This window comes from Aulonocara sp. 'chitande type north' Nkhata Bay, linkage group LG14 (assembly GCF_057382095.1).
Source record: "Aulonocara sp. 'chitande type north' Nkhata Bay isolate Kocher_YH1m ecotype deep benthic linkage group LG14, A_spYH_male_GT1.1, whole genome shotgun sequence".
Taxonomy (NCBI): Eukaryota; Metazoa; Chordata; class Actinopteri; order Cichliformes; family Cichlidae; genus Aulonocara; species Aulonocara sp. 'chitande type north' Nkhata Bay.
In genome coordinates, this window is record NC_141357.1 from 2,301,316 (window position 1) to 2,589,673 (window position 288,358).

The window sequence follows — 288,358 nt, forward strand, 5'->3', positions numbered from 1 at the left end:
CTCAGACAGGCCGTTCCAAGAAGAAGGAAAGAACCCATATTAGCACTGTCAGTAAAAGATACTGATTTTTGTCTTAGTATGGAAACTTGGAGCCAGGATATGTCCTTCAATGCACATGTTAAACAAATGTGTAGGAATGCTTTCTTCCATTTGTGCAACATCTCTAAAGTTAGAAATATCCTGTCTCTATTACTTCCAGGCTGGACGACTGTAATTCATTAATATCAGGAAGTCCTAAAAACTCCCTGAAAAGCCTTCAGTTAATCCAAAATGACCTTGTAGTACCATATCACCATATTAGAGCACTTCACTCTCGCACTGCAGGCTTATTATTGTAGGGTCTACCTTACAATATAAAGCGCCTTGAGACTGTTGTTGTGATTTGGTATCAGCGAGACTGCATGCTACATTGACCTGCTGCACCATCTTGTGGTCCAAATTAATATTACAAGAACGTATGACCCTGCCCTACTGTAACTTCTGTCTTCAACGCAGTATGTTGACTTAAAGTCATAGAGGTTGTCTCTCTGCATTCTGTTGATTACAGTCGTTCTAGAAGAGTTTAAACTCAGTTTAAATTTAAAAGCCAGATGGGTTTTTGTGACTGCTCTTGAGCAACTGTTCTCATTGAATCATATCTGGTAGTCATGTCTTAAGAAACAGGAAAGAAATCCAGCAAGGACATGACATGATCCCTAAGAGATTCACCTAAGCTCTTCAGAAATGGTCTCAGCAATGGGCGAGTTGGCTCTGGTGAGGTGAAAGGTAGGAACAACAGATGGGTTTAGAGTGGAGGCAGGAATACATCGGAGATTGGGTCTGAGCCGCTTCTTCTTTGCAGTGGTGGTGGAAGGGCTGAGAGATAGGATCATGTTTGCAGATGACATTGTGATCAGGCAGGTAAAAAAGAGCCTGAAGAGGTGCAAAGTAGAAGAGCAAAGTAACAAAATGCATGAGAGTGAATGAGAAGGAGGCAGGCAGAAAGGTGAACATCCAGGCACTAGAGATACTGAAGGTAGATGAGTTTAAATACCTGAGGTTAACTATCCTGGTGAAGAAGCGAGTGCTGGCAGGGTGGAGTGGGTGGAGACGAGTGTCAGGGCTGATTTGTGACAGGACAGCATCAAGAGTGAAAAGTTAGGTTTACAAGATGCAGTTCCATGTATGTTTGCACGTGTTTAAATCACACCTATTTTCCTAGAAAATGTAAACGAGGGGTAGAGCAACACTTTTGCACAGTAGCTTTAATGATGTATGGTTTGGAGACAGAATCACTCAGAAAAAGACTGGAAGGAAAGAGTGAAAGTTGCTCTCCAGAGTCAACATCTGGGTTGTCTTTGGGAGTCCTGAATGGACAAGATGAGAAATGAGTAGATCACAGGGACAGCTCAGGTTGAGTGGTTTGGACACAAAGTTAGAGAGACGAGGCTAAGATGTGCAGAGGGATCGTGAATACACTGAACCAAGGATGCATGAAGAGAGAAGGAACACCAAAGAAAAGGTTCATGTAAGAAGTCATGCAGAGAGCTGGGGTTACAGAAGAGGATGCTAAAGATGAGACAATACAGAGGCAGATGGGGCACTGCAGTGACCCTTAAAGGGAAGAGCCAAAACAAAAAGAAGATATTAAATTAATTTGTCTCAATAGTGCCCTCTTGTGGTCACAATAGTAACAGAGTGTAAAAGGATGGAGACTTGCTCAGTTTTGTGCCAAAATAAAATGAAGGTTTAAGAAAAAAAATGGAATATTACATTTTAAGAACACATCTTTTAATTTTAAACAACAAATTACATCAATATTTCCTCACAAAGTGAATGTTAACCGACTGTAAAAATAGAATCCAATTCACACACTGCTCATAAAAGAGATAATAGATCAAGCCAAAGGTTACTGTTTTATTCATCTTTATGAAACAATAAAACAAGATTCATCTGATCATGAACATCTGTGAAAAGCACTTTTGTTTCTTTGGAAGGATCTTCCATAGCGAGGTCACAGTGTGTCTAGTTATAGAAGCCTCTCCAGTACCAGCAGGTGCAGTTGAGGCCCGCTGCAATGAGCAGGATGACCAGCAGGGCGATGAGGAGACCGAGGCCGATGATGGTGGCAAGAATGGCCCACACCAGGGTCCTCTTGGACATGTCAATCAGCGGCGACGTGAGGGCCATCCGAGCCCTGCGTGCCCGCTGGCGGTTCTGAGGAGGGTACCTGGCCAAGTTAACGCTCTCCATGCCCAGTGACCGGACCATGCATGCCCTGTGGTGGCTCAGCTGCTCAAAGGTGTGTTTGCCATGGTAGCGTCCCATACCACTCTGACCTGGAGGGGTGACACACAAGTCAGTCGTGTCTTCTAAAAGGAGCGCTTCATTTGTGATTTGTGCTGTCAGTATGTGCTCACACATGGACTGTAACAGGGTGAGAGTGACTTTTTCTTGCATCAGTGATCACAGTGCAAATGTGCTCCTGATGTAAAGATCCCCAATATTGTGTATGTGTCCCCATACATCACTGAAGGTTTAAAAGGTGAACTGGCTGATGTTAGTAGTGTGAATGATGTAACACTTAGCTTGAATAGTTTTATTGCTCGCCCACAGATTTGCACAGTGGGTCAGTTTGTGATTGTAGGGTCATTTTTTAACTCAAATGAGGGAGACTACAACACAGCCCGGAGACAGACAGACAGTCCTCTCTACATGTCCAGCCAGCTTGCAAGCACAGCCGTCTCCTCCAGCCAGAGATGCTGAATAATAACACATTTAATGTTGGAGGGCAAGCTTACACATGGGAAGTCCAGGTTTCAGTAAGATACATGAAGATAGATGCTATTACCGAAATAGGCAGTGTTCTCCAGAACTCAAATTTGATCTCAATCTTGTCCAGTATAATTTGCTTCATATAACACTTTTAACTGTTTGTAATCTCAGCTCCTGAATGTATTCTTATTCAGGCTTCATGAAGAAAGTCTTGCTCACTAAGCACAACAGGCATCAGCTCAGAATCAGCTGTAGTTCCAATAAATGTGTGGAACAGTTTTCTCAAATCTGCAGGAGCTGTCGATGAATGTTTGCTCACTGCTCCACAGCACACACAGAAAAACGCCAAACGGAGCAAGTTTTATTAAAAAGGACTCGACTCAAAGAAAAACAAATATCCTGAGAAAGGAGACGGAGATGGGTTAAAGTTAAAGGTTCACTTCTGCTGCCAGCAGATAACAGCTACTCACTAGTAGCTTAAAGGTAACACAAATGTGACTTGACACAGTAAAAGTTCACGACTCAGTGCTGGCCCGCTCACTGACTGAGCAGCTCTTCACAAGCTTGACTCACTGCTGAATGAATGGGTGGCAGCTGAGCTCCTGGAGGCGACAGGACACACACACACACACACACACACACACACAGCGCAAAGAATAGGAGGGCTGTCCGTGGCATGTCCAGTAACCAACAAGTTAGCCAATGAGCAAGCGGTATCACACTCGGACCCGCTTCTCTGCCTCCCTTTCTTTTTAAAAACAATGTTTAGCTGCATCCATCTTTGATTGTTTGTAGTTTTGTCTGTCATCTGACATCATGGTTTAGCTGACACTGTTTCATCTGATGTTGTGTTTTTTTGTCTAAAGTTGTCACATTTTGTGAAGCTTTCCCACTTCAAAGCCACACTTTGAAGTCTTCCTACCTACGCCACCGAACGGGAGGGAGTTGAGCGTATAGTGCATCATGACGTCGTTGACCGTCACGCCACCGCTCGTCGTCTCCGCAATCATTTTTTTTATTGCCTGTGAGAAACGTGAGAAGAAATCGTTGTAAGACGAGCACGAGGGACGCTGCTAACGTTAAAAGCTACTTAAAGATGGTTCCTTCTCACCTTCTTGTCAGAGCAGAAGATGTACAGAGCCAGGGGCTTCTCTCTCTCGTTGATGAAGGTGATGGCATTGTCCATGTCACTCACTGTAACTATGGGCAGCACGGGGCCGAAGATCTCCTCCTGCATCAGCCTGGAGTGGGGCGGCACGTCCTTCAGCACCGTTGGGGCTTTCAGTGCAACATCAACATTTATCAAACAGAGCACAGATGGATCTGCATCGCATGATTCAATCTGCATTTTCATTACCAATGTAGCGCTGTGAGGAATCACTCTGTCCACCCACCACAGGAGTGTAGCCCTCCATCAGCCCCATGATTCTGTTGAAGTGACGCTGGTTGACAATTCGCCCGTAGTCAGGTGAGCATTTTGGATCGGCACCATAAAACTCCTGGAATGGAGCAGAGAGGTAGTCTGAGTAAGGTTTCACACCGTGCAGCTCCACCTGTATGAGCGATGTCGCAGTGATTCTCTTTGGTTATTGGGTGCTTTACCAGAAGCGTTTGTCGGATGCACTCCACCACTCGGCCCTGGATGCACGGCTCACACAGAATGTAGTCTGGAGCGATGCACGTCTGCCCACAGTTGATGAACTTCCCCCACGTGATACGACTGCAAACAAACCAGGTGGAGAACAACTTTACAATATTCGTGTTTTGGTTCATTCTTAGAGGACCTTTATTCATTTTATTGAGAGTGTAGCTATCCCCCCCAAAATAAAAAAACAAGGAAAAAAACACCTTTTTCTTGCTTTGACATTTACTTCCTTTTAACTGAGAAAAGATTTGTTGCGGCCCCAGCAGGGCCTCCTCCTGAAGTTACCTGTGTGGGCGGGTCCTACCGTCTCTCCTGCCTTAGGTGCCGCCTTTTTCTTTTGTACAGCTGACTCACATCAGCAATTAAAGGTATTTAAATGGTGATAGCGGCTTGTAGTGATGGCCAAATGAAGCTTTCTGAAGCTTGTATTGAAAAACGGTTCATTACTCGAAGCTTTTCAACACAGTCCTCTCTGGTGACATCTGGTGACCAAAAATACAAAGAGCAGCTTGAATCCACAAAATAAAACCAACTGCTTCATTATGATTGCCCACTCTACAGAGTGGAGTTTTGTCTGATATTGGGCCGCCGTCGTGTTGCTTTGAACGCGTATTGTTTGGTGGTTAAAAAATGTGTTTTATTTGTTTAATAAATAGTTTTGACCAGTAAACTCTCCTTGTTATGCACCATGGTGTGGTCTTTCTTTGCTTGTGACTTCTTGATGTTGGTAAATACAATAATTGAAAAATACCACGTTACATATAATATACATATAATAATGTACAACACATTATGGAGTATGCTTCTGCTGTGAGGTCCTGCCTCCATGCACTTATGCAATTAATCGCTAGACGGGTGTATTTATAAATAATATTATATTAGGGAAATTTCCCCAGACATATTTTTGACCTGGGGGTATTTGATTGTGAAATGGAAAAGGAAAATGCTTATGAACTTGCAAATTAAAAACATGATGCATTTAAGGTAACGCTTTCTCATTTTTATTTAAAAAGAAAATTTGTTCCACTGTGCGATGGCCGAACCTGCTCCTTTTTGTGGAGATAATTTCTCCTGCCTTAAGGAAAATCCCTTCACATGGCACAGAGGAGGCTGGAGTGCAGAGAAACTGGTAGAGATGCAGTTATACAGTCTACCTGGGCCCCACAAACTATCAGCTAAAGAGAATAAAGAAATTCAATTGCTGCACATTTGGCAGACTAACATTTTCAGATTAATTAAACAATAAAATATATATTTTTACAACATTACATGTAAAGAGTCAAGTGGAAGTTTTTCTAAAGTTATTTAATGATATTTATATTATGGAAACAGATTTTTGACATTTTACCTTTTTCCCGTTTTCAGATATAATAAACACGCACAAAACAAAAGCAAACGGCCAGAACACAAAGCTGGAAAACCCACCTGATCGACAAAAATCAACTCAAAATTCTCCCACACAACAGAACCTCCTTTATTCCTCGCTGGCTCCAAATCTCTCAGTGGAATGATCAGTGGTTCGCTGTCACCATCAAAACACTCCACAAATCCCACGAATGATTCACTTCCTTTTAAACCATTGAATCAGACACCGAAGCAGTTAGGCTCTAAATGAAGCTTCGGACGTCACCGATCACGTGACTCTGGCCAAACGAATCAAGCTTCAACGCAGAGCTTCTGAAGCAGTGTGTTGATTTTTTAGACGCACGCACCGGAGCGTCAGCTTCAAGCGGACCATCACTAGCGGCTTGTCCGTCTCTGTTAGTTGAGTTATTAGTAGAAACTTTAATAAAACTCTCGAATTTAACCCCTTTTGCCGCCCTGTCTCCTTTTTCTGACCCGCACACTTTTGTTACTTTTCCTGGACCCTTTTAGGGGAATGTAACAGATTCTGGTAACATCGAATGGTTCATGACATTTCTGTGAGTTTGATCTTTTCTATTTCGGTCCTTACAATAAAGAGTTTGTTGTTTTTTGTACAGTAGGCTTGACATATTTAACTAAATGACAGAGTTGGAGTTTAATTCAGTCCCAGGAGTTCCAGAAGAGTGGGTCAAAGTGTGCTGCGTTTAAGGACCTGTATTTTCCAGCTTTTTGAGTCCTTGTAATTGAAGCACAGGAAAAGGACTCAAACTAAGCTCTGTTTAACTGCAACCAAACCAAATGTATGTTTAAGTTCATTTACTCAATAAAACATCAAGGCCTAACATTTATGAACTGAAACCAAACAATGTTTGTCACGTTAGTCAAAATGTCCATGTGAATTTTTATACTCAGGAATTTCTTAACCAACATTTTAATATACAGTGGGGCAAAAAAGTATTTAGTCAGCCACCGATTGTGCAAGTTCCCCCACTTAAAATGATGACAGAGGTCAGTGATTTGCACCAGAGGTACACTTCAACTGTGAGAGACAGAATGTGAAAAAAAAAATCCATGAATCCACATGGTAGGATTTGTAAAGAATTTATTGGTAAATCAGGGTGGAAAATAAGTATTTGGTCAATAACAAAAATACAACTCTGTTAGAGTAAATAGTTAAACATTTGTCATTTTTATATTTACCATTTGTCTATTGTTTTTAACTCTGTGAAAGGAATTCTTTCTTTCCTCCCATCCCCAGATTCTCGAGGTTCTGGGTGCAAGGTTGAAGTGTTTTATCACAGGAACATCCTTTTGAAGGTCTGTTTGATGTTTGCTAGAACTTCCCACCCTTTGTATGGTTTGACTGTGTTATCTATGGTAAACCATACATTGGGTGTGGGGGAGACTACCCTCTTTATGACCAAGGATGTTGTTCCTGCTTTTAGGTTTTATGACCCTTTGATCAGCAGGAACAAACAAACAAACACACACACACACACACACACACACACACACATTTACATACAGTCCTTGTCTATGTAACCAAAGGGGGTTGCAAGGGGAGGTGTTTTGTAAACTATTGTTTGAAGTTTGTCAATAAAAAGGCGGCGAGAGGAGGCCACCATTGTGGTCATTTCGACGTGCTGGTCACAGATGAGAGGCCTCCCTTGCGCAAGAAATCGATCGAACACTGTTGCCTTGTTTTTCTTTCATGGGAATAAGTCCTGGATACAGCGGGGTCTGAGTTTAGACCCAACAAACTCAATACTTTGTAACATAACCTTTGTTGGCAATAACAGAGGTCAAACGTTTACTATAGGTCTTTACCAGGTTTGCACACACAGTAGCTGGTATTTTGGCCCATTCCTCCATGCAGATCTTCTCGAGAGCAGTGATGTTTTGGGGCTGTCGCCGAGCAACACGGACTTTCAACTCCCGCCACAGATTTTCTATGGGGTTGAGGTCTGGAGACTGGCTAGGCCACTCCAGGACTTTCAAATGCTTCTTACGGAGCCACTCCTTTGTTGCCCGGGCGGTGTGTTTTGGATCATTGTCATGTTGGAAGACCCAGCCTCGTTTCATCTTCAAAGTTCTCACTGATGGAAGGAGGTTTTGGCTCAAAATCTCACGATACATGGCCCCATTCATTCTGTCCTTAACACGGATCAGTCGTCCTGTCCCCTTGGCAGAAAAACAGCCCCATAGCATGATGTTTCCACCCCCATGCTTCACAGTAGGTATGGTGTTCTTGGGATGCAACTCAGTATTCTTCCTCCTCCAAACACGACGAGTTGAGTTTATACCAAAAAGTTCTACTTTGGTTTCATCTGACCACATGACATTCTCCCAATCCTCTGCTGTATCATCCATGTGCTCTCTGGCAAACTTCAGACGGGCCTGGACATGCACTGGCTTCAGCAGCGGAACACGTCTGGCACTGCGGGATTTGATTCCCTGCCGTTGTAGTGTGTTACTGATGGTGACCTTTGTTACTTTGGTCCCAGCTCTCTGCAGGTCATTCACCAGGTCCCCCCGTGTGGTTCTGGGATCTTTGCTCACCGTTCTCATGATCATTTTGACCCCACGGGATGAGATCTTGCGTGGAGCCCCAGATCGAGGGAGATTATCAGTGGTCTTGTATGTCTTCCATTTTCTGATGATTGCTCCCACAGTTGATTTTTTCACACCAAGCTGCTTGCCTATTGTAGATTCACTCTTCCCAGTCTGGTGCAGGTCTACAATACTTTTCCTGGTGTCCTTCGAAAGCTCTTTGGTCTTGGCCATGGCGGAGTTTGGAGTCTGACTGTTTGAGGCTGTGGACAGGTGTCTTTTATACAGATGATGAGTTCAAACAGGTGCCATTCATACAGGTAACGAGTGGGGGACAGAAAAGCTTCTTAGAGAAGACGTTACAGGTCTGTGAGAGCCAGAGATTTTCCTTGTTTGAGGTGACCAAATACTTATTTTCCACCCTGATTTACGAATAAATTCTTTACAAATCCTACCATGTGAATTCATGGATTTTTTTTTCACATTCTGTCTCTCACAGTTGAAGTGTACCTCTGGTGCAAATTACTGACCTCTGTCATCATTTTAAGTGGGGGAACTTGCACAATCGGTGGCTGACTAAATACTTTTTTGCCCCACTGTATTCAGCTTTCAAGAGTTTTCATGTTTCTTGTTGTATCCAGGTCACAGTGGCTGTTTCAGTGATAGTTACTTAGTTGTGATTTAAAAAGTGCATGTGCTATACCAGCATCCACTGAAACATACAGAAGTATTAATGTACGTTGTTGGGGCTTGGAGAAGGTTGTAAGTTCTGCTATTATTGCGCTGAGCTTCAGTCACCCTGATATGTACCTGCAGACACAGTCAGCGCCTCTGTGCCCGCTTTGATTATCAGACTTTTAAATTCCCGTGTCAGCAGCTGTAATTCACTTCGTTTGGCTAAATGTGGATTACCGGCAGGCGACCCTGATGTTGCAGTTCTTGTCGATGTAGCAGGGGCTCTTCCCTCCCAGCTCCAGGGTCACCGGGGTGAGGTGACGAGCTGCAGCTTCCATCACCAGTTTGGCCACTGTGCTGCTGCCCGTGAACACGATGTGGTCAAACCTGAGCCTCAGCAGTTCCTGGGTCTCTGACACACTACCTGTCACCACTGGGTACAGATCCTGCAAAACAAACACATTTACTGATATATAAGTTATTTACATTAAGCACAGAGTAACTGACTGTAATATAGGTCATGTTTCCAAACATATAGTGATGGGAAAATCTCTACTGGGGAGGGGGGTCACACTTACATGTTTCAGATTAAACAAATTCTAATATTAGAGAGTGATAAACCAAATAAATGCAGTTTTAAATTATATATTAAGTGGAAAAGGCTCGCACACTCATGTCTGATTATCAGACCTGAAGAATCAATAAATCACTTAAACAGAACTCGAGTCACAAAGTAAAGTAGGCTAAAAGCAACACATCACACCATGATCTGAAGAAACAGATTAGAAACAAAATCACTGACATCTGTGCGTCTGCATCAGCAACTCATCCAGGAGGACACCCACGAACCCACAACAGCATCTACAGAACGACTACTTTCCTCAGCTAAGGTCAGAGTTCACGATTCAACAGGATGACTGTTCGTGCTCAAAAACCCTCCAGCGTGGCTGACATGAAACAGTAGAACCTCACAAACGCTTGACTGGAATTAGGTTTATTAGGTTTAGGACGAAGTTACCCTTTCCCACAGGGCAGGGCAGGTTTGCAGAGCTTTTTTCCTTAATAAATGAAATCATCATTTAAAAACTGCATTTTGTAATTGCTTTGGTTATTTTTGTCTATTGAACTTTGTTTTTTGATCATCTGAAACATTTAATGTGCAAAAATTCCTGTTTTGTAGCAGCATATTCAGCGAAATGGCAACAAACGTTGAATCCTGTGTGTCATTGGGGTCTAAATGTCTGAAGCACTGTAGTATGATGGCTCAAGGCTTTAATGCATGAACAATAGACCTGGTGTTCAGACCTTGTCCAGATAGCGAGGCAGCAAAGCCCGGAGCAGCAGCGACGAGCACTCGCTGAGCTCCGATGGCTTCACCACAGCTGCGTTCCCTGCAAAGAGAGAACAGTTTTCCATGAACGGGATGAGATCACCGTGTGACGCAAAGCCGGCGTGTAGGAGGCTGAGAATGCAGAGAGAGAGGCAGTCAGATGCACTCTGTTTCCATTAGTATTTTATTTTTTGAATCGGTTTTGCAAAAGTTGAACGACAGGGAGCAAAGACTGCGTTTCTGAGCCGTCAGCTGACATGTCTGGTACCGAGACAAGCTGATCAGCTGGGACTCTGACTAGGACCAGTTTATCAGTTACATCGATTGTTTCTGTATTTCATGGAGCTCAGCTGACTTTTTTACCTACATTTAAAAGAAGAGGATGTTATGTAGAGTAAAACATTCCCACTGTGGGTGATTGCCTTGTTAGATCTGTTAGAAATACAAAATACATTTTGGGTTTGATAAAGTCTAACATGACAGAATCCAGCTGCACACAACTGAAAACAGCACAGTGACTGTGACACCGGGTTGCGGCCGTGCCTTCTCAAAGCCATCTCAGACTGCTGTTATCAGGGGTACGTGACTGTCGCAGGTGTGGAGAGAGTGTCTCCCTACCTGCAGCAATGGCGCCAACAAGTGGCATGAGAGTAAGGCCCCAGGGGTAGTTCCAGGCCCCGATGATGAGTACGACTCCCAGCGGCTCTGGCTGGATATAAACCTCATCTGATATCGTGAGGAGGTTCTTTTCTGCCGGTCGCGGAGCAGCCCACTCTCCAAGCTTCTCAATAGCCAGCTTAATCTCGTTCTCGATTCCAATCAGCTCCAGGAGTGGTGTGTCATACTGACTCTGCAGGAAACCCAACACAGTTAAGCAAGCAAACGAGCCCCGATATACACATTGTATTTCACATCTTATTCTTAGTCTCTCGTGTCTGCTAACTCTGTTGATGTCCTGTTTGAGAGCAGTGGCTATCTCCGTCTCTTTCTCAGCGATCATCCTCTGCAGGGCGTGGAGCTGCTGCAGTCTGAACTCTAGAGGTCGAGTCCTGCCGCTCAGGAAGGCCTCCCTGGCCCGCTGCACTGCCTGCCTCTCCATACACACACCTGCATGAGAACAGAAAAGCGTTTGTCCACAGGACTCTCAAATGTTCACAGATAAGCTGTCGTTCTAGCAGAGGTGTTGCAAACATTTCTGCTGTCACCAGGAAAGCCTGTCTGCCCTCCTAGCTTACCTTAGAGTGAGCATGTGCGCTCTGCCGAACTAATGTTTTACTCTCAGCAATTTGAAGAGCAAAACAGACGACTGTAGGTTACAGAGTTTAATCTTATCAAAGGCTTTACAGACAGACAGCAAAGTAATAAAAAGCAGCCTCGAGGCGCACAAGCAAGAGACACCACACACACACACACACACACACACACACACACACACACACACACACACACACAACAAATGATTTGATAAACAACTGACACGTCTGAGAAAATGAACTGAAGTTTATCCACGTAAAACAGGCAAAGGTAGATTTTCAGCCCCACGTGTTACTACTGTGGACACTTTGCAGTCTGTTAGTGTGTCCGGCATCGAAACGCAGTGAACACTTCATGCCTTACAGTCATAACTGACATAATGTCAGTGACAAAGTGGAATAAGAAACGTAAAATATACTTTAGTTCCCTAAAATAAAGAACTTTAGAAGAAATAGACACACTAAATTTAAAAATACACGTACGTGACAAAACGAAGTCAAATAGAACATGTATCCTGTATGATGCATGTGTTTTATTGAGACTGTCACATGTTTGCATAGCTGATAATAACTGTGCTGTGATAAAGTCTTAATTGTTGCACGCTGAGAAAAATACCTGGCTGCATGTTGCTTGCTGACTGACGCAAACTCCCTGAAAGATGAGTAAATAAAAATGAAGCGCTCCGCTGGTGTTCGCGGACCGGACGAACAGCTCACATCACTACAGAAAACTGATTCTGTCCGCTAAATGCCGCACAGCTCGTCATTTTACAATTAATCAATCGCGTTATTGATCACCGATAATTCACCATGGCGCCCACTGTCAAAGTCTGAAACTTACCGAAGCTCAGGTGCAATTGTTCCTCGGATATAAGCTGCAGTCCGTCACTCGTGTGATCTCACGGACGCGCTGCGGGATCCCTCCCTCACCCAGCGCCCTCACCCAGCATTGTCCTGTGTTCATCGGTCACGCTGCTCTGGGATCAGTTTACCGGGGTAGATTGGTTACCGTGTCCGAGTTCACTGAGACCGATAGCGTCGTGCGCATGTGCACACCCCACTTCAGCTTGGCTCATCTTAATAGCAGTCATTCAGTCAGGCAATCTATTACAGCCTTGAGGTGATGTTAATGATATACCACAGACAAGTGGTGTGCAAAGAAACAGAAAGAGCAATTTCAGCAAATCTCTGACTATTTCATTTCATTTCATTTCATTTCATTTTTATTTATTTCACACTTGGTACTACAAATCAAACAAAACAACCACATCTTCTATCAACAAAACACAACAACCATGTGTGAAAAGGAGCAGGAAGAAGAAAATATTCTTATTAAACCCTGCCCCCTATCTACCATCGAACTTATATCACCGATGGGCACCAAAAATCAGGAACAAACTAATATTGACATTTCTCTCCGGTCGAATCCCAAACCAACATCACATTCATTCGCATTCTTCATACTGAGTTATCGTTTTAAACATATAACACTTTTTAAAACATTGTAGATTTATACAATTCTTTAAATTATAATGAAGTGAATTCCACAGTCTTATACCCCTAACCGTTGTGCTCATTAATCTTTGTGTAGTCCTGGCTAACTGATGTTTAAAATAAAATTTCCTTCTATTCTCTTCTCCCCTTGAACACATCAAAAATACTCTTTGTAACTTAAAAGGCAAAATATTATTTTTAGCCTTAAACATAATTAATAATGTCCGTAATTTCACTAAATCTCCTAATTTTAATAAAATTTAATAAAAACTATGAACTTTTTATTGATGTTCAACAGCAGGCAGAACAGACATTAACACGGAGAGCTGGCATCTTGCTGGCTTACCTCTAAAGCAGGAGTTAACAGTGATTTTGTTTTTATTCTTAAAAGAATCACAGCATCACAGACAGGTTTGTATTTTCAATATCTACCAGAGTGAATACTGAAGAATTAAACTCAAAGTGTAGCTAAACGTGTAACAGAAAGGAGATGCAACAATAACAGAAGAAAAACAAATATCAGTGAAATATCATGGAGCGTGAAACATCTGCATTGCTGTGATTAGTCCGTGTGGCTGTCCCGGGATCGCCTCAGCGCCGGCACAGCGCCATCTACCCGCTGAGCTTCATCGCAGGAACCTCTGCAAACAACAGATGACAAAGCTGTCAGCAGTGGGACAGTTTTAACTGTTCACATGAGCATGTGTGGATGTCCACAAAGGCAGTGGGGTGGACTAAAACAAAGGAGGCTATTTAGCCATGGGGAGTGAAGCATGCTGGGTAATTAAAGGGAGGGTAGACGAGCAGGCATTACCGGTATGTGGTTAGATCTCCTGCACAACACCACACATTGTGTCCAAGAGACAAAGCTATTGTTGTGTCCAGTGTACAAGCCTGTGGACGGTGGGTGTATGGGGGGCACGAGTACCGAGATTCATTCGGGAAAACGCAATTATTTACAAAGTTGTAACCACACAAATAATGCCCTAGAAGGGGATGACATATGTCTGCAGTGCTGTGCAAAATATTACTGTGCAAAAGTAGAAGAACATGTGACACCGCCGCGCAGACGACCTGATTTTCAGTCCTGCTCTTGTGTAATTTGCATCACCTCAGCCTTTTCTCCTCATTTACCTTAAGAATGACTTTACAACCTCCGTCCACTGGAACCACTGGATTTATTCCAATTTATTAAGATCATGACTTTCGGACACACTTTATCTTTTCTTTTTTTGTTTACAGGACACGTTACTCACCAAGCTGAAATACACCAGTTGTTTTTTGGCTGGAAGCCCTTCTGGGGATTACCTTCCTGGTGCAAAAATACTATTTTATGCCTTTAAAACTGCGTTATCTTTGTAGACTCAACTAAAGTAACAGGAACAAATGTGGTCCTAAAGATATCATGTAATATTGGTTCTTTGATAAGCCATCAGTTATATGTAGACAACAGAGGTGTGGACTCGAGTCACATGACTTGGACTCGAGTCATTAATTTTATGACTTTAGACTTGACTTGAAAAAATGTTCTAAGACTTGTGACTTGACTTGGACTTTTACACCAATGACTTGGGACTTGAATTGGACTTGAACCGGTTTACTTGAAAAGACTTGATATTTTACCCCAAATATAAAATTTAACATGCATATTATATAGAGATTGAAAATGTGACGTCATTCACGGGTAGAACCGCAAAGGATTCTGGGAACTCGTGGCAAGAGGTACTAGCGCACGCAGGCTTTCAATTAAAATCAGTCACACAGCGATAAAAAGAAACACAAAAATGTCAAGAAGCTGTTGTATTATTAACTGCAATAGCCGGTCGCATGACAGCCACGGGAAGCCGACGGGTAAAGAGATCGGTTGTTATCGGATTACGTCGTTGAAGAGAAATTGTTCGAGCCGTGTTTCCGAAGTAACAAAGAGGCGACTGGATTGCAGCCATTCAAAGAGCAAATATAACGTCCCAGAACACTACAGCTCACAGGTTAGTCTGCTCCAAGCATTTACACGAAGGTCAGTCTGCTGTTGTAGTTAATACGTCATTTTCATAACATAATTGGTGATATAGGTTACAAGCAAGTCTGGCGCTGAACAGAAATTGTCGCGCTATGCTCCTTTATTTATTGTGCATAAATAGTGAATTGTCCTGACACAATATTGCGTTTCGCCTCTGTTATTATGGTACATTGACAAAAACATATACTTTTATTCACAGGATAAAACAGGTTTTTTGTATCACTAATTGTCCAGTACGATTACAGCATACAGTATTATTGTCACTGCTACATTTCTGTGATGCTACCAGAAATTATTTCCACTGCTAATTAATTACCGTTGAGCTCAAAGGTCCTATTAATAAACGGTTAACGAATGTGTATTTATGAAGACGATTTGTGAGACTGGTAAACTTATGATACGTACGATGGTCTTTCGTTCTACACGGTGCATTTCAAGGTCCTGCACCCATCCGGCGGTAAACTGTACCTGGGCTCGTTGCAGTGACCTGAAGTTACTAAACTTCATGAGTGTGTGCGCTCACTCCAAGAACCGTATGATTATAAATATGCATATAAATGTGCTACAATGAGATAGCTGACTTCATCTAACTAGCAAATGTTGTCCAGGCTACGTTGGTGATGCAGTTTTTTTTTTAATGTGTATGATATTTTTGTCATGCGATTTTAAAGCTGGTCCTACAACCGCATCCAAGAATAACATGCAGCTTATCTCAGAACTGTCGGTGAAAATTATTCTTGGAGCTAGGTTTAATTGAGCTGCATTTTAAAGAGGTGCAATTTCACAATTTGTGTATATTTTCTAAGTTCACTATTTTGTCATGTGTTGAGAAAAACACAGATTTAAAAATTACATGGTCTAATATTTACATTTAGCATAACTGCAACATTATTTTTTCTTTTTTTTTTTAAAGACTCGAAAGGACTTGAAATTCAAAGTTTCAGACTTGTGACTTGACTCGGACTTTTACACCAGTGACTTGAGACTCGACTCTGACTTGCCTGACATTACTTGAGACTTGACTTGAGACTTGAGGATAAAGACTTGAGACTTACTTGAGACTTGCAAAACAATGACTTGGTCCCACCTCTGGTAGACAATACTGTTTGAGTCCTTGACTTCGGTGCCTTTTATACACTTGAATGATTCATAGGTCGCTGGTACGTGGCTTAAAACTATCAGGTACAAGGACTGGAACAAAAATGAGTGAAAAATGCTGAGAGACCTTCAGAAAGCCTGAATTTCTGCTCAAGACCACTTTAAAAATACTTTAGAGTACTTTAATCTATGGAAAAACAGAGTGAGTTAAATATTACCACTGAATTTATCACTTTGTGAATAACAGCAATCTAATTTTGAGAGAAATCTTTCAGGATGTCTAAAAGATGATGACAACATGTGGACATGAGAGCAGCATCACAGCAGAGACATCTAGATACTCTTCTAATACAAGATTGTTTGGTCACTTGGTTACATGTGCACAGTTTGCAATGACAGTAGATGACACTTGATCTCCCTACATCACTCATGATTAAATATAACACTAAATAACAAAATGTTCCTGGTCTAGGCTTATATATGGGGACACACACTTCACTTCCACAAGCATCACATTTCTGTAGGGTGGCTGTAGCACAGGTGGTAGAGCAGGTCATCTACTGATCGGAAGGTTGGTGGTTTGAGTCCTGGCTTCCCCGAGTCTGCATGCCAAATATCCTTGGGCAAGATATTAACCCCAAATTGCTCTCCGATGCATCCATTGGAGTATGGATGTGTGTGAATGCTACTTAGAAAGCACTTAGAACAATGTGCTTGTGTGAATGGGTGAATGCAAAAGTTGTGTAAAGCGCTTTGAGTGCTCAGAAGAGTAGAAAAGCTCTATATAAGAACCAGTCCATGTCTTCTTTCGTTTGTTTTCAATTCAGTGGAATTCAGTTTTACTTATACAGGACCAAATCACAACAACAGTCACCTCAAGACGCTTTATGTTGTAATGTAGACCCTACAATATTACAGAGAAACCCAACAAGACCAGGTTTCCTCCAGAAGGTTTGCCAATTACCTGTGAAGCCCACAAGAACTTTGCCTACTCGTGTCTTGCTTTGCTGTGTAATTAAATTGTCCTTAACGTTCCAGCGAATAGGTTTATGCTACAAACCTATCACCTGTGCGTCCAAACTGTAAATGAATCACGCATGAGCGAAGCCGCTGCTCCCGCACTGACTGTAACGCAGTCAGTTCTGCTTTTACTCTTATGTTGTTTTGCGGGTCACAAGGTTTAAAACTACTTATAAACACACACACACACACACACACACACACACACACACACACACAGTAACTCCACCAGAGTGCCTATTGCCGGTCCACTTTTGCCGGTCCAAGCCCGGGTAAAGGAGCAGGGTTGGGATTGTGACATTAAAAAAAAAACAAAAAAAACCAACAACAATAATTGCTAAAAGAAATTTAATTTGTAGTTCTAAATAAATTCTAAATGCATTTAGGATGTTTTTAGCTCACTTTATGTCTCTTCCACGATGTTATTTTTCTCTCCAACAACGTAGGTTACAATTACATTAGACGTCATTTAGCGACTTCTAGCGACTTTTAAGACGGCCAATAGCGACTTTCCTTACTGAGGAGTTGGCAACACTGTGTGGCACATTAGTATATGTGAGGGGCAAACTCCTCAAGATGGGCGGTGACCATGGTGGCCATTTAGAAGTCGGCCATCTTGGATACAACTTTTGTTTTTTCAATAGGAAGAGGGCCATGTGACACATCAGACTTATTGGTAATGTCACAAGAAAAACAATGGTGTGCTTGGTTTCAACGTAACTTTATTCTTTCGTGAGTTATTTACAAGTTTCTCTTTGTTCACAGCCATTGACATGTCAAAGGTTAACACGTGAGGAGCGGATCGAAATTGTGCTGTGTGGCGTGGGTGTGGTCCTTGGCCAGCTGCAGAGGGGGCGTGACGCAGTGAGCTCCCGGGGCGGCGCAGGGGCGGGGTGAACAGGTGTGCTGGGATCTGACAGTGATTGTGTCTCTTTATGTGTTGGCAGTGACAGACGGAGGTGGACGTGACAGCAGAGAAAGAGAGCGCGGAGTATATGTGTCCACTACAACCCGAGCTTAATAAAAAGTTCTGCACTGTCAAAAGTCGCTCCGGCTGGTATTTCTTGGGTCCACCGTTACATGCTGATATCTGGTGAACGCAGTAACCGGGTCATTGCAGCAGATTTCAATGCAGACACCCTACGAGACCACCCATCTCCCATGCTACAGTTAGCAAACTGCTTGCTAAGTTTCGTGAAACTGGTTCAGTGTTGGATTTGCCAAAATGTGGACGCAAGAAAACTGTCACTAATGAAGAAACATCAGTGGCTGTCCTAGCTTCATTCAGCAAGAGCCCACAGCGTAGCACTCGCCGCATGTCACTGGAGAGTGGCATTAGTCGAACATCCCTTCGGCGGATATTAGCTACTCACAAATGGCACCCTTACAAACTCCAGCTACTGCAGCATCTCAGCGAGGATGACCCAGATCGGCGCACAGAATTTGCAGAATGGGCAAAACAAAAACTGGAACAGGACCCTCAGTTCACGCAGAAGATTTTGTTCAGTGATGAGGCAAACTTTTATGTGAATGGTGAAGTTAACAAACAAAACCACCGCTATTGGTCTGACACTAACCCACATTGGATGGATCCCTCCAAGACTGTTGGAACAACAAAAGTGATGGTTTGGTGTGGTATATGGGGCACAACGATAGTGGGTCCATTCTTCATCAGTGGAAACCTCAAGGCCACTGGATATTTGAAATTGCTACATGCTGATGTGTTTCCCTCTTTATGCACTGAAGCTGGCACGTTCCCTGAGTTTTTTCAGCAAGATGGTGCACCACCACATTATGGGTGCCAGGTCCGAGCATTCCTAGATGAACAGTTTCCTGGAAAGTGGATTGGTCGTCGTGGGCCAGTTGAATGGTCCCCAAATTCTCCCTATCTGACCCCCTTAGACTTTTATCTTTGGGGTCATCTGAAGGCAATTGTCTATGATGTGAAGATACGAGATGTGCAGCACCTGAAACTACGGATACTGGATGCCTGTGCTGGCATTTCTCCTGCGGTGTTGCTATCAGTGTGTGAAGAGTGGGAGAAGAGGGTTGCACTGACAATCCAACACAATGGGCAGCACATTGAACACATTTTATAAGTGGTCAGAAACTTGTAAATAACTCATGAAAGAATAAAGTTACGTTGAAACCAAGCACACCATTGTTGTTCTTGTGACATTACCAATAAGTTTGATGTGTCACATGGCCCTCTTCCTATTGAAAAAACAGAAGTTGTATCCAAGATGGCCGACTTCTAAATGGCCACCATGGTCACCACCCATCTGGAGGAGTTTGCCCCCTCACATATACTATTGTGCCACAAACAGGACTTTAATATCACCAACCATGTTATTACGGTGTATCCATATAAATGGCCCACCCTGCACATGAAAAGAGAAACAAATTAAGTTTGAGTGAAAATGTACATTTTTTGCACTCTCTGGTTAACTGACTCAGTGACTCAAAAAACCTGATTCACTTTGGTGAGTGACTCATTAAAACTCGATTCAGTAAAAAGAATCGAATTTACCATCACTACAGCCTAGTGTGTCCTTAACATGGGTGAGCCAAGTGTAGGGATGTAAATAGATAAGAATGTAACAATTCAGATTACTGATATCACTTATCAATATGATTCCTTATCAACTCCCTTATCAGTTCTCACTGGCTCCATTTTGAGAGTCACTGCTACCACTAAGCAGCATATCAAAGAAATTATTTTCCATGCAAATTAACTGCATGCTGGCTAACTTAGTGTTAGCATGCTGTCTGTGCAGATGCTTGCAAAGAGCCGCAGTTGTGCTAGCAATATAATACAGTTGTTTCTGTCCTGGATGCAGTTTACACTTTACCATCACGCTCTCATCCATACTTGTTATTAATCTCTGTCTCTCCTCCACAGCATGTCTTTATCCTATCATTCTCTCACCCCAACCAATCACAGCAGATGGCCCCGCCCCTCCCTGAGCCTGGTTCTGCCGGAGGTTTCTTCCTGTTAAAAGGGAGTCAAAGGAGCTTGCAAAGAAAAGCGTCTGGACTTCTTTAAGTTACTTGAAGACGTTTCACCTCTCATCCGAGAAGCTTCTTCAGTTCTAAGGTCAAATGGTGGAGAGTCCCAGATATAAACCTAGTGGGAGTTTCCCCCCACAGAGGGACAAAAGGACCCCTGATGATCCTCTAATCGCCTGAGCCAAGGTGTGAAACTGGGTGTGGGTCCCAATCAGCCAGAGTTTCGGGTGTGTTCATTGTGAAACCTGGCCCCACCTTATCATGCGAATTCCTGAGGTCAGATGGCCCAGGATGTGAGTGGGCGTTAAGGCGTCTGGAAAGGGATCTCAAAACTGGATTATAGATGGCAGAGAGTTGGTGTAAAAGTCAGCAAAGAGGCACAGAAAAGAAGACCAGACACCAGCGAGGGAGGATAAGAAGGACAGACGCAACAACATTGTCATCCCCTATGTAGCCGGTGTATCAGAGAAACTCAGGAGAGTTTTCTCCAAGCATGACATCCCGGTGTATTTCAGACCCAGCAACACGCTCAGACAAAAACTGGTTCACCCGAAAGACAAAACGCCAAAACACAGTCTTAACAATGTGGTGTATGCTGTACAGTGCAGCGAGGAATGCCCAGACCTCTACATTGGAGAGACCAAACAGCCACTTCACAAGCGCATGGCACAACACAGAAGAGCCACCTCCACAGGACAAGACTCAGCAGTCCATCTGCATCTAAAGGTCAAAGGTCACTCTTTCGAGGATGCCAATGTTCACATTTTGGACAGAGAGGACAGATGGTTTGAAAGAGGAGTGAAAGAAGCATCTATGTCCACTGTGAGCGACCATCTTTGAACAGAGGCGGTGGTTTACGACACCAACTCTCTGCCATCTATGTCCACTGTGAGCGACCATCTTTGAACAGAGGCGGGGGTTTACGACACCAACTCTCTGCCATCTATAATCCAGTTTTGAGATCCTTCCCAGACGCCTTAACGCCCACTCACATCCTGGGCCATCTGACCTCAGGAATTCACATGATAAGGTGGGGCCAGGTTTCACAATGAACACACCCGAAACTCTGGCTGATTGGGACCCACACCCAGTTTCACACCTTGGCTCAGGCGATTAGAGGATCATCAGGGGTCCTTTTGTCCCTCTGTGGGGGGAAACTCCCACTAGGTTTATATCTGGGACTCTCCACCATTTGACCTTAGAACTGAAGAAGCTTCTCGGATGAGAGGTGAAACGTCTTCAAGCAACTTAAAGAAGTCCAGATGCTTTTCTTTGCAAGCTCCTTTGACTACGATGACCTGGATGACTGAGAACCTTCACAGACATACTGTTAAAAGGGAGTTTTTCCTTCCCATTGTCGTCAAAGTGCTGCTCATAGGGGGTCATATGATTGTTGGGTTTTTCTCTGTATGCATTATTGTAGGGTCTACCTCACAATATAAAGCACCTTGAGGCGACTGTTGTTGTGATTTGGAGCTGTATAAATAAAACTGATTGAACTGAATTGAATGTGCATCATGCACATAAGGATGAACTACTGGAACCAAGTCTTCCCATCTTCCCATCCCTAATCAACACATTTGTTTTTTTAATTGTTGTTGTTGCCGTTGGACCATTTAAATGTAACATTACCAGCGTATTTATAACGTGGTTAGAGGGGCCCCATCTAAGACATTTGGTTTGGCACAAACCGGTTGTGACAACACCTTGGCAAAACTCCAGCTAAACAGAACTCTGGCCAATACTAAACACTGTTTAAAGATATTAAAAATTAAATATGACACTTTAATTTTAAACTACTGATTTTAGCCATCACGTAACAAGCAAAGCAAGGATCTATGAATAGCCATCACAGGGACAGTTAGACAGCTAGCTGTAGCGTAGCTATGCAGCTTGTATCGGTTGCTTCACGTCAAATTTAACTTTACTGATACTCATGTTATTCTGCCATGTTAAAATATTCCCTGAAAAACCCGCCATTTGAATGGGAGTATTTGTTGCTTTAAATACCTGATATATTGTAAATTCCTGGTGGTGCAAAGGCACTGAATCACTTTAACCTGCATATGTGGCTGGAACGATAAACAGTGTTCACTGGCAATGATTAGAAAGTGATCCTTAGCCATGAAGTAAGTACCACGATAGAATGATGCCTGATTTTAATGCAGAGGCCCTGAAGGTTGTTGACGTGTCACCCTGATTTTGAGCATTGTCCCGTGTGCACAGAGATTTCTTGAGAATGTTTTGATATTATTATGACGGAGATCAAAAGTGAAAGTTGCCTCACTAATATGCTTTTTTTCAATGAACCTATTAGTTGCAAAATGTTTCTCTAGATGTTTTTTGCATCACTTTTACTTCTAGTTTTGAAACAAAATTTGATGCTGCGATCAAACTCAAAATGACCCTTTTTGCTACACTTTCTCGATTTAAACACTGGATGTGTTTTTTGTCCTATTGTAAATAAAATGTGGGTTCATGACATTTGCTAATCATTGCATTTGCTTTCTTACGCATGTAGATGGACATTTACAGCTTTTTGGAATTAGGCTTGTACATATTGTTGTAGAAGACGTGACATAGTAGTCCGAGAGACCTTTGAGTAGGTCTCATCGTTGTTTTGGTTGATGCTAGCTCACATAACATATAATACTAAACCATAAGGGTTGTTGCCATTGTACATTGCACTTTTTTTGATGATAATTTGGGCTGTTTTCTCTGGGCTTTGTGTGTGTGTTGTTTGTTTTTGTCTCTCTGTATGGACAGACTGCAAATCAGTTTCCCAATGGAGACAATAAAGTTACCATTGACCACACAGCGTGCAAGATAGCTAACAGCACACAAACATTAACATTGGAATACTGGCTAATAGGAGCAGTTTTATGAGGCTAATAGGAGCAGTTTTATGAGGCTAGGCAGAGCTTCTTTACCTGCACCACAAACGATGCCACGCCCACAAACATAGCCAGCAGCATCATGCGACGCAGCCTGCCCAAATTGATCTGCTTGAGCAGAAAGAACCGAGCCCAGCCCAGTTTCTTGGCAGTGTGTGGGGGGTAACGCATGCTGTTGACTCCTTCCATCTTCAGCTGTTTGATTAGGCAGCTGCGCATGTGGCTCAGCTGGTCAAAGCCGTAGCGACCGTGGTAGCATCCCATACCACTGTGACCTTAGAACGGAAAAAGAACAAGTCAGCATCAAGATGAAAAACCAGTAAGTCTGATGGAGGGTTTGACAGGCATCCACTCACCAACTCCTCCAAAGGGCAGCGAGCTGACAGTGAAGTGAACCAGACAGTCATTAGCCAGCAGAGCTCCACTGGATGTCTCAGCTATTACTCTTTTGATCAGCTGTGGATCACACAGGAGGAGTGAAGGGAGGAGATTTAAAGAGATCTAAATAACAGGAAATGACGTCTGCAGGTGATGCGCTGTACCTTGTTCTCATTGGAGAAGACATAGATGACCAGCGGCTTCTCTCTCTCGTTAATAAACTGGATGGCCTCATCCACACCACTCACTGTGATGATGGGCAGCAGTGGCCCGAAGATCTCCTCCTTCATCACTTTGGATTCGCCTGTAACGTTCTTCAGCACAGTGGGAGCTGCACACAGACGACAGGGTCAGAGGGCAATGACCAATACACCGCACATACAGAGCTTTGGAACAGAGGCTTTAACCATCATGTGCATGACCTTAGAGAAACACAAAATACAAAGATGGTTCCACTTTACAACCAGTTGGCTTAAAACAACATTTTGAGGGATACCAGCTGGCTCCATCATACCACTTACATACATACCTATATAGCACTGGGATTCATCAGAGTCTCCACCAACAACAACTGTGCTGCCCTCCATGAGAGCCATGATTCTCTTAAAATGCCGCTTGTTGATGATTCGTCCGTAGTCCTCAAAAGTCTTTGGATCATCTGTGTAAAACTCCTGCATTGTGTCATTTAAGAATAAAAGAAGCATTAAAGTGCAAAAGTCTTCAGCTACCACTCATTTCTTTATATAGTGCAAACCAACCTTGATGCAGTTCTTGATCTCCTCCTGTACTCTGCTCTGGATGGAGGGTTCACACAGGACGTAGTCCGGAGCGATACACGTCTGTCCACAGTTGACAAACTTTCCCCACGTGATGCGACTGTGGGAAAAAGAAAACACTTGATGTTTGGAAACTCAGCTGTGTTTTTTAAAGTTTCTCCTTTGTTCTACAGAGATGACCGACCGGCACGCAACAGTGATGTCACAGTTCTTGTCGATGTAGCAGGGGCTCTTCCCTCCCAGCTCCAGGGTGACTGGGGTGAGGTTGCGAGCCGCAGCTTCCATCACCAGTTTGCCTACTGTGCTGCTGCCCGTGTAGAAAATGTGGTCAAATCTCTGCCTGAGCAGCTCCTGGGTTTCTGGCACTCCACCGGTCACTACCGGGTACAGGTCCTGTGGAAAGGGCGTCAAGTCACTGGAACTCCTAGCATGCTTACACTACATGTACGAGAAAGGTAATCCAACAGCGAAGGAGCCTCACCTTGTCCAGATACCGAGGGAGGAGCTCCTCCATGACCTTAGCAGAGTGACAGCAGACCTCAGATGGTTTTATTACAGCTGCATTACCTGAGAGACCGAACAGACACAGTGGCATGGATGACGGCACGCTTTAAGAACCGACTGAGCAGAAGATGCAGTATTCATTCGCAGGACAACTGGTTTTATTTCTCACACTTTACTGGTTAAAGTTGGACAGTGAATCATTGATTCCAGTCTACAACAGCAGCAGAGTCCTTCCCCCATTTCTTTTTAATTAAGGCTTAGCATGAAGGTATTTAAATCTATTCTAAAAATGCTGAACTATCCCTTAAAAGGGGATCCATCATACTCATTTCTAGCTCATCTTCTAAAACAGGTTAAGCTCCTTTTCACCTTCTTTTAAGCCGAGGTGGATCGAGCTTCTGCGCTCCAAGCCAAGGCTTTGTGTCTGACAGGAGCACATAGGGCTACTGTACAGAGCCTGGAGTGGAAAAACAGAAACCGAGTGTGTGGAGACTGAGCATGTGGTTCACAAGGATTACCTGTGCACGAACTGATCTTGGGCCATGATTACTAGTAGTATACAACACTGTAACAGTATAAGTAAGAAAAGGACAATAGGTTCACTTTAAACAGTCCTTCCTTTGTGATTAATATCTCTAAGGCTGATTTGCCTACCCTGCTCTCTGTGATAATGTGCAAAGTGTCAGTGCACTAGAATTTGTGCAAAAGGAGGTTTTGATATGCCAACAAAGGTTGCACATGTGCTATAGACTATGCACCTAAAAGAATACTGCTAAATAAATACACATGGGTATATATGGTACCGGCAGCAATAGCTCCGACCAGCGGCTGCAGGGTGACAGCCCAGGGATAGTTCCAAGCACCAATGATGAGGACCACTCCAAGGGGCTCGGGATGCACGAAGACCTCATCCGATACAGTGAGGAGGCTCTTCTCCACTGGCCGAGGAGCTGCCCACTCGGCTAGCTTCTCGATAGCGAGCTTGATCTCACCCTCCACTCCCAGTGTCTCAAATAGCTCCGTCCCATGTTCACTCTGAAAGCAGGGGCAATATCCAGTGTTGGACAGTTTGCAAACCAAACTGCTTCCTGGATGATCTGCAGCTGGTCTCCACAATATTCAATATGACACCAACACAAATAGTGACATCATTTCCATAGAAAGTAGAGCTTCAGGCACACAAAGTAAGAAATAGCAGTCAGATTATTGCCGTGAAGAAAATGAGAGCATGTCCCTTTGATTTCTTTTAATATGACACTTGCTTGAGAACTTATCTGGTGTCTAAACTGCTGTGAACATACAGACGTATACTAAGTATACAAGAACGGGTCCTGCCAGAACATTTGTTTTAGTATTAACACTTTCCAGCCACATGTTTCATTTTCTCCACAGGGAACTTACATGTCACACTGTCACAGCCACCCCTCTCTCTCTTCTTGTAAATATTTTATACTTTTTACTTCTATAATGTTTCTGTAACACAAATTAATGTGTCATGATCGTGGCCCTACTAAGGTTAGGTTACTTATTGTTGTTTCATGTTAATTTTTGTGTCATAATCAGAACCATGAGTAAGAAAGGTGCTCTCAACATGCTCCACAGCACTCCTAGTGGGCTACTAAAGTGGGCCTAGTTAATCAGCCAGCTGGCGTATCCTCGGCTCACCATTAGCCCCTGATTACTCTGAGCATCTGCCAGTCTGCTCAGGTCAGGTGCAAGGCTCTATGTGGATGTCCATGTGTCATTCTTTAAACTGCATGGACTCATCCTCAGAGACTTTATATTACAATGTAGCAACTGCGCCCCAGGCAACAGACTTGAAGCTAACGTCAAAGACGTCAGGACTGAATCTCTAGCTGTCCATGTACGCAGCAGTATCAATGATTTAGACCCACACATCTGGTAAAGGGCTGATTACTATAGGGGTGCTGCCCTCCTCCACATTGGACTCTTCTCCACACACTTCGTGGACTAAATAACACTCCCTTCCAGTACTTGCACTATTCTGTATTGCACTGTTTGACTCCGTCTGTGTATTGTCTTTATTTATTCTCATGCTTTTCTATTCCTATTCTATTTCTATTCAAGTACAATATTGCTGTACTTATTCTTAGTTTATCTTGTTTCTGTATAGTTGGATTTTTATCATTTTTATCTCTACAGTTTGCACCTTTGATCCAGGAGGACAATATTTCGTCCCACTGTACTCTGGACTGTATATTGTTGGGTTCACTTGTCTGTACAAGCATCTGAGAGAGAAAGGGTGGGAGAGCAGGTGAGAGCTGTACCTGAGGTGTTTGGTGTTGTCCAAGACTGTGCTCACATGCTTTAAATATTTATAAGCCGTTAATAATAAGAATAACTGATGGTGTTCATTCACAGGTTTACAGACGACGCTAATGTACCATGTGCTGTTAACAGTGATACTGTCACCTTGCTGAGGTCCTTCTTGACAGCCTCTGCTATGTCCTTCCGTCTCTCTGTAACGAAGCGGAGCAGGTTCCTCAGCTGGTGGATCCTGCTTTCCAGAGGTTTGGTTTTTCCCGTCTGGAAGGACTTCCTGGCCCGCTGCACGGCCAGTTGTTGTCGGGACATCCTTCACAGAAAGCTACAGCACGTCAGTATTATACTCGACTCTCTCTGTCTGCTAACGAAAGGCTACGTTTTCCCCGAAGATAAGCACTGAAGATAACCTTATAGAGACCGTAACCTAAACGCCCACGTTTCTGACATTTGTCACATGTGAAACGTCAACAACACCCTAAAGCAAAGCGTGAAGTGTACGGTACTGGGAATGAACATGATGCTATCATTACTGCTAATAACGATGAAAGGTTATATAACCTTGTTCGCTATGAGCAGCTTTCCCTGAGCGTTAGCTGTATAATCAGTGTTTGAGAGCCATTGTGATCCAAGAATGTATTCAGTACTGCATAAAACTCCACGGTGCACAAATTGTTGGTGGAGCTCCAGCTCGGATTAGCCTGGCTGCTAAAACAGTGTTTATGTGTAGCTAACATGTTAGCGGCTAAGCAGCGTTAATAACTTGTGAACATCTGAAGACCGGCTAAGCGAGTAAGTTTTACCTTAAAAAGTCCCTATTCCACTCCAGCTGGTTCCAGTATTAACCTCCAACTGGACACAATCTGTTAAAACAAGCCCAGGAATGACGACGGCAGCAAATGGACGGTATGCATGACAATCAAGGAAAACACCAATCAGCACAAGAGACGTCTAACTAAGCACCGCCTACCACCACAACAACAGGCTGCTTTTAAAGGTAAGAAGATTCAAGATAAGATAAGATACCTTTATTAGTCCCACAAGGGGAAATTTCATGTTAAGGCTGCGGACCTGTTGCACGCAATGGCGGCGCTATCTTACCCGGGACATTTCACAGTAGTGATGGTAAAATCGATTCTTTTTACTGAATCGAGTTTTAATGAGTCACTCACCAAGATGAATCGAATTTTGTGAGTCATTTGAGTCACTGAGTCAGTTGACCAGAGAGTGCAAAAAATGTACATTTTCACTCAAACTTAATTTGTGTCTCTTTTCATGTAAATCCTACTCCTTTTTTTTTTTTTTTTTTTTTTTTTTAAATGACATCAGAAACAGCAGTATGCGACATTACGTGATGGCAGAGCTTCAGTTCATCCTTTGTCATTTTTTTTTTTTTTTTTTTTTTTTTTTAATAAATAGGACAGGGGGAATGAATGAGAGAGAGAGGGGGAGAGAAAGAAAGAAAACCAAAGGGGAGAAGAGACAGTGAGAAGGGGGGGAAGAGAGAGAAAAAAAAAAAAAAAAAAGAACTCCTGGGTCACCTGTATGGAGAAAAAAAAAAAACAAACAAAAAAAACAAACAGAGGAGACAGCAAACAACAAAGAGCAACATAATAATAGAGAAAACAAAGCACCATCACAATAAACTAGCTAGCCATAGATATCAATATTTACTAAGTAATAAACGATATTGTGCAGCACGCAAGATAGACAGCGCACAGTGTGCTTTGAGGCAGCAGCCAAGAAAGCTTTAGTCCGCGTCTGTGAATACCCATGTGTGCATACCTGTGTGGATCAGCATGCTTGCATTCCAAAGGTTTCTCCATGTAATGATCTGCTAGGGAGTGTGGGGGGGCCACAGCCCCGTCCTCCAGGGCATGAAGCAGGTATGGAGGAGATCAAAACTCCAGACATCCAGAGGCCCCCAGAACACAAGAGACCATGGAAGACCAACAGAGGGGCAGCCGCGCCACTGTTCCAGTAAGAGCTGAGGAGAGTCCCAGATGAGGGCTCACCCAGCAGCCGCGGAGCAGAAGCCAGGGGGAGTTGCAGTGACGCGCCCGTGAGCTCCGCCGGCCCCCAGCTGCGCCTGAGTGACCGAGCCCCAGGCCGAGAGGCCGGGGGCACCCCACCTCCAAAGGGGCCCGAGCGAGCCCCAGGCCCCAGGCCCCGACAAGCGGCCGCCAAGGAGTGAGCCGGTGTGTACCCGGACGCCCACCCCCAGACACAAAGAACCACCAACACACCGATGTCTGAGGGAGTCCGCCACCGGCAGGGGAAGTGGTGGTGGGTGGAGATAGGCCTCCAAACCTTGGAGGGCCTGAGGTGTCCCCAGAGAGGTGGCGTCTGATACCCAACCTGACATATAGACACAGACATACAGGCACACACAGACACAAACATCCATTCCCACCCTCATGCTCTCATATGCACTCACTCCACACTCAACCAACGTGGAGACAGACATAAAGAGACGCTGTACACACGATCACACTCCCCAAGCGTACTCTACAAACGGGGTCTAGGTACCCTTGCCCCTGGAGGGGGGAATTGCACCCAGACCCAGGTGGTGTTACCCTTTTCCCTGCGGTGGGGGGAGGCAGACCACCCCGACTCCGCAGCAGCAGGGAGGCCCCACACTCCAGACCGCAGTCGGACGGCCAACTCCTCCTACTAGCCCCCCCGCTCCAGCAGGCCGCAGAGAATGGGGGTGGGAGAAGACTCCAAACCTCCCTCCACCCGCTCATTGTAGTGTTGATGCATATGTGTTCTAAGGTGCAATTAAAACCCAGGAGGGCATGGAAATCCTACTCCTAAGATGATTGAAAAAGAAAAACAACTATTTTTATAGAGCAAAAAAGAGCAAAAGAAATTACGATTTCTAAAGGGAACGTTTATTTTATTTTTATTTTATTTTATTAGTATTTTCCTCAGATGTGTCAAATATATATTTTCTCATTTGACTGTCCACTGAGCTGTGAGCCAGGGGGCGGTAATGCGCCTTAACATTGGTTGCCAACCAAGAAGAAGAAGAAGAAGAAGCTGTGAGCCAGGAGGGAGGGGGTGAGTGAGTCCTGAGTGATTCGTTCATGCTATGATTCAGCTCAGGAAAGGAAGGGGTGAGTAACTCAAATGTGTTGTTAGCATGTTAGCAGAGCGATGCTACTGTGAGCTGAGAAACTATTGTCTTGATGTGAGCTTCTACTCGGGGGGTTTTCTTCCAGTTCAGAGCAGAAACGTTTCTGTTAAGAAACTGGCTGTTTTCCCCCACAATTTTAATTATAAGCTAGATATATTTCTATTAATGAAATTAGTTTGCTAACAGCAAAAGGGACGAGTCAGTGAATGAGTCAGTTGGACTTGTGAATCATGATTCACAAGTCAGTAAAGTGGTTCTCGAATACTGAACGGTTCGTTCATGATTCGCACATCACTATTTCACAGGCTTGTCGGTCAGATTTGGAAAGGTTGATCTACAGGTATTGAATTTCTTATCAGAAAGACTGGCAGACCCTGTCGACAGGGAGACATAAATAAAGTAGAAAGTGTAGAAAACACGGTGTTCTATGAAAAGCCCCTATGACAAAAGTGTGAAATTTGTTTTGTAATGTTTTATTTTATTTTTCAAAGAACAAAACAACTAATTAAACCATTTAAGTGAAAGTTTTGCTTAAAAAATAGAACACAAAAGATCTTGAATAAGTAGATGGCAGTAGTGCGGAAAGAAACGAGAACATAAGGAGCACCAGCTGCTCCTGAAACATGTCTGAGGTCTACTTTGGAGGATCCCACACTTCTCATTCCTGTCATTTGACGCCACTGTAGCAGCACAATCTTCCAGTTTAATGAGACTGAGGTCCTAAATGCAGCCTTACAATGAACATTGCCTAACAACTATTCAGAGAACTGCTCGTGGATGTCACTGCCACAGAAGGACTGGGCCTTCTGAGGCCTTCCTGTCCCACTCCACAGAGAAGGGATTGTCTTAATATTTTCACAACTTGTTCATAAATATTAACTCTTTACACCAAAGCATATTCTGTCCATGTGTTCATTTGCTATTGTGAAGGTTACATTGTTTCACTTTTCCAAGTTTTTTTGCGCCTTTTGTCACACTTACCATTGTTTCTTTGTTCTAAGCCTCTATGGAAGTCAGGTGATTGGGAAGGGGGCCGCCCAGCTTTTCCTGACCTTTATGGTTGGTATGGTCATTTCATATCTAACCTGATCAGGTTAAACCAAGAGGCAGGGTGTTTTTTCCATAGGAATCTTTTATTCTGTTTGTTTTTCGGGTTGTGGAAAAATTTCACAGGAGTATTTGTCCCAGAGGGCGACATTTAGCTGTGCAAATGAGTGAGTCGTGGGATTAGTGAGTTTTTATAGGATTTTCAGGTACTCATGTGGATTTCTAAATTTGCTGGCTTAAACTATCGTTACTGCCTAGACCACATGTGTCGAACTCCAGGCCTCGGGGGCCGATGTCCTGCAGGTTTTAGATGTGTCCTTAATCCAACACAGCTGATTTAAATGGCTAAACGACCTCCTCAGCATGTCCTGAAGTTCTCCAGAGGCCTGGGAATGAACTAATCATTTGATTCAGGTGTGTTGACCCAGGGTGAGATCTAAAGCCTGCAGGACACCGGCCCTCGAGGCCTGGAGTTCGACACCCCCGGCCTAGACTTAATGTGAACTGACAGCCCTCTATGTTACACAGTCATAGGTTGGTTCAGAGGAGGATGAGCGGTGTTGTCTAGAGCAGGGGTGTCCAACTCCAGGCTTCAAGGGCTCGTGTCTTTGATTCAACACAGCTGATTTAAATGACCTCCTCAACATGTCTTGAAGTTCTCCAGATGCCTGGTAATGAACTAATCATGTGATTCAGGTGTGTTGACCCAGGGTGAGATCTAAAACCTGCAGGACACCGGCCCTCGTGGCCTGGAATTGCCCACCCCTGATACATACTGATGACAAATTGAACCAAAAATGTCATACTTAGATTCATGAGACCTACTGCCACTGATTCTCATTAACCAGTTCCCTTTCTTAAGAATGGCTCCTTCACAATCACCCTGTACCTCAGACCATTTCTGATTATGCTTCAGTGAACACTAGAGGGCTCAACTGAAGGGCCGGCTGCATCTCTGTGTCAGGTCTTTGCAGGATTTTTTCCACCCTATTTCTTAATGGCATGACTTTCAGGTATGGATTGCCTGCTCTGTTTATAGTGGATGTGTCGGTTCCTCTCTTGTCCTCCACTTGTCCAATTTTGTCAAATGTTTTAAGGACACTGCACACAGTGTCAAAATATGGCAGGATTTCATCTAATAGCTCATTGGTGCAGACTTGGCACCTATAACACACCCATTTCTGTAATATATCTATATAACCCTATATTATTGCTAATATATATTTTGTAATATATCTATATCATGGCTAAAGCATTTGATGGATGCAAACTGCATTTCGTTGCCTTGTACTTGTGACATGTGCAATGACAAAGTTGAATTCTATTCTGTTATCAGAGTTGTCTGTTATGTGTCGACTGCACCAGTTTCTCCCTTGAGTCAGGTGTCTTGGGTCATGGGTCAGGGCTTTAACATTCCTCTAAAAATGGTGAAAAACCAGCCAGTGTCCCAGGAAAAACTTCCAAAGGAAGTCAGAACACCTGGAGAACTATTGTTCAAAACCACTTTTTAAAAAATAGCAAGAAAGTCTTTGGAAATCGAAAGTTTTGAACAACTCCTGAAGATGATGTAGTGACAGAAGTTCAAGTTACAGGCAGGAAAAAGCTTTTAAAACTTGAATTTGGGTCCAAATTAGTTTTTGATTTGTAAAAATCAGATTTGAAGAGAGATTCTAAGGAGAAATTTATTTATGCATCATAGTAGCTTCACAAGTAAATTTCCAGTTCCAAGGACAGCAAATGTTAATTAATCATTTAAAACGATGTAAATTAAATGACTGAATTTAGGATCGAAAAGTCACATTTGTAAATTCAGTTGCACAGTAGTCCAAGTAATTTGTCATTTGTTAGTTCGAGCCGTTATATTTTTAAGGATTAATCTGAGAGATTGTTACGTTGCAGTCTTTGCGATTTAGGAAACTGATTTTTCTTGTTAAAAACAGAAATGACAGAAATAAAATTGTACATTTAAAATCAGAACTAAGATTAAAGACAGCGCAGTGACACAGGTTCACTTTTCCTTCTCTTTTTAATAACAAAAACTGCATTTCAGTTCCATAAAGAACAAAGAGAGACCCCCCCAGTGACAGACGAGTATAATGTTAAACGTGGAAAAACTGGTGTTCATCATCAGGGTCTGATGGTGGGGGCTTCCAAAATGCATTGAGATCAAGCTGGAGAGGCGCAGAACGACAGGATACATACATTCCACATCCTAGAGGTTGTACAGGGTAAAATGCAGACGTGGTACCCATGCTTTACCTAAAATATCTCAGTTTTACTCGTAGTTCAGAATGGTACAAAGTTTCAGGTGGCTCGCCTTATTTATCCCTCTTCACCCTTTATGCAGAAAAGGCTTTATGTGGCTCAGAGCGCCCATGACAGGGATGAGGGAAAACCGAAACCCAGACGTGTCTAGAAAAGAAAACGAGAACAGTACATCGGAGGAACAGTCCAGAGACCGCCGTTATACAAAGAATGTATTCACACCTGTACAGAGGAGTAGGCCTGTGTCTGCTTTCACAAGAAGGCACCTCCTTTCCATGCTGACTGGATACTACTGGCCTTAAAGCACACCTGGCAAGTGCACGTGTGTTTATATATGCTCGTACATACAGTACATACCCCGTGAGGACTTGACGGGGGGGCGGGACGATGTGGATTGTGACAAATCAAGTCTCACAAAATTAGGAGAATGAAATCTGAAGACATTACGCTCACTCGGGAGCGCTGAACAAACATGACCTCAACAATGAACAGTCCTGGTAAAAAGAGTTCTCTGGAAAGATTTGGAGCTGCCAGAAGTTTTATTGTAGTCTTTGGCACACTCCTGTTGTGCCCAAGGAGGGTTTCCTTATCAAACCCTTGGCAGACTTGAATACAAATTCATCTATCTACATATAAAGATTTGTGCTCTTTGACTGACAGGCAGGGCGTTTGATATCCACGCCCTCTCCCACACACTCACCCTCCTCTCAAAAAGAGGCTAAGGGAATAATCACATGCTCCACAATAAAATATATACAAGTCTGCAAACATGGAGTTTGTGTTTACTCAAAAAAAGCTACAGATTCTGACGAAGCATAAAAAGCTGTAGTTTGTTTTTAGTCTAAGGAAACATGTTATTAAGGTAACTTGTCAAGTAAATATGACCATTCAGTTTAAATCCATCGAGGTGTAAAGTGGACACCCGACTGGCTGCTCAGCGAGGCAGTGGTGACAGAGTCTCTGATCCACTCAAGTTCTGGGTTTCTTTTGGATATCTGCCGCCACCACACATTAGCCTCCATCCCTCATGCTGTGAGTGGCATGATCCAAAGGTTTCAGCTTTCTATGCAAACGCTGACATTTTGTATTTTAGCTATTAGTTTGAAAATCAGCCTGAATGCGTCACATGCAACATACAGTTAGTGTACCTGAAATCCAAAGATTTAGTGTAACACTTCCAGAAGGTTGGGAACAATCACAGACTGAACAAAGACATTTGTAGAAGCTGCAGGAACCGAATATTCCTACGCACCAAGCCACTCTAAGCAGAGGAAATTCCCATGCCAGAATCAGGATGACTCCCAGTGACATCACCAGGGAATCTCGGAGAAAGCTCCAATCTGTGTCACACTACACAGACTGAGCTGCACTCAGATAAATAGATCATGATTAAAGCTGTGGCTTTACAGCAGCTTGATGATCATCCCACACACAGCAGGTCGATTTTGAGGCTCGGAGCAGAAGTGATCACGTTTCCACCTTCCTCCTCCTCTCAACGGTAAAGTGCATGAGCTAAAAATACAAGAAACATAAAAACAAAGCAATCACAAATTAGATGTTCCTCCCCCCCAGACACAGAGCTCTCCAGCTGTCTGTAACAGTTTAATGTTAAAGTCCACAGAGTTAGATCTGTTACAACGAACAACAACACGCTCCTTCAACTCCAATACTTGAGGTTTTCAGGGAGAATCCATGTGCATGTGAACCAATAAATAACAAAACGAACTTCTGAGTAAATAACGGACACTGACAGGATTTGAAAAGATGAGCCACTTCTTATGGAGCTCGAGTCTGTCGAGGTCCCGTGAGTCCTCTTTGTTCTGGTAGAAACGAATCCCCAATGTTTCCGTCTGATGGCGGTCGACCATCGTGACATAAAAAAGTGCACCTGAAAGGGCAAGTTCACCTACAGCCAGGTTCAGCGTCTTGTTTCCGGATCTGCCATCATCTTTGGTTGTAGATTTATGCGGTCACTCTGCGATGCAGCTGGTAAAATGAAGTCATGATAAACAGAGATGGAACCTAGCCGATGAAAGGTGCTTGAACTGCTACACAAGGAATGAGGGCTTTGTGGGAACGGTAATCAACAGTCTTAGGACGTGGTCCCTCTGTCTATGATTTCACCAGCTCTTCTACTCGTACAGTGTGACAGTACAGTAGCACAGAGCTGAGATCCTGCGGTCCACACTGGCCTTGTCTGCAGGGAACAGATACAAAACAGGAACTCGTTAATAGAAGTCATTAGATAAACGTGGAATGCACAAAAAATGCTGCAATGTCTCATGAATCACAGCGCCATCCTGAACACGTCTGAGTAAAACATCCCCCCAAGTTCAAATGCTTAAGACGGTGAGCTCGTGCTTACATTTCATCACGTTTTCGATGTCTGTGGGGTCTTGGAGGATCTTGGACAGGCCGTCCAGGAGCATGGAGGCCTTGCTGTAGCGATAGGCTATGTCCTCCGTCTGCTTGAACATCTCATCGAGAGCTGCTGACTGAACCTGGAGCACGCACACGATCGCATTAGCCTCACCAGCACCAAGTCTATCTGTACAATAGGTTTGTCACTGCATACACATGAGACCCACCAGCTCCACTGCGTGATTGTAGACGAGCTTCTCTGCGGTGACGCTGTTGATTTCGTCCACAAAGCGCTGCTTATCAGAGAAGAAGTGGTTGAGTTTGTCGGTCAGCTGCCTGCACAGGGAGATGCAGCTTTTGTAGCGCTCATTCAGACTCTTGACCACTGAGAGGATAAAGGGAGAGCCTTTATTAAACTAATAAAGATAAAATACAAAGGAAAAAGGCAGCGAGGAAGCCGAAACGTCCTTACCCTGTTTGACGGCAGTGGAAGGGTTGAGCTTGGCAGATTTAATCTGAGCTTTGGCCAGATGGAGCGAGGAAGCAAGGAGCTGAGCTGCCTTCATGTAAAGCACCAACTGCTCCACCTGCCTGTAGGGGGCAGCACAACCACAGCTCGTAAGACAAATGGGAAGTGTTTACAAACAAAGGGCCCTATGATTACATGATATTAAAAACTATATTACTTAAAAATCAGAGCAGACTTAAGTTTCTTACCCCCACTCTTTGCTCAGCTGGCTGATCTGGTCCACAACCACGCTGTCCTGGGGAGGGTAGAGGGATGCAGCCGAGATGCCGAGCTCTGTCCCCCCGGCTCGAAGCGCCGCCATCTCCAGGATGCAGTCGGTAAATGAAAGCATCATCCGCAGGTGCATCAGGGTGTCTGTGTGCTCACGCTAGGGCACGGAAAGAAAGATTGCAATGAAATGTTGAAGAGGAGAAGAGACACTGCATGAAAAGAATCAACCACTTCTTGTAAGGCACCAATCCCTACTTCTCACCTCCATCAGAGTCTCCTCAGGAAGTTCTGGGGCTTCAAAGGTGATGAACCCCTCTAGGCTGGGAGGAGAGGTCCCATACGGGACGTACCGCAGGCTGCTGGGTGCCCCCTCTGCCCCAGGGGCCAGCTGCCCACCTCCGTAACCTCCTGGAGGAGATGAGCCTATGGCCATGCCCGGAGGAGAGCCGACATAAACCCGACCACTGACTGAGCACAGAGAGCCTGCTGAACTGTTGGAGCCCACTGAGGGGACAGAGAGGAGAGAGCATGGCAGAAAAACTTTAAGCTTTCCTCCTAAAGCTCAGCTCTGCAAGAAGGTGGCAGGTTTCCCTCACCTGAAGTGGTGCGTGATCGGGTGCCCAGGTGGCTGCAGGTTGGAGGAGTGCTGCTCTTGGGTGGTGAACCCACAGTGAAAAGGACCGTACGAGGACTCGCTGACCCACCGTGAGCGAGCGTGCTCGGACCTGCGGGGGCTTTGGGCAGGAGGAAATGTGCTCGTTACTTCTGTCGTTCAGTGAACCGTTTATTTGTAAACGATGTTCTCACGGCTTAAACTGGACACAATGTTGCTAATTTCACACATGCAGAGTATCTGCTCAGTGCTCATACCTGTGTCCATGGGCCGCTCAGTATTCAGGCTGTCACTGCTGCCCTGATAGGGCTGCCCACCCAGAGTGATTCTGATTGGATGGTCAGACAGACGACCTGTACTGACAGACCTGTAAGGAAAGTGCAGATGATGTCAGCAGAGTGTTTCACAGTTAAAACACTCTTAACATCTTTCATGTAAAAAGGAAATCAATCAGATTTCCGGGAAGTCTGAAATTGAGCCAGGCGAAAGATTGTCACTGCATAAGAACACCAACTGATCAGCTGTTTTTTATTTATTTATGACGAATCTCACAGTCCATGTTGTAAGTGACTGCACTGGACTGTCCATATGTGCATTTATCAGATTTAACAGCTCCAATGGAAGCAGATTTGGGTGCTTCTATACCTGCCAAATGTCCGGCTGCCCTCAGGAGCAGCTGGTCGCCCGGCGAGGAAGGGGTTGCTGTGGTGTCCGCAAACATCGTGTGCGTCAGCCAGCATCCTTGTGGGTTGGGGGCTGTCTGCCAGCGCCATCAAGTTACAGGAGGCTTGTGTTTTGGGGATCTTAAATGGTGCTGAAATGGTCTGAAAAAGAGACAAAAAGGTGAAGTAACCTAAATTTAACAGCTAAAAGCATACTTCTTCACTGAAGGGCACTCACTTTAGTTGGGGAGCCAATGATTGTGGGCAGTGGGGACTTTTGAAGCCAGTCAGACGTGCGAGGGGAGGAGCCCAGCAGCTTGGTGGGGGAAGAACCAAGGTTGGCGGGACGGCCAAGCTGCGGGGAGTGACTGCAGGAGGAGGAAGGCTGCACAGGGTCAGACAGCTGCTTGTGGAGCTTCTGCCTGGTCTGGTAGACCTCAGTAAGAATGGGGGCGCTCTGAAGCCGAGCCCCCAGGAGCTGAGAGGATGGGATGGGGGAACCTAAAGACACAGTGGATTAGAACCAATACCAGTTAGTAATCATCCATGGCTTAGCATCAAGTCTACCATTTTCCCTACAACCTTCCACAGAGTGTGTGCTGCTCATTTGTGTGCCTCTTCACACAGGGGACAAAGCACTAAAATCTGATTCATCATTTAGGACAGTGAAGCCTCCTTCCTGGTCACCATGACAGCAAACCTCTTGACACAAACAGTGAACAAGGCGTAAGACATGTGCGGAGCCAGAGACTCTGAAAATGGCCTGGAGTCATGGTGACTCATGCACTTTCCAAAAATTAAGTCATGTCACTAGCAAGAGAATCAGAACTCAGAACAGCAGTTGTTGTCAATTCTGCTTCTTTTAAATGTCAAACACATCGTTGTTGGGAAGGGTTGTATACTGTGAATCTCCTTTTTCATTACAACTGTACCCACAGCACCTGAAACTGAAGGGAACAGGACAATACAGAGTGAGATAGCCCTGAGAACGAGCAGGGAGCCTGAGAACGTACCTCCTGAAGAACTGCGGCTGCGGGGTTCCTGGTTCTGTAGGTGACAGCAGCAGTGACCCAGCTGCTCAGGGATGGTGCCCACTGCACACAGAAAGAGCTTAGATTTGTCAGGAGACTCGAGAGATGTCCCCTTCATGTCTGGGAGGTGTCATTAAACGTAAGCTTACCGAGAGGTGAGGGCGAGTAGGGCCGGGAGCTTCCAGTGGAGAGGCGGCGGCCCACAGTCTGAGGGACGTCTGCGGAGCTCGGAGACCCCGAGCCCACCTTGGGAAAACCCATTGGACTGGTGTTAGATCGCCTCACTGTGCCAGATCTGAAAAACACAAGCATGAATCTTTAATTATACAAAACAGACATGAAGTAACAGTCTAAGCCAGTCTTCCTTTGGCTCATTTCATCTTGTGGCAGTTTGCAAACATTTGTTTGGCTGCTGAGACGACTCACGACAGCTGAAAGTTGGCAGTTTTCAGTCCGATACTAAACTGTGTAGTCTACTCAGTCGTCTAAACATGAATATCACCATCATCAGCTCGTTACACATTCATGGTGCTTCGTGTGATGACACAGATACCCCACATCATCATATCTGTCAAATGTGGGTAATATGTTTTGGTGGTACAGCTGTATGTTCCTCGCTGCACTTATGAAACCACGAAGGCAGGACGAATGTCTGCAGGGCTGAAAGAAATAGTGATTCCATGCAATGCAACTGGTAAACTGCAAAACATAAAACACAGAATGTTTTTTAAAATTAAATTAATATCTTTTAAATTTGCACAGTCGTTTTTTTGGAAAAACAATTGACACGATTCTCATGCTTGTATTAAAAGAATCTTTGTGGTGATTCTTTATCACACGTGTTAATCATGCACGTTAAAGTGAAACATTACAGTTTGACTGTCCTGTGGTTAAAACATAAACGAACACCTGAAATTCACCTGCATACGTTGTTCACGTAAATTGTGCTAAGAAAACTCAAAAAGCATCAACCTTTCATCAGCTGCCTCCTCTGCACTCCCCACCTAATATTAGCATTTGTGTGCACTGTTCTGCTGCTAATACAGAGGAAAATGAATCCACAGATGAGGAGGAATGTAACTAATGTTGCTCCTGCAGTGAGAACAATAACACTAACCATCTGACTCTGAGCTGAAAGTAGAACCGTGACTGAAGATTTGAATTTGTCTCTGACACTTTGTTCAGCATTACGGGAGGAATTTCACTGGCAAAGTAAGTAAACCACCAGACGAACGAAATTCTACAGAGAAGCTAACATAATAAACTTCTAATAACAGAGCCATTAGCAATGCCACAGTGAGTAGCTCCACATATTTGATTTGGCAGATTTTTACGCGGGATGCCCTTCCTGACATAACCCCAGAGGGATCTGTGTCTCCTCCCAGGATCCGATCGAGGACCTTTCCCTTGTTAGGCGAATATGTAACTAGTGTAACTAGTAACTAGTTTCCCTGAGAAACAACGTGCCATCCCTTCTCTTCTGTCTTCACGTGAAACTGTCAACAAACCCCTCAGTAAGGCCATAAACTCAAGCAGGCAGTTGACTGATGTAATTTCAGTGAAACCTTATGGCTGATGAAATAGTTGTGGTGAGTTAAGCATTCCTCTGCAGTTCATCATTGCCACTCGATAAGTTGACTGAGCAATCCCAGCAGAGTCCTTACCTGGGGGAGCTGTAGAGTGTGGTGTTCGGGCTGCTGGACAGATTCTGCTTGATGCGCTGGTAGTTGCGAACCTGCGTAGGAACTGGAATGGGGGTGGTCTCAGCCCGCGGGGACACCATAGGCGTCTGTCCTGGGGTGGGCTGTGGCTGCCTGGAGGGGACGAAGTGAGAAAGGAGCGTCGTTAGCCAATGTGTTTGAAGTTGCTGCTGCTTGCTTGTTTGCGTGAAGTTGTCTGGAGTTTCAATTGTCATGGTAAGTCCAAAAGTTACAGCTTGTGAACTTTCACAGCCCTGAGGTCTTTGTTTACGCTCAGATGGAGGCAGGTTGGGGAAGTTCAGTTTTAGCCCAGCCTCTCAGGGACAGAGGCTTCCATGTAAACACAGGCAAGACCAATCAGCTTCAGACTTCACTCTGCTTGGGGCAGGACTACATGTAGGGGCAGCCAATAGCACGCATGAGGGCGGTCCTCTGCTGTACAGACACGGGAGGGGAAGTGCATTTACATTCTTTTATCATTCCAGAGGAGACAAAATGTTCTGAGCGTAAGGTAATGACACCTAAACAGGGCCTTTAAAAAAAACATCCTATATGTTCTTAATGTTTTTTAAAGGTGACACGAGTTAGAAACCCGTTATGTAATAATGAAAGCCTGGAAGGGTCCATAAGGGAGGGAGGGAGGAGGACACGTGAGGCTGGACTAGTCCAGACAAAGAACCCGAGAGCAGCTGCTTTGTGGCATATCTGCAGTTCTGAGAAATAAACACTAGCACGTGCTGCACCACTAGCATGTGAGGTAATGAGCCTTGTTGAAGCGATCCATTTTCTCTAAGCTGCTAAAAGCTTTACTGAGCCCGGCCATTGTTAATATGGAGAAAGGTGTTGCGTGCTGCTGTTATTGGCTTTAAAAAGGAGAAAGAACATTTGGTCAGTGAACAGCTGCTCTTCAAAAAGAGCCAAGAGTAGAAAGAGAGCGAGGCTGTATCTTCAAACTCAGCTGCGTCTCCGACGACCTGGTTTTTAAACCATGTCAGCATCTAAAAAGTGTCCTCATTCATCACCATCACTTGCTTTGTCTGTTTTTTTACAGTAACAATATCTCTACACGCTCCTCTCGCTACCCCCAGGGTCCACACTCCCTTCCTGTGCCACCTTTCATCCTTTCTCTGGACTCCAATTCAGGACAAAGAAAACAGTTTTGGAGAGTGTGCCTGCTGTTTCCAAATTGCTAGGGACAACTACTGCAATGAAATGAAAATTGGTTCTTCCTGTGTGTCAATGATTAACTCATTTATGTAAGCACTGAAGACTTATTGTTAAGGGGAAAAACAAAACCATGAGAACAGTAGAGGGAGGGAGTAAAGCTGGCAGCAGAGGGTGTTAGAGGGGCACAGCACAGAATAGACACATAGGAAGCTGAAATGGAGCAAGTGTGAGCAAAACGGGAACAGAGAGTAGTGAGGACCGTTGGCTTGGAGCTGGTTACACATGAAAAACAGGAAAGTAGGGAGACGAAGTGCAAAGCATTGGGGAAGGACAGGGGCACGAGAAAGTAGTCACAGAGAGCAAGCAAATGTATGCAAAATACTACACAAGGTAGTATTTAACTCTCATATTAACCTTTAACTTGAATTTTGGGTCTGTATTCAATCAAAATACTTACGGGTTTTACCATCTATCTATCCTGCTGAGTTTGAAGTTGTCTGCATTAACAGTGTTAGGCTAAAATGTGTGCTCCATTTACCAGGGTTTCTCCCCAGGGTGGCTGCTGCTTGCACCACTCTGCATGCAGGGGGAGGGGCATACACACACACTGGTGCTCAGCTGTCTGTAGGGTCAAATGGTGATTACAGACAACCTGAGATGCCACGGCTGTAGTAGCTGTTCATGTTAAACGTTCAAGCCTGCCTGATGGCTGCATTGCATCGCAAAGTCTGTGTGAATGAGTCCATGCAGTCACAAAACCACCGGCAGAGATGTGCACACCTGCAGAATGTAGAAACTGTGCGTAAGAGGCTCGGAAAAGCATTCGTGTCAGCATCGCTCAGAAGACAAACAAGTGCTGCTCGCCTGGGGTGTTTTCCCAGACAGCGTTAGGGGTACGCTGCATGCCTGCCGCAGTAATCAGGTCTAACATGGGCAGTGAAACTGAACTCAGCTTTCTATAAGATTGAGTTCACCAAACATTCTTGATGACTAGTTGCAAACAGCTAACTGATGATTTGTTAGAACATCTGTTACAAACATGGTTTATTTGAAGAGTTTCAGTCAGTTTTCAGCACAGAAACAGCGTGAAGGTTACAAATGATCTGGCCTCTGACTGCGCACTCATGTCTGTGCTCGTCCTGCTAGCCCTCAGTGCAGCTTTTGATTTGGGGACCATAAATTTTGATTACAGAGATTGGAGCACGCCACAGAGATTTATAGGTACTTATAGGTACTGCACTCCAATGGTTTGAATTCTATCTAATAGACTCCAATTTGTTCATGTAAATGGGGAGTCGTGATCCATGCTACACATGCTTTGCTTGGGCAGTATCATCAAAAACTAGTATTTATTAGTTCTAGGCTGGACAAGTCAGTCATTATTTATCAGGCTGTCCTAAAATCTCCTTGAGAGTACAGGACAGAACTGGACAGGGACTAGAAAGACAGAGCATATCCCCCATACTGGCTTCTCTTCTCTGCCTCCCTGTTAAACGCAGAATCAAATTCAAGATCAATTTAAGAGTATTTTAAAGTAGAATGGGAGGCAGAGCCTTTAGCTTTCAGGCCCATCTTCTGTGAAACCAGCTCCCAGTTTGGATTTGGTAGACAGACACCATCTCTGCTTTTAAGATCAGGCTCCAAACTTCCCTTTTGGATAAAGCATATAGTTAAGACTGGATCAGGTGACCCTGAACCCTAATCCCAATAATGCCTTGAGGCACCTGTTGTTGTGATTTGACGCTATATAAATGCAATTAAATTAATAAGGAACTTAATCAAACTAAACTGAATTAATGAATCAGTGTGGGGTTGTGTGCAATTTAATACAACATCACAGGTATCACAGGTAGGACAAGGAAGTCTGAATGTATTTCAATATGGACTATCACATTACTGCAGTAAGAAAAACACCAGCTGATCAAAGGGAATAAACTTAGGAAGCATATGGAAGGCCAAAAGGAGATGAAAGCCGTCTCAACGGCAGTGTGAGAGTGTGTTTGTGTACAGTACTTACTATAATAAGACCAATATTTATTCCATAAACTGTGTTTGCGTGTGTTAAAAAAATGCAAGAGAGGTTTGGGGACTCTTATTCGAATACACACAGTCCTCTCTGTGGGTCTGGTGCTGTTTTTAGCACAGCACCACCATGTTGTCTGGCTCGGTATCTTCTTTGTAACCGATTAATCACGAAGAGCTGGTAGTGGGCAGGAGCGTTCAGTCAAGATAAATAAATCGGCACCATTTAAGGGTTACCCAGGATAAAGCTGGAAGCAGGCTGTTTGTCAAGTGCTCACAGAAATAGTGATACAAAGAAAGAAAGTAAGCCCTGCTGACACAAAAATAGATCATATTAAAATGGATAATATGAGCATTCAAACATGTCTTTGTGTGAAACAGTCTGACTCATCGTGACACACTCCTATTGTCCTGAAAATATCCAATTCACAGCCCACAAACGGTGCCTGGTGGCTTAGTGACGCTGGGCTGCATTCAAAGCATCTCCAACATCCAGTGAGGTAACAGCCTTTTTTATGAATCACACTTAACTGTTGTTAAACAAAACAAATAATTACTGAAAAAAACAGATGTGGCGTGTCAGCCCTACCACAGCTATGTCTGGAAAACCTCCATTCACCTCAATGTGGCCAACTCTAACCCAGCTCATCTTTTACATGCCACCTGCAGTCAACAGGGGTTTAACATTATAGGGCACAGAATTCTGGTAGCAGCAAACCACCTGTCATCTAAATGGGGAGCAAGCACACAAACAGCAATGGGTAGTGAAAGTCAAAGCTGAGTGTGAGTCTGCTGTGGCTGCTCTTTGGTGGCTCATTACTCTCTGCAGTACTTCAAATTGATCCACTGTTTGGTCCAAGTCTCTCTCTGCAGACACACTTTGCTAGTTCTGCTCTTCGGGCTATGTGCATACAGCAACACACGACAAGTGCCAAACTTGCTGACAGAAGCAGAAGTCATTTATGGTGAACTTTCAGTTCTCTCTTTAGAACTGCATTTTCTTTTTCGGCTGATAATTATTTTGGTAAGGTCAGAAAATTCAACCTAACTTAAGCAGAATGTGTTGCACAGCCTCGTACTCACCCTCCACACATGAGAAACTCGCTGGATGCCCGACGACCCGGTCCCATTGGTTGGTCATCTGAGGATGAGGAAAAAAGGAAAGAAAACAATCATTAACACACACACACACACACACACACACACAATGTCTGTGAAGGTTCTCAGTCATCCAGGTCATCGTAGTCTAGGAGAAGCTTCTTCAGTTAAAGAAGGATGAGAGGTGAAACGCCTTCAAGCAACTTAAAGAAGTCCAGACGCTTTTGTTTCCAAGCTCCTTAGACTAAACACACAATGTTGTTGTACAGCAGTTACAAACAGAGGTGAGCAGTCTCTCGGTTTTCTGATGAAGAGTTGAGACATTTTTAACCAAACAGAACTAGTCTAATAAAAGTCCAGTGAGCTCTGATAAATTACTGACCGTTACATCCTAATGGGGTTTTTAAACGACTCGAGGGTTTGAGTAAACGGAACATTTAACACATCATTCTTTGGACAATTCTAACTCACACTATTACTGTCTGAAATGTAAAATGTTGTAGATTTACGAGTAGTCTTAGGAATCGTTTCTTTTTTCTATTAACAAAAAACCCCAAAACAAAACAAAATCTTAAGGAAATATCAGGTGTGCTGGAGTTTGGTTTACACCAGAGTTGCACTGTAGACTACATGGTGCGACATGCTGGTGCTACAGCTGTCATTACTATAGCATAGGTTAGCAATTCCCATAAAAGCTGTGATTTGGTCAGCTGTTATATTGAGATCACACGTGAAGCACATAACTCACACTGGTGTAGTTGCTGGAGTCTTGGAGCATTTTATACTCTACAATTAACTAATGGGAGAACCACTTCTGTCTACAATATAACAAGTGGTCTATGTCAGTCACCTTCAATTAATGAGTACATACTTCTGATACACAGTAAATAAAGACTGAGTTCAGTTTGCATGTGTTACAGCCTGGCAGTCCCTCCAGCTGATACCATGAAGTCACCACATGGTCTGCACACAGATCCATGGATATATGTATAGATTCCTTTAAAATTACAGATAATGGAATGGTGCTGAAGTTATGTCTTTGATGTTAAATTATCATTTATCGTCGAATTAAATGATAATGTAGCTCAGGCTGAAATAGGCAGTTTGCAGTACTATGGCAAAGTTTACAGTGATGGACTCTGGTGCACTGCTAGGTTAGGTCCTGGGTAGACACACAGATATTATAAAAGAGACATAGCACTGAAAGTACTGAACTTTATGGGAGCAGCAAAGTAAAGTAAAAATCAAGCACAAATATAACTTTCCTGGAAAAAGCTAAAGCTTACATTATTTTGGGGGCCATTATTTTATTATTTATTATTTTATTAAACATTTGGTACATGATGTTTTTATGTTCCAATCACCATTAAAAGTCATTTTAGATAATGCATCATAAAATGTGAGTCATTAATTTAAGCAGGTCTTTAGTTCTACCTCAGTACTAGCGGTTGAAAAGAAGACATGACGGCTAATATAATGAAGACATTAAGATGCAAGTTAGGTGTAAATATAGACAGGTGTTGGCACTTACAGCTGTCAGCAGAGATGTGGGGCACCAGGACAAAGTCGTCCGTGTCACAAGAAGAGTTCTTACTGCTGGTGCTTCCTGCAGACTCTTTGGACAGCTGCAGGAAGTTGGGCGGACCGAGTGGAGGGGATGACAGACCATCCTCTGCTAGAGTCTGCATGTCTGGCAGAGACTGTTCACATGCAGAGAGAGTATGGGAGAGGAGGGGGAGGAAGTATAAATTGTAGTGAGGCTCCTGACTGATCCCATTAAGTCTTCCAAGCAGGGCAGCGCTGACTGTCAAACTAATCTCGTTACATTGTTACAGAGAACACTGCTGAGAAATCTCTCCTTTCCTCCTGCTGCAGTGACATGAAGAGATTGCTATAACTAGCGGAAGATGTAACCGCAGCAGCACTCACGCTAGCAGTATTCAAAGGCAGCACACACGAGGACCTAAAAATAAGGCTGAAGTGTTTTTACACAGGATCTGTGCATTTCCCAGACAAATCCATGTGATACATGTGATCAAACTCACAGGAGGAGAGCTGTAGCGGATACATGGGGAGCTGCCACAGGAGCTGTCTGTCACAGGATTGGAGGTGATGGGCACAGGAACTGGACACGCTGAGGGGGGAAACTCACCATTAATCATGGTTTCAAGTTGATGAGGCGTGGATGTGCTGTAGACTCTGACCTTTGTGCTTACATTTTTTAATGGTGGATGACGACTCCAAGAAAGGGTGGCTGAAAAATGTGTCTGAGAGAGAGATGGATAGGTAAGTGAGAAACAGCACGATATACCCCATCTAAACCTGTTCAGAGTTTTTCTTACTCTTCCCCTCCTGCTGCATCAGAACCAGCCGACTCACACAGATTCATTTTCATTCTTAAAGTTGCTGTCAAAGCTCAGAGTCAAGTTTTCATTTTTACAAACACTGAAATCCCAATTAGGCTGTTAGTTTTTTCCCAGTCGTTACTCATCAATATGTTTTATTTATTTATCTAGATTCTCCATCTTTCTAACTTTGAATCTGTGGACAGTCGTGCAGCTGTCCAGCCAGTGGTCCAAGGAAAAGCTGCGATTGGCTGTCAGGTGTTGAAATCATTTCTTAAGTTTTGCCTTGTATTAGTGGAACATTTTTAATCTTGGTTTATCCTGTTCATTTAATCGTAGGAAACCAAAAATCGTGATTTGTATTGAAATTCAACTGACTTTGTAGCCCTGGTAAACAGTGGAATAAAGTGTCTCACTGTGCACAGTATCCTTATTTAAACCCTACACAGTTTAACACACTTTATACTGAAATTAGAGGAAAAGTATGGAAAGCACCACTACTGAAAGACTGTGATGTCAGTACGTACCAAAGTCCATTCTGTCCTTCTGATTCCTCTGCAGCAGCCCAAGCAAAAGATCGCTCAGCTGTGGGGACGTCTCCCTCGGGATGCTGGGTAGTAAGAGTATGGAAACATCAACACTTTGTTTCTCTCAGGGTGCATATCAGCTGTGCAGTGCATTCTGAGGCACGTCAGACAATGCAATGGGTGCACTGTAGCTTATAGGATTGTTACTGTTAATCACGTACGTATTACAAAGTCAGTACTGTTAGTCTGCCAGTTTGGATACAGCTTGACAGACCATTTGAAAACTGACCTGCAGGTAGCACTAAGTAACTGAAGTCAGAACTTCTACTCCTCCACGGCTCCATCATTCGCTATGGATCTCTGGCTCTCTCCCACAGCTTGTGTTTTTGCCCTCTTCCTCCTCTCAGACAGACCCTCCCTGAGCCTGGTGCTGACGCAGGTGTCTTCCTTTTAAAAGGGAGTTTTTCCTTCCCACTGTCACCAAAGTGCTTGCTCATAGGGGGCCATATGATTGTTGGGGTTTCCTCTGTATTATTGTAGGGTCTATACCTTACAATATAAAGCACGTTGAGGCACCCGTGGGTGTGATTTAGTGTTATATAACTGAAACTAAATTGAATATACACCTTAATTTAAAACTGAATTAGTTCTTTTCAGCCTATGCTGCTATTCAAAGCATACAAGTAGTTCAAATATGTCAGAATTGGGGGTGTAACACCTGACAGAACACCACCTTCATGCCCCAAACCATGTCCTGGATGAAACAACCGACGCCTCGGCACCAAAGCTGTGCCTTCAAAGCCGACTTGAATTCTTTCCTACCACTCAAAGCCAGTCTCAGCTTCTTCCTCAGCTCTGTGCAGCATCCTTTAATCCTTTCCTCTGCCTTCACTCGCTTCCTTTTCTTCATGTTCACCTGTGTCCTCCTCTCTTATGTTGGTCTTATATGGTCTTCCCTTTTCTTAAGTCACATGTTCACCACAATCCACAGCAACAGCAAATAACACCATACCTACACAGTTTCTGTTCCTAAAAACTATACTGTATAGTCCCATTTTCAACTAGACAGGTATAAGCCACCAACTTCAAAACATAATCTTCAGGTATTATGTGTCACTTGTATCCTGTTAAATCTATTGATCTATTTGAAAGAAACAGACTGATTGCACATATTTATTATGCATCTCGTGTCTGAGGCTACGGTGTGAAGGTGACTTACATGGGTTGCAGATTCTTGTTCTTCTCATAAAACATCCGTAGGTCTTGGGGACTGTTGGCCTGAAAATATAAGTTGAGAAATAAGACGCACAGTCGCAAACACCGACAGGTCCACGCGTTATTGGTTTGTTGTGCACACTGTTAACCTGGAATGGTGGCTTTCCAACCAGACACTGGTAGATAACCGTCCCTATGCTCCACAGGTCAGCCTTGGCGTCATAGTTCTGGGACATGATGACTTCTGGGGCCTGAGAGAGAACAGGTCACGAGCCAAGAACCACAACACAGAGTTATATGTAACAAACCGAGCAGACAGATCTTTTTTAAAGCTGACACACAGAAAATATAGAGAATAAAACACACTGACCATGTACATGGGGGACCCACACAGTGTAGCTGCCATCATGTTGCTGTGGAGGTACCGTGCAAAGCCAAAGTCAGCTGTAGAACGGAGACATGAAGCACACGTGTTGTTATCACCAGTAACACAAACCACTATTGTTGGATGAAGAATGAATGGAGACGCCCTGCACTCCAAACAGAGCTCGTACTGTGGTGTATAACAACACAACACTGCTACTCATCATCATCATCATGGCTGCATTACGTTTATAAAAACTTTCTGAATTTATAACATATTGATTTAAACTTAACCTCTGGCCACTGTAAATGACACGAAGCGAAACAATGATAGGTCTGTACACGCTTCCAAAATGTAGTTATGAGAAAACTACGCTGCACGTAACTTAATAACTGATAGTAACTGACATTCTTCTTCCATTACCAATTTTGATGCGGATGCCACTGATGTTGGACTTCTTGCGACCCATGTATGACAGCAGGATGTTCTGTGGTTTCAGATCACGGTGAATAATGCCTTTGCTGTTGAGGATGCGCATGGCAGCAGCAATCTGCTGTAGAAAGACCCTCAGTGTATCCTCTCTCAGCGTCCCCTTAGCTTAAACAAAAAAGACCACAGTAGTCAGGATCCAGTTCAATGTTTTTCCTCAAGGAGCATTTATGTAGCAACCATGCAAAAATGTTCATTAAGCTGCATCTATGTCAAATTCTCGCTTTGTTTTCAATTCAAAATTCTTTGAGTGCCATGTTTCGCTCATGTTCCTGCTAATGAAAAATGTTCATTACTGTTAAGACATAAAGTCATAAAAACTCTGTGGGCATAGATAATCTGCTCTCTGCCCAGCACAGCGGATCGACTTCTAACATGAAAAGTTGTGTAAACTGTAGAATAATTTACTAGAGATGATGCAATTTAAATGGCTGTTACCTACGCAGTGTTCACAGCAGCACTCCAACAATAAGAACACAATCACATAAGGTGCCCAGTGTAACGTAGCGCTCTGCCCACAAAGGTTTCAATTTCACAACCACTAGTGTTACTCAAGCAAGGCTCCTGGATCACGGATCCACAGAAGGGTCTGACCGTGACCCATGCTGCAAAAAGCACCACGCAGGCAGGTACGTCATGCAAAGGTACAGTGATAAGAACAGTTCCAGCAGCACAATCAGTGTTTTTATGGAACAGAGGTGTAAATACATGTTCTTATCTAACCAAGGTGCTGTCGACTCGGAGGATTTGATTCTAGAAGCTGACCTGGTTTTAACCCTGTGAAACTATTCACAGAAACAGTGTGTTGGACACCAACACCTACATCAAATAAGCCGAGGTCACAGTTTGCTTGTTTAAATGAACCTGTCCTGTCCGGGTGTCCGGGCTGAGTGTTTCAGCAAAGTTGTTCAGTAAGCCAACAACACTTTATCCTAAGTCAGGGGTGGGCAACTCCAGGCCTCGAGGGCCGGTGTCCTGCAGGCTTTATATCTCACCCTGGGTCAACACACCTGAATCAAATGATTAGTTCATTACCAGCCTCTGGAGAACTTCAAGACATGCTGAGGAGGTCGTTTAGCCATTTAAATCAGCTGCGTTGGATCAAGGACACATCTAAAACCTGCAGGACACCGGCCCTCGAGGCCTGGAGGTCCACCCTCCCCGGTGTACACAGTGGTCTCAAACAACAGCCTTGATGTCATTGCAGATGTGATTTTTTTTAAGCCCAAACCTTTGAGATCAATTCTGAAGATGACTTCAGTATATGCATTTAAACCTTGTGACATTTTTACAATATTTCCATGTAATTCTTAAATCAGTGTTTTGCTACACGAGTAAAACTTACTGTAAATATTCAACAGTAAAAAACAAAAGTTGAGAATTATTTTGATTAATTGCTTATTTGACTATCATAGCAACAACACTGCTCGCTTTAACATTGTTTATTTTCAACATGGGTTTGAAAACAATCTGATTTTGCTTTCATTTATATTTCATACAGAGCCCAAGTTTTTGGTTGTGGTCACAGATCCAAGGCTGTTAGCTTAAAGTGTGTAACCTGCGTCATCCAAAATGCAAACACAAACATGAAACTTGACTATCTGGTTTTTCTCATGTGCAGCTTCAGATTCTTGTCAGGGTGGCACATCCTGCTCTCATGACAATCCCCCACCCACACCCCCACCCTCAACTTCACAACTGACCTGGTAAACTTCACACTTCCTTTATTTTCTTTGCTTTACGAGCAGACATGCTGATATGATACACCACTGCATGCACACATAATCATAATATCAACAGTTACATTAGCTACTTTGTTTTGATGAACAATAATAGGTGTGTGGGGCAGACAGATGCTTACCTTGCAGGTAGTCTGCAAGATCACCTCCGTTACAGTACTGTGTGTGCAAAGACAGACAAACACCATCAGCAACAATTACATTCAGTTTCAACAAGTTGATTGGCTCCTTATGCATATACATGTGCCTCGGCATGCTTTTATTTTAATCCTAGTCCAGATTACTGCAGGTTTATTAGTTAACCTGCTAAATGTCTTAAAGGTTACCAGTGCTGACAACTCCACTTGAGAGAAATGATTTCTCATGAGTGAAAAGAAGAAGGGGCAGATGAGACTGCAGCCGTGAGTTAAAGGAAAGGGCTATAATACTCTGTTATGAGAAAAGCTGAGAAAAAAACTGATCTAGGATCTGCTTCCATTTAATCTGTGAGCTCCAGGTACAGACGGTTGGTGATCAAAAAGCTTCCCTGCTCTGATCTGTAGTGGAGGGATGACACAATCCTTCGAAAAGCTGCATCTTGATGCTGTAACAGTGGAAGCCAACCCATAATGCATTTTAAAGCAATTGGCTTGCCTCCAGCAGAGGATAAACAGGGGCTGACTTTACATCATGTTCAGTGGAGCTTCACAGACTAACATTGTCCTGAAATACCCCACAGGGGTTTAGTTGACTTGACTCTCAAATCATCATAAGTGTAAACTCGACTGTGGGAAGATCCTGCGCTTCCAGAGGCTGTTTGTTTTCTGAATGGAAAGCTGGATTTCAACCAGAAAAGTCATCAGCCATTACTACTGGAAGAGAGAGATGGGCAACTTGGTTAACCATGACTATCTGTGACTAGATATCAGCTGAACAACATAAGGCTAGTATGGTTTTTAAACTTATTTAGTAGTTCTTATCTCCTTTTACTTTAATCCCAACAAAGTATACGATGTAATTAATGTAACGTAACAATTCCATACACTGGCCAACCTAACAACTGAAGCCTGGGTCTAAAAACATCTAAAATATGCACTCAAACGCTTTAGTGTAACAACAACAAGCACCATGTGCTAATGAAGGTAAACATATCACAAACCAACTCTATAGAGAGACTTGCACTGGTGGATTTTGGTCAGTTGACATTCAAACTGTAGAACTTTATTTGTTCATTTGATGAGCATCAGTCATGTCGCCTGTATCGCTTACACAGATGCTTTTATTTGTTTCATCTGTGTAGGCAGGTCTTTTAAAAGACAAACAAAAAACACTAATATAAATATACCAGAGCAGTTTTCAAAGATATGTCTGCTGCTGAATGAACAAAGAAATATTCAGTGTTCTAACAGCTTCACTGTTTATATTATCCCCTCCAGACTCGGGGTTCAGTGAATACAATGCTCTCTTCATTGGGACTGCATCTGGCACATTTGCTTGGGGCCTATGGTTAATGTTTCCAATACCAGAACAAGACGAGGTTTCTCCACCCAAACAAAACACGAGGGCACAGCTCCAATTTGGCCAGGGCAAGTTCATACTTAACATTCCAGCGAGGGCCTGATGATCCGGTGGTGCTTATTCCTTCTTAAGGATGGAAGTTGGAAATATATCCATAAGAATTAATTAGCAAAGCTCCACCAATCTTCAGCTAGTGCCAGCTCTGAAAATTTTCATACATATGATGACAAACCCCCAGACAAGCTGGAGGAGGTGGCTGGGGAGAGGGAGGTCTGGGCTTCTCTGCTTGGGCTGCTGCCCCCGCGACCCGGCCCCGGATAAGCGGAAGAAAATGGACGACAAAACTGTTATGTCAACATCCTCAGAGTAATGTAACCTCGCTGTAGGACAAACAAAGTCACGTTTCTAACAATGTAATGTCCTAAAAACTCCAAAGCAAGATTTTAAGCCAAGGCAGATCTGATTCTTAGAAAAGAGGCTTGTTGTCAGAGAGAACCCTGAGATGGTTTGTTTTCTATCCTGCAGCCAGCCGAGTGTTGCAACACAAGTGCAGAAAGTTGGAGACCGTGTACAGAGTGAGGTCATCAGGAGGTTAAGAGAAAAAAAGGCAGCAACAACAGAACATTAGTGAAGCCTACGCCAGCACAGAGGGAAAGAGCACATGCTGACATCTGGCCATAAATCATTACTGTGTTTAAAAAACACATATCGTTAGCTTCATAGCATAAGTGCCTAAGTCATTGACTTAGTCAAATGACTTAGGCAATTATGCTATGAAGCTAACGATATGTTCCAACTATCTACAGTGTCATGTTTCTATACTTACCTCCATGACCAGGAAAACAAAGTTGGGCGTTTCCTGGAAAAGAGGAGACACAGAATCTGTTACAGCAGCCATTTATCCTGCAGCAGCTGTCAGCTCCAAACACACACGACAAAACAGCCACTGGAGAAAACACAACGTACCCAAACTACTTGCAGATGCCATTTATAACAGACCTGGCTTTTTCTGAACCTGCATTTTTATTACTTCCATCTTACTATGCATGTACGTGATGTTAGAATAATCTGCAACATCGTTCTGAATGGGAACGTTCACCAGAATGCCCACTCGACTTGGAAACTGAGAAAACGTTGTTGCCAACTTCTGAGGGAAATTTTGACCCGTTGCCAAGCTGCTGACGTCACGCACGAGCGGCAGATGAAAGTAAAGGGGTGACTATGGAAACCAATTAGTGGACATAACTGAGATGAACAGGTCAAATGATTATATTTGCATGATGACGCTTCTGTTTAGTAGCTTCCAATGATTAAAATCATCTGTAAAAGTCTCTGCACTGTTTCATCCTTTGATCATGTGACCGCAGTGCATTGCTCTTATTAACCTGCGCTCTCACTGACTTATTCTTAGTGCTGATTGGTTGGTGAAGCCTAACCACATAAGACAGCACGGTGGTCGTTCCCACTGACCTCCATCAGCAGCGGCTTTATCTTTCTGTTGCTGTTAGCTTAGTTTAAGTACAGGATGAGTTGACGGTTACCAGCACTCCTGTTTTCAGTTTGGTTTATCTAAACTAGTTTAGAGGAGCAGCCTCAGTCCAACGGCCCACTGTGTGGTTGACTCTGGGTTTTCCTCCTCTTTTGTTTGTTTAGCCATATGGGCAGCCATCTTTTTTGTTTCTGTTTGTCCTTCGTAAGTAACAACATTTTAACTCAACGTTGTGGCGTCTTATATGTTCTGTTCTTTAGAGCCATAAAATTGTGAGTGCCAATGTATCAAATTCATCTAAACACAGATCAGGCCCTGAGGCTCAATTTCAGTCACAACATAACTTTAGTGCACCACACGCACAAACTCTTCTCTAGCATTTCATGAGATTCACTCAGCTGATCGAGCCACACAACAAACACGACTACTCGCTGTAGCACGGTGACACCATGTAAGTCAGCTGATGTGTGTGACCCCGACATAAATGGCTTTGGTGTTTTGTGTCTTCTAGGTAGCTCTTAAGTAATCCTTTCCAACTCCATACCAATGATTTCACCAGCTGGGGCAGATGTTGGAGGGAGATGGGACAGCCGAATCCATTCTTGGTGTGTCAAGTAGGAGGGATTACATAATGTGGTCGTAATCTTGAAGAGGGGGAAGTGAAAGAAGAGTCACATCACAAAGCCCACTTCATAACTAACCTCAGAGACACTGAGGTTAGTTATGAAGCAGACATGACTAAATAACACTCTTACACAAACAAGTTTGAGCATCCACAGAAAGCAGAGGTTAGCAAACAGCAGGGAGTGAAGCTGTTGCCTGGGGATTGATCCGTTTTATCCATGACGGTTCGGGCCCTTCACACGTTACCGTCTCTGGCTGCAGCAGTTGCTTCGGTTTCGGCGCGTTGCCCATTGGTAAGAAACAACATGAATTTCAAGAGGCAGGTGGTGACGACTGCACATAGGGCAGCCTCTGTCTGTGAGAGCTTAGAGGAAGTAGCAGCTCACAGTTATAAAAGTGACAATCTCTGACCATTTATAAATGATTTCTAGAATGTACCGTTCACACACACTGGCTGCTTCTGATGTAAACACGGGTGAACTTTGGATTTTGATGGGTGGATTGGGCTGGGCTCCAAAAACATCGCCTTCCAGCACAAAATTTCCAAAACAACTATGACATAAATAGACTCTCTCGTCCTCTCACATCATAGCCATGTCACACACACAGAAGCCGTTTCACAAGCAACTCAGCTGGCTGGCTGCTTCGCATGATAACTGACGACACAATACATGGGCGCTGAGCACATTCACATGAATGCAAAAATACTTTGGACTGCAATGAGTCAATGTGAGCCAAAACAAGATACTGCCTGGTTAGCTGTTCCACTATTACATCATGCCAACTCCAGGAGTGCACGGTTATGTAACTATATGGGGGATGGGGAAAGGTCAAACCGAAGAGGGCAGGGGTGCACGGTGAAGCGGGAGGTCAGGAGACAGGTTCTTCACAAAGACTGGAATAATTCAAGGGAACTCAGCTCCGAGAAAAGCCTACGTTTGACCAACGGGAGAACAACGCGACAGATGGCTTGTGTAAGTGACAGCAGGGAGCAAAACAAAAAAACAACTAATGATGTGTTTAGAACAATAACTCAGGATCACTTGTTGACCATCACAGCTGCTCAGTCACAGATACACAGGACAGGATGTTTATCATTTCGCAGGAAGAGAAACATCGCGTCATTACGCAGATATGCCAGTTCACTCATACATCAATATACACTTGACTGCAACAGGTCAGTGCATGTACAACAAAAAGGCCAATAATACACTTTTATTAAGGGCCAAGACAGTCTGACACACAGTACCCACAGTTTCACAGGCTTGTATTTTGTGGCTTGAGACCTTCAGTCAGCTTCTTATGCAACATGTGTACTGAACATCATGTGACTGTGTGCGCTCATGCTTACGTGGTGATTAAACAGACACATGTACATGTTCTAAGCAGATGACTGGGCATATGTTTGTGTGCTCCAATGAGCAGCCACAGTGATTTCCTCTGATCTTCTACCCAGTTAAATGTCTGGAAAGCAAAGCTGTGCAAAAAGAATGTAGACACAGGACGATTTTCTAGGAAAACTCAAACGAGCTCTAAAACAGCAGCTAAGAGGAAATGTGCCTCTTGCTCCTTAAAACAGCCCCTATACCAGATGTTTTTACACATGTCAGGCTGGAGGGACCCTCCTTGAACAAGCACACAACGTTCCTAGGAGCAGCTTTCTCAATAACCAAAAACCTGTCTTCCTCTGTTTAACACCAGTCAGAACCTGTCCTGCTTTAATCATGTTGATCTGCTCAGTGTCCAGTTATTAGCCTTTTGTAGAACTTTCAATAATAAAATTCAAATCTTTGTCAGGAGGCAGGAATTACTCAGTTGGACATCATTCTTATGTGCTGAGAACAACAATCAACTTTTTGTTGACTGAGCACATTTTCTCTGAGTCGTCTTGTTTCTCATTTGACGAGAAGGAATTCAGTGAAACCATGAAATCAGCCATTATTATGCATCCATCCATCCATCCATCGATAAGAATCCAAATAGCAAATCTGTGGTGGCGGCAGCATTAGAGAGGAGAAGGAACCAGGAGCCTGACACGGGACACCTTATAATTAGACCAGGCTACCTCACGCTGCTGCAGAACGCTTAACATCAACAGTGCAGAGGACAAGGACTGTAAGCCAATCAGCTGTGTGCTTGAGGCTGTCATTAAACACAGCAAATGAACAGAGCTCCTCCAAACTACAGCTCTGGTCCCAAGGACCTGCAATCTTTCAAAGGTGCAGACTCCTACATCCAGCTACACGGTCTTCTGTCAGCACACAGCTATTCTGAGAGGCTGCTGGTGCATCTGTGTACATCTGTGACTCACTGCATCCAAAAAAGCTAGCACACTCTAGTGTATGTAGAGGTTTCCAAAGATATGTAGAAGTTTATTTAGATTCTACAGTATGACCAGAGTGAAAATCAGCAGAGAAAAACATGAAAGAACTGTGACTGTTCTGTGCCATCAGCAACTAGCACGAGAAGTGCTGAGATGCCACGCTGTACGTTAATATAGTCCCTCGTCAAAGTGTGGATGCTGAGTGAACACATGTAACATACACAGGGATGTAAGCTGTTCTACTAAGTGTGTAGTAACAAGCACATGATCTATATGGTGCTCATAAAGATCCAAAGCAGTGTGAACACAAACAGCACTGTGAGCTAGAATCGCTTGATCTCCACATCTAAATTTTCACTGACCATCGAGCTAGCATTTTCCAAATGACCCTACTGAAAAAAGCAGTAGGTCACTGTGTGTACTGTTATCACTCACAATGTTCTGCAGTTCCAGCTCATACAGGATTGCCACAGTAATGTAAAACCAGCTTTGTTGCCAGTTTGCTTTGTGGGCTTGGGATGAAATATTAAGGTAGTGGAACCATAAGAAGCAGAAAATCTCTGCTCCATGCTCCTAATACAGCGGCTAGGACGGTTGCACAAGTTGGTTTGGGTCACATTTCCTGTTGTGTCTGGTAAGCCCATACATACAACACATGCTTCAAACAACAGCTAATAGAGCTGGGAACAGGTCAAGTGGGGGAGCTGGGGGGTAAAGTGAAATATATATCACGTATAAATAATGGGAAGTGACAGCTGCCAGGCTTGTAATACACCAGACAGTACAGATAACCGCCAAGGGAGCCCAGCCTGCCACGCAGCATTGTTCTGCTAGCACAGGGAACACTAAAGGGACAGTAAAAAAAGATGCAGCTGCTAAGAAAAGACACGGAGACACTGTGCCTGAAGCGGTGACAGGCAAAGCTTGGTGACCGTCTCAGACATGCAAGCAAGAGGTGACAGAGCTCAGGTAAACAAAATCACGACCCAAAGTGTACGAGTACGAAGGAACTGCAACCACACAACTGAAAGAGTGCTGGGAGTGACTAAAATGCTTTTAAGCCAAAAACAGCAGCAGTATCTCATCTCATGCCACAAACATCATGTTGGGTTTGGGTTCTTTAAACCCCAATTCTGTCAGTATGATAAACAGATTTGCACACTAAAGTCAAGTATCAGTGGGATGATCTCATAATTTCACTGACCTCTACCAACCACGACTTTTTGTGTGCCTTCTCTTTTATGTGAGTCTCTTATTTTCTCATGATGTAACCATTTCTCCCCCCAAACACCTGATTAAATATGAAACTCAGAAACTTGAACATCTCATCCCTGCTGGAAACGCACCCTGACTAATGGGTTCCTCAGCCACTTGCTTGTGGAAGAGATCTATTACATCAGCAGGAGAGTGGATGGGTGATGAAGGGATGAGGACATGGTGGGAGGAGTGGACCGGTGGAAAGGCTGACCAGCAGGATCCCAGAGGGAGGCTTACGCAAACACAGGAAGTACCATTGCTATGTGGGATGTGCTTCACCATCACATTTGAAGTGGTAAATTAGTAGTTATGGTATTACAGCCAATTCTGGACATCTAAACAGAACCTTTTTACTGCTTGCTGATATGAACCAATATAACAGAGGATATAAACAACATAGCAGTTTGAAGAACGGGTTTTTCAGCATTCTTGTCAGAACCATCCTACTGTGCGCTCGCCTTGTGACAGACATCAGCAAAGTGGAGTAAATCACGTCATTTATTCGTGACTGCAAGTTTTCTGCCTTTAAAAAATTCAAAATCAAACATTTGTTTAACATGTGTGGAGTAAATGCAGAACAGCCTCTCTCACACCCACCATCAGTGAACAACAGTCTGTGTAGGAAACTAACTCCATCATTAATGCATCACAACATTATCTACGGCTCAACCACTGCTAAACACTACAGACAGACAGCTTTGAAAAATACAATCAAAGGCTCTCCTGACTCCAGTCTCGACGCACGCTCGTCCAGGTAAAGAAATCCACAAACGCTGACCCCGTCCTTCTGGACGTAGTGTTTTCTAAGTGACTTCTTCTTCAGCCTCAGCTGACAGCAGGTTTCCCCAATCATATAAACAGTACATTTCCTTAATGACTGAAACCAGCACCACTAACTAACAATGAATGTATAATTGTTAGGTCTAAAGGGGATCTAACCGGAGGTAAATGGTATGATGCCCGATCTGTGGTGAAGATCCGGGTTCAGGAGAGATGAGCAAAGGTAGCAAGCGCCTGGCGACGGGAAACAGCTAACACTCCTGTCTGTGGACAGTTAAGCTAGCTAGCTAAGTTTAAGATTTGCTCCGAAGCGAGAAGAGGTTTTTGAATAACCACCGTGTAATAGCGCAAGCTAGTTAAGGGTGGATGGCTCTGCCCGACATGGCCGTCGCCTTCACCAGCCAATCAGGATTGGCGGAATGAGATAAATGCTTTTGAGGAATACGCAGGGAGGCGCATCCAATAGTGAGACATTGCAGTCATGCTACTCTGAGAACCGGGGTTACACAAGTAAGCTAAAGTTTTTGTTTTCCTCCTAACGTGAACATGGGCAGCTCAGCAGCAGACTGACTGCACTTACTTAACTGTAACTGCAAAGCACTCTGGGTAATTAGTCACATGGCCGCCAGATTGTATTCAGGAATTCTGGAAGCTTTTACTGTGTTTGTCAGAGTTAACGGTTTTAACACCATCATATAACACTAATGCACTTTGACACATTTAAGGAGGTTAACAGGCTTAGTTTGTGAACTTGAGCTGCTTTGTTAATGCCAACAGCTGAGATCAGAGTAAAGCAGGCGAGTTCAGAATCAGATTTTTTACCCTCACTAGGAGTTTTGCTTGAGTTCACTCATGTCTAGAAACACAGACAAGTTTACCCACAGACTCAGCGTTTCCAGCAGAAACTGCATCTGTGGCAGTAGCGAGGCCGAGGGCGTACGCCGGCGCATGAACGCCCGCAAACATGTTTGTGGATGGACAAAAACCACATACACTTTGTAACAATATTCAGCTGCCTCTAAGTTTGTCATCAATATTCCCATCTAGGAAAGCCTATGTACGGCAAAACAACAAGACCAAGTGACTAATGCAATAAAATAATTTTTTAACCAAAGTATTTTTATTTATTTAAACATTCCTTAATGATCCCTTCACTAAGATAAATTCTGACTAGTTGTGCCAAAGTTATCAGATTAAGAAGACAAGCTGCTGCTCAGCTCTTAATACTCAGAGATCCCAAATAAAGTGATTAAGATAGCGGTGTGATAACCAGGACAGCGTGCGTGATCTCGTTGGCACAAAAGATCTACGGCATCATCACAGTTTAGTGTCACCCGTTCATCATCCTAAGCGTCCATGACTTATGCTATATGTGGCACTGAACAACAACATTATCATTTCTTTTTTGAAATTCATATAACATGTTATCATAGCTATCAGAGACAGTTGCTGCTGATCTCACAATCACAACAGCTGCAGATGTGACTCATGTTTGAGGATATATTTACATTTTACTTTCACATTATTTAGCAACATGCTAACAAATGTTCATTTCTAACTTACCAACGGATAAGTATACTGCCAGCGCAGCCTGATAATCCGCACCTCTACAATATCATTCAATCACATCCGTTTAAACGTATGGCCAAAATGCTGGCAGCTTGAAATAACAGTAAACCAATGTGTAACTTTAATATGGCTTCATCCAGCTTTCACGTACTGCCTGTGCATTGAACCATAGCCAATCCCAGGTTAGGCTAGCTGAACATATTCTTACGCTTGGTGATCTTTTTGGATGAAGGTTCATTTTGAAAATTTCTGTTTTTCTACCACGGACTTTAGAAGCTCATCCTCTCAGACACAAACAAACGATGAAACAGTAGTTAAAGAAGCTGCATACTAAAATTAAATCAAACACTAAAGACGTACATTACTTTAAAAGATTCCCAAACTTACCTGGACATCATAAAGTGCCACAATGTTTTCATGCTGCAGCTCCTGAGCAAAAAGAGCAGAAAAGTGAAAAGCATTAGCAGGAGCATCAACTAGCCTACGGAAGTTAATCGGGTCACTTTCATTCATGTTTCTATCTGGGCCGGATTTTATAAGGTGCACGCTCAAGTCGAGTCGACTCCAGTAAAGAGGAAAAAAGGAGGGAATTAAATTCAGGGTCATGCTCACCTTCAAGATTTTGATTTCCTTCCCAAGAAGGATCTGGGACTTGGACAGGTTCTTCTTGTTAATGCTTTTGATGGCCACCTCCCAATCAGTCTTCTACACAACACAAAACAAGAGGAAACAGATCACGTGAGAAGTTAACAAGGATGCTCCTGCACAACAGTTCAGATTGAATTTTTAATGCTGCCACTCATACGTTTCCTCTTGAGGTTTTGAGTTCCTTGACGCTGCAGGCTGACCACTTAAAACCAATAGAGAAAGTGCATGAGTTAGTTGTGGCTAGAGGCAACCATCCTTTCACTCAGGAAATATTTTTGTTGACCTGAAACCCGTAACATCCTGGCCAACTCGTATTGTGATCAATATACCTCGGAGACAGCCCAACAGAAACACACATGTGGGATTTAGTGTGTGATAAAGCTCTACCAGAGTGTTTTATTATTCAGTCTTAGCAAACACTGCCTCGGTTTTAGACGAGGCACGCTAAGGTAACAGACTTTATCATGTAAGATCAAGACTGGAGGTGGAGGTGAAAGAGAGATAACGGACAGTCTGAGCACAATAGCAATATGTACGTGAGGTCATAAGTTCAGCCCAATCAATCTGTGTTTACAGGATGCCCTAGAAGTCTTCGAACCACACTGGGAATCTTTAACATCAACTTCTGTCTAACTGACCGAATGTTTGCATGGTGTTCTACACTGAGCACTGTTTAATACAAGCCTCATTCACCCTGTCACAAACACTCATACAAGTGTATTTTCTATACCCTACACCGTGCCGATGAGTCAGCATGAACCACAAAGAAGGCATGAGACTTACAGACAGCAATCTAATCAGTCCATTAACTTTAAAGGCAAGAGCAGCCAAATTTATCCCCCTGATTTCCAGGTCCTCATCAATGATGGCAACCCTAACCCCTGTGGCTATCTGGCTAAACATTCTGCCACACATCAAAAACTCTAGATTTTATTTTTCTCCAAAATCTAAGGTTACATCTTATCATTGATGTGAATTTACACTTCAAAATTAAACTGATATGGCTTTGATTTTTCTAGCACATGCAAAATGCTGTTGGCACTGCAGTGGACAAGTTCTCGTGAAGGACGAAGGAAATTTTAGCTGTCCCAGTGACACCGGGTCAACTGGCTTTCTGACAGCAAGGTTCTGCACTCAGTGACAAGGCGCTCAGATGACTGTTAGAGCAATATCTTGTTTCCAGATGAGCTCTTGGATCAGGATGCCTTTATTGTACAATATAAAGGAAATGTATTTGCTCAAACCTAGCTAATTGCCACATAAGAGTTATGAAAAGGTGGAGTCACCAGATTTGCCCTGTTGAGCGCGACAGAAGCACGTGTTCATTTTCCAGGATAAAGCATTATCTCATTTATGAATCACAGCTGATTACAGACCTGTGAGCATCAAAGAGATTATAGTCAATAACACTGCAACCAGATATAGCTGAAGGTGAGACTGGACAGCTGAAAGTAGGACCAGAGCACTGTGAGCAGCGCTCTTCATAGCTTATGCGAGCCACTCATTGTACACAAAGTTTAAAATCACTTTAAGCATATTTGCACTGCACAAGACATGATGTGGATCGCACAACACTGGTCACTATATTCTTCATTTCCAGTTAATACTTGTACAGCTGCTGTTATTGTGTGTGTGTGTGCGCGCGTATAATATAAAAAAATATATATATATATACCTTCATACATTCTTATATATTTCTATATTGTGTATTTTGTTGTACAGTTATTTTATTTTCAACTTTAATTTATATATTTTATCTTATTCTTTCCCAGTTAAATTTACCCTTCATTCTAATTTGTGTTGTACAGTTATTTCATTTCTAACCTTAATTTATATTTTATTCCTTCCTAGTTAAATTTACCCTTTTTAATTTTTCATATTTATTTCCTATCTTATTCATAGCCTTTTCCTTTTTTTCTTTAGGTCACGAGCAGTTGTCTAAGCATTTCACTGCATATCGTACTGTGTATGACTGTGTACGTGACAAATAGAATTTGAATTTGAAATGTCCTTGTCCTGAAAACATTGGGTAGATCAACATCCAGTCAATTAAAACCAGTGGTTATGAATACATCTCTACGATTCATGTTTCAAAGAATAAAACTTGCATTGAGAAAATATTATAATTTGTTATATTATTATGAAAAGTTAAGAAAGCATTTTTAAAATGTAACAATTCTGCATCATTCTAACATGAGTTAAACAAAATCACACCCACAGCATGGCCCCAAAGGAAAACTGCAATTACAGATTTACAGAATTTAATCTTAATTTTATTTTTTATACATTTAAGTCGTATTTCACATAAAATAAAATGAACCTTTGTTTATCATTTGGCCAGAAAAATCAGGTAAACAACTCACTGTCTTATCTATACAGACCGGTAGCGCTGACTTGCACAGTCCTCCCCTACAGACCCACTTTGGGTGAGGAAAATTACCCCTTTATTTTTGAAAGGAGGGGGTGCTTGTTTTGCATTAAATACCAGAAAGAATTTGATTTTGGTAGTTTCTAAGGTGATAACATATTTGGTGTAATGTATATTATATTCATTCGCCTCAAAAAATACAGCAGTCATATATCTGTCACCTCATTGCCACTAACTGGGCTGGCTGAACTGTTCCTATTGACTTGCTAGCAATAGCTGATAACATAGCTCTCCACCCAACAGTCCAAATATGGTCATTTCTATCTGAAAAAAAAAAAACACAACAACAACAGGGCAGCAGAGACAATGTTGAGGGTCTTAAATGCAGTCCAAAACCAGTGGGCGATGTCACAGTTGTTACATAATTTATATAAAGTCTAGGAATAAAACACAAAGTGAAAAAGTGTGATATTCACACCAAATACATTTATTTCTTTTCCGACATTTGTTGTTTCAAAGTTCGAGGGGGAATTACCCACAGAAGCCAAAAGACATTTCTCAAACTAGCCCGCGGTCTATCTTATCTGTGAACAGACTCTGCATAATAAATTGATATTTCAGTGCAACATGAGACCATATGCAACATCCAACACCGCCCGAGGAATGAATCAATCCATTAGGTCTGATGCATCCAGGTGCCTCTAACTGTCCTGCGCCTGTGAGCCCACACAATCCTATAAATAGGCTAAACAGAGGGCAGATGATGGGACTAAAATAGTAAACACACTGATCACATGCAGGTCTGTTTTAACCTGACATGGAAGCATGTGACCACACACAGGGATTGTTTACACAGACACATATGTTTCAGAGTTTCCAGGCTCTGAGCTGGTAATCGATTGTCACAGTGAGATAGAAGCTTGGCTCCGGGGATGCTCTGATGCAGCTTCAGTTCAGGAATTCAGGACCATCTGTTTCACACCAGTAGCACTGGGCCACCGTGATGTCATGGCCTGCATCTCTGTCACACATATATAAACCCACCCCATCCTAAGCTTCTTCTGTCACGGAAAGCCCCACTCCGGGAAATGTTAGCAATTTAATCCACTTTCTGAGCTTAATGATCTCTCTGTGGTTCAGTGTGAATGAATGTTGTGCAGCTCTTACATAAGTAAAGCTCTTCTGCTTAAAAAGGCAAAAGGAAAAACACTGCACCCCCCATGCTCCCTCCTGCCTTAGTACGTCAGCAAGTCATTCACAGCTGCCTGACTCATCTCGATCATGAATGAACGAAATAGCATAAATGCACTCATGCACCTCCCATCAGGCCGGTGAAATGGCACCATAATCACCTGTCACAGCATGACTCCACATTACATCAGCCAGGATGCAGGGGTTTAGTTATGAAAGTGCTTGAAAATATTATCTTTCCCCACAAAAAAGGGTGATATAGTGCTGCAGAGCAGCAGTCCCCAGTTCTACTGACTGACCCAGATTTCCAAACGAGTTGTCTGCTCGCTCTCCCTTTCCCTGCAAGATGAAGTAAAGGAGGGGATGCAAATGTGCAACTGATTTATTTACCTTCCTGTGTCTTCCTTTGAACACCACAGCAAAGGCTCCATGTCCAACCAGATCTTTTCTGCTGTACTCAAAATCTCCCACAGTTTCCATTGTGAATGACCGATGGTCCAGCTGGGCACAGTTGGTTATCCTTGGATGACGCTGTCCTCTTTAGAGGAAAAAAAATCCCAGGGCAAGCTATCGACTGAGTCCTGATGATGCTGCTGCTTCTTGCACTGCGGAATTATTTCATGACAGGCTGCTCTGGTGTGCGTTATTGCATAAATAAGAGATGCAGCCAGGACATGATGCATTCACATGCCCTCCAAGCAGGCTGGGATGTTTGCAATATCACACACAACGGACGAGTTTAAGCATGGCTAACTCAGTCTGAGCTAAACTATATCCGTGCCAGCTGTCACTCGTTCACCTAGTTCAGTAGCTTCAATCCAGCTTTGCAAAGCACTCTAAGGACACTCACTAGCACATTGCGTGTCCTGGTCACCTAACCCGTTCAGAGGGACAGTCTACATGATGCCAATCTTGCAGATGCAGACACTGAGCTATCTGTTAGCCTGACAGTGATATAGCCCTTTGGCTATACCAAGCGTCATGTAAACAGCGCCTAGGAACATACTAAGAAGTATAAGAACGTAAGGATACCTGTCCCGATACTTGACAATAAATCCAGACTCAAGCTAAAACATACAAGCTGTAGCAACCTATGAAGCTAGCCAGCATCAGGGAGCTAATACACAGACCATGTTAGCGTAAAACATCAACACAGGACTGTTAGTCCCTATTATCTGTCTTCTTCGACAGCAAGCCCAGGTCCATAAGAGCTGTTGGAAAAACACAGACGTCTCCCCGGTTAGTATAAATTTCATCCGTGTAAATAACAAAAACACTTCGTTGTTTCCTTCGTCGTCGAGTCTGGCAGGACAGCTAACGCTGCCTCTGGAAGTAACTGTCACCTTCGATTAAATCTGCTTCCAAACGCAACGACTGTAAGTCTGCCTGTACATATACTGTGCAGTATTTAAACCCCCGTACAGTGCTGTCACTTCTCAAAATACAGCAGAGCCGCCTACTCTGCCGTTGACTTAAACAATACAGAAACTTAGTGCCATATTTCCTTTTATAGTCTCTCCGTCCGCGGAGGCCAACATAGACCCTTCCTTCCGCTGCAAAGGTTAGTCCCGGCAGTCTAGGACTGTTCGTACAAATAAGACTCACAGCGATAAAACGATACATTTTATCAACGATGTTTGATGGCTGTTTAGTTGATATTCTTATTTTTAAAAAATGATCACAATGAATTCTGGGAAATTAGGGGTGAAGGAGGAGGATGTTGCCTTTAACACATGTAGCTCATATATTTTATTAGTGTTTTTTGACATATATCCTATTTAAACGTGAAACAATGGATATTTTAACAATGGTTAAACAACAAAAGTTTTGTGAGAAGGGGGTTAATTAAACATCTAACTATATGTAACTATACAATATGACAGCAAATATATTTAAAAGAGGGGAAAAACCACCGTTTGTCAGCAAAATAATACATACACTGTTATTAACGACACATCTTGTCTTGCTTAGTGTTTAAAGTCTACACCCTCTGGGGCTGGGAAAAATAGCAGTAAAAGGACAAAGCTGAGTGGACATTTTAACTTGTGCAACAACTTAAAAAAAATGTCTTTTGTAACTAAGGACTGGCACACACACCCAGAATCCCTTCTGCGAAGGAGGTGAAGGCGAGCCTCCACCCTTCCAGGAAGAGAGCCTGGAGACGTGGAGGTGCGCTGTAAAAACACAGCCAAACAGACGCCATAAAAGATTAATAATAAGAACAACTTGAATTACTGAAAGAAACGTTCACTTAGTGGAGCCTTTTATCTAGCTGACTGTATCCGAACAGTGTGATACGGGAGATGTTCAAATGTATGTGCAGGGTCAGTGGGCAAAAGAGCACATTTTTAATCGACTTAAAACAACTGTAAGATCAACAGCTGACAAGAAAATCAATATAAGAGATAAAACAAGAGTTTGTTTAAACTCTTTGATGACAAAGCATTTCCACGAACAAATACAGCTTATCCCTTTATCTACATGTGACGCACCACTCCTGAGTGTTTGGCTTGAAGAAAGGTGACATGTATAGATTTCTCATTAAGGATGTTTAAATAGCTAAAAGTCACAACAGTAAACAAAGTCTGCCTTTCTATTTAATTTCTACATCATTATATCTGTATATAATATCATTACTGCAGTATTACTGCAGGCTCATCTTCTACTTTGAGTCCTTTAAAATGAGAAATGTCAATTAGACTCCCAGTGAAGATGATCTGTTGTCTAATTATTAAGTGTTCAAAAACAAACATCCTGACTGGAAGTTTCACATGTACCTGTATCTTACACTAGCCTCTCTGACAGCACCAATAAGAAGATGAGGTTTAATAAGCACCCCTCACCCCACCCCCACCAAAAAAACAAAACAAAAAAACCCCAAAATGGTTTATGTTCCTGTATAAGGCAGAGATATAGTACAAAGGATGGGCTTAAGCCTCCTGAAACAGAGAAGCTAGATCATTTAGATAGGGGTATGTCTAAACCCAAAGAGAAACATCAGAACAAAAATCACAATAATATGGATTTTATTGAAAGGTCAACATTAAAAGTGACAGTTCTGAATGGTTCACGACGGCAGCTTCTTCCTGATAAATGGTGTGACTCACACAGACTTACACATACATGTTCATACATTCACAAATGTAGAAAAAGATCTCTTAAAATCACAGTAAATTAGATAATATTGTCTTGTGGCACTTCAGTTCTTCTTCTTGGCCTTGGCTGACACGTTCCCAGGCTTAGAGGAGGCGTTGTATGTCGAGGACATCAGCATGGTGAGGAGGAGCAGCACAGGCACCAACAGGTATGGTGCATATATGGAGACTAGCAACCAGCGCTCCTGGACAGTCTGAGGACCAGGATTGGGTTTCAGAGGGAACTGATAGAAGAGGATGTGGGCGAGGATTGGGATCAATGTGGTGGCCACGTGTGTGGAATACACAATGGCAGGAATCCGGATCCACTTACAACCACCTGTTTGAGCGATTGGGAGAAAGGACGTAAGACACAGAAAACCTGTGACGCCAAGTCTGTGAATCATCCAAGGCAATGCAGACGTTTTGTTTGTTTCCAACAAGCACAGAAAATTCAATTCCCTTCATCTTTATTATTTGTGTGTATAATACAGTGTGGTGGTGGCCCAGGTGACATTTTCTCCACCCTCACTGGTTCTTGGTCATTTCCTGGAAACGCCCCTGGCTGAGCTGCAGTTTGGTTACAAACACTTGAGGCAGTAGATGTCTGATGGTAAGGCAACATAAAGGCCGACAGAGGTCGCCTTTGACCAGCGTCTCTGTCCTACTAGGAGATAGTGATGGGATTTCCGGCTCTTTTTAGAGATCCGGCTCTTTCGGTTCGGCTCACTAAAAAGAGCCGGCTCTTTCGGCTCCGGCCGGATCTTCGGGTTGTTTTGTTGCTTTAATTAATTTATTATTAACAATAATATAAAATTATGCACAAAAGGAATTACTAACATAAAAAAAAGTGGTTTTATTTATATATGTTTATATATAAATATATGAGGTGGCCCCTAGAGACAAAACACGTACAAACTCCAAAACACATTTCTAGCATGAACTGAACTTCCAAAGCAGAGCTACTAGATCACTTAAATTACACAACTGAAAGCATGTGTGTATTGTTTGTGTATTTATACACAGGCACTCATATATATATTCAAATAATTTTTAAAAAAGTTCATTTACCTGTTACTACCACACACCAAATCCGGTCGTTGGTACTTGCTGGCTTGTGTAGCCACAAGATAACAAAGGCTCAACACTGCGCCCAGCATCCTGGAGCACTTCTGTTGTTCTTTTGTACGTGTTTTGAGTTTTTATGTGCTTCTGAGTTTTTACGTGTTTTGGAATTTTTTCGTGTTTTGGAGTTTGTACGTGCTTTGTCTGTAGGGGCCACCGTAAATATACTTTTATTTATTCACTCCACATAAAATGTAATAAATAAATCATATAATACAAAAATCAACTATTCACATTTCAACTTTTAACTATTTAAATTTTCAGCTTTTTCTTTTTAAACAAATTTAAAGTGAAACAACACAAAACACTGCAAACCACAACACAATTAAATATAAATTAAAATATGAAAACAAAAAGAAGATGCATATTCTCTGTCATATGGACCTGCATGAATAAACTTTCTGAATCCTTTATCATCTGCTACTGAAAATAGTTGTAGATGATTACTATCCGGTTGTTCAGTGATGACGCGACGAATCCTACTTCCGGGTCTAAAGTAGTCTGCGTTTAATATGGCTTTTGTGTTGTTAACATGTTTAATGTTTTGTATTTTCTTCTATTTGATCTCAAAAAGCTCCTAAAACAGTCAGTGATCCCTGTTGACCTCCCTCGGCTTTTATTACCGCTAATCATTTATTTAAGCTCAGTTTTTAAAACCTTAGGATGTAACTACAGCCCAGCCCATGCAGCAGTATATGAATGACTAACTTTGTATTGTGGATGGATTATCTCAGTTGTTCTCCTGGCTGAAGTTTGGTCCTTTTACAGCATCCTGCCATGCGATTACATTTGTTTCTGACCACCGAGAAAACTCACGTTAACTTTTATCAAGTGGAAAAAAAGTTAGCTTGTTTATATTATGCTAACATAGCTATGTCGCTAGCGGTCACGTAGCACATCATTATATACCAGCTAGCCCAACTTCAGTAACCCTACAAACGTCACTGCTGTTTAGTTTTCTGTCTTCATTTATGCTGGAAGTGATAAGAAAGCTGTATGTTTTAATTTGTTTCCAAAACCCCGCAGTCAGGACATTCTATATTGTATTTAGATAGAAGCTAGCGAGCTAACTCCCCGCTAACTTCTAACTCCGTTAAATGTCATAAATTCCGTTTTCATGGATGCCTGGATGTTAAACTCAATTGTTACACCTGGTAGAGCAGAACGCTGATCATTTTATTAAAGATGAAAGACTTTAGACAGTTTTTCAACTCTCAGTAATGCCACAGTGATCATTTGATATATGGACCTGCAGCGGAGTTTAGACCCAGACACGGCTAGTGACGTCAGACTGAACAACCGGATACCTTTCTAATGTGACGTTGTTGTCCCTGCTCTCTCTCTCTCCCTCCCGCTCTGTTCCTGTGCTACTGAGTAACTACCGCCCCTCCCCCCTCTGCTCAGCGTAAAGCACAAGGCTCGAGTGAAGCAGAAAAAAAAGTGCGAGAGAGAGGGTGAGAGAAAGAAAGAAAAAAAAACCTCGCGTCGTTCACTTCAAGGAGTCGGCTCTAAGAGCCATTTCGTTCGCGAACGACCCATCACTACTAGGAGAGCAGCTGACCTGAGAAAGTGCGCGGTTGGCTGGGTGGGTGAGTAGCTTTGATTTATTATGATGATTTTAGTAAAGTTTGGCTCAACCAGCCACTTTTCGTGTTAACTGACCTTTCAGAAAAGCGTACGCTGCAATGGGGAAAAACGGTGTTTGAAGCAAAGCCTCGCAGAAAACAAAGGACTTGAACCACTCCGGGGGGTCCAGCACCATGGGGTCTTTGAAGTCGGCTGCGTACCATTTCAGAAGGTCCTTCAGCTGGAGGGGGAAAGTGTGCATTAAGTTGTAGCTGGAAATGTGCGTGCGTGCGTGTGTGTGTTTATTTAAAGTAACTCACCGGTTGGGGGTACACGTGTTCAGGCAGCAGAGCTTGTAAGTCAATAAATAATGTGATCGGAATATGAGTGGCGAAGTAGAAGAAGAAGATTAGTTCTAACACACGGAGAGACATGATCTCTGACTTACTCAGTGCACATAACGGCAGAAACGGGGTCCAAGTCCGCTGAGGAAGCAGTGCAACGTTGAAACGCCTGTTCCCAGGCTGGATCCCATTGGCTAGCGAGAATGACATGAGGGCATTCCTGAACGCACCATTCGTCCCACAGTGGAGAATGCGCATGCCGCTTTACGAGCTCCTCGTGAATGTAGGAATTATTATTATTATTATTAGTAGTAGTAGTAGTATTTTACAGTTTTCATTACAGCATTAAGAAAAGATCCAGTATGTAGGATAATTTTGTGCTGGTGGTAATAGCTCTGTTATTTGGAGAGATTTTAGACTCAGAAAGCAGAATCCGAGCAAAGGAAAGATGAGACAAAAATTTAAATATAAACGGAGTGCAGTCTCTGACTTATGACTGCAAATATACTTAAGACCTACTTTATTCAGTCAGTGGAAGAACTGCCAGAAGAGCTGTCAGAAAATTCAGTAACTGAGTCCACTTAAATCAAACACACGGATCAATGTGAAATCAGATGAATAATTAACCATTTAAACCTCTCTATCTGCCTTACCTATACCTTGTTAGTAATCCTGCTTTCTTGATCCGTTTTCCAGCTAAAACCTCCTGTGAAAAACATCTGGAGACAAATCGTCCAGTTTCCACATGCAGAAGAAAACCCCTTTCCTATATGACAATACTTGGCGGTAAAGCTCATCTTAGAATGAAAACTATGTGTTTGTGGTATTTGGTGGTTAATCTCCGATAGCCCATCACAGCAGAACAGAATCCCAGTGGCCATGCGAATTAGGACCAGGGCAGGACACCCCGGAGTCTAGAGGCTGGTGGTGGAGATGAAGATGGAGGCTTGAATGGAGCCTGAGTGACATGTGAGAGCTGGTGATGGGGAGAATGACAGATGCGCAGTGAGCTTTGAAGTGCAGGGAATGAAGGCTGACCAGTGATGTCACAATCAGCTTGACAGTGTGGGAAAGTGGAAGTGATTTAATGCTTAGATTAGCTGCAACAGCTGGGAAGCAGATGTGTGATGACAGATAATCAGAATCAGAATACTTTATTGATCCCTGGGGGAAATTATTATTTTTTGTTACAGTGCTCCATTTTAAACCAACATTAAGACAAGACAGACAATACACTAACTAAGAATAGTACAATATATACATATATATACATACATACATACATACATAAGTCACTTATAAATAAATAGTTGGAAAAGAAACATGTGTAGCTGTAGCAGCAAACAGTGTGTTAAGTGGATGCGTTGTACAGGGAGATGGCCACAGGCAGGAATGATTTCCTGTGTCGTCCAGTGGTGCTTTTCGGTAATCTCAGTCTCTCACTGAACGAGCTCCTGTGACTGACCAACATGTCATGGAGTGGGTGGGAGGTGTTATCCAACATTGTCTTTATCTTGGACAGCATCCGCCTCTCCGACACCACCTTGAGGGAGTCCAGCTCCATCCCCACAACATTGCTGGCCTTACGGATTAGTTTATTAAGTCTGTTGGCATCTGTGACCCTCAGCCTGCTCCCCCAGCATGCAACAGCATAGAGGATCGCACTGGCCACCACAGACTCATAGAAAATCCTCAGCATTTTCTGGCAGATGCTGAAGGACCTCAGTCGCCTCAAAAAATAGAGACGACTCTGGCCCTTCCTGTAAAGTGCTGTGGTGTTTTTAGCCCAGTCCAGTTTATTGTCAATGTGTACTCCAAGGTATTTATAGTCCTCCACAATGTCAACACTGACCCCCTGAATTGAAACAGGGGTCAAGTGTTTCCTGGTCTTCCTGAAGTCCACGATCAGTTCCTTGGTCTTTGCCACGTTGAGCTGCAGATGATTCTGCTCACACCACGTGATAAAGGAGTCGACCACAGCCCGGTACTCTGTCTCATCATCCCTGCTGATGCCTCCAACCACCGCAGAGTCATCAGAAAACTTCTGAAGATGGCAGGTCTCTGTGCAGTGGCTGAAGTCTGTGGTGTAGAGGGTGAAGAGGAAGGGGGAGAGGACAGTCCCCTGTGGTGCCCCTGTGTTGCTGATCACCTTGTCAGACACACACTGTGGGAGACGTACATATTGTGGTCTTCCTGTCGGTTGATCTGATATCCTCGTGTTGGTGTTGTTCCCAGATCATCATACTAAATGTTGTTCCAGGATCAACATTGCAAGTGACCAATCAGAATGTTGTGACGTCACACTTTTGCGACTTCGGGAAAAAACGGTGTAAAACAAAAAACTGCGTGAAACCGCCTCTGTCCACCGATCAACGGACCCTGACCCTAACCCTAACCCTAACCGTAACCCTTTAATAAACAGCAAGCAGAATTGATATTGTCCTTGCAACATTGGAATTTCATAAATGCACGAATGGCTTGGCGCGCAAAAGAATAACGTCACAACAATGTGATTGGTCACTTGCAATGTTGAACCTGGAACAAAATTTTCATGATGGTCTGGGAACCACACCAACACGAGGATATCAGATCATCCCTTTTATTCAGTCTTGTGGAGATGATCTCGATGCTTTGGTGGATGTTACTAGCTCTTATGCAGTATTTTGTAAAGACATGATTATACCCCGTAAGCGCGTTAAAATTTACGCTAACAATAAGCCATGGGTCACTAAAAGTGTCAAATCCTGTTTAAGGAAAAAGAGACAGGCCTTTAAAGAGGGGGCTGTTACCGATTTTCAGACAGCCACCAAGGAAATGAAAATCGAGATCTTGAAAGCAAAACAGAGCTACAAAAACCTTCTTGAAAGCAAATTTGCTGCAAAAAATTTGGGGTCTGCCTGGACTTGTATGAAAACCATAGCAGGGTTTCAAAATCCCCAGAGCAGCAGTCAGGTCATTTTAGATGGTTTTAATTCAGACAGAGATTTTGCAAATGCTTTGAACATGTTTTATGCTCGTTTTAGTTCTTCTGATTTTAGCGAGGATATTTTGGAACTGAAACAGAAACTGAGAGATACTCAGCACTTTATCATTGAACTCAGCGATGTTAAAAAGGCCTTTCATACAGTCAATGTGAATAAGAGCCAGGGTCCTGATAATATTAGTGGCCGCCTAATTAAATCTTGTGCTGATGAACTCAGTCCTATATTTCAGGTTATTTTTAACAAATCCTTGCAAACACAACATGTGCCCTCTCTTTGGAAAGAAGCAGTCGTGGTTCCTGTCCCTAAATCTAGTCGTCCAAAAATTCTAAACGACTTCAGGCCTGTTGCCTCACTTCAGTTGTCATGAAAGTCTTTGAAAAAATCATCAGAAATGTGATTATGAAAGAGACTGAAGGTCAGCTGGATCCAATGCAGTTTGCATACAGGCCCAACAGAGGAGTGGAGGACGCACTTTTGACTTTACTAAATCTGATTCTTAAACATGTAGAGAGTAAAGGGACTTTTGCAAGACTTCTTTTCATTGATTTTTCTTCGGCTTTTAATACAATACAGCCCCATATTTTAATTAAAAGACTTTTAGAACAGTTTGAAATCAGGAAAAACCTGGTGGGCTGGATTTTAGATTTTCTAACTGACAGGTCACAAAGAGTGAGAATAAATGGGGTTCTGTCTGACCCAGTGTTCTCCTCCACAGGTTCTCCTCAAGGCTGCGTCCTATCGCCCTTATTATTCACTCTCTATACAAACATGTGTCAGGGCAGACATGAAAACAGGGTCATTATTAAATATGCAGATGACTCTGTTATTGTCAGCTTACTGAAAGAGGGTGAAATTAACCACGGTCCAGTCATTGATGACTTTGTTCAGTGGTGTGAGGAGTCTTATCTCCAGCTGAACATATCTAAAACAAAAGACATGGTTGTTGATTTTAGGAAACAACAAAATGGGCACGGAGTCACTTTAATTAAAGGTCAGAAAATAGAGCAAGTACAATCATATAAATATCTTGGGACCATAATCAATGAAAAACTGAACTTTGATCAAAATTGCAAATCAGTTTGTAAAAAGGGTCACCAGCACCTTTATTGCCTTAGGAAACTTGTTCATTTCCACATTGACCAAAAAATTTTAACTTTGTTTTATCGTTCTTTTATTGAGTCTGTTTTATCCTTTTGTTTGGTGGCATGGTTTGGTCAGACCTCTGTCACAGAGAAAAACTCTCTAAATCAGATAGTGAGATGGTCCAGTCGTCTGATAGGTGAGCCACAGTCTTGTTTAGCCTCCCTGTACTCTAAGCAGGTACAGAGGATGGCTTTATCAATCCTTAAAAATGGTTCCCATCCTCTAAGGGGTGAATTTCAGCTTCTTCCCTCAGGACGGAGGTTTCTATTTCCAAGATGCAGGACAAAGCGTTATAAAAATAGCTTTGTCCCCGTTGCTGTCACTGAATTAAATAAGAACTGTTTTTGATTCGAAATATTAAAGTATGTGTCAGTGAGTTTTATATATTTACTAGGTATGTGTGTTTTTAAAGGGATGTCAAATGCTGTCATTTTTCTGTAAAGCAAATTTACCTTGCCTTTAGGTATAAATAAAGTTACCTTACCTTACCTTACCCTTCCTGTCAGGTAATCAACAATCCAGGACACCAGAGAAGCATCCACCTGCATCGCTGCTAACTTATCACCCAGGAGGGTCGGCCTGATGGTGTTGAAAGCACTGGAAAAGTCAAAAAACATGACCCTCACAGTGGTCGCCGGCTGGTCCAGATGGGTGTAGACACGATTGAGCAGGTAGATGATGGCGTCCTCAGTTCCGAGACGAGACTGATAAGCGAACTGAAGGGGATCCAGATGTGGTCTTACTAAAATAAAAACTAAAATAAAAACTTACTATGGGTCGCAGCTGGTCCAGGATGAGCCTTTCCAGGGTCTTCATGATGTGGGAGGTCAGTGCCACGGGCCTGTAATCCTGAGGGCCACTGGGACGTGGCGTCTTTGGTACAGGGACGAGGCATGATGTCTTCCACATCACTGGGACCCTCTGCAGACTCAGACTCAGCATAAACAGTTTATGAAAGACTCCACACAGCTGGGGGGCACAGGTCTTGAGGACAAGGGGACTCACTCCGTCTGGTCCAGCAGACTTGCCTGAGTGAAGTCTCCTCATTTGCATCTCAACCTGGTATTGAGTGAAGGTGATGGGTGGGGGAGGGGTGTCAGGAATCTCACAGGAGGCAACATGTGAAGAGAGAGGCTGGCACAGTGGTGTGGCTCTGGATTCCAGGCTGACTGCAGGTGAGGTTGTGGGGGTGGGAGCAGACACTGTGGTGTCGAATCTATTGAAAAACAGATTCAACTCGTTGACTCTATTCTCACCTCCCTCAGCTCCCCTGCTGTTGGTTGGCCTGAATCCAGTGATGGTCTTCATGCCCCTCCACACCTCTCTCATGCTGTTCTGCTGGAGTTTCCACTCCAGCTTCCTCCTGTAATTGTCCTTAGCCTCTCTGATCTTGTCCTTTAGTAACACCTGGACCTTCCTCACCTCCTCTTTGTTGCCCCCTCTGAAAGCCCTCTTCTTGTTGTTGAGGAGGGCTTTGATGTCCTTAGTCACCCACGGCTTGTTATTTGGGTAACAATGAACAGTCTGAGCTGGAACAATGGAGTCGGTGCAGAAAGTTATGTAGTCTGTGATACACTCAGTAAGCCCATTGATGTCCTCGGCGTGAGGCTCACAGAGTGTTTCCCAGTCGGTCACCTCGAAACAGCCCTGTAGTTCTGCTAAGGCCTCCTCTGACCACCTCCTGACAGTCCTGGTGGTCACAGGTTCCCTCCTCACAATTGGCACATAGCGGGGGGTGAGGTGAATCAGGTTATGATCTGACCTACCAAGTGGGGGGAGGGAGGAGGAGCTGTATGCATCCTTGATGTTAGCATACAGTAAGTCTAAAGTTTTCTCTCCCCTGGTGGGACAGTCCACATATTGTTTGAATGTTGGTGTATTGTCCAGTGATACATGGTTGAAGTGACCCGAGATCACAATAAAGGCACTCGGGTGCTGAGTCTGTAACCGAGCTATGGCAGAGTGGATAGTGTCACATGCAGCTGTGGGGTTAGCAGAGGGAGGAACATAAACAGCCACCAAGATGACGTGAGAGAATTCCCTGGGTAAATAATATGGCCTGAGTCCAACAGCACATAGTTCAGTGTCCGGGCAACAAATCCTTTCTTTGATTGTTATGTTGGCAGGGTTACACCACCGGTTGTTAACTAAAACAGCAAGCCCACCTCCTTTCCGCTTACCGCTAGCGATGCTGTCCGTGTCCGCCCGAACAGTGTGGAAGCCTTCCACGGAAGCATTCTCATCGGGAATGACCTGGTGCATCCATGATTCGGTGAAACACATCAGGCTACACTCTCGGTATTCCCTCTGACTCCGTACCAGTGCTGAGAGCTCGTCGATTTTATTCGCTAACGATCGCACATTTCCCATCACGATAGACGGCAGACACGGTTTAAACCTCCTCCTCGCTTCGAGCCTCCGCTGTCTCACCGTCTCCTTTTTTCTTCTCTTCTGTCCTTGACCTCTGCATCCCCGAAGTGTTTTCCTCCAAATTTCAGCTGGTACTTCTGCGGGCCTGGCCAGCAAGCCGGCCGGCATCAGGGCGATCAGCTGATCTCTGGAGTAAACAGTCCGTGCGTGTAGGAGATGTGCATGCGCACTTACTGCTTCATAAGCTTCATTACCTGTTTGGGTCACCCTCAGCAGCAACAACTGCAATCAAGCGTTTGCAATAATTGACAATGAGTCAATGACAACAGCGCTGTGGAGGAATTTTAACCCTCATTTTGCAGAATTTTTGTAATTCGGCCATTTTGAAGGCTTTTTAGGCATGAACCACCTTTTGAAGGTCATGCCACAGCATCTCAATCGATTTCAGGTCAGGACTGGGGAGGCCACTCCAAAGTCTTATATTTGTTTTGTTTTTTTTAAGCCATTCAGAGGTGGACTTGCTGGTATATTTGGATCATTGAGGTCAGCTTGAGGTCCTGAACAGATGGCCTTCAGGATGTTTTGGTAGACGGCAGAATTCATGGTTCCATTTACCACAGGAAGTCTTCCAGGTCCTGAGGTAGCAAAACAACTCCAACCATCACACTACCACCACCACAGGAGGGGGAGGGGGCATTTAGGATTTTTCCCCCTTAATAATAAACACCTTCATCTACATTACACTGTACATACTATGCAATGATATATTGAAACAAGTGCAAATACACAGGTAAACACAGTTTGTCAGCATTTATATTTCACAGTATGAGCTCTCTTAGGCTAAGTTTTTTGTAAAGGCTCTCCAGGTTCTTGAGGGACATTCTGATGCTCTTCTTTGGATGTTGGATGTCTTTTGTTTCATTTTCTGTCAAGATGATCCCACAATACTACAATTATCAAAGTCAAAGCTAACCGCTAACCCATGACAGACCCTTCACTATGTTTTACGCACGGCTGTAGACACTCACTGTCGTACCCCTCTCCTCACCTGCTCTGTGCATATTTCTAATTTGATTAAACACCATATGAGCCGTTCCAACTGTTTTCTGTCCACGTCTTGTGTAACTTCTCCACCTTTTTGTCCCCCTTCCTTCTTTAAGAATGGCTTCCCTTCAGGTGAGACCATTTCTGAAGAGGTTTCAGCTGAAGGGCCAGAACCAGCTCTCCTAATGGCATGACTTTCACATTGTTCTGAGTGAGAAAGTGTTTCCAGACTCATCACTACTTCTTCTGTCTTCCAAGGACTAAAACAGCCAGACAGACCATGTGAAAGATCAGGATGCACATGTGACAAATCTGTCTGTTAATATTGCTTCTTTTGTTAAAACAATGTATTGTAACACACTTTTTTTTTTAATCTGGACAATATTCCAGATTTACATCTGCATCAAATGCCACCCACCCATCCATCCACGGTGGTTAGCACTGTTGCCGCACAGCAAGAAGGTCCTGAGTTCAGTTCCACCATCAGGTCGGGGTCTTTCTGGGTGGAGTTTGCATGTTCTCCCCGTGTTTGCGTGGATATTCTTCAGGTTTACTCCGGCTTCCTCCCTTACAGTTCCATATAGTCCAAAGACATGCAGGTAGTGGGGTTAGGTTAATTATTAACTCTAAATTGCCCGTAGGTGAGACTGAATGGTTGTCTGTGTCTATGTGTTAGCCCTGCGACAGACTGGCGACCTGTCCAGGAAGTACCTCTCGTCCTAAGACAGCTGGGATAGGCTCCAGCTTCCCCTGAGACCCTGACAAGGATAACTGGATGATGGATTGATCGATTCATCAATTTTAATTATTCTTGCAATTTATTGAAGACCTATCATGTTATTGGGAGCCAGTTACAGAATTAACAGTTTTTCTTGAAAGAAATTTGTTTTGTTACAAGTATCTTGCAGCTATCTTAGAAAAATTATGAAGTGATCTCTAGATAGTGGTGAAATCAAAGGAGCAGTACCGAAGAAAACCATTTTATACTGTGAAACATGAGCTGTTGCTACATAAACGTTGAAAGCCAACTTTCTCACATCTCTTCTGTTCTGGGTCGATCTGACCTGCAACATAACAGGAGGGATCACAAATGAAATCTCAAGAACAATGCATAAAATGAATGGCCTGATCATCTTTCTAAAATCCCTAATGTTCAGTTTTGGGACCACTACTCTTATCTGTACATTTGAATAGAATAGAATTAGAATAGAATTCAACTTTATTGTCATTGCACATGCACAGGTACAGGGCAACGAAATGCAGTTTGCATCCATCCAGAAGTGCTTTAGTGATATAGATATATTACAATATATATTAGCAATAATATAGATATGTGAGTATATTACAGAAATGGGTCTATTATGGTATGTTATAATGTACACGGTATGAAGTATGTTGTGAATATTCTATAACTATAAGTATGTACAGGCTGTAGTGAGTACAAGCTATGTACAGGATATGAACAGGATATAAATATGAAAAACTATACAGAATATGAAATAAATAACTTTACAGAAATCTGAGATATACAGCTATACAGAAATGGGAACTATGCAAGTTGTAAACAGTTGTAGGATTAAAGATTATTGAATGTACAGAATGATTATTTACACAGAGCTATACAGTAGTGCAGTTAAGATAAGTGAGGGTGTAGATAGTTTCTACAGAGGCTATAAAGTGCTAGTGGTTGTGAGTGGTGGTTCAGTCCATGTTATTATTGTGTGTTTGAGGGTACAGTTGTCCATTGTGGGTGTGTGTATGTTTAGTCCATGAGTTTAACGTGGGTCAGATGTCAGGAGGCAGAGTTCAGGAGTCTGACAGCTGTGGGGAAGAAGCTGTTCCGGTACCTGGTGGTCTTAGTCCGGAGGCTCCTGTAGCGCCTCCCAGAGGGCAGGAGGGTGAAGAGTCCATGTGATGGGTGACTGGGGTCTTTGATGATTTTCCCAGCCCTTTTCAGACACCGCTTCCTGTAGATGTCTTTTATGGCAGGAAGTGGTGCTCCGGCGATGCGCTGGGCAGTTTTCACGACCCTCTGCAACGCCTTCCGGTCCGAGGCAGAGCAGTTCCCGTACCAGACTGTTATACAGTTGGTCAGGATGGACTCGATGGTGCAACGATAGAAGTTCACCAGGATGTCTGAGGACAGGTGGTTCTTCCTCAGAGTCCTCAAGAAGAAGAGGCGCTGGTGAGCCTTCTTGACCAGCTTGGAGCAGTTGGTCGTCCAGGTGAGATCCTCGGAGATGTGGACTCCCAGGAACTTGAAGCTGCTCACACGCTCCACAGCCGTCCCCTTAATGTGGATGGGTGGATGTGGGTCAGCATTCCTCCTGTAGTCCACGATGAGCTCCTTGGTCTTCTCGGTGTTAAGCAGCAGGTTGTTTGTGTCGCACCACTCAGCCAGACGATCCACCTCCTCCCTGTAGGCGGCCTCATCGTTGTCACCGACGAGGCCAATCACCAATTGACTCGTGGCTATGGTTCCAAATCGCTTCCACTTTGTTATAATACCACTAACAGCTGACTGTGGAATATTTAATATATTGGGAATTTCATGACTGGATTTGTTGCACCCTAACCCTATCACTGGAATTCACTGAGCTCCTGGGAGTGACTGGAACGCCTGAATTCAACAATTTGGATGTGTCAGTACTTTTGGCAGTGTAGTGTGTAAATCAGCTACATCCACGAGAGGGAGAAGAGTTAATGAAAAGGTAAATAATTATGCCTCACAGTGATTTCAAAATAATTTCCATTTTATGATTTCCACAGAAATCGTACCAATGTGTTCATGACACCACCTGCAGGGGTTGGATGTGTTAGTGATGGGCAGGAGGAGAAGTGCAGAACACTGGTGGATAATTTGGTTCAGGAGAAGTCATCTGCCTTTCAGTGTGAAGGTGGCCAACCTCAGGAGGAAGAGAACAGCTGCACAACCCATTTTCATCCTGGGACAAGATGATGATGTGCAAGTATTTGTCGTCCACACTGACAACAAGTTGACCAACACACAGGCTGTATAAGAGAAAGCTGTGTTTCCTAAAGAACCAGAGATCCTTCAATATGTGCAGCAAGTGTGCATTGTTATGGTCGTCTGGGGGGAGTAGCATCAGAGTTTGGATAAACTGACTGCAAACTGGTCACTTACTAAACTGTTACCCTGCTGGGTAATCCTGAGCCTCTGCACCAGTTAGTGAGCAGGTAGTGAAGCGCCTTCAGACCGATTCTGCACCTCTGCCACAAAGACAGAGGTGAGTAATCTCTTATGAAAACATGCTATTGGTAGTCTACCCAGTAACGGCTCCTCTTGTTGTTACACCTTTCAAGTAATAGGAAAAAAATCATATTTATTTTATTTGCATATCAACAAAAACAAGCCACTTATCGGGGCCTGGAGCCTGGGGCTCGCTCGGGCCCCTTCGGAGGTGGGGTGCCCCCGGCCTCTCGGCCTGGGGCTCGGTCACTCAGGCACGGCTGGCTGCCGGCGGAGCTCATGAGTGCGTCACTGCAACTCCCCCTGGCTTCTGCTCCGCGGCTGCTGAGTGAGCCCTCATCTGGGACTCTCCTCAGCTCTTACTGGGACAGTGGTGCGGCTGCCCCTCTGTTGGTCTTCCTTGGTCTCTTGTGTTCTGGGGGCCTCTGGATGTCTGGAGTTTTGATCTCCTCCATACCTGCTTCATGCCCTGGAGGACGGGGCTGTGGCCCCCCCACACCCTCTAGCAGATCATTACATGAAGGAACCTTTTAAAAAACAAAAAACAAGCGCGTCCATGCTCACAGGTGTACACACGGGTGATCACACCCACAAACTACACCCTTTTTGGCTCCTACCTCAAAGCACACTGTGTTCTGTTGATCTTATGTGCTGCACAATAATGTTTAATATTTAGTATTTACTGTCATATTCCCATATATCATTGTGATGTTGTTTATTCTATTACTCTTGTTCTCTTCTGCTTGTTTTCTTTTTTCTTTCTCAGCAGGTGATCCAGGTGATTGATATATGCATTTTTTTTACTCTGCCCGTTCTGTTGGTTTTTGTCTTTTGCCCTTCTCCCCCGTCCCTCTTCTCAGCTGTTTCTCTTTCCCTCTTTCTTTCTCCCCTTCTTTCCCCCAGTCAAGTCTGTCCCGTATTCAGTAAGTGAAAATAAAATAAACAATAAAAGGTGAATCAAATGGACCATTACGGCAAGGCTGGGATGGTCAATTTGGTAAAGTAAATCCGTTGGGCATCTTTCTTTGCCTTTAGACAACAATTCTGATGCAAAAGAGCCAAACGGGACAGGCAAAAAAACAAAACAAAAACAAGCCGATGAGTTAAACGTAGAACAGCATTTGGTCCGTCCCCCTTCACAGGTAAGTCTTCCTACAAATCTTTGTCTGCTTGTGTTAGTCTCAAACTTTTCCATTAATACAATTCTGTTCTGTCATTTATCTTTATGTTTGAGTCTTAAAAGCAAAACCAGGGACAAGGTCTGCAATTCAGCTGTTGCAGTTTATTCAGATGTAGCAATGTTAAGTGACCCCTGCTATAGAAATACATTAAAACTGGATTTTTTTCTATTGGTTTACAAAACAGCAAAACAGAAAAGCTAAAATATACAAATGAACGCAAACACTGAGAAAGCTTTGAATAAATTAATAAAGAAATGCTATTAAAATACAGACATATTAAATAACGTACATCAGACATGTCAGACTGCTGAATGCTGAACAGCTCCTCCTGTTGGACTTTACGTGTGATCATCTTGTTTCATAGAGGTTCTTCAAACGTTGAGCCGAGAACATAAATGTGATCTAAAAACGTATGTATGTTGAATTTTGCACATTTTCTGCAAACAGTTTATGAAACATCCTTGTAAAGAAAACACAACAATTAGACTCCAGGTAACAAATCAGTGCACACTGAATGATTATGAAGTGAGGCTCTCTGTATTGCTTTCAAATAATTATTCTCAACTTTTCTCATTTAGTATTACTCAGGCTGCGTCGCTGCACACACTGGCATGATTCAGCCTTCAGTGGTCCCGTGTGTAGCTGGTAATGTGTCAGTATTTGTGTCTGTTGTCAGAGGAAGTTGAAGTGTGCGCCTGTTAGGATACATTCACAAAAACAAAGTCCTGAAATGTGACAGTCATCAGCGTACAGTTGGCAGACTGTGATCACACAGTTTGATTCTGTTTACCACAAAAATTGGTTTTATATATAAACTAATATTTTATATATGAAAAATAATATAAGAATATAAAAATACAGAAAATGAAAACCACAGGTATATATTTAAAAGAATCCTTTTTGAACAAACATGCACATTATGACTGTTGTGATAAGTTTTCTGCTCCTTTCATTTATTCAGCAGGAATTAAAAGCCCACCTGAAATCTGCACGCATGATTTAAAGTACCCGTTTAGAAATTAGTGTCCAAACTGACACTCGCTGCTCGTAAACGATTGTTTTCCTGAATTTCGGCCTCATCTGTCACCACCTGCTCTGGACTCTCCACATCCACGTAGTCCTGCAAAGAAGAACACAGTTTATCTCACACATGTTTGTCTATCTGCAGGTTCAAACTGGGAGAAAGTTCAGAAAATAATCTCTATAAACACAATTCAACTACATGTGGGTGCATTTAATAACCAAAACACGATGAAGCAAAAGCTGAGTGAAACTCAAACGTTACCTTTCTGTTTGATTGAATTCATTTCAACAGAATTATCGCGTCAGTGAGTATTTAAGACAGAGAGACTGAGGAGTTTACTCTGACAATACTGTGGAAACACTTCATATAGTCGCGTTTTTGTCAGGATTTTAATGCTGTGTGATGAATATCTCAGCACCACAAAGGCTATGCTGTGATGTTTACAGATCATAACAAAGAGAGAAGAGCTTAAAACATGCTGCTGCTTACCGCATCGTTTTCCATGATGCTCTCCAGCATGCAGACGATGTCTGTGAACGAGGGCCTCAGGGTGTACGGCTCCTGCCAGCAGTCTCGCATGATGTGAAGTCTGTGAGGTCAGAGGCCACTCAGTGATACACAGTCCATGATTCTCTATCATAGTTACTATCATCCTGAGGTATAAGAGGATGGTACATAAGGAATGGTGCGGGACTGGCACATGAATGCGACTCATCCAGTTTAGATATTGATGGGGGGACGAGTTGAACCGAAATTAAGCTAAAGGAGGAAAAAGGTCGGAAAGCTACGTCCAGCAGAACACAGTCGCTTTCAGTTTTACTTTGTGAGTCATCTACACACGTGTTCTGATGACACCTCCCCCTCCTAAACACACACTTCCATCACAAGCACAACACACAAAAGACATGATTTTGTTTTTCTGAGCATAACTTCATTAAATATTCTCCTGAAAACAAAACTCTGTATGAGCCATGAGGCTCGACAAAATGCTCCTGACAGCGAGCCTCTTTAGTAAACGCAGCAGCTTTTTAGCGGTTTTACACAGATGTTGATGGGTCTTTTAGATTTCTGCCAAGCTAACGGGATCGAGGTGTATTCCTACCTTCCTTGGGTGAGGCTGACTCCCCCCTTTGTTAGAACTCTCTCTGCTTATTTGGCCGTTACAATTAGCCAATCAGCCTCCCCGGTGTACGTGCACCTGCTGTTCGTAACCTCTGGTTTGCACGAGCGATCTTGTTCCTTCTGCAGCTTGTTTTCCAGCTGTTTCTTTGCGTATGACACTTTGTCATTTGCTGACTGCGTGTCATAACTGGCCGACTGTGCCTCGTGTGTCCTCCTCTGAGTTCTACCAGATATCTTTGATTTGACAACAATTGTTCTTAAATTTTGGATGTTGATGTTGCTGCTCGCCTGCTGACAGGGACACGCTGGCTGCCCGTCCGTCTTAGAATTGACTTTAAAAGTTTGTTGTTCTCCTGGCTCCTACGTACCTCTGAGCGTTTGCTGTCGTGGCCCCCAGATTATGGGATACGTTGGCCCTCTGTATTAGGCATATTTACATCTCTTTTAAAAACACACATGTTCTCTGAGGCATTTTAGGAAAAACCAGCTTCTGGACAGATTTAGTCAGTTTTTTGGTCACTTTTAATCTTTGTTATTTCTTTAATTGTATTTATTATCTAATTATTAATTCAAGTGTATCTTTTATTTAATTATTTTATTATTATTTAATTTTCTTTGTCTGATTAATGTTTGATTTCTTAACTTTTATCTCTGTTTTTACTGGAAAGTACTTTGGTCAGCCATGTTGTTTTTAAAGTAGAAATAAAGTTGGATTTTTTCTGATTTTCAGCAACAGTTTATGTGTTGAATATTGATGCTATGATGGCATGTTGTGTTCTTTAAAGCAGCAGCTTCAGATTTGCTCTGAAGTCTCTCACAGTGACACGGGAGCATTACTCTGCTAGAAACCTGAAAGCTGATGTTTGTGTTTCAACAAAGCTCAATGAAACCTGACTCTGAGTAACAGCTGATTTCATTACGAGGATGATTCTTCTGTTGAGAACAGCAGTATTACTCTTTACTGCAGCAGAGTACACATGTGCGGTTGCATCACGAAACATGAAACGTGGCACGGCCTGCTGAGGGACCCACTGTGACAGGGGGGAGCTGTTTTCAAAATGAAGAAATAAATCTAACTTAACTGACATATATCAATAACTAATATACCTAAAGGCAGTTTTCACTTACATCTCTGGTCTGCAGCCTTCCGGGTTTGTGTTTTTGTGACCCATACAGATGTGGTACACCACTTGCTCTGATGTCTCCAGGTTTGGATACGGCAGCGTACCTGAAAATGTATTCATATCACAATTTCTCTTAAAGTGGATTCTGTCACTGAATATGTGCCCAGAGCAGCAAATATCACTGTGTAATAGAAATCCCTGTGTGGGTGTGGACTGCAGACTTTTAGTAATTTACAGTAAGACAGATAAAAGTATCCAACTCATAATCTCTACAAAGAACCGTACAAACACTGCAGGGTCCACGAGTTATTAATACACTGTAATTCAATTCAGCTGTATTTATATTGAGTCATATCACCACAACAGTTGCCTCGAGGTGCAGCTATTGCAGTTGCACTGTAGACTTACAGGACAGCTAACGTTTTAAATGTCATACGACTGAACTGGAGAGCGAAGTCAGACAAAAGTAGGACGACAGGATGCTTCAGTCAGCTTCTTCATGTGTTTGGATGCTGGTGACAAGGCGCCAGGTTTCCACCTCTGTTCAGAGATGTACTCGTAACCAATGACACAACTTTCCAGAGTCAATTTATGTTTATATTTGTGCTTACATTAATGTTGTGTTATTTCATTTCAGCACTGCTAATACACTGTGGCTGTATCACGGTAGAGGAAACAAGCTTTTAATTTCTCCATTTTATTCTGGCCGGAGTGAACAGCGGCCCGTTGTAATGACTTTCAACCAAAACACGGAGCCACCACAACACAAGGCCGCTCTTCAACAAAGAGCACGTTTGGAACATATTACTGAACAAGTAGAGGAGAAGTCATGATTTCCAGTGGTCAGAGAGCAGCCCGAACCTCCCACTCACCAAATGTCTGCATCTCCCACAGCACGATGCCAAACGCCCACACGTCTCCCTTGTAGCTGTAGTAGTTGTTCTTGAAGTACTCTGGGGGGTACCAGCGCAGGGGTACACGTTGCTGCACAATTTACACATGATGGAAAAAGTGATTTCACCAAAACTTGAAGGTGATATTTTCAACTATGTCAGTGGGACAATTTTAGACATCTAAAAAGATCGTGGAGGAAATGCACGACACCATTACTGCTGGTCTTTTTCTGCACCACAGTTTCCTGTTGAAAAGGATGTTGCTAAATCTCCTGCACACGTGCAGTAACACAGAAGCAAAGTCTGTTTCAAACTGGGCTCAAAAAGAGTTCACTACATTTGTAGCTCAACCAGTAACAAAGGTCATCCTATCACATCAGGTCGGACCAAACGTGAGATGCAGTTACACTTTTTGTTTTTGTAATATCCAGGTTACATTTGAAAGTGTTGTCCTGAAGCACTTTCAGTCAGGACCACTTTAGCTAACGAGAGATCGCCTTTTACATCCGCGGTCATTTAGATTTGCTGGTGTGGCTCATCTCTGGGACATCCCCGCTCTTCCATGTGCACACATCGAAAGCTGGAGGTGGGGAGAGGAACAGCAGCAACAAAGCAAGGCACCAGCAACTACAGACAGTGATTAAGTCAGAAATTACATAAAAGGAGAAACAATGGCGGAGGAAGGGGGTGCGAAGCGGCCTAAAGACGCGCAGTAACTGTGGACGGCTCCAATAGCTTGTACAAAGGCATGACTGGCTGTAACTCAGGATGTGGAGCAGGTCATCTGCTAAATATAAACACCAAATATCCTCAGGCAACATCTGACTCAAAGATTCTCTCCTGAGTACAGATGTGTGCACACGTTGGACAGAAAGCACTTCTGTAGAAGCTCGTATGAATGGAGCAGAGCTCATTGAGGCTGGTGCTGAGATCAGCTGATGTGACGGTGGCTGACTTTGTTCAAACTCTGCTCAAACCTCAAACATGCATTGATGTTACAGTGAGAGTGAAACTACAGCGCGGGAGCAAAGCTGGAAACGTTTGGGTCACTTTGGATTCTCACTGGGAATCAAACACGAACGGAGGACGTGATCATCCACAAATAAGATCAATGAATTTGAAAATGTGCTGCAAAGCTGTTCGGCAGTCCGAGGACTGTGAGAAAAGGATGCTGTGTGTGCGTACTGCGATCTTACACGTGGGTTTCTCCAGCGACTGCTGCGACGGCTCGCCATTCGCGTCAAGTCTCGGGCGAGACCAAACTCGGCCACTTTCACCTCCCAGGGAAACTTGTTGACCATGACATTCCTCAGAGCCAAGTCACAGTGAATAATCTGCACAGAGAACCAACAACATTAATGCAAAATGTAAACACAACGATAAAAAGTGTGTTCAAACTGTCAAAAACAAAAGTCACACTGGGACAAAGTGGGACCAGTATATTTCCTATCAGTCTGCTATGCTCTTACCATTTTGGAGCGCAGGTGCTGCATGGCTAGAGCAACGTGGTACGAGGCAATGGTGAGGAGGCTCTGCAGCTCAGGGTCAGTACTCAGGTGGGCTCTGTTGGTCTGCAGGAAGGTCCTCAGAGTGCCGTAGCTCACATACTCCATGATCAGAATGTAGGGCTCTGCACAGAGAACATCCCAGTCAGAGACAGAGACGTAGGGCCTTACAGAGGGACACGCCTCCAAGAAGAATGCAACAGACGTTACAGGTTAGTTCGTAGTTACAGGTTAGTTCGTAGTTACAGGTTAGGAAAGGGGGGAAACTAAGCATATCTGTCGGTGTGGAGGAAGATGACAAACAAACTGGTTCTTTCTACTCTACCTGAGCACTCTATAAAACATTTACCCGTTCATACAAGCACTTTTTCATGGTTACGTGCTTTTTGGCATGCAGACTGGAGCAGCCAGGGCTCAAACCAACAACCTTCTGATTAAGAAGGTTCCAAGCCGCTCTACCTGAGCAGAGAAACAGCAGTCTGTATGCACATGTTCATCACCTGCAGTGGTGTTCCAGTCCAGTAACTGGAGGATGTTCTTGTGGTGCATCAGTTTTCTCATGATGGAAACCTCCATGTCCACGTGTTTGAGGCGGACGCCTGAGGTAGAGGAAGACACAAAGGTCAAACCAAAGCCCAGATGTAACTGGCTAAATCAAAAGGAACGTATTCAGTTTTGTACTAAAGCTCAGCATGATTCATGTTAAAAATAATCCTCATTATTATTCTTGTCCTGACTCTTAGTTCAGCACCTGAGCTGAAGTGGTAAACGAAAAAGACAACAAAGAATAGTCGATGGATGCTAAAACTGTAGCTACAGCTGAGAGGAGTTGCAGATTCAGGTGGTTAGCCTCTGTGAGCTTGTCTCTGTGGGCAGCTCCTCCCACTTCCTTTTACAGTATTGAATGCATTGTTGTTATACGGCAAAACTTATATTGTACAAGATGAATTTGGTGCCATCAAAGTTCTCCTAGCTCGTCTCAGAGCTGCGTTTGCCGTCACTGGTCACAGCATTTTAGCAATTTCATGAAGTCTGGAATCCCACAGGGTTACGTGTCAGTGCTTTTACACTACACTCGCTTCGTTTTTTTCAGTGCTAACAGTAAGTTATGGTCGGGGCTGTAATATTAACACCGAGCGCAACGTCAAAAATGTATGAAATGGCTCAGACCAATTTGTTTTTCAGGAATATTTGATCAACCAGAGCGATGACGTGTTGCAAAAACTGCATGAAAAATGTAAACAAACGTGAGCTTAAAGATTCCCACTAATTCTACTTAAAAACAGAATATTTGAACATCATTATAGGACAGCTTACAATCATTTACTTGGATGACAGTTTCCTTCTGCTTATCATGTCAAGTACTTAATTACTGCTTTCAGGGATGCTCCGCCTGCAGGCAAACCTCCAGCCATGTCCTTACCTTCCTTGCTGATCTTACAGGTGAACATGCTGTGGCCTTTACACGTCCCTCTGGTCATCCTGGCCTGGTAGAAGACGCCCTCCTTTCCTGCTTTGATCAGCTGCAGAAGGTTCAGGTCTGACTTGGTGAAAGGAGGATCCTTGAATTTGAAATAGACCCGTTCGTACATCATCAAGGTAGAACCGCACCAAACAGAACATGTGAAATCTAAATCTATCATCATCTGAAGGTTCATCTTCTGTGTCTACAGCAGGAACACAAAGATATCTGTGAATCAGCGCTACCTGCTGCAGTTGCTGCAGACCTTTCCACAGCTTCTTGGACGGAGACCTGGCTGAAGTGCTGGGTCGGAGTGGAGATTTGGGAGGAAGTTCCCGCTCCTCCTCCTCCTCCTCCACCACAACTGGGATCGGCCTCGCAGGTAAGAGGGGAGGCTCTACCCGAGGCACAGCACTCATCAGCATCTTGTTCTGCCGGAGCAATCTGATTGTCTTGAGAGCGGATCGGTATCTGCAAAATAACGTAGACAGTAGAACAGGTAACACCGACCCAGGTACGGAGGCGAAACACTCGGCTGCCCTACTAAACCAGGAGCAGCAAGCCTGACGACACACAGTTTGGGACTCGGAGCTAAACTGTGTAACTGTAAGTGACACTGCACATAAACCAAAGATCCAGACATCCAGTCTCTTCCACGTGTCCTTGTCAGTGTCATTGGGGGTGGAGCCTATCCCAGCTACCACAGGGTGAGAGGAAGGTCACGCCTGGGACAGGTCGCCAGTCTGTCGCAGGGCTAACACAGAGAGATAGACAACTGCTCATATTCACACCTATGGGTGATTTAGACTCACCAGTTAACCTGAACCCACTAACTGCATGTCTTTGTGCTGTGGGAGGAGCCAAGAGAACCCACTCAGACACGGGGAGAACACCCAGACTCCACACACTCCCAGCCAGACAGCGCATTCAGACCCAGGAGGCAACAGTGATAATATTCCTAACCTTAATGAAAACAAATCACATTTATCTAGAAATACATTATCTATAAACAGATCACCGAGTCTTGGGAGCTTTATTCTAAAAAAACGAGCTAAAACTGGTGGTTGGATAGCACAGACATGAATTCAGATGGAGGCTGCAGAGCTGACCCTGACTCAACATTCGTTTTGAATAAGTCAGTCTTTTGCTATTATTTTTCACTTTTCCACTTTTTGTAATGCACCATCATTTTAGTTGGTAACATGCTGCACAAATAGAAATGTTTTCAGAATAAAAGAACGAGGAACAGCTGAGAACAGCTGGCCATGTGTTCTTTTTGGCTCATTTCAAAACAGCGACACATTTGAATGGGATTGTATGCTAATACTGAAAGATAACATATGACGCCAAAATATTAGAAACATCTAACAAGGTGCTGTATAAAGTAGGTCCGTAGACATCTGTATTATGAGTCTATGTTAACACGATCTCTTACAGTGGATAACATCTGTTTTTGGACCTATGGCGCTATGCATTTATTATAATAATAATAATAATTATAATACAAAGGCTGAGCAAAAAAACTAAATTCATCTTCGGTGTTTTCACGTTCTACTTTAAAAGTACATAAACACTGAAATCTGAAGACTGCAGATCTCAGGAAATGAGACGATCAAAGAAGAACATCTCACTTTTGTAAAAAGGGAAATAAACGTCTACACCAAACTTCACACAGCAGGTGAGAGGTACATTTCACAAACAAGCAAAGACAAACTTTAAGGAAACCGTTATAGCGGTTAGCATCTGAGCGGCTCATTCCCTCCGTGAAGCCAGTGTGGCCAAAAATGGGCTTTTATTAACGTCTGATCTTATAATATATTCACGCTAAAGTACGTGAAGGGAAATTGTTATGTTTTATTTAATAATGCTGCTGTTACTGTTGCAGCTTTGGTGAGGACAGTCAGCTTAATTTGAACATAAAATGTAGCAAACAGACCAAGTGAGACTGAGGTCACGTCGTTAATAAAAGCCTTTTTAAAGAACTTAAAATGGACTTACTTTCTGATGCACACGGCTCCCAGCACTGTGAACACCACGATGGTGAAGGAGAGGAGACCGCTGAGGGTGTATACAACGGAGTTGACTTCTGAAAGGCCACAAATAAGTAAGTCTAAGATTCACGAGCTCTTACAAAGCGTCAAAGCCTCAAAGCTCACCTGAACAGTTCGCCATGTCCTCTGCTCAGTGTTTGTTTTCTGGCACAAACTGGTAAAAGAACATCAGGCTGGTCTGGAACAGCGATAGGAAGAACGTTTAGAACGTTTCTTTTTATAGAGCTGATTCACTGAAGCCCAAAATACAAAGAAAGCACAGGAAGAGAGTAACTAAATGAAAAAGCCCTACCTGTGCTCTGTGACAACTTTGATCAAGTCCATTCTTCTCACCTAAGCCTGCCAGTCAGACACCAGACAGTATTTATTCTGCTCGGTCCCACTTAAAAATTCAAAAATCCGCCTTGTGCTGGATAAAATGTCTGACCCGTGTTGTGTTCAGCAGGAGCTCTCACAGTACATCAACCACAAGACAATCAGAGGAAATGAAGTGAAGCAGCAAGTGGTTTGAGATGCGCTGTTTCACCTCACGCTGATTTCTAGAATGAGTGTGAGTCCACTTCACACTAAACTGTCTTCATGTCAGCTCTCCCAGCTCACGCAGTCACGCTGCAGATGCTCGGTCAGTTTGTAGAAGTATGAAAGTTCCTCAAAAAACTTTAATCATGCAAACTGTTTTTTTCTTTTAACTCTTTGGTTTACCCCCGCACCCTCTCATTAACCACAGTGGAATATTATTTACTGCAGCAAAAATAGAAATACCACAGTACTAACGACATAATCTCAAGTTAGACTCGAAGACGTTATCTGTGCAACTTACAGTAACAATGTCATGTAGAGGGGCTCAAATCAATGTAACAATGTTACAGTGATTATTTGATGGAGCTCGTTTTAAGCACATTATTTACTGTCGGGTAGTTTATTGTTCTGAAAAATGACCTCACTTTAATGTTTAAGGACAGCTTTCATAAGCTTGTTGGGGCTGCCAACAGAAAGAGAACCAGATCAACAGGTCATCTAAAGTACAAACATTTTAAATTTAATCACACCCAAAAGTTAATCTAGTGTTAAGTTACCGACTTAAACACACTGACGCAGTGTGACCAGTCACAGTCTCTCTGCTCTGACACTAAAAACTAAAAATGTCAGTCAGGATTAGGCGAGAGGTGGAAAAGCCCCTGACTGGTGCGCAGGGCAGAAAGAGTAGCGCTGTTTAATTCGGAGAAGCTGCTGCAAAGCCCCTGTGTGTGGTTTCCTCTCTCGTCTGTTAGCTGACTGCAAAACACCGAGGAAGGACAACAAAGGTCAACAACTGTTTTAAATTTGCTGCACTTCTTCATTATGACGAGCACAATCATGTAAAACCACTGCTGTTTCTAACATGTTAGCATGCTTACATTTGCTCATTTGAACCAAATAAAAAGTCAAGTTTAAAAGACTTCCATGCAAAGAAATGAAGGTCCAGGGCTTTGTGGTCTAACCTCTGTCTGCCAAAACTCGCTGTAGGTGCATGTAGTGTGACATCTGTGGAGCCCGGGCATGTGTGGGAGGCTGAGAGATACGCACAGCATGCGCTGTAGAGAGCTCCTCTGCAGTAAAAAGTGGTAAAGTGGGGTGAGCACGTATAGACATCTCCAAAAAATACAATTAAAGGAAAACTTTTTAATAATCAGTTAAACTTGTGGGATGTTGCTCTGCTCAATTAACCCTCATAATGTCCTCCCGATTTCCACACAGCTGTGGTCCTCAGGGGTCAGAAATGTCCCCACTTCATTTGAGTGTTTTTTAAAGTATAAATTGTCAATCAATTCAGTGTTACACCTTAGTTTTACTTAAGACCAACACATTAACACAAAATTTACCCAACATTATTTGTTCTATGGCCACCAGACCTTGTTTACATAAAGTACACTTTGTTTTTGAGCGAAAATAAAACGAGACAATAAAAGATTGTTTTGACTGTTTGTCTAACTACAGAGTGCTGTATGTTGAACTGTAGTGAGAAAGTTCTTTTGAAGCATTTATAAATTTTAAATGGCAGCACATAATCACAGCTGTGGTCCTCAGGGGTCAAAAATGTCCCCATCTGGTTTGATTGATACTTAATTAATATGAAGTGGATTTTTCCCCACTTTTAATTAAAACTTAATTCAAACATTTTGACACAATTTTTTTTATTCCATTTTGAATTTAAGTCTGATAAAAACCTCATAAAAATGAATTTTTTCTTTGTTTTCGGGTAAAAACTAAATTAAATCATCAGTTATTGTGAGGATCGTTTCACAACCAGAGTCGGTTGCTTTAAAGAGCAGGAGGGGCCGTTACTCAGTTTGCTGCTATTAGAGATCAGGATGAAATCCTTGTGAGACCCTGTACTGGTGCAGTGGGTCCTGCTTTCCACCTGGTGCACGACAGTGCCCGGACTCATGTGACCAGATTATGCAGGCAGTTCTTGGAGGATACCACTGCCTGGTCTCCATGCTTGCTGGACCCACGTCCAATAGAACCTCTGGGAGATAAACAATATGAGAACAGCACCACCAAGGCTGGAGATGGAGCAACACTGAAAGAGAGGACCGGTGAAGCACGCAACACATAACAACAATGCTCAGTGGCTAGGATCTAAGAGCACACCACAGCAACCATCACAGTGGCAGAATGACTCACAGAAGCTAAAGCTACAGAAGCTAACTACACTCCATCAGCACAAATTAACGAGCTGCTTATGTATGAGATACACCCAGAATGGCTAACTGAAGGCTGGATAGTCCTGATCCCCAAAGATCCCCAGAGGACATCAGTCATGTCCAACTACCGGCCAATAGCCTGTCTCAGCACTACATGGAAGCCCCTTTTAGGCATTATAGCAGCAAGATGGATAGGTGTATGGCTCAATACATAACCAAGGAATTGGCAGAAACACCAGAGGGGCAAAATACCAACCAGTGTTCGAGCAGTCTCGCTAGACTTCTAGACTCTCTAGACTCTCTAGAACTGTACAAGATCAGTGTGATGCTGAGAACCTTCTTCAGGAATCCCATGGGGGAACAGAGACCAACAGAGGCCAACTAAAAGTCAATACCACAAGTTGCCATCAAGTCTAGGATCTAACACATGCTCCGTCCCAAAAGCTGTTCTGCATAGACCTGAACCCCATGGATGGAGCAGTCGTTAACCACCTCTAGATGGACGACATCAAGCCTTATGCCAGGAGTGAACAAGACACCAACTCACTGATCCACAACAACAACATGGGAATGCCATTGGACTGGACAAGTGTGGTCACATGGTAACAAAGACAGGGCAACATTGCAGACACCTACAAGTACCTTTGGGGGGACACAGAGGCAATTTGGAACCATGAAGAGGCCACCAGGAAAGTTGCAACCAACAAAATAAGAGATAAAAGCCACTGACATTGAAACAAGGAAGCTCCTTACCATGCATGGAGTCCAGCACCCTCCAAGGAAGGACCTCGCTCTCCTGCAGCAGTGCGGTATGAGAAGGGTCCAGAGGAACAAGTGGTATAAATGAGCCCAGAAGAATCTGGTCTACATCAGAAGGTTGAATCTAGTCAGATATGCAGACCACCTCAACCTACTGGATGACTTATACGCAAGTGTGTTTCAGGCACGTCTAACCAGGAGGAAGCTCTGTGGCAGAGCCCATGAAGCTGTGGTTGCAGCCTTACTTCCCCTACAGCGAAGACATTGACTGTATTCCAAATTAGAGATGGACCGATCCGATATTACGTATCGGTATCGGTCCGATACTGACCTAAATTACTGGATCGGATATCGGAGAAAAATAAAAAATGTAATCCGATCCATTAAATATCACGAAAGCACCTCACAAAACTTGCAACACGCCGTAACTCACCTCAGGTTAGCACCACGTGATAGAGCGGCTGTGGCATGCGGGACCTGTCGGTGGTCTGGATAGCATGTGGAGCTTCGCTAGCAACCCGGCATTTCATCTCCGACAAAGTTATCCCAGAGAGAAGTAAAGCAAGTGTGTAAGTCCATCTCTGAATGTTAGTAAAGCATTCCTGCGTTAAGCTTAACAGATATATGGAGCGACTGCCTCTTCTTGCTGCTACTTCAATCATGAAACTGATCAATGATCAGCTGATCGGCTTTTCTGTGCGAGTCCGTCTCTCTTGTTTGTTTTTGGCCCACTTTGCACCAGAAAGAGGAAACCAGCGGCTGAACAACAGCAGCACGTTTAAGCTTGATCAGCTGTTGTTAGAATGTATTTAATATTACTTTCTACTCGAGGATCTTTTTCTACGTAGCTGACGGCTGGTAACTGTGCAGGGGCGGATCTAGCAAAGTTTAGCCAGGGGGGCCGATAGGGCATGAACAGGGAAAAGGGGGCACAAAGACATACTTTTCTTTCTTATTCTCATTTAAAATGTCGAGCTTTTAATAAATAATTATCTGACACCCAAAGTTTTAATTTGATGTAAAATGAATAGAAGTCAATTACTGTATATAGTAACTATTAAGTCTAATATATATACCCTAGTAAGCTATAGTACCTTTTCCTTTGGGAAGGTACTATCTGTGCAGTCTGCAATTTTGTTGAAGAAAGATGTTGAATCTATTTAATATTTCTTGAAAAATAATTGATTTCTGTGCATTTTTTTCACACTGCATCAAATTAAGGTTGATTACGTCGATTAAGCATCATGAGGTGGAGCGTGAGGGGTGGTTCCCTATTTTTTATTTATTTATTTTTGTTGTTGCTGGGATTTGGAACCCTATTAGTTAGGTTGCTTAATATTTATGCTAAGTACTCTTTAAAATACCAGAATAGGGAGGATGGTGTAGGTCTAAGTTTATTAGATTGATCAGTATTGCTGAACTATGAAATATTTTTTTTTGCATACAGGTATAACAGAATAGCTTTAGTGTAGTTGTTGTTTTAAACTTGAGTATGAACTTATACAAAATGCAGCAAGATATTTAAAAAACAGTTTTGTTGATTAAAAAACACTATATCGGATTCATATCGGTATCGGCAGATATCCAAATTTATGATATCGGTATCGGACATAAAAAAGTGGTATCGTGCCATCTCTATTCCAAATATGGATAAAATAAAGTAGCTCAACCTTGACAAAAGTCACTCTGCTGGGTTGGGAAGGCAATATGAAGGAGCCAAGTTAGTTTATTACTACAGTCTGATTATGTTAACTCGAAACTTGTGAGGTAAATGTGGAACTTTTAGGCCGTTGGCTGCTTTAATCAATTGGGGATCAAGGAATAGCTGAAAGTGTTGGGGTACCTGGGTCTGGTGGTCAGTGGTTTTGATTTTGTTTGTCTATATTCTGTGACTTAGTGTTTCTCTTTTTTAGTTAGTATCTCCTGATTTCCAGTCTTAGGTTTTGTTTATATGCCTTTTCATGTCAGGTTCACACTGCTGTGTTGTTTCCTGTTTTACTGACAGTCTGCGTCTGTTAATGTTTCCAGCTGTGCTCTCATCCTGTGTCTCATTCCCTCGTCATCCTTCTCTGTATTTAAGCCCTGTGTTTTCCTTGGTCTGTTTCACGATGCCTCTCATGCTGTGTGTTCTACCCGTTTAATCCTTGTTCATTTTTCCAGTTGAACCTCCGAGGACCTGGCATCCACACGTGGACGTCACATTTTGGGTTGTTTAGACCAAAATACTAAGTTTTGCTCTACAAGGGCCTGATATCCACTTATGAGGACGTTATCCTGCCACTGTTCTATCGAAATTTAAAACGAATGTCCTCATGTGTGGATCTCATTTTTCTCAGCAACAAACATCAGGTAAAAAACAAAAACAAACAAAAACCTGGTAATTCTTAGTTTTTACATTCATCAGATCCCAGTCAGCCTAAATAGGAAAGAGAAATTAAAAATGCATGCTGTGAAAGAGTTCGGGTCTTAGGAGGTTAAGTTAGTTTCCTGTTTTTCTAATAAATCTAAGTTTCTAAGTTTGACCTCCTGCAGTCGGCGCTTCGGGTCCATTCCTGCCTGCCGCACACAGCCTGACACAAAGGAGCTTAAAAATATGTTGGAGTTCAGTCAACTTATGGCCAAACATAATGAGACACCATCGAGTTGGATCGTTTCTGTCTGTGTGATGCTTTGCTCCTGCTTGTGGCATTAAATTGAGATGATCAACGAGGCTGTTCTACTTCACAAGTCTACGCAAATTGCCTGAAGTGTCAGATCAGGGTTGTGACCACAACAAAACGACTCTGATGTCATTTCCTTTGCTGAATTTAATTTGTTGCTTGGGTATTTCGTTACAGATCAACAGGATCACTCCATATACACAACTACAGGTACAGTATTTTGTACAGTTCATATTCAAATACATAGTTTTCATTGGCTTATTTACAAAACACGTTTTGTTTATGTACACGTTTTCATGTCAGTGCAATGCGACTTTCTTCCAACGAACACCTTACAAAAAAGTTTATTAAATTAACACATCTGGTTCACATCAGACAGATATGAACTTAAATAAAAAAAGAAGCTACACACACTGAAAGACAGCTCAGTAGTCGATCGCACTGCCTGACACCGTGAACTAATCTTCCTGGGGGGCGGGGCTTCAGATGCTAGCCCGATGTTCTACAGAATCCGTGCTAGTCCAGTTTCCCTGGGCGTCAAATCCTCGTTCCTGGATTAGAAAAATTGTGCTGAAAGTAACCCCGACATGAAACATTTCTGCTAAGAGATTACGCTACCGGCCGTTTGAGGGCACATTCACAGCCCAAGAAACAAAGAGAAAAAGAAAGAAGTTGACATCTATTGCACCTTTAAGTAGAGCAAACATTGCAAACTGAGCTCTCAAGGGACAATTTTTCCTTCGAGTCCTGTGATAACCTTCAACCACAGACACAAACTGGACACTGTCTACAGCTCAGTGCGACGGCAGGAGGGTGGAGGGGGAAAGAAAAAGAGCTGGCCAAGCAAACATAAATAACACTCTTATGTACATTTCCATTTGTTCAACAAATGTGATCTTTGCAGAAGGAAATAAAGTTTCATTCAGTGACAGATTTATCTCCAAGTACATCCATAACAAAGTCGTCTCATCACAAATACAGCAGCTAAAAAAGGGGACGAACGCAGAGACGAGGCTCTGCGCTCCAGAAGACGAAGCCGGGCGCCATCGACAGTCTGCCGTCTGTTCACAGTGATTAGACGGAGCCCCCTGACGTGACAGGAGCTCCGCCATTGCTGCTACAAAGCAGACACACAGAACTCTGCAGCTGGAACCACGCGGTGAAAACATGGGCTCGTCCATCTCAAAGAGACCTCAGCAGCCACGTCGAAGCAGCCAAACCTTCAGAGGAAAGGAGGAACGGCAGCACTCTGACCCACAGAAACAAATCATTTGCTCGAACGTTGGCTCCAGTCGTGTAGCGATGCATTTACGCTCCTCACACAAACAGACTTTGGTTACTTTCCACACGTGAGCACATCTGTCTACGGGGGGATGGTTGTTTCCAAATCATTTCCCTGAAAACATCCCGGCAAAAGGTGAAAACGTTCTAAGACACTTATTTGATTTTTCTTAAAACTTTCATAGAACTTCCTGAAAAAGTTTAAATATTTATTCATTTCCACCAGAAACCATCATCCCAGTCATCAAACGTTATGCCAGCAGCTAAGAAATGAAATCATTAAAAATGGACACTGCTCCGTCTACACTGACCTGTCACTCGCTTTTGTTGGACACCCATCAGGGTGTGGCTGGCCCACTGGATGGCTCAGCTGAGGAAAAGGGGGAAACTGGTTTAAGATATGAAACACTAAGCTATTAAAATGAGATTGTGAAAGTCCGTCTATTGAGACTGGGCATTAAGATCTGCTAGAAATACAGAAGCTGGAGTAAGACCTTACAGTTTGTGTTGTGCTTTGATGGTACCCATTCACAAATATGTGGTTTCAGCACCCCTGCTGCAGCGATCAGACTGCACAGGACGGGGCACCTCACACGGCTCTCCGGGCTCGATACCCACAAAGCTCAGAAAGGTGAATGCTTGCATTGGTGGTGTCATTCACAAGCAGGCTGCTCATACACGGCAGGGCAGATGTGGCCAAGTGCACAAGTGACTAATATACCAGCCTATGGAGGCTGTAGCCAGTGAGCTAGCCAACAAGTGGTTATCCATAGATTCATTTTTTCCCCCTAAAACTAAAAAGTGTTCCAGGAGCATCTATGATCCCCTAAGCAGCAGGAGGTGGGACCACTGCATCTTTATACACTCATGCTTCAGGTTTTAGGTGTGCTAAGCGGCATTGAACCCGAGGCTGAGCCTGCTGTTCCTATTACACATTAAAACAACTCAAAAATACAAGATGGAAGCTTTAAAAATGTAATGATGTGGAGTCGGAGAGAAGCGACTGACCAACCCTCTGCAGCCGCTCCATTGGTCATTGCATTCGCCTCTCACTCAAATGAAATACTCGTGTCAGTACACTACAAACTGTCTGACACAGTGTGTGAACTCTGACAGGGGAGAGAAATCACACGAGTGGGAATTTATCGGAGATATTTGTTAGATATCCGTCCGATCTATGAGTGCACGTCCGCACTCGACACTGAAGGAGCTCTTCCTTATTTCCTATCGTGCACACACTGGTGCAAAAGTCACTGCTCATATTAAACAGCATGACTTCTGACCTCACAGTCCAGGAAGGTTTATCAGGTCTGTATGAATTCACTGAGAGTAGATATATGAACTATGATCGCTTCAGGGACAGAAGTTAGAACCCAGGTGCTTTTCCAACTCCACGTTTGCACGGTGCAACCAAAAGTACCTGAACTGTGAATCATGCAAAGCTGCTCTAGTTGCGTGAAAAACAAAAAACCCAACAGTGCAACACATGAAACACTCATGGTTAACAAAGGCTTCCCTGCCTCTGTGCGAAGTAGCCAAGGTGAGAAACACTCACAGCGATCTGTGGGACTCGTTCGAATGTGAGCAAAGTGAAGTGTAAGCACAGAAGCCACATGAGACACAGTAATAAAGGCTAAAGTTGGATTCTGAATAGCATTATGGGTAATGTGGTTTACAGGCTTTGAGCAAATAAAAAAATCTCTGCTTCTTCCGTTTTGACACTTTTAAAATAACAAACAGTAAAATAATTGGCTGTGATGGACGCAGGAAGTCCAGGTTTGGGTGGACAGCAGAGAACTGCAGAGGTTTGCATCAGCCCCGTGGAGATGTGCCTGGTGTCTACAGGTGGGGCCTTTAGGTAGCCTGAAGCAACTCTAAGAAAAACTAAAAAAATAAAGCAGATCCTCTAAAATGACACATTTACACAATCAAAAAAAAGCGTTTAAACATATACCGTACAACTTTTTAAATCATGGCACCTGTCCCCAACAAACCCAGGTTCTCAGTCGTCGTGGCTACATACTGGTCAACATTGCACAAATCACCGTGGATATTTGGCAGCTGCAGGACCAAACACAGCTTTTGGCAAACGTGCCGAATTTGATGTGAACATCAGGACCCGAGTGTCCTGGGAGGGGAGGGGGGTCTTTGTGGGGGTGTTCCTGAATGCATGTACCGAGTCTCCTACACTAAAAGGAAGCATTTCATGATATTAATACTGTCACAGACTTTTGGGGTCCAGTTGGCTGAAAGAATGCAGGAAGCGATGAGGTAGCGTATGACGCGTGTTTTCCTGCTCACACTATCGCTAATAAAACCTCAGCAGAACCATTGGTTTGAAAGCTTGCCCGGGCATCCGTCGTCTCCCGTGGCACCAAACGTGACTCCAGCACACAGTGAACGCTGGGCCCCGTGTACAGTTGGCATCCGTAGGCCTGCAGGGACTCACGCCTGGAGCACATCGGTTTTTCCCTGCTCAGGTCAAATCGTGACTCTGGGTAGAAAAAGCCGTCTTTTGTTTTGAATCCTGACATCACAAGTGATAAGTGCACGATAAGAAAGCAACATCGCTGCATGACTCGGCCGTACTGCCATACATTCAGAGATGCGTTAGTGTGCAAGTATATTTTACATCTATGTCATGGCGAGGATCACGGGGTGGGAGCTGATGGGAGTTCGTCGGGCTCAGCAAAGTGCACCGGTCGGGTGCTTTCACAGGGAGGGGCTTCGCTGTTGTCTTAGCAAACCTTTTCACCGATCCGTGTTTGCAGTCGAGTTTAGAAAGTGCTGCGAAGCAGCCATAAAGACCGCGCGCGGTTCAACTGTCAGCCGTTCGTGAGATCTTCTGGCGCTTCCTGTTCAGAGCAGCAGGCTGAAAGAGGCGAGCGGGCGTAGTGCTGGCTGATGGAAGACGAGCTGTGGTCACTGGAGGACGCAGTATTTCTTGTAGTCTGACTCAAAGTCTTCGTCCATGCTACTGGTGTCGGCCATCTTCTTGCCATCGATCTTTGGCAGGAACTGGGAGTAGTTGACTCCCTGCTGCTCGTAGAAGAGAATGTAGGCCGAGTCGGTGTCGATCTCCTCAGAGTGCACTTCCTGTAAATGAAAAAACAAATAAAGCGGAGTGTTGTTACAGCGTGGTCGCATTTGGGGTGTCGACAGAGCCAAACTTTTCCTTACATCACACAAGAGTGCCCAGCGTGTGCAGAGCAGCATGTGTTAAAGTCATGATAAAGGTGTGTGTGTGTGTGTGTGTGTGTGTGTGAGAGACACTTTAACCAATAAAAACAACCCACATAAACCAGCACAGCTTTAAGAGGACCATCTGTTTCCCTGCACAGTGCTCCTCTAAGCTGAGTCTGTGGAGGTCGTACTGGATGTGTAGGAGGCTGTAACTAGTTACCTAGTACCTGCAGACAGTAGTGGAGGTGTGCTGGTGCCTTACCTTGCAGCTGCTGTCATTGTAACAGTACCATTTCCCATTGGGGTTTTTGGCATATGTCACATAGTGGCCTCCTCCCAATATTCCTGAATGGCACTGGAGAGATGAAGCAGAACAACATTCAGGACTTGTCTGACTGTTCTCCCCGCCCGTATGCCAGCGTGCACAAAGCGCCTGACTTACTGATATTGCATAGAGGTTGTATATGGCATCCAGACACATGTTGTCTCTGTGCTGCAGCAGAGAGCCGTCCGGCTCCGTGCTGCTCTCTGTGCTGCAGTCGGAGCACAGCCCGTTGCTGTCTCCGTTCACAAGGACCACGTCACAGTGGCTGCTGGATGCTTCACTACCGGAGGACGATTCTGATGCAACGCCCTCTCCTGACCCCTGAAGCCCTGACGCTCCTCCTGCTGCTGAACCCTCTGGGTCCGCCTGCGGTGCATCGTCTCTCAATTCAGCCTCAGAATTAGCTGCTCCGTCCAGGTTCTCCTTGCTGTTGGAGAGGCGATGTCTGCTGCCCAACTGGGGAAGGCGCAACCGACCTGGTCTGCGGCCTCCGCTCCCGGCCTTCGGGCTGCCAGACGGGCTACTGTTCCGGCTGAGAGAGGGAGCAGACTTCCTGCTTGAAGCTGGGGAAGCTGTTGGGGAAGCAGCAGTGTTAAAGCATTAGCACTTCAATTTTCACATTCTTTAAAAAACACAAACAGTGATGAAAGTCTTTACTGGACATGCCGTACCTTTGGGGAGGTTGCCAAAGCCAGCGGGTGCAGAGATGGAGGACAGATTGTCTTCTCCGACCCTCAGCAGATCCTCGCTCTCACTGCGGGAGTGGAGGCAGCGATGCTCGAGGTCCCTGGGAGCCAGGAAGGCGCTGGGGTCAAAATTCTCCCGTGGAAACTTGACGATCTTTTGGGACTTGATCCAGCGACCATTCACGAACTGGAAGCGCTTCAAGTGGACAATCTACACAAGTGAACACGTGTCAGACGCCGTCTCTAAATTTATTTCACGTGAGAACGTTAAATGCTACCAACACCCACGCATCGTTTCACATAAAACACTCAGATGCACGAGTCTGCTCCTGACCAGTATGGGTGGCAGCCTCCAGAGGTCCAGCTTCTTGGTGGCCAGTCGGTGGGTCTTGCACTTGGAGCAGTAGTAGAGTTCGTCCTCTCCCAGCTCCTCCTCGCTGGTGAAAGCCTTCAGACAGCTGTCCAAGCTGATGGGCTCAGCCTGAGCTCGCCGAGACTGCTCCACACTGCAGTGCTCCTCCACAATCTGCAGGGAGAGGAGCGCGATGCATGACGGAGGATAATGGACCACGAGAGCAGACACTCGGGGAAACAGCTACCAGGTGTCGTTTTAGAGCCAAGCAAAGTGCAACTTTAATGCATCTAACAAGTTTTACTGCTCAGAAACTCATTTTTCCTAGAATTCACATAAACCACAGCACTTACCAACACACCTCGAAGGAGTCTGGACACTTTAATCTGACATTTACTGACTCACTGACGCCTCCGTGTGGCCATACTTTGAATCACACCATATTCTGGTTTGCACAGCGATCATTACATGAGGACAACTGGACCCTGATGTAGAATTGCTAATATGACGGTGTGAAATATGAAAGCAGTGTTGCTGCTCATCACTCCTCCTGCCCCGAGGAAAGCTGGTGTTTACAAATGATGACGTTGATGACAGCGAGCACCATTTTCACAGAAATTCCATTACTGCTCTAACTCGAAGTGACTTTTTCTCTGCCTGAATTGGTGCTGTGTGTGTGTGTGTGTGTGTGTGTGCGTGTGCGTGTGCGTGCGTGCGTGTGCGTGCGTGCGTGCATGTATCCTTTACCCTCTCCTGGGAGGTCTGGTAGCGGAGGTGCAGGGCAGTTGGATCCCAGTCTACAGCTATGTAAGCATTTCCTACAGAAGCTCGGTCTTCTGTGCACTCTATCGTACAGCCTCTGCAGAACCTGCAAACACACAGATGTGCAGTACAGATGTGTGAGTTTTGCTTACAGAACACGGTTACAACAAATCAAATGTCATAATCTTGCATCAAAATGTGCTACTCCCACTTTAAGCTGTATGTAAGCCTGAATTTCACAGAACTTCAGGACAATGAGGTTCGGTTTATTTTGCCACAGCTGCACTCTCACTTTAAGCACACAAAAACAACAAAACTCTGTATTTCCAGTATTCTAATTCAGCAGGAGACGGCGTGCATGGCGTCTATCGTAGATATTAGCTGCAGCATTTGCACGCTGGGGGCTGGAGGATTAGAGAGTTCGGCTGCGTCACACAGCTGAGCTTTTGCGTGCACCTCAGAGCTGCAGAGCGTGTGTGAAAACGGCTTTAGTCGCGAGTGTCTGTATCCGAAACGCTCTTACCTGTACCACGGACACCAGGCACACGAGTTTCCATCCTTGCCCACGACCCTCAGAGTAAAGGGGTACTGATAGCCCATGCTGTCATCACTGCAAGTTAAAGGAAGACAAAAATGTCAACAAACTTGTCAGCAAAGTTATTTTTTCCTTCCAAAATTAAATTACACTAAACAAGGGAAGTGGCACGGATCAAGCTTTAGACAGCTGATGCTGATCCGACCTGATCCTGATTGTGTAAGAGACTTCGTCCGGACAGACCTGCTGCCTCAGTTTAACAGAGGAGAGTCTGGAAGTTCGCTCAGGTTCACACTCGAGAGGGTAAATGCTTCTTCAGATGAATATTACTCAACAGAATCACACGAGTGTTTCTCTAATAAAGAGATTCGTAGGAGGAAATTACCAGTCCTGGGCATGGTTGCTGGCCTCCTGTGGGGGCAGGGGACTGGCCAGTCTGGACACCTGGATCCAGACTGCGTCGTACAGGTCCTTCTTACTGGTGTGCACAGTGCAGGGAACAATGAGCGGCATGCCGAACAGACTGGGTCGGTTCTTCTGAGACGACAGGAAGTACAACTCTGTGCGCATCTAAAGCGGGGGGCACAAACATTTACGTGTTACGTCTACAACAACCATAAAAATGACACTGCATTAGTTTTTTCTACGAGTTCTCACCATCTTCCTGTGCATAGCGATGATGTATCCAATGAAGGGGCTCTCGTGCACCGGTGTGATGTGTCCATTGGCGACCCCGTTGGTCAGAGGCGTCTCAGGGCTGCAGGGCCCACCGTTAGGGATGAGGTCTAGCTTACTGCCCACGTGCCCATTGGCAGCTGTATTGTTGGCTATAGGTGTGATATCTGATGGAGGAGGGGAGAAAATGAGAAACTCGCAGGTAGCTCTCTGGTGAGTGCGCAGACATGTGTAAGATGACACACCTGTCAGCGTGGGCGAGCTCAGTGATGTTGGTGAACCCGGCACCGGGACCTCGAACGCACACAAGAAGCCGTTGACAGACAGACGGACCTTCTGGTTATCCTGAGGGAAGTTCTGAAAACCAAAGGTCAGCACATAAGACTGCAGCAATAAAGACGCCTACATGCAAACATTTCAGCAGAACTACGAGTTCATTACACGCCGGTTTGTGCCACACATCTAAAACCTTGGTAGGACTTTAACTCTCGTTCACGTAGATGGTGCTAAATGGCGTCTGCAGCTAGTGGTGCAACGGATCAAAACTCTCACGGTTTTAAAGTCACGGATCGGATCAATTTTCGGATCAGCAAAAATAGAAAAAAAAGACAAAAATTCGACTCGCCGTTTACTTATTCAAGTATTTTTTGCCTATTAAAAATCATTCAACTGAAGACTCATTCCAGGCACTTATATAAAAACAAATTAAGGTGCAATATGGACATTATGGACCATGCTGGGCAGCCTCTGCACACGGCCATAAACAACCAGAGGAGTCTGTTCAGTGACAGGTTGCTTCTCCCAACGTCAAGGACCAGCAGACTTAAAAAGTCCCACATGCCAACAAACTGTTTAACTCCTCGCTGGAGGGGAAACGGGGACAGAGGAGGAGGGAACAAGTAGCTGTAGTGCCTTTTCACTGTGCAATAGTTGTTGTTAATATCCAACGGTGTAACAGACTCACAATACTTAAAATGTGCCGTTCCCTTGTATTCTTATTCCTATTTATTCTATTTATCCCTTTTGTATTCTCTGCATTTATAAATGTGTATATTTGGTATATTTCTGCTCACATTCTGCAACTTCTGTGGGTGCTGTGCTACTGGAAACTGAATGTCCCGGAGGAACCCACCCGAGGGATAAATAAGGTTTCATCTAATCTAATGTAATCCATAGGGCAGTGCAGGGCTTTGTATCTACCACTCTGGGCAGCAAAGGGCTGCTTAAATGCTGCAAACTCCTCTGCTCCGCTACTTGGACCGCTGGCGCTGACCATAACTATCGCTTGACAGACTGACCACGCGCACCATACACATACTTTTTTTTCCCCCCCGAGTCTTCGGATCACGTGCGTACCGAACCGTGGAGTGGGATCGGTTCGGATTTCGGATCAACCGTGATCCGTGGCACCACTATCTGCAGCAGCAGCTGCGTGTTTCCATGCAGCCGTATAACAACTGGAAGACGTGCTGCAGCAGCACTCACATCCTCTGGCACTTTTTATCTTTGATCGTGTTCGACGTTTCAGCCGTTAATTCTGGAGCGCTCTCACTGCGCCGCATACGATCGCCTAAAATATCAAGATTCTTATTATGGACACAAAATACACCTCACAGAGGAAACGTAACCATGTGGACTGACAGACAAATGAGTGTTTTTAACACAAAGAGTCTCGTGTTAAAAACACTACAAGGTTAGAGTTAGTAACGTATGACTTTCACCAGGGTCTAAGTGTGAGTGTGTACGGTCATGGATTGAACACAGCATTACGCCCCCACCAAGAACCAACCACACCGCCTGCCACAGACGGGCCCTTTATGTCGTCCAGGAGAGCGACCACCACCTCCACCACCACAGCAACATTTCCACACACCAATGAGACAACGCGGCCAAAATGTGGCTCCGACCCACACGCTTCGATTATGCACGTACCGTGGCTTTCCTGATCGCTGCTGTCAGCACGTCTGAACCAAACTGTGAGGAACATTAACATAACGTGATCATGTCTCACTGAGGAGAGGATGAGGCCAGCAGTGTTACGAGATACGAGCATCACTCACACACATTTGTAGTTTTTAAGTATAAATCGTAACCTAGATGAGCGAAGACAAACAAGCAGTGACTGCAAAGGTTCGAGACAAAACGATTCAACGAATCCTTCATTTTAATGCCGTCTTCTGCTGCATGGCGCACAGATGAGAGCATCAGCGTGGTGCGAATACCTTGATATTAGAAGAATGGACCTCAGCCAGGAGGATCTGCTCGGGCTTCAGGCTGCACAGTTCACTCAGCTGTTTCTTCAGCCCGGTGTACTTCTCGTCCATATTCAACCTCAGGCCGTAGCGCACGGGCGTGGAGCCGTCCAGCTTGATAACTACAGACACATCGCAGCATAGCACCGTTCAGAATTTGTTCTTTAACAAAGAAATAGGTTTTAATGACCACACAGCACATTTTTATAGATTCACTTAAAAAAAAAAATACAAATCCAGCAGAGTGTGAGAGAATGAAACAGCGAAAGGTGGACCTCCTATAAGAAGGACACATTACTGCTGCAGGGCTTCAAACAGGCTGCTGACAGAACGAGGGAAACATGGTCAGGTCTTACGTCCAGGCTGGAAACATTTGTGTACAGTCACACTTCCGGCAAGGCTGCCGGACACTGGCGCCACCGGGCCCTCTGACCACCACCAGTAGGCAACGGGTGAAGTGTCTTGCCCAAGGACACAACGACCGAGACTGTCGGAGCCGGGGCTCGAACTGGCAACCTTCCGATTACGAGACGAACTAGCCATTTCCAGCAGGATACAAGCTTAAATCATCGCAAACTGGTTTCTCAAACCTGTCATTGAGTTCAATGCACTAAAATGACCTACAGAACGACCTAATGTCAGTTTCGTGGAGCAGCTTTGTGGATGTGGTGGGAGAACAAATCTGCAGCAACGGTGTTATTCCATCATGTCAACAAGGACCAAAATCTGAGACGCTAAGAATTTTATTCTGAAGCAAAAAGGGAGTCCAGCCCAGTGCTAGCCTGTCTGCCTCCAGCTTTAACCACTAACACTGATCAGTTCTGCAGCATTAACTCTAAGCACAGTTGATTTCTGTTCATCGGCCTGCTCACCGGTGATCTCCAGATGCATGGAGCTGTCCATGGGCAGAGGCAGAGACAGGAAGTTGAAGGGATCAAAGCGAGCGCTGATGTGGCCGCAGGTCTTACACTTCACCTGAGACTTGAGCTGTCCGTGGAACAGGTCGACCACGATGGAGCGGTTCCTACGCAGGTGATTCTCCCACGCCTGAGAGTGGAGAAAGCATAGCAGACCGTCACCAGATCATACGCTGTTAATTCTGTAAATCCCAACATCAATACGGTGCCTTATCCTCCGATTCAGACAAAGAGATCGCAAAGGCTGTGAATGAACATCGACATCCCTCTGAAGAGGGGAGGGCTCGCTTTTCAGCTGAGACCACAAAGCCTGAGGATAGAAGTCAGAGCCGGCCTATCCCCATTTCTCAGGTTTTACCCAATTTTATCATCTATCTCCCAACAGAGTTAGCTGAAATAGTTCAGCTACAGTTATTGTACCGTTATAAGAACATTACTAGTTAATGCCACTTTAACAACACGGGGAAGTCCTTCCCTCTGAAGACATCCTTTCTTTCTTTTTCTTGGTTGTGGTAACAAATAACTAAACAGCAACAGATAAAATGTGATTTGTGCCACTGCAGACACCTACAGTTTCAGAAAAATTAATAAATAGTATAAAAAAAGACAGTAAATATGATTTGAAGTGAGTAGAAGTGAGGACAATGAGTGTTTTAGCATAAAGGGATTGTTTTCATACCTTTCTTATTGTTTTTGAAAAGCAGCCCCTGCCCATCACACTCCCACCACCCTGTCTGACTGTTGCTGTCATGTTCTTTATTAGAAAATGCTGTGTCTGTTATACACCACATGTAACGCAACCCAAACCTATGGGCTCAAAATGTGGTCACAAATATTTTGTACTTGCAAAAAAGATTTGTGTGTGGACTTAGCCAAAAAAACCCTGCAAGTTACAAGTACGAATTTTGACCCTATTTTTCTTCCTTTAAGCTGATTGGTCAATGTCATGTCAATCACAAATGTAACAATCCAATCAGAGAGCAGATGGGTTTGGCTGTTGGAGGGGCGCTTTTTTTGAACTGCAGGTCTTTGAAGGGAATAAATGGCCTTTTACATGCCAACCCAGCGTTTTCCTTCATCACCACGAAGGAAAACAGTCTGTGGTCGTCCGAGTTTGGTGATTTTTGTGTCACAGGTCTACGTGTTTAATACAGGGACTTCCACAGCCTTTTCAACAGCGCTGCGGATGCAGGGGCGGGCAGTGTTTTGGAAATGACAGTCTTCATCACAAAGCTTTCTTCGTTATGAATTAGCATACATGTTTTTATTGAACATTTGAAGAACCAGCAAAAAAACCCCACAAACTCTTGTAGTTCACATAAAGTCAGAGATGAAAACGACAAGGAGCAGGTGCATCTAGTACAGGTAGAGCTGCTGCAAAAACCCACAGAGCCCAGCAGCCAGCAACAAATTCTGGATCCTTTGCTTTTAGTTAGCAGTTAGCATTAGCAGCACATCCTGCGTCCGATGTGAAAGGACTTTTATGCTGCGCACTGTGACTCACAGCAATGGTCCCGGGTCAGCCCTGACTTTGTGTTAGACTAATCCTAAAGTAATAATGTTATTTCTAACCACTGATATAGCACAACTTTATCCTTTCAACAGCTGCTGAAAGTTAGGGGACCTAGCTGCTATCGGATATTTATATAGAGATTACCCTTCAAGGACCTGCAGTTCAAAAAAAGCGCCCCTCCGACAGCCAAACCCATCTGTTCTCTGATTGGATTGTTTAATTTGTGATTGACATGACATTGACCAATCAGCTTAAAGGAAGAAAAATAGGGTCAAAATTCGTACTTGTAACTTGCAGGGTTTTTTGGGCTAAGTCCACACACAAATCTTTTTTACAAGTACAAAATATTTATGACCACATTTTGAGCCCATACAAACCTTCCAGAAAGTTCAACTTTTGTCTCGTCAGTCCATTTTCCCAGAAGCCATCATCAGTATGTTTTTGGCTAAATGTGAGACGAGCCTTTGTGCTCTTTGGTTTGCGTCATCTCATTAAAAACTAAAATGCCAGAAGGGATTTCTTTAAACACAGATGCCATTTTTCCTCAATCTCTTCCTCATTGTTGAATCGTGAACTCTGAACTGCAGTTCTTTGTTGTTCTGGTGTGTTGGTGACCTCCTGGATGAGTCTCAGCCTGGCTGATCCTGGAAGGTTCACCGCTGTTCCAAGTTTTCCCATTTGTGGATAATTACTGTCACTGGAGTCCCAAAGCCTTACAACTTACTTTGTCATCCAATGAAAGGTGTCAGTGACCTTGTTTCTCATCAGTTTCTTTAGATTGTTGCTTTTTAGGCTGGAAGATTTTCCAGAGGTTCTATTAAGGTGACAACAGGACTTATAGCAACTAGAGATGGCACGATACCACTTTTTTATGTCCGATACCGATATCATAAATTTGGATATCTGCCGATACCGATATGAATCCGATATAGTGTTTTTTAATCAACAAAACTGTTTTTTAAATATCTTGCTGCATTTTGTATAAGTTCATACTCAAGTTTAAAACAACAACTACACTAAAGCTATTCTGTTATACCTGTATGCAAAAAAAAATATTTCATAGTTCAGCAATACTGATCAATCTAATAAACTTAAACCTACACCATCCTCCCTATTCTGGTATTTTAAAGAGTACTTAGCGTAAATATTAAGCAACCTAACTAATAGGGTTCCAACTCCCAGCAACAACAAAAATAAATAAATAAAAAATAGGGAACCACCCCTCACGCTCCACCTCATGATGCTTAATCGACGTAATCAACCTTAATTTGATGCAGTGTGAAAAAAAAGGCACAGAAATCAATTATTTTTCAAGAAATATTAAATAGATTCAACATCTTTCTTCAACAAAATTGCAGACTGCACAGATGGTACCTTCCCAAAGGAAAAAGTACTATAGCTTACAAGGGTATATATATTAGACTTAATAGTTACTATATACAGTAATTGACTTCTATTCATTTTACATCAAATTAAAACTTTGGGTGTAAGATAATTATTTATTAAAAGCTCGACATTTTAAATGAGAATAAGAAAGAAAAGTATGTCTTTGTGCCCCCTTTTCCCTGTTCATGCCCTATCGGCCCCCCTGGCTAAACTTTGCTAGATCCGCCCCTGCACAGTTACCAGCGTCAGCTACGTAGAAAAAGATCCTCGAGTAGAAAGTAATATTAAATACATTCTAACAACAGCTGATCAAGCTTAAACGTGCTGCTGTTGTTCAGCCGCTGGTTTCCTCTTTCTGGTGCAAAGTGGGCCAAAAGCAAACTAGAGACACGGACTCGCGACAGAAAAGCCGATCAGCTGATCATTAAGCAGTTTCATGATTGAAGTAGCAGCAAGAAGAGGCAGTCGCTCCATATATCGCTTGTTAAGCTTAACGCAGGAATGCTTTACAAACATTCAGAGATGGACTTACACACTTGCTGTACTTCTCTCGGGGATAACTTTGTCGGAGATGAAATGCCGGGTTGCTAGCGAAGCTCCACATGCTATCCAGACCACCGACAGGTCCCGCATGCCACAGCCGCTCTATCACGTGATGCACACTGCTCCGACGTGCTAACGTTCTGAGGCGAGTTACGGCGTGTTGCAAGTTTTGTGAGGTGCTTTCGTGATATTTAATGGATCGGATTACATTTTTTATTTTTCTCCGATATCCGATCCAGTAATTTAGGTCAGTATGGGACCGATACCGATACGTAATATCGGATCGGTCCATCTCTAATAGCAACCAGTTAATTAAAAATATAACAATTGGCAGCTTTCCCTTGATAACAGATGAAGTCAACATTTAAAAACTGCATTTTGTATTTGCTTCACTTCTCTTTGTCTAATAATAAAAATGATTTTGTGATCTAAAAACAGCAAACATGCAAAAACAGAAATCAGCAAATGTAACCAACAATAAGCAGCGTTGGGGAGTAATGGAGTACATGTACCAGCGTTATTCAAAATACAAAACACGAGTAACTGTATTCTGTTACAGTTACCGTTTTAAAAGGCTGTATTCACAATACAGTTACTTTGTTGAAATAAAGGGATTACTCGGCGTCTTTTCCTGTTTCATACGTTAGGCTGTCCCCTCTCTATTTCTTCACGCCGGTGGAAACCCAAACACGCGAGGCTCAATCTCACGGCTCGTAATGACGTGAAGGAATATTTTTTAATTATTGTTCAAAAAATGATTTAATATGAAGGCAACAGGCAGAGTGTTACAGCCCAGCTGTAAGTAAGCTATTAAGACTCGACTGTGTTCGTGTTTTCCTCCCAAACAATAAGTTCCCTTTCAACGCCTCTCTCTGTCTCTCGCTAGCAAAGTCGACCCAGACAACAAAGTAAAGCTAGTTTTCAGCTACGAGCCCGACGTATCAGCCAGAGGTCCCTTTACTACGGTTCGGAGCCGCGGACCTGTTTTATATACTCGAGGAATAGTTTTCTACACGAGATTGCTGCAAAAAGTGCAGCCTTACCTAATGTCCACCTACTGTTACTCATTTATATTAAGATTTAAACATCTAGTTGCTATTGGTATGGAGAGTACCCTTCAGTAATAGTAATAAATCACACAGCAATAGGACATTCATGTAGTTGTAAAAAGCATGATAATATATTAAGTAATCCAAAGTATTAAGAATACGTTACTCTCACTGAGTAACGTATTCTGAATACGTTACAAAATACATTTTGGGGCATGTAATCTGTAATCTGTAGTGCAATACATTTGAAAAGTAACCTGACAATAACTTAACATACAACAATAATGTAACCAGTGTCTGAGCAGAAGCTTCCTGTTAAATATGCACGTGAGAGAGCAGCGGAGGCCAGTGGACAGCTGTGATCAGCCTTTTCCACTGAAGGAAACATGAAGCCTGATGAATACCAGGTAAGCTGTGGGTTGCAAGAACGCCCTCATTTTTTTGCAATTTCTGGAAAAAAAACGCGTCTCCTGTCCTTAAATCTCAGGGTGCTACGAAACAACACTGACGCCATATTTGGCAACTTCCAAACGTTAGCCGAGATCACCTGCAGCGAGGCTGCGGGGCTCCGATTGTCCTGCAACATTACGCCACAGGGACACATACGGACTCAGTATTTCACTCAGTGCTGTAACGTTCTTATGAACATGATCACTCTTTTGCATTCACTCGTATGAAGCTCTCAGCTTTTACTTGTACAGTGAATTAAGCACAGCCGGCTTCCCTGACAGGAGTGTTTGTTCATCTTTAGAGTTTGAACTCAGTCGCTCGAGCAAAGATCCTGGAAGTCTCAACACAATTTACCCGGTTGAAGGCTATAGCTCACCTGGCTGTGCAGGTGAGGCTACTGCAGAGGTGTGGCTTAAAATCCCACCCAGATCATTACCGACCAACCTTTGCTGCTACGTCTAATTAAAGGTTCTCTCTCTTTTGCTTGTTTTTATATTTATTATCTATCATTTGAATTAAAGCTCAGGGACTCCCCCGTTACAGTGTAATTACCTGAAATGTTTAAAATGATAATCCAGATGTTTATTATCTTATCAACCAAAATAACTTATTCTTGCTCCAATTAATCAGCAGTGTGAACTCTGACCTCAGAGGCCACCTCCCAGTCTGGCCGACCATCGCTGTCCTTCAGCTCCACGTACGGCTTCTCGTGGACTCTGTTCAGGTCTTCGTGGAGGCCGTCCAGGAGGAAGGCCAGCAGCTCCTGAGAGTCCTGCTGCTGGAAGCCATTGAAACGGGGGGCGTACTTTGCTATCGTCCACTAAAGCAATGAATCATAAACTCTGATTAGAACATAAGCACGACAAAACATAGCTGAGCCAAAAATATCATACTAGCTAAGACAGTCCCACACTATCACTTTAATATTCTGTGGCCTCCTGTGGATGTGCACCCGCCTGCACATGAAACTCTTTTTGTGACTAATATATGGGAAATGCTGCAACTTCTCACCCTGAGTTTGAGTGGAGCTACATTCTTCTGTGTCCCACTCCACAGCTCCATCACCAGGTCGCCGTAACACTTGGCCATGTGACCTCGCATCCCAATAGGATTGGTTCTATTGATACACCAAAAAAAAAGTTAGTTAAAATGAAAATGTTTGTTTTTCCCCTCATTGTTGTTTTGTATTCATTATGAACAGTTGGTTTTCTGTTTTTCTTTAAACTATATCCACAAATACTCAATAAAATATTTTGAATAAAAGGCACCTGTTGAGCTCGTAGAGGTGTCTCCCTGAGAGGAAGTAGTCTGTGAGAGGCTTGGTGTTGCTCACACACTGGATGCTCGAGTTCATGAAGCAGGTGTTGCCAAGGTTACTGAGGCCAGTCGCCCCTTTCTCTGTGGGAACTGTGTTGGGATACAAAGACGTGCTGTTCAGATGCTAAAATGCTTAACTGAAGAAAAAAAGAGTCATACATACAAGCACGTATGACTTCAATATGTTTTTTACATATGAGAATAAAGGACATGAGGCCAAACTGTCTTTGAACGCTTAGACAGGAGTCCTCAAAAAACAAACACCTAAACAAAGAAACAAAAAACCTTTGAACTCCAAGCACTTTTGCTTTACTTCAAAACAAACTTTATACAAATTTTAAAAATGGATCAAAGGGTTAAAAACATCCTTTTTTCCTCTTTAGACATAATTCTGTATACTTATTATTATTATTAAAATGTATTTAGTGATATAATCTGCACTGGTCATAGTTACTTCTTGGATTTTGGAGTTCAACATTTTCCAGAGCTCGGGCGCCGCTTTAGCTCACTAGACCAAGCAACCATATTGTGGTGGATTTTTGTGTGATATGTATAACTATGTAACTATATACACTATATATCTATGTGTTCTGAACATATATATTTTAACTTTAATGTAGAGTCTTAAGCACAAGACATTTTGCTTCACCGAGGTTATTAAGGTTTTACAGTAACAGGGCAGTTGATGCTGTTGAGAGTTCGCCTGAATAACTCTCCAGCTCCGGGAACTGACCTTCACTAATACACACTCAACATCTTTCATGCAGCACAACCAAAACAGTAACATTGTAACAGAGATCCTGAACACATCACGATAAAATATCCTATGATATAATCACACACACACACACACACACACACACACACACACACTGAAGTGTTTTTATATATGAGAAAGCATGTATGTTATACGATTGTGCCACTTGCTGTATAAGATTTAATAATTAGGATTAATTTGTGATGTTTGACTGTGTCATGACCTATTGTGATAAGCCAGAACCGGGTTGTAGCCGGATTCCTGACTGGCCTTCGGCCAAGACCTTGGCCGCTACCTGACCCCTGTAGCTGTGTTTGGATGTGTGGGAAAGTTACCCAGCAGCAGGGGGATACTGGTCCCTGTATTAGGGGACCAGAGGACACCCCCAGAGCTCTTTTTCCTCCTGCTGCTGCCTCCTGTCCGTCTCGGTGTTGCTCTGCTGTCTGTGCTTAAGGCTGTACACCCCGGGGTTTTGCTTTGCTTGCTTTCTGCTTTGCAATTTTCTTGCTAAATGTCTGTATGTATTTTTCCTGCTGTTCATATGATTCAGTGTATTAAACTCTGTTCCAAGAATTCTACTCTTTTCCAGAGCATCTTTTTGAGTGTCTTGATTTTAATTGGATCTAAAGAGGTTGGATCCCCACATCGTTGGTGGGAGAAGGTTATTAGGGTGGCTTCAAAATTTGCGACCACAATATGAGGCCGCGTGGCTGAGAGCGGCCGACCCGAGGCCGTTTGCCGCATGTCTACCCCCCGGCTCTCTCGTCACTCTACCCTTTCAAATAAAGCTGTACAAAGGCCAAAAAATGATCTCCAGAGCCTTTTCTTTAGAGGCAAAGCAGAAGAAACATTACAGCTTTCACCAAAGCGGCGTGCTCTAACCATCAGGATATCATGGCGTGAGCTCGCTGAGAAACAGTATTTTGGATGTTTGTGTTGCGATTTCTTTCTCAGCTTCATTCCTGTTACCCTGCGCTGCTGTAACCCTTTACGAGCCAAACCTGTGTGAGCACTCGACTGTGCTCGGTCGACTCTGCAGCTCCCCGTTACATCTCTGACCTCAGAGAGGGCTTTGAGATTTCTGCTGTTTCACTGCTGTGATTCCACACTGATGACTGTAAGATTTAAACGTCACACCTGTCTGCTATAGTTAGCATCCTATCAGAGCATGCCAGCGGTTGCACAGTGCGCTCTTTAAACTTACCTTTGTGTCTGTCCATCTTACTACTGTTGGCAATGAAAGACATTTCCTCAGGCCAGCTCATGTCTTTGTTCCTGACTGTGGAGAAACAAAAGACATGTTTGTTCCACTCTGCTGTGCCGTGATACAGAACGATCAGCAACTCTGGGGAGAAACAACACCTTCAATAACCAGCTGCTGCTCATCCTGGATCTTCAGGCTTTCCAGTGTGTGATCTTCATCATCCAGAAGTGTGAGGTAGTTCTAGTGGACAACAGGTAAAGGAAACAGGAGAAGATTGGTTGCAGTTCATATGGCTGTTTAATAACTTTTGACTTCTTTCAGCACTGGGCTAACAGCTCTGCTCAGCTTTCTTCTGTGTCAGCTTATTTTAAAAGCAGCTGTAGTCTGGGCCGGGTTAATCTGCAAGAAGGTCCTGGGGGGCAAAACGATCTGCTGGGCCACAGACTGCTCCACACTGAACGAATGCACATATAAGTTCAGACTTACCACCACCCCCAACTTTCAGCTACATAATAATGTCTACAGGAAGCATCTAGCACTCTGCTTTGTAGCAGCAGTGCTTCCTGCAGGAGATTCAAGCTTTCTTCAATAGAAATGGGATTTAGGGAACAACACAAGGCTTTTAAAAGCAGTGGATTTCTCCCTGTTAAACATACTTTCATGCAGTTGGATGTGCGCTTTGGGATTCTGAAAGTGTTCTGACACTGGGAATACATTTTCCTTTAAAATGCATTCAGTGTGCTGCAGTAAACTCTAATAAAGGCTCGTATGGCCTTCATAAACAATAATCTCTCCAGGTCTGTCCAGCACTCTCATCTGAAGCTCTGTCCTACGAAACGCTTTCTTCTCTGTTTTCCTTTTAAACATCTCATCAGCTTCATGACAGTAAAGCTCCTGCAAACATCTGGGCCTGTTGTGTTTCTGGTTGTTCTCTACTTTCTCTGGAAACCAAAGCAGACATTGGCTAACATATATCTAATATCTCATCAGAGCCCAAAAATATAACAACAGTGTGTGTGTGTCTCAAAGTCCAGGGTTAAATAGCGGGGATCGCTGTGAGAGATTTGATCCTCACCTCACTGTTGTAGAGCCAGAGCCTCATGTCCTCCTCCTTGATGCGGAGCCTTTGCGACAGGTACAGGTGGATGTCCTTAATGGTGCCCATGCGGCTGAAGCAGCCCGTGTAGGCCAGCATCCTCTTCAGAGGAGCGTTGGGGGATGGCACGTTACCTGCTCGAAGAAAGCAACAGTGACATACCCCAGCCACGCTCGGATGCAATTATTCATTCACACTAATGTCTGTTCCCATTGGCTCTCACATAATCACTGTTCATCTGTTCACAGGTTGGCAGACCCAAACAGCTGATCGGTACCAACAGCAGCATGTTGCTGACTGAGGATTAGTTGTAAGAAAGCAGCAAGAAAAGGGCAATCAGTGCAGGTTTGATTGGTCAATCAACTTAGTGAATTTAGAGGACTGTGTGTGGATTAAATCAAACACAAACCAGGCAACATTAGTCCTGTTACAATCGAGATTGATTGGAGGGTTTTTCATGTGCACAGCTTTGTAATTAAGCATCCTATAAACTTGGTGTGATGCTTCACTGCCGCCTACAGCTGTCAGGATTACATTCTGTGGAATATGAGGTATAAATTAGATCTACAGTATATCAGATACTCGACTCCATGCCTAACAAAGGTCTGAATGCCCAGCAATGACAGCGGCTGCCCAGATAGCGTGAGTCACGATGGAAGCTAAAACTCAGCGGGCTCTGTGAAACCTGTAACCAGAAACTCGATCTGTTGACTTGATTAGTGCCGGCAAGCTCGGGGTGAGCGCTGAGCATCTCCAATCTGATTACAGCTCGAGTGACTACGCACGCCTACGCATTTCGCCTCGTCATCTCGCCGCAGTGGGACATCTTTTGTTTACAGGTGTCCGTTTATACACTATGCAAGAGAGAATGAACCGCTGAGCTGAAAATCAGGCATCGCTTACTGTGTGAGTGGGTGGGTCTATAAATAGAGTCAACTGGGAGCGTTTTACCTCATATGGCTGAGCAGCCATCTACCTACAGCTCACTCACACCTGCTGGAAAAGACTCCAAGAATCTGGAGAAAGAAACTACTGACAAAGCTAAAACTCAATATTGGGCTGCAAGCTGCCACTGCCATGTGTTCATGTCACCCAGTAATTAGAAATGAAGGTTGAAGTTCCATCAAACAAAGAAGAATCAGGAAATGAACATCCAGGCCCAGTAAGGCTGCTGGCCTTATGGTTTTAAAATGGACCGAGGCACAGAAACTGCTTTGTGGACCAATGAAGAGAGGGGCCACTGACGGTCTAGGGTGCATCAGAGCCCTTCCAGCACAGGTTTCACATCTGGAAAGGCACCATCAGTGCAGAAAGTTACAGTGAAGTTAGAACCTGCAAGTGCACTGGAACAATGCACACTGCATGTATTACCACAGCGTGGCTTCATACTAGTCGGGGCCCTAAAACGGCAGTCCAGACCTTTGACCGACTAAAAACACTGAAGACCCCACAGGAGCAGGCGGAGTCGTCTCGGACAAGAACGAAAGCATCACTGCTGTCCTCAGGTCTGTTTACAGGTGCTGTTGAGACAGGAAGCTGCGTAGCTGTGAACTCGCTGCAGTCTCCGTGTTTTAAACGTGTTCAAAATGAGCTCATAGTTTTCTTAGTTTAAACATCTGACGTTGTCCACAACACGGATCAGTGAGAAAATCATTGGGTTTTTTAGAATTGGGGACGTAACCATAGCAACAGGTTTTCTGCTGACAGGAAGCACATTTCTTTATGTGGTGATGGATAACGTTTAGAAACAGCTGCTGCTCCCTGTTTGGGGTTTTCCTGAAGTTTCCTCATTTTGGAAATTGTTCTGAAAAGCAGGGAGACCGAGGCGACTGTGATTACGCCGCTCACTGCTCCACCTGCTAAATAACACTACGACGAGCTGTGTAGATGAAAATAAAATGGTTTGATTATTCCAGTGTTAGACTGATCAGCATTTCTCCTTTGTGCGCCGTGGGTTCACTCCAGAGAATCGCCTGGGTTGGATCAGTCAACTTAAAGAAGATTAACGGAGAGGAGGCGGGGGATGCGGGGTTGCTGAATGAAGCACTGTTCGACGGCTTGCTCTGGTCTTGCTGCAGGCTTACGTTACCTCTTGTGGGGGGTAAATTCGGTGGGAACATTCGCAGGCTGGTCATACCCATATTGACCCAGATGTTGGACTGGGGGGAGCGCGTGGCCGGCTGCTGGCGAAGGAAGAGGAGGTAGCGGGGGAAGAGTTCCAGCTCCGGCTGGCCTGTCTTACTTTCCAAGATTACCTGCAGGGGAAGGAATTTCAAAGGCCCATGAAACATTCTTGTACTAATAATCAACATAAAACACAAGAGACATGCAGCACATCTGAATATAAACCTTTTTTCTGCACTCTTAACTTTAATCTGCACTTAAATCTGAAACCATGTGACTTCTACGCAGCTAAAGTGGAGTACAATAAATGCACGTAATACTAGTAAAGTAGGATATTTACTGAGAGAACATGTGCTTACTATCTGCATGTTGCTGAAGTTCAACAGATGACCTTATGTACAATATAAAGCCCCTGAGGAAACTGTTGTTGTGATTTGGAGCTTTATAAATAAAGCTGAATTTGACGGCAGTGTGGTAACCCGTGGAAACGTCACCAGTGCTAATGACTGTCACAGTCGTGGTTCTCTGTGCATGCTTGGATAAAAGCGAGGGAGTACAAAAACACACATGTGCTGTATTTATTTTCATTGAATTTGTATAGAAAGCAGCTACTTTTGAACTTCCAGTGCACTTTTCAGTTTTGCCTACACACTCATTTGTTTGCTCATGGATGACCTGCTCCAGCCCAGCAGCTGACTGATTATTCCCAGGTACTGCATCACAGTGAAAGTGAAGTTCATTAGCTTGTGAGTGGTTTGCTGTGTTCACTCACCGGTCGCGGCAGGCTGAGGTTGGCACCGTACCAGTGGTAGAGCGCCCGCCACACAGGCTCTGGCACCGTCTCAAAGTCTCTACGAGGCAGCAGCTGCAGGGAGCGTTTTAGCCTGCCGCCCTCCATAGTTAACGTGGGCGCCTGCACAGGACACGGGACACACATCAGCATTCGAATAAGGGCACAAAGACGCTGGTCTGTCTCTCTGAATTACGCATAATAAAAAGAGACAGCACCCTGATGCTACACACGAGCAGAAATGCTGCGATGATTACAGAAAGATAAGACAAAAGGAAAGAGAGGTGCCATCTGGCCCCGCAGAGCCTTTGCCAGCAGATGAGGAGCGACTCCAAAACAAACCGAGAAAGAATCTGGTCATACGGTTTGGGTTTGTTTACACGTGCTAAAGATTGCAGACGCCCTCATTGTCAAAAGCCAGGACCACATCTGTCTGTTAGACGCACAGCTTTGTAAAACATGATGCATGAGCACCACCCAGAATGCAAATCAGGAGGGAGTGCAACGCTGCTGGAATGAGCGGCTTCTCTGAGCTCGTGTGTCAAACATACGCTCCAGCTGAGCTGTGAACGTGATACGGGACGCGCGCTATGCCTGAAAAGCTGCGACCTTATTACAGCCATACTGAGTTAGTCCTTGCCTTCATGGGGTCAGTGGTGACCAGAGGCTGGTTGTCGATGGCTCCAGGTCTTTGTGCTGCCAGCTGGGAGGGGAGGTGGCCGTTGGCTCCAGAAAAACACTGATTGTTGTTGTCTGAGACGTTGTGCTGACGTGCGAAACAGCTCTCTGTGGCTGAGGCTACCTGTGGGCTCAGTGCTGCTGAGACAGAGAGGGAGCAGAGCAAATACATAGTACAAAAATAACACCCACGATTTTCATTTTGATCTACAATCCGTGATGTGCGGACTGACCAGTTTCTGTAGCCTCTGAGGCACTGGACACGGCATCGGGTGACCTCTCCTCGGTGGGGCTGACGTGGCCGGACGTGGCCGGTCCTCCCAGGCTTTCAGGGAGGGCAGGCTCGACGGTGGCCGTGGCCATTGGAGTTCTGAGTGAGCTCAGGATGGACGGCTGTTCCACCACGATGCCCTTATGCTCCTGAGGGGAAGACGACACAATTGGCAAGATTGTTTACCGTGAGAGACGCTATCACGTTTTATCTTACTGGCTGATGGTCACTGCTTCTGTCCCAGTGAAGTTACAGCACAAGATGCAACGATGAGTCTGACACACTGACTGGAAGTGCATGAATGGAAACAGAAACTGTCGCAGATGTTTTTAAGTGGGGGAAAATATAAATACATATACCACTGCTAAATCGCACACACCCGAGACATATATAGATAATAACAGGACAGCTGTCACGCATGTAATGGCCTGTAGCTAAGCTTTGTAGTGATGTATGAAAGTGAATGAGAGGTGAAGGTGAAAACAGGGCACTCGACTTTAAAAGGCCCCGGATAAACAAATGCATGGAGTAACGAGATTGTGACCAGTTCCCGTTTAGGTGCAGAAAAGGCGACTCAAAGAGTGTCCGCTGAATATTCGATCCTGTGCCGTTCACCGCACAGCATCACGGGACGCTGCCTAACATATGTTAACCACAGTGCTGTCAGCTATTAGCAGCTATATTTAAAGCTTTCCCCATAATGACAATGTTTGACAACCTCCCCGTACCCTTAATGACAAGTTGTGACATCTTGGTACATATCAGAGGTGGTTTGACGACCATCAGAACAGGTTCCAGGTGTTAGACAGAGATCAGACTCATTTCTAACGCGCGCTCAATCATTTTGCTCCCGACGCCAGAAACCTGCTCAGCTCAGAAAACAGAAACAGACGTCTGAGGGGAAAAGAGCTCAATAAAAACTCCCGTTAATGCACTACTTACATATTTAACGTAGTCTTTCCACTGCTGCCACCACAGCATCGAGATGAGGAACCAGTTCTGGCCTTGCTGCAGCCCATGTCTGCTCTCCCTCTCTAACCAACCCCTACACACACACACAAAGGAGAAAATCACAAATCGGACCTTTCAACCAAACAATGACTGGACAGGTGGCGAGGACAGGTACGTACCTGATGATTTGCCCCTCCTCCTCTGGAGTAGCAGGCCTGAGCCCCAGGACTATGTGGCACACCTGAACCGAGATAAAGATGAAAATACACGAGGATAACGAATAAATACTCAACTTCAATGTGAACACTGTGTGAGTTTTAAGACTGTAGCATCTGGGTGCTGACCTGAAAAAGCAGGTTCAGGAACTCGTTGGCCAAAGCGCTCTTTACACTCCAGATCTGGTAGTCCTCGAGGGTCAGGTGACCCAGCTGGTGGAGAGTGAAATAGAACCAAGGCGAACATAATCAGGCACGCAACTCTGAAAATAAACACTGCTGTGACACCTTCGAATAGCTGTGGGTAAGATAAGGTGGCTGAGGACTGCGAGGTTATTGTCAGTGAGCAGCCAACACTCACACGGCCGCGTGAAAAGTGTTTGCTTTTTCTGAATGAGAGCAATGATTTCTTTAAAGCTGCAGACGCTTTAAAAGCCTTAAAAATTAATCATGAATACTAATGAGCATTTATGTATTTAGAGGTTTTGCACAGGACTGTGTTCCAACGACGATAACATGGAGCTGTCTTACCTTAGTTGTGTCGTGCATCTTTAGGATGTCTTCTACTATGTCTGACACACTACTCTGCAGCTCCTGCAACAGCAACACAATAGATCAGCATGCAGCAAAACACAGTAAGCGCCTCGTCTTAACCTCCTCCAGATCTGCAGCAGGCCATCACTGAGCTCCCGGACAGTCTGACGCGCAACCTGCTGACACTCTGATGTCTCAGACTTGGATTTAGGTTGGGTGAGCATGGGAGCAGTGGACGGCACCACTTCGTTCATCCTTTGGTACCTGACTGCGCGTTTGCACCACGTGAGGCCGGGCATTGTCGTGCACCAGTAAGAACCCACTACACCAGAGCAGGGTCTGACAGTGGGTCAGTGGAGTTCATGCTGGTACCTGATGGCAGCCAGGGTGCCGTTAACTAGCCTGTAGAGGTCTGTATGTCCCTCTGTGGATATGCCCCCCTACTGAACAAGGTTACATGCAACAATGTTCCCCATGACTCATTCAGACCCTTTTACATCTGTCACATGTGCTCAGGGTGAACCTGCTCTCATCTGTGAAAAACAGAAGGTGCCAGTGATGGACAGTGGTGGACCAGTAGAGGATGATGGGCTCTCAGACCACCGTCATGAAGTCTGGTTGTTTGGTCAGAGACATTCACACCAGTGCTGGAGGTCATTTTGTAGCTCTGGCGGTGCTTATCCTGTTCCTCTGTGCACAAAGGAGCAGATACCGGTCCTGCTGACGGTTAAGGACCTTCTGGAGTCGTGTCCAGCTCTCCTAGAGTAACTGTTGGTCTCCTGGAATCTCCTTCATGTTCTTCAGACTGTGCTGAAGCAAACAGCAATCCTTCTGTCAATGGCAAAATATTGATGTGCCATCCTGGAGGAGTTGAACTACCTGTGCAACCTCTGCAGGGTCCAGGTATCGCCTAATGCTACCAGTAACGCCCCTAGCCAAATGCAAAACTAGTGAAAAAAAACACACGAGGAGGGAGAAATATCGATGCTGATAGTGGAAAAGTTCACAAAGAGAACAAATTTACAGATTTACATTCTATTTATGCTGAATGTGCATATTTGCATACGTCTCTTAAACAGATCAGAAAATATTTTGTTATCAGAAAAAGAAAAACCTCTCTCACTCACAAAACCCTGACTGCTATAATTACCTTCCACAGTTAAAAGAACAGAGCACAGTTCTGTGCATGAGTCAGGTTCCAGTAGGCATAAATATGAAAGTTCACCCTTGATCGCACTGGAGGGTTGTGTGCGTGTGTGTGACAGTGTGAGTTTACTTACAGGGAGTAAGTCTGTCCGATTGTCCTTCCACACCTCCAGCAAGGCCACCACCATTTCATGAAGCTCATCTCGAGACAGAACCCCATCACGGTCCACATCAAACACTTTAAAGCAAACTGGAAGTGAAAGAGACCAAAAAGACGTTTATGATGTTGATGAAGCACCACGCCGATGCATCGTGCCGTTCAGTGTACGAGCAGGAAATCCGACACGCTGCCACTGCTGCCAGTGCAAATGTAATTTCAAGCACCAGTGGAAGTCCTGATGAGAGCGGTCCATGACTGTACCGACCGATCGGGACTTTCTTTAAGGAAAAAAAAGACATTTAAACCCTGGATATCAGCTTCAACTGAGAAACGGGCTTGTTATGGGCAGCGGTGGGACTTGTGTGGGGTGTCTGTGTGGATCTGAATCCACAGCGAGCCTTACATTTCTGTCTCTCAGCAACAGGCCCCCTGCAGCATGCGGAGAGCCCACAAGAGATCTCTTTAAAGTCGATGTGATTGTCCCGATTTTCATCGAAGGCGTGAAACAAGCCTAAAAAACAAGATCAACAACACATAACATTAGGCACGCTTAAAGCAGGTCGTGTTCTCTGCTGAGGTCGCGTATTCAAAGCGAGAACGCCACTTTGGTCTCGTTTCTTCATCATTATTGCAAAGCTATGCAGATATGAAACTGAGCAAGTATCGTCTTACCTTCACTCAGTGACGCATGAATAGGAGGAGAGACGAGAGGAACGAAGGTTTCCAAGTCAAAGCGGCCGGTCCTGGACTGAGCTTTCAGCAACCAGTAGCGCTTCTCCAAGTCTATAATGTCAGACTCCTCCACTGCAGGAGACGCACAGAGACGGGCAGTCAGATATTTGTCACTGAAGGATCGTACTGCAGGCGAATGTTGCACAGTGACATTTGATTGAGCAGTTACTCCACACTTTCCAAGAATTAGGAACAGCAAATCAGAAAGTTTTTATGAGACAGGTTTAAAGCCTGTTTGGACTTTCTAAAGTCAACGCATTCATCCAGAGACTGCCAACATATACATAAAGTGAAAACGGGACAAATGCAGAAGAACAAAATAAACCAAAAAACAAAAACTATATTTCTTCCTGAGACTGGCTCCAGGACGTCCGGTGTGCTAACACAACCGGCTGGGCTCCATCCACCGTTTCTGGGGTGTTGGTGTTTCTGCATCACTAAATGGAAGCACGGGACAGATGAGGTGCTGTGGTACAGAACAGCCAAGAACACGAGAGCCAAACGTCGTGTTCTGTTAGTCTGTTGCTGGGAACTCATAAACAGGTGTGTTAGTCTGTACACTGCTGCTCACAGTTGATTAAATCAGCATGCCAAACAAGCTAGCTAGTATTAGCTGATAACTTCACTCCACCCCCTTTTGCTCAAGGTCACTTCAAAATGTCACGTTGGAAGCTGACGGAGCCGTCTGTGTTTTTATTTCAAACAATATTATCCTGGTTACAGTAACAAAACTATGGAACAGCTGCCACGCGGCTACACGGTTACTGTCTGCGGCACTGAGCCACAGAGCCAAAACGAATGTGTAATTTAAAATGGAACAACAAGGAAACAGTTGAAACACCGCAGATCTGAATTTGACCTGATTTCTGTAAATGACCAATCCAGCACCGTTGATGTGAGAATGGAAAGATAAAAGCAAACTGTATTTTAGATCGTCCAGATGAAAGCCGTTTGCAAACATGCACTGCAGACCTGAACGTCTCTTTACATGTGAGGCGCATCAGCATGTCTAATGCAGGCAGATCAGCTGTTAATGCAGCCCAGCGTACATGAAGCATCTGCGTTAATCGTTATCTTTTTCTTTACAGGTTATTAAGCTTAATCGGATATTTTTACTTAAGATGTGTCGGCTAAAACTTCTAAACTTCAAACCTTCTTCTTGCATCTTCATTACTGATGCACATTTTTCTCACGTCATGCAGCTCTAACTGAATTTTATTACTGTACAAACCATGCAAACCGAGAAAAATAACACTGTGTACTGAATCATAAATATGGTGCTTGAGGGCAAAGAGGAAAGAAAACACGGGAGCATGCGATCCATAAGTGATGCTGCTGACAGGTGAGGGAAGAACTTCTGTGGGAGTATGGAGGAGCAACACGACACGAGCGCACTCAGATACTTTATCGTACATCAGCAGAAGAAAGGATCTCCTGGGGAGAACCAGGCTGTCTCCACTGCCTCAGCAGAGCTCGGTCATTATCCTCCACTGAGAAACAGTCGGCCAGCTTCTCCTAGCAGCTCGTTTGGTTATGTTCCCGTCTACGTTCACATCTTCTCCATGAGAACAGTCTAAAAGGATGAAGGTCGTTCTGTTTCCTTTCTGATTTCTTTAAACGGTTTAAATAACTAATACAGAATGAAAGCATTGCAACTGCTGCAAACAAAACAGTGACAAAAAAGTGTGTGAGAAGACACGCTGAACACTAGTTCAGTATTTAAAGCGCTGTGTGTGTTTATGGCTTTAAGCACGTTGCTCAGTGAGACTGAGAAAGAACCAATAAATTGATAATATTGAGCCTATTTCATGTCAGCAATGAAAGCCGGCTAAAACGACGACTTTGTGGTGTCACAACTCTCACTGATTATAACAGAGCGTTTGGTTAATGTTTAAAGACAGGTCAGGATGTTGTTCTTTCAGGTGCAGCCCAGGTGACGTTTAACCATCCGAAAGAAAGAAATACAAAAATTTATTCAAACGTGTCATCGGAAATTTAATACAAGTCCACAAGTACAAATTTAGGATCATATAAACTAATTATTGCTAATTAAGCAATTACATTTGGTGACCCCACACACACACACACACACACACACACACACACACACACACACACTCATCATCAGTAAACCCAGGGTAGGGTTATGCAATGAGCAATGGGAGAATTTGCCTCTGGTTGTCACAAAGTGATACGGATCAGACCGATATAGCACATGAAGCTCCGCCCGGGGTAACAACCAGCCTCCTCCTTTAACTTTCTAATCTGCAGCTTAAGCTAACTGGATTCAGCAGCTAGTCAGCTAGCCTGTGGCAGGTAGCCAAAATGATAATAGTTGTCAAACGCAGACGTATGAATCAAATGGCCGGCACTTCCTGGTAGAAACTGGACTGTGGATTCTCGGTCAGGTGGGCTGAAAGCTTGTTTTTAGCAGCTACGGGTAACAAACAGGTTGCAGTGATGGGAGGCAGGTGAAGCTGAAGCCCAGACTTCTCTCTGACTCAGAGAAGGTTTTTATAACTCTCTGTAGTAAAGACACGGACGTCGACACAGCTCGACGACCTTTCTCACTTCCTGGTTCAGACATTTAAAGTTAAAGGAAACACTGAATACAAAACGAATGATTTACACCAGGGACTGTACGGAGACTGCATGGAGGAAATGATACAAGCCAGAAATATTACTGAAGGCTCTGATTCAGTCAAATGACGGTCTGACTGCTAATCTATAAAACTCACGAGGCTCACTTTGGATCCACTCCTGCACATCTCCCATCCACCATAGGCTCACTTCTACAAACACTGGCGTAGACTCGAAGACACACAAGAGCCATTCTTTGCTGGATTTAACGTCTTTATAATGATGATGAGCTTCAGTTTAGCAGTCTTCTCTTCTGAGTACGTGCATTAACTTCTACAGAGCCCAAGGACCTGCACTGCTGCTATGCTAGATGTGCTACTCAGATGCTGGTACGCATAAAACTACCAACGAAAAACAAATCCAGGTACTTTTCATTTGAATGACAAAACCGATCTGATGACGGGCCGTTACACGTCATGGCGCCCTGCAGGTCTGATACCCACCCAGAGGTGCTACTCTGTCCGAGTGGCAGCAGAGATACCATACCATTATCCAGGGAACATCCTTACACAGGTGTTGCCACTGCCAGTACGTAGCACAGCAAAACTCCCCGCATCAGCTGCCTGGAAGGTTATTTCCAAGGATTTCTACTCAAATAACTCCAAGATAGCATGTTAGCAGCAGATTCACCGTGCTAAACTCCGCCGCGAGTCACGCTTTATGTTCTCGTTCTGGAAAGAGTCATGAACCAGGGCCGTGTCAGTCATGCTCTCTCTTCATCTCACACTCACAAATACAGATCAAGAGACGCAAAGGTAAGAGGATAAGCTGGTAGCAGCCAGATTAAAGACAACCTCAGCTTCTCTGGACAACACAGCTTCTTTGCAGCCATCTGAACTTAACGGGCTAAATTTACTTCTTGGTCTTGTGAAAACACTGACCTACAGCAAACAACAGAACGTGCTTTTGTTTGACGTGCCAGCAATCACTGCTGTTCGTACGATCGCTCCATCGTTACTCTCACTGTAACTGTGAGATGCAAATGTGGAAAACTGAGCTAAAAGCCACAAACCAATGTGACACACCCACATGCATCTCTCTGTGTTTGTGGAACAATGTGGATCTAAGGTATAATGAGGTCAGGGAATCATGTGGCATGAAGTTGGCTAAGAAATCGTTTTAGAATAAAGTTTTTAAAAAATCTGATTTGTGGAGACGTGTTGACAGAATAAGTGTACTGCTACATCACACACTACTTCTTTTAAAAGACTTTTTGCAAGCATAGACACACTATGACCTGCTTATGTCGAGCTTAGTATGCGAGGACGTCCTCAACACAATAACAGTAACCAATTTTTTTCTTTTCTTTTTTGTCTTAAACTCTGTCGTAGAGTAAAAACTTGCTGTTTCTGAGTGACGTAATCATGTTTTTAGACACACTGTGCTGTAGATCAAACGTCTGGGCTGGTAATAAGGCTTTGTATCTGCAAACCACAGCGTGTTTCTAAAGTGAACTGTAGGGTATGAAAAGGTTTCATTATCAAGCCTTTTTCAGCTCCTTCATTTTACACAAGCAAAGCAAAGTTTCTCTCATCAGGACAATATCTTTAAGGACTCGTGTAACGTCCTGTACTGCACACGCTGCACTATACTACACTTACTGACCCTGAACAGTCTTTCACAAATCAATCAGTAACATCAGGCAGAAATAAAACCACCCATTCAAATACTTTTGTTACATAAGAGCCGGCTGGGACAGAGGTGGCTGTCAGCATGGGAAGACACTCGACAGCATCAACATTCATGTTCTCTGGTTCACACTTTGACAAGAACTCGCGATTCATATGAAGGAGTGATGGAGTCACGAAGCTGGAAGACGACATGAAATAAGAATCGGGGTCAGTGGGTTTAAAAACAGCACGTTTTAAGTGTAACGCTGTCGGAGCTGGAACGCACGCCGGGAGACGTTTGTGGTGTTTCCTGAGACGTTTGCTCTCCAAGACCGAGGTGCAGGAAGAAGAAGATGGAAATGGGAAAATGTCCGTTTCACTCACTACGATATGGCAGAACATCACACAGTGAATCTATCACGTCCCTGAAATATTTCACTTTTAGTCCCTGCTTTTTTATTTAACCTCCCACTGAGATTCAAAACCTCTTTCTTAAGGGAGACCTGGCCGAAACAGGCAGCAGCAAGTATCTCACAGTTACAAATATTACACAATTAAACACAGGCAACAACAACAACAACACACACAAACAAAATGTAATTAAAATGACATCAGTCTCATTGAAACAGGTGTGGAAGGATCCTGAGTTTTAATTTTTCAGTGGTTCTGCAGCTCGGTCCAAGCCGAGGGTTCAGTTCGTGCAAACAGAACAGAAAGCAACAAGACGAAGAGAATAACCACCAGCACGTTTCGCTGCTTCGAATTCAGGAACAAATATTTACAAATAATCAAACGTTCTGCCCGACCAATCAGACGGGGCTGCACCTTCACATGCAACAGGCTCCTCCCAGCAGCCTGTGTTTACTGGTATACAGTGTTGGTCAAGTTACTTGAAAAAAGTAATCAGTAACTAATTACTGATTACTTCCCCAAAAAAGTAATCCCGTTACTTTACTGATTACTTATTTTCAAAAGTAATTAGTTACTTAGTTACTTTTTAAAAACACGATTTACAACCTGAAGAGGTGATAAAGTGATAGATCTTTCAGCCCAATTCTACTTTTTCTGCATAATCATCATACAAAATGTAATCAAATGGAAAAGCATCTTTTTAAAACTTGTTTTATTAGTTTTAATCTTTTAACTTTATGCATCAAGCAAACATTAAATTATCTGCAACATTCTCTGACTGGAAGAAATTAGTTTAATATTTAAACCTATTTTCTGCACATTCCAGCACATAAAATAAAATATTTTTTGTGTTTACACTCAGTCTTTCAAATAGATGCAAGTAAAACACAGCAGAAAATAAATAAAGTCAAAGACTCAGCGGTCCTGTTGCTCTATTTTCACCTGTAAAGCAGGAGTGGGGTAGGCGGAGGTTTACCCTGGTGCAGGTGTGCCGCGGTCAGTGGAAGAATCCGCGAGTTTCTCTGTGAGTTTCCCATTACGTGGTAGCTACTCGGTGCTTGTTGGAAGTTTAGGGGTTTTTTCGCTGTAAAAAGAAGTTTTCTTCCCACGCACAGCGGACACTAATGTTTTTGTCACTTTTTATGGAATCAAACTCAAAGTAAGGTCAGTACTTCCACGCTTTAAACGCTGCACGCTCATACTCTCTCTGCACTCGATATATGATCCACTGTTGATCTGCACACAGCTGTTGTCACTAACGGCGCACTCGCTTACGTCACTGTCATGAGACATTCTCGCAAAAAAAATCACGGTTTTAGTAACGCAGTAACGCAGCGTTCCTACGGGAAAGTAACGGTAATCTAATTACTGTTTTTGCAATAGTAATCCCTTACTTTACTGATTACTTATTTTCCAAAGTAATTAATTACTTAGTTACTTTTTAAAAACATGATTTACAACCTGAATAGGTGATAAAGTGATAGATCTTTCAGCCCAATTCTACTTTTTCTGCATAATCCATCATACAAAATGTAATCAAATGGAAAAGCATCTTTTTAAAACTTGTTTTATTAGTTTTAATCTTTTAACTTTATGCATCAAGCAAAAAATTTAATTATATGCAACATTCTCTGACTGGAAGAAATTAGTTTAACATTTAAACCTATTTTCTACACATTCCAGCTCATAAAATAAAATATTTGTTGTGTTTACACTCAGTCTTTCAAATAGATGCAAGTAAAACACAGCAGAAAATAAATAAAGTCAAAGACTCAGCGGTCCTGTTGCTCTATTTTCACCTGTAAAGCAGGAGTGGGGTAGGCGGAGGTTTACCCTGGTGCAGGTGTGCCGCGGTCAGTGTAAGAATCCGCGAGTTTCTCTGTGAGTTTCCCATTACGTCGTAGCTACTCGGTGCTTGTTGGAAGTTTAGGGGATTTTTTCGCTGTAAAAAGAAGTTTTCTTCCCACGCACAGCGGACACTAATGTTTTTGTCACTTTTTATGGAATCAAACTCAAAGTAAGGTCAGTACTTCCACGCTTTAAACGCTGCACGCTCATACTCTCTCTGCACTCGATATATGATCCATTGTTGATCTGCACACAGCTGTTGTCACTAACGTCGCACTCGCTTACGTCACTGTCGTGAGACATTCTCGCAAAAAAAATCACGGTTTTAGTAACGCAGTAACGCAGCGTTCCTACGGTAAAGTAACGGTAATCTAATTACTGTTTTTGCAATAGTAATCCCTTACTTTACTCGTTACTTGAAAAAAGTAATCAGATTACAGTAGCGCGTTACTTGTAACGCGTTACTGCCCATCTCTGCTGGTATACGTCATCACCTTCTAGCAAGAAACCTCCACATCTTGGCAGCAGCTGCTGCTCGTATTAATGCAAACTTTATACCAACTTGTGGTTCCTGGTAGCATCAGGAACACCATCAGCACAAACTGCATTCCCACCACTCAGAAGAGTCTGATGCTCTCCTTTTCCCCTTACAAACACTACTCTTCAAACCAGCTCTAACCTGCTGAAGTTTTATTTTTTTTAATTGTTTTATTTATTAATCCTCCCCTCCGCTTTAACAAGCTACAAGCCATCAATTTTCTTGGAGCAGTTTCACATTAAAAGCTTTCTAAGTTATTCTCTGTGGAGCAACATTGGTTAGTAAGGCCTTGTGCATTGCAGAGTTTGGCCAGGCAGGTCAGAATTTCTTGTAGTGACTAAAAATGCTGAATAATTATCCAGACTGATTCCAATCCAAAGTCCATCTAAAACAAACCAGGTATCAAATGAACACCTGAGCGTCTCAAGTGTGAAGTAAACACATAACATTCAGGCGCACTGCTGCAGGACGCTGTTTTAGGGGTGGCCTTACGGTGTGTGACGCCCGCTAGGGTCTGGTAGAACGTGGGCGTGTCGCTGTCATCCGTCAGCGTGACACACACTCCTCCCGACAGCAGCCATCTGGACAAAGTGAAGGCTTCCTTGTCCTGCAGGAGCCAGTTCCTGAAGCGATCGTAGTTGACCTTGTCTCCCTGCACAAACAGAAAGGCAAAATGAATCTGCTGTCGCCAAAACACCGATCGCCAGCCGTGTGCCGAGTCCATCCTCGTTTGGCTATTTAATGAGGAAAGGCTTTGGCCCGTCGCTACGGACTCATTAGCTATTGTTATTCATCAGTCAAAGTGTTTTGGGGTTTAGGGCTTTTAAATTTAAACTAACAAATTACACAAAGTCTGACAAATCGAATCATTCGGTCGTGATGAGAAGCACCGACTTCTGCTTCTTGAACGTCTTTTTCCCCCAACAGAAGTTTACTGACATTTTAAAGAAGTCAGCTCATCAAAATGAGTGACAAGTGCCGGGGCAGGACTGCAGAAAGTAGCCAAGGACGAGGGCGCAAACATAGATAAGGGAAATGCACTTTGCTTCACATCAAGGTGGAAGCTCTATTCAGTTGACAGATGTCAGTTTCACGCTGCAAACATCAAACAGAGAACGACAGACGAGGCTCTAATATAAGAAACCTGATGAATCGTAACGATCCCCGATGAATGCAAATGTTCCCTCGTGCACAAACTTAGAGCTACTGTAGGAACGGCCTCGTGCACACCTGGACTACCAGTGGCCGAGGCAGCAGGTAATGCAGCCACCCCTTTAAAACCAAAGTGACACTTAAACATGTTATATGTCACAATGGCTTTGCTAAGGCCTGAACTCTGTATGTGTGCTTCAGTCAGCGAGATGATTGGCACCACAAACACAAGCTGGTCAAAATAGAGCGAGCCGAGCTGCAACACCTCCCTCTAGAAGGACTTGACTTAAATTATTTTGATACTTCAGCGATAAATAATGTTAACAGCTGCACATAAACTGTGCAACCACATTACGTACATGTGTGTGGACGTTAGCCTACATGCTGGTGCTAGCACTGCTAATGATAGCTCCAATAAACTCATTGTGAAATCATTGAGTGATATTTATTGTGCTCCAAGAAGGCTCTTAAATACACGTGCACTATTTTCAGTTGAACCTTAGGTTTGCCTTCTTTTGATGTTTTAAAACTCTTTACAGCAGCGGTCGCCGCAGACCGGTTTATGTCCAACAATATTTTCACGGACCGGCCTTAAAGGTGTGGCGGATAAATACAACAAAATAAAACCAGTGCCGGTGTCGTGCCAAAGTAGGTATCCCCGACAATGTTTCCCCTGTGCTGGGAGCACGCAGGAAGTACTGATGTTTTCATTTTGTGAAAAAGTGAAAAATTAGTATCGTTACATTACCATTCAGTTTGAGGGTTACTACAGAAAATTATATATTTATTGCTCAGATGGGATTATTTTAACAAACCATTAACATTTTGGCTGATAACTATTTTTATTCTCCTGTAACTTTACTATATAAAGAGCTAAATCCTCCAAAGTTTCAGGAGTAATGCGTCATAATAAGAAGTGTTTGTGAACTAAAAATCAGCAATGTGGGAGACCGTTTGTCCGTGATTTGGACAGTCCAGCTTGTGCTCCTGACGCAGGGGAAACAAATTCTGTCGGGGGTACCAAGTTTGGCACGACACCGGCACCAAACAAAAAGGAAGATTTATTCATAACACACAGGAAAAGACGCAGGGAAACCAAGTTAATGATAAAAACGATAAAAGAATAACGCTGAAAGCCGATAAAAACCCTGAAAACCATGAATTCCCCCCCGGAGCCTCAACTCTTGTGGCCCAGTACCAAACGACTTTTTTGTTTCTCCTGCACACAAACAATATCCCGACTCTGTTTAACCCACAAATAAGCATCTAAACAAATGAAACAATCAGTCTTGGACATGGATTTGGTTAGTGGTGATTTCAGAAGTGAACATGTAATTGCAGAAGGATAATAATGGACATAAACATCATCAGGGGAAAATGCAACGCCTGAGTATTAGACTTTATTGTGTTGTGTCTCTAGAGATGTTTGCATGCTATATATAAATGCCACACTGTATATAAATGCCACTTGTTTTGCACATATTCAACTCTGTATATTTTATATATTTTATTATTATTATTATTTTATTTTTTTACTATTTAATTTGTAAAAATGTGTATACACACACACACACACACACACACACACACACACACACACACGTAGGAAAATATTTAGTATACACATCCAGAAATGCATACACTATTATATATTGTACATATATTTATTAGTTTCAGGTTGGCCATTCTTGTATTTTGCTCGTTTGTGTTGTTGTGTTTGCACATCTCTGTTGCTTGTGGGGCTCGCACACAAGAATTTCACTCGCATGTGCTGTGCCAGTGTGCCTGCACATGTGATGTGACAATAAAAGTGATTTGATTTGATTTGATTTGTGGGAGTGGGGAGGTTTGCATGCTTTCAGGTGGTATTTTAATAACCAGCACAATGACTCGCTGATAAGCCAAACTTTGTATTATCACAGCGAGGAGGCTCCCTGTGCGCTCCTAGTAACAATGGCTCTTTTATAAGCATGTGACTGAAACCTCTGCAACGATCAAGCGCTCTGCGATAGAAGCTGAGGAGTCATTAGTCTGCAGCTCACTTGCATGAGTGAATGAGTTAACAGATTAATGCTGTGCAGTCTTTTGCAGCGTTTGCTCACCTCGCCGAAGGACTCCTTCAGGGATGCCGGGACTTCTCCATCCAGGACCTGCAGAACTGCTTCTATATCTTCCCTGGCAGCATATCCCCCCAGATCACTGGCAAACAGGCTGAAGAGGTCTGTGCACACAAACACACGAAGAAGAAAGCTCAGCTTTATCACAGGAACGCAGGCGTCCAGCACACAGCAGCAATGAGCTGATAAAAGTCTCAATGTCAATAATGTCCTGATGGATTTGAATGCCTGCGACATGTGAGATACGACTACCAGAATGAGCCTGAGGAAGAGGAGACGAACCAAAAGCATGAAAAACAAAAAGAAACGAAACATTTCAATCACTGTGGTCTCAAAACAGTCGCTCCTTCAGCTTGTAGCCTATCCTACAAAGAAATCAACCAGATGTCTCACACAGTTCTGAGAGTTTCCGGCCCATGTGTGCTTGGACAGTTAAGGTGAGCGAGCTTTTCTGAAGCTGTATATGTAGAAATACCTTCTAAAAATGATGTTTTGCAGTAAAACAGAACCACTCACCAGCTGTCATCAGTCCACTGACAAGTTCAACATTTCAATGTTTTGTTCCCAGATTAAATTCAAGTGTTTCGCTGCAGTTCCGACTTCGCTGACTCGCTTTTTCATAGTTTTCAGTCACGTGAGCGACTCGCCACCCTGTCGGGCAAAACATCGCTCCATCATGACGGTCAGCAGTGGACGGTCAGTAGTACTGCAAGACTAAAGTTTTGTTTTTATCTCGAGCCAAGACTACGTTCATCTCTTCATGGAGGGGAGACAAAGATATGAAGAGAAACCGTGATTTTTGGGGACTTGTGACCTGCTGGATGGGTAAATAACACCACCGTGTGGGAGGCGAAGAACAAGAAACTTCACCGTTAAAGCAAAGATAACTGCTACAGCTAGCTTCAAGTACCACGTGTAAATCTAACATTTGGTTGACTTGGACATTTACAGTGTCGGGCCAGGAAGTATGAGGAGCATTCATTTGTCACGTGTCAGAGTATTTGTCCGGTGTCGGCTAAACCATTCCTACAGTTTCACTGGTTGCCGTGGAGAATGATTTGGCCTGTAAGGCGGGGTAGGTGTAGGTGTGTTCACAGGTTGGTGCCATATGCCACGCCCTTCTGGAAGCTGGTGCTGTGCCAAGTTAAATCTGAAGACGTTTAGAGGACAGCTGGAGGACCGCAGTACTGTTTTGTCTTCCAGGTGGATGTGTCCCAGTAGTGATGTGACAACTATGAACACTGCATCTTTTCTCTTTGATCACAGTGTATGTATATATGCATGTACCCCATCTCCTCCTTAACGAGTGCGTCGACGAATGTCATCACACATACAGTAACTATTAACATTTAAAAGATTTTTAAGAAAAACTTTTATTATAAAGCCCCAAATCTGTTTCGTTTATGTTAATTTCATCATTCGTTTGTTTTGTCACGTTCAACATATGTTGCCTATAAATAACTCGACGGATGCCAACATCCGTATCCGGGATGGATTTTGTTCCAAGTAACACTTAGCATGGAACAAAGAATGGAGACAGATATTATAAAGGACTAAACCGCAGGTTAAAATGAGTGATTGCTAGTTTCTTAAAGTTTACAGATATAAAATTGATAGTGGGGAAAAAATATCTGTGGAACGAGTCGTCTCATTATTTGTTTTATTAGCTTCTAAAATACAACAAAGAACAGTTTGATGACCTCAACAGAAATCTACATAATTGTTCATCTTTCAGTATGAAAGCAAACATCCAAGACAGCACTGGACGAGGCTTAGGATAAATGTCCGAGTCAAAGCCCAGAGGGAAATTTCACCAAGTAATCGTGGAACAAATCCAGGAGTCTGTCGGGCCTTTACACGGCTGAGATACTGAGAAGTGTTCACAAGGGTCAGCTGCTAATTAGTTCTTCACATTTTTAAACAGTACCTTCAAAACACGAGGCCTGTTAATACCTGTGCCAGAGCTCAGCCTCAGAAACAGCATTTAGTTCAGCTAAAGCTAGCTCGAACCAGCCTGATGCTGATTATTTGGTGGTGGAGATATTACCGAGTGCAACTCGCTATGAAAAGAGGTAGAGTGAAAGCACTTAAAGGTAAATATATGACAGGAAATACAGCCTCCGGATGTTTAACCATGACACCCCGTCTACATGCAAAGGGGGTTCGTTTTAGCAATTTAGAAATACTTTAACAAATGACTTTTCATAGTAGGTAATGATGTAATAAATTACTTTAATGACAGTAAGTATGTTTATCCAACTGTGGCAGTAGCCATGGCAACCCCTGATCACTCCTTGACTATAACTAAACTGCATTAGCTTAAAGCTTACATTATATCTCATAAAAAACAAATTTTAAAACTACTTTTATTCTGTTTTTTGTTTTGTTTTTTTTAAAGCGAGACAAGAGAGAGGGAAATGAAATCAACATCTCATGGCCTAAACAGATACTTACACTTTGCCTTCTCCTCATCACGTCCTCTGGTCAGAAGCACCAAACCCACGATCAGATTGTTAAAGTGCAGCCCTTTGGCAGAGCCTCCAAACGAGGTGTAGATCACCTAAAACACACACATAATCGTAACGTTAAACACGAGCTGCTCCACCGCCTGTAACACGATCGAGACATCAGCCCATCCAAACACCACAGTGACAAAAGCTGCCAATGTGTGAGCAAAGAAGAGTTTTGACCAACGTCATCAGGTTTCACCGACAACTGAGAAAAAAAACAAAACCATTTGAAGTTTGTCGTTCAAAAATATAACAAATGTAACATTTAACATAACAGCTTGGATGCAGTAATGTTGGTGACTCTGGAATACTGCAAGACCTACAGTACGATGTCAGTAAAAGCAAAGCTGACAGGAGGAAAGTACTTCCTGTGCTGGACTTACAATTCATTTTCAGTTCAGTTTCTCAGAAGTAGCCCTGGACTAGTTTCTGTGGAACTGTGAGAGAAAATCACCCAAAACAAAAATAGAGAAATGTGCTCCTCATCTTTAAAACTATATCAGCTCGTGTTACGGAGGCGCTGCTGTCATTAAGCTAAAGGACACGCTGATGGCCTGCATAACATGACTCTGCAGTCAGAAGCTGATGAAGCATGTCCATGCCAGCAGGTCACACAGAGTACAGAAGCTTTATTTGTGGCTTTTAAAAACACGGAAGTCACACTGTGTCATACGATGCAAATTCCTAAATCCAACACTTTCACCGTCATCTGCCGCCCCTTCATCACACACTGCTGCTTAGAGTCCCCGAGAGCAGCCATTTGGCTTTCTACCTGGTAGGCTTTTAGCTAAGCTTTAGCTTCAGCCAAGTGGAAGCTACATTGGCTAGTCATTCATATGTAAATTAGGTTGTTACCTGAGAATTCTGGAGGGCAGTGGGGGTGTGTGAATGATTGCTGATTTCTAACTGCCAACTGCCTCTTTGTTTGTCGGGGGGGGGGCTGCTAAAAGCGGTGAACTTCCTTTTGTGTTCGTCTTGATGCATTCTCAATCATCCAGGAAAATAAATCTCCAAAAGTCACCAACTTGGAGTGTTTCAGTTTGCCGTCTTAGGGAGAAATCAACACACATGGGTGTATGTCCTTTGTTGCTGAGATTTATTGATAAAAACAGTACAAAAAACCAACCATTTGTACACATATTTACAAATAATAATAAAAAGTGAGTGAGTACATTCCAACATTTTCAGCAATCACTCACAATCCTGGCACTGCCATGGTATCTGTATTCTGCATTTACCACATGTGTATCTGTAGCAGTGAACACATCGCACAGTGGCATGATTGTTCTTGCATTTGTGTTTGACCTGACACATGGCTCTTTTTCCAGGGATAGGTGTGGAGGGTTGTGTCCGAAGCAACTGTTCTTTTCTTGCCTTCTTCCCAGCTACATGAGAGTGAGCCAACTCTCCTGCAAGCTCCACCAGGAAGTCCACCCGTCTTTCCTGCGTCCCGGTGCATGCTTGATACAGCACATGTGCATTCAGTGCTGCCATGTCAATCATAATTATCAAAGACCAGTGGTCTGATTGATACCACAATGGACCACTGATCAATGGTCCACTGGACCACTGATCAGACCACTGGTCAGCAAACCTGGGAAACCCACAGATAATAGTCGACGCGTCGTTTGAAGCTTTGTAAGATCACAAAAGACGCAGGAATAAGTAGCAGGATTTAAGAGTGTAATAACGCACTGAAACAGAAGATGGCAGCACTGCATGTACGAGGATGCCAGCTGCCGTTAAACCCCGACGAAGAAGAAGCTGTGTCCCAGAATTCATAGCGCGGCCCAGCTCAGTTTCCAACAATGGCGGCAGCTAGTTAGTTTTAACATTACTCTTATTATTCTTTCTGGGTCACAAAATAAACGTTTAACATATTTTCAGGCGAGAATGTAGCTGTGTAAACCTCAAATATCTGCTCAGTTTATCAGGACACCGCATATTTTCAAAAGCGCTCCGACGTTTTCGGAGACGTCTGTTACCCACTAGCTCGATAGCGAGCCGGGGGCTAGGCTCACTAGAGCCGTGAGAACACCGGACTCCCCGCAAATCATTTTCAAACCCACCGCCGTCTTTCGCTACTCAGGTTAAACATGATATATGAGTCACTTAGATAACTTAAAATGTTATTGTTTGGCTTTAGTATTTTATTTGTTCCTGAAGTTATAGTTTTTACACAGCTGAATAAACGTCAAGCAGACAGCTGATTATCAGAAGTGTGAGATGCTCGAGAATTTACTCCGGTGTCCTGTTATATCTTAGATAGCAAGGAGTTTATTAAACTTCACCGAAACAATCTGCAAATTTCATTAAAATTTAATAAACTATCTTTTTGTCTTTATTTTTAGTTAGCACAGACCTTAAACACTTAACCATCTTCTTCATTTAAACCTGCATTTATTTATTTATATTAAAAAGTGATAGAAACTAAAAATACTGATGCATTCACTGATCCATGTATAAACTGTAAGTCAGGTTTGTATTCACTGCCATCCCGACTGCCAAAAACCTGCAAATAGTATTTATTGAATACACACACGCACAAAAAAAAATCTCAGTGGCTTTATGAAGAGAAACGTGATCAATTTCAGTAAACGCACATTTGTGGGAAAACAAAATTAAAGGGGAAGTCCGCCGATCTACATGCAAAAGGTCAACCGTCACAGAAAGCACATTTCACCTGTGAGAGACAGCGTGTCTTTAGTGTTTCTCAGGAACATTGGTCAAGTCATAATTCTGACGATGTGACGAGTCCACGAACAACGACAAACTGGACAAAATGTGTTTAAGTTGGACAAAGAGTAGAGCTGATGAAGACACACAGGTCGGAGTGTTTTTGGAGCTTAACTCAAACTATGAAACGGAGAATTCGTGTCCACGAAGCTCAGAGCCAAGTTGAGTCGTCAGGTTGCAGAGGAAACCTCTACAAGAGCAGATTAGTTCTTTATTCTTTTTAAAGCTGTAAATATTTTGTTACTGTTACTCTTTAAATATCACTACACGCATATAGTTTCATACATGAAACTGACTGTGGAGTCCCCAGAGACTGTGGGGAAGTCCTCGACGCAGCCAACTAAAGCACGCTTCTTAACTCGTCTGTCTCTCCTCCCACTCCCACTCCCACCTCCCAAACAGTGATCGGCTCAAACCTTGTTGTTATATTACATGTGGAAGGTGTAATGGTATTTGTGTTCATCCTGAAGCATTTGGTAGTTCACCATGAGACCTTCTTGCTACAGCACACTGTGAGCAACAATAACTCCTTGTACTTATACATTAACTATCAGGATTTATCAGCATGTGTGTGCCTGAGGAACAAAATACCAGTTAATAACTGTTCATCCTACTGAGATAACACTGAGTGAAAACAAACAAAAAACAAAACATCAAGCCAACATGCGATTTATCCAGTACATAAAATCTCTGGATACTTGGCCACGAATGATCGTCAGCACCGTCATTATTAGGGCTGGGTTTTGATTATCGATTAAAATCGTGATATCGATTCATTAAAATCCTGAATCGATTTTTTAATATAAATTTATTTTGCCCGAAACGCCACAATCTCAGGTGAAACCTCACAAAATTTCAACAACCGCCAAACAGCTAAATAGTAAATGAGAGCAGGAGCACGGATTCTGCACAAAGACGTAAACACACAGCGCCGACGGATCAGAATCAGTGAGATGTGACTTTCTCACCGACAGCGCGGACACGATCAGGGCTGAAAGCCGACAGCTCGCTGACTCTGATCTGTCGGCGGGTCCGCGCTTTGTGTTTATGCCGTTTTTGCGCTGATTCTGAAGCTGTTAGTTTGATCTCTCTCCAAACAATATTGACCGAACCAGCAGCCAAAGAAGATCCAAACTACGCTTCACATAAACATCGTCATGGATTCACTCAGACTTTTACTGTTTTGCTTCCACCAGGATAAAATCTCACTTCATGCACAGCTCTCTCTCTCTCTCTGTACTTCAACAACAGTTTCCCGTCTAAAAATCTGTTTTCTGCATTATTCACTTGCTTGTTACGCACAAGTCTACCGTTGTTTACAGCGCTGTCGGCCGATGTTTTTTTTTTTTTCTTTTACTTACTTCTGAAAAGAAAACCTAATTTCTGCTGTTCAACAGGCTTCTGAACAAATGTAAACTTTTTAAAAGTATACAAAATACAAAACGCCGTGTCTCTAATAAAACTGCTGTAACGTCAGAGGTGATGTTCATATGCTGGTTAATGATTTTCGTTCATTTTTGATCTACTGCAGAATATTTTTATAAAATCCCAGAACAGGAAAATCTCCTTCATGTGTTTCTGTTTTATCTTCAGCTGCTTTGACACAAAGGCCTCTGCTGTGATGCTCACACCTTTGATAAAGTCTGGAAAGTGTCAGCTTCCTTTTTATAGATACAAAAATATGTAAATGTACTGATCAGAATTATAATATTTCTGACTGTCTGAGGCAAAATTTCCCAGATTTAAATTGAATCGAATCGAATCGAATCAAATCGAATTGAATCGAATCGAATCAAATTGAATCGAATCGAATCAAATTGAATCGAATCGAATCAAATTGAATCGAATCGAATCAAATTGAATCGAATCGAATCGGGATCTTGTGAATCGGAATCGAATCGATTCTAGAAATCAGTGACGATACTCAGCCCTAGTCATTATACACTTATGATAAAACACCAGATAAACCTCTGAGCACTGAACAGTGCGTGTTCCTTGACTGACTGATTGGGTCGGGCTTTCTTTGAACTACCAGACTGTGCAGTAGCCACGGCTATATTTGAAGACACCAGCAGCAACCTTACATCTGGACTGCTGTCACCGCAGTAACTGCTGCCATGGTGACAAAGGAGAAGAAGGAGGGAGATGACACGTGCTGTAGTGAAGACATGCAAGCCGTGTGTTTAATAAGCAGCAGATGGAGTGGGGGGTGCGCGATGACTAACACTGGCCTTACTAATGCACTGAGGAGACAAGGTAGGTGTTGTTATTGTATGCTCAAGAAACTGGCAGAGCAGCGAGCCTTAACTGAATCACGCACGTTTTTGTTTGCCATTGTAGTGTTTTCCACAAATGTACAGCGTATGCATAGCAGATATGCACAATCCAGCCACAACACGTGGTTACATTTTTATGAAGCAACTGAAGCTACAGAAGAAAGCAGTGGGACACGACAGAGGAAAGCCCACGTTTGGACTGAGATAACCATTTGCTGTCACCTCGCAACTAAGACTGCAGAGGACAGCAGGGGACATGTGCTCTTGAACAGTTAGAGCAGCATGATTTATGATATAATGTGAGGAAAATGCATTCCTATTACACAAGCAAACTGATTTTAAACGATTGTGAACTTTAAATGGTTGTGCCCACACAACGTGCATGACACGGCACAAAAAACACAGGAGAAGAAAAAGTGACAGGCAGGTGTGAATTATGTCAGAGCACCTTTATCAGTAGTTCATGTTAGGATCCATCGTAAAGTCGAAATGCATACAGAGCAAGGACAACAAACTTCAATCAAAACCTCGTTTTTCTTTTTTCTTCATTACATAAACAATCATGTGCAGAGCGGTGAGGGTAGGTGTGTTTGAGCAAAGCAGACAAGACTAAAGAAACCCTGTCGTCAGAACATTAGGATGCTCCCATGTGTCTGACTGGACTCTAACTCCCTTAAATGCCCCAAACAATGAAGCAGGATCTGTAATTTGGGCCATATTTGCACACACGCTATTCAAAACCTAACATTGGTAAAAGAAAGAAATACAAAAAAGAAATCTTCATTCAACTTTCAAGTAATCCAAATCAAACTAAACTCTGGAAATTCTATTATTTCTGTTTAATACAGACACATTTAAAATGATTCAGGCCGCCCTCTACCTGTCATTTCCCTGGAGCAGTTTTATAATTCAGGTTATTCTGAATGAACAGCCTGACATCTACCAATTTAAACTTTGTCATACAAAAAGCCCATAAACCAAAATAATTAAAAGGAATGAACAAAGGAATTAGTAGCTCATTTCAAGAGCAAGACCAGGTTGCTGTCAACACAAAGCGATCAGTAGCCCAATAAAAACCAAACCAAACCCGAATTAAATAATTAAATATCCATCCATCTGTATAATTGAGCCGTTTGTACATATTAGCGCTATTTCTTACATTTGTAAACTCTCTGACATGTTGCATTATTTAAACAGTTTAGTCTGTTACTGTCTTGTTGGTTACTGTCAACTGTAACCCACAGAATTTAGTCAGGGATTAATAAAGCATTCTGATTCTGTCCTCTCTATATCTATATGTATAGAGAGAAAGATAAACTGCCCATTCTTCGATGACTATTACACTTTGAGTCTTTACATTTCATTTCAGTCTATATTCCTCCAGAGTATTTTTAAATCTGTCAACTTCACCAGAAGAAGAAGAAGAAGAAGAGCAGGTTTCAAATGTGTAACATGAGAATGACAAGTCGTAAAAAGTGACAGGAGGAAGCTCTGTCAGATGGGGATGTGTGAGGGAAACTGTAGTCAGACTATATTATATGTATATCATCATACTGTTGCATATACACCAGCTGTATATATCAAGTCTAGGTCTGTGTTGATTACTTTAATGATTCAGTTACTTCAAAGAAAAACAGACTCTCCTCTGTATCTGCACGAAGAGTCTCCTTTAAGCAGCTATAAATAAACTGGAAACAACGTTGCTATTCTATATTTATTCCCCTGCAGAACTTTGGCTGTTCTTTAGCCTCGAACATCAGACTGATGCTTTTCAACAGGAAACACAGAGCTATAAAATGGTAATGATACCTTTTTATTGGATCAATAAGTCTTTCAGTGGAATGCAAGGCTGAGCCTAATGTGAGGTGAAATGGCCCCTCACTACAACTAAAATCTCTAGCTTGTACTTACAATAAAATCCTTCATACAAAGCTCGTTGGTCACACTGCTAAGGCATAACCGAACTGATTTTGTTGGCTTCCTGGAAACTGCCGCCACCGTTACCCACTCAGAATACGTGGTGTGACATCATTGTGGCTTACCTCTGCGACTTTAGGGGGAACTCCATCTCCCAGCACTTCCCTGTAGAAACACTGCTGGGTCATGTAATAGGAGAGGCCACTGGTTCTTTTGAAGGCATCTTTCAGCCGCTTCAGTTCCACATCAGTGACTACAGAGAGACAAACAGAGATGGGATTACATCAACAGAGACGGAGAGCTGATCTGCAGTTGTTTGCGAAGTCATGCTACAAGTCTGCAAGAGAAAAACAGAATCTATGAAAGATAAACAGTAAAGAAACAAGCAATGGCTACAACAGTTTAAAAACTGTATTAGGACCGAGGTCTGGATGGTCCTGAAATACGTCTTTAATGTTTTTAAATGTCATTGTTTGAAGCTCTGAGGACTAGACGCCAGATTTCTTTCACCTTCACTTCACTAGGACTGCAGCACAACTGTTGGCAGCAACACAGAAAGAATGACTTCCATCCAATTACAGTAAACAGAGGAAGCGCTTTTAATGCAACGGTTAAAATGATCTTCTAACAGAAGCGCCTGAAAAAGAAGTTTAACGGTGTCATGTCGTTAATCCATAGATTAACTCTGGAACAGTTGGTAAAAATGACAAAGCTGCTTACACATGTAGTAGTAACTGTGGCGCTGTAGCGAACAATGTCACCGACTATACACAGCGGTGACAGCAAACTGCTGACTAACGGCTGAAAAGGATCCTGTTTACAGCTTCCATGACCACATTGTAGCTAAATGATCAACAAGATACCAGTAGGTGCCGCTCATCTGATAGGCAAGGGGTCAGCGTGCAGTAAAACGGAATCATTAACTGTTGACTTATCAGCTTTCAGCAGCCAATCACAGTTCAACAGGGATAAGCTGCAGTAAATTAGCAAATACAAATGTAGGTACATTAGTTAGAAATTGAGGGCACTTTAAAGACTCCATATGAAAAGCTGGTAGTGCTGGGGTTGGAGCCACAGCAGCATGACAGAACTGCTCGACTGGTTTTGACAAATGTCTGATTAGATTGGATGACTGGTCCACCTGCTTCAGGATTGGATGTTGCTCGTCAGAGGGTAGCCTATCAAATGATCCAAGCGCAACTTTGATGTTTTCTGAATCAATGATAAACTAAAACAGTGTGTTTCCTGTTGTAGTCTTAAGAGACTACAAATAACGGACGTCCTTAAATTTGACCTTGTCTGCATTAAAGTGTGGCTTTAAAGAAAGAAACTTTAGTCATTTCAGTATGCTCATTTTCTACACTGCTTATGTAATTGCAAATATACAACTGTTGTTTGTCACAGTCAGTGTTGGGGAGTAACGGAATACATGTACCGCCGTTACGTATTTAGAATACAAAATATGAGTAACTGTATTCCGTTACAGTTACCGTTTAAAAAGGTGGTATTCAGAATACAGTTACTTTGTTGAAATAAATGGATTACACGGCGGTACTTTCCTGTTTCATGTTGTCGCGGGTCAGGACTGTTTGGGTTTTGTTTGACAGCTACATTCTGTTGTTCCAGGCGGCAGCGTTACGGTTGCCATGGTTACAGGGCGACGCTCTCTCTCTCTCTCTCTCTCTCTGCGACTGTGTGTTTCCTGGGTGAGAGAGCGCATTTCGTTGTTGTTGTTGTGCTAAGCTAACAGGCAGAATGCTACAAGCATAGCTCTAAAGAATGTAGCATCATGGGCAGTGTAGTCCGTGCTGCAGGGAGAATGGACTGCCACACACGTTATGGGTCTGTGAGCGCGAGGAGGGAGGAAAAGGGGAGTGGAAAGGTACGAGTTGTCATCGAGCAAAAACGGGAGCTGGAAGCATGTAAATATAATAATAACCACTGCAGCCAAGAAGAGAGCCTGACGAGCCCAGTTGTAAGTAAGCTGTTAAGACTCGACTGTACACCGTGTTCGTGTTTTCCTCCGAAACAATAAGTTCTGTTAGAGCAGCCTTTCAACGCCTCTCTCTGTGTCTCGCAATAAAAGTTGACCCACACAACAAAGTAAAGCTATTTTTCGGCTACGAGCCGACACGGACCCCGCCGTATTAGTCAGAGGTCCCTTTACTACAGTTCGGAGTCGCGGACCTTCAGTAACAGTAATAAATCACACAGCAATAGTACATTCACGTTGTTGTAAAAAGCATGATAATATATTAAGTAATCCAAAGTATTCAGAATACGTTACTGTCATTGAGTAACGTAACGGAATATATTACAGAATACATTTTGGGGCATGTATTCTGTATTCTGTAATGGAATACATTTTAAAAGTAACCTTCCCAACACTGGTCACAGTACAACATATAGTGAACATGCAGTGAAATGCTTGTGTCCTGAACTGTGGACAGGCTGCAGACGTAGCCACGCCACTCCAGGGCTTGTTTCTAGCATGGGGGTCATAGCCAGGACCCTTACTGGATACCGGGTGGAAATCAAACTTGCAACCCCCGCTCCAGAGGTGTGTAGTCTTACCACTACAGTATGCAGCTTCCATTACAGCCATTGCTGCAATTACACCACTTGTGGCTACTTGTATTTATATGCCTCCACCAATCAGAGAGGTTGCAGGTTAGTGTTATGACTAGAGATGGCACGATACCACTTTTTTTATGTCCGATACCATAAATTTGGATATCTGCCGATACCGATATGAATCCGATATAGTGTGTTTTTAATATATTGCTGCATTTTGTATAAGTTCATACTCAAGTTTAAATAAACAACAACACTGAAGCTATTCTGTTATACCTGTATTTAAAAAAAAATACACTACACACAAAATATTTCATAGTTCAGCAAAACTGATCAATCTAATAAACTTAAACCTGCTCCATCCTCCCTATTCTGGTATTTTAAAGAGCACTTAGCAGAAATATTAAGCAACCTAACTAATAGGGTTGCAAACTCCCAGCAAAAAAATAGGGAACCACCCCCCACCCTCCACCTCATGATGCTTAATCGATGTAATCAACCTTAATTTGATGCAGTGTGGAAAAAAATGCACAGAAATCAATTATTTTTCAAGAAATATTAAATAGATTCAACATCTTTCTTCAACAAAATTGCAGACTGCACAGATGGTACCTTCCCAAAGGAAAAAGTACTATAGCTTACTAGGGTATATATATTAGACTTAATAGTCACTATATACAGTAATTGACTTCTATACATTTTACATCAAATTAAAACTTTGGGTGTCAGATAATTATTTATTAAAAGCTCGACATTTTAAATGAGAATAAGAAAGAAAAGTATGTCTTTGTGCCCCCTTTTCCCTGTTCATGCCCTATCGGCCCCCCTGGCTAAACTTTGCTAGATCCGCCCCTGCACAGTTACCAGCGTCAGCTACGTAGAAAAAGATCCTCGAGTAGAAAGTAATATTAAATACATTCTAACAACAGCTGATCAAGCTTAAACGTACTGCTGTTGTTCAGCCGCTGGTTTCTTTCTGGTGCAAAGTGGGCCAAAAACAAACAAGAGAGACGATCAGCTGATCATTGATCAGGTTCATGATTGAAGTAGCAGCAGGAGAGGGAGGGAGAGAGGCAGTCGCTCCATAGGTTGTTAAGCTTAACGCTGGAATGCTTTACAAACATTCAGAGACGAACTTACACGCTTGCTTTACTTCTCTCTGGGATCACTTCCTCGGAGATGAAATGCTGGTTTGGTAGCGAGGCTACAAATACACACGACCGCTCTATCACGTGACCACACTGCTCCCACGTGCTACGGTTATGAGCTGAGTTACGCCGTGTCGCAAGTTTTGTGAGGTGCTTTTTTGATATCTAATGGATCGGATTACATTTTTTATTTCTCTCCGATATCCGATCCAGTAATTTACGTCAGTATCGGACCGATACTGATACCTAATATCGGATCGGTCCATCTCTAGTTATGACAGACAGGACTGTGCTAACTATGACATAATTACCATAACAGTTATTGGACTATTCTTGACCTTTAAATGTTCATTGACATATCAGCTAAACTTTAGCTCATCCTTGATTCCAAGTGTGCAACAAATCTTGAGAAATTTTCCAGAGAAGCTTATGAGATGTTGATGAGGACGGGATGGAGAGCACTAGAATCTCCATCGTCATCGAGGTATTTTAAAGTCTGATTGGAGAATATGTTTACAATGCAAGATGTTGTTTATATGATGACAAAGACACACCGTCACTGGAGATGGTGGAGACCAAAATAGAGCTTAAAAACAGATTCATGTGGTCAAAGTCAAAGCTAACCATGTGTGATAGATATGCAAACTTGCACATCCGTTAAAGCCAGTGATATCTGCACAGCCTTTGTAACGTGTGATGATTCGACTTTTTAGTGCACTTAAGGCAAACGTAAAAACAATCCCAGTCTTTCTTTCACACTGTTACATGATTACATTAATACTACCACGCCTCTCTGTCAACGCTCACATTGTTGATGCTGTCTAATCAGCTCCACTTCGACAACTGCTCTTTAATACACGTGTAATATTTTCTGTCACAGCTTCAGCTGAATCAGTTTAATTTAACCCTTCGACAGCACAAGGTCAAAGCAAGAAGCACATATGACATTTTTGTTTGCGTCTTACGGAAAACTACTCATGCCGAGTTCCATCAACAACTCCCTTAAAAGCTGTTATTCCGCCTTTATGGAAACTTTTCTTTATAAGCGTCTCTGAACCACACTCGGGTTTCTGATATCACCTATTTCGACAGAGCCAGTAGGGGCAGTAGTGCTCATGGGGTTTCAGGTTTGACCCTAAAGCCTACCCAGACACACGTGCAAACGCTCATGCACACACACTGTCACCGCGATGTTAGCCGGCAACATTCAGGCATAAACTCATTTTGAGCAATAAACTTTATTTCCAACTAAAAGTTTAAGAGGAGAGACATTAAAAGAGAATCGCTTTTACCTGGATACGTTGGTGTTAGGGTGCAACAGCTAATTCAAATAACAGTGGACTACTGTGCCTTTAACAAAAAAGCAGAGCCCGTGCACGCAGGCTAACGACATCCGAGGAGACCCGGAGAGCACGCCTTCCACCGAGACAATGCCCTAAAGAAAGTAACAACACTAAAATTCAAAAGGTTCTTCTTCTGACCATGCTCCACCTCTCCACTAAGTTTACTGACAGTTACTTTTACTGTAATCTTGCTGACAGGCAGATAATCAGTAAAACTGAGCTAATCACATACCTCTCTGACTTCTCTTTAGCAAGTAACCAAGAGTAACTGGACATAAATCTTTATTTTAAAAAAGTAAAAATCAGTTTAACAACAAAACAGAGTTCAAACCCCATTTACAGGAAGTGACGGTGCGGGCGCACACACCATGCATATACCTTGGTTGGCCCAGTAACCTTTGTCATCTCCACAGACGCAGTTTCACTCTGACTACTGTCACACAGACAAAGCCTTAAACTAACGGCCTCAGCTGGATCAAACTTTACTAAGAATGCACAATTTGTGTTAACGGGCTGTGCTAATGAAGTGACGCAAATAAATTACCGCAAATGCCTTTCAGCAGTAACAGCAGGGTGCTGGTGTTTGACCGAACTGACATAACAGGTATGAGGAGGGAGCTGGTGTCTCTTCAGGTAATTTAAGTAAGAGTTGTAAGATCAGCTGATGGGCAGGGTGTGACTCCACCTTCATTCTTCACATTTATTTCCACAAAAACAGAAACACTGAACCATACAAAACCTAAAAAATGTATTTATAGATACAGGCTCAGCGAGTTTGAAAAATGTTAAAGGTCACACTGCTACTGAGGCTTTTCTCCTGCCTGAGAGGACGAGCACATCGTTAGGGTGGTGTCTCCTCGCAGCATGAAGAACCCAAACCACAGCCGGGGTTTCCTGGGTGGATTTTAAATTGGCAATGATGTGGTTTAAGTCTACAGAATAAAGTGCTGTACAAATGCAAAGTAAGTAAGTGGTCAGCAAGACTAGGAAAGCATTATATAAATGTATAAAACTAACAACACGTCTGCTGGGCACAGGTGTGCTGTAAGCACAACACAGAACAAGAACCTTTTCAATTATCCTGGTTTTTGGGCACAACACATGAAAACTGTGTCAAGTGCCAAAAAAGTGCCAAGATGTGGTTTTATGAAAGGTAAGCTGACGATCAGAAGGTATTTACAGGTCACTGACAACCTCGCAGAGACAACGAGACTAAAGAAAGCCACTGTCCCAAAGAGTCATGGGTTTATCTGCTCCCTGCATAGTCCTGCACGTTGGTGTGCAGGTTGTGGTAATACTAAATATGAGTGGAAACTGCACGGAATGTAAAAAACAGACTATCATTAGAAAATAATACATGATCTCGTGTTCTGAGATAATGGATGGGAATCGTGTGTGTTTTGTTTTGGGAGAGATGAATTCTATTAAAAAAGGCCTCCGGTCCTTTTCACAGATCACTCCAGCTGCTGTAACGACACCTGCGTGCAGTCTATTACAACACAGAAATGGTTTCCTGGTGCACAGCGGTGAGAGCCACTGAAACATGGAATGACACCAACAAACATCAGCGCTTAATGACATCCACCCGACGGAGTGCAACAGCTCTGAACTGTGAACATTTATTTCGCTGGTGCCTCGTGTATCTGCTGCTTCTGCTGGCTGAAAACTACATGGGGATTTTAGCTTGCGTGTTGCGAATCCAAAGAAGCTGTGCACGTCTAACCCTACGCCTTTCACTTTCTTTAATAAGTCATCGCTGGTATAAAGATGAAGATATCCCAAAGTTAGACGTCTGAGGGCTGCTTTTTTAAAATCTTGGTCATTTTGGCCTGTATTTGTATAGCGCTTTTCTAGTCCCTAAGGACCCCAAAGCGCTTTACACATCCAGTCATCCACACATTCACACACTGGTGATGGCAGCTACACTGTAGCCACAGCCACCCTGGGGCGCACTGACAGAGGCGAGGCTGCCGGACACTGGCGCCACCGGGCCCTCTGACCACCACCAGTAGGCAACGGGTGAAGTGTCTTGCCCAAGGACACAACGACCGAGACTGTCCAAGCCGGGGCTCGAACCGGCAACCTTCCGATTACAAGGCGAACTCCCAACTCTTGAGCCACGATCGCCCCATTTTGCAGAAAAGCTCTGATGCTGAGCCAAAGCAAAGCGAGATTAATGGGTCAGTGAGCTACGTCGAGCTTCAAGTCAGAGTTCTTGGTGTTACCAAAGTGGCCCTCTTTGTAACTGACCAACTCACCATGGCAACTTCTTCTGAGCACAAAACCTTAGAGAAACTCTTTTATTTGCATCATATTTTAACTGCAATGTAAATTCTCTGTATTCTCTATGTGCCAGTTGTTAAGCTGTTTAGCTTACTAACAGCAAATGAAGCTACAAAGTCAGAGCAGTGCAAACTGTGCATCTTGTTGTTAGTGGCTTGTGCAGTCTATTCTTTTGGTGATGCCAGAAATCTATACATTTTTGCTTTACTTTGCTGCCAAGTCTCCTTTACACTGTTGAATTGGAAGCTACTAGAACACACAACAACAACCAAGAATAGCTATTTGATCAATGAAGTTAATTTCCCTTTGTGTGCAGGCAAACTAAAAGGATTTCCACATCTCCTTCATTAGCCGGTGGGTCAGTAAGTTTCAGTGTTTAAATGCATCCAGTTTAAAGTTTCCGAGCTAATGTGAGGCAGTTATGTTAAAAATGAACAGCAGCACCGTGAGCACACCCACACTTAAAACAATTAACTCTGATTAAAATGCTCATCGTACCGCTCTGGGCGCTAAATCACAGGATTAACAATTTTCTGCAACATTAATTTCCTGTCTTCTTTGCAACAGTGTTGCAATGTAATGTTAGATTTTATCACCATTTCAATATAATCATTTGATAACACTCACTGGAGTCGGCTGTGCTCGTGGGGATTATTCTGTGCTGAAGGAGAGTCGGGCAACACATTAAAAGCCCCTTTGATGAGAATGTGCATCGGACCCAGAGCAGAAAGCTCAGCTTAACACAGGAAGCTGATAACCACCGTTGTGATACCTGTTATGTCCAGCTGGGGTTTTAGATTTTTTCAACTCCGCTAAAGCAAAGAAAGCCCGGCTGTATTGAATTTCCCTCGTAGTGCAAGTGTTTGCATTTCTTTTATATCACTAAAATCTGCAACAGGCCAACAATGATAAACCACATCTTCAACTATGAAGCCAAAGATCAACTTAATAGAAGGTGTGTGTGTGTGTGTGTGTGTGTGTGTACGCACCTGTGTGGCAACAGTCGATAAAGTCTATTGATTTGTGGAAAAAAGTGACAAAAACAGTGATTTTACTTCCCACTGGGGGGGCGATGCCTAACATCCATGTGATCTTACCCAGACTGAGGCACCAGTAGATCACTGGTGACCTTTTTCTTTCATCCTGCAGAAGCAGGACAAACGGCTGTCCACTCCTTTAAACCTTGCTGTTAACGATGTAACATTTTTCCACATGTACTAAAACAAGCTGCAACATCTGATGTCGTCTTTGAGCTCAGAAATGTCACTGCAGTCACACACACACAAATATTACATCACCTTGTGGATCAAGGGATCCTGAAACAGAAATCCTGAAAAGGGCTCATGGGAAGGCCAATTCTGCATACGCCCAATGCCACCCAATGGCAGTGACCTTGGCTCCTCCAGTGAACACAGCTACCCCTACTTAGCTGCCTCCAAAGTTCTCATGCCTAGCACTGATTTCAGTGGTGGATCTGCACCTAAAGAGCAGAACCGACTGCCAAGGAATCTTTGAGCAACATCAGCAGCTAAAATGTTTCATTAGATTTTAGTTGCAATGCAGGATGATGCTATATAGTTTATATCTAGTAAGGTCGATACCTTAAAATTGGACTACATACAGTGTTCGCTCGGCAAAGCCCCACACCCACTCTCCTTTTGCACACAGATCTCTGCAGATTCTCCCGTAGCAAGCAGGGAGACATGGCTCTGATCCAAAACAACAAATATCTTGTGTTGGTTTTGACACTCTAAGGTTAACATTAACTTCTGTTAAATATCCATGTGTGGGAAGAGTTGACAATATTTGAATGAAAACACAAAGAAACGACTGTTTTTAAAGGCACCAAACAGCCTTTTGTACTTTGCAGAAAAGCTGCATGTCTGTGTGATCTAGGGCCATTTATAAGTCATCCACGTTCAGGGATGTGCAGTTAGGACTACAGGGAAATATGTTTCTCTTCATGAACTGTGCACACAGAACCCCATAAGCACCTGCAGGACCACAGAGTATGCATTGGCCAGTCATTAACCTACCAGCTGCCGAGTACAAAATCTACGTGAAGCTGGATGGCAACTGCAGAAACTGGAGCAGCTAATACTCCTGTTTATGTACGGCTGCCTCGAGAGGCTGATGCTGAGCTCACGCGGCTCACTCATTTCATTTTTCTCATCACTGCTAATACAACCCCAGTGCCAAAAACACTGTGCACATAATGCAATGACTGAGGTGCAGATCCACTATGTTGTTTTTATGATCAGTTGTCAATAAAATATTTAATATTTAAAATGAGAAAATGTACCGCTTTAAGAGACGTTGTTACAATTCTGTATCCCCTCTATTTTAGCACCACTTGTGGTGTTACTGGGAACTGAGGAAAGCATTTGCTGGACTTTTGAGAGAGCAAAGTGTTTGAAAGGTTGAACCTGAGGTACGCCAGATCAGCACCATGAAGCTATACTGTGGTAACAGATGAAGCGTGCACTCGAGCAGCGTCCTGCTGACACACAAGGCCCTACCTGAAAAAGACATCCATCATCTGGATGGGAGCATATCTTTCATACCTTTCAGCCTCGGGTGCCTTTTCCAAACGTGCAAGCAGCAAATTCCATCAGCACCTATCCAATTATGTAACCCTAATACATTAGCACATCCCATAGTACCCAGGCAGATTACTAAACATCCTCCTACATGATTAGCATTAAAGCTGACCACAACATCACTGATGAGCTTAGCTTTGAGAATTACATCTTCACAAATTCTATAGCCATAAGATATATTGACAATATGGATAAATATAATTATATTAAGCAATCTGTACAAATAATATTGATGGAATTCTAACAATACACCTAAGCCATTTTAATAAACTGGCCCAGCTACATGCTGTGGGTCTGAGGTCAGCAGGGTACCCGCCTTCTACTCGGGCCTGAACCCATGCATCAATGAGAGGTGACAGCTACCCAACTGAAGACAGGACTGATTAATGCTCAAGTGCTGAATCACAGGCTGCAGGCAGCCAATCACACATGGGGATCAACACAGAGCACAAAGCTGCAGGAAGAGAGACTAAAGCCCCCTTGTGTGTCATGAGAGGTAGCAGCTAACTGTATTCATGACACAAGCAGCAGAAAACGATCCGTACAACCACTGCACACAGAAACCTGGCTGTCCTCCACATCTCTGATTAACCGCAAAACAAACAAACAAACAAACAACAACAAAAAAACAGCAAATAAATCTTTGAAGTTGTTTTTTAATGTGAAGGATGATAAGAATCAGATTCATGAATTCATTTTGTTACATGATTCGTTATTCAGTTCAGATTCTGAGCTCCTCTCTGAGTCTGAGCTGTAGACTTCAGACATAAAGAGCTTATCCCAACAGAGCTTTTTGACTCATTTTATAAAGAAAACCGATGAAAGATTTGGAAAACGAACAGGAAAAAAGCAGACACTTCACACTGGCTTTGCACTGCCTCGACTCGAAAGAAAAAGTGAACCAAACACTGGTGACGCAGATCAACCGTTAACTCGAGTTCAAAGGTCAGTTCAAAAGCAACGAAGTAGAACAAATCAGGGTAAGTACTAGTTTTCCTTTCATGTTTCGCCCTCCCTCCCTTCTTCACACGTACAAGCATGAATTCAGGGTCCAACGCCTCTTTGTGGCCTATCAATAATCTGTATTACCAACCAATAAATTGACCTTGTGCAGCCAGAGAGCAGCAGTAACAGCACTCAGCACACTCTATTCAGCTGCAGCAGCTGCACATAAACTGAGGTCATGAAATTTCAAACCACATTGATGCAGTTTATTAAAAGACACGTGAGAAAACTGAATGACATCAGTCCATGACCGATGCATAAAAAAATGTTGTATTTTTATTATGACTACGAATCAAGTGAAACATATTTCTAATTACCTTCCATAACTCATTACAGTCTGTAATATAAATACATCCAACGTCAAAGCATCAACAGCCCAGCCAGTTAACCATTAACCTACCAGGACAGGATTTAATGAGGCTGTAGAAAAGCGATTAGTCCCCTCCCACCTCTCCATGCAAGAATGCAGATTAAGGTACAAACAGATAGATGGCTACAGACGTTTTGGCTTATTGTTCAGATTTGGGCCTGTGGAAATGTTCACAGCCTATAGTGGGACTTGCTGCCGTAACGTACACACATCTAATATTATGGCGATGATGACCAGGCACCTTAAAGTCACATGAATCGTGAAGATGTGGCGGCCTTCATCTCACACATATTAGCAAGTGCAAGCATAACAAATACCCTGGAGGTCCTAGGAGAGCTCCACAATCTCCATGGTGACAGATGTGGAGGTGGTTCACCAGAGGTAGCAGAGCACAGCTGGCTGAGGAGCCCATTTAGTCCTCATGAGTTTGGAGTCTGATGTTAAATATTCATCAAGTTAAATCATTTCTGTTTAAAACAGTAACTGCATTGATGAAGATATTACACCTGTTCTGAGGAGCAGATCTCCAACAGCTCGTTAATATTGAATGTCTGGATTTGTGTGTGGCACTGAATTTAGATTTGCTTGCACTGGTCATCTTCTACAACGTTAGTCTCTTGAAATGAGCTTTTTAATGCACACAGCCACCGAACCAGAGACCAGCTTCTTTCAACGGGAATAATAAATGAAGGGCAGGCTCTTTCCCTCCTGTAGCATCTGCTTCACTTATTGTTTTTAAAGCTACGAGTTCTAAATTATAGTCCTGTCGTTACTGGTTCTTCAGGCTTCCAAGCAGATTTTACAAGATTGTCTTCAATAACCACCCCATGCACCTGACGAGGGAAAAAAGCTGTCTACTCTGTAGACAACAAGCCTGCCACTTTGAGGAAAACACGTCTGAAATAGTCGTGGCTAGCAAGCCCGAGCTTGTAAAATAAGTTTGGGGGACTCTCACCAGTAAAATAACTGCAGAAGGCACCGTTCTTCTGTATGGATATGAACAAAGACTGCAAAAAACTAAAAATGAATGCTAAACAGAGTCCATGTATGACTCCAATCACATAAAACCATCCGAATGTATCAGAAACATTTTTTTAAAAATGAGGGCACGTCTGAGAAAGTTTCTATGATTTCTTAATTCTTTGTTTTTAGTGTCACACACTGGTTAAACAATGAGCACTGTCACCTGACTGCGAGGAGGCTCCCTGCGCCTCTGTGGGACTCCTCCAGGTACTCTGGCTAACTGGTGACTGTAAACTGGCCATTTACAAACAGGGCCTTAATAACTGATTCTACTGATACTGATGTTTACTGGGAAATTAAACTCAGTCCATCAAATACCTTGTCAGTACCACAGGAAGATCAGCATGGTGGTAACAGCAAACCTGGTCAGACACTGACCCTCTCACCCAGCTGAGCATGGACATTTTAAAGCTAACAGAAGAAAGCTCTAGAACCAAAGCTGCCCCCGAGCCAGCAGCCTCACTGAGACCAGAGGACCAAAGCAGTTACAAGGAAGGAAAAAGGGTTCATGTCCTGGTGATGTCATAAACATACTGAAAAATTATTTTATTATCTAATATTCGTTTGTTGTTTTTAATGTAAATCTGTTATTTTGCTTGGTGAGGCAGAATATGCCACCAGATAAAGGTGCACGTACAGCAACTCATTTTCAGTTAATTATTTGCACCTCCTTTAAGTTCAATTTATTAAAGCGCTTAAAGTGAGAGAATATCCTGTGACTCAGTGCAGTCAGGTGGAACTACACAGTTTCATAAACAAGTAAATGACACTGTGCATTGAAGGACAGTTGAATTTTGCATGTACATGCTGTCAGTTACAGTTCTTATAAGAGAATCAGCAAAATGAATAAATCACAAATCAGAGTCAGACACCAAAGCAACAAGGATGTCTCTACTTTTTGAAACTATCTTTTTACTGCGACTGATGAATCAAACTCTACTTTAGATCAAGCTTCAAAATAACTGTTTCATTGGTTCAATGCCTTAATGCTTTCTTGGTATAAACCTTTGATGATTTACGTTTGTGAAAACCATTTCTCACACATCACAGTTCTTTTGATTTTCCTGTATATTGCGCTCATTTCATCTTTGCCTTGATGACACCTTCTGTGTTTGTTTCACGTTCAACGTGCGTCACTTTTACATAACTTAAGGGCTCCGCTAAATACAGAACGAAGAATCTGTAAACCAAGCGAAGACGAGTTTGAGTCAAATAAAATAAAACATTGTTCTCCTGGAACTCCTGATCTAACGTGATGATTGGCACTGCCAGAGAGCAGAAAACTGTTGTAATAAGACGCGCTAATGGGAAAGTAAACAAAGAAAGGCCTCATTATGGAGAACACTTTGTGTATTGTAATGCTGTGATGCAATCCGGGTATTCTTAGACACTGAGTGGCATTAAATGCAATGGCTACCATTCGATTCACACAAAACAATGGGTGTGATTTCTACGAGTGCCCCAAACACACTTTTCAGCCACTCACAGTCTCAGGCTGTCTAAAGACTGCGTCTGTAACACCCGACACAAGTCACTGCATCCTTAGCTTGTCTTTGGCTCTCCCATACTGTCCACACAGACACTTTCACAGCAGGTTTCCACTATATGGCCACCTCGCTAAATCATCATGGCAGTAGAGGAGCAGCCAGAACCTCCTGCTGTGACTTGATGTTTTCTGTCCTATAAAATAAGCTGAGCCTGGTCGGCCGCTGCTGCTGTCGAGACTGGAAGCCTCCACCATGGCTTCTGAAGCAGCAAATCCTGAACTCACATGTGCCTCGGTGCCCTGTTTAGTCTGGGCAAAGCATCAACAGAAACACCTAGAGGCGCAAACATACATGCAGCTCTGTTCTTGAAGAGCTCATTTCACCTGTGGACATGATGTCACGCAACCAGCACGAGGCTGCTGTGTTGTGGGGTCGGCAAGAGGAAAAACCACATAAAACAGGAAAATCATTTTTACTCTCAGGGTCTATTTTGTGCTGTCGGAGAGGGAAAAAAGGTGAACAACAAAAACAACAAATGGGTTTTACATAATAAGACTATTACAGATTCTTCTGAGTTTAGAGCAATTACTCTAAAAAAAAGCAAACAAACTGTACAATACAGCCAAGGAAGGAAAAGAAACACCTACAGAGGCTGAACGGGCTCATGGATGGTTAACTATACCATTCATGTCAGATGGAAACAGGATCATTAAGAGTCAGAAATAAGCAAAGAATAAATAAGAAGTGCAACTGAAAAAAAGCTAGTCTTCCAATTAATTTCTATAAAACGGAAATAAAATGTGGACCACAATCGATGAATGTCCAGAGGCATGAAACCTTATTGGCAATGACAACATGAGGTTTCAAAATTTTACATGAACAAAAATTCTACAAGCAGATATGCATCCACCTACAATGCAGCCATGACAGGAGCAGAACAAGTTTCCAGTGGTGAAGGACAGGACAGTAACTTTGGACCGACACTCGGTTTTTATTCATAGACGTGGAGGGATTTCTCTCCTTAAGTCCTAATGGGACTTACTGGGGAGCCTCTGGTCATTTGTAATAATTTTGGAAGTAGTCTGTGTCTCACAGTACTGCCCGAGTTCGCCGTCTCCATAATTTGTTAAATATCCCAGTGCAAAGAAATGGTCTTCCATACTTATCCACACACAGAAGCGATGCAGCCCAACATGCTGCCTCTCAGATATTTGCTCCAATGGTAGCATTCGCTGTCATCTTGTGTCTAACGTCCGTCCCACTCACAGCCCTGCTCATCATTATTCGGTTTGCTGCACTGTTGCACATTCAGCAGTTTTGTGAATACCTTTGGTTATGTTTAAATCCCCTCTGTTTTATGAAAAGCGATGAGTGAAATCTTTATTATTTATCATTGTTCAGCATGATGTTTCACTAGCTGAACATGAAAAATACGTTTCAGTGATTCAAAGGGGCGTTCAGATGTGACTTGTGAATTCTGTACTTGATTTTGAAATGATAGAATACCGTCACACCCCGGCTCGGCACCTTCAACATGTACTTTTGGTGTAAAAACAAAAGAATGCCCTTGTTGTGTGCCTTTCCTAAAACTAGAAGGCTTAAGATCCCTGTGTGTGGTGTAAACTTACAGTAACCACGTGCAGGAAGTCTAGGACCAAAAACTAAGCAACCTCCAACTCAAGGAGGCTGTTTAACAGCTGATAAACTTCTTATCTTTGCTGTGAAGCATATACCACGTGGTCGTAGAAAGCTCCATCACACTGGATTTCCACAATATTAAACTGCATCCTGGAATAACCTGACATTTACAACTTTGCTCAAAATATAGAGATTGTTGTATAGACTGTTGCACTGCTATCTAGTCACGTTTCCATAGCAAACACCATACTGGAGGTTTCTACGACAGCAGAATACAAATTTACATCCCCATGCAAAGCAGCGCTGCATTAACTCAGCTGATAAGGCCTGCTGACGTAGAGTGAGTGTGAGGCTGTGTGTCACAGTGACCGCTGTTGTTGTTGCATCGCTGAACTACATAGTGGTCAACCACAAAGGTACAAATAACCCGTGAAGGTGTTCCAGAAAAGTGCCAGGAAAGATTACTAAGAAGAACCGGTCTCACTGAGAACACAAGGAACCACAACAACAGGTAAACACGTCAACCCAACTCTTTGACAGCTCCATCAAAATCATGAACAATTATTCTGGACAGCAAGAAAGACATCCAGATGAAGCTCCACATTTTTAAAGCCACGTATTGTTGCTCGGTTAAAAAACGTCTTCCTCAAGGACAGTTCATCAACAACAGGGCTACCTGTGACAACTGAGATCAGCCTCTCACCACCATGACTGGAAGGGTCCATATCATCTGCTCCCTCTTGAATTTGACTGACAAGAAGGAACGCCAACAAGCACATCGCCGTTAAACTCGGCCAAACACGAGCATCACTGTGAAAAAGGAAAGTGGCACAATAGTTGTGCTTTCTTCATCACAGAACGTCCAAAAATCAACTACGACTCTATGAAGTGTGCAGGTCTGAACACTATACTTGTGTTCAGCGCTCCACTTCCTATTATTCCCACTGCAAAGAAACTGACTGCGATTCAGTGGCAGGAGTAGCAGAGGGTGAAAATGACTGAATGAAGTTGCATTTCTAAAAAAGTGTTGGTTTTCACAAATACAGTATCGATAATATTAAATCACCTCATTGCATCCTGTAAAACATTCTGCTATGTAATCTATTCAGGTTTAGGATATGAAGGAACTCTTTGATGTGAACTGTTTCCAAATGACGACTAAAACAGATGTTAGAAGTGTTGTTAAATCATACGAGAGATTTCCATGTTTGTAGAAGGAGCAGGTGCCCGTGGTGGTTGAAGGTCATGCTATCAAGAAGCTGTTGTTGGTTGCTCTAATGCATGAAATCAAAAATGCATCACAGTGGTGCCGTGAAATCCCCAAAACTCACAGAGAGGAACTTTAATACAACGAATCTGTTGCTTTGATTCTATCAAAACTGTATCTCTAACACGAAGAAAAAGCTTTACTGTATGAAATTTACACAGAGCTCTGTTCATTCTGGACTGAGTGGGAGGGGTTTTTGGTTTTTTAGAATTTAAGTTCATTTGCTTGTCATCTCTGGGCAAGCTGACCAATCAGAGCAGCCTGGAGTTAGTGGGCTGGGGAGTGTAAAAAAGACAGGAGTATAAAAGAAAAACAGAATGTAACCAAATGTAATCCCCAAAATCTGAGCCTGTAAGTGTACCCGGGCTCCTCAACCACAGTCTCTATAAGCACATATGATACACGATGATGAGTGCCCACCTCTGGCCCTGGACGGAAAGCTTTGTGAACATTGTCTGCTGCAGTATGCACAATCAGCTGCTAAATGGAAGCATCACTTCCCTGCTGTAAAGTGCCATTCAAAGTGAGATTACTTTAAAAACGAACCTTATTACTCAAGAGAGAATCACACCCATCATCCTTGATAGTTTTACAAATGCAGTTAAATGTTCGTTCAGGTCACGTTACTGTTCTGTCAGCTCTGTTCCTCACGGACAACGACGATGGTAATGATAACAGCAGATTCAAGCATGTGGAGCCGTTCAGTGTGGAATAAACACCATCGCTAGACCTGACCTGAAGTTAGCTGTCACTGCAGCAAGCCACTCACCAAATGTTTGGACTTGAGCCTCGAACCTTCTCTCAAACAAATTAACGCTCCACTCTCCCACATGAGTAAATGTTCAATTGTACTGTGAGTCAACAGAAAAAGGGAAGATGACTTTTACCTCTAAAATCTTAACACTCTCAGATGTGTGTCTCTTGAACCCCTTATTACGGTACATGTTTATATATTAGATTTCCCACATTTCTAAGATTTGAGTTTATTCTATTTCAGAAAAGTGACGATGAGGAGGAACACGCACTTTTTGGTCAGATCTAATGTTTCAGGCACAATTATCCCTCGAGAAACTACCACGCACAAATCAGGCTTGAATGAATAAATGGTGGTGAGGAGTGATCGGAGGATAACACAACAAAGGTGAATCTTTCTGACTGTAAGCCCATTACGCTGCTGATGTCCTGGCAGAATAGGCTCTCGTGAAAACTGAACTCATAATTGCGGCAGTCAAGCCTGCTGTAGCAATTAGAAATGGTGTCATGTGACTGCTTTGATAAGACTGGACGACTAGATAATCCCACCCTGTGTGTATGGTCACATATGATCGTCAGAGTGTAACTGGCAATCTGTTTGAGGCATATTTAAGCCGCAGTATTACAAAGACTGAAGTCACGCTACCCGAAAATCTAAACTGTGCTAAGGCAACATAATAACATTAATAATAATAAAGATGTCCGGTCAAACTTCCCTGCGGAAGCCTGGTAAAGATATGACACAGTAATAGATGTGTAACAGGCTCTCGTGGCTGGAATCCGGACTGACAAAGTTCAGCTGTTGCCAACCCAGGGAGTAAAGTGCAACAAGAAAGCCATCAGGGATAAGATCTCTGTGTGTTTGCAGATAAATGTTCACCCATATCTTACATAAGTGCCGCTATGCTTACACTGTATCCATTGCTTCACCTGTGCGTACTTAAACTAACCTGACAACAAAATGCTTCCAGTAAAGCCCATACGAGCTGAAATACATCATGACGCTGCATTAGATTACAGGCCTGTCAACGCTTGTTTGTTTACCAGAGACCAGCCAATGGCTTCCCCAGTGTTAAAAAGCCCACCTGATCATTTTTAAGAGACTGACTGCAGCGGCAGCTATTTAAAGCACAACTGGTTGTTGTTCCGCTCCAACTACACGGCTAGCTGGTGGACGCTAGGCTCCGCAGAACCTGACAGCTCACTAGCAACAACAGTAACGATTAAGCAGCACATGGCTCGGTTTGAAAACCGGGAGACGAGGGCTGCAACAAACAGTCTGGAGGCATTCCCCACTGACAACTTAGGTGAAAGCCAGCTAACTGTCTAGCTACTAGACAAGCAAGCTAGTGGTAGCAGCACAGACATAAACGTTAGTCAGCTGCAGTTAGCTTGATACAGAGGCAACCTGTGATGCCATCCAAAAATATATATAAATGAAAAATATATTCAAGCACGGATTCGAGATTTCTTTCACAACTGTTTCTCCAAATACTGTCCGCGCAGCCCATCCCTCCTCGCTAGCCAGCACTAGCTCCCACAGCAATTAGCTGGACAGGACGTCAAACCAAGCGTAGTTCAACAACCTGCCAATTTAACTAGACCTTGCACTTAAATAAAGACACGCGCTTCATAAAAATACTTCAGGATTATCTCTATGCTATAAGGAATAATAATTAAATTCGGCGCGGTCAGATTTTACACAGCGACTGTTTAACTACGTTATTTTTCAAGATTTCATTATCCACATACGCTTTCCGCTGCAACCCAGCGTTGTCTCTTACGAGGGCAAACGACTGCGGAAAATACATGCTCAGCTAGTGATTAACTAAACATCAGAAAAAATAAGGAAGCTTTTCGACAAATTTTAATGCCGAAATGAATACTGGGCACAACAATTCCATCGAGGCCGTGCGTTTACTTTATACCCGGCGTCTACTTCGTATAACAGGTGAACCCAGTTAAAGCGTTACACTTTAACGGGTGGTCAGGACGTTCTCTTTTCCATATGGCTAGCCCAAAAGCAGACAGCTAACCTAGCGCAACGACAGATTTCTACTTCCCACGATTTTTGGCTTACCTCTCTTAACGGCCTCGTCATATGACAGGAATCCTATCCTCGACTCCTTGGCCCCCATGCTCCCCTCATTTCATTGCAGTGTGAGGAAATAAACGTTACGAGCTGAGTTGGACAGGGGTGTTTGTCGCCTTATCCGTTTATTGTGAAATGGGCTCCTGGCGGTATGTGTATGTGGTGAACGGGTGAATGTTTTTCAGCGACGCCTCCATTCTGTCACATGATCTGACTCTACAGGTCAGTTGATCTGCGAGTTCTAATACGAGTGAACGCAACCCGAATCACATACAGGGGTGGGGGGTTTCGACTTCAGACGGGGTTTTCAGTCTTATCCGGGAAAATGCAAAACAGCACTTTTACTTAGTATGCGAAGTCATACCAAGCTGTCAGTGTGCGACGAGTGCAGCCACAGTTCAAACCAGTGATAACAGCCCCACCGTGTGGTGGTGCTGCTGAATAACGCTAGCTGACTCTCCCCACAGCGACCCCCGAAGGTACGTTCAGTCAGACGATACTGGTGGCACATAGCAGATGAAAGTTTGCAATATATAGTGTCTAATAGTGATGGGCAGATGAAGCCTCATGAAGCACTGAAGCTTTTCATCCAATTGGTTCACCTCAACGCGAAGCTTCTTGAAGCTTCATTTGCTCTAGCAGAACACCTACTGGACGTAAAAATATTAGTTGGCATGAATTTGAAGAGTGTGGCATTTTGCACACAGCCTGTAAATGTCAACAACAAAAGGAGTGTGTAAAACATCTATATTGTAGTGATGGCAGTATACTGTGTATATTTATGCTGGCAGTATGGAAAATGATTATTTGCGGCAAAGTTTGAACCGCTTCCTGAACCAGTCACGTGGTACAGCCGGGCAGCGAGGCTTCGGACGTCATCATTTTCAGCTCCTCCCATAAATGAAGCAAGCCTCGATACGCGCTTCGCGGAAACGCCCCCTCCATTACTCGACACACGCTTCGAAGCCTCGATACAGAACGTCCCATCACTAGTGTCTAACGCGTATATGGCGTTTGTTGCATTTCAGTGAATGTGGGAAGTAGTCCACTTATGTCAGTCGTTGTGAGTTCAGAATTTTTACACCAAAGTCGTAAATACTTATTTAAAGTTTGTCATAATGCTTGCAGAGGCGGATCTAGAAGGGTGGCATGGGGTGGCAAGTGTCACCCTAAAATGATCTCTTGCCACCCCAAGTGCCACCCTAGTTTTACATATGACAGTGTTGTTTATTAAAATAAGATAGTATTAACACTTTAAGTGCAGTTACAGTTAACAGTGAATATAAATTCTAAAACTGAATATATTGCATAGTGTTACCCCCCTCCACCATTAACAAATGGTTCAACCCACAGCGCAGACCTCTTGTTTTCAGTAGTAAGCGATGCTTATGATTGTGCCAGAGCACATTTTGAATCAACACCAAGGGAATTTCAGATTTCAGACAGATGGTTGGCGTTACACTCTGGAAATGCAATAAAGTGAGTGTTATTAACCCTCTGAGGTCCACGGACACGCTCACTTCCAACTCATGTGCTGCAAGCTGCATCAAGCGGAGTCTTTCATTCAGCCCGTTTTGAAAGTTATATATATATATATATATATATATATATATATATATATATATATATATATATATATAACACCCAGCACGCCCCTGCGGGCGGTTTATCCTTCAAGCTCGGGTCCTCTACCAGAGGCCTGGGAGCTTGAGGGTCCTGCGCAGTATCTTAGCTGTTCCCAGGACTGCGCTCTTCTGGACAGAGATCTCCGATGTTTTTCCCGGGATCTGCTGGAGCCACTCGCCTAGCTTGGGAGTCACCGCACCTAGTGCTCCGATTACCACGGGGACCACCGTTACCTTCACCCTCCACATCCTCTCGAGCTCTTCTCTGAGCCCTTGGTATTTCTCCAGCTTCTCGTGTTCCTTCTTCCTGATATTGCTGTCATTCGGAACCGCTACATCGATCACTACGGCCGTCTTCTTCTGTTTGTCTACCACCACTATGTCCGGTTGGTTAGCCACCACCATTTTGTCCGTCTGTATCTGGAAGTCCCACAGGATCTTAGCTCGGTCATTCTCCACCACCCTTGGGGGCATCTCCCATTTTGACCTCGGGACTTCCAGGTTATACTCGGCACAGATGTTCCTGTACACTATGCCGGCCACTTGGTTATGGCGTTCCATGTATGCCTTGCCTGCTAGCATCTTGCACCCTGCTGTTATGTGCTGGATAGTCTCTGGGGCATCTTTACACAGCCTGCACCTGGGGTCTTGCCTGGTGTGATAGACCCCAGCCTCTATGGATCTTGTACTCAGAGCTTGTTCTTGTGCTGCCATGATTAGTGCCTCTGTGCTGTCTTTCAGTCCAGCTTTGTCCAGCCACTGGTAGGATTTCTGGATATCAGCCACCTCCTCTATCTGCCGGTGGAATAGGATGAGGGACCTATGGATATATATATATATATATATATATATATATATATATATATATATATATATATATATATAAAGCCGTGCTTTTTTCTAAATCATATCATCACGTTTGGTTTTTTTCTTCTTTCTTGTTTTTTTTTTATTTTTAAATTAAGCATCTTCTAATGAGAGTGCAAAAACAGTAAAGAAAGAAAAAAAGAGACCTCTTTCCTCTCGATGGAAAAATGCACCATGTCGACCAATTTTTTAAAAAAAGTCAGCATCTGGGATTTGGTTGTTTAGGAAGAGGGGAAAGCAAGACAGCGAGAGAGAGACAGAGATCGATAGCCGGTTTTGAGATGTGGGAGATTTGTGACGTTTAGCGTGGAGTGTATAGTTAGTGTGTTGTGTAGTCATAGTTTTGCTTTGTGTGTCAGTGAGGCCACTAATGACTGTCACAAAGGCACATTGCAATGTAAACACTGTCACCAGGTGAAAACAGGAGCAGTGCTACACCTGTTGTCCTCTTGTGGTGGACATTTTTTTTACTGGCACAAGTAGTTTGTGGGGCATCTTATTGTGACACCTGATTGTTCTTTCATTTTAGTTATAGTAGTATTTTTAAATGGTTGTACCACATTTTAAAAATGCCAGATGTATTGGTTGCATTTTCAGATAAATAGTTGTATATGTTTATAAAATGTGTGCACAACTTTTAAAAATGTACAATTTATATTTGCATTTCAAGTTATAAAAATAATTTACTCAACATGTCTGTGGTTTTGACAGTAAAAAAAACCTAACTACTAGGATTTTATGGGGGTTTTTTTTGTGTGATTTCAGATTTCTAGATTTCGAGAACAGTGGTTCTCGAAATGTGGTTCTCGAAATGTTTAGGCTTCCTTCACCCCCAGCACATCACATAACCATAGGGCAAGAATCCAAATTGAATATAGCCTGAATATAGCGCCACTATATACTTTTTTGCTGCATAAACCATCTTCTTTCAGCTTTGGTAAGGTGCTCACTGATGTCCAACTGAACCCCTCTCCCTCCAACTGGTATAATTTTATATCCATAGCTGATCATTTTTAATTAAAGAATGTATCACACCAGAATTGGACACGAGAAGTGTGGACAATGCTGCCTTGTCTGGCAAGTCTTGATTTCAGCAGGACATTTGAACGGCAGGATCAGAATTTAATGTGAACAACATAAATGCATGGATTAATCCTGCCTGTTGGTAGAGGAAAGTTTGGTGAAGCACGACAGAAGATTTTGTTCCTGATGAAGGAAAACAAGACAAAGAGTGCTGAATTAAAAGAACCGTCTGCCCAGCTTCAACGCGCGAATGCTACTATTAGGGAGATGCAAAGGGATCTCCAAAACATGGAGCAAAAGAATCAGGCTGTCACGGTTGTTAAAGAGTGGACTCAGGCGCGGAGCTCAGAAATAATGACAGTGCATTTATTTACAGTGCAGCAAGGTGACAACAGTTCAAATGTGCAACAATGGTGATAGTGCGTCCCTCCTTCCGTGTAAGCCCGTGCGTGGTAGTGAGTGCCCGTCTCTCCTCCAAGTGCTTCCTTAGTGTCCGTGAATCCTCCGTCAATCCCAGGCTTAGTGCAATACTCCAGCGCTGTCTGTCGCTCAGCCACACCATTAAGTAGCCCTGCTGAAGATGGTAGTTGATTGGCAGCAGCTGGTGGATTGACCGCGGGTGCGGCAGCTCCGGGCGAAAGCACTTCCGGGTCGGTACATTGTAAATAGCTGTACTTTGTGTGAAGTTGTTTTAATAAAACAAAAAAGAATAGTATATTTGTTTGTTTTTCTTTATTATAGATCTATTCACATGTACACAGCAATCACATAAAAATGAAATGCAAACTATTTACATCGCACCACACAGCTGTCATCAATCTTTAACCACAACATGAAACATTACAGGCTATTTAGAGCAGCACGTTGTTTCCAGAAGTATTTCCCAACAAGTTCAGGAAGGCACACTTTACGAAAGAAGTCTTGTGCTTGCTTTAAGCGCGGTTTCCAGAAATCCACAGCAGGGAAGACGCGAGTCACAGCAAGGTCTCTCTGTGTCCATGTAACGGAGCGGAAAGGCTGATTTTATTTCCAAGATGTTTTGTGTTTTTAAAAGGAAGGAGACCTTCCTAAAAACGGGCAGAGCAGTGGAGCCGCCAAGGGAAACACACAATTTAAACTGTAAGATTAAAAATATAATTTATTATATTTAAATAGTTAAAAATGTAAGATAAATTAAAACAACCTTGGCCAAGGGATAACACAATAAAAATCAATAAAACACAACATTAAAAGTCCAGTGGAATCCACCACAGCATAAAAGTCCCAGGGAGTTAAGAAATCCAGCGAAGTAAAAGGGAAACCCAGCGGAGTCCTCTCCTTCCTTTCCGCATTCGCGTCTTGATATGCTAGAGAAAGGGAGGAGCGGCAGTCACTATTCTTCCGGCAGTTTTTATTCAATAAAAGGGGATAAGTCAAAGACTTACCCCGGGTGGGCAGAGCTCTCAACTCCGCCCGCCGCTCTTAAAAACTGCAAAGCCACACAGCCGTCCCGTGCCTTCCGCTGGTGCTGTCTCCGCTCTCCCCGCTGGTACTGTCACTCTCTGCACTGGTGCCCTCTGCGCTGGTGCCCTGTGCGCTGGTACTGTCCGTTCTCCTAACGCCCAGCTCCACCAGCCCCTTCGGCTTGCAGGCGCTGCCGCCTGGCACCACTTACTCCTGGCCGTCTCTCAAGCCTCTCGGTCGAACCGCTTCCTTTGGTCTGCCAGGCCCTCTTATTGGCCTCTCTGGGATCTCTCGCAGGTGTGAACAGTTTATTATCAGGTAGGGGCGGAGTCTTTCCAGGACAGGTGTTCAATTTAAATAAGATAAAAACATGCAATAAAGCTCATACAAACAAACCCAATATACAATATTAAAATATTAAAACAGATAAAACATTGCAAAACATGCACAATAAAAACTCTAAATAACTTGTCCCGTTTCACCCCGTGACATCCACACAACGAGGTCACAGTGGCTGGCGCCCGTAACAAAGACTCAGCGTCTCTGTTGTGTAAACACGCCAGTGATTGGGGTAATGTGGGTGAGTGTGTAGTGTAGTTGGTGTAATAGTTTTCGACTCCACACAGTCACTGCTTTGCTGTGCTTCTGCAGCGTATCCAGTAATGGTGACAAATCCTCCAGCGTTGCAATAGGAAGCTGCTCTTAAGCGCAGAAAGAATTGTTTCCAGGGATTTCTATTTGTATCCAGCTTGGCGTGCAGGATCCTTTGTGTAATCTATGCTTACATATGTATTTTACACACAGACAATGTGAAAAATACAACACATTGCTATGGATTGATGCTGAAAGTGCTAATTGCACTAAAAAATTTAGCTGAAAAAAAAAAAAACACCAACTAAATAGATAAGCATGTCTGTTAACAAAAAAACCCAAACGCTTTACCCAACTGGGGTTTTTCAACTACCTCAGGGACAAAGCTTTACCAAAATCTTCCAACTCAGACCCTGTGACAAGGTCTGTGAAAACCACGTTTTTATGCCTGAAATACTACAGTACTACACTCCCACCAGATGAGCTCATGCAGCCTGTCACGAACCGGGACATACAACCATGACAAAACAGGAGATGCACACACAATTTATTGTGTTATTAATTTAGATGAACTGTGCTAATATAGTATACCAAAATGAAAACAATAACTCAAATTTCAGATATTTGAGGTAGTGCTGAAAATAATGGTGCCAAATAAGGCAAGAAAAACATATTTTAAAGGTGAAATATAGAGGTCAAATCAAAAATAGTCAAGAACGGCCAATTCTACCCTGGACCACAGAGGGTTAAATTTGAAAACGGTTTAAAAACAAACAAACATCCCCATTCTAAAATGTCATGTGACAATCTGATTCATAAAGAGTGATGATGTCACAAGGACATGTGATGATGTCACAAGGACATGCCTTTGATCCTTTGAAGTTTTTCTATAAATAGGGGTCAGGAGCAGCAAGTTTTAGTCAGTTTGTTCGCAGCCTTCAAACGTTCGACCAGAGATACATTTGAAAGTATTTGTAAACCTCTTCAGAGTCACTGTGCACAGGATTAAAAATGGATCCACGAGAACACCAACAAGGAATAAACAATTTTGCTGCCTCTCCTTCGAGGTCTGGCCGGCCACTCACTGCAAGAGGTAAGCCTGATATGACACGATCCATTGGTGCCTCATCAGTCCAAAGGACATTACAGGAAAACTCCGACCTACATGCAAAAATTAAACAAATTGAAGAAGAGAAGCTTCAACTGGAGGAGAAGTGCAGACAATTGGAAGCACGAAATCAAGAGCTGGAAAAACAACAGCAACGCCAGCCTTGCACAAAAATTATTAGTGAGGCCTGGGAAGGAAAGTTTGGTAGAGCACGAGAGAAGATTTTGGTCCTGATGAAGGAAAACAAGACAAAGAGTGCTGAATTAAAAGAAACGTCTGCCCAGCTTCAACGCGCGAATGCTACTATTGGGGAGATGCAAAGGGATCTCCAAAACATGGAGCAAAAGAATCAGGCGCTCCAAGGAATGCTTGATGAAGCTATGGAACAAACTGCACAAATCCTCGGACAGAAAAAGGAAGGGGTCACACAAATGCAGGACCAACTCAAAGGCATAAAGAAAAAATACGAAGTGCTGAAAGTCAGGCTGGATGAAACAGAGTGCAAAAATAAAGAGCTTCTTCAAGAGAAAGAGCAACAGGAAGAAGAAAAAAAACGTATTCTCCAGGACTTGGAGAGAAGAAATGAGCAGTTAGAAAAGATGCACGAGGAAAAACAACAGCAAAATACAGATAAGTGCAATCTATTAAAAGAAATGGAGCAAAGATGCCAGAAACTTGAGAAGGAAGTTGAAGAAACAACCGATCAGCTGAGAACCCTCATCCTAGAGAAAAAAGTGGTCGTGGAAAAGCTCATGGAAAAGAAGAAAAAACGTTTCCGCTTCTTCTGGAGGAGGGACACTCCTGCTTTTTCTACTTTTTCTATTTTTTCTACTGCAGATGTCACCTCGTCTCCCTCCACCTCTGTTCCATCTTAATTTTCACCTCTCCTCTCCCCTTCTCTCCTAACACTTCTTCCCTCTCTCCTTCATCTTTTTTCACCCCAACCAGTCCCGGCAGTTGACTGCCCCTCGTGAGCCTGGTTCTGCCGGAAGTTTCTGCCCGTTTAAAGGCAGTTTTTCTTCCCCACTGTCGCCTAGTGCTTGCTCAGAGGGGATTGTTGGGGTTTTCTCTTTTCTTTTTTTTCCCTTCTTATTACCGTTTTCCTTTATTTACCGATTTGTTTTGTTTACTTTTCTTTTACGTTGTTTCTTTATTTACTTGTTTAACTTTTTTTCAACTTATGTAATAAACTAATAAACCAATTGAATTTATCCTCTGCGTATTTTACATCTAATCTTTAAAGAATATTTCCAAAACATTTTCAAACATCACGATCTGTCTTTTGTTTGCTTGTTAAAACCCCGTAAATGGTGAAGTAAAAACCCTGTGATATGGTTTAAAACATCAAAATAGACTAAACAACTAGTCTAAAACTAAGAGACACAGGATAAAGTTGGTGTGAAGGTTTCAGTCTGTGAATGAATCTAAGCACCATCACCTTAACTTTAAATTCATCTCTGTTACCCTCTTTGTGACTGAACTCTGACCGTGAGCACCACAGCCACTGCGCACCAGTCACACGCACTTTAAATCCATCACAGTAAACCAGTTAGTTTACCTCAGTTTGTTTTGCAGCACATTTCACAACATGCAAAAGCATAATGTGCCATGTACAGACTCAAAATCTGATTTAAAAACATGAGGACTGACCTGTAAGCTTTACATTTACAGTTTATCACATACCACTGAGCAGTTCTTACCTGTAATTCTAAGCCCTCTTCTTCCTTTTCTGGTTTAAAACATCAAATTAGACTAAACAACTAGTCTAAAACCAAGAGACACTTAAATATTAAGTTAAACCTCTGGGGTCGCCGGACGCGTCGGCGCGTCAAAATCACATGACCAATTTAAGACGACACAGCTACAAGATGCACCGATTCAGAGGCTGTATCCCAATTCAGGGTCTGCAGCCTTAAAGGCCGCATTTTAAGGCCGATTACGTCACAGCGACACGACGAAGGCCTAAAAATAAATGTTGGTTTCAGTTCTATGAAGCTTTGAGTATTTTGGATTAGTAGCACTGCTGTGTTTGTTGCATCATATTGCTGTAATTGTTTATATGCTTTATATATTCTGAGGTAAGTTGATCGATAGTGTTACATCATATTCTATAAGGATGTTATGTGTTTGTGTACTTTCTGCCCAGTTTGACCCATTTAGCAGAAGCCAGCTTGGTTCCACTTGCCTCTTACCCGTGATTTCAGTGGAAATTTCAAATTCAGGATCTGACACACACTGTTTCATGTCCTACACAGTTCTTGCAAGTTCATAGAAATTTGTGCCTGCCCGAAGGGTAAGTTTCATGTTGGACTCATGGTTCTTTGTTAGTCCAGTTTAGGACAATGTCTCTGACGTATGTATCATATCAAATATATGTCATATCAAAACAACCCCACACCTGCAGTTGTTTCAGTTTTTCACAGGTGTTTCCTGTCAGCCGGTCAACCTCACTCAGGTGGACATCCATATCAGCCAACCAAACGACAAGCTCCTCCCTCTGTGCTTCATATCCCTCCCACTCTGAGACCAGGAGCTGAGAGAGAGAAAACAAGGGTCAATTATAAAGAAGAGCGAAAAGTGAAACCTCCTGAGAAGGTCTGACTCGCATACCTGCAGTCGACCTATGATTGGCGTTCACGTCATCCCAGCGGCGGCCGCACTCCCTCGCCACTGCCAGCAGCCAAGTCTGCAGGGTGCCCTGGAAGAGCAGAGTTAATGTTCGACTCCTCACATCTCCAGTGGTTGTACACGTTGTCATTAACGTGGCTTCACTCCACATCAGCCGCTTTGCTAAAACACCGGTGTCAGCACATAAGTACGCTGTCAGCCTGTCAGCTACGTTGATTAGCTGCGTATATACGAATGTGAATCGCATCATTGGCTGGACTGTGGGATAAGGTGGCCTCGTTCTGATCCCATACGGGAGCAGCCAGTCACTCACTGACTAACACTGCAAAATAGAATTGTTAAAGTATTAATTTTAATTTCAATTCAGGTCAGAATTATTTTCCGTGCGCAACGCAAATTTTCTGTGCGCAGAGACCGTGCCAGCAGTGCGCAATTGCGCACGCGTGCAGCTTAGAGGGAACATTGCACTGTAGGGATGTTTTCGGCAGCAGGAACTGGGAAATGACTCAAGGATGAGGGAAAGAGCAATGCAGCACCATACGTAAACATCCTTGATGATAACTTGCTCAAGGGCACTATAACAGGACAGTGATGCTAAGCACACAGTTAAGATAACAAAGGAATAAATGGTATATGCCACATTTCTCTAGAAGGCTCTGCTGTTTTTCCTGCAGCAGCACGCAGCTGTCCGAGCGGACGTTTGAACAGTGGAGAAGTTCCCACGTGAAGAACGACGAACAAAGTGCCAGCCACTGCAGCACCATGCTGCCTTTCCAATACAGTTACATTAGCAGATAATTTCCTTTTCTCGGGATGTAACGGCCACTAAACACTTTGCACACACAACACATTTACAGTAAACACTGCACACATTTGCTTTATTAGATTTTTACAGTAACGTTGCATTTTAAGCCTTTTAAATGGTCAAATAAAGTATATAAATATATTTCAAATGCATTTTATCTAACCATCAAAGTCTTAAGTCTCACAGATTTCCCTTTGGTAAACTGTCTTTCTGGGGGAATAACAGCAATGACAATGCAGGTGTTCAAGTACTGCTGACATTCCAAAGACTTCCTGTCCCCTCTAAATGACAAAAGCATTATTCCACAGTGTCAAGGTAACAGGATGAGCCTCATCTGCCAAATGCAAAATCAAATGTGATTTAAAAAGAGAAATCGAGCTCTTAGTTTCTTCCAGGTGCTCGATGTGTGTCCATATGCACCACACCTGCAGAGAAAACATCTGTGAGAGAGTTCTCCAGTGGACCGTTTGGGTTCATGTTTCAGACACATGAGCGTTTGCCACATAACCTCAGCTGACAGAGCCAGCACTCGGCCTGCAACCAGCAGCAACATCCCCACATGCTGGATCCACAAAGGCAGCTCCAACCAGTGGGACAGCCCTCCCACTGGCATGGATACAGCCACACAGGGAGGCAAGCCGCCCACCACCCAAACTCCCAGAGGTGTCCGAAACCCCGGCAGCAAGACATTTATGTGGAGCTGTGTACCAGCACTAGCTCAAACACGTTGGCAGGAGGATTACCGTTTGCCATGACAGCCTGTACGAGTGGGGGGCTGCTGCCGAAGCTGTTCTTCCACTGCGCCCCCGGGTGTTGTGGTTATCCATGAACACACACCACTCCAGTGCAGACACCATCCAACCCCACAGCAATTCAATGCACCACCGCTGTTAGTGTGGCACAAATGTTAAGGCGGTGTTGAATTCTCCCAATTCTTTGAATCTTTGGGCTGAAGGAGGGACAATACTCGGTGTATAAATGCTCAATCAACAATCATTTATTTCCATACAATTCAACAGTCAGAGCATTACAACGTCCGGACGGGAGAGATGCTACCAGAGGGTCAGGCACATGTCTCAAAATGGTGACGGGTTGCTCAGCTTTTTATAGTCTCTAGTGGCCCCCAGCTAGTCGTAAAAGCCAAAACATCACATTTTTTCTCTGTTACAGCGCCTAAGTTATGACCTCGGCAGTTGTTTCTCTGCTTTCTGTAAGGTGGGGGTGTGGAATGTGGTCTATCTATCTCCCCTGTCTTTAGACACAGAGTCTCCTGCTTACAACCTTCTCTTCATGATTCAACAATTAAGCATGTCAAGAAAACAGTGTAACACATTCCCAGCAGATCAAGGATACAGAGTGATGCACATTTATCTAATGAACTAATATGTGAATATGTTCTGTTAACTCAAAAGTATAATGAGAACTAAACTACATACAGCTCACACACTCTATATTAAAGGGTATAATGTGATCTACAGCAGTATTCTAATTCAACTACTTTGATTACATATATAAGGTAACATATAATAACAGAATAATCTAATAATTCCCCCTTTTGATCTCTGAAAGAGATCACTTACAACATGCACTCCAGGGTTGCAAGGTCCAAGTTTTCTTGATCCTGAGGCCCTCTGTCCCCCTTTAACGGGTGGACCATATGTGGGATGACCTCTGTGTTCACGCAGTTCAGATGCAAGCAAAGTTAGATTTACAACCATAACAGCAGTTACAGATGACTCTCCCATCACTCCCCAGTTCTCCCACAGCTTTATTTTGGTGCTCCAGTTTTCCACTCCCATTTTAATGCCCCCTTATACCTTTCAAATGTACTTAGACTAGAACCTCTGTCTAAGGAGCTTTTAACCTTTATTTTTATTGCTGCAGCTACCAATATCTTCCAGTTGGGTGATTCTCAGCTTCTTTCTTCGACCTCCGGGGTTAGACCACCCTTTAGTCATTGCACAGTTCTGGATTATTCTGCCCCGATTTCAAACAAAGATCTGTGTGTTTTGGGTTCACCGGCGTGTCCCCCTTTTTGCCAAGAGCCTCTTGAACCTCGTTGGTCTGGTGTTCCTCGTTTTCGCCAACCCCTTCATGGTTATTGCTGTGTTTGTGGGATCCATGTTCTCCAGGAGCCCAAACGTCATGACACTTGACCCCAGTTGCTGTCTCGGCAGTCCCTACATCTGTCCCTGCTGTGAAGGGTCCTCACATCTCCGGGTCCCCGTCTGGTGTCTGTTCCTTTCTCTGCAAGAGAGAGAAAACCAAAACACCTCTCTCCCTAGCCTTGATAATCTAATATTGTTATCCATTGTTCTTCTAATGATTCAAATTTGGTTTAAAATATTATGTTCAGAACCTATTCTAATCATAATCTATGTGTGTGTAAAATAAATCAAAAATTAATGAACCATTTCTAAGTCTAACACATTATAAGCTTAAGTTTTACCATAGCTAAATTATTAAACACAGAAATAAAGTCATAAAATGTTCATAACACCATTGTTTGATGTTCGGACTCAACTCCCCCTTTTTGACACACTCCCATGTGTCAATTCATTGGAGCTAGACACTTAAAAGAGAAGGTTAGTGTCATCATATCTGGTAACTGGTCCATCCAGAGCTGTAACATTTTGAAATGTACATACAACAAGCCAAACCACACCTTGGTCACACCAACCCTTTTCTGCCCCGAAGATGTCCAATGCCATCCTAGTATGGACTGTCAAAAGTGGCTTTAACGCTGACTATCCTGACAATCCATTTTATAACGTTTCCTGGTCAGATTTGCCAATCTCTGCACCAGGGTTTTAAACTTTTCGCCATTTCCATTAGTTGTTATTTTTATTTAGTTTCGACTCCAGATTTTCAATTTTTACCAGTTGTAATTAGTTTTTACCAATTCTTTGCTAGTTTAGTTTTTATTTTCTGAAAATCCTTAGTTTCAATTTAGTTTTATTTGTGTTTTGCAAAAATTAAGTGTAACAAAATCCCAGTTCCATCATATCAGTCATGCTCTTCTGGTTATCCTTGGGTGTTGAGACTAATAACTATTAACTCTTGCCGCACCGTGTGGTCCTAATTTTGGTTCAAGTGAATTGATAACCTTTTGAAGGCGATTGTTTCACACCTTTATTTAGATGTCCCAGTCCTGTTGTCTCGGGATACATCACGCTGCCTTATCTGGGGTTAGCTGTTTTCTGGGGATGCGGGTTGAGTGGGTGAGCTCTTCAAGGAGGGGGAGTGTGCTCCCCCTGATGAGGTCTTCTAGGTAAGCTAGGTTAACCTTCTTGTGTGAGCTTTTCAAGTGCACTTTAAGGTTAGTGGGACTTTTAGTTTTATAAATGTCCCTCATGTCCCCCTGATGACCCAGTATTTCATTTTTGCACACTGTAGTACACATTTTAGTTTTTGCTTGTAGCTCGCATACTCTACTTGCCACTCCTCTAATTCCTGATGTTTCTTAGAGAGGGCAACAGTACCTTTAAAATTATATCACATGTGTGGGGGTGTGGCCTTGCCAATTGTTTTGCCCACCTTTTCAAAATGGCTGGCGTGCCCACAAGCACATTTCATGGAAAAAGAAAGGTAAGCTTGATATTTACATTTAAAATGTTTTGTTAAACTCAGATTTTTATTTTATTCTTTTTGCAAGTACCCCTCCTCGGTGGCGAGAAACTGTTGGTGTGGTCAAGTGGGTGCTCTGGAAACAAACGCTCAGGACAGAACAGTTATCAGTCATGTACTTCCTACAAATTTTGCATATGTTTTATTCCATATTGATCCTCTGAGTGTAATGGTACATTTTAATTTGAATTTATCCAAACTAAACACAATATTTTCTTTATTTACTTTGCTCTTGTTCTTTTTCAGTACCACATCCTATCAAATGTCCCTGTCAATTATATTCTACATTTAATAACTTACTATTTCAAGTGAGAACCTAAATCACGTGGACCAATGTTTATTATTGCATATCTCTATTCTGAATGTGGCCAGTCATTCATAGGTATTGTTCAATTTTGGCGATTTTCCTCTATAAAATTTAATTGACTTTTTACAGTGGCCTGCTATGGTTAATAATAGCATATTCCAGTCATGAGTGATATCAATAGTTATCTCCACTGTAGCATTTGGCATTCCCAATAATATAACATGATACCTTACTCAAAACACAGCTAATATAGCACAGTTTTCTTAATGCAAACATCAGTAACTCAAAATCAGCAACCACAGTGTTAAGTCTGCAGTTCATACTTATGTGAAGCTAGAGTCTCCTCCTCCAGTCTCTCTTATCCTCCTGCTCCTGAAAAAACAAAACAAAACAAAGCGAAGCATCCACCCTTCTCTTGTCGGCTGGGTGAATTGTTTATGAATTGTTTATTGGCATTTACGAATCCTAAAGTTGGTGCAGTCATTGTCTCAGTATCAAGTCAGTCAAAACTTTTAGTCGTCAGTCCATCACAGTCCATTCACATGCATACCTCCATACACATTCATACCAGATGTTGCTGATAATGGAGTCTCACGCGCAACCTATTCGAGCCTCCATCACCAGCAAGATGACGTCATCATTTTAAAGGAAAACAATTCCTTGTTGTTTTTTGGGCCGGATTGACTCGGTGCAATCCTTTAGACTCAGAACTTCTCAGTGTTCCCTATAAGTGAATTTCTCCCAAGCCAATTACAATCATGGAGAAGCACACTTTGCAACTGTTTACAGTAATAATATTTTATAGCGCTTTAAATTTCAATCTTTCAGGCCTGGTTTAAAGAGCTGATTGTTAAATCATGAACTCACAAAATATCAACATATCACCACCGGTGGATCACACCTCTCAGATGTTTTTTCTCCAGTGCACTGTAACAAAAACGAAAACAGACATAACCAACAAAATACTACTAAAATAACACAAACTAGGGCCCGTTGCAGACATGTCCAAGCATAAAACTATCCCTCTCTCGCTTACGAGAAAGAACACAAGCCAAAGCTCACTGATAAAATCAAGCTAGCGCTAAACAAAACCAAACAATCAACCAGAAATTCACAGGAACATTTTGCTTCCTGCCGGGACAATATTGTGTGGGAATGAGAACCTCAGGTGCCGTAACACCTTTTGTTCCTCCTTGAATTAAAACTCAATCACAGAAAATGCCGTACTCCAACCTAAAACTTACACTATTAATTCATCAATTTCACTCTGTGCCACTGTTCCTCATCAGGGCTGTGTGAAGCACAGCAAAGAATTCAGTCAAGGCCTTGAGCCATAAACAGACATCACGCACAGACATTGTTTTCATAACCAAACTGTTTTAGACCTTATTCCTAAAATCTACATAAATGCCTTCTAGGTGACATATAACACATTCTAAGTAATCAATGGCTCCTCATAATAATTATGCATTGGGATGTTTGTGTGCAGCATTTTGCATATCAGCATAAGCAAAGCATTCTTCATTGCATCAGCGTGTATGTGTGTGTGCGTGTGTGTGTGTGTGTGTGTGTGTGTTTGTTCATCACTTTCCTGTTCTGGTGTTCTGGGTAAACCACGGCCTGAAGCATGCCCTGGGGTCCTGCCCCCCTCCTTTTTCAGTTTGTTTGCGACCATTGCTGCTGCTGCTGCTCAAAATTCAGTCCGTCCTGGTTCTGACCCCAATTGGGGCAGTCCTTTCTCCAGTGTCAATGTTCACCGCAGGTGAAACCTGCATCTTCTTCTGTGTTTTTGTCCATTCTGAGGTGCCTTCTGTCCTCAGTTACTCCTCCTGTCTCGGTCACGCCCTTTTTGCCGCCCGATCATCCGTGTTGGTCCATCACTGTCCTGCACAGTGTGAATGCAAAGTTATCAAGGTCAGCATTCTTTCGCTCGGCCTTACTTTTCATTCGGGCTTGGCGGGCGTCTCGTCACAGCTCTGTCAGCTGACGCAGTCTGGGAATTTTTCCTCCGTGTAGTGAAACGGGCCTTAGGTTTAGTGCTCTCTGTCTCTGCTGCATGAGATCACATTCCTGCAGGTCTGTTGACATTCTCAGGTCGTTGTTGTGGATCCAGCTGTTGCAGCATTTGGTCAGTGTCACGTATGGGGGAGAGCAGGAGTCCAGTCAGCCTCGGCTTTCAGGGCCGGCAAAGCAGCCTGTAATTAAATATGTATAGAAAAAACAAAAACAAAACAAAACAAAAACAAACAAAAAACAAAAAACAAAAACAAACGAACAGGAAAATGATGTTGTGTTGGCTGTGTTATTCAGAGGGGAGACAACGGGGCCAGGCCCTGTGTCAGCCTTCTCTCCCCCTTTTTTTGTTTTTTGTCTCCCGATATAATCAACTCCTAACCCACCAAGTTGACAGGACAACACAGGTACATGTTAAAATTCTTAAGATCATGTTTAAAAACCCAAAAAAGGAACTTTCTTTCATTCAGTAATCACTTTTATTAATCAATCAACAGAAAACATGTCACAATTTGAATCTTTTAACCACTAAATTTGTTGTGTCTTGCCTGGTTGGTTAGACCAGTGTTCCTTTTTTTTTTTTTTTTTAGTTAAATTGTTGTCCTGCAACCCAGAGGGTTTCTTTGTCAGTAATGTATAGACTTCATCATTTAAGTATGTTAATTTTTCTTTAACCTTGCTGGAAAATCTTCACGTGTTCATGAGTGTAAGCTGTTTCTTCATTGCGTGTATGTGCATTTGTATAAAAGCAGGTTAATTTTATCTTTTCTCAAACTAGGCGTTACCTTAAAAGGAGCCTTTCTCTCAGATTTCTCTGCTTGTGTGTTTTTGTTTCACCTTTTTGTTGTGATGCTCCGGACGCCTTCCCAACCTCCACAAGTCCGTTGGCCCCAATTTTATGTGTTAAAACTTCTCTTAATTTCTCCTCTAATTCTCTCCTCGCTGCTGTCTTTTTCACAGCTGCTGATTCGTGCTGGGTGTGGTTCCCATTACCTATAATTTTGCTTCGGCCGCTGTGCTTGTGGGGGCAGTTGGTCCAGGTCCGCAGCTTCCTGTATTAACACACTAAGAGATTTATTTAATTTCATTTTCATCACATGTTAAACAGATAAGCAGGCAACACGCCTACCTTGACAGCGTAAACTGTACGCCAGTCTCCCAACACATTCCTCTCTCTACTCCTCCATAATTCTCCACTGCACACCTCTTACTATCTCTCCTTTTTATTTTTATTACACCACAGAGTAATACACCCAATTATGCCCGTCTATCTCTATGTGGCTCCAAATTCCCTCTTTATTTTAATTTCACACTCGTCAGGGGACAGGCACACAACAATTTCAACCACTGAAACGAGGAATTCAACCTTTTTATATTTCTTTACTAATCTAGACTCAACGTTTGTTCGCAAAATGTGTCTTGTTCTAGTCCGGAATAAATGTGAACCCGTGATTACACGGCCGTTCCAGTGTTATTTCCGTAGCTATGCGGGGGCCCTCACCTCCCCAAGTCACCACCTCGGCACCCGGACGCCGCCGGTCCTGGCCACGCGTCCACGGACAGGAGGGTCGCCACTCCTAGGGCAAAGTTCCACAGGTACACTAGGCATCAACCTTTGATCCTAAAATGTGTATTTGCTCTAATGTCCTCCTAATCAAACACATCAACCGTCACTGTCACTGTGTTCACGCTTCACACTCCACACAGAAAACACACTCAGAGCGCGCCTCACTCACACTCTCACTCAGTGCGCGCTTTACCCACAAGACAGCACCCAGAGCGCGCTTCGCAGCTTCACACACACACTCTCACCCAGAGCGCGCTTTGACACTCACACACAACACTTTTCCTCAGCGGGAATTTTACACAGAAACCTCTGAGCTCAACTATTAGATCTTCTGAAAGCACACTGCACCATAGACCAAAATACCCCTTTCTCTGCGCTTATGACCGCCACCACGGGGCAAAGTCGCATCATAAAAGTGATGCTTGCATCCCCGAAGTTATACCTGACATCATAAACCAGGTGTTGCTATGTACTAAATTTTTACTTTGTATTATGACCGCAGCCCTTTATACTCGACTGACGCCACAAACCACCGTCAAAACCTCTATCCAATGTACTAAAACTAGCACCAACCACTACTGCACTTCACGGCCGCACCACCGGAACACGCCGTATCATAAACCAAACCTACGGACGTGTTTCGCTCTCGCGTTGCCAGCGTTCAACTGCACCGTGAAGCCAGCATCTGCTTTTCCTTAAATCAACTTCTATTTCATAGCCGGCAAAAGCCAGGACGTCACTGACACCATAAACAAAATAAACAAACCTCGACTTCAATGTACTGGACTAATGGCCGCGTCTTCAGAAGAAATTCTAACGTATTATTGCTACAGAAGCCAGTATTAGACAAAATTAAATGTGGAAGGTAAAGTGGCTGCAACTAGTCCAACGTAGTATGTTATTAGTATCTCGGTAGAAGCAGTTTACTGCAACTAGTCCAACGTAGTATGTTATTAGTATCTCGGTAGAAGCAGTTTATTTAACACACTGGAATTCAGCCTCAACTTATGTTGTTAGTATCTTGCGCCAAAAACCAGACACCGACAAATTTACTGTGAAAATACATGTGACTCAGCGAACAGATTAATTTGGAAAGCCCAATATGCACATTTGGTATTTATAATACAACAGGCTGTGCTTACCTTTTTATTTTTGGACCGGTCCTCTGTTCACCTCGCCTCACGATCTCACCAAAGGTCAAATCTGCACCTCCTCAGCACACCAAAGATCCGGGTCACACGGCACCAAGTTGTTGAATTCTCCCAATTCTTTGAATCTTTGGGCTGAAGGAGGGACAATACTCGGTGTATAAATGCTCAATCAACAATCATTTATTTCCATACAATTCAACAGTCAGAGCATTACAACGTCCGGACAGGAGAGATGCTACCAGAGGGTCAGGCACATGTCTCAAAATGGTGACGGGTTGCTCAGCTTTTTATAGTCTCTAGTGGCCCCCAGCTAGTCGTAAAAGCCAAAACATCACATTTTTTCTCTGTTACAGCGCCTAAGTTATGACCTCGGCAGTTGTTTCTCTGCTTTCTGTAAGGTGGGGGTGTGGAATGTGGTCTATCTATCTCCCCTGTCTTTAGACACAGAGTCTCCTGCTTACAACCTTCTCTTCATGATTCAACAATTAAGCATGTCAAGAAAACAGTGTCACACATTCCCAGCAGATCAAGGATACAGAGTGATGCACATTTATCTAATGAACTAATATGTGAATATGTTCTGTTAACTCAAAAGTATAATGAGAACTAAACTACATACAGCTCACACACTCTATATTAAAGGGTATAATGTGATCTACAGCAGTATTCTAATTCAACTACCTTGATTACATATATAAGGTAACATATAATAACAGAATAATCTAATATTGATTACCGTTTGCCATGACAGCCTGTACGAGTGGGGGGCTGCTGCCGAAGCTGTTCTTCCACTGCGCCCCCGGGTGTTGTGGTTATCCATGAACACACACCACTCCAGTGCAGACACCATCCAACCCCACAGCAATTCAATGCACCACCGCTGTTAGTGTGGCACAAATGTTAAGGCGGCAAAGAACTGCAGAGTTTTTCTGATTCCTCTCGTGTTTTTGTGATTCATCTGCCCCCCCCCCCTCTCATTTCCCCCCATTCATAAGCTCCTCCTCCAAGTACTCCTCCCATCTTCAAAATACTCTCTCCCTCTCTGTCCTTCTGCACGTCCTTTTCAGCTTAATGTCTCTGTTGGTTGTTTTCTCCTTCCTCAGTCTCCACCTTCACAACTCATAATACGCCTTTACTTCACCTCGCTGCTTATCCCACTTTACTTTTGAATACTTCCTCATCCCACCACCAAGCCTCCTTGTTCCATTTCCTCTGTGCAGAGGCTGCCCCGAACACCTCCTCAGCAGGTTGATTACGGCTTTAGTCACCAATACCTCATCTCAAGTCTTTCCTGACTTCTGCACAACATTTTTTGCTGGTATTTAAGTACAGCCTCGTTTTCATCGCCTTGTGCATGTGTGATGATGTGCTTCAAACGTAAGACCTTAAGCAGCAGACTCCACAGCATGCCTCTGCCCAGGTTATCGACAGCTACATCCAGCCATGCTGCAAACCTGGAGGTCAGGCCCAGCCTCCTTGCCAGCCAGCCGTCCACTGCTGCACAGAGAACAGTGGGGCTTAGATGGGATTAAACAGTTCTTATCTGCACTAAGAACAGTGTGAAGCTCATATTCAAGCAGCCCATGCAGACAGTTCTTACTTGTCATATGGAAAACACAAGTGATAAAAACTTCATCAAAGCTTAATGGACTCCGCCATAATATATTATTGCTTATAGATAAAAAGCTGGTGTCAAAACATCATCACCAGGACCCTGAATTCACCCGCAATGTACATCAGGACAAAACATGGACTCACAAAGACCAGCACCTTACTAATACCTTAATAATGCTTAATAGTGCAGCATTGTTATAAAGTGCTACACTTATTTCCTGAACGTTTACATTAGTCACACATCACTGTCAACATTATATTCAAACAGACCATTTATACTATCATATATAACTCACTGTAGCTAATTCATTTCTACGTTACTCCCTTCCTTCTTTGGTTATTTCAGCACTACCTGCACAGTTACGTTGTTACATTATCTGTGCAAAATCGACAAAAATCTGTTTCTTCAGTTATTTATAAAGATCTGTTCAGGGTTTACGGATGGGTGACAAATTAAAGGAAAACTTAGCAAAGTCTCTTAGTACAGTTTTAGGATTAAAATAGGAGCTTCCATGCTCTGTGAGAAAAGAAGGAGGACAAATCAGGCCTGATTGTTTAAGACCTTGTATGTGAGGAGCAGGATTTTGAATTCTGGATTTAACAGGAAGCCAAAACAGGAGAAATCTGCTCTCTCTTTCTAGTCCCTGTCAGGACTCTTGCTGCAGCATTTTGGATCAGCTGAAGGCTTTTCAGGGAGTTTTTAGGACTTCCTGATAATAATGAATTACAGTCGTCCAGCCTGGAAGTAATAAATGCATGAACTAGTTTTTCAGCGTCACTCTGAGACAGGATATTTCTAACTTTAGAGATGTTGCACAAATGGAAGAAAGTAGTCTTACATATTTGCTTAATATGTGCGTTGAAGGACATGTCCTGGTCAAAAATGACTCCAAGGTTCCTCACAGTGTTACTGGAGGCCAAGGTAATGCCATCCAGAGTAAGAATCTGCTTAGATACCATATTTCTAGGCTTTTCAGGGCCGAGTACAATAACCTCAGTTTGATCTGAATTAAGAAGCAGAAAGTTAGCGGCCATCCAGGTCTTTATGTCTTTAAGACATTCCTGCAGTTTAACTCATTGGTGTGTGTTATCTGGCTTCATGGACAGATAGAGCTGGGTGTCATCTGCATAGCAGTGTAAATGTATGCTATGTCTTCTAATGATGCTGCCTAAGGGAAGCATGTATAATGTAAACAGAATTGGTCCTAGCACTGAACCCTGTGGAACTCCATAATTAACCTCAGTGTGTGAAGAGGACTCTCCATTTACATGCACAAACTGGAGTCTATTAGATAGATATGATACAAACCACTGCAGCACAGTACCTGTAATACCTACAGCATGTTCTAATCGCTCTAATAGGATATTATGGTCGACAGTATCGAACGCTGCACTAAGGTCTAGCAGGACAAGCACAGACATGAGTCCACTGTCAGAGGCCATAGAAGGATCCTTTTAAATAGTCCAGAGTATGTGAAGCATTGTGGGTTAATTTATTATTAAACTGAGGCAGATAAAGTGCTTGAAGTTTACAGAATAAAGCGCTGTATGGTTAAAGGTAACTTTGAGTCTAAAGTGCCTTATGTGGTCAGTAAGACCTAAAAAAAGTATTTTAAATAGTCTTGAAATGCCCCTCTTCACATATGGTACATGTATGATCAACTGCATATACCTGCTTAGGAGAAATGCAGAAATTATTCAAGTTATTTTCAGCAAAGTCATTCAAAAGTTGTGCTCACAGATCCAGCGAGCTAAGCAGAGGGTGCATTACCATCAAGAGATACACGCAGTGAGTAAAGAGGGAGAAACACTACTGGTAAGCAGCCCATGCAGCAAACACCAGCCAATCCTGATGTATCCTGAAAAACACAGAGACATGACAAACTGAGACTCACACAGTACTTGATACACTTAAGGCCAGCTCACAATTTCTACACATTTTTCAAGTGTGGTCATTCTGCTTCAGCAGCTTCCCAACACACCGAAATGCTCCAGCAGGCAACAAGCTGCTTTATGTTCACAGCACCAGTTAAGTGACTCGTTATACAAACACACAGCAATGTAACACAACTGAGTGTTTCTCACCAACTATATTCGGCCAGTAAAGCAGTAAATTGGTCATGTGATTTTGACGCGCCGACGTGTCCGGCGACCCCAGAGGTTTAACTTAATATTTAAGTGTCTCTTGGTTTTAGACTAGTTGTTTAGTCTATTTTGATGTTTTAAACCATATCACAGGGTTTTTACTTCACCATTTACGGGGTTTTAACAAGCAAACAAAAGACAGATCGTGATGTTTGAAAATGTTTTGGAAATATTCTTTAAAGATTAGATGTAAAATACGCAGAGGATAAATTCAATTGGTTTATTAGTTTATTACATAAGTTGAAAAAAAGTTAAACAAGTAAATAAAGAAACAACGTAAAAGAAAAGTAAACAAAACAAATCGGTAAATAAAGGAAAATGGTAATAAGAAGGGAAAAAAAAGAAAAGAGAAAACCCCAACAATCCCCTCTGAGCAAGCACTAGGCGACAGTGGGGAAGAAAAACTGCCTTTAAACGGGCAGAAACTTCCGGCAGAACCAGGCTCACGAGGGGCAGTCAACTGCCGGGACTGGTTGGGGTGAAAAAAGATGAAGGAGAGAGGGAAGAAGTGTTAGGAGAGAAGGGGAGAGGAGAGGTGAAAATTAAGATGGAACAGAGGTGGAGGGAGACGAGGTGACATCTGCAGTAGAAAAAATAGAAAAAGTAGAAAAAGCAGGAGTGTCCCTCCTCCAGAAGAAGCGGAAACGTTTTTTCTTCTTTTCCATGAGCTTTTCCACGACCACTTTTTTCTCTAGGATGAGGGTTCTCAGCTGATCGGTTGTTTCTTCAACTTCCTTCTCAAGTTTCTGGCATCTTTGCTCCATTTCTTTTAATAGATTGCGGTTGTCTGTATTTTGCTGTTGTTTTTCCTCGTGCATCTTTTCTAACTGCTCATTTCTTCTCTCCAAGTCCTGGAGAATACGTTTTTTTTCTTCTTCCTGTTGCTCTTTCTCTTGAAGAAGCTCTTTATTTTTGCACTCTGTTTCATCCAGCCTGACTTTCAGCACTTCGTATTTTTTCTTTATGCCTTTGAGTTGGTCCTGCATTTGTGTGACCCCTTCCTTTTTCTGTCCGAGGATTTGTGCAGTTTGTTCCATAGCTTCATCAAGCGTTCCTTGGAGCGCCTGATTCTTTTGCTCCATGTTTTGGAGATCCCTTTGCATCTCCCCAATAGTAGCATTCGCGCGTTGAAGCTGGGCAGACGTTTCTTTTAATTCAGCACTCTTTGTCTTGTTTTCCTTCATCAGGACCAAAATCCTCTCTCGTGCTTCACCAAACTTTCCTTCCCAGGCCTCACTAATAATTTTTGTGTAAGGCTGGCGTTGCTGTTGTTTTTCCAGCTCTTGATTTCGTGCTTCCAATTGTCTGCACTTCTCCTCCAGTTGAAGCTTCTCTTCTTCAATTTGTTTAATTTTTGCATGTAGGTCGGAGTTTTCCTGTAATGTCCTTTGGACTGACGAGGCACCAATGGATCGTGTCATATCAGGCTTACCTCTTGCAGTGAGTGGCCGGCCAGACCTCGAAGGAGAGGCAGCAAGATTGTTTATTCCTTGTTGGTGTTTTCGTGGATACATTTTTAATCCTGTGCACAGTGACTCTGAAGAGGTTTACAAATACTTTCAAATGTATCTCTGGTCGAACGTTTGAAGGCTGCGAACAAACTGACTAAAACTTGCTGCTCCTGACCCCTATTTATAGAAAAACTTCAAAGGATCAAAGGCATGTCCTTGTGACATCATCACATGTCCTTGTGACATCATCACTCTTTATGAATCAGATTGTCACATGACATTTTAGAATGGGGATGTTTGTTTGTTTTTAAACCGTTTTCAAATTTAACCCTCTGTGGTCCAGGGTATAATTGGCCGTTCTTGACTACTACTGAAAACAAGAGGTCTGCTCTGTGGGTTGAACCATTTGTTAATGGTGGAGGGGGGTAACACTATGCAATATATTCAGTTTTAGAATTTATATTCACTGTTAACTGTAACTGCACTTAAAGTGTTAATACTATCTTATTTTAATAAACAACACTGTCATATGTAAAACTAGGGTGGCACTTGGGGTGGCAAGAGATCATTTTAGGGTGACACTTGCCACCCCATGCCACCCTTCTAGATCCGCCTCTGCAAGCATTATGACAAACTTTAAATAAGTATTTACGACTTTGGTGTAAAAATTCTGAACTCACAACGACTGACATAAGTGGACTACTTCCCATATTCACTGAAATGCAACAAACGCCATATACGCGTTAGACACTAGTGATGGGACGTTCTGTATCGAGGCTTCGAAGCGTGTGTCGAGTAATGGAGGGGGCGTTTCCGCGAAGCGCGTATCGAGGCTTGCTTCATTTATGGGAGGAGCTGAAAATGATGACGTCCGAAGCCTCGCTGCCCGGCTGTACCACGTGACTGGTTCAGGAAGCGGTTCAAACTTTGCCGCAAATAATCATTTTCCATACTGCCAGCATAAATATACACAGTATACTGCCATCACTACAATATAGATGTTTTACACACTCCTTTTGTTGTTGACATTTACAGGCTGTGTGCAAAATGCCACACTCTTCAAATTCATGCCAACTAATATTTTTACGTCCAGTAGGTGTTCTGCTAGAGCAAATGAAGCTTCAAGAAGCTTCGCGTTGAGGTGAACCAATTGGATGAAAAGCTTCAGTGCTTCATGAGGCTTCATCTGCCCATCACTATTAGACACTATATATTGCAAACTTTCATCTGCTATGTGCCACCAGTATCGTCTGACTGAACGTACCTTCGGGGGTCGCTGTGGGGAGAGTCAGCTAGCGTTATTCAGCAGCACCACCACACGGTGGGGCTGTTATCACTGGTTTGAACTGTGGCTGCACTCGTCGCACACTGACAGCTTGGTATGACTTCGCATACTAAGTAAAAGTGCTGTTTTGCATTTTCCCGGATAAGACTGAAAACCCCGTCTGAAGTCGAAACCCCCCACCCCTGTATGTGATTCGGGTTGCGTTCACTCGTATTAGAACTCGCAGATCAACTGACCTGTAGAGTCAGATCATGTGACAGAATGGAGGCGTCGCTGAAAAACATTCACCCGTTCACCACATACACATACCGCCAGGAGCCCATTTCACAATAAACGGATAAGGCGACAAACACCCCTGTCCAACTCAGCTCGTAACGTTTATTTCCTCACACTGCAATGAAATGAGGGGAGCATGGGGGCCAAGGAGTCGAGGATAGGATTCCTGTCATATGACGAGGCCGTTAAGAGAGGTAAGCCAAAAATCGTGGGAAGTAGAAATCTGTCGTTGCGCTAGGTTAGCTGTCTGCTTTTGGGCTAGCCATATGGAAAAGAGAACGTCCTGACCACCCGTTAAAGTGTAACGCTTTAACTGGGTTCACCTGTTATACGAAGTAGACGCCGGGTATAAAGTAAACGCACGGCCTCGATGGAATTGTTGTGCCCAGTATTCATTTCGGCATTAAAATTTGTCGAAAAGCTTCCTTATTTTTTCTGATGTTTAGTTAATCACTAGCTGAGCATGTATTTTCCGCAGTCGTTTGCCCTCGTAAGAGACAACGCTGGGTTGCAGCGGAAAGCGTATGTGGATAATGAAATCTTGAAAAATAACGTAGTTAAACAGTCGCTGTGTAAAATCTGACCGCGCCGAATTTAATTATTATTCCTTATAGCATAGAGATAATCCTGAAGTATTTTTATGAAGCGCGTGTCTTTATTTAAGTGCAAGGTCTAGTTAAATTGGCAGGTTGTTGAACTACGCTTGGTTTGACGTCCTGTCCAGCTAATTGCTGTGGGAGCTAGTGCTGGCTAGCGAGGAGGGATGGGCTGCGCGGACAGTATTTGGAGAAACAGTTGTGAAAGAAATCTCGAATCCGTGCTTGAATATATTTTTCATTTATATATATTTTTGGATGGCATCACAGGTTGCCTCTGTATCAAGCTAACTGCAGCTGACTAACGTTTATGTCTGTGCTGCTACCACTAGCTTGCTTGTCTAGTAGCTAGACAGTTAGCTGGCTTTCACCTAAGTTGTCAGTGGGGAATGCCTCCAGACTGTTTGTTGCAGCCCTCGTCTCCCGGTTTTCAAACCGAGCCATGTGCTGCTTAATCGTTACTGTTGTTGCTAGTGAGCTGTCAGGTTCTGCGGAGCCTAGCGTCCACCAGCTAGCCGTGTAGTTGGAGCGGAACAACAACCAGTTGTGCTTTAAATAGCTGCCGCTGCAGTCAGTCTCTTAAAAATGATCAGGTGGGCTTTTTAACACTGGGGAAGCCATTGGCTGGTCTCTGGTAAACAAACAAGCGTTGACAGGCCTGTAATCTAATGCAGCGTCATGATGTATTTCAGCTCGTATGGGCTTTACTGGAAGCATTTTGTTGTCAGGTTAGTTTAAGTACGCACAGGTGAAGCAATGGATACAGTGTAAGCATAGCGGCACTTATGTAAGATATGGGTGAACATTTATCTGCAAACACACAGAGATCTTATCCCTGATGGCTTTCTTGTTGCACTTTACTCCCTGGGTTGGCAACAGCTGAACTTTGTCAGTCCGGATTCCAGCCACGAGAGCCTGTTACACATCTATTACTGTGTCATATCTTTACCAGGCTTCCGCAGGGAAGTTTGACCGGACATCTTTATTATTATTAATGTTATTATGTTGCCTTAGCACAGTTTAGATTTTCGGGTAGCGTGACTTCAGTCTTTGTAATACTGCGGCTTAAATATGCCTCAAACAGATTGCCAGTTACACTCTGACGATCATATGTGACCATACACACAGGGTGGGATTATCTAGTCGTCCAGTCTTATCAAAGCAGTCACATGACACCATTTCTAATTGCTACAGCAGGCTTGACTGCCGCAATTATGAGTTCAGTTTTCACGAGAGCCTATTCTGCCAGGACATCAGCAGCGTAATGGGCTTACAGTCAGAAAGATTCACCTTTGTTGTGTTATCCTCCGATCACTCCTCACCACCATTTATTCATTCAAGCCTGATTTGTGCGTGGTAGTTTCTCGAGGGATAATTGTGCCTGAAACATTAGATCTGACCAAAAAGTGCGTGTTCCTCCTCATCGTCACTTTTCTGAAATAGAATAAACTCAAATCTTAGAAATGTGGGAAATCTAATATATAAACATGTACCGTAATAAGGGGTTCAAGAGACACACATCTGAGAGTGTTAAGATTTTAGAGGTAAAAGTCATCTTCCCTTTTTCTGTTGACTCACAGTACAATTGAACATTTACTCATGTGGGAGAGTGGAGCGTTAATTTGTTTGAGAGAAGGTTCGAGGCTCAAGTCCAAACATTTGGTGAGTGGCTTGCTGCAGTGACAGCTAACTTCAGGTCAGGTCTAGCGATGGTGTTTATTCCACACTGAACGGCTCCACATGCTTGAATCTGCTGTTATCATTACCATCGTCGTTGTCCGTGAGGAACAGAGCTGACAGAACAGTAACGTGACCTGAACGAACATTTAACTGCATTTGTAAAACTATCAAGGATGATGGGTGTGATTCTCTCTTGAGTAATAAGGTTCGTTTTTAAAGTAATCTCACTTTGAATGGCACTTTACAGCAGGGAAGTGATGCTTCCATTTAGCAGCTGATTGTGCATACTGCAGCAGACAATGTTCACAAAGCTTTCCGTCCAGGGCCAGAGGTGGGCACTCATCATCGTGTATCATATGTGCTTATAGAGACTGTGGTTGAGGAGCCCGGGTACACTTACAGGCTCAGATTTTGGGGATTACATTTGGTTACATTCTGTTTTTCTTTTATACTCCTGTCTTTTTTACACTCCCCAGCCCACTAACTCCAGGCTGCTCTGATTGGTCAGCTTGCCCAGAGATGACAAGCAAATGAACTTAAATTCTAAAAAACCAAAAACCCCTCCCACTCAGTCCAGAATGAACAGAGCTCTGTGTAAATTTCATACAGTAAAGCTTTTTCTTCGTGTTAGAGATACAGTTTTGATAGAATCAAAGCAACAGATTCGTTGTATTAAAGTTCCTCTCTGTGAGTTTTGGGGATTTCACGGCACCACTGTGATGCATTTTTGATTTCATGCATTAGAGCAACCAACAACAGCTTCTTGATAGCATGACCTTCAACCACCACGGGCACCTGCTCCTTCTACAAACATGGAAATCTCTCGTATGATTTAACAACACTTCTAACATCTGTTTTAGTCGTCATTTGGAAACAGTTCACATCAAAGAGTTCCTTCATATCCTAAACCTGAATAGATTACATAGCAGAATGTTTTACAGGATGCAATGAGGTGATTTAATATTATCGATACTGTATTTGTGAAAACCAACACTTTTTTAGAAATGCAACTTCATTCAGTCATTTTCACCCTCTGCTACTCCTGCCACTGAATCACAGTCAGTTTCTTTGCAGTGGGAATAATAGGAAGTGGAGCGCTGAACACAAGTATAGTGTTCAGACCTGCACACTTCATAGAGTCGTAGTTGATTTTTGGACGTTCTGTGATGAAGAAAGCACAACTATTGTGCCACTTTCCTTTTTCACAGTGATGCTCGTGTTTGGCCGAGTTTAACGGCGATGTGCTTGTTGGCGTTCCTTCTTGTCAGTCAAATTCAAGAGGGAGCAGATGATATGGACCCTTCCAGTCATGGTGGTGAGAGGCTGATCTCAGTTGTCACAGGTAGCCCTGTTGTTGATGAACTGGCCTTGAGGAAGACGTTTTTTAACCGAGCAACAATACGTGGCTTTAAAAATGTGGAGCTTCATCTGGATGTCTTTCTTGCTGTCCAGAATAATTGTTCATGATTTTGATGGAGCTGTCAAAGAGTTGGATTGACGTGTTTACCTGTTGTTGTGGTTCCTTGTGTTCTCAGTGAGACCGGTTCTTCTTAGTAATCTTTCCTGGCACTTTTCTGGAACACCTTCACGGGTTATTTGTACCTTTGTGGTTGACCACTATGTAGTTCAGCGATGCAACAACAACAGCGGTCACTGTGACACACAGCCTCACACTCACTCTACGTCAGCAGGCCTTATCAGCTGAGTTAATGCAGCGCTGCTTTGCATGGGGATGTAAATTTGTATTCTGCTGTCGTAGAAACCTCCAGTATGGTGTTTGCTATGGAAACGTGACTAGATAGCAGTGCAACAGTCTATACAACAATCTCTATATTTTGAGCAAAGTTGTAAATGTCAGGTTATTCCAGGATGCAGTTTAATATTGTGGAAATCCAGTGTGATGGAGCTTTCTACGACCACGTGGTATATGCTTCACAGCAAAGATAAGAAGTTTATCAGCTGTTAAACAGCCTCCTTGAGTTGGAGGTTGCTTAGTTTTTGGTCCTAGACTTCCTGCACGTGGTTACTGTAAGTTTACACCACACACAGGGATCTTAAGCCTTCTAGTTTTAGGAAAGGCACACAACAAGGGCATTCTTTTGTTTTTACACCAAAAGTACATGTTGAAGGTGCCGAGCCGGGGTGTGACGGTATTCTATCATTTCAAAATCAAGTACAGAATTCACAAGTCACATCTGAACGCCCCTTTGAATCACTGAAACGTATTTTTCATGTTCAGCTAGTGAAACATCATGCTGAACAATGATAAATAATAAAGATTTCACTCATCGCTTTTCATAAAACAGAGGGGATTTAAACATAACCAAAGGTATTCACAAAACTGCTGAATGTGCAACAGTGCAGCAAACCGAATAATGATGAGCAGGGCTGTGAGTGGGACGGACGTTAGACACAAGATGACAGCGAATGCTACCATTGGAGCAAATATCTGAGAGGCAGCATGTTGGGCTGCATCGCTTCTGTGTGTGGATAAGTATGGAAGACCATTTCTTTGCACTGGGATATTTAACAAATTATGGAGACGGCGAACTCGGGCAGTACTGTGAGACACAGACTACTTCCAAAATTATTACAAATGACCAGAGGCTCCCCAGTAAGTCCCATTAGGACTTAAGGAGAGAAATCCCTCCACGTCTATGAATAAAAACCGAGTGTCGGTCCAAAGTTACTGTCCTGTCCTTCACCACTGGAAACTTGTTCTGCTCCTGTCATGGCTGCATTGTAGGTGGATGCATATCTGCTTGTAGAATTTTTGTTCATGTAAAATTTTGAAACCTCATGTTGTCATTGCCAATAAGGTTTCATGCCTCTGGACATTCATCGATTGTGGTCCACATTTTATTTCCGTTTTATAGAAATTAATTGGAAGACTAGCTTTTTTTCAGTTGCACTTCTTATTTATTCTTTGCTTATTTCTGACTCTTAATGATCCTGTTTCCATCTGACATGAATGGTATAGTTAACCATCCATGAGCCCGTTCAGCCTCTGTAGGTGTTTCTTTTCCTTCCTTGGCTGTATTGTACAGTTTGTTTGCTTTTTTTTAGAGTAATTGCTCTAAACTCAGAAGAATCTGTAATAGTCTTATTATGTAAAACCCATTTGTTGTTTTTGTTGTTCACCTTTTTTCCCTCTCCGACAGCACAAAATAGACCCTGAGAGTAAAAATGATTTTCCTGTTTTATGTGGTTTTTCCTCTTGCCGACCCCACAACACAGCAGCCTCGTGCTGGTTGCGTGACATCATGTCCACAGGTGAAATGAGCTCTTCAAGAACAGAGCTGCATGTATGTTTGCGCCTCTAGGTGTTTCTGTTGATGCTTTGCCCAGACTAAACAGGGCACCGAGGCACATGTGAGTTCAGGATTTGCTGCTTCAGAAGCCATGGTGGAGGCTTCCAGTCTCGACAGCAGCAGCGGCCGACCAGGCTCAGCTTATTTTATAGGACAGAAAACATCAAGTCACAGCAGGAGGTTCTGGCTGCTCCTCTACTGCCATGATGATTTAGCGAGGTGGCCATATAGTGGAAACCTGCTGTGAAAGTGTCTGTGTGGACAGTATGGGAGAGCCAAAGACAAGCTAAGGATGCAGTGACTTGTGTCGGGTGTTACAGACGCAGTCTTTAGACAGCCTGAGACTGTGAGTGGCTGAAAAGTGTGTTTGGGGCACTCGTAGAAATCACACCCATTGTTTTGTGTGAATCGAATGGTAGCCATTGCATTTAATGCCACTCAGTGTCTAAGAATACCCGGATTGCATCACAGCATTACAATACACAAAGTGTTCTCCATAATGAGGCCTTTCTTTGTTTACTTTCCCATTAGCGCGTCTTATTACAACAGTTTTCTGCTCTCTGGCAGTGCCAATCATCACGTTAGATCAGGAGTTCCAGGAGAACAATGTTTTATTTTATTTGACTCAAACTCGTCTTCGCTTGGTTTACAGATTCTTCGTTCTGTATTTAGCGGAGCCCTTAAGTTATGTAAAAGTGACGCACGTTGAACGTGAAACAAACACAGAAGGTGTCATCAAGGCAAAGATGAAATGAGCGCAATATACAGGAAAATCAAAAGAACTGTGATGTGTGAGAAATGGTTTTCACAAACGTAAATCATCAAAGGTTTATACCAAGAAAGCATTAAGGCATTGAACCAATGAAACAGTTATTTTGAAGCTTGATCTAAAGTAGAGTTTGATTCATCAGTCGCAGTAAAAAGATAGTTTCAAAAAGTAGAGACATCCTTGTTGCTTTGGTGTCTGACTCTGATTTGTGATTTATTCATTTTGCTGATTCTCTTATAAGAACTGTAACTGACAGCATGTACATGCAAAATTCAACTGTCCTTCAATGCACAGTGTCATTTACTTGTTTATGAAACTGTGTAGTTCCACCTGACTGCACTGAGTCACAGGATATTCTCTCACTTTAAGCGCTTTAATAAATTGAACTTAAAGGAGGTGCAAATAATTAACTGAAAATGAGTTGCTGTACGTGCACCTTTATCTGGTGGCATATTCTGCCTCACCAAGCAAAATAACAGATTTACATTAAAAACAACAAACGAATATTAGATAATAAAATAATTTTTCAGTATGTTTATGACATCACCAGGACATGAACCCTTTTTCCTTCCTTGTAACTGCTTTGGTCCTCTGGTCTCAGTGAGGCTGCTGGCTCGGGGGCAGCTTTGGTTCTAGAGCTTTCTTCTGTTAGCTTTAAAATGTCCATGCTCAGCTGGGTGAGAGGGTCAGTGTCTGACCAGGTTTGCTGTTACCACCATGCTGATCTTCCTGTGGTACTGACAAGGTATTTGATGGACTGAGTTTAATTTCCCAGTAAACATCAGTATCAGTAGAATCAGTTATTAAGGCCCTGTTTGTAAATGGCCAGTTTACAGTCACCAGTTAGCCAGAGTACCTGGAGGAGTCCCACAGAGGCGCAGGGAGCCTCCTCGCAGTCAGGTGACAGTGCTCATTGTTTAACCAGTGTGTGACACTAAAAACAAAGAATTAAGAAATCATAGAAACTTTCTCAGACGTGCCCTCATTTTTAAAAAAATGTTTCTGATACATTCGGATGGTTTTATGTGATTGGAGTCATACATGGACTCTGTTTAGCATTCATTTTTAGTTTTTTGCAGTCTTTGTTCATATCCATACAGAAGAACGGTGCCTTCTGCAGTTATTTTACTGGTGAGAGTCCCCCAAACTTATTTTACAAGCTCGGGCTTGCTAGCCACGACTATTTCAGACGTGTTTTCCTCAAAGTGGCAGGCTTGTTGTCTACAGAGTAGACAGCTTTTTTCCCTCGTCAGGTGCATGGGGTGGTTATTGAAGACAATCTTGTAAAATCTGCTTGGAAGCCTGAAGAACCAGTAACGACAGGACTATAATTTAGAACTCGTAGCTTTAAAAACAATAAGTGAAGCAGATGCTACAGGAGGGAAAGAGCCTGCCCTTCATTTATTATTCCCGTTGAAAGAAGCTGGTCTCTGGTTCGGTGGCTGTGTGCATTAAAAAGCTCATTTCAAGAGACTAACGTTGTAGAAGATGACCAGTGCAAGCAAATCTAAATTCAGTGCCAGACACAAATCCAGACATTCAATATTAACGAGCTGTTGGAGATCTGCTCCTCAGAACAGGTGTAATATCTTCATCAATGCAGTTACTGTTTTAAACAGAAATGATTTAACTTGATGAATATTTAACATCAGACTCCAAACTCATGAGGACTAAATGGGCTCCTCAGCCAGCTGTGCTCTGCTACCTCTGGTGAACCACCTCCACATCTGTCACCATGGAGATTGTGGAGCTCTCCTAGGACCTCCAGGGTATTTGTTATGCTTGCACTTGCTAATATGTGTGAGATGAAGGCCGCCACATCTTCACGATTCATGTGACTTTAAGGTGCCTGGTCATCATCGCCATAATATTAGATGTGTGTACGTTACGGCAGCAAGTCCCACTATAGGCTGTGAACATTTCCACAGGCCCAAATCTGAACAATAAGCCAAAACGTCTGTAGCCATCTATCTGTTTGTACCTTAATCTGCATTCTTGCATGGAGAGGTGGGAGGGGACTAATCGCTTTTCTACAGCCTCATTAAATCCTGTCCTGGTAGGTTAATGGTTAACTGGCTGGGCTGTTGATGCTTTGACGTTGGATGTATTTATATTACAGACTGTAATGAGTTATGGAAGGTAATTAGAAATATGTTTCACTTGATTCGTAGTCATAATAAAAATACAACATTTTTTTATGCATCGGTCATGGACTGATGTCATTCAGTTTTCTCACGTGTCTTTTAATAAACTGCATCAATGTGGTTTGAAATTTCATGACCTCAGTTTATGTGCAGCTGCTGCAGCTGAATAGAGTGTGCTGAGTGCTGTTACTGCTGCTCTCTGGCTGCACAAGGTCAATTTATTGGTTGGTAATACAGATTATTGATAGGCCACAAAGAGGCGTTGGACCCTGAATTCATGCTTGTACGTGTGAAGAAGGGAGGGAGGGCGAAACATGAAAGGAAAACTAGTACTTACCCTGATTTGTTCTACTTCGTTGCTTTTGAACTGACCTTTGAACTCGAGTTAACGGTTGATCTGCGTCACCAGTGTTTGGTTCACTTTTTCTTTCGAGTCGAGGCAGTGCAAAGCCAGTGTGAAGTGTCTGCTTTTTTCCTGTTCGTTTTCCAAATCTTTCATCGGTTTTCTTTATAAAATGAGTCAAAAAGCTCTGTTGGGATAAGCTCTTTATGTCTGAAGTCTACAGCTCAGACTCAGAGAGGAGCTCAGAATCTGAACTGAATAACGAATCATGTAACAAAATGAATTCATGAATCTGATTCTTATCATCCTTCACATTAAAAAACAACTTCAAAGATTTATTTGCTGTTTTTTTGTTGTTGTTTGTTTGTTTGTTTGTTTTGCGGTTAATCAGAGATGTGGAGGACAGCCAGGTTTCTGTGTGCAGTGGTTGTACGGATCGTTTTCTGCTGCTTGTGTCATGAATACAGTTAGCTGCTACCTCTCATGACACACAAGGGGGCTTTAGTCTCTCTTCCTGCAGCTTTGTGCTCTGTGTTGATCCCCATGTGTGATTGGCTGCCTGCAGCCTGTGATTCAGCACTTGAGCATTAATCAGTCCTGTCTTCAGTTGGGTAGCTGTCACCTCTCATTGATGCATGGGTTCAGGCCCGAGTAGAAGGCGGGTACCCTGCTGACCTCAGACCCACAGCATGTAGCTGGGCCAGTTTATTAAAATGGCTTAGGTGTATTGTTAGAATTCCATCAATATTATTTGTACAGATTGCTTAATATAATTATATTTATCCATATTGTCAATATATCTTATGGCTATAGAATTTGTGAAGATGTAATTCTCAAAGCTAAGCTCATCAGTGATGTTGTGGTCAGCTTTAATGCTAATCATGTAGGAGGATGTTTAGTAATCTGCCTGGGTACTATGGGATGTGCTAATGTATTAGGGTTACATAATTGGATAGGTGCTGATGGAATTTGCTGCTTGCACGTTTGGAAAAGGCACCCGAGGCTGAAAGGTATGAAAGATATGCTCCCATCCAGATGATGGATGTCTTTTTCAGGTAGGGCCTTGTGTGTCAGCAGGACGCTGCTCGAGTGCACGCTTCATCTGTTACCACAGTATAGCTTCATGGTGCTGATCTGGCGTACCTCAGGTTCAACCTTTCAAACACTTTGCTCTCTCAAAAGTCCAGCAAATGCTTTCCTCAGTTCCCAGTAACACCACAAGTGGTGCTAAAATAGAGGGGATACAGAATTGTAACAACGTCTCTTAAAGCGGTACATTTTCTCATTTTAAATATTAAATATTTTATTGACAACTGATCATAAAAACAACATAGTGGATCTGCACCTCAGTCATTGCATTATGTGCACAGTGTTTTTGGCACTGGGGTTGTATTAGCAGTGATGAGAAAAATGAAATGAGTGAGCCGCGTGAGCTCAGCATCAGCCTCTCGAGGCAGCCGTACATAAACAGGAGTATTAGCTGCTCCAGTTTCTGCAGTTGCCATCCAGCTTCACGTAGATTTTGTACTCGGCAGCTGGTAGGTTAATGACTGGCCAATGCATACTCTGTGGTCCTGCAGGTGCTTATGGGGTTCTGTGTGCACAGTTCATGAAGAGAAACATATTTCCCTGTAGTCCTAACTGCACATCCCTGAACGTGGATGACTTATAAATGGCCCTAGATCACACAGACATGCAGCTTTTCTGCAAAGTACAAAAGGCTGTTTGGTGCCTTTAAAAACAGTCGTTTCTTTGTGTTTTCATTCAAATATTGTCAACTCTTCCCACACATGGATATTTAACAGAAGTTAATGTTAACCTTAGAGTGTCAAAACCAACACAAGATATTTGTTGTTTTGGATCAGAGCCATGTCTCCCTGCTTGCTACGGGAGAATCTGCAGAGATCTGTGTGCAAAAGGAGAGTGGGTGTGGGGCTTTGCCGAGCGAACACTGTATGTAGTCCAATTTTAAGGTATCGACCTTACTAGATATAAACTATATAGCATCATCCTGCATTGCAACTAAAATCTAATGAAACATTTTAGCTGCTGATGTTGCTCAAAGATTCCTTGGCAGTCGGTTCTGCTCTTTAGGTGCAGATCCACCACTGAAATCAGTGCTAGGCATGAGAACTTTGGAGGCAGCTAAGTAGGGGTAGCTGTGTTCACTGGAGGAGCCAAGGTCACTGCCATTGGGTGGCATTGGGCGTATGCAGAATTGGCCTTCCCATGAGCCCTTTTCAGGATTTCTGTTTCAGGATCCCTTGATCCACAAGGTGATGTAATATTTGTGTGTGTGTGACTGCAGTGACATTTCTGAGCTCAAAGACGACATCAGATGTTGCAGCTTGTTTTAGTACATGTGGAAAAATGTTACATCGTTAACAGCAAGGTTTAAAGGAGTGGACAGCCGTTTGTCCTGCTTCTGCAGGATGAAAGAAAAAGGTCACCAGTGATCTACTGGTGCCTCAGTCTGGGTAAGATCACATGGATGTTAGGCATCGCCCCCCCAGTGGGAAGTAAAATCACTGTTTTTGTCACTTTTTTCCACAAATCAATAGACTTTATCGACTGTTGCCACACAGGTGCGTACACACACACACCTTCTATTAAGTTGATCTTTGGCTTCATAGTTGAAGATGTGGTTTATCATTGTTGGCCTGTTGCAGATTTTAGTGATATAAAAGAAATGCAAACACTTGCACTATGAGGGAAATTCAATACAGCCGGGCTTTCTTTGCTTTAGCGGAGTTGAAAAAATCTAAAACCCCAGCTGGACATAACAGGTATCACAACGGTGGTTATCAGCTTCCTGTGTTAAGCTGAGCTTTCTGCTCTGGGTCCGATGCACATTCTCATCAAAGGGGCTTTTAATGTGTTGCCCGACTCTCCTTCAGCACAGAATAATCCCCACGAGCACAGCCGACTCCAGTGAGTGTTATCAAATGATTATATTGAAATGGTGATAAAATCTAACATTACATTGCAACACTGTTGCAAAGAAGACAGGAAATTAATGTTGCAGAAAATTGTTAATCCTGTGATTTAGCGCCCAGAGCGGTACGATGAGCATTTTAATCAGAGTTAATTGTTTTAAGTGTGGGTGTGCTCACGGTGCTGCTGTTCATTTTTAACATAACTGCCTCACATTAGCTCGGAAACTTTAAACTGGATACATTTAAACACTGAAACTTACTGACCCACCGGCTAATGAAGGAGATGTGGAAATCCTTTTAGTTTGCCTGCACACAAAGGGAAATTAACTTCATTGATCAAATAGCTATTCTTGGTTGTTGTTGTGTGTTCTAGTAGCTTCCAATTCAACAGTGTAAAGGAGACTTGGCAGCAAAGTAAAGCAAAAATGTATAGATTTCTGGCATCACCAAAAGAATAGACTGCACAAGCCACTAACAACAAGATGCACAGTTTGCACTGCTCTGACTTTGTAGCTTCATTTGCTGTTAGTAAGCTAAACAGCTTAACAACTGGCACATAGAGAATACAGAGAATTTACATTGCAGTTAAAATATGATGCAAATAAAAGAGTTTCTCTAAGGTTTTGTGCTCAGAAGAAGTTGCCATGGTGAGTTGGTCAGTTACAAAGAGGGCCACTTTGGTAACACCAAGAACTCTGACTTGAAGCTCGACGTAGCTCACTGACCCATTAATCTCGCTTTGCTTTAGCTCAGCATCAGAGCTTTTCTGCAAAATGGGGCGATCGTGGTTCAAGAGTTGGGAGTTCGCCTTGTAATCGGAAGGTTGCCGGTTCGAGCCCCGGCTTGGACAGTCTCGGTCGTTGTGTCCTTGGGCAAGACACTTCACCCGTTGCCTACTGGTGGTGGTCAGAGGGCCCGGTGGCGCCAGTGTCCGGCAGCCTCGCCTCTGTCAGTGCGCCCCAGGGTGGCTGTGGCTACAGTGTAGCTGCCATCACCAGTGTGTGAATGTGTGGATGACTGGATATGTAAAGCGCTTTGGGGTCCTTAGGGACTAGAAAAGCGCTTTACAAATACAGGCCAAAATGACCAAGATTTTAAAAAAGCAGCCCTCAGACGTCTAACTTTGGGATATCTTCATCTTTATACCAGCGATGACTTATTAAAGAAAGTGAAAGGCGTAGGGTTAGACGTGCACAGCTTCTTTGGATTCGCAACACGCAAGCTAAAATCCCCATGTAGTTTTCAGCCAGCAGAAGCAGCAGATACACGAGGCACCAGCGAAATAAATGTTCACAGTTCAGAGCTGTTGCACTCCGTCGGGTGGATGTCATTAAGCGCTGATGTTTGTTGGTGTCATTCCATGTTTCAGTGGCTCTCACCGCTGTGCACCAGGAAACCATTTCTGTGTTGTAATAGACTGCACGCAGGTGTCGTTACAGCAGCTGGAGTGATCTGTGAAAAGGACCGGAGGCCTTTTTTAATAGAATTCATCTCTCCCAAAACAAAACACACACGATTCCCATCCATTATCTCAGAACACGAGATCATGTATTATTTTCTAATGATAGTCTGTTTTTTACATTCCGTGCAGTTTCCACTCATATTTAGTATTACCACAACCTGCACACCAACGTGCAGGACTATGCAGGGAGCAGATAAACCCATGACTCTTTGGGACAGTGGCTTTCTTTAGTCTCGTTGTCTCTGCGAGGTTGTCAGTGACCTGTAAATACCTTCTGATCGTCAGCTTACCTTTCATAAAACCACATCTTGGCACTTTTTTGGCACTTGACACAGTTTTCATGTGTTGTGCCCAAAAACCAGGATAATTGAAAAGGTTCTTGTTCTGTGTTGTGCTTACAGCACACCTGTGCCCAGCAGACGTGTTGTTAGTTTTATACATTTATATAATGCTTTCCTAGTCTTGCTGACCACTTACTTACTTTGCATTTGTACAGCACTTTATTCTGTAGACTTAAACCACATCATTGCCAATTTAAAATCCACCCAGGAAACCCCGGCTGTGGTTTGGGTTCTTCATGCTGCGAGGAGACACCACCCTAACGATGTGCTCGTCCTCTCAGGCAGGAGAAAAGCCTCAGTAGCAGTGTGACCTTTAACATTTTTCAAACTCGCTGAGCCTGTATCTATAAATACATTTTTTAGGTTTTGTATGGTTCAGTGTTTCTGTTTTTGTGGAAATAAATGTGAAGAATGAAGGTGGAGTCACACCCTGCCCATCAGCTGATCTTACAACTCTTACTTAAATTACCTGAAGAGACACCAGCTCCCTCCTCATACCTGTTATGTCAGTTCGGTCAAACACCAGCACCCTGCTGTTACTGCTGAAAGGCATTTGCGGTAATTTATTTGCGTCACTTCATTAGCACAGCCCGTTAACACAAATTGTGCATTCTTAGTAAAGTTTGATCCAGCTGAGGCCGTTAGTTTAAGGCTTTGTCTGTGTGACAGTAGTCAGAGTGAAACTGCGTCTGTGGAGATGACAAAGGTTACTGGGCCAACCAAGGTATATGCATGGTGTGTGCGCCCGCACCGTCACTTCCTGTAAATGGGGTTTGAACTCTGTTTTGTTGTTAAACTGATTTTTACTTTTTTAAAATAAAGATTTATGTCCAGTTACTCTTGGTTACTTGCTAAAGAGAAGTCAGAGGTATGTGATTAGCTCAGTTTTACTGATTATCTGCCTGTCAGCAAGATTACAGTAAAAGTAACTGTCTGCATTTCAGTAAACTTAGTGGAGAGGTGGAGCATGGTCAGAAGAAGAACCTTTTGAATTTTAGTGTTGTTACTTTCTTTAGGGCATTGTCTCGGTGGAAGGCGTGCTCTCCGGGTCTCCTCGGATGTCGTTAGCCTGCGTGCACGGGCTCTGCTTTTTTGTTAAAGGCACAGTAGTCCACTGTTATTTGAATTAGCTGTTGCACCCTAACACCAACGTATCCAGGTAAAAGCGATTCTCTTTTAATGTCTCTCCTCTTAAACTTTTAGTTGGAAATAAAGTTTATTGCTCAAAATGAGTTTATGCCTGAATGTTGCCGGCTAACATCGCGGTGACAGTGTGTGTGCATGAGCGTTTGCACGTGTGTCTGGGTAGGCTTTAGGGTCAAACCTGAAACCCCATGAGCACTACTGCCCCTACTGGCTCTGTCGAAATAGGTGATATCAGAAACCCGAGTGTGGTTCAGAGACGCTTATAAAGAAAAGTTTCCATAAAGGCGGAATAACAGCTTTTAAGGGAGTTGTTGATGGAACTCGGCATGAGTAGTTTTCCGTAAGACGCAAACAAAAATGTCATATGTGCTTCTTGCTTTGACCTTGTGCTGTCGAAGGGTTAAATTAAACTGATTCAGCTGAAGCTGTGACAGAAAATATTACACGTGTATTAAAGAGCAGTTGTCGAAGTGGAGCTGATTAGACAGCATCAACAATGTGAGCGTTGACAGAGAGGCGTGGTAGTATTAATGTAATCATGTAACAGTGTGAAAGAAAGACTGGGATTGTTTTTACGTTTGCCTTAAGTGCACTAAAAAGTCGAATCATCACACGTTACAAAGGCTGTGCAGATATCACTGGCTTTAACGGATGTGCAAGTTTGCATATCTATCACACATGGTTAGCTTTGACTTTGACCACATGAATCTGTTTTTAAGCTCTATTTTGGTCTCCACCATCTCCAGTGACGGTGTGTCTTTGTCATCATATAAACAACATCTTGCATTGTAAATAGGGCTGGGCCATATTATACCGTTCACGGTAATACCGGTATAATGTTAGGCAACGATAGGAAAATGAAATATCGCGATAGAATATGAGTAAAACGCGCATGCGCAGTGCCTTTGTTTTCATACGCACATGGCCGATTGTTGAGTGAAACTGATGAACCAGAATTGGTTTGTAAAAATGGTGCAACTTCAGTGATGTGGAACTGGTTTGGTGTTTGTCCGTCAGATACACAACAAAGCACATTTTTTTGCAGAACATGCAAGCGGCCGTCGGACTAAGATGCCCTTAAATCTGGGAGTAATCTGGGTCCTAAACTCCGTATGCTTCAGGTCAAACGAACACTGTAGCATCACTAAGAGTTAAAAACTGTCTAAATTCTTTCATCTTTAATAAAACGATCAGCATTGCTGCTTTACCAGGTGTAACTATAAAGTTTAACTTCCAGGCATCCATGAAAACAAAAGTTATTACATTTAACGGAGTTAGAAGCTAGCAGGAAGCTAGCGGAAGTTAGCTCGCTAGTTTCGCTAGTTACCTAAGCATGATATAGCATGTTCTGACTGAGAGATTTCTGAAAAAAATCAAACGTACAGCTCTGCTATCACTTCCAACATAAATGAAGACAGGAAACTAAACAGCAGTGACGTTTGTAGGGTTACTGAAGTTGGGCTAGCTGCTATATAATGATGTGCTACGTGATCGCTAGCGACACAGCTATGTTAGCATAACATAAACAGTGAAGCTGGAGGACGAACACTAACACTTTTCCACTTATAAAAGTTAACGTGAAGGTTCTTCATGGTTAGAGACAAATGCAATCGCATGGCAGGATACTGTAAACGGACCAAACTTCAGTCAGGAGAACAACTGAGATAATCCATCCACAATACGAGGTTAGTCATTAATAGGGTTGCCAACTCCCTGAAAAATAAATAAGGGACACCTCGTGGCCAGGGCCGGGCGACCCAGTTGTCTTCACCCTTCCCAGTGTGGTGAATTTTCTAGCTCTTTTTTTGTGTGTGAAATTATTTTTTTAACCATTTGACTTGAATTTGATTTAAGTAGATGTGTATTCTTTGTGATATAAACACATGTGAAACAAATGATCATTTAGCCATTTATTTTTTAGCTCAAAATGACAACATTAACACAGTAAAACAGGTCTCTTTCTTAAACAGAAGCCTGTCATGCTTAACTTTTGAGAATATAAGTAAATCTTTCTTTAAAAGAACTCTGTCCTGCTTAACTTAAAATAATAGAAAACAATAGAAAGAAAAACATTCTTGTAACAGTGCACATTTAGTGCATTTAGTACAATTGGCTTAATGCTAATCAGCTGCTCCCGTTTGAAAACCCGCTTGTTCCCATGATTACGCATCTTAACTCATCATCATTATTCATCTATGTATTACTTTTATGTATTAGTCATCTATTTGTTGTAATCATCCATCCTTGCAGTTGTTTATTACACAAAATAAGTTATATTATCACACTTCTGGCCACATAGCACTGATATTCACTGCACATGCCCATATTAACTTTTTCCAGCCAGGTGTTTTCCTTTTCCCATTCTTCCCTTTCTCTGAACAAACATTGCTGCTCTAATGCTGGGCTTACACTGTGCGTTTTTAGGCCCATTTTGAGCCGATTTTTGAGTGATCGGACCGATTTTGGCCTTCATCGTGCATCGTGTAGTATACGTGGGGTAACGAGAAGCGATTAACACCTCACGACCAGCTCCCGATCATCAATCGCTCGTGAGGGTGTCACCACAGCCGCTCACACTGCTCGCGCGCAAACACGTAAACGTTGGTGTAAAAGATGAAGCAGCACAGCAGTGCAGCGTGTGATCTGGACACAAGCAATGGAGGCACACAACCGTGAAAATAGTTGGATTTACACTGCTGCTCAATCACAGCTGCCCGATCAATGTTTTTCATTAGCAATTTAGCAAAGTTGATGGTGGTGTGTGTGTCTGTGTGAGTGTAAGACGGAGAGAGAGAGCGCGACAGATTTTCTGTTATAACCTTCATGTTATGGAGGCACAGTGTGAGCACTCAGGTCGCATCAGAGCATCGGGCGGTATAGTGTGAGACCTGCATCGTGACATACGAACTTCTAACCCCTGCGAGTCAATCGTGCAGTTTGAGCAGGAGCTGAATAACGTGACTGAAAAAATCGCACAGTGTTTGCCCAGCTTTAGGTTTACTGTCGTCCGAGACTTGCACCGCAGTGTCGGCGTTTGTTTCCCTGTTGGCCATGCTTCTTGTTGTGGTCATCTGTTGTCTTCCGGTATTTTCTCCGTAAGCGACCTTTCCTCGACCAATGAGATGAGCGGTAATCTGAATTGTCATACTCGTAAGTGTGCTGTTAGCTCATTGGTCACAAAGCAGGAGAGGGGCTGGGAATTATGTTTTCAAACGAACCGTTAATTCCATTAAAAGTTATAGACTACTTTTGATTCTCACTGTATTACGGGACAAAGTGCGTCCCTTATTAGCTCAATACGGGACGTGTACTTTTGTTTCTAAATACGGGACGATTCCGTATTTTAAGGGACGGTTGGCAACCCTAGTCATTAATATACTGCAACAACATGGGAATAGAGCAGCTGCCAGAGAATTCAACATTAATGAATCAATGGTACAGAAGTGGAGGAAGCAAGAAGAATGAGTTTAATAAAGTTTGATTTATCTGACTGCTTTGTTTCGCTTAATGTGCCTTATAATCCCGTGCACCTTATGGTCCGAAAAATGCGTACTGCACACTGCAGTTTAATGTTGCAAAGCACCTCTTTTTAACTTCAGTGGATATTATACATGGTTATGCTCAGGATATGTCAGCCCATTTCTACTGGAAATGCCTTTTGGTTAAACTTTCAGCAAGGAATTTGCATTTGCACTGTTACATTTTTATAAAGCTTTAATGTACATAAAAACCAGCTTCTTGTTTAAGTGAAAATAAATGGAAGGTTGTCTTTTTGCGCTAGTAATGTTGTGGAGTTGTATTTTGTCTCGCATCAATTATATCGTCGGTTATATCGTTATCGCAAATTTTCAAATATATATCGTGATAAATTTTTTTGGCTATATCGCCTGCTCTAGTAAGAAGTATTGTAGAAAAATAGTTACAGGCAAAAATGCCCTTATCTTGGATCGATCTTGATTTTCCTGAGAGATGAGGTTTCACATCCAGCTTGGCGTGGTTGCAGTTAATTTTACTGGCAGGTGTTAACCTGCAAACTGCACTGTGTCCCCCCCCAAAGAAAGAAAAAAATAGAGCTTCATTAAGACAGGGGGCCAATGGAGCTAAGAACTGGGGCAATTTGGTAACTTTGATTCATGTAGTCCTTCTGTTAATGTGCGCCTCTCTGTGTGTCTTAAGACACAGATGGAAAAATAATTAGTTTTACTCCACGTGTCTTAAGGCTAAGTTGGGAAGAAATCGGGCATTGTGGGTTTCTGTGTGTTCTGATGATTTATAGAGCAGTCACTGGAAATTCAAAACACTGCCTACTGACCAATCAGTGTTTAGGAAAATGGTGTCTCTTCCAGGAAGATCCCTTTGGATAGTAAGAGGGTCTGAAGTTTTTTAGTAGTGTCAGTTTGTTTTTCCCTGATGAGCAGTAGTAAGGGGAAATATTCTTTATGAATAAATATTCATATTCTGTGTTCCTTGATTATTATTAGGTTTTATTTTCTCATTGGTTGCAGATAATTTTAACATTAAATTATTCTCTAAAAAAGGCTCCTCTTTGTACTTGTTGACCTTATTATATTCAATTTGCAAGCAGTGGTTTGAATTCCATTTTATTTATTTATTCTGAGCTTTTTTTCTCGCACCAACAACACGACAACAGCTGGAAAACAAACTAAAACGGTGCTTTTGCAGTCTTGCTGACCAAAGTGCTTAAACGTTCAGATAAAGAAATGATATGCTGAGTGTGTTAAACTTACTTTGTGCTGCAGGTTCCAGATGGAGTCTTTCTTGAAAAACAAGGGTCAAGGTGACATAAAACCTTCATTAGACACTGTCAGTGGTTATGGTATAAAAGTTTATTATAAATTTTCTCTTGTCTAACAGTAAGAATTAAACCTTTAAGCTGTCAGTCAGCTCGTCTTCACACTTATGGAAAAGGGGAAGAGAGCATTTTCAATTGTGTTTGTATTGATTCATTAACATTTTAAAATACATGTTTATTGTCCTAGTGGGCACAAACCAAAGCCATTTCAGAAGCAACATTAAACACAGACGCTATCTGAAACGCTGCTGGGCAGTTACTTTAAAACCCATACAGACTTGAATGGGGAGAGAATTCTAAGTTTAGGATAGGATAGGCTTTTATTGTCATTGTACATGTACAACAAAGTTTTGGGTGGTCTGCACCATCTGTGCATTTCAGTGGTCACTGTGACAGAAACCCAGTAAAAAATCTTTGTTTTTCCCTGAAAGTTTTTCTTCTGCTACAAATGCACATAATTTTGTTACTTTCTTACGCTTTCGTTAACATTTTCTCCTTTTATATAATGACTCTGGTGCAAATCCAGCAAAAGCATGAATAAATATTTTCTGTAAATAAACCAAAATGGGTTTTTCCTTAGAGCTCAGATGCCCCAGTTCCCAGGAGAAACACACTGACATGAAGTCTGGGGCATGGACTCGATGTGCTCAGTGCCTCCTAACATGATTAGGAAAGCACAATAACACAAGTGCTGGTTTACCCATTTTGCTGATGTGTTTTTGATACGATATACTGGAGTTTTGCTCAGTGTGCTCAAAGTCTGCTTTGGACTAATTCATGTGAAAATGCTGCCACGAGTTTAAGTCATTACAATAAATTGAAGGTACAGCTGTAACAAAAGTGTCAGTTTTCATCAAACACAAGCTAGCATCTAAAAGCTGAGTGCTGTGGTACTGTTCTGTGTGCACTGTGGAGGTTCCTGTCAGTTTCAGCAGTTTGCTGAAACATAGCACATGGTGAATTCACCAGCACTGACACTGATTTTTACCAGTGTGCCAAATCATCCTGAGGGCAACATGAACATCTGTGGAGTTCATGCTAGAATTTTAAGCACCGTTCTAGACAATTGTCACTGTGTTTTTACACACACTATGAAATGGTGACACATAAATGGCGCACACACCTAATATCATGAAGTTGTCTTGTCCACACTGCACATGTTTTCCTGTTTCTGGTTCCCACTGCCCTCCACAGCTAGGTGACTACTTGTGAGTAGAGCGTTTGACTTAAATTACAAGCACTGAAAGGTTAAAGCTGCACAACCAAAATAACGCCCCAGTACAGCAGTGGCTGCAGTACAAGTTTTCATTAGGTGAGATTTCATGTAAGAACCTTGGAGAGAGACATCTGTGATTAATAGTTTCCGTCACAAACACCACTATGGTGAGCCATTCGTGTCAAGGATTATATGGATTATACTGTCTGTGTCCACAAGTGTACGAGGGTCTATTTAATCTGAGTGGTGTTGATTTTCTTATCAGATGTGATTGTGATGCTCTGTATGGACATTCCAGGCAGACTGCAAGCAGAGTTGGAGGGTGGGGTCCACAGCAGCCCACGTGCATGTCCATAAACAAGCATAATCCTGGCTCAGTATAACAGTTTCCAGCTGCGTGCACTTTGATGACAGGCCAGACATCAGCAATTTTTTTTTTTTTGTTTAAGATCCTGTTCAGCAGACAACATTGGTTGCATCACTTAAAGCAGAGTAAAAAATGTTCAGCTTCACTCCTGTAGTTACAGGTTAGACTGTCATTTACCTGCAGCTGAGACATTGGTTCCCCTGCACATTAAGAAATTTGACTTGTACCTATAGAGATGACATCTGTTGTATTGTTACTGAATCTCATTTCTCACTGTGTCTCACTGTGCTGTGCTCTCAGCTCTACCAGCAGGGTCGACTCTGCCAGCTGGGGGGAGAGTTCTGTGAGCTGGAGGTGTTTGCTAAAGTGCTGCGGGCTTCAGACAAAAGGTAAGAACATAATGGGGCCAAACTGTGCCCATCACTCTCCTAAAGTAGTTTTCACACTTCCACTGCAGTCCTGAGCAGGTTCAGCAGAGTCTGAGATTAACCATAAACTGCAAGTTGATTACCTTTGAGATCAGTTAACTCCGAGTACGTTCACCTTGAGTTTAGTGTGTGCGAGTAGGGAAAGAAAGCCACCTTCAATGGAGCTTTGATAGCACAATTCACCATGGCAACACGTTAAATGAAAAGCAGAACTTCTATCTTAATCCAGTAAAACGAGGAATATTAATATTCCTAACCTTTGGAGACCCTTTGGCTACTAAACATAGAGGAAGTATACAAGTATATGTCACTGTACACTGGGATGCTAAACTTTAAATTTAGGAGGGTAGAAAAGAGTCATTTTAATGAGCTCTGGCCACTTTGTCATCAGTAAAGATGGTATTTGGAGTTTGGTGAATGCCGGTTTTTTCATCATTCACCAAACTTGCATTTTCATTTGTTCATACTGGAATCCTCTTTCTTTTTTTTTTTCTTCTTTTTTTTCCAACAGTGGATGGAACCAGTTTTTACACTGGAACCAAGCATAGGTTTAGTCGGGTGCCCTTAATGATGTTAAACATGTTTTTAGGTAACCAGAGAAATCTGTTTTTAGCTCTTTTGAAACTCTTGTCCACTCTGTTAAATGTAGTGTTAGGCAGGCTGATAGGTGTGAAACACTAATGATGCTGGAACAGAGAGGAAGGAAGCAATGTCCATCAACCAAAACTCTAATATTGTGATTGCTTCCATCATATAATTTCTAACTAGAGAATTTAAGGTCTTGTTTGTAGATCTTTGAAAACACATTTGGCACCTATCATCGTAGACATCGTTTCATGTGAATCTTCTTTAGACTGAGGAATGCTCATATATGGAAATGAGATCCCTTCTGTATGACGAGGACATCAACTGCGTACACTGACCTGTTGTTCATTTCTTGACGGTCCCTTGTGTGATATTCTTACTGCTAGTTAACTGTGCCAGGTGTTCTGTACAGTAGGGATGGTGCCATGCTGTCTACGGCCATGACTGATAAGAATCTGTTTACGCTAAAAGCTGCTTGTGGACTGGATTTTTTTATTTTTTGTGTTTCCTGCAATTTGACTGTTGACCCGATGTCTCCCTTTGACTTCATCACTGCAGACACCTCCTGCACCACTGTTTCCAGGCCCTTATGGACCACGGTGTGAAAGTGGCCTCAGTTCTGGCAAACTCCTTCAGCCGCCGCTGCTCCTACATCGCCGAGTCTGACGCCCACGTCAAAGAGAAGGCCATCCAGTTTGGCTTTGTGCTGGGTAAATGTCAGGGCTGGGCAGTGGAGGCTTCAGATAAGCACTGTGTGGGATAGAAGTGCAGAGCTGTCCTTATGTTAGGTGGTTGATAACGTACAATATAAACAGCATATAATGTGGGCCATATTAGGGCTGTGCGATATGACCAAAATCTCATATCCCGATATAAGACCTCTATCGTCCCGATAACGATATAAATCACAAAAATGTAACATTTTCTGTAAAGTCTGTGAATCTCGGGCAGGTGAAGTGTTTCCAGCTGCGCGTCATGTAGCTGGAGTCGAGTGTTTTAACCGATGCATGAAACGATACATTTTTAGACATAAGTTGTAACGGCGCCGTTTTCTTTGTGAGTATTTATTACACGGCGTGCTGCGGGGAAAAGCCTGTTCTAACGTTTGAGTCTAAGGTTTATTTTTTAGCACCGGACGGCTCTTTTTTACTTTTCATCTGTAAATAATCTGCATCTTTCACCTGATTCAGTTTATTTTGAAAAGTCTCAACAGGATCTTGAGCTTTATTGTGAAAGGTTTATGTGGAACATAAACAATCGAACACGCGATGGTGTTACCGTCGTTGTTGCTAACGACAACACATAAAAACAGGCGCTTGTCCGTCCGTAGTGTGGTGATATTAAATATAAGAGAAAGAGAGAACTTTAAGAAATTAATATAGCCACTACAGTGACCATCAGAACATGAACAAATATTACCGTAAACAGTTTATTTTGTGACACCACGAAACAAACGAGAGGGTAAAATGAAACGATAGACGTTTTTATATAGTCATCAGATACATATCGTTATATTGAACAGCCCTAGGCCATATGTATTATGATAATACGTTATTATAATAATTGTCATGTAGGGCTGAACGATTATGGAAAATAATCTAATTGCGATTTTTTTTTTGCCCCAATATTGCGATTGCGATGCGATATGCGATTATTTTTTAAGGTCTTTGTCTTCTGTATTATTAAACAAAGACAAGCAATACATCATATAGTATGGCCAATACTATATTACATTAATTTTAAACTGTTCTTTCCTGGAAGACAGACCTCTGTTATGATGACATGAGGTGATGCATGAATTGATGACTGACATTTTTATTTAACTTCTTCAATCACAACAGTATATTTGAACATACACAATAGTTTATTTTTAGCTTACAAACATCTGAGCATAAAGTGCTGACAAGGAACCCTGGTGTAAACATTAAAATGAAAGTCAGTACAATGTGCAGATTGCAGAAATATACATAAACAAAATCAGTGGCTTTACCACACTCAGTTTTTCGACATCTGTGAACTACTAGACAGTCATTCAATTAAAAAATAATATTAAATAAATAAAACTAATAAATAAAAAATACACACATCTTACTGATCTCTGCAGTCAGTAACATTACACATAAAGTGCAAACATAATAGCAATTGTATAAACACACACACAAACACGCCTTTAAAGTTTAAAGGCGTGAAATTGGACGGTCTAGTTCTGATTAGCGTCACCGCTGTCTCGGTGGAGTTTAATAAACTCGGCCGTCTGCTTCTTGCTATCTAAAATATAACCAGACACTGGTGTAAATTCTCGACTGTCTCATACTTCTGTTTAATAAGTTTTCTGTTTGACGTTTAGTCAGCTGTGTGAAAACCAAGGAGGAACCCACCCGGGGGATTAATAAAGTTTTATTTTATCTAATCTAATAACTTTAATCTCAGCCAAACCGATTTACTCACGAACAAACAAAACACTGAAAAAAGCCCAACAATAACATTTTTAGGTTGTCTAAGTGACTTATATATCACGTTTAACCCGAGGAGCGAAACTCCGCGGTGATCTGAAAATGATGTGCCGGGAGTTGTGCCGTTCTCGGCCGCATCAGTAACCCTCGAGCTCCCGGCTAGCTGTCGAGCTGGTGGGTAGCAGACGCCTCTGAAAACGTCGAAGCACTTTTGCAAATATGGGATATCTTGATAAACCGAGCAGATATTTGATGTTTACACAGCTACTTTCTCGCCTGAAAATATGTTAAAAGTTTATTTTGTGACCCAGAAAGATTAGTATGAGTAATTTTAAAACTTAGTAGCGGCCGCCATTGCTGGAAACTGGAGTTTGGCTGGGCCGCGCTATGAATTCTGGGATATGGTAGTAATTTGGACAGCCGCGCGTCGCTGTGACGTAATCGGTCCACAAATGCGGCCTCAGGAGGATGCAGCCCATGAATTTGGACATGTCCAGAGTATAATCGCAGCCTTTGCGGTTAGAAAATTGCACTTGATCATGTCGCGATATTATCGCAAATGCGATATATCGTTCAGCCCTATTGTCATGTCATTGAGAGAATTTAATATTTGAGCAGAGTTCTAGCTCCCATAGATCTCTGAAACATTAGTCAGTGAATTCCAGATACTCCCCATCTTAACTCATTATGTGTATAAAGCACACCTGTCTGCAGAATCAGTTTCTTTCCAGTTTCTCCACCAAAGAACAAAAGTCTTCCCACATGACATTAACCCAAAACATACCAACAAGGTAACAAAGGAGAGGATAAGAAGAAGCTTGGCATTCCTATATGAAATTTGTGGAGTGAGCCGAAGCCTCAAGTTGCTAAGCAACAGCCAGGTTTTAGAGTTTCTGTAAAGAGCAATGGGCCAAAATCCCTACAAGAAACATCTTACTGCTGTGCTTCCCAACAAGGGTTTCTCCACCAAAATACTAAATATTTATTTCACTTAGAAACTGATTTGCATGTCATTAACTTTTACATAATGTGTGTTTCTGGATTTTGGGTTGATATTCTCTGTGCCTTAAAACTTTAGAGCAGGGGTGTCAAACTCAAATACAGAGTGGGCCAAAATTCAAAATGGAACAAAGTTGCAGGCTAACATTAATATTTATTGAAAAAAAAATCTTCCTCCAGATGTAAGAATGAATCTTTTCTTATGGACTCAAATAGGTTTTGCTGGAAAACTGAATATGGAACAAGCAAAGTATTAGTATTATACAGCTAATATATATATTAGCTGTATAATACCAGTAGGCCAGCTCTAATAATAATTTGGTATGGCTTCGCAGGCCAAATGTAATTAGGCTGCGGGCCAAATTTGGCCCACGGGCCAGAGTTTGACACCTATGCTCTAGAGATTTCTTTCTAAGTGACCAAACTTCCAGTCAAAGTTTGGTTTTCTTAAGACCCTTGTGCTATGACCAGCAGACACCATAGTTGTTAGGCAGATGACTGTCATGTTTCTGTTTGTAGGTGGCTTCTTGTCTGATGCGGGCTGGTATGGAGATGCAGAGAAAGTGTTTCTGTCGTGCCTGCAGCTGTGCACGCTCCACAGTGAGGTCCTCCACTGCTACCGGGCTGTGGAATGCTGTGTCAGGTCAGTGTCAAAGAGCTGCTTTTATTCACCAGGGAACTCTGTGTCCTATAGTTACAATACCATAATTGTTAGATGTGCCAGATATGATAGAATAGAATAGAATAGAATAGCCTTTATTGTCATTGTACAGAGTACAACGAAATTGGAGTGCCACACCCTTGGTGCAAGTTTCAATAATAAATATAAATGTAAAATATAAAAAGTACAAAAAAAACAATCGTAAGTACTCAAACAATAGTATGTACAATATATACAGGATAGCAGCATTAATATAATGACAGTATGAATAGCAGCATAATATAATGACAGTGACTGTATGGAATAGGTTCAATTGTTTTTGTGCTTATTTACTACGGTGATAGCTCTGGGAAAGAAGCTATCCCTGAATCTGTTTGTCCTGGTTTTATGTGACCTGTACCGTCGGCCTGACGGTAATAGTTCAAACAGTTGGTTGCTGGGGTGAGAGTGGTCCTTGATGATATTGCCAGCTCTGCTGAGGTACCGAGAGTTTGCAGTGACCTCCAGGCTGGGCAGAGAGCAGCCAGTGATCTTCTGGGCTGTGTTGATGACCCTCTGCAGTACTTTCCTGTCTGCAGCTGAGCACCCTGCATACCATGTTGTTATGCCGTACGTTAGGATGCTCTCTATGGTGGCTCTGTAAAATGTCACCAGCAGCCTCTCCTCCAGGTTGTTCCTCCTGAGCACTCTCAGAAAGTGGAGACGCTGCTGGGCCTTTTTTTTTTACCACCGCTGTAGTATTTGCAGTCCAGGAGAGGTCATCAGATATCTGCACGCCCAGAAACCTCATGGAGTGTACCCTCTCCACACAGCTCCCGTGAATGTAAAGTGGGGCCGGGTCTGCTCTGCCCTTCCTGAAGTCCAAGATAAGTTCTTTAGTTTTCGTGGTGTTCAGTTGGAGGTTGTTAACTGAACACCACTCAGTCAGTCTGTTGACCTCATCTCTGTAGTCCGACTCTGTAGTCCGATGATGTTACACAACATGTGTTTTCTCCCAGAACACTTAGGCGTCTGACAGCACAGCTTGAAATGTTAGTTGTGAATAAAAGCCACTGAGTGATTCATATGAAGAGCTGTTAAACAGTCTGTCTTTACATTTTTTTGATTCTTATCAGATGAAAACGGATAAAACACAGAAACTGTATCTCATCACAGACGGTTAAGCTTTCCTTCTGAGTGGAAGTAGCAGCTATCTGTCATGGAGTAACAACACTGTAACTGTTATAAACTAAAACAGCAACATTGTTAGAAGTACCATGGGCCCATATTTAAGGCCTTGTATATAAATGAATCCTAGCAAATGGTATTAATGAATAAACTGAACACTGTAGAGCTAAGAAAAAGCTGCAAAAATGTTTGATCCAGATGTTTCTGTAGCATATTTGGTCCTGACGGGTGTGTTGACCGGGCACAAACATGTAAGCTGTGGTACAGTTTTATATGAGCTCTGCTGTCTCTGTAGTGTGTAACCGAGTGGGTGTGATGGGTTGTCCGTGATGGAGAGCAGTTTGTTCAGTGACCGCCTGTCCCTTGCTGCCCAATGACGATTCCAGATTAGTTTGTTGATCCTGCTACATGTCTACCAGCATCCCGAGAAACTAGAGACTGTTCATCCGCCTGTTGTACACAGCATCACTGTTGGGTTCTCCAGTTTAGTGTCCAGTCATTTAAGTGAACTATGGAAGTCAGCAACCATCTCTTTGTCCTGGGGACGTTCAGGAAGGGGAGATTTTTGTTGGACCATCCCACAAAACGTCTCACCAGTACCTGTACTCTGACTCCTGCCCACCCAACCACTGCAGTGTCGTTAGAGAGCATCTGCATGTGGCTCGATTCCCTGTTACACTGGAAATCTATAGTGTAGAAAATCAACAGGACTGTCCTGTGTGGTGCCCCAGTAGCACTAACACCACATTAAAGATGGGCTTCACCATCCATACAAACTGAGGAATCCAGGAGACGGTAGCAGTGGTGACAGCCAGCCTGAGCTTCTCTCATACATGCACACACACATGTTGCAAATTGCGGAAAACTGAATCCAGTTATTTTCAGGGAAACCAGTGCAGCAGTTTCCTTCCACAGCTTTTGTTGTTTTTAAATTGACAGTTATGCAGTAATACAGCAGATAAGACTGAGACTGAAGCGTCCCTGTCTTCTCTCTTCAGGCTGCTTCATGTCCGTAATGGAAACTGCAAGTACCACCTTGGGGAGGAGACCTTCAAGCTTGCTCAGTCTTACATGGACAAACTAGCCAAACATGGCCACCAGGCCAACAAGGCAGCGCTGTACGGCGAGCTCTGTGCCTTGCTCTTTGCCAAAAGCCACTATGACGAGGTGTGTAGGTTTGACCACTGAGGTGCTTTACAGTTTTGATACTGAGACAACTGAAAGTCCTTTCTGTCTGCAATGACCTTGTCTCTCAGGCGTACAGGTGGTGTATAGAGGCTATGAAGGAAATTACTCCAGGGCTGCCTGTCAAAGTAGTGGTTGATGTCCTTCGCCAGGCCTCCAAGGTAACACTCACACATGTATTTATCGCTCAGATCAGTCTTTGTCTGAATTTTTACACTAGTCTTCCAGACACATGTGTAAACTGTGGATTGTCTCTTCCCTGCAGGCCTGCGTGGTGAAAAGAGAGTTCAGAAAAGCAGAGCAGCTGATCAAACATGCAGTGTTTCTAGCAAGGTAACCCGCTGGGTGTAATGAAGACTCGACAGGGTACTTTCTAACATCGCAGTTTCTGACTGAAAATATTGTCTTACAGAGAACATTTTGGACACAAGCATCCCAAGTACTCCGACACGCTGCTAGATTATGGATTTTACTTATTAAATGTGGACAACATATGCCAATCGGTTGCTATTTACCAGGTACGTAGAGCGATGTGCTACAGGAGTATGCTCTTGTTTTCAGTGATGTTATTTAATTCAATCTTGTCTGATGTACAAATCCCAGACAGCGCTGGATATCCGACAATCGGTCTTTGGGGGGAAGAACATCCATGTTGCCACAGCCCATGAAGACCTAGCCTACTCCTCATATGTGCACCAGTACAGCTCTGGGAAATTTGACAATGCTCTGTGAGTGCATCTTCTAAACTCGGCTAATTACATTCCTCATGAGCTGCCTTGTAAATGTAGTCCAACACCCAAAGTCAGACTCTGGTATTTGGGTAATGTGTATGCAGCTGCACATATCAAATGTTTAACTGTACACACGGGCAGACGTAAAGATGACTGGAGATGCCTGTTGTTTGTGTAATTAATCATGTGATGCTCCTCGTGTATACAAAGGCTGTGAGTCAGCATTGCCTAATGGTGAGACCTTTGATCCACTTTTGGACCGTATGAGCTGCAAAACAACTTTGTTCAATGGAAACACTTGATATTCTTGGAAGTGTTTGTCCCCAATATGTAGAGTTTCCAGCCAAGTCTGAGTTACACGACTGAGTGCTGTGTTTGTCCCTCAGATTCCATGCAGAACGTGCCATAGACATCATAACTCACATTCTGCCTGAGGACCATCTTCTGCTGGCCTCCTCTAAGAGAGTCAAAGGTAAGGCAGGCAAAGTGGAGAGTAGTATTATGCTCGTGTGTGTGACTGGCTGCTTGTAATAAAGTACCTTGAAAGAACAATTTAAAACTGGTTCTTTGCTAAGTTGTCTATTCGTAGGTCAAACTTTTGTGGTTTGACAGATTAAAAAAACATTCAGCAAGTGAGTGAAAAAGCAGCCGATGTCCAAACAAACAGTTTGAAAGAGCTTCAGGACGCCTGGAGAATTATTGATTAAGACCAGTTTACATGGAGTCTGAATCCTTTAAAACATAAGAAGTTAGGGATAGCTCAAGACTTTTGCACAGTGCTGTATCTGTTTGAAGCTGTGCATTATGTCTTATAGACTCTATCCGCGTTTGCTTGTTTTTCCCCAACAGCCCTGATTCTGGAAGAAATTGCCATCGACTGTCACAATAAAGAGACAGAAGAGCGCCTCCTGCAGGAGGCTCACGACCTGCACCTCTCCTCGCTGCAGCTGGCCAAGAAGGCTTTCGGAGAGTTCAACGTACAGACAGCCAAACACTATGGCAACCTCGGACGACTCTACCAGTCCATGAGGAAGTTTAAGGTGAGGAGGACATGTGTGGTTTGTAATATTTGACACAATAATTAAAATTAAGGGGCATAAACCATCCCAGCGTGTGCCAGTTGTGCTGCCTTGTGATAAAAATAATCTCAGTGTAAGAAAAGGTCAACGGCAGAGAACAGCTATTCCACATTCACCTCATCTTGATTAAGAGATGAGTGTTTGTGTGAGAGTGAGTCACATTGTGCTTTTACAAGCACAAACCACTGTTTGTGGGAGACTGAATGGTTTTTGCTATTTAAAGCCAGAAATGATGAGATGTGAAATATTGTCATTGCAGTTGGCTGGGATTACACAAATATCAGAGTGGTGCACATTTATAAAGAGTGTGCACCAGTCTTAGATGCTGTCTTTGGCCTATAAAAAGCCAGAGTGGAGGTTAAAAGTAATCCTGCAGAAGTTCTAGTCTGCAGCTGAAATGACTTTGGGCAAGTATCTAATATCCTGCTGTTAATGAGAGACTGACTTGGGACTACACGTTATTCCTTTTAGTCCATTGGAAATGGACTGGAAAACAATTTAAGTGTGAAAGGCCATAACTTGCTTTCAGAGTGTAATGTGACAACTTTACTTTGACCCAGTTACAACACTTACAGGCACTGAACCACTTTTTGTTTTCAGTGGAAACGTAGCTGGATGTTTGATTTATGGGAAAGGCCATGGAAACCAAATAAATATTGCCTTTGAGTTTTGTCTTTGTTTGTGATTCATATCTCTTTGTCTTGCACACGTATTTGTGTAACCAGGAGGCAGAGGAGATGCACATCAAAGCCATCCAGATTAAGGAGCAGCTACTGGGCCACGAAGACTATGAGGTGGCTCTGTCTGTGGGTCACCTGGCCTCCCTCTACAACTATGACATGAACCAGTACGAGGATGCAGAGAGGCTCTATCTGCGCTCCATCGCTATCGGTCAGTAAGAGCAGAACAAGTTCACGTCCATGTTTTTTAGTGTCACAGTAAATGAGGCCCAAGGCCTGGGTCCTGATGTTGCTTCGTCACAGAACATGTTGTACTGAGATGCATCATACTCAACCTACTTCTCAGTTAATTGCCAAGTTTTGCTGTTATTGTTATGTAATCATTTATGTAGAGCTGACATTAATCAGTCCAACACCTGACGTTACTTCGCTACAATGGAAGAGGGTAACATTATCAAAAACGGGGCTCGAGTCAGAGAGACTGAATGAAACATGGTCTGTGATGTTTCTGTCTTCACAGGTAAAAAGCTGTTTGGCGAGGGTTACAGTGGGCTGGAGTACGACTACCGAGGCCTGATCAAACTCTACAACTCAGTGGGAAACTACGAGAAGGTGTTTGAATACCACAACGTACTGTCCAACTGGAACCGGCTGAGGGACCGGCAGTTTGCAGTGGCGGATGCCCTGGAGGACGTCAACACTACACCCCAGCAGACCCAGGAGGTGGTACAAGCTTTCCTATTGGCCCAGAGCCTAGGCCCCACCCGCCCCTGTCTCGGCTGATTGGTTGACCGAAGGAGAAGAGAGGAGGGAAAAGAGACAAGTGGGTGGGTTTTAGCCTGGTGTGGACATGATTTGAGCCCAAAATGTGATGCTTCAGTTTCACACGGATTAGTAACACAGCAAATTCAAACATCACTGGCAGCTTGGTTGACTTTGTATGCTGCCAGTACACACACACAGACATACACACGTTTTCATGGAATAAAAAAAATAAATAGAGAAGACACTTATCAAACCTCATCAACACACTCTCACCATCAAGATGCAGTCACTGCGTTTCTCCAACAGAAAGAGGACACATGCCCGAGACTGGGGACTCGAAAAGAAACGTCAGACGTCCTATAAGGATGACGCACGACCTCCTCGCCTCTCATCTCACTCGCCTTTTTCTTCCTGGACAGCAGTTTTGCTTTTGTACCGTACCAGTGTAGCTCAGATCTCCGGGAGCGAACCCGTGTTCTCAAGAGCTGCACGACAGCATCTGTGGAATACCTGCACATCCATCAGCATCACTTGGCAGATCACAGCTGGAAATAGTTGGATATTTTTGACACTTGTACAGTTAAAGAAAATACAGATTGTACTCTTGAGTTTTATTTGAAGGCTTTTTGTTGTTGTTTTTTTCTTTGCAATTAACTGAACGCGAACCCTCAAAGTTGCGTGGAGGAGAATGTGATAACACCAGGTGTGGTTTTTACACACAACAGGTTTTCACAGGTCTTTTTTTCCAGCTTAGTACTGACATAGCATCATTAAAATGCCAATAATTTATATGCAAACATATGTTTATGTAGCCCTTTGTTTAAGTTTTCTTACTGAATGAGAAATGGCTCAACACTATGATAACAAGGGACACGGATGGGAGGGCAAAGAGGAAGCTGCTACATGTGCAAAGGCTCCGCAGCCTCGCTTTGTTCATCTTGAGGCTGTATGTGTGAGTGAGTGAGTGGAACACAACTCTCGGTGCCCAAGTGCTCCACCGATGACTACCAGCCTTACACCAGCTTGCAGTTATCTGTCTGTAGACGGACCCATATTTTGAAGTGCTAAATAAACTATTATATCCTTAACGGCGCTACAGTGGGGACCAATATTGTGTGCTTGTGTGCGTGTTTGCATAGCAGCCTGATTATTGTGCATGTGGCCTCTCTGCTTCACACCCTCCTGTCAGAAAATCCCATTAAAGTTCCTGATATGTTTTTCTGTTACTGGCCCATCGTTCAGAGTCTCGCTGTCCAGAATCTCATCTGTTGCTTTATTTAAAAGCTCAGCTTCGGCTGGTTTTCAGTTTTACTCGACATCTTAGCTCTATAACAGGGGTGGGGGAACTCCAGGCCTCAAGGACTGGCGTCCTGCAGGTTTTACATGTGCTTGATCCAATACAGCTGGTTTAAATGGCTAAATTAAAAAGGTTTCCAGAGGCCTGACAATGAACTAATCATTGGATTCAGGTGTGTTGACCCAGGGTCATATCTAAAGCCTGCAGGACACCAGCTCTACAGCTGCCATGTTGGTATTTTAAAGCTAACTTAGGCTCTCTAGTGGACAAAGTATGCAACGGCCATTACATACTTTGTGCCGAAAGGGCTTTAAAGGAACATGTTCTTATTTTTAGACTGTAATATTGTATCTTTTCATTATTCTCAGTTCTAAATAATCCTTATTGACCTTATCCTGAGCCTTGGGGCAGCCACTCAAGTCAGTGTCTATCTGAAAACAGCTCTTTTAGTGCCTCTGTCTCTCTTAAAGCCAGCTCTCTTCTGCCTGTCACACACAAATAGTTTGAACAGCAGGTGTGTAGCCAGAGCTGTGTGCGTGACTTAACCATGTTAATGGGTTTGGCTCACTGACATGAGAAAACAGAACATTTGAACACCTAGTTGGTCCATTTGAAACCTGTTTGGATTTTGTTCTGTATATTTGGAGTAAGCTACAGTGCTGCGACAAAGTATTTGCCTCCTGATTTCTTCATTTCATGCATGTTTGTCACACTGCAGTGATTAAGATCATCAGACAACATTTAAAATGAGATAACATACGTTTTTAATTGATTTGTGATTTTTGGTGAGGGACAAAAGAACCTACCTGGCCCTGTTTGAAAAAGGAAAAAAACAAAAACAGCTTTTCATAAAAAGAACATCACAGTAAGAGCATGTGGAGGGAGTGGGAGTGGAAGTGGGCTGCTTGGATGATTAAGGATCTGGATGGAAAAAGGAATTCTGCTCTCGACGTACAGCTCGAGCGTGCTCGGGTTACGCAGCAGAACAACACAATCCCAAATATACCAGCAAGTCCATGACCTTAACAGGTTGTTCATGGCCAACACCCCACCAGTGCTCCTCCATACTCGACCAGTTTTTAGACTTTAGGCCAGGTAGGTTTGGATAACTTTTTACCCTTAATCCTAATTTTGAGCTTATTCTGGTTATGTCTGTGTAACATTAACAGTTGTATGATGACCTGAAAGTGAGACAAAAATGCAAAAAACAATGTGTATATCAAGAACGGGGCAAGCTCTTGTTCACAGCACTGTTTATGTACCTGTGATCCTGTAAAGCCTTCCACTGCAGATGCTTTCAGTCTAATATTTAGTCCACAGTTTGGGAATCACCAGCTTCTCTGGATGGGATTTTTTCGTTAGTGCAATTCTAACATTACACATGGACCCTTGTTTCACTAAAGCAGTCTGTCAATATAAGAGGTGAAGGAGAAATGAGCGCTTAAAGAGACGCTGCGTAACAGTGGCGTGAAGAAAGGCATGGACGCATGCTGTAGCAGATGAAGGATGAGATTTTGCACAGTCGAGGCTGAACACAGGCTGTGGAGATTCTGTGCAACGTTACTGAGAATGTGATGCCATGGATGAATAGTCCGCTGTTAATTTAGTATTTAGTTTGTTTTGAAAAGAACGAATGAAGAAAACGAGCTTTGCCTTGCTGTTGCTTCAGTGCTGTCAATGTCTCCCTCTGTAACAGTGATGTGAGGGGCTGTAGCTGAGGAGGAGGTCCAGCTCTCAGCTAAACACTCAGTGCTTTGGCTTAAATAGACCCCCCACCCCTCCACCTCTGAGTAGATTTCTTATCTACAGACTTTACTTGTAAACAGGTGCATACAAAGAGAAGGATCATGAATATTTCTTTGTCTTAAAAAGTGAATCATGGAGAAACTTTGCATGATTTGACGTGTGTGCTGTGAGGGCTACGTCTGCATCTTCTCCAGAGGATTACAAAACAGGTCTCGGCAGCAGTTTCTAATCCAGCTTCGGCTGAGGTGCAAGTTCCTTTTTCCTGCTTGGCCAAGATGATCTGCTGATGTCTGAAAGGGAATAGTGTAGTTCAAGTGGTGGTGTCGGGGGTGGGGGGCGCAGGACAAAGTTCAAATTGAAGCTGCGATGTCTCCAACAGCCCGCTTCTCTCTTCAGAGTTCAAAGGAGACGTGTGGGATGTGTTCACTGTTGTCCTGTTACTGCTTCACTGTTAGCTTCAAAAACATTAAAACATCGTTGACCATCACAGTTTCCCTCTTTGCTGTCCGTCAGCTGTACACATCTGGACTTCACCATCCCAGCAAACAACAGGACACTTTTACACTGATGAGATGAAATATTCAGTTTATTTGATTTCAGTCCTTCAAGTTTTCTTCCTTTAAATCTGGCTTTAAGTATAGGTGAGTTATAGTGCATAATACAGCGAGTGGAAAGGAACTTCAGACTTTACTTGGAAATTGCCATTTTTGGCAATTGCCACTACATTTCACTGTGAAACTTTTACTCCTTTTATAGACTAGCCTTACAGCTTCCATCACTGACATTTTACACACAAGACAGATTTTAAAGGGTTAGGATTGCTGCTATACAAATCATAATCTTTTTTTTTTTACATATATTTGATCGTGCTGGAATTAAAAGTACACCCTGCAGAGCACATAAAAGAGGCAAACGAGGTAAAGTGTGCATAGTAGCAGGCACAGGCGGACGATCTTCCTGCGAGCATGCAGAGGTGGGATGCCCAGGATTTGTAAAGTGTTCACTCTGCAAAGTGCTTCTATTGCCGGGCATAAATGAGGGTCGTTAGATCAGGTAGCGAGGCAGCAGAGAAAGCCACAAGGTGTCTTTGGATCAAGAAGGCAGATCTGTTGACGACTGCGGCTGTGAGTCTGATTAATCCAGGTGAGAGAGGGTGTCTGATGTTGAGAGGTTTAAAACCTGTGATGACCTCATGTTACATCACTGATGATGCATCCCAGCACACTAGTCTGTCATGCAGACCTCAACCAGGCACCGCTCATCACCCGAACACCACCATCACTACAGCGAAGCACGGTGGGGGCAGGATTACACTGTAGGGATGTTCCCTCTAATTTTTCATGTGTCTGAGCGAACACACAAACTCCCTGAGTGGTCTCTTGGACCACTGTGAGCAACAGCAGACGTGTGCACTGTGGTCACGCCAGCATCCAATCCACCCAGGTTACATGGTTTATTAAAATAATCAAATTACAGCATTTATGTTAGACGACTTTTAATTAACTGCTTTAGCCCACTTACAATGATTTTTTTTTTTTTTTAAAGAAATCTTGTTCATGACCTGTGCAGCATGTTAAAACTATTGGAAGTAAAAATAACTTAAACTCCAATTTTGAAAACACAACTTTCTAAAAAAGAAATTTATGAAGCTCTGACTCATATCATGAGTATGAGTCTGTGGTCTGGGAGAGAGTCTGTAACTCTGTCTGCAAAATACAGTAAATAATGACCAATGCTGGGCAGTTAATTATATAGTTACTTCTTCAAAAAGGTAACTGAGTTATGCAAACAACAACATTTTTTGCAGCTGTTTACCTAAAAATGCAGCCAAGGCGTTTTTTTTTAAATAAACATTTCAAGCTATTTACAGAACACAAATTATTTGTGCCACTGCAAAAAATAATTCCTGTCCACTATGAGATGAAGGAGAACAACAGCCTGATACCTGCAGGCCTGACAGCAGCAGACGTATCACTGCTGTAACACCTGTAACATTCAGCAGTCGCCTCATTGTTCTGACACACAACAAAACTATTGACTACACTACACACTAACTACACACTAACTACACACTGACTACACACTAACTACACACTAACTACACACTGACTACACACTAACTGCACACTAACTACACACTAACTACACACTAACTACACAAGATTTGCGCTAAACGTCGCAAATCTCTCACATCTCAAAAACACGCCGTCACTCCTGTTTTTACCGTTTCTTCCCACAGTAAATATAAACAACGACAGTATTCAGTAAAAAACAAAGAAACATTGCAGATATTTTTATCATAACTCTGGTTTTACGTGGCCGATCAACACAATTTAAAACTGGTATAAAGTCCACACTTTTCCCTCAGTTGTTCCGTGGATGAGCCGAGGTCTCCCCTCTCGCCGCCGCCTCTGAACACACAAATACAAATTGCATGTGAAGCAGGAGGTGCAGATTTTTTTGCTATTGTTTTCTAAATCCAGGCTTGATCACGTGGAGGTATTTGGAAAACTTTTTTTGGCCAGCGGACGACTGTTGTCTCGCAGAAAGTCAAATCAAATGTATGCGATACACAATCAATTCACAAGAACACATTTAAACAGAAGGTGCCTGATTTCAACTAAACTAAATCATATCATCACGTTTGGTTTTTTTCTTCTTTCTTGTTTTTTTTTTATTTTTAAATTAAGCATCTTCTAATGAGAGTGCAAAAACAGTAAAGAAAGAAAAAAAGAGACCTCTTTCCTCTCGATGGAAAAATGCACCATGTCGACCAATTTTTTTAAAAAAAAGTCAGCATCTGGGATTTGGTTGTTTAGGAAGAGGGGAAAGCAAGACAGAGATCGATAGCCGGTTTTGAGATGTGGGAGATTTGTGACGTTTAGCGTGGAGTGTATAGTTAGTGTGTTGTGTAGTCATAGTTTTGCTTTGTGTGTCAGTGAGGCCACTAATGACTGTCACAAAGGCACATTGCAATGTAAACACTGTCACCAGGTGAAAACAGGAGCAGTGCTACACCTGTTGTCCTCTTGTGGTGGACATTTTTTTTACTGGCACAAGTAGTTTGTGGGGCATCTTATTGTGACACCTGATTGTTCTTTCATTTTAGTTATAGTAGTATTTTTAAATGGTTGTACCAAATTTTAAAAATGCCAGATGTATTGGTTGCATTTTCAGATAAATAGTTGTATATGTTTATAAAATGTGTGCACAACTTTTAAAAATGTACAATTTATATTTGCATTTCAAGTTATAAAAATAATTTACTCAACATGTCTGTGGTTTTGACAGTAAAAAAAACCTAACTACTAGGATTTTATGGGTTTTTTTTTGTGTGATTTCAGATTTCTAGATTTCGAGAACAGTGGTTCTCGAAATGTGGTTCTCGAAATGTTTAGGCTTCCTTCACCCCCAGCACATCACATAACCATAGGGCAAGAATCCAAATTGAATATAGCCTGAATATAGCGCCACTATATACTTTTTTGCTGCATAAACCATCTTCTTTCAGCTTTGGTAAGGTGCTCACTGATGTCCAACTGAACCCCTCTCCCTCCAACTGGTATAATTTTATATCCATAGCTGATCATTTTTAATTAAAGAATGTATCACACCAGAATTGGACACGAGAAGTGTGGACAATGCTGCCTTGTCTGGCAAGTCTTGATTTCAGCAGGACATTTGAACGGCAGGATCAGAATTTAATGTGAACAACATAAATGCATGGATTAATCCTGCCTGTTGGTAGAGGAAAGTTTGGTGAAGCACGACAGAAGATTTTGTTCCTGATGAAGGAAAACAAGACAAAGAGTGCTGAATTAAAAGAACCGTCTGCCCAGCTTCAACGCGCGAATGCTACTATTAGGGAGATGCAAAGGGATCTCCAAAACATGGAGCAAAAGAATCAGGCTGTCACGGTTGTTAAAGAGTGGACTCAGGCGCGGAGCTCAGAAATAATGACAGTGCATTTATTTACAGTGCAGCAAGGTGACAACAGTTCAAATGTGCAACAATGGTGATAGTGCGTCCCTCCTTCCGTGTAAGCCCGTGCGTGGTAGTGAGTGCCCGTCTCTCCTCCAAGTGCTTCCTTAGTGTCCGTGAATCCTCCGTCAATCCCAGGCTTAGTGCAATACTCCAGCGCTGTCTGTCGCTCAGCCACACCATTAAGTAGCCCTGCTGAAGATGGTAGTTGATTGGCAGCAGCTGGTGGATTGACCGCGGGTGCGGCAGCTCCGGGCGAAAGCACTTCCGGGTCGGTACATTGTAAATAGCTGTACTTTGTGTGAAGTTGTTTTAATAAAACAAAAAAGAATAGTATATTTGTTTGTTTTTCTTTATTATAGATCTATTCACATGTACACAGCAATCACATAAAAATGAAATGCAAACTATTTACATCGCACCACACAGCTGTCATCAATCTTTAACCACAACATGAAACATTACAGGCTATTTAGAGCAGCACGTTGTTTCCAGAAGTATTTCCCAACAAGTTCAGGAAGGCACACTTTACGAAAGAAGTCTTGTGCTTGCTTTAAGCGCGGTTTCCAGAAATCCACAGCAGGGAAGACGCGAGTCACAGCAAGGTCTCTCTGTGTCCATGTAACGGAGCGGAAAGGCTGATTTTATTTCCAAGATGTTTTGTGTTTTTAAAAGGAAGGAGACCTTCCTAAAAACGGGCAGAGCAGTGGAGCCGCCAAGGGAAACACACAATTTAAACTGTAAGATTAAAAATATAATTTATTATATTTAAATAGTTAAAAATGTAAGATAAATTAAAACAACCTTGGCCAAGGGATAACACAATAAAAATCAATAAAACACAACATTAAAAGTCCAGTGGAATCCACCACAGCATAAAAGTCCCAGGGAGTTAAGAAATCCAGCGAAGTAAAAGGGAAACCCAGCGGAGTCCTCTCCTTCCTTTCCGCATTCGCGTCTTGATATGCTAGAGAAAGGGAGGAGCGGCAGTCACTATTCTTCCGGCAGTTTTTATTCAATAAAAGGGGATAAGTCAAAGACTTACCCCGGGTGGGCAGAGCTCTCAACTCCGCCCGCCGCTCTTAAAAACTGCAAAGCCACACAGCCGTCCCGTGCCTTCCGCTGGTGCTGTCTCCGCTCTCCCCGCTGGTACTGTCACTCTCTGCACTGGTGCCCTGTGCGCTGGTGCCCTGTGCGCTGGTACTGTCCGTTCTCCTAACGCCCAGCTCCACCAGCCCCTTCGGCTTGCAGGCGCTGCCGCCTGGCACCACTTACTCCTGGCCGTCTCTCAAGCCTCTCGGTCGAACCGCTTCCTTTGGTCTGCCAGGCCCTCTTATTGGCCTCTCTGGGATCTCTCGCAGGTGTGAACAGTTTATTATCAGGTAGGGGCGGAGTCTTTCCAGGACAGGTGTTCAATTTAAATAAGATAAAAACATGCAATAAAGCTCATACAAACAAACCCAATATACAATATTAAAATATTAAAACAGATAAAACATTGCAAAACATGCACAATAAAAACTCTAAATAACTTGTCCCGTTTCACCCCGTGACATCCACACAACGAGGTCACAGTGGCTGGCGCCCGTAACAAAGACTCAGCGTCTCTGTTGTGTAAACATGCCAGTGATTGGGGTAATGTGGGTGAGTGTGTAGTGTAGTTGGTGTAATAGTTTTCGACTCCACACAGTCACTGCTTTGCTGTGCTTCTGCAGCGTATCCAGTAATGGTGACAAATCCTCCAGCGTTGCAATAGGAAGCTGCTCTTAAGCGCAGAAAGAATTGTTTCCAGGGATTTCTATTTGTATCCAGCTTGGCGTGCAGGATCCTTTGTGTAATCTATGCTTACATATGTATTTTACACACAGACAATGTGAAAAATACAACACATTGCTATGGATTGATGCTGAAAGTGCTAATTGCACTAAAAAATTTAGCTGAAAAAAAAAAAAAAACACCAACTAAATAGATAAGCATGTCTGTTAACAAAAAAACCCAAACGCTTTACCCAACTGGGGTTTTTCAACTACCTCAGGGACAAAGCTTTACCAAAATCTTCCAACTCAGACCCTGTGACAAGGTCTGTGAAAACCACGTTTTTATGCCTGAAATACTACAGTACTACACTCCCACCAGATGAGCTCATGCAGCCTGTCACGAACCGGGACATACAACCATGACAAAACAGGAGATGCACACACAATTTATTGTGTTATTAATTTAGATGAACTGTGCTAATATAGTATACCAAAATGAAAACAATAACTCAAATTTCAGATATTTGAGGTAGTGCTGAAAATAATGGTGCCAAATAAGGCAAGAAAAACATATTTTAAAGGTGAAATATAGAGGTCAAATCAAAAATAGTCAAGAACGGCCAATTCTACCCTGGACCACAGAGGGTTAAATTTGAAAACGGTTTAAAAACAAACAAACATCCCCATTCTAAAATGTCATGTGACAATCTGATTCATAAAGAGTGATGATGTCACAAGGACATGTGATGATGTCACAAGGACATGCCTTTGATCCTTTGAAGTTTTTCTATAAATAGGGGTCAGGAGCAGCAAGTTTTAGTCAGTTTGTTCGCAGCCTTCAAACGTTCGACCAGAGATACATTTGAAAGTATTTGTAAACCTCTTCAGAGTCACTGTGCACAGGATTAAAAATGGATCCACGAGAACACCAACAAGGAATAAACAATTTTGCTGCCTCTCCTTCGAGGTCTGGCCGGCCACTCACTGCAAGAGGTAAGCCTGATATGACACGATCCATTGGTGCCTCATCAGTCCAAAGGACATTACAGGAAAACTCCGACCTACATGCAAAAATTAAACAAATTGAAGAAGAGAAGCTTCAACTGGAGGAGAAGTGCAGACAATTGGAAGCACGAAATCAAGAGCTGGAAAAACAACAGCAACGCCAGCCTTGCACAAAAATTATTAGTGAGGCCTGGGAAGTAATGTTTGGTGAAGCACGAGAGAAGATTTTGGTCCTGATGAAGGAAAACAAGACAAAGAGTGCTGAATTAAAAGAAACGTCTGCCCAGCTTCAACGCGCGAATGCTACTATTGGGGAGATGCAAAGGGATCTCCAAAACATGGAGCAAAAGAATCAGGCGCTCCAAGGAACGCTTGATGAAGCTATGGAACAAACTGCACAAATCCTCGGACAGAAAAAGGAAGGGGTCACACAAATGCAGGACCAACTCAAAGGCATAAAGAAAAAATACGAAGTGCTGAAAGTCAGGCTGGATGAAACAGAGTGCAAAAATAAAGAGCTTCTTCAAGAGAAAGAGCAACAGGAAGAAGAAAAAAAACGTATTCTCCAGGACTTGGAGAGAAGAAATGAGCAGTTAGAAAAGATGCACGAGGAAAAACAACAGCAAAATACAGATAAGTGCAATCTATTAAAAGAAATGGAGCAAAGATGCCAGAAACTTGAGAAGGAAGTTGAAGAAACAACCGATCAGCTGAGAACCCTCATCCTAGAGAAAAAAGTGGTCGTGGAAAAGCTCATGGAAAAGAAGAAAAAACGTTTCCGCTTCTTCTGGAGGAGGGACACTCCTGCTTTTTCTACTTTTTCTATTTTTTCTACTGCAGATGTCACCTCGTCTCCCTCCACCTCTGTTCCATCTTAATTTTCACCTCTCCTCTCCCCTTCTCTCCTAACACTTCTTCCCTCTCTCCTTCATCTTTTTTCACCCCAACCAGTCCCGGCAGTTGACTGCCCCTCGTGAGCCTGGTTCTGCCGGAAGTTTCTGCCCGTTTAAAGGCAGTTTTTCTTCCCCACTGTCGCCTAGTGCTTGCTCAGAGGGGATTGTTGGGGTTTTCTCTTTTCTTTTTTTTCCCTTCTTATTACCGTTTTCCTTTATTTACCGATTTGTTTTGTTTACTTTTCTTTTACGTTGTTTCTTTATTTACTTGTTTAACTTTTTTTCAACTTATGTAATAAACTAATAAACCAATTGAATTTATCCTCTGCGTATTTTACATCTAATCTTTAAAGAATATTTCCAAAACATTTTCAAACATCACGATCTGTCTTTTGTTTGCTTGTTAAAACCCCGTAAATGGTGAAGTAAAAACCCTGTGATATGGTTTAAAACATCAAAATAGACTAAACAACTAGTCTAAAACCAAGAGACACTTAAATATTAAGTTAAACCTCTGGGGTCGCCGGACACGTCGGCGCGTCAAAATCACATGACCAATTTACTGCTTTACTGGCCGAATATAGTTGGTGAGAAACACTCAGTTGTGTTACATTGCTGTGTGTTTGTATAACGAGTCACTTAACTGGTGCTGTGAACATAAAGCAGCTTGTTGCCTGCTGGAGCATTTCGGTGTGTTGGGAAGCTGCTGAAGCAGAATGACCACACTTGAAAAATGTGTAGAAATTGTGAGCTGGCCTTAAGTGTATCAAGTACTGTGTGAGTCTCAGTTTGTCATGTCTCTGTGTTTTTCAGGATACATCAGGATTGGCTGGTGTTTGCTGCATGGGCTGCTTACCAGTAGTGTTTCTCCCTCTTTACTCACTGCGTGTATCTCTTGATGGTAATGCACCCTCTGCTTAGCTCGCTGGATCTGTGAGCACAACTTTTGAATGACTTTGCTGAAAATAACTTGAATAATTTCTGCATTTCTCCTAAGCAGGTATATGCAGTTGATCATACATGTACCATATGTGAAGAGGGGCATTTCAAGACTATTTAAAATACTTTTTTTTAGGTCTTACTGACCACATAAGGCACTTTAGACTCAAAGTTACCTTTAACCATACAGCGCTTTATTCTGTAAACTTCAAGCACTTTATCTGCCTCAGTTTAATAATAAATTAACCCACAATGCTTCACATACTCTGGACTATTTAAAAGGATCCTTCTATGGCCTCTGACAGTGGACTCATGTCTGTGCTTGTCCTGCTAGACCTTAGTGCAGCGTTCGATACTGTCGACCATAATATCCTATTAGAGCGATTAGAACATGCTGTAGGTATTACAGGTACTGTGCTGCAGTGGTTTGTATCATATCTATCTAATAGACTCCAGTTTGTGCATGTAAATGGAGAGTCCTCTTCACACACTGAGGTTAATTATGGAGTTCCACAGGGTTCAGTGCTAGGACCAATTCTGTTTACATTATACATGCTTCCCTTAGGCAGCATCATTAGAAGACATAGCATACATTTACACTGCTATGCAGATGACACCCAGCTCTATCTGTCCATGAAGCCAGATAACACACACCAATGAGTTAAACTGCAGGAATGTCTTAAAGACATAAAGACCTGGATGGCCGCTAACTTTCTGCTTCTTAATTCAGATCAAACTGAGGTTATTGTACTCGGCCCTGAAGAGCCTAGAAATATGGTATCTAAGCAGATTCTTACTCTGGATGGCATTACCTTGGCCTCCAGTAACGCTGTGAGGAACCTTGGAGTCATTTTTGACCAGGACATGTCCTTCAACGCACATATTAAACAAATATGTCAGACTGCTTTCTTCCATTTGTGCAACATCTCTAAAGTTAGAAATATCCTGTCTCAGAGTGACGCTGAAAAACTAGTTCATGCATTTATTACTTCCAGGCTGGACGACTGTAATTCATTATTATCAGGAAGTCCTAAAAACTCCCTGAAAAGCCTTCAGCTGATCCAAAATGCTGCAGCAAGAGTCCTGACAGGGACTAGAAAGAGAGAGCAGATTTCTCCTGTTTTGGCTTCCTGTTAAATCCAGAATTCAAAATCCTGCTCCTCACATACAAGGTCTTAAACAATCAGGCCTGATTTGTCCTCCTTCTTTTCTCACAGAGCATGGAAGCTCCTATTTTAATCCTAAAACTGTACTAAGAGACTTTGCTAAGTTTTCCTTTAATTTGTCACCCATCCGTAAACCCTGAACAGATCTTTATAAATAACTGAAGAAACAGATTTTTGTCGATTTTGCACAGATAATGTAACAACGTAACTGTGCAGGTAGTGCTGAAATAACCAAAGAAGGAAGGGAGTAACGTAGAAATGAATTAGCTACAGTGAGTTATATATGATAGTATAAATGGTCTGTTTGAATATAATGTTGACAGTGATGTGTGACTAATGTAAACGTTCAGGAAATAAGTGTAGCACTTTATAACAATGCTGCACTATTAAGCATTATTAAGGTATTAGTAAGGTGCTGGTCTTTGTGAGTCCATGTTTTGTCCTGATGTACATTGCGGGTGAATTCAGGGTCCTGGTGATGATGTTTTGACACCAGCTTTTTATCTATAAGCAATAATATATTATGGCGGAGTCCATTAAGCTTTGATGAAGTTTTTATCACTTGTGTTTTCCATATGACAAGTAAGAACTGTCTGCATGGGCTGCTTGAATATGAGCTTCACACTGTTCTTAGTGCAGATAAGAACTGTTTAATCCCATCTAAGCCCCACTGTTCTCTGTGCAGCAGTGGACGGCTGGCTGGCAAGGAGGCTGGGCCTGACCTCCAGGTTTGCAGCATGGCTGGATGTAGCTGTCGATAACCTGGGCAGAGGCATGCTATGGAGTCTGCTGCTTAAGGTCTTACGTTTGAAGCACATCATCACACATGCACAAGGCGATGAAAACGAGGCTGTACTTAAATACCAGCAAAAAATGTTGTGCAGAAGTCAGGAAAGACTTGAGATGAGGTATTGGTGACTAAAGCCGTAATCAACCTGCTGAGGAGGTGTTCGGGGCAGCCTCTGCACAGAGGAAATGGAACAAGGAGGCTTGGTGGTGGGATGAGGAAGTATTCAAAAGTAAAGTGGAATAAGCAGCGAGGTGAAGTAAAGGCGTATTATGAGTTGTGAAGGTGGAGACTGAGGAAGGAGAAAACAACCAACAGAGACATTAAGCTGAAAAGGACGTGCAGAAGGACAGAGAGGGAGAGAGTATTTTGAAGATGGGAGGAGTACTTGGAGGAGGAGCTTATGAATGGGGGGAAATGAGAGGGGGGGGGGGCAGATGAATCACAAAAACACGAGAGGAATCAGAAAAACTCTGCAGTTCTTTGCCGCCTTAACATTTGTGCCACACTAACAGCGGTGGTGCATTGAATTGCTGTGGGGTTGGATGGTGTCTGCACTGGAGTGGTGTGTGTTCATGGATAACCACAACACCCGGGGGCGCAGTGGAAGAACAGCTTCGGCAGCAGCCCCCCACTCGTACAGGCTGTCATGGCAAATGGTAATCCTCCTGCCAACGTGTTTGAGCTAGTGCTGGTACACAGCTCCACATAAATGTCTTGCTGCCGGGGTTTCGGACACCTCTGGGAGTTTGGGTGGTGGGCGGCTTGCCTCCCTGTGTGGCTGTATCCATGCCAGTGGGAGGGCTGTCCCACTGGTTGGAGCTGCCTCTGTGGATCCAGCATGTGGGGATGTTGCTGCTGGTTGCAGGCCGAGTGCTGGCTCTGTCAGCTGAGGTTATGTGGCAAACGCTCATGTGTCTGAAACATGAACCCAAACGGTCCACTGGAGAACTCTCTCACAGATGTTTTCTCTGCAGGTGTGGTGCATATGGACACACATCGAGCACCTGGAAGAAACTAAGAGCTCGATTTCTCTTTTTAAATCACATTTGATTTTGCATTTGGCAGATGAGGCTCATCCTGTTACCTTGACACTGTGGAATAATGCTTTTGTCATTTAGAGGGGACAGGAAGTCTTTGGAATGTCAGCAGTACTTGAACACCTGCATTGTCATTGCTGTTATTCCCCCAGAAAGACAGTTTACCAAAGGGAAATCTGTGAGACTTAAGACTTTGATGGTTAGATAAAATGCATTTGAAATATATTTATATACTTTATTTGACCATTTAAAAGGCTTAAAATGCAACGTTACTGTAAAAATCTAATAAAGCAAATGTGTGCAGTGTTTACTGTAAATGTGTTGTGTGTGCAAAGTGTTTAGTGGCCGTTACATCCCGAGAAAAGGAAATTATCTGCTAATGTAACTGTATTGGAAAGGCAGCATGGTGCTGCAGTGGCTGGCACTTTGTTCGTCGTTCTTCACGTGGGAACTTCTCCACTGTTCAAACGTCCGCTCGGACAGCTGCGTGCTGCTGCAGGAAAAACAGCAGAGCCTTCTAGAGAAATGTGGCATATACCATTTATTCCTTTGTTATCTTAACTGTGTGCTTAGCATCACTGTCCTGTTATAGTGCCCTTGAGCAAGTTATCATCAAGGATGTTTACGTATGGTGCTGCATTGCTCTTTCCCTCATCCTTGAGTCATTTCCCAGTTCCTGCTGCCGAAAACATCCCTACAGTGCAATGTTCCCTCTAAGCTGCACGCGTGCGCAATTGCGCACTGCTGGCACGGTCTCTGCGCACAGAAAATTTGCGTTGCGCACGGAAAATAATTCTGACCTGAATTGAAATTAAAATTAATACTTTAACAATTCTATTTTGCAGTGTTAGTCAGTGAGTGACTGGCTGCTCCCGTATGGGATCAGAACGAGGCCACCTTATCCCACAGTCCAGCCAATGATGCGATTCACATTCGTATATACGCAGCTAATCAACGTAGCTGACAGGCTGACAGCGTCCTTATGTGCTGACACCGGTGTTTTAGCAAAGCGGCTGATGTGGAGTGAAGCCACGTTAATGACAACGTGTACAACCACTGGAGATGTGAGGAGTCGAACATTAACTCTGCTCTTCCAGGGCACCCTGCAGACTTGGCTGCTGGCAGTGGCGAGGGAGTGCGGCCGCCGCTGGGATGACGTGAACGCCAATCATAGGTCGACTGCAGGTATGCGAGTCAGACCTTCTCAGGAGGTTTCACTTTTCGCTCTTCTTTATAATTGACCCTTGTTTTCTCTCTCTCAGCTCCTGGTCTCAGAGTGGGAGGGATATGAAGCACAGAGGGAGGAGCTTGTCGTTTGGTTGGCTGATATGGATGTCCACCTGAGTGAGGTTGACCGGCTGACAGGAAACACCTGTGAAAAACTGAAACAACTGCAGGTGTGGGGTTGTTTTGATATGACATATATTTGATATGATACATACGTCAGAGACATTGTCCTAAACTGGACTAACAAAGAACCATGAGTCCAACATGAAACTTACCCTTCGGGCAGGCACAAATTTCTATGAACTTGCAAGAACTGTGTAGGACATGAAACAGTGTGTGTCAGATCCTGAATTTGAAATTTCCACTGAAATCACGGGTAAGAGGCAAGTGGAACCAAGCTGGCTTCTGCTAAATGGGTCAAACTGGGCAGAAAGTACACAAACACATAACATCCTTATAGAATATGATGTAACACTATCGATCAACTTACCTCAGAATATATAAAGCATATAAACAATTACAGCAATATGATGCAACAAACACAGCAGTGCTACTAATCCAAAATACTCAAAGCTTCATAGAACTGAAACCAACATTTATTTTTAGGCCTTCGTCGCGTCGCTGTGACGTAATCGGCCTTAAAATGCGGCCTTTAAGGCTGCAGACCCTGAATTGGGATACAGCCTCTGAATCGGTGCATCTTGTAGCTGTGTCGTCTTAAATTGGTCATGTGATTTTGACGCGCCGACGCGTCCGGCGACCCCAGAGGTTTAACTTAATATTTAAGTGTCTCTTGGTTTTAGACTAGTTGTTTAGTCTATTTTGATGTTTTAAACCATATCACAGGGTTTTTACTTCACCATTTACGGGGTTTTAACAAGCAAACAAAAGACAGATCGTGATGTTTGAAGATGTTTTGGAAATATTCTTTAAAGATTAGATGTAAAATACGCAGAGGATAAATTCAATTGGTTTATTAGTTTATTACATAAGTTGAAAAAAAGTTAAACAAGTAAATAAAGAAACAACGTAAAAGAAAAGTAAACAAAACAAATCGGTAAATAAAGGAAAATGGTAATAAGAAGGGAAAAAAAAGAAAAGAGAAAACCCCAACAATCCCCTCTGAGCAAGCACTAGGCGACAGTGGGGAAGAAAAACTGCCTTTAAACGGGCAGAAACTTCCGGCAGAACCAGGCTCACGAGGGGCAGTCAACTGCCGGGACTGGTTGGGGTGAAAAAAGATGAAGGAGAGAGGGAAGAAGTGTTAGGAGAGAAGGGGAGAGGAGAGGTGAAAATTAAGATGGAACAGAGGTGGAGGGAGACGAGGTGACATCTGCAGTAGAAAAAATAGAAAAAGTAGAAAAAGCAGGAGTGTCCCTCCTCCAGAAGAAGCGGAAACGTTTTTTCTTCTTTTCCATGAGCTTTTCCACGACCACTTTTTTCTCTAGGATGAGGGTTCTCAGCTGATCGGTTGTTTCTTCAACTTCCTTCTCAAGTTTCTGGCATCTTTGCTCCATTTCTTTTAATAGATTGCGGTTGTCTGTATTTTGCTGTTGTTTTTCCTCGTGCATCTTTTCTAACTGCTCATTTCTTCTCTCCAAGTCCTGGAGAATACGTTTTTTTTCTTCTTCCTGTTGCTCTTTCTCTTGAAGAAGCTCTTTATTTTTGCACTCTGTTTCATCCAGCCTGACTTTCAGCACTTCGTATTTTTTCTTTATGCCTTTGAGTTGGTCCTGCATTTGTGTGACCCCTTCCTTTTTCTGTCCGAGGATTTGTGCAGTTTGTTCCATAGCTTCATCAAGCGTTCCTTGGAGCGCCTGATTCTTTTGCTCCATGTTTTGGAGATCCCTTTGCATCTCCCCAATAGTAGCATTCGCGCGTTGAAGCTGGGCAGACGTTTCTTTTAATTCAGCACTCTTTGTCTTGTTTTCCTTCATCAGGACCAAAATCTTCTCTCGTGCTCTACCAAACATTACTTCCCAGGCCTCACTAATAATTTTTGTGCAAGGCTGGCGTTGCTGTTGTTTTTCCAGCTCTTGATTTCGTGCTTCCAATTGTCTGCACTTCTCCTCCAGTTGAAGCTTCTCTTCTTCAATTTGTTTAATTTTTGCATGTAGGTCGGAGTTTTCCTGTAATGTCCTTTGGACTGATGAGGCACCAATGGATCGTGTCATATCAGGCTTACCTCTTGCAGTGAGTGGCCGGCCAGACCTCGAAGGAGAGGCAGCAAAATTGTTTATTCCTTGTTGGTGTTCTCGTGGATCCATTTTTAATCCTGTGCACAGTGACTCTGAAGAGGTTTACAAATACTTTCAAATGTATCTCTGGTCGAACGTTTGAAGGCTGCGAACAAACTGACTAAAACTTGCTGCTCCTGACCCCTATTTATAGAAAAACTTCAAAGGATCAAAGGCATGTCCTTGTGACATCATCACATGTCCTTGTGACATCATCACTCTTTATGAATCAGATTGTCACATGACATTTTAGAATGGGGATGTTTGTTTGTTTTTAAACCGTTTTCAAATTTAACCCTCTGTGGTCCAGGGTAGAATTGGCCGTTCTTGACTATTTTTGATTTGACCTCTATATTTCACCTTTAAAATATGTTTTTCTTGCCTTATTTGGCACCATTATTTTCAGCACTACCTCAAATATCTGAAATTTGAGTTATTGTTTTCATTTTGGTATACTATATTAGCACAGTTCATCTAAATTAATAACACAATAAATTGTGTGTGCATCTCCTGTTTTGTCATGGTTGTATGTCCCGGTTCGTGACAGGCTGCATGAGCTCATCTGGTGGGAGTGTAGTACTGTAGTATTTCAGGCATAAAAACGTGGTTTTCACAGACCTTGTCACAGGGTCTGAGTTGGAAGATTTTGGTAAAGCTTTGTCCCTGAGGTAGTTGAAAAACCCCAGTTGGGTAAAGCGTTTGGGTTTTTTTGTTAACAGACATGCTTATCTATTTAGTTGGTGTTTTTTTTTTTTTCAGCTAAATTTTTTAGTGCAATTAGCACTTTCAGCATCAATCCATAGCAATGTGTTGTATTTTTCACATTGTCTGTGTGTAAAATACATATGTAAGCATAGATTACACAAAGGATCCTGCACGCCAAGCTGGATACAAATAGAAATCCCTGGAAACAATTCTTTCTGCGCTTAAGAGCAGCTTCCTATTGCAACGCTGGAGGATTTGTCACCATTACTGGATACGCTGCAGAAGCACAGCAAAGCAGTGACTGTGTGGAGTCGAAAACTATTACACCAACTACACTACACACTCACCCACATTACCCCAATCACTGGCGTGTTTACACAACAGAGACGCTGAGTCTTTGTTACGGGCGCCAGCCACTGTGACCTCGTTGTGTGGATGTCACGGGGTGAAACGGGACAAGTTATTTAGAGTTTTTATTGTGCATGTTTTGCAATGTTTTATCTGTTTTAATATTTTAATATTGTATATTGGGTTTGTTTGTATGAGCTTTATTGCATGTTTTTATCTTATTTAAATTGAACACCTGTCCTGGAAAGACTCCGCCCCTACCTGATAATAAACTGTTCACACCTGCGAGAGATCCCAGAGAGGCCAATAAGAGGGCCTGGCAGACCAAAGGAAGCGGTTCGACCGAGAGGCTTGAGAGACGGCCAGGAGTAAGTGGTGCCAGGCGGCAGCGCCTGCAAGCCGAAGGGGCTGGTGGAGCTGGGCGTTAGGAGAACGGACAGTACCAGCGCACAGGGCACCAGTGCAGAGAGTGACAGTACCAGCGGGGAGAGCGGAGACAGCACCAGCGGAAGGCACGGGACGGCTGTGTGGCTTTGCAGTTTTTAAGAGCGGCGGGCGGAGTTGAGAGCTCTGCCCACCCGGGGTAAGTCTTTGACTTATCCCCTTTTATTGAATAAAAACTGCCGGAAGAATAGTGACTGCCGCTCCTCCCTTTCTCTAGCATATCAAGACGCGAATGCGGAAAGGAAGGAGAGGACTCCGCTGGGTTTCCCTTTTACTTCGCTGGATTTCTTAACTCCCTGGGACTTTTATGCTGTGGTGGATTCCACTGGACTTTTAATGTTGTGTTTTATTGATTTTTATTGTGTTATCCCTTGGCCAAGGTTGTTTTAATTTATCTTACATTTTTAACTATTTAAATATAATAAATTATATTTTTAATCTTACAGTTTAAATTGTGTGTTTCCCTTGGCGGCTCCACTGCTCTGCCCGTTTTTAGGAAGGTCTCCTTCCTTTTAAAAACACAAAACATCTTGGAAATAAAATCAGCCTTTCCGCTCCGTTACATGGACACAGAGAGACCTTGCTGTGACTCGCGTCTTCCCTGCTGTGGATTTCTGGAAACCGCGCTTAAAGCAAGCACAAGACTTCTTTCGTAAAGTGTGCCTTCCTGAACTTGTTGGGAAATACTTCTGGAAACAACGTGCTGCTCTAAATAGCCTGTAATGTTTCATGTTGTGGTTAAAGATTGATGACAGCTGTGTGGTGCGATGTAAATAGTTTGCATTTCATTTTTATGTGATTGCTGTGTACATGTGAATAGATCTATAATAAAGAAAAACAAACAAATATACTATTCTTTTTTGTTTTATTAAAACAACTTCACACAAAGTACAGCTATTTACAATGTACCGACCCGGAAGTGCTTTCGCCCGGAGCTGCCGCACCCGCGGTCAATCCACCAGCTGCTGCCAATCAACTACCATCTTCAGCAGGGCTACTTAATGGTGTGGCTGAGCGACAGACAGCGCTGGAGTATTGCACTAAGCCTGGGATTGACGGAGGATTCACGGACACTAAGGAAGCACTTGGAGGAGAGACGGGCACTCACTACCACGCACGGGCTTACACGGAAGGAGGGACGCACTATCACCATTGTTGCACATTTGAACTGTTGTCACCTTGCTGCACTGTAAATAAATGCACTGTCATTATTTCTGAGCTCCGCGCCTGAGTCCACTCTTTAACAACCGTGACAGCCTGATTCTTTTGCTCCATGTTTTGGAGATCCCTTTGCATCTCCCTAATAGTAGCATTCGCGCGTTGAAGCTGGGCAGACGGTTCTTTTAATTCAGCACTCTTTGTCTTGTTTTCCTTCATCAGGAACAAAATCTTCTGTCGTGCTTCACCAAACTTTCCTCTACCAACAGGCAGGATTAATCCATGCATTTATGTTGTTCACATTAAATTCTGATCCTGCCGTTCAAATGTCCTGCTGAAATCAAGACTTGCCAGACAAGGCAGCATTGTCCACACTTCTCGTGTCCAATTCTGGTGTGATACATTCTTTAATTAAAAATGATCAGCTATGGATATAAAATTATACCAGTTGGAGGGAGAGGGGTTCAGTTGGACATCAGTGAGCACCTTACCAAAGCTGAAAGAAGATGGTTTATGCAGCAAAAAAGTATATAGTGGCGCTATATTCAGGCTATATTCAATTTGGATTCTTGCCCTATGGTTATGTGATGTGCTGGGGGTGAAGGAAGCCTAAACATTTCGAGAACCACATTTCGAGAACCACTGTTCTCGAAATCTAGAAATCTGAAATCACACAAAAAAAAACCCATAAAATCCTAGTAGTTAGGTTTTTTTTACTGTCAAAACCACAGACATGTTGAGTAAATTATTTTTATAACTTGAAATGCAAATATAAATTGTACATTTTTAAAAGTTGTGCACACATTTTATAAACATATACAACTATTTATCTGAAAATGCAACCAATACATCTGGCATTTTTAAAATTTGGTACAACCATTTAAAAATACTACTATAACTAAAATGAAAGAACAATCAGGTGTCACAATAAGATGCCCCACAAACTACTTGTGCCAGTAAAAAAAATGTCCACCACAAGAGGACAACAGGTGTAGCACTGCTCCTGTTTTCACCTGGTGACAGTGTTTACATTGCAATGTGCCTTTGTGACAGTCATTAGTGGCCTCACTGACACACAAAGCAAAACTATGACTACACAACACACTAACTATACACTCCACGCTAAACGTCACAAATCTCCCACATCTCAAAACCGGCTATCGATCTCTGTCTTGCTTTCCCCTCTTCCTAAACAACCAAATCCCAGATGCTGACTTTTTTTTAAAAAAATTGGTCGACATGGTGCATTTTTCCATCGAGAGGAAAGAGGTCTCTTTTTTTCTTTCTTTACTGTTTTTGCACTCTCATTAGAAGATGCTTAATTTAAAAATAAAAAAAAAACAAGAAAGAAGAAAAAAACCAAACGTGATGATATGATTTAGTTTAGTTGAAATCAGGCACCTTCTGTTTAAATGTGTTCTTGTGAATTGATTGTGTATCGCATACATTTGATTTGACTTTCTGCGAGACAACAGTCGTCCGCTGGCCAAAAAAAGTTTTCCAAATACCTCCACGTGATCAAGCCTGGATTTAGAAAACAATAGCAAAAAAATCTGCACCTCCTGCTTCACATGCAATTTGTATTTGTGTGTTCAGAGGCGGCGGCGAGAGGGGAGACCTCGGCTCATCCACGGAACAACTGAGGGAAAAGTGTGGACTTTATACCAGTTTTAAATTGTGTTGATCGGCCACGTAAAACCAGAGTTATGATAAAAATATCTGCAATGTTTCTTTGTTTTTTACTGAATACTGTCGTTGTTTATATTTACTGTGGGAAGAAACGGTAAAAACAGGAGTGACGGCGTGTTTTTGAGATGTGAGAGATTTGCGACGTTTAGCGCAAATCTTGTGTAGTTAGTGTGTAGTTAGTGTGTAGTTAGTGTGCAGTTAGTGTGTAGTCAGTGTGTAGTTAGTGTGTAGTTAGTGTGTAGTCAGTGTGTAGTTAGTGTGTAGTTAGTGTGTAGTGTAGTCAATAGTTTTGTTGTGTGTCAGAACAATGAGGCGACTGCTGAATGTTACAGGTGTTACAGCAGTGATACGTCTGCTGCTGTCAGGCCTGCAGGTATCAGGCTGTTGTTCTCCTTCATCTCATAGTGGACAGGAATTATTTTTTGCAGTGGCACAAATAATTTGTGTTCTGTAAATAGCTTGAAATGTTTATTTAAAAAAAAACGCCTTGGCTGCATTTTTAGGTAAACAGCTGCAAAAAATGTTGTTGTTTGCATAACTCAGTTACCTTTTTGAAGAAGTAACTATATAATTAACTGCCCAGCATTGGTCATTATTTACTGTATTTTGCAGACAGAGTTACAGACTCTCTCCCAGACCACAGACTCATACTCATGATATGAGTCAGAGCTTCATAAATTTCTTTTTTAGAAAGTTGTGTTTTCAAAATTGGAGTTTAAGTTATTTTTACTTCCAATAGTTTTAACATGCTGCACAGGTCATGAACAAGATTTCTTTAAAAAAAAAAAAAAATCATTGTAAGTGGGCTAAAGCAGTTAATTAAAAGTCGTCTAACATAAATGCTGTAATTTGATTATTTTAATAAACCATGTAACCTGGGTGGATTGGATGCTGGCGTGACCACAGTGCACACGTCTGCTGTTGCTCACAGTGGTCCAAGAGACCACTCAGGGAGTTTGTGTGTTCGCTCAGACACATGAAAAATTAGAGGGAACATCCCTACAGTGTAATCCTGCCCCCACCGTGCTTCGCTGTAGTGATGGTGGTGTTCGGGTGATGAGCGGTGCCTGGTTGAGGTCTGCATGACAGACTAGTGTGCTGGGATGCATCATCAGTGATGTAACATGAGGTCATCACAGGTTTTAAACCTCTCAACATCAGACACCCTCTCTCACCTGGATTAATCAGACTCACAGCCGCAGTCGTCAACAGATCTGCCTTCTTGATCCAAAGACACCTTGTGGCTTTCTCTGCTGCCTCGCTACCTGATCTAACGACCCTCATTTATGCCCGGCAATAGAAGCACTTTGCAGAGTGAACACTTTACAAATCCTGGGCATCCCACCTCTGCATGCTCGCAGGAAGATCGTCCGCCTGTGCCTGCTACTATGCACACTTTACCTCGTTTGCCTCTTTTATGTGCTCTGCAGGGTGTACTTTTAATTCCAGCACGATCAAATATATGTAAAAAAAAAAAGATTATGATTTGTATAGCAGCAATCCTAACCCTTTAAAATCTGTCTTGTGTGTAAAATGTCAGTGATGGAAGCTGTAAGGCTAGTCTATAAAAGGAGTAAAAGTTTCACAGTGAAATGTAGTGGCAATTGCCAAAAATGGCAATTTCCAAGTAAAGTCTGAAGTTCCTTTCCACTCGCTGTATTATGCACTATAACTCACCTATACTTAAAGCCAGATTTAAAGGAAGAAAACTTGAAGGACTGAAATCAAATAAACTGAATATTTCATCTCATCAGTGTAAAAGTGTCCTGTTGTTTGCTGGGATGGTGAAGTCCAGATGTGTACAGCTGACGGACAGCAAAGAGGGAAACTGTGATGGTCAACGATGTTTTAATGTTTTTGAAGCTAACAGTGAAGCAGTAACAGGACAACAGTGAACACATCCCACACGTCTCCTTTGAACTCTGAAGAGAGAAGCGGGCTGTTGGAGACATCGCAGCTTCAATTTGAACTTTGTCCTGCGCCCCCCACCCCCGACACCACCACTTGAACTACACTATTCCCTTTCAGACATCAGCAGATCATCTTGGCCAAGCAGGAAAAAGGAACTTGCACCTCAGCCGAAGCTGGATTAGAAACTGCTGCCGAGACCTGTTTTGTAATCCTCTGGAGAAGATGCAGACGTAGCCCTCACAGCACACACGTCAAATCATGCAAAGTTTCTCCATGATTCACTTTTTAAGACAAAGAAATATTCATGATCCTTCTCTTTGTATGCACCTGTTTACAAGTAAAGTCTGTAGATAAGAAATCTACTCAGAGGTGGAGGGGTGGGGGGTCTATTTAAGCCAAAGCACTGAGTGTTTAGCTGAGAGCTGGACCTCCTCCTCAGCTACAGCCCCTCACATCACTGTTACAGAGGGAGACATTGACAGCACTGAAGCAACAGCAAGGCAAAGCTCGTTTTCTTCATTCGTTCTTTTCAAAACAAACTAAATACTAAATTAACAGCGGACTATTCATCCATGGCATCACATTCTCAGTAACGTTGCACAGAATCTCCACAGCCTGTGTTCAGCCTCGACTGTGCAAAATCTCATCCTTCATCTGCTACAGCATGCGTCCATGCCTTTCTTCACGCCACTGTTACGCAGCGTCTCTTTAAGCGCTCATTTCTCCTTCACCTCTTATATTGACAGACTGCTTTAGTGAAACAAGGGTCCATGTGTAATGTTAGAATTGCACTAACGAAAAAATCCCATCCAGAGAAGCTGGTGATTCCCAAACTGTGGACTAAATATTAGACTGAAAGCATCTGCAGTGGAAGGCTTTACAGGATCACAGGTACATAAACAGTGCTGTGAACAAGAGCTTGCCCCGTTCTTGATATACACATTGTTTTTTGCATTTTTGTCTCACTTTCAGGTCATCATACAACTGTTAATGTTACACAGACATAACCAGAATAAGCTCAAAATTAGGATTAAGGGTAAAAAGTTATCCAAACCTACCTGGCCTAAAGTCTAAAAACTGGTCGAGTATGGAGGAGCACTGGTGGGGTGTTGGCCATGAACAACCTGTTAAGGTCATGGACTTGCTGGTATATTTGGGATTGTGTTGTTCTGCTGCGTAACCCGAGCACGCTCGAGCTGTACGTCGAGAGCAGAATTCCTTTTTCCATCCAGATCCTTAATCATCCAAGCAGCCCACTTCCACTCCCACTCCCTCCACATGCTCTTACTGTGATGTTCTTTTTATGAAAAGCTGTTTTTGTTTTTTTCCTTTTTCAAACAGGGCCAGGTAGGTTCTTTTGTCCCTCACCAAAAATCACAAATCAATTAAAAACGTATGTTATCTCATTTTAAATGTTGTCTGATGATCTTAATCACTGCAGTGTGACAAACATGCATGAAATGAAGAAATCAGGAGGCAAATACTTTGTCGCAGCACTGTAGCTTACTCCAAATATACAGAACAAAATCCAAACAGGTTTCAAATGGACCAACTAGGTGTTCAAATGTTCTGTTTTCTCATGTCAGTGAGCCAAACCCATTAACATGGTTAAGTCACGCACACAGCTCTGGCTACACACCTGCTGTTCAAACTATTTGTGTGTGACAGGCAGAAGAGAGCTGGCTTTAAGAGAGACAGAGGCACTAAAAGAGCTGTTTTCAGATAGACACTGACTTGAGTGGCTGCCCCAAGGCTCAGGATAAGGTCAATAAGGATTATTTAGAACTGAGAATAATGAAAAGATACAATATTACAGTCTAAAAATAAGAACATGTTCCTTTAAAGCCCTTTCGGCACAAAGTATGTAATGGCCGTTGCATACTTTGTCCACTAGAGAGCCTAAGTTAGCTTTAAAATACCAACATGGCAGCTGTAGAGCTGGTGTCCTGCAGGCTTTAGATATGACCCTGGGTCAACACACCTGAATCCAATGATTAGTTCATTGTCAGGCCTCTGGAAACCTTTTTAATTTAGCCATTTAAACCAGCTGTATTGGATCAAGCACATGTAAAACCTGCAGGACGCCAGTCCTTGAGGCCTGGAGTTCCCCCACCCCTGTTATAGAGCTAAGATGTCGAGTAAAACTGAAAACCAGCCGAAGCTGAGCTTTTAAATAAAGCAACAGATGAGATTCTGGACAGCGAGACTCTGAACGATGGGCCAGTAACAGAAAAACATATCAGGAACTTTAATGGGATTTTCTGACAGGAGGGTGTGAAGCAGAGAGGCCACATGCACAATAATCAGGCTGCTATGCAAACACGCACACAAGCACACAATATTGGTCCCCACTGTAGCGCCGTTAAGGATATAATAGTTTATTTAGCACTTCAAAATATGGGTCCGTCTACAGACAGATAACTGCAAGCTGGTGTAAGGCTGGTAGTCATCGGTGGAGCACTTGGGCACCGAGAGTTGTGTTCCACTCACTCACTCACACATACAGCCTCAAGATGAACAAAGCGAGGCTGCGGAGCCTTTGCACATGTAGCAGCTTCCTCTTTGCCCTCCCATCCGTGTCCCTTGTTATCATAGTGTTGAGCCATTTCTCATTCAGTAAGAAAACTTAAACAAAGGGCTACATAAACATATGTTTGCATATAAATTATTGGCATTTTAATGATGCTATGTCAGTACTAAGCTGGAAAAAAAGACCTGTGAAAACCTGTTGTGTGTAAAAACCACACCTGGTGTTATCACATTCTCCTCCACGCAACTTTGAGGGTTCGCGTTCAGTTAATTGCAAAGAAAAAAACAACAACAAAAAGCCTTCAAATAAAACTCAAGAGTACAATCTGTATTTTCTTTAACTGTACAAGTGTCAAAAATATCCAACTATTTCCAGCTGTGATCTGCCAAGTGATGCTGATGGATGTGCAGGTATTCCACAGATGCTGTCGTGCAGCTCTTGAGAACACGGGTTCGCTCCCGGAGATCTGAGCTACACTGGTACGGTACAAAAGCAAAACTGCTGTCCAGGAAGAAAAAGGCGAGTGAGATGAGAGGCGAGGAGGTCGTGCGTCATCCTTATAGGACGTCTGACGTTTCTTTTCGAGTCCCCAGTCTCGGGCATGTGTCCTCTTTCTGTTGGAGAAACGCAGTGACTGCATCTTGATGGTGAGAGTGTGTTGATGAGGTTTGATAAGTGTCTTCTCTATTTATTTTTTTTATTCCATGAAAACGTGTGTATGTCTGTGTGTGTGTACTGGCAGCATACAAAGTCAACCAAGCTGCCAGTGATGTTTGAATTTGCTGTGTTACTAATCCGTGTGAAACTGAAGCATCACATTTTGGGCTCAAATCATGTCCACACCAGGCTAAAACCCACCCACTTGTCTCTTTTCCCTCCTCTCTTCTCCTTCTCATTCGGTCAACCAATCAGCCGAGACAGGGGCGGGTGGGGCCTAGGCTCTGGGCCAATAGGAAAGCTTGTACCACCTCCTGGGTCTGCTGGGGTGTAGTGTTGACGTCCTCCAGGGCATCCGCCACTGCAAACTGCCGGTCCCTCAGCCGGTTCCAGTTGGACAGTACGTTGTGGTATTCAAACACCTTCTCGTAGTTTCCCACTGAGTTGTAGAGTTTGATCAGGCCTCGGTAGTCGTACTCCAGCCCACTGTAACCCTCGCCAAACAGCTTTTTACCTGTGAAGACAGAAACATCACAGACCATGTTTCATTCAGTCTCTCTGACTCGAGCCCCGTTTTTGATAATGTTACCCTCTTCCATTGTAGCGAAGTAACGTCAGGTGTTGGACTGATTAATGTCAGCTCTACATAAATGATTACATAACAATAACAGCAAAACTTGGCAATTAACTGAGAAGTAGGTTGAGTATGATGCATCTCAGTACAACATGTTCTGTGACGAAGCAACATCAGGACCCAGGCCTTGGGCCTCATTTACTGTGACACTAAAAAACATGGACGTGAACTTGTTCTGCTCTTACTGACCGATAGCGATGGAGCGCAGATAGAGCCTCTCTGCATCCTCGTACTGGTTCATGTCATAGTTGTAGAGGGAGGCCAGGTGACCCACAGACAGAGCCACCTCATAGTCTTCGTGGCCCAGTAGCTGCTCCTTAATCTGGATGGCTTTGATGTGCATCTCCTCTGCCTCCTGGTTACACAAATACGTGTGCAAGACAAAGAGATATGAATCACAAACAAAGACAAAACTCAAAGGCAATATTTATTTGGTTTCCATGGCCTTTCCCATAAATCAAACATCCAGCTACGTTTCCACTGAAAACAAAAAGTGGTTCAGTGCCTGTAAGTGTTGTAACTGGGTCAAAGTAAAGTTGTCACATTACACTCTGAAAGCAAGTTATGGCCTTTCACACTTAAATTGTTTTCCAGTCCATTTCCAATGGACTAAAAGGAATAACGTGTAGTCCCAAGTCAGTCTCTCATTAACAGCAGGATATTAGATACTTGCCCAAAGTCATTTCAGCTGCAGACTAGAACTTCTGCAGGATTACTTTTAACCTCCACTCTGGCTTTTTATAGGCCAAAGACAGCATCTAAGACTGGTGCACACTCTTTATAAATGTGCACCACTCTGATATTTGTGTAATCCCAGCCAACTGCAATGACAATATTTCACATCTCATCATTTCTGGCTTTAAATAGCAAAAACCATTCAGTCTCCCACAAACAGTGGTTTGTGCTTGTAAAAGCACAATGTGACTCACTCTCACACAAACACTCATCTCTTAATCAAGATGAGGTGAATGTGGAATAGCTGTTCTCTGCCGTTGACCTTTTCTTACACTGAGATTATTTTTATCACAAGGCAGCACAACTGGCACACGCTGGGATGGTTTATGCCCCTTAATTTGAATTATTGTGTCAAATATTACAAACCACACATGTCCTCCTCACCTTAAACTTCCTCATGGACTGGTAGAGTCGTCCGAGGTTGCCATAGTGTTTGGCTGTCTGTACGTTGAACTCTCCGAAAGCCTTCTTGGCCAGCTGCAGCGAGGAGAGGTGCAGGTCGTGAGCCTCCTGCAGGAGGCGCTCTTCTGTCTCTTTATTGTGACAGTCGATGGCAATTTCTTCCAGAATCAGGGCTGTTGGGGAAAAACAAGCAAACGCGGATAGAGTCTATAAGACATAATGCACAGCTTCAAACAGATACAGCACTGTGCAAAAGTCTTGAGCTATCCCTAACTTCTTATGTTTTAAAGGATTCAGACTCCATGTAAACTGGTCTTAATCAATAATTCTCCAGGCGTCCTGAAGCTCTTTCAAACTGTTTGTTTGGACATCGGCTGCTTTTTCACTCACTTGCTGAATGTTTTTTTAATCTGTCAAACCACAAAAGTTTGACCTACGAATAGACAACTTAGCAAAGAACCAGTTTTAAATTGTTCTTTCAAGGTACTTTATTACAAGCAGCCAGTCACACACACGAGCATAATACTACTCTCCACTTTGCCTGCCTTACCTTTGACTCTCTTAGAGGAGGCCAGCAGAAGATGGTCCTCAGGCAGAATGTGAGTTATGATGTCTATGGCACGTTCTGCATGGAATCTGAGGGACAAACACAGCACTCAGTCGTGTAACTCAGACTTGGCTGGAAACTCTACATATTGGGGACAAACACTTCCAAGAATATCAAGTGTTTCCATTGAACAAAGTTGTTTTGCAGCTCATACGGTCCAAAAGTGGATCAAAGGTCTCACCATTAGGCAATGCTGACTCACAGCCTTTGTATACACGAGGAGCATCACATGATTAATTACACAAACAACAGGCATCTCCAGTCATCTTTACGTCTGCCCGTGTGTACAGTTAAACATTTGATATGTGCAGCTGCATACACATTACCCAAATACCAGAGTCTGACTTTGGGTGTTGGACTACATTTACAAGGCAGCTCATGAGGAATGTAATTAGCCGAGTTTAGAAGATGCACTCACAGAGCATTGTCAAATTTCCCAGAGCTGTACTGGTGCACATATGAGGAGTAGGCTAGGTCTTCATGGGCTGTGGCAACATGGATGTTCTTCCCCCCAAAGACCGATTGTCGGATATCCAGCGCTGTCTGGGATTTGTACATCAGACAAGATTGAATTAAATAACATCACTGAAAACAAGAGCATACTCCTGTAGCACATCGCTCTACGTACCTGGTAAATAGCAACCGATTGGCATATGTTGTCCACATTTAATAAGTAAAATCCATAATCTAGCAGCGTGTCGGAGTACTTGGGATGCTTGTGTCCAAAATGTTCTCTGTAAGACAATATTTTCAGTCAGAAACTGCGATGTTAGAAAGTACCCTGTCGAGTCTTCATTACACCCAGCGGGTTACCTTGCTAGAAACACTGCATGTTTGATCAGCTGCTCTGCTTTTCTGAACTCTCTTTTCACCACGCAGGCCTGCAGGGAAGAGACAATCCACAGTTTACACATGTGTCTGGAAGACTAGTGTAAAAATTCAGACAAAGACTGATCTGAGCGATAAATACATGTGTGAGTGTTACCTTGGAGGCCTGGCGAAGGACATCAACCACTACTTTGACAGGCAGCCCTGGAGTAATTTCCTTCATAGCCTCTATACACCACCTGTACGCCTGAGAGACAAGGTCATTGCAGACAGAAAGGACTTTCAGTTGTCTCAGTATCAAAACTGTAAAGCACCTCAGTGGTCAAACCTACACACCTCGTCATAGTGGCTTTTGGCAAAGAGCAAGGCACAGAGCTCGCCGTACAGCGCTGCCTTGTTGGCCTGGTGGCCATGTTTGGCTAGTTTGTCCATGTAAGACTGAGCAAGCTTGAAGGTCTCCTCCCCAAGGTGGTACTTGCAGTTTCCATTACGGACATGAAGCAGCCTGAAGAGAGAAGACAGGGACGCTTCAGTCTCAGTCTTATCTGCTGTATTACTGCATAACTGTCAATTTAAAAACAACAAAAGCTGTGGAAGGAAACTGCTGCACTGGTTTCCCTGAAAATAACTGGATTCAGTTTTCCGCAATTTGCAACATGTGTGTGTGCATGTATGAGAGAAGCTCAGGCTGGCTGTCACCACTGCTACCGTCTCCTGGATTCCTCAGTTTGTATGGATGGTGAAGCCCATCTTTAATGTGGTGTTAGTGCTACTGGGGCACCACACAGGACAGTCCTGTTGATTTTCTACACTATAGATTTCCAGTGTAACAGGGAATCGAGCCACATGCAGATGCTCTCTAACGACACTGCAGTGGTTGGGTGGGCAGGAGTCAGAGTACAGGTACTGGTGAGACGTTTTGTGGGATGGTCCAACAAAAATCTCCCCTTCCTGAACGTCCCCAGGACAAAGAGATGGTTGCTGACTTCCATAGTTCACTTAAATGACTGGACACTAAACTGGAGAACCCAACAGTGATGCTGTGTACAACAGGCGGATGAACAGTCTCTAGTTTCTCGGGATGCTGGTAGACATGTAGCAGGATCAACAAACTAATCTGGAATCGTCATTGGGCAGCAAGGGACAGGCGGTCACTGAACAAACTGCTCTCCATCACGGACAACCCATCACACCCACTCGGTTACACACTACAGAGACAGCAGAGCTCATATAAAACTGTACCACAGCTTACATGTTTGTGCCCGGTCAACACACCCGTCAGGACCAAATATGCTACAGAAACATCTGGATCAAACATTTTTGCAGCTTTTTCTTAGCTCTACAGTGTTCAGTTTATTCATTAATACCATCTGCTGGGATTCATTTATATACAAGGCCTTAAATATGGGCCCATGGTACTTCTAACAATCTTGCTGTTTTAGTTTATAACAGTTACAGTGTTGTTACTCCATGACAGATAGCTGCTACTTCCACTCAGAAGGAAAGCTTAACCGTCTGTGATGAGATACAGTTTCTGTGTTTTATCCGTTTTCATCTGATAAGAATCAAAAAAATGTAAAGACAGACTGTTTAACAGCTCTTCATATGAATCACTCAGTGGCTTTTATTCACAACTAACATTTCAAGCTGTGCTGTCAGACGCCTAAGTGTTCTGGGAGAAAACACATGTTGTGTAACATCATCGGACTACAGAGTCGGACTACAGAGATGAGGTCAACAGACTGACTGAGTGGTGTTCAGTTAACAACCTCCAACTGAACACCACGAAAACTAAAGAACTTATCTTGGACTTCAGGAAGGGCAGAGCAGACCCGGCCCCACTTTACATTCACGGGAGCTGTGTGGAGAGGGTACACTCCATGAGGTTTCTGGGCGTGCAGATATCTGATGACCTCTCCTGGACTGCAAATACTACAGCGGTGGTAAAAAAAAGGCCCAGCAGCGTCTCCACTTTCTGAGAGTGCTCAGGAGGAACAACCTGGAGGAGAGGCTGCTGGTGACATTTTACAGAGCCACCATAGAGAGCATCCTAACGTACGGCATAACAACATGGTATGCAGGGTGCTCAGCTGCAGACAGGAAAGTACTGCAGAGGGTCATCAACACAGCCCAGAAGATCACTGGCTGCTCTCTGCCCAGCCTGGAGGTCACTGCAAACTCTCGGTACCTCAGCAGAGCTGGCAATATCATCAAGGACCACTCTCACCCCAGCAACCAACTGTTTGAACTATTACCGTCAGGCCGACGGTACAGGTCACATAAAACCAGGACAAACAGATTCAGGGATAGCTTCTTTCCCAGAGCTATCACCGTAGTAAATAAGCACAAAAACAATTGAACCTATTCCATACCGTCACTGTCATTATATTATGCTGCTATTCATACTGTCATTATATTAATGCTGCTATCCTGTATATATTGTACATACTATTGTTTGAGTACTTACGATTGGTTTTTTGTACTTTTTATATTTTACATTTATATTTATTATTGAAACTTGCACCAAGGGTGTGGCACTCCAATTTCGTTGTACTCTGTACAATGATAATAAAGGCTATTCTATTCTATTCTATTCTATCATATCTGGCACATCTAACAATTATGGTATTGTAACTATAGGACACAGAGTTCCCTGGTGAATAAAAGCAGCTCTTTGACACTGACCTGACACAGCATTCCACAGCCCGGTAGCAGTGGAGGACCTCACTGTGGAGCGTGCACAGCTGCAGGCACGACAGAAACACTTTCTCTGCATCTCCATACCAGCCCGCATCAGACAAGAAGCCACCTACAAACAGAAACATGACAGTCATCTGCCTAACAACTATGGTGTCTGCTGGTCATAGCACAAGGGTCTTAAGAAAACCAAACTTTGACTGGAAGTTTGGTCACTTAGAAAGAAATCTCTAGAGCATAGGTGTCAAACTCTGGCCCGTGGGCCAAATTTGGCCCGCAGCCTAATTACATTTGGCCTGCGAAGCCATACCAAATTATTATTAGAGCTGGCCTACTGGTATTATACAGCTAATATATATATTAGCTGTATAATACTAATACTTTGCTTGTTCCATATTCAGTTTTCCAGCAAAACCTATTTGAGTCCATAAGAAAAGATTCATTCTTACATCTGGAGGAAGATTTTTTTTTCAATAAATATTAATGTTAGCCTGCAACTTTGTTCCATTTTGAATTTTGGCCCACTCTGTATTTGAGTTTGACACCCCTGCTCTAAAGTTTTAAGGCACAGAGAATATCAACCCAAAATCCAGAAACACACATTATGTAAAAGTTAATGACATGCAAATCAGTTTCTAAGTGAAATAAATATTTAGTATTTTGGTGGAGAAACCCTTGTTGGGAAGCACAGCAGTAAGATGTTTCTTGTAGGGATTTTGGCCCATTGCTCTTTACAGAAACTCTAAAACCTGGCTGTTGCTTAGCAACTTGAGGCTTCGGCTCACTCCACAAATTTCATATAGGAATGCCAAGCTTCTTCTTATCCTCTCCTTTGTTACCTTGTTGGTATGTTTTGGGTTAATGTCATGTGGGAAGACTTTTGTTCTTTGGTGGAGAAACTGGAAAGAAACTGATTCTGCAGACAGGTGTGCTTTATACACATAATGAGTTAAGATGGGGAGTATCTGGAATTCACTGACTAATGTTTCAGAGATCTATGGGAGCTAGAACTCTGCTCAAATATTAAATTCTCTCAATGACATGACAATAGGGCTGAACGATATATCGCATTTGCGATAATATCGCGACATGATCAAGTGCAATTTTCTAACCGCAAAGGCTGCAATTATACTCTGGACATGTCCAAATTCATGGGCTGCATCCTCCTGAGGCCGCATTTGTGGACCGATTACGTCACAGCGACGCGCCGAAGGCTGTCCAAATTACTACCATATCCCAGAATTCATAGCGCGGCCCAGCCAAACTCAAGTTTCCAGCAATGGCGGCCGCTACTAAGTTTTAAAATTACTCATACTAATCTTTCTGGGTCACAAAATAAACTTTTAACATATTTTCAGGCGAGAAAGTAGCTGTGTAAACATCAAATATCTGCTCGGTTTATCAAGATATCCCATATTTGCAAAAGTGCTTCGACGTTTTCAGAGGCGTCTGCTACCCACCAGCTCGACAGCTAGCCGGGAGCTCGAGGGTTACTGATGCGGCCGAGAACGGCACAACTCCCGGCACATCATTTTCAGATCACCGCGGAGTTTCGCTCCTCGGGTTAAACGTGATATATAAGTCACTTAGACAACCTAAAAATGTTATTGTTGGGCTTTTTTCAGTGTTTTGTTTGTTCGTGAGTAAATCGGTTTGGCTGAGATTAAAGTTATTAGATTAGATAAAATAAAACTTTATTAATCCCCCGGGTGGGTTCCTCCTTGGTTTTCACACAGCTGACTAAACGTCAAACAGAAAACTGATTAAACAGAAGTATGAGACAGTCGAGAATTTACACCAGTGTCTGGTTATATTTTAGATAGCAAGAAGCAGACGGCCGAGTTTATTAAACTCCACCGAGACAGCGGTGACGCTAATCAGAACTAGACCGTCCAATTTCACGCCTTTAAACTTTAAAGGTGTGTTTGTGTGTGTGTTTATACAATTGCTATTATGTTTGCACTTTATGTGTAATGTTACTGACTGCAGAGATCAGTAAGATGTGTGTATTTTTTATTTATTAGTTTTATTTATTTAATATTATTTTTTAATTGAATGACTGTCTAGTAGTTCACAGATGTCGAAAAACTGAGTGTGGTAAAGCCACTGATTTTGTTTATGTATATTTCTGCAATCTGCACATTGTACTGACTTTCATTTTAATGTTTACACCAGGGTTCCTTGTCAGCACTTTATGCTCAGATGTTTGTAAGCTAAAAATAAACTATTGTGTATGTTCAAATATACCTCGCTGCTTATTCCACTTTACTTTTGAATACTTCCTCATCCCACCACCAAGCCTCCTTGTTCCATTTCCTCTGTGCAGAGGCTGCCCCGAACACCTCCTCAGCAGGTTGATTACGGCTTTAGTCACCAATACCTCATCTCAAGTCTTTCCTGACTTCTGCACAACATTTTTTGCTGGTATTTAAGTACAGCCTCGTTTTCATCGCCTTGTGCATGTGTGATGATGTGCTTCAAACGTAAGACCTTAAGCAGCAGACTCCATAGCATGCCTCTGCCCAGGTTATCGACAGCTACATCCAGCCATGCTGCAAACCTGGAGGTCAGGCCCAGCCTCCTTGCCAGCCAGCCGTCCACTGCTGCACAGAGAACAGTGGGGCTTAGATGGGATTAAACAGTTCTTATCTGCACTAAGAACAGTGTGAAGCTCATATTCAAGCAGCCCATGCAGACAGTTCTTACTTGTCATATGGAAAACACAAGTGATAAAAACTTCATCAAAGCTTAATGGACTCCGCCATAATATATTATTGCTTATAGATAAAAAGCTGGTGTCAAAACATCATCACCAGGACCCTGAATTCACCCGCAATGTACATCAGGACAAAACATGGACTCACAAAGACCAGCACCTTACTAATACCTTAATAATGCTTAATAGTGCAGCATTGTTATAAAGTGCTACACTTATTTCCTGAACGTTTACATTAGTCACACATCACTGTCAACATTATATTCAAACAGACCATTTATACTATCATATATAACTCACTGTAGCTAATTCATTTCTACGTTACTCCCTTCCTTCTTTGGTTATTTCAGCACTACCTGCACAGTTACGTTGTTACATTATCTGTGCAAAATCGACAAAAATCTGTTTCTTCAGTTATTTATAAAGATCTGTTCAGGGTTTACGGATGGGTGACAAATTAAAGGAAAACTTAGCAAAGTCTCTTAGTACAGTTTTAGGATTAAAATAGGAGCTTCCATGCTCTGTGAGAAAAGAAGGAGGACAAATCAGGCCTGATTGTTTAAGACCTTGTATGTGAGGAGCAGGATTTTGAATTCTGGATTTAACAGGAAGCCAAAACAGGAGAAATCTGCTCTCTCTTTCTAGTCCCTGTCAGGACTCTTGCTGCAGCATTTTGGATCAGCTGAAGGCTTTTCAGGGAGTTTTTAGGACTTCCTGATAATAATGAATTACAGTCGTCCAGCCTGGAAGTAATAAATGCATGAACTAGTTTTTCAGCGTCACTCTGAGACAGGATATTTCTAACTTTAGAGATGTTGCACAAATGGAAGAAAGCAGTCTGACATATTTGTTTAATATGTGCGTTGAAGGACATGTCCTGGTCAAAAATGACTCCAAGGTTCCTCACAGCGTTACTGGAGGCCAAGGTAATGCCATCCAGAGTAAGAATCTGCTTAGATACCATATTTCTAGGCTCTTCAGGGCCGAGTACAATAACCTCAGTTTGATCTGAATTAAGAAGCAGAAAGTTAGCGGCCATCCAGGTCTTTATGTCTTTAAGACATTCCTGCAGTTTAACTCATTGGTGTGTGTTATCTGGCTTCATGGACAGATAGAGCTGGGTGTCATCTGCATAGCAGTGTAAATGTATGCTATGTCTTCTAATGATGCTGCCTAAGGGAAGCATGTATAATGTAAACAGAATTGGTCCTAGCACTGAACCCTGTGGAACTCCATAATTAACCTCAGTGTGTGAAGAGGACTCTCCATTTACATGCACAAACTGGAGTCTATTAGATAGATATGATACAAACCACTGCAGCACAGTACCTGTAATACCTACAGCATGTTCTAATCGCTCTAATAGGATATTATGGTCGACAGTATCGAACGCTGCACTAAGGTCTAGCAGGACAAGCACAGACATGAGTCCACTGTCAGAGGCCATAGAAGGATCCTTTTAAATAGTCCAGAGTATGTGAAGCATTGTGGGTTAATTTATTATTAAACTGAGGCAGATAAAGTGCTTGAAGTTTACAGAATAAAGCGCTGTATGGTTAAAGGTAACTTTGAGTCTAAAGTGCCTTATGTGGTCAGTAAGACCTAAAAAAAAGTATTTTAAATAGTCTTGAAATGCCCCTCTTCACATATGGTACATGTATGATCAACTGCATATACCTGCTTAGGAGAAATGCAGAAATTATTCAAGTTATTTTCAGCAAAGTCATTCAAAAGTTGTGCTCACAGATCCAGCGAGCTAAGCAGAGGGTGCATTACCATCAAGAGATACACGCAGTGAGTAAAGAGGGAGAAACACTACTGGTAAGCAGCCCATGCAGCAAACACCAGCCAATCCTGATGTATCCTGAAAAACACAGAGACATGACAAACTGAGACTCACACAGTACTTGATACACTTAAGGCCAGCTCACAATTTCTACACATTTTTCAAGTGTGGTCATTCTGCTTCAGCAGCTTCCCAACACACCGAAATGCTCCAGCAGGCAACAAGCTGCTTTATGTTCACAGCACCAGTTAAGTGACTCGTTATACAAACACACAGCAATGTAACACAACTGAGTGTTTCTCACCAACAATATTCGGCCAGTAAAGCAGTAAATTGGTCATGTGATTTTGACGCGCCGACGTGTCCGGCGACCCCAGAGGTTTAACTTAATATTTAAGTGTCTCTTGGTTTTAGACTAGTTGTTTAGTCTAATTTGATGTTTTAAACCATATCACAGGGTTTTTACTTCACCATTTACGGGGTTTTAACAAGCAAACAAAAGACAGATCGTGATGTTTGAAAATGTTTTGGAAATATTCTTTAAAGATTAGATGTAAAATACGCAGAGGATAAATTCAATTGGTTTATTAGTTTATTACATAAGTTGAAAAAAAGTTAAACAAGTAAATAAAGAAACAACGTAAAAGAAAAGTAAACAAAACAAATCGGTAAATAAAGGAAAACGGTAATAAGAAGGGAAAAAAAAGAAAAGAGAAAACCCCAACAATCCCCTCTGAGCAAGCACTAGGCGACAGTGGGGAAGAAAAACTGCCTTTAAACGGGCAGAAACTTCCGGCAGAACCAGGCTCACGAGGGGCAGTCAACTGCCGGGACTGGTTGGGGTGAAAAAAGATGAAGGAGAGAGGGAAGAAGTGTTAGGAGAGAAGGGGAGAGGAGAGGTGAAAATTAAGATGGAACAGAGGTGGAGGGAGACGAGGTGACATCTGCAGTAGAAAAAATAGAAAAAGTAGAAAAAGCAGGAGTGTCCCTCCTCCAGAAGAAGCGGAAACGTTTTTTCTTCTTTTCCATGAGCTTTTCCACGACCACTTTTTTCTCTAGGATGAGGGTTCTCAGCTGATCGGTTGTTTCTTCAACTTCCTTCTCAAGTTTCTGGCATCTTTGCTCCATTTCTTTTAATAGATTGCACTTATCTGTATTTTGCTGTTGTTTTTCCTCGTGCATCTTTTCTAACTGCTCATTTCTTCTCTCCAAGTCCTGGAGAATACGTTTTTTTTCTTCTTCCTGTTGCTCTTTCTCTTGAAGAAGCTCTTTATTTTTGCACTCTGTTTCATCCAGCCTGACTTTCAGCACTTCGTATTTTTTCTTTATGCCTTTGAGTTGGTCCTGCATTTGTGTGACCCCTTCCTTTTTCTGTCCGAGGATTTGTGCAGTTTGTTCCATAGCTTCATCAAGCGTTCCTTGGAGCGCCTGATTCTTTTGCTCCATGTTTTGGAGATCCCTTTGCATCTCCCCAATAGTAGCATTCGCGCGTTGAAGCTGGGCAGACGTTTCTTTTAATTCAGCACTCTTTGTCTTGTTTTCCTTCATCAGGACCAAAATCTTCTCTCGTGCTCTACCAAACTTTCCTTCCCAGGCCTCACTAATAATTTTTGTGTAAGGCTGGCGTTGCTGTTGTTTTTCCAGCTCTTGATTTCGTGCTTCCAATTGTCTGCACTTCTCCTCCAGTTGAAGCTTCTCTTCTTCAATTTGTTTAATTTTTGCATGTAGGTCGGAGTTTTCCTGTAATGTCCTTTGGACTGATGAGGCACCAATGGATCGTGTCATATCAGGCTTACCTCTTGCAGTGAGTGGCCGGCCAGACCTCGAAGGAGAGGCAGCAAAATTGTTTATTCCTTGTTGGTGTTCTCGTGGATCCATTTTTAATCCTGTGCACAGTGACTCTGAAGAGGTTTACAAATACTTTCAAATGTATCTCTGGTCGAACGTTTGAAGGCTGCGAACAAACTGACTAAAACTTGCTGCTCCTGACCCCTATTTATAGAAAAACTTCAAAGGATCAAAGGCATGTCCTTGTGACATCATCACATGTCCTTGTGACATCATCACTCTTTATGAATCAGATTGTCACATGACATTTTAGAATGGGGATGTTTGTTTGTTTTTAAACCGTTTTCAAATTTAACCCTCTGTGGTCCAGGGTAGAATTGGCCGTTCTTGACTATTTTTGATTTGACCTCTATATTTCACCTTTAAAATATGTTTTTCTTGCCTTATTTGGCACCATTATTTTCAGCACTACCTCAAATATCTGAAATTTGAGTTATTGTTTTCATTTTGGTATACTATATTAGCACAGTTCATCTAAATTAATAACACAATAAATTGTGTGTGCATCTCCTGTTTTGTCATGGTTGTATGTCCCGGTTCGTGACAGGCTGCATGAGCTCATCTGGTGGGAGTGTAGTACTGTAGTATTTCAGGCATAAAAACGTGGTTTTCACAGACCTTGTCACAGGGTCTGAGTTGGAAGATTTTGGTAAAGCTTTGTCCCTGAGGTAGTTGAAAAACCCCAGTTGGGTAAAGCGTTTGGGTTTTTTTGTTAACAGACATGCTTATCTATTTAGTTGGTGTTTTTTTTTTTTTTCAGCTAAATTTTTTAGTGCAATTAGCACTTTCAGCATCAATCCATAGCAATGTGTTGTATTTTTCACATTGTCTGTGTGTAAAATACATATGTAAGCATAGATTACACAAAGGATCCTGCACGCCAAGCTGGATACAAATAGAAATCCCTGGAAACAATTCTTTCTGCGCTTAAGAGCAGCTTCCTATTGCAACGCTGGAGGATTTGTCACCATTACTGGATACGCTGCAGAAGCACAGCAAAGCAGTGACTGTGTGGAGTCGAAAACTATTACACCAACTACACTACACACTCACCCACATTACCCCAATCACTGGCGTGTTTACACAACAGAGACGCTGAGTCTTTGTTACGGGCGCCAGCCACTGTGACCTCGTTGTGTGGATGTCACGGGGTGAAACGGGACAAGTTATTTAGAGTTTTTATTGTGCATGTTTTGCAATGTTTTATCTGTTTTAATATTTTAATATTGTATATTGGGTTTGTTTGTATGAGCTTTATTGCATGTTTTTATCTTATTTAAATTGAACACCTGTCCTGGAAAGACTCCGCCCCTACCTGATAATAAACTGTTCACACCTGCGAGAGATCCCAGAGAGGCCAATAAGAGGGCCTGGCAGACCAAAGGAAGCGGTTCGACCGAGAGGCTTGAGAGACGGCCAGGAGTAAGTGGTGCCAGGCGGCAGCGCCTGCAAGCCGAAGGGGCTGGTGGAGCTGGGCGTTAGGAGAACGGACAGTACCAGCGCACAGGGCACCAGCGCAGAGGGCACCAGTGCAGAGAGTGACAGTACCAGCGGGGAGAGCGGAGACAGCACCAGCGGAAGGCACGGGACGGCTGTGTGGCTTTGCAGTTTTTAAGAGCGGCGGGCGGAGTTGAGAGCTCTGCCCACCCGGGGTAAGTCTTTGACTTATCCCCTTTTATTGAATAAAAACTGCCGGAAGAATAGTGACTGCCGCTCCTCCCTTTCTCTAGCATATCAAGACGCGAATGCGGAAAGGAAGGAGAGGACTCCGCTGGGTTTCCCTTTTACTTCGCTGGATTTCTTAACTCCCTGGGACTTTTATGCTGTGGTGGATTCCACTGGACTTTTAATGTTGTGTTTTATTGATTTTTATTGTGTTATCCCTTGGCCAAGGTTGTTTTAATTTATCTTACATTTTTAACTATTTAAATATAATAAATTATATTTTTAATCTTACAGTTTAAATTGTGTGTTTCCCTTGGCGGCTCCACTGCTCTGCCCGTTTTTAGGAAGGTCTCCTTCCTTTTAAAAACACAAAACATCTTGGAAATAAAATCAGCCTTTCCGCTCCGTTACATGGACACAGAGAGACCTTGCTGTGACTCGCGTCTTCCCTGCTGTGGATTTCTGGAAACCGCGCTTAAAGCAAGCACAAGACTTCTTTCGTAAAGTGTGCCTTCCTGAACTTGTTGGGAAATACTTCTGGAAACAACGTGCTGCTCTAAATAGCCTGTAATGTTTCATGTTGTGGTTAAAGATTGATGACAGCTGTGTGGTGCGATGTAAATAGTTTGCATTTCATTTTTATGTGATTGCTGTGTACATGTGAATAGATCTATAATAAAGAAAAACAAACAAATATACTATTCTTTTTTGTTTTATTAAAACAACTTCACACAAAGTACAGCTATTTACAATGTACCGACCCGGAAGTGCTTTCGCCCGGAGCTGCCGCACCCGCGGTCAATCCACCAGCTGCTGCCAATCAACTACCATCTTCAGCAGGGCTACTTAATGGTGTGGCTGAGCGACAGACAGCGCTGGAGTATTGCACTAAGCCTGGGATTGACGGAGGATTCACGGACACTAAGGAAGCACTTGGAGGAGAGACGGGCACTCACTACCACGCACGGGCTTACACGGAAGGAGGGACGCACTATCACCATTGTTGCACATTTGAACTGTTGTCACCTTGCTGCACTGTAAATAAATGCACTGTCATTATTTCTGAGCTCCGCGCCTGAGTCCACTCTTTAACAACCGTGACAGCCTGATTCTTTTGCTCCATGTTTTGGAGATCCCTTTGCATCTCCCTAATAGTAGCATTCGCGCGTTGAAGCTGGGCAGACGGTTCTTTTAATTCAGCACTCTTTGTCTTGTTTTCCTTCATCAGGAACAAAATCTTCTGTCGTGCTTCACCAAACTTTCCTCTACCAACAGGCAGGATTAATCCATGCATTTATGTTGTTCACATTAAATTCTGATCCTGCCGTTCAAATGTCCTGCTGAAATCAAGACTTGCCAGACAAGGCAGCATTGTCCACACTTCTCGTGTCCAATTCTGGTGTGATACATTCTTTAATTAAAAATGATCAGCTATGGATATAAAATTATACCAGTTGGAGGGAGAGGGGTTCAGTTGGACATCAGTGAGCACCTTACCAAAGCTGAAAGAAGATGGTTTATGCAGCAAAAAAGTATATAGTGGCGCTATATTCAGGCTATATTCAATTTGGATTCTTGCCCTATGGTTATGTGATGTGCTGGGGGTGAAGGAAGCCTAAACATTTCGAGAACCACATTTCGAGAACCACTGTTCTCGAAATCTAGAAATCTGAAATCACACAAAAAAAAAACCCATAAAATCCTAGTAGTTAGGTTTTTTTTACTGTCAAAACCACAGACATGTTGAGTAAATTATTTTTATAACTTGAAATGCAAATATAAATTGTACATTTTTAAAAGTTGTGCACACATTTTATAAACATATACAACTATTTATCTGAAAATGCAACCAATACATCTGGCATTTTTAAAATTTGGTACAACCATTTAAAAATACTACTATAACTAAAATGAAAGAACAATCAGGTGTCACAATAAGATGCCCCACAAACTACTTGTGCCAGTAAAAAAAATGTCCACCACAAGAGGACAACAGGTGTAGCACTGCTCCTGTTTTCACCTGGTGACAGTGTTTACATTGCAATGTGCCTTTGTGACAGTCATTAGTGGCCTCACTGACACACAAAGCAAAACTATGACTACACAACACACTAACTATACACTCCACGCTAAACGTCACAAATCTCCCACATCTCAAAACCGGCTATCGATCTCTGTCTTGCTTTCCCCTCTTCCTAAACAACCAAATCCCAGATGCTGACTTTTTTTTAAAAAAATTGGTCGACATGGTGCATTTTTCCATCGAGAGGAAAGAGGTCTCTTTTTTTCTTTCTTTACTGTTTTTGCACTCTCATTAGAAGATGCTTAATTTAAAAATAAAAAAAAAACAAGAAAGAAGAAAAAAACCAAACGTGATGATATGATTTAGTTTAGTTGAAATCAGGCACCTTCTGTTTAAATGTGTTCTTGTGAATTGATTGTGTATCGCATACATTTGATTTGACTTTCTGCGAGACAACAGTCGTCCGCTGGCCAAAAAAAGTTTTCCAAATACCTCCACGTGATCAAGCCTGGATTTAGAAAACAATAGCAAAAAAATCTGCACCTCCTGCTTCACATGCAATTTGTATTTGTGTGTTCAGAGGCGGCGGCGAGAGGGGAGACCTCGGCTCATCCACGGAACAACTGAGGGAAAAGTGTGGACTTTATACCAGTTTTAAATTGTGTTGATCGGCCACGTAAAACCAGAGTTATGATAAAAATATCTGCAATGTTTCTTTGTTTTTTACTGAATACTGTCGTTGTTTATATTTACTGTGGGAAGAAACGGTAAAAACAGGAGTGACGGCGTGTTTTTGAGATGTGAGAGATTTGCGACGTTTAGCGCAAATCTTGTGTAGTTAGTGTGTAGTTAGTGTGTAGTTAGTGTGCAGTTAGTGTGTAGTCAGTGTGTAGTTAGTGTGTAGTTAGTGTGTAGTCAGTGTGTAGTTAGTGTGTAGTTAGTGTGTAGTGTAGTCAATAGTTTTGTTGTGTGTCAGAACAATGAGGCGACTGCTGAATGTTACAGGTGTTACAGCAGTGATACGTCTGCTGCTGTCAGGCCTGCAGGTATCAGGCTGTTGTTCTCCTTCATCTCATAGTGGACAGGAATTATTTTTTGCAGTGGCACAAATAATTTGTGTTCTGTAAATAGCTTGAAATGTTTATTTAAAAAAAAACGCCTTGGCTGCATTTTTAGGTAAACAGCTGCAAAAAATGTTGTTGTTTGCATAACTCAGTTACCTTTTTGAAGAAGTAACTATATAATTAACTGCCCAGCATTGGTCATTATTTACTGTATTTTGCAGACAGAGTTACAGACTCTCTCCCAGACCACAGACTCATACTCATGATATGAGTCAGAGCTTCATAAATTTCTTTTTTAGAAAGTTGTGTTTTCAAAATTGGAGTTTAAGTTATTTTTACTTCCAATAGTTTTAACATGCTGCACAGGTCATGAACAAGATTTCTTTAAAAAAAAAAAAAATCATTGTAAGTGGGCTAAAGCAGTTAATTAAAAGTCGTCTAACATAAATGCTGTAATTTGATTATTTTAATAAACCATGTAACCTGGGTGGATTGGATGCTGGCGTGACCACAGTGCACACGTCTGCTGTTGCTCACAGTGGTCCAAGAGACCACTCAGGGAGTTTGTGTGTTCGCTCAGACACATGAAAAATTAGAGGGAACATCCCTACAGTGTAATCCTGCCCCCACCGTGCTTCGCTGTAGTGATGGTGGTGTTCGGGTGATGAGCGGTGCCTGGTTGAGGTCTGCATGACAGACTAGTGTGCTGGGATGCATCATCAGTGATGTAACATGAGGTCATCACAGGTTTTAAACCTCTCAACATCAGACACCCTCTCTCACCTGGATTAATCAGACTCACAGCCGCAGTCGTCAACAGATCTGCCTTCTTGATCCAAAGACACCTTGTGGCTTTCTCTGCTGCCTCGCTACCTGATCTAACGACCCTCATTTATGCCCGGCAATAGAAGCACTTTGCAGAGTGAACACTTTACAAATCCTGGGCATCCCACCTCTGCATGCTCGCAGGAAGATCGTCCGCCTGTGCCTGCTACTATGCACACTTTACCTCGTTTGCCTCTTTTATGTGCTCTGCAGGGTGTACTTTTAATTCCAGCACGATCAAATATATGTAAAAAAAAAAAGATTATGATTTGTATAGCAGCAATCCTAACCCTTTAAAATCTGTCTTGTGTGTAAAATGTCAGTGATGGAAGCTGTAAGGCTAGTCTATAAAAGGAGTAAAAGTTTCACAGTGAAATGTAGTGGCAATTGCCAAAAATGGCAATTTCCAAGTAAAGTCTGAAGTTCCTTTCCACTCGCTGTATTATGCACTATAACTCACCTATACTTAAAGCCAGATTTAAAGGAAGAAAACTTGAAGGACTGAAATCAAATAAACTGAATATTTCATCTCATCAGTGTAAAAGTGTCCTGTTGTTTGCTGGGATGGTGAAGTCCAGATGTGTACAGCTGACGGACAGCAAAGAGGGAAACTGTGATGGTCAACGATGTTTTAATGTTTTTGAAGCTAACAGTGAAGCAGTAACAGGACAACAGTGAACACATCCCACACGTCTCCTTTGAACTCTGAAGAGAGAAGCGGGCTGTTGGAGACATCGCAGCTTCAATTTGAACTTTGTCCTGCGCCCCCCACCCCCGACACCACCACTTGAACTACACTATTCCCTTTCAGACATCAGCAGATCATCTTGGCCAAGCAGGAAAAAGGAACTTGCACCTCAGCCGAAGCTGGATTAGAAACTGCTGCCGAGACCTGTTTTGTAATCCTCTGGAGAAGATGCAGACGTAGCCCTCACAGCACACACGTCAAATCATGCAAAGTTTCTCCATGATTCACTTTTTAAGACAAAGAAATATTCATGATCCTTCTCTTTGTATGCACCTGTTTACAAGTAAAGTCTGTAGATAAGAAATCTACTCAGAGGTGGAGGGGTGGGGGGTCTATTTAAGCCAAAGCACTGAGTGTTTAGCTGAGAGCTGGACCTCCTCCTCAGCTACAGCCCCTCACATCACTGTTACAGAGGGAGACATTGACAGCACTGAAGCAACAGCAAGGCAAAGCTCGTTTTCTTCATTCGTTCTTTTCAAAACAAACTAAATACTAAATTAACAGCGGACTATTCATCCATGGCATCACATTCTCAGTAACGTTGCACAGAATCTCCACAGCCTGTGTTCAGCCTCGACTGTGCAAAATCTCATCCTTCATCTGCTACAGCATGCGTCCATGCCTTTCTTCACGCCACTGTTACGCAGCGTCTCTTTAAGCGCTCATTTCTCCTTCACCTCTTATATTGACAGACTGCTTTAGTGAAACAAGGGTCCATGTGTAATGTTAGAATTGCACTAACGAAAAAATCCCATCCAGAGAAGCTGGTGATTCCCAAACTGTGGACTAAATATTAGACTGAAAGCATCTGCAGTGGAAGGCTTTACAGGATCACAGGTACATAAACAGTGCTGTGAACAAGAGCTTGCCCCGTTCTTGATATACACATTGTTTTTTGCATTTTTGTCTCACTTTCAGGTCATCATACAACTGTTAATGTTACACAGACATAACCAGAATAAGCTCAAAATTAGGATTAAGGGTAAAAAGTTATCCAAACCTACCTGGCCTAAAGTCTAAAAACTGGTCGAGTATGGAGGAGCACTGGTGGGGTGTTGGCCATGAACAACCTGTTAAGGTCATGGACTTGCTGGTATATTTGGGATTGTGTTGTTCTGCTGCGTAACCCGAGCACGCTCGAGCTGTACGTCGAGAGCAGAATTCCTTTTTCCATCCAGATCCTTAATCATCCAAGCAGCCCACTTCCACTCCCACTCCCTCCACATGCTCTTACTGTGATGTTCTTTTTATGAAAAGCTGTTTTTGTTTTTTTCCTTTTTCAAACAGGGCCAGGTAGGTTCTTTTGTCCCTCACCAAAAATCACAAATCAATTAAAAACGTATGTTATCTCATTTTAAATGTTGTCTGATGATCTTAATCACTGCAGTGTGACAAACATGCATGAAATGAAGAAATCAGGAGGCAAATACTTTGTCGCAGCACTGTAGCTTACTCCAAATATACAGAACAAAATCCAAACAGGTTTCAAATGGACCAACTAGGTGTTCAAATGTTCTGTTTTCTCATGTCAGTGAGCCAAACCCATTAACATGGTTAAGTCACGCACACAGCTCTGGCTACACACCTGCTGTTCAAACTATTTGTGTGTGACAGGCAGAAGAGAGCTGGCTTTAAGAGAGACAGAGGCACTAAAAGAGCTGTTTTCAGATAGACACTGACTTGAGTGGCTGCCCCAAGGCTCAGGATAAGGTCAATAAGGATTATTTAGAACTGAGAATAATGAAAAGATACAATATTACAGTCTAAAAATAAGAACATGTTCCTTTAAAGCCCTTTCGGCACAAAGTATGTAATGGCCGTTGCATACTTTGTCCACTAGAGAGCCTAAGTTAGCTTTAAAATACCAACATGGCAGCTGTAGAGCTGGTGTCCTGCAGGCTTTAGATATGACCCTGGGTCAACACACCTGAATCCAATGATTAGTTCATTGTCAGGCCTCTGGAAACCTTTTTAATTTAGCCATTTAAACCAGCTGTATTGGATCAAGCACATGTAAAACCTGCAGGACGCCAGTCCTTGAGGCCTGGAGTTCCCCCACCCCTGTTATAGAGCTAAGATGTCGAGTAAAACTGAAAACCAGCCGAAGCTGAGCTTTTAAATAAAGCAACAGATGAGATTCTGGACAGCGAGACTCTGAACGATGGGCCAGTAACAGAAAAACATATCAGGAACTTTAATGGGATTTTCTGACAGGAGGGTGTGAAGCAGAGAGGCCACATGCACAATAATCAGGCTGCTATGCAAACACGCACACAAGCACACAATATTGGTCCCCACTGTAGCGCCGTTAAGGATATAATAGTTTATTTAGCACTTCAAAATATGGGTCCGTCTACAGACAGATAACTGCAAGCTGGTGTAAGGCTGGTAGTCATCGGTGGAGCACTTGGGCACCGAGAGTTGTGTTCCACTCACTCACTCACACATACAGCCTCAAGATGAACAAAGCGAGGCTGCGGAGCCTTTGCACATGTAGCAGCTTCCTCTTTGCCCTCCCATCCGTGTCCCTTGTTATCATAGTGTTGAGCCATTTCTCATTCAGTAAGAAAACTTAAACAAAGGGCTACATAAACATATGTTTGCATATAAATTATTGGCATTTTAATGATGCTATGTCAGTACTAAGCTGGAAAAAAAGACCTGTGAAAACCTGTTGTGTGTAAAAACCACACCTGGTGTTATCACATTCTCCTCCACGCAACTTTGAGGGTTCGCGTTCAGTTAATTGCAAAGAAAAAAACAACAACAAAAAGCCTTCAAATAAAACTCAAGAGTACAATCTGTATTTTCTTTAACTGTACAAGTGTCAAAAATATCCAACTATTTCCAGCTGTGATCTGCCAAGTGATGCTGATGGATGTGCAGGTATTCCACAGATGCTGTCGTGCAGCTCTTGAGAACACGGGTTCGCTCCCGGAGATCTGAGCTACACTGGTACGGTACAAAAGCAAAACTGCTGTCCAGGAAGAAAAAGGCGAGTGAGATGAGAGGCGAGGAGGTCGTGCGTCATCCTTATAGGACGTCTGACGTTTCTTTTCGAGTCCCCAGTCTCGGGCATGTGTCCTCTTTCTGTTGGAGAAACGCAGTGACTGCATCTTGATGGTGAGAGTGTGTTGATGAGGTTTGATAAGTGTCTTCTCTATTTATTTTTTTTATTCCATGAAAACGTGTGTATGTCTGTGTGTGTGTACTGGCAGCATACAAAGTCAACCAAGCTGCCAGTGATGTTTGAATTTGCTGTGTTACTAATCCGTGTGAAACTGAAGCATCACATTTTGGGCTCAAATCATGTCCACACCAGGCTAAAACCCACCCACTTGTCTCTTTTCCCTCCTCTCTTCTCCTTCTCATTCGGTCAACCAATCAGCCGAGACAGGGGCGGGTGGGGCCTAGGCTCTGGGCCAATAGGAAAGCTTGTACCACCTCCTGGGTCTGCTGGGGTGTAGTGTTGACGTCCTCCAGGGCATCCGCCACTGCAAACTGCCGGTCCCTCAGCCGGTTCCAGTTGGACAGTACGTTGTGGTATTCAAACACCTTCTCGTAGTTTCCCACTGAGTTGTAGAGTTTGATCAGGCCTCGGTAGTCGTACTCCAGCCCACTGTAACCCTCGCCAAACAGCTTTTTACCTGTGAAGACAGAAACATCACAGACCATGTTTCATTCAGTCTCTCTGACTCGAGCCCCGTTTTTGATAATGTTACCCTCTTCCATTGTAGCGAAGTAACGTCAGGTGTTGGACTGATTAATGTCAGCTCTACATAAATGATTACATAACAATAACAGCAAAACTTGGCAATTAACTGAGAAGTAGGTTGAGTATGATGCATCTCAGTACAACATGTTCTGTGACGAAGCAACATCAGGACCCAGGCCTTGGGCCTCATTTACTGTGACACTAAAAAACATGGACGTGAACTTGTTCTGCTCTTACTGACCGATAGCGATGGAGCGCAGATAGAGCCTCTCTGCATCCTCGTACTGGTTCATGTCATAGTTGTAGAGGGAGGCCAGGTGACCCACAGACAGAGCCACCTCATAGTCTTCGTGGCCCAGTAGCTGCTCCTTAATCTGGATGGCTTTGATGTGCATCTCCTCTGCCTCCTGGTTACACAAATACGTGTGCAAGACAAAGAGATATGAATCACAAACAAAGACAAAACTCAAAGGCAATATTTATTTGGTTTCCATGGCCTTTCCCATAAATCAAACATCCAGCTACGTTTCCACTGAAAACAAAAAGTGGTTCAGTGCCTGTAAGTGTTGTAACTGGGTCAAAGTAAAGTTGTCACATTACACTCTGAAAGCAAGTTATGGCCTTTCACACTTAAATTGTTTTCCAGTCCATTTCCAATGGACTAAAAGGAATAACGTGTAGTCCCAAGTCAGTCTCTCATTAACAGCAGGATATTAGATACTTGCCCAAAGTCATTTCAGCTGCAGACTAGAACTTCTGCAGGATTACTTTTAACCTCCACTCTGGCTTTTTATAGGCCAAAGACAGCATCTAAGACTGGTGCACACTCTTTATAAATGTGCACCACTCTGATATTTGTGTAATCCCAGCCAACTGCAATGACAATATTTCACATCTCATCATTTCTGGCTTTAAATAGCAAAAACCATTCAGTCTCCCACAAACAGTGGTTTGTGCTTGTAAAAGCACAATGTGACTCACTCTCACACAAACACTCATCTCTTAATCAAGATGAGGTGAATGTGGAATAGCTGTTCTCTGCCGTTGACCTTTTCTTACACTGAGATTATTTTTATCACAAGGCAGCACAACTGGCACACGCTGGGATGGTTTATGCCCCTTAATTTGAATTATTGTGTCAAATATTACAAACCACACATGTCCTCCTCACCTTAAACTTCCTCATGGACTGGTAGAGTCGTCCGAGGTTGCCATAGTGTTTGGCTGTCTGTACGTTGAACTCTCCGAAAGCCTTCTTGGCCAGCTGCAGCGAGGAGAGGTGCAGGTCGTGAGCCTCCTGCAGGAGGCGCTCTTCTGTCTCTTTATTGTGACAGTCGATGGCAATTTCTTCCAGAATCAGGGCTGTTGGGGAAAAACAAGCAAACGCGGATAGAGTCTATAAGACATAATGCACAGCTTCAAACAGATACAGCACTGTGCAAAAGTCTTGAGCTATCCCTAACTTCTTATGTTTTAAAGGATTCAGACTCCATGTAAACTGGTCTTAATCAATAATTCTCCAGGCGTCCTGAAGCTCTTTCAAACTGTTTGTTTGGACATCGGCTGCTTTTTCACTCACTTGCTGAATGTTTTTTTAATCTGTCAAACCACAAAAGTTTGACCTACGAATAGACAACTTAGCAAAGAACCAGTTTTAAATTGTTCTTTCAAGGTACTTTATTACAAGCAGCCAGTCACACACACGAGCATAATACTACTCTCCACTTTGCCTGCCTTACCTTTGACTCTCTTAGAGGAGGCCAGCAGAAGATGGTCCTCAGGCAGAATGTGAGTTATGATGTCTATGGCACGTTCTGCATGGAATCTGAGGGACAAACACAGCACTCAGTCGTGTAACTCAGACTTGGCTGGAAACTCTACATATTGGGGACAAACACTTCCAAGAATATCAAGTGTTTCCATTGAACAAAGTTGTTTTGCAGCTCATACGGTCCAAAAGTGGATCAAAGGTCTCACCATTAGGCAATGCTGACTCACAGCCTTTGTATACACGAGGAGCATCACATGATTAATTACACAAACAACAGGCATCTCCAGTCATCTTTACGTCTGCCCGTGTGTACAGTTAAACATTTGATATGTGCAGCTGCATACACATTACCCAAATACCAGAGTCTGACTTTGGGTGTTGGACTACATTTACAAGGCAGCTCATGAGGAATGTAATTAGCCGAGTTTAGAAGATGCACTCACAGAGCATTGTCAAATTTCCCAGAGCTGTACTGGTGCACATATGAGGAGTAGGCTAGGTCTTCATGGGCTGTGGCAACATGGATGTTCTTCCCCCCAAAGACCGATTGTCGGATATCCAGCGCTGTCTGGGATTTGTACATCAGACAAGATTGAATTAAATAACATCACTGAAAACAAGAGCATACTCCTGTAGCACATCGCTCTACGTACCTGGTAAATAGCAACCGATTGGCATATGTTGTCCACATTTAATAAGTAAAATCCATAATCTAGCAGCGTGTCGGAGTACTTGGGATGCTTGTGTCCAAAATGTTCTCTGTAAGACAATATTTTCAGTCAGAAACTGCGATGTTAGAAAGTACCCTGTCGAGTCTTCATTACACCCAGCGGGTTACCTTGCTAGAAACACTGCATGTTTGATCAGCTGCTCTGCTTTTCTGAACTCTCTTTTCACCACGCAGGCCTGCAGGGAAGAGACAATCCACAGTTTACACATGTGTCTGGAAGACTAGTGTAAAAATTCAGACAAAGACTGATCTGAGCGATAAATACATGTGTGAGTGTTACCTTGGAGGCCTGGCGAAGGACATCAACCACTACTTTGACAGGCAGCCCTGGAGTAATTTCCTTCATAGCCTCTATACACCACCTGTACGCCTGAGAGACAAGGTCATTGCAGACAGAAAGGACTTTCAGTTGTCTCAGTATCAAAACTGTAAAGCACCTCAGTGGTCAAACCTACACACCTCGTCATAGTGGCTTTTGGCAAAGAGCAAGGCACAGAGCTCGCCGTACAGCGCTGCCTTGTTGGCCTGGTGGCCATGTTTGGCTAGTTTGTCCATGTAAGACTGAGCAAGCTTGAAGGTCTCCTCCCCAAGGTGGTACTTGCAGTTTCCATTACGGACATGAAGCAGCCTGAAGAGAGAAGACAGGGACGCTTCAGTCTCAGTCTTATCTGCTGTATTACTGCATAACTGTCAATTTAAAAACAACAAAAGCTGTGGAAGGAAACTGCTGCACTGGTTTCCCTGAAAATAACTGGATTCAGTTTTCCGCAATTTGCAACATGTGTGTGTGCATGTATGAGAGAAGCTCAGGCTGGCTGTCACCACTGCTACCGTCTCCTGGATTCCTCAGTTTGTATGGATGGTGAAGCCCATCTTTAATGTGGTGTTAGTGCTACTGGGGCACCACACAGGACAGTCCTGTTGATTTTCTACACTATAGATTTCCAGTGTAACAGGGAATCGAGCCACATGCAGATGCTCTCTAACGACACTGCAGTGGTTGGGTGGGCAGGAGTCAGAGTACAGGTACTGGTGAGACGTTTTGTGGGATGGTCCAACAAAAATCTCCCCTTCCTGAACGTCCCCAGGACAAAGAGATGGTTGCTGACTTCCATAGTTCACTTAAATGACTGGACACTAAACTGGAGAACCCAACAGTGATGCTGTGTACAACAGGCGGATGAACAGTCTCTAGTTTCTCGGGATGCTGGTAGACATGTAGCAGGATCAACAAACTAATCTGGAATCGTCATTGGGCAGCAAGGGACAGGCGGTCACTGAACAAACTGCTCTCCATCACGGACAACCCATCACACCCACTCGGTTACACACTACAGAGACAGCAGAGCTCATATAAAACTGTACCACAGCTTACATGTTTGTGCCCGGTCAACACACCCGTCAGGACCAAATATGCTACAGAAACATCTGGATCAAACATTTTTGCAGCTTTTTCTTAGCTCTACAGTGTTCAGTTTATTCATTAATACCATCTGCTGGGATTCATTTATATACAAGGCCTTAAATATGGGCCCATGGTACTTCTAACAATGTTGCTGTTTTAGTTTATAACAGTTACAGTGTTGTTACTCCATGACAGATAGCTGCTACTTCCACTCAGAAGGAAAGCTTAACCGTCTGTGATGAGATACAGTTTCTGTGTTTTATCCGTTTTCATCTGATAAGAATCAAAAAAATGTAAAGACAGACTGTTTAACAGCTCTTCATATGAATCACTCAGTGGCTTTTATTCACAACTAACATTTCAAGCTGTGCTGTCAGACGCCTAAGTGTTCTGGGAGAAAACACATGTTGTGTAACATCATCGGACTACAGAGTCGGACTACAGAGATGAGGTCAACAGACTGACTGAGTGGTGTTCAGTTAACAACCTCCAACTGAACACCACGAAAACTAAAGAACTTATCTTGGACTTCAGGAAGGGCAGAGCAGACCCGGCCCCACTTTACATTCACGGGAGCTGTGTGGAGAGGGTACACTCCATGAGGTTTCTGGGCGTGCAGATATCTGATGACCTCTCCTGGACTGCAAATACTACAGCGGTGGTAAAAAAAAGGCCCAGCAGCGTCTCCACTTTCTGAGAGTGCTCAGGAGGAACAACCTGGAGGAGAGGCTGCTGGTGACATTTTACAGAGCCACCATAGAGAGCATCCTAACGTACGGCATAACAACATGGTATGCAGGGTGCTCAGCTGCAGACAGGAAAGTACTGCAGAGGGTCATCAACACAGCCCAGAAGATCACTGGCTGCTCTCTGCCCAGCCTGGAGGTCACTGCAAACTCTCGGTACCTCAGCAGAGCTGGCAATATCATCAAGGACCACTCTCACCCCAGCAACCAACTGTTTGAACTATTACCGTCAGGCCGACGGTACAGGTCACATAAAACCAGGACAAACAGATTCAGGGATAGCTTCTTTCCCAGAGCTATCACCGTAGTAAATAAGCACAAAAACAATTGAACCTATTCCATACCGTCACTGTCATTATATTATGCTGCTATTCATACTGTCATTATATTAATGCTGCTATCCTGTATATATTGTACATACTATTGTTTGAGTACTTACGATTGGTTTTTTGTACTTTTTATATTTTACATTTATATTTATTATTGAAACTTGCACCAAGGGTGTGGCACTCCAATTTCGTTGTACTCTGTACAATGATAATAAAGGCTATTCTATTCTATTCTATTCTATCATATCTGGCACATCTAACAATTATGGTATTGTAACTATAGGACACAGAGTTCCCTGGTGAATAAAAGCAGCTCTTTGACACTGACCTGACACAGCATTCCACAGCCCGGTAGCAGTGGAGGACCTCACTGTGGAGCGTGCACAGCTGCAGGCACGACAGAAACACTTTCTCTGCATCTCCATACCAGCCCGCATCAGACAAGAAGCCACCTACAAACAGAAACATGACAGTCATCTGCCTAACAACTATGGTGTCTGCTGGTCATAGCACAAGGGTCTTAAGAAAACCAAACTTTGACTGGAAGTTTGGTCACTTAGAAAGAAATCTCTAGAGCATAGGTGTCAAACTCTGGCCCGTGGGCCAAATTTGGCCCGCAGCCTAATTACATTTGGCCTGCGAAGCCATACCAAATTATTATTAGAGCTGGCCTACTGGTATTATACAGCTAATATATATATTAGCTGTATAATACTAATACTTTGCTTGTTCCATATTCAGTTTTCCAGCAAAACCTATTTGAGTCCATAAGAAAAGATTCATTCTTACATCTGGAGGAAGATTTTTTTTTCAATAAATATTAATGTTAGCCTGCAACTTTGTTCCATTTTGAATTTTGGCCCACTCTGTATTTGAGTTTGACACCCCTGCTCTAAAGTTTTAAGGCACAGAGAATATCAACCCAAAATCCAGAAACACACATTATGTAAAAGTTAATGACATGCAAATCAGTTTCTAAGTGAAATAAATATTTAGTATTTTGGTGGAGAAACCCTTGTTGGGAAGCACAGCAGTAAGATGTTTCTTGTAGGGATTTTGGCCCATTGCTCTTTACAGAAACTCTAAAACCTGGCTGTTGCTTAGCAACTTGAGGCTTCGGCTCACTCCACAAATTTCATATAGGAATGCCAAGCTTCTTCTTATCCTCTCCTTTGTTACCTTGTTGGTATGTTTTGGGTTAATGTCATGTGGGAAGACTTTTGTTCTTTGGTGGAGAAACTGGAAAGAAACTGATTCTGCAGACAGGTGTGCTTTATACACATAATGAGTTAAGATGGGGAGTATCTGGAATTCACTGACTAATGTTTCAGAGATCTATGGGAGCTAGAACTCTGCTCAAATATTAAATTCTCTCAATGACATGACAATAGGGCTGAACGATATATCGCATTTGCGATAATATCGCGACATGATCAAGTGCAATTTTCTAACCGCAAAGGCTGCGATTATACTCTGGACATGTCCAAATTCATGGGCTGCATCCTCCTGAGGCCGCATTTGTGGACCGATTACGTCACAGCGACGCGCCGAAGGCTGTCCAAATTACTACCATATCCCAGAATTCATAGCGCGGCCCAGCCAAACTCCAGTTTCCAGCAATGGCGGCCGCTACTAAGTTTTAAAATTACTCGTACTAATCTTTCTGGGTCACAAAATAAACTTTTAACATATTTTCAGGCGAGAAAGTAGTTGTGTAAACATCAAATATCTGCTCGGTTTATCAAGATATCCCATATTTGCAAAAGTGCTTCGACGTTTTCAGAGGCGTCTGCTACCCACCAGCTCGACAGCTGGCCGGGAGCTCGAGGGTTACTGATGCGGCCGAGAACGGCACAACTCCCGGCACATCATTTTCAGATCACCGCGGAGTTTCGCTGCTCGGGTTAAACGTAATATATAAGTCACTTAGACAACCTAAAAATGTTATTGTTGGGCTTTTTTCAGTGTTTTGTTTGTTCGTGAGTAAATCGGTTTGGCTGAGATTAAAGTTATTAGATTAGATAAAATAAAACTTTATTAATCCCCCGGGTGGGTTCCTCCTTGGTTTTCACACAGCTGACTAAACGTCAAACAGAAAACTTATTAAACAGAAGTATGAGACAGTCGAGAATTTACACCAGTGTCTGGTTATATTTTAGATAGCAAGAAGCAGACGGCTGAGTTTATTAAACTCCACCGAGACAGCGGTGACGCTAATCAGAACTAGACCGTCCAATTTCACGCCTTTAAACTTTAAAGGCGTGTTTGTGTGTGTGTTTATACAATTGCTATTATGTTTGCACTTTATGTGTAATGTTACTGACTGCAGAGATCAGTAAGATGTGTGTATTTTTTATTTATTAGTTTTATTTATTTAATATTATTTTTTAATTGAATGACTGTCTAGTAGTTCACAGATGTCGAAAAACTGAGTGTGGTAAAGCCACTGATTTTGTTTATGTATATTTCTGCAATCTGCACATTGTACTGACTTTCATTTTAATGTTTACACCAGGGTTCCTTGTCAGCACTTTATGCTCAGATGTTTGTAAGCTAAAAATAAACTATTGTGTATGTTCAAATATACTGTTGTGATTGAAGAAGTTAAATAAAAATGTCAGTCATCAATTCATGCATCACCTCATGTCATCATAACAGAGGTCTGTCTTCCAGGAAAGAACAGTTTAAAATTAATGTAATATAGTATTGGCCATACTATATGATGTATTGCTTGTCTTTGTTTAATAATACAGAAGACAAAGACCTTAAAAAATAATCGCATATCGCATCGCAATCGCAATATTGGGGCAAAAAATCGCAATTAGATTATTTTCCATAATCGTTCAGCCCTACATGACAATTATTATAATAACGTATTATCATAATACATATGGCCTAGGGCTGTTCAATATAACGATATGTATCTGATGACTATATAAAAACGTCTATCGTTTCATTTTACCCTCTCGTTTGTTTCGTGGTGTCGCAAAATAAACTGTTTACGGTAATATTTGTTCATGTTCTGATGGTCACTGTAGTGGCTATATTAATTTCTTAAAGTTCTCTCTTTCTCTTATATTTAATATCACCACACTACGGACGGACAAGCGCCTGTTTTTATGTGTTGTCGTTAGCAACAACGACGGTAACACCATCGCGTGTTCGATTGTTTATGTTCCACATAAACCTTTCACAATAAAGCTCAAGATCCTGTTGAGACTTTTCAAAATAAACTGAATCAGGTGAAAGATGCAGATTATTTACAGATGAAAAGTAAAAAAGAGCCGTCCGGTGCTAAAAAATAAACCTTAGACTCAAACGTTAGAACAGGCTTTTCCCCGCAGCACGCCGTGTAATAAATACTCACAAAGAAAACGGCGCCGTTACAACTTATGTCTAAAAATGTATCGTTTCATGCATCGGTTAAAACACTCGACTCCAGCTACATGACGCGCAGCTGGAAACACTTCACCTGCCCGAGATTCACAGACTTTACAGAAAATGTTACATTTTTGTGATTTATATCGTTATCGGGACGATAGAGGTCTTATATCGGGATATGAGATTTTGGTCATATCGCACAGCCCTAATATGGCCCACATTATATGCTGTTTATATTGTACGTTATCAACCACCTAACATAAGGACAGCTCTGCACTTCTATCCCACACAGTGCTTATCTGAAGCCTCCACTGCCCAGCCCTGACATTTACCCAGCACAAAGCCAAACTGGATGGCCTTCTCTTTGACGTGGGCGTCAGACTCGGCGATGTAGGAGCAGCGGCGGCTGAAGGAGTTTGCCAGAACTGAGGCCACTTTCACACCGTGGTCCATAAGGGCCTGGAAACAGTGGTGCAGGAGGTGTCTGCAGTGATGAAGTCAAAGGGAGACATCGGGTCAACAGTCAAATTGCAGGAAACACAAAAAATAAAAAAATCCAGTCCACAAGCAGCTTTTAGCGTAAACAGATTCTTATCAGTCATGGCCGTAGACAGCATGGCACCATCCCTACTGTACAGAACACCTGGCACAGTTAACTAGCAGTAAGAATATCACACAAGGGACCGTCAAGAAATGAACAACAGGTCAGTGTACGCAGTTGATGTCCTCGTCATACAGAAGGGATCTCATTTCCATATATGAGCATTCCTCAGTCTAAAGAAGATTCACATGAAACGATGTCTACGATGATAGGTGCCAAATGTGTTTTCAAAGATCTACAAACAAGACCTTAAATTCTCTAGTTAGAAATTATATGATGGAAGCAATCACAATATTAGAGTTTTGGTTGATGGACATTGCTTCCTTCCTCTCTGTTCCAGCATCATTAGTGTTTCACACCTATCAGCCTGCCTAACACTACATTTAACAGAGTGGACAAGAGTTTCAAAAGAGCTAAAAACAGATTTCTCTGGTTACCTAAAAACATGTTTAACATCATTAAGGGCACCCGACTAAACCTATGCTTGGTTCCAGTGTAAAAACTGGTTCCATCCACTGTTGGAAAAAAAAGAAGAAAAAAAAAAAAGAGGATTCCAGTATGAACAAATGAAAATGCAAGTTTGGTGAATGATGAAAAAACCGGCATTCACCAAACTCCAAATACCATCTTTACTGATGACAAAGTGGCCAGAGCTCATTAAAATGACTCTTTTCTACCCTCCTAAATTTAAAGTTTAGCATCCCAGTGTACAGTGACATATACTTGTATACTTCCTCTATGTTTAGTAGCCAAAGGGTCTCCAAAGGTTAGGAATATTAATATTCCTCGTTTTACTGGATTAAGATAGAAGTTCTGCTTTTCATTTAACGTGTTGCCATGGTGAATTGTGCTATCAAAGCTCCATTGAAGGTGGCTTTCTTTCCCTACTCGCACACACTAAACTCAAGGTGAACGTACTCGGAGTTAACTGATCTCAAAGGTAATCAACTTGCAGTTTATGGTTAATCTCAGACTCTGCTGAACCTGCTCAGGACTGCAGTGGAAGTGTGAAAACTACTTTAGGAGAGTGATGGGCACAGTTTGGCCCCATTATGTTCTTACCTTTTGTCTGAAGCCCGCAGCACTTTAGCAAACACCTCCAGCTCACAGAACTCTCCCCCCAGCTGGCAGAGTCGACCCTGCTGGTAGAGCTGAGAGCACAGCACAGTGAGACACAGTGAGAAATGAGATTCAGTAACAATACAACAGATGTCATCTCTATAGGTACAAGTCAAATTTCTTAATGTGCAGGGGAACCAATGTCTCAGCTGCAGGTAAATGACAGTCTAACCTGTAACTACAGGAGTGAAGCTGAACATTTTTTACTCTGCTTTAAGTGATGCAACCAATGTTGTCTGCTGAACAGGATCTTAAACAAAAAACAAAAAAAAAAAAATTGCTGATGTCTGGCCTGTCATCAAAGTGCACGCAGCTGGAAACTGTTATACTGAGCCAGGATTATGCTTGTTTATGGACATGCACGTGGGCTGCTGTGGACCCCACCCTCCAACTCTGCTTGCAGTCTGCCTGGAATGTCCATACAGAGCATCACAATCACATCTGATAAGAAAATCAACACCACTCAGATTAAATAGACCCTCGTACACTTGTGGACACAGACAGTATAATCCATATAATCCTTGACACGAATGGCTCACCATAGTGGTGTTTGTGACGGAAACTATTAATCACAGATGTCTCTCTCCAAGGTTCTTACATGAAATCTCACCTAATGAAAACTTGTACTGCAGCCACTGCTGTACTGGGGCGTTATTTTGGTTGTGCAGCTTTAACCTTTCAGTGCTTGTAATTTAAGTCAAACGCTCTACTCACAAGTAGTCACCTAGCTGTGGAGGGCAGTGGGAACCAGAAACAGGAAAACATGTGCAGTGTGGACAAGACAACTTCATGATATTAGGTGTGTGCGCCATTTATGTGTCACCATTTCATAGTGTGTGTAAAAACACAGTGACAATTGTCTAGAACGGTGCTTAAAATTCTAGCATGAACTCCACAGATGTTCATGTTGCCCTCAGGATGATTTGGCACACTGGTAAAAATCAGTGTCAGTGCTGGTGAATTCACCATGTGCTATGTTTCAGCAAACTGCTGAAACTGACAGGAACCTCCACAGTGCACACAGAACAGTACCACAGCACTCAGCTTTTAGATGCTAGCTTGTGTTTGATGAAAACTGACACTTTTGTTACAGCTGTACCTTCAATTTATTGTAATGACTTAAACTCGTGGCAGCATTTTCACATGAATTAGTCCAAAGCAGACTTTGAGCACACTGAGCAAAACTCCAGTATATCGTATCAAAAACACATCAGCAAAATGGGTAAACCAGCACTTGTGTTATTGTGCTTTCCTAATCATGTTAGGAGGCACTGAGCACATCGAGTCCATGCCCCAGACTTCATGTCAGTGTGTTTCTCCTGGGAACTGGGGCATCTGAGCTCTAAGGAAAAACCCATTTTGGTTTATTTACAGAAAATATTTATTCATGCTTTTGCTGGATTTGCACCAGAGTCATTATATAAAAGGAGAAAATGTTAACGAAAGCGTAAGAAAGTAACAAAATTATGTGCATTTGTAGCAGAAGAAAAACTTTCAGGGAAAAACAAAGATTTTTTACTGGGTTTCTGTCACAGTGACCACTGAAATGCACAGATGGTGCAGACCACCCAAAACTTTGTTGTACATGTACAATGACAATAAAAGCCTATCCTATCCTAAACTTAGAATTCTCTCCCCATTCAAGTCTGTATGGGTTTTAAAGTAACTGCCCAGCAGCGTTTCAGATAGCGTCTGTGTTTAATGTTGCTTCTGAAATGGCTTTGGTTTGTGCCCACTAGGACAATAAACATGTATTTTAAAATGTTAATGAATCAATACAAACACAATTGAAAATGCTCTCTTCCCCTTTTCCATAAGTGTGAAGACGAGCTGACTGACAGCTTAAAGGTTTAATTCTTACTGTTAGACAAGAGAAAATTTATAATAAACTTTTATACCATAACCACTGACAGTGTCTAATGAAGGTTTTATGTCACCTTGACCCTTGTTTTTCAAGAAAGACTCCATCTGGAACCTGCAGCACAAAGTAAGTTTAACACACTCAGCATATCATTTCTTTATCTGAACGTTTAAGCACTTTGGTCAGCAAGACTGCAAAAGCACCGTTTTAGTTTGTTTTCCAGCTGTTGTCGTGTTGTTGGTGCGAGAAAAAAAGCTCAGAATAAATAAATAAAATGGAATTCAAACCACTGCTTGCAAATTGAATATAATAAGGTCAACAAGTACAAAGAGGAGCCTTTTTTTAGAGAATAATTTAATGTTAAAATTATCTGCAACCAATGAGAAAATAAAACCTAATAATAATCAAGGAACACAGAATATGAATATTTATTCATAAAGAATATTTCCCCTTACTACTGCTCATCAGGGAAAAACAAACTGACACTACTAAAAAACTTCAGACCCTCTTACTATCCAAAGGGATCTTCCTGGAAGAGACACCATTTTTCTAAACACTGATTGGTCAGTAGGCAGTGTTTTGAATTTCCAGTGACTGCTCTATAAATCATCAGAACACACAGAAACCCACAATGCCCGATTTCTTCCCAACTTAGCCTTAAGACACGTGGAGTAAAACTAATTATTTTTCCATCTGTGTCTTAAGACACACAGAGAGGCGCACATTAACAGAAGGACTACATGAATCAAAGTTACCAAATTGCCCCAGTTCTTAGCTCCATTGGCCCCCCGTCTTAATGAAGCTCTATTTTTTTCTTTCTTTGGGGGGGGACACAGTGCAGTTTGCAGGTTAACACCTGCCAGTAAAATTAACTGCAACCACGCCAAGCTGGATGTGAAACCTCATCTCTCAGGAAAATCAAGATCGATCCAAGATAAGGGCATTTTTGCCTGTAACTATTTTTCTACAATACTTCTTACTAGAGCAGGGCGATATAGCCAAAAAAATTTATCACGATATATATTTGAAAATTTGCGATAACGATATAACCGACGATATAATTGATGCGAGACAAAATACAACTCCACAACATTACTAGCGCAAAAAGACAACCTTCCATTTATTTTCACTTAAACAAGAAGCTGGTTTTTATGTACATTAAAGCTTTATAAAAATGTAACAGTGCAAATGCAAATTCCTTGCTGAAAGTTTAACCAAAAGGCATTTCCAGTAGAAATGGGCTGACATATCCTGAGCATAACCATGTATAATATCCACTGAAGTTAAAAAGAGGTGCTTTGCAACATTAAACTGCAGTGTGCAGTACGCATTTTTCGGACCATAAGGTGCACGGGATTATAAGGCACATTAAGCGAAACAAAGCAGTCAGATAAATCAAATTTTATTAAACTCATTCTTCTTGCTTCCTCCACTTCTGTACCATTGATTCATTAATGTTGAATTCTCTGGCAGCTGTTCTATTCCCATGTTGTTGCAGTATATTAATGACTAACCTCGTATTGTGGATGGATTATCTCAGTTGTTCTCCTGACTGAAGTTTGGTCCGTTTACAGCATCCTGCCATGCGATTGCATTTGTCTCTAACCATGAAGAACCTTCACGTTAACTTTTATAAGTGGAAAAGTGTTAGTGTTCGTCCTCCAGCTTCACTGTTTATGTTATGCTAACATAGCTGTGTCGCTAGCGATCACGTAGCACATCATTATATACCAGCTAGCCCAACTTCAGTAACCCTACAAACGTCACTGCTGTTTAGTTTCCTGTCTTCATTTATGTTGGAAGTGATAGCAGAGCTGTACGTTTGATTTTTTTCAGAAATCTCTCCGTCAGAACATGCTATATCATGCTTAGGTAACTAGCGAAACTAGCGAGCTAACTTCCGCTAGCTTCCTGCTAACTTCTAACTCCGTTAAATGTAATAACTTTTGTTTTCATGGATGCCTGGAAGTTAAACTTTATAGTTACACCTGGTAAAGCAGCAATGCTGATCGTTTTATTAAAGATGAAAGAATTTAGACAGTTTTTAACTCTAAGTGATGCTGCAGTGTTGTTTGACCTGAAGCATAGGAGTTTAGGACCCAGATTACTCCCAGATTTAAGAGCATCTTAGTCCAACAAATATGACAATAACGACCGCTTGCATGTTCTGCAAAAAAATGTGCTTTGTTGTGTATCTAACGGACAAACACCAAACCAGTTCCACATCACTGAAGTTGCACCATTTTTACAAACCAATTCTGGTTCATCTGTTTCACTCAACAATCGGCCATGTGCGTATGAAAACAAAGGCACTGCGCATGCGCGTTTTACTCCCATTCTATCGCGATATTTCATTTTCCTATCGTTGCCTAACATTATACCGGTATTACCGTGAACGGTATAATATGGCCCAGCCCTACTTCTTACACTGACGATTTTGTTCCAATATCAGAAAAGATATGAATATGGACAGCAGCACACTAACCTGGTGTCTGCCATACTTATAAAACAAACTAGGTTCACTTTGTTTACTTGAACTAATAAAGCTGAGAGGCTTGAATACACTCAGTGCACTATGGCCTATTTAGTTAATCTAAAAATGATGCGCAGATTTCCCTCGAGCGCTGCATCCAATCGATTGGCTGAAAACTGTTTTCAGTTGACTATGATTTTCTTCGGTTGTCTACAGGCCTACTGTGATGTTTACAGGAATCTGCAAATGGTTTTTGGCTATAATTGCATTCTTAAGTGTACCTAGATTTACTAATGTGCAAATAAATCTGTAAATATGCAGCTGGGGAGAGAAATGGCTGAGAAGTCTGAAATCTTTTCTTCAACAGCTGGAAATGATGACAAGTTGTTGTTATTGCAGTCACAATCAGTTCTTTGGACAGGCCTCTCAGTTTGATAGATTGGTGTTACACTACATTTTTTATATTTACAACCTCAATCCAAATGACATGCAACTACAAACAAAATCTCCAAACACATTTGCACATATTTGTGGCTACAATATTAACCCCAAAGAGAACACTCAAAGGATTTTTACACTTCTCACGCAATTGGTTTTAACATATGGTGTTACTTTTATTATTACTAAATAGTTAGCATACCATGACTGGGTGGACTAAAGGTTTTTTTCGTCCAAGTATTAGAGTTACACATCAGGTATACATCAATAAAGGATCTAAAGATGCACCCGTAGATTAAACAAATATCAGATCCTAGTGTACATTTTATGGGCATCTGGAATTATCTGGTGGGTGAAGATCGAGTAACTGTGAAACATGCTGT

General features: G+C 42.8%; 9 protein-coding genes, 2 long non-coding RNA genes and 2 pseudogenes across 23 annotated transcripts in view; 3 read left to right on the forward strand and 10 right to left on the reverse strand.

Annotated features, from left to right (window-relative positions):
* Positions 1–1,659: 1,659 nt before the first annotated feature.
* On the reverse strand, positions 1,660–12,607 carry LOC147313861 (aldehyde dehydrogenase, dimeric NADP-preferring-like). 3 transcript variants are annotated; one of them, XM_086260571.1, is made up of 10 exons: positions 12,414–12,606; positions 11,263–11,426; positions 10,938–11,169; positions 10,295–10,380; positions 9,227–9,435; positions 4,357–4,474; positions 4,112–4,253; positions 3,866–4,032; positions 3,677–3,776; positions 1,661–2,318 (listed from the first exon to the last, which is right to left on the reverse strand). In XM_086260571.1, the coding sequence occupies exons 2-10, from the start codon at positions 11,416–11,418 to the stop codon at positions 2,005–2,007; spliced, it is 1,524 nt and encodes a 507-aa protein (XP_086116697.1). In that variant the 5' UTR covers positions 11,419–11,426; positions 12,414–12,606; the 3' UTR covers positions 1,661–2,004. The 3 variants fall into 3 exon arrangements, with proteins under 3 accessions (XP_086116696.1, XP_086116698.1, XP_086116697.1); XM_086260570.1 differs by having other exon boundaries at positions 1,660–2,318; positions 10,938–11,426; positions 12,414–12,607; XM_086260572.1 differs by lacking the exon at positions 12,414–12,606 and having other exon boundaries at positions 1,660–2,318.
* A 728-nt stretch (positions 12,608–13,335) lies between these two features.
* On the reverse strand, positions 13,336–28,093 carry LOC147313862 (aldehyde dehydrogenase family 3 member A2-like). 4 transcript variants are annotated; one of them, XM_086260574.1, is made up of 13 exons: positions 28,075–28,093; positions 27,852–27,911; positions 27,199–27,361; positions 25,569–25,800; positions 24,743–24,828; positions 24,446–24,654; positions 24,244–24,361; positions 24,015–24,156; positions 23,650–23,816; positions 23,464–23,563; positions 23,144–23,382; positions 16,174–16,277; positions 13,336–13,707 (listed from the first exon to the last, which is right to left on the reverse strand). In XM_086260574.1, the coding sequence occupies exons 3-13, from the start codon at positions 27,358–27,360 to the stop codon at positions 13,629–13,631; spliced, it is 1,638 nt and encodes a 545-aa protein (XP_086116700.1). In that variant the 5' UTR covers position 27,361; positions 27,852–27,911; positions 28,075–28,093; the 3' UTR covers positions 13,336–13,628. The 4 variants fall into 4 exon arrangements, with proteins under 4 accessions (XP_086116700.1, XP_086116699.1, XP_086116701.1 ...); XM_086260573.1 differs by lacking the exon at positions 28,075–28,093 and having other exon boundaries at positions 27,852–27,978; XM_086260575.1 differs by lacking the exon at positions 28,075–28,093 and having other exon boundaries at positions 16,142–16,277; positions 27,852–27,978.
* A 5,148-nt stretch (positions 28,094–33,241) lies between these two features.
* Positions 33,242–66,856, reverse strand: ulk2 (unc-51 like autophagy activating kinase 2). The gene is made up of 27 exons (XM_086260577.1): positions 65,708–66,856; positions 61,723–61,815; positions 61,498–61,539; positions 53,895–53,927; positions 51,694–51,730; positions 49,767–49,940; positions 49,350–49,423; positions 49,129–49,230; positions 48,984–49,042; positions 47,765–47,847; positions 47,109–47,159; positions 46,938–47,026; positions 46,424–46,592; positions 44,878–44,935; positions 40,570–40,719; positions 39,055–39,200; positions 38,888–38,968; positions 38,113–38,375; positions 37,858–38,036; positions 37,470–37,579; positions 37,196–37,333; positions 36,862–37,103; positions 36,578–36,756; positions 36,333–36,451; positions 36,088–36,245; positions 35,865–36,000; positions 33,242–35,696 (listed from the first exon to the last, which is right to left on the reverse strand). Exons 1-27 carry the CDS (start codon positions 65,795–65,797, stop codon positions 35,632–35,634), a joined length of 3,120 nt encoding a protein of 1,039 aa, XP_086116703.1. The 5' UTR covers positions 65,798–66,856; the 3' UTR covers positions 33,242–35,631.
* A 1,472-nt stretch (positions 66,857–68,328) lies between these two features.
* Positions 68,329–71,744, reverse strand: tmem97 (transmembrane protein 97). The gene is made up of 3 exons (XM_086262732.1): positions 71,463–71,744; positions 71,239–71,383; positions 68,329–68,791 (listed from the first exon to the last, which is right to left on the reverse strand). Exons 1-3 carry the CDS (start codon positions 71,742–71,744, stop codon positions 68,517–68,519), a joined length of 702 nt encoding a protein of 233 aa, XP_086118858.1. The 3' UTR covers positions 68,329–68,516.
* An 11,762-nt stretch (positions 71,745–83,506) lies between these two features.
* Positions 83,507–93,715, reverse strand: LOC147313865 (tyrosine kinase receptor Cad96Ca). Its single transcript, XM_086260579.1, has 12 exons — positions 92,893–93,715; positions 92,706–92,778; positions 92,548–92,635; positions 90,795–91,020; positions 90,511–90,649; positions 89,588–89,686; positions 89,052–89,212; positions 88,779–88,916; positions 87,562–87,673; positions 86,694–86,793; positions 84,933–85,032; positions 83,507–84,539 (listed from the first exon to the last, which is right to left on the reverse strand). Exons 2-12 carry the CDS (start codon positions 92,719–92,721, stop codon positions 84,432–84,434), a joined length of 1,287 nt encoding a protein of 428 aa, XP_086116705.1. The 5' UTR covers positions 92,722–92,778; positions 92,893–93,715; the 3' UTR covers positions 83,507–84,431.
* Positions 93,716–98,833: 5,118 nt separating this feature from the next.
* Positions 98,834–166,263, reverse strand: usp32 (ubiquitin specific peptidase 32). Of its 7 annotated transcripts, none has more exons than XM_086260580.1 (35): positions 165,917–166,263; positions 146,471–146,598; positions 139,361–139,466; positions 136,892–137,010; positions 134,130–134,289; positions 126,531–126,662; positions 126,262–126,369; positions 125,833–125,948; positions 124,550–124,612; positions 124,148–124,231; positions 123,983–124,044; positions 123,795–123,897; positions 122,815–123,001; positions 122,544–122,722; positions 121,886–122,026; positions 121,079–121,244; positions 118,969–119,123; positions 118,052–118,133; positions 117,894–117,968; positions 115,884–116,022; positions 115,627–115,732; positions 115,262–115,435; positions 109,630–109,804; positions 108,728–108,879; positions 108,438–108,479; positions 106,751–106,862; positions 106,488–106,672; positions 106,216–106,400; positions 105,819–105,905; positions 105,281–105,401; positions 104,516–104,707; positions 104,167–104,392; positions 103,613–104,067; positions 103,433–103,525; positions 98,834–103,083 (listed from the first exon to the last, which is right to left on the reverse strand). In XM_086260580.1, exons 1-35 carry the CDS (start codon positions 165,972–165,974, stop codon positions 102,910–102,912), a joined length of 4,842 nt encoding a protein of 1,613 aa, XP_086116706.1. In that variant the 5' UTR covers positions 165,975–166,263; the 3' UTR covers positions 98,834–102,909. The 7 variants fall into 7 exon arrangements, with proteins under 7 accessions (XP_086116706.1, XP_086116707.1, XP_086116710.1 ...); XM_086260581.1 differs by having other exon boundaries at positions 122,544–122,719; positions 165,917–166,262; XM_086260584.1 differs by having other exon boundaries at positions 121,127–121,244; positions 165,917–166,262.
* A 3,879-nt stretch (positions 166,264–170,142) lies between these two features.
* On the reverse strand, positions 170,143–175,307 carry LOC147313867 (uncharacterized). The gene is made up of 3 exons (XR_015124581.1): positions 175,196–175,307; positions 174,984–175,118; positions 170,143–171,217 (listed from the first exon to the last, which is right to left on the reverse strand). It is a non-coding gene; the product is annotated as an uncharacterized LOC147313867 (long non-coding RNA).
* Positions 175,308–175,663: 356 nt separating this feature from the next.
* On the reverse strand, positions 175,664–189,545 carry LOC147313868 (uncharacterized; annotated as a pseudogene).
* A 1,879-nt stretch (positions 189,546–191,424) lies between these two features.
* Positions 191,425–226,260, forward strand: LOC147313869 (amyloid protein-binding protein 2-like). Its single transcript, XM_086260587.1, has 13 exons — positions 191,425–191,648; positions 212,879–212,967; positions 214,150–214,301; positions 217,563–217,686; positions 219,870–220,038; positions 220,128–220,217; positions 220,322–220,389; positions 220,469–220,574; positions 220,660–220,784; positions 221,174–221,259; positions 221,637–221,827; positions 222,592–222,757; positions 223,067–226,260. Exons 1-13 carry the CDS (start codon positions 191,628–191,630, stop codon positions 223,327–223,329), a joined length of 1,650 nt encoding a protein of 549 aa, XP_086116713.1. The 5' UTR covers positions 191,425–191,627; the 3' UTR covers positions 223,330–226,260.
* A 7,953-nt stretch (positions 226,261–234,213) lies between these two features.
* Positions 234,214–238,711, forward strand: LOC147313870 (uncharacterized; annotated as a pseudogene).
* Positions 238,712–243,747, forward strand: LOC147313871 (uncharacterized). Of its 2 annotated transcripts, XR_015124580.1 has the most exons (3): positions 238,712–239,107; positions 239,185–239,319; positions 242,688–243,747. It is a non-coding gene; the product is annotated as an uncharacterized LOC147313871 (long non-coding RNA). The 2 variants fall into 2 exon arrangements; XR_015124579.1 differs by lacking the exon at positions 242,688–243,747 and having other exon boundaries at positions 239,185–240,514.
* A 4,395-nt stretch (positions 243,748–248,142) lies between these two features.
* On the reverse strand, positions 248,143–257,471 carry LOC147313872 (amyloid protein-binding protein 2-like). Its single transcript, XM_086260588.1, has 11 exons — positions 257,405–257,471; positions 256,720–256,843; positions 254,371–254,539; positions 254,192–254,281; positions 254,020–254,087; positions 253,835–253,940; positions 253,625–253,749; positions 253,150–253,235; positions 252,582–252,772; positions 251,652–251,817; positions 248,143–251,342 (listed from the first exon to the last, which is right to left on the reverse strand). The coding sequence occupies exons 1-11, from the start codon at positions 257,454–257,456 to the stop codon at positions 251,080–251,082; spliced, it is 1,440 nt and encodes a 479-aa protein (XP_086116714.1). The 5' UTR covers positions 257,457–257,471; the 3' UTR covers positions 248,143–251,079.
* Positions 257,472–269,853: 12,382 nt separating this feature from the next.
* The window catches only part of LOC147313873 (amyloid protein-binding protein 2), a 19,468-nt gene continuing 963 nt past the window's right edge, over positions 269,854–288,358 (reverse strand). Inside the window, exons 2-13 of the mRNA XM_086260590.1 lie at positions 283,147–283,235; positions 281,816–281,967; positions 278,431–278,554; positions 276,082–276,250; positions 275,903–275,992; positions 275,731–275,798; positions 275,546–275,651; positions 275,336–275,460; positions 274,861–274,946; positions 274,293–274,483; positions 273,363–273,528; positions 269,854–273,053 (exon numbers count right to left, since the gene is read on the reverse strand). Coding sequence (XP_086116716.1) covers positions 272,791–273,053; positions 273,363–273,528; positions 274,293–274,483; positions 274,861–274,946; positions 275,336–275,460; positions 275,546–275,651; positions 275,731–275,798; positions 275,903–275,992; positions 276,082–276,250; positions 278,431–278,554; positions 281,816–281,967; positions 283,147–283,235 — 1,629 coding nt within the window. The 3' untranslated portion in view covers positions 269,854–272,790. The remainder of the gene's footprint in view (positions 273,054–273,362; positions 273,529–274,292; positions 274,484–274,860; positions 274,947–275,335; positions 275,461–275,545; positions 275,652–275,730; positions 275,799–275,902; positions 275,993–276,081; positions 276,251–278,430; positions 278,555–281,815; positions 281,968–283,146; positions 283,236–288,358) is intronic.

Bases quoted from the DNA above. Each gene is read 5' to 3' on its own strand.
- LOC147313861 (XM_086260570.1), bottom strand. From the start codon at position 11,418: ATGGAGAGGCAGGCAGTGCAGCGGGCCAGGGAGGCCTTCCTGAGCGGC. The intron at 10,381-10,937 runs GTAGGGAGACAC...CTCTCTTTGCAG, and splicing joins TGTTGGCGCCATTGCTGCAG to GGAACGCAGCTGTGGTGAAG. The intron at 4,475-9,226 runs GTAATCCACATT...GTTTGTTTGCAG, and splicing joins AACATCAGGGTCGCCTGCCG to TCGTATCACGTGGGGGAAGT.
- LOC147313862 (XM_086260574.1), bottom strand. From the start codon at position 27,360: ATGTCCCGACAACAACTGGCCGTGCAGCGGGCCAGGAAGTCCTTCCAG. The intron at 23,817-24,014 runs GTATGTATGTAA...GTCTGTGTGCAG, and splicing joins TGAATCCCAGTGCTATATAG to CTCCCACTGTGCTGAAGAAC. The intron at 13,708-16,173 runs GTGGGACCAAGT...TGTTGTTTGCAG, and splicing joins AACAGTATTGTCTACCAGAG to AGGTTCCTGCGATGAAGCTC.
- ulk2 (XM_086260577.1), bottom strand. From the start codon at position 65,797: ATGGAAACTGTGGGAGATTTTGAGTACAGCAGAAAAGATCTGGTTGGA. The intron at 51,731-53,894 runs GTAAGTATAGAA...TTGCACACACAG, and splicing joins TTGTTTTCCTGGTCATGGAG to TACTGTAACGGAGGTGATCT. The intron at 49,424-49,766 runs GTAATGGAAGAA...TCCGTTCTACAG, and splicing joins TGGCATCCGCATCAAAATTG to CTGACTTTGGCTTTGCACGG.
- tmem97 (XM_086262732.1), bottom strand. From the start codon at position 71,744: ATGCGCATTCTCCACTGTGGGACGAATGGTGCGTTCAGGAATGCCCTC. The intron at 71,384-71,462 runs GTGAGTTACTTT...TTCCCCCTCCAG, and splicing joins AACACGTGTACCCCCAACCG to CTGAAGGACCTTCTGAAATG. The intron at 68,792-71,238 runs GTCAGTTAACAC...TCGCTCAAACAG, and splicing joins AGCGTACGCTTTTCTGAAAG to GTGGTTGTAAGTGGATCCGG.
- LOC147313865 (XM_086260579.1), bottom strand. The intron at 90,650-90,794 runs GTAGCGCTGATT...TTCAAATTCAAG, and splicing joins GTCTGCAGCAACTGCAGCAG to GATCCTCCTTTCACCAAGTC. The intron at 88,917-89,051 runs GTAAGAGCATAG...TTCTCTGTGCAG, and splicing joins AGCACCTGCGCTCCAAAATG to ATTATTCACTGTGACTTGGC.
- usp32 (XM_086260580.1), bottom strand. From the start codon at position 165,974: ATGGGGGCCAAGGAGTCGAGGATAGGATTCCTGTCATATGACGAGGCC. The intron at 115,436-115,626 runs GTGAGAAGTTGC...TCATTGCTTTAG, and splicing joins TAGCTCCACTCAAACTCAGG to TGGACGATAGCAAAGTACGC. The intron at 106,673-106,750 runs GTGTGTCATCTT...CTCCTCCATCAG, and splicing joins GAGCTCGCCCACGCTGACAG to ATATCACACCTATAGCCAAC.
- LOC147313869 (XM_086260587.1), top strand. From the start codon at position 191,628: ATGACGAGGCCGTTAAGAGAG. The intron at 212,968-214,149 runs GTAAGAACATAA...TCATCACTGCAG, and splicing joins CTGCGGGCTTCAGACAAAAG to ACACCTCCTGCACCACTGTT. The intron at 220,390-220,468 runs GTAACCCGCTGG...ATTGTCTTACAG, and splicing joins CATGCAGTGTTTCTAGCAAG to AGAACATTTTGGACACAAGC.
- LOC147313872 (XM_086260588.1), bottom strand. From the start codon at position 257,456: ATGGGCCAAAATCCCTACAAGAAACATCTTACTGCTGTGCTTCCCAAC. The intron at 254,282-254,370 runs GTGTGTAGGTTT...CTTGTCTCTCAG, and splicing joins CCAAAAGCCACTATGACGAG to GCGTACAGGTGGTGTATAGA. The intron at 254,088-254,191 runs GTAACACTCACA...TCTTCCCTGCAG, and splicing joins TCCTTCGCCAGGCCTCCAAG to GCCTGCGTGGTGAAAAGAGA.